Source organism: Tenrec ecaudatus, chromosome 14, assembly GCF_050624435.1.
Source record: "Tenrec ecaudatus isolate mTenEca1 chromosome 14, mTenEca1.hap1, whole genome shotgun sequence".
NCBI lineage: Eukaryota > Metazoa > Chordata > Mammalia > Afrosoricida > Tenrecidae > Tenrec > Tenrec ecaudatus.
The window spans coordinates 70,702,428-70,990,785 of NC_134543.1; the positions used below are offsets into that span (position 1 = coordinate 70,702,428).

Below are 288,358 nucleotides of genomic sequence, written 5' to 3' on the forward strand. Positions count from 1 at the left end.
ATGGCACATAACAAAATAGCACAGTTATTTCATGTCTGGATTAGAAGTTTTTGTACAATCTTTTTTTAATAGGCTGTTTCCAATAGAGTACCATATATGCTCAAGTATAAGCCAACTTAACATCAGCCGAGGCACCTAATTTTACCACAAAAACTGCATTAAAATGTGCAGAAAAACTCAGTTTATACATGTGTATAAGGTATTTTTCATTAAAATTGCTATAAAATTTTTGTCTAGCTTTATTAACATGTACCAGTGTTATATCTTACAAAATGTTTTATTAGAAGCCATCAATTCAACACTCAACTCACTACCACAAGATTCGATGCCAACCCACAGTGACCCTACAGGACAGAACTGCCTGTGAATTTCCCAGAACTCTTCATGGGAGTAGAAAGTTTCGTCTTTCAAGGAGCAGCTGATGATACAGAACTGGAATCTTGATGTAAGCAGCCCAGTGCGTAACCACACCACCACTAGGGCTCCATTAAAAGCCAAGTCCCTGTAAAAGAACCAATTAAATGGACTGCTGTTTGATTTATGAGGTGAATGAAGAGGGCAGAGTATCACAATCCAGAGTGATTAGGAGTTCTTCCAAGGCTTGAACAGAAATTAGGAAAAAGACTTAAAATAAGACAAACCACTTAATGCATTTATGGGAAATTTTATAGTTTGCATAAACAAAAGTATAAAACTTTAAGGCACTGTTAACTATAAACATTACAAATTTTACCACTGTTGGACAAGTAGAGAAATTAAAATTCCAGCAATATAAAACCATATGTCACCACAACCAGAAAATGTGTTTGGTAATCTTTAGATACTGTCTCTCAAGATTTAGACCATCACTATGTATGCATGCATTCACTTGAAATACTAGTAACAGTTTGGAAGGAAGAGGTCAGATGAGCACATTTTAAAGCTATTGTTAGGTACACTTATTTGTGATGACAATCAGATAATCTGTGTAGTATAAAACGTAATCATTTAAACACTGAATTCGTTTATATCCATGAATAAAGATGATAATGTCTATGAATCACCATTCCATGAATCTCATAATGTAGTTTACCCTTTCTAAAGTGTTTATAGCTGAAGAATTTATTAGTGTACTGTGCAAGATCACTGATAATCAATTTCCGTAATAGGCCTACTGTACCTGTTACAAGTTGTTGACACCATATTTAATAAGACTGAAAGCTTAATGCTATTTAGAAGTGTTTTAAGGTAGCCAATGATTTCTTAAAGCTGTTTTAATTTTTAAGTTTGTGAACAAGCATTTAAAAGGATTTCTAGAACATTCGTCCTTTGGTTATAAATTCACCGCATAGCTTTAGCATAAAGATTCTGAACATACATTTAGGAATATCTTAAAAATTAGTTTTGTATTACATACCCTTAATAAGGTTTGTATCCAATACAGTGGGTAGAGAACTAGCCAACCTGCTTCAAGTATAAACTATCCCTCCCTCACTATTCCTATTTCCATTGTTGTGCCATATTTTTAAAAAAGGTGAGCTCTGAGAGACTAAATCTTGAGTCACAAATGCTTTGAGATCGGATCATTATGTATGACCATTTGAATAAGATAACTTAATTCCATAAATAGCACTTTTAACATGTTAACTAAATAACTACTGAAAGTATAAGAAGCTTAAGTAACCACGACAAACAAAACCACCAGCCACTGCAGGCGAAAAAGACAAGGCTTTCGACTCCCTTAGGGATTTGCCCTTTCAGAAGCCCGCAGGGTCAGTTCTACCTGTCCATTTAGGGTTGCCACGTTGGAATCGAGATTGCAGTAAAAAAACTGGAAACCCATCTATATTCAGAGGTGTTCTAAACTTAAGTCCTTGGGTGGTTTACGTGTTTAGTATTTTCAGAGGCACAAGAAAAGCCTGGCAGACAATTTACATCCAAAGAAATCAGTCACTTTGGAGCACAGTCTATTTTGACATTCATGGGGTGCCAAGTGGTCTGGTAGTTATAAACCAGTTCAAATGTTCCATAAAATGAGGTTATTTTGAATGAAACAAAATTCAAAGTGCTTCCATCTTAATTCTTTTATTATACTCAGTGAGCCAGACTTAGTGCAAAATTAATAGCCATATATAAATGCAAGGCAATATGAGAAAATCTAGGGGGGAAATGATCCTCATTTTAATTGAGAACAGGAAAATCAACTCCAATAAGACTTAATCAGCAATTTACCCATTTTACAAACACAAACAAGTGACAAACTTAATTTTTTCAAAACTCTTCTTAAGAAGCAAGTAAGGCTCTAGAATGTCCTTAATTTTTAAAAACGTTTTGTTGTTAATTCACAATTTTAGCATAATGCATAGTACAAATACCCAAATTTCCAAAATGGCTTTTGACAGAGCCAAAGAATGGAGAAACATTTTCCTGTTATGGATAACTTAATAATTTAAATATAAATAAGTATATTAAGTCCCTCAGGATAGAGAATATGAGAGTTCATGGTATAAAAACCACCTCAAGATTTGAAGTTTGGTACTCATTTCTATGGTGGGACAGAGCCTGGAGTTTGGGTTTGCTTGCCCTCCAGAATGACTTCACAGTCCCCCTCCATTTCAAAATTGATGTTCACAAAGGAAGTGGAAACCACTGTTTCGGGTTGATCTGTCTGAACAACGGAATCAGCCTGCATCTTTTTCTGTTGTTCTTGAAACTGTCTTTCAGCTTCTTCAGACATCCTGTTTTCTTCTTCTTCCTCTTCCTCCTACCAAGGGGGAAACAACAAGAATTGTTGAAGGTTAAATATCCACAAGGGAGAGTACTTTTTCTACTGTCAGTCTCCCCTGCCGCCACCACCAACAACAACCGGATCAAAACACGAGTGTCCTGTCCAATTCAGCTTGGTCTCATTAAGACTTTCTTCCTTCACATAAGTATCATATAACATTTTAAAGAAGATAAAGCTTTTAAAATATATACGGTATTAGCACTGCTTATCTTAGGTAAGGCTTTGACAGGGACTATAGCTCTTTAGTTTTAAGTCTAATAAACTAAAAAAGCAGCTAATACATATATTACTTTAATTATAGGGTACATTTTCTGTCAACCTATGCAACTGAATAAGCTGGTTCATTTGCTAAAGGGGAAGTATGGATATTATTCCCATAAACAGTTAACAGATCCATACACTGAACTGCTGCCCTCAAGAATTTATAATTTAGTAGGGATGTCAATGTTTGAAAGGAGAATAGCATTACAGAGCTTTAGAAAGGGCAAATACATAATAGCTCTGAAAATATTGAATTCATGGGAGTTGAATGATTAGAACAGAGTGAGCAGCTTATCTAGGAAAATCAATCTTGTTTGAGATGATTTCAGGAGGTATTTCAGTCTAAATTAGGTAATCCCCACTAAACAAGACTAGTAGTAGCATTTATTCCTAAACATTTTAAAAATCACCTAACATAAAATCAGCTGACTTTTCCAAAGTCATCTCCAACTCCCATATTGTGTTCTATGCTCTCGTGAAAATAAGCTAATATTCGTACCATTTCCCTGAGCATATAATCTCTATGCCTCTACATTATAGCTTTAGCTCATTTGCTTGCCGAAGAATCACAACAGACACTAGTATTTATTGCCTGCTCAGAAATGCACACTAATGCTATTCTAGGCACTCATACTATGAGCTCCGTCTGTACAGCAGTCCTGAGCTATGGCCACTGCCAGTTTCCTTTTAAAGGAAGGCCATGGAAGCTTCGAGAGGTTAAGCATGCTGCCCAAGGGTTCCGGGTTAGGAAATGGCAGAGCCTGGATCAGGCCGTGCGCCCCTCAAGTACTACAGCTTTGTCATTCTTCAAGGTTAAATTTATTTCACTTCAACCTAAACCTATATATACAGGTAGAACTGTCCTCACCTCGGTGCCGTCACAACTGGCACAGACAGACTTCTACAACAGTCCTTAAGGTTTTTGTAAGCCAACTCCACTTTCTTCCTACACTTGGTCCACATATCCTAAATATGAGGGCCCCTCCCCCACCAAAAATGGGGATTTTTTCCCAAGCTATATATTTAAGTTTTGTTTTTTTTTACAAAACAACCTTATCACCTTCAAAGTACTCTCCATTATACTTAATACATTTGTCAAATTTATGATTCCATTCTTGGGAACATTGTTCAAACTCATCTGTTTGGATGGCTGACAGGACCTCCCTCATTTAATTTATTCACCTCTTTATACATCGTCAAATCACTGTCATTTCCCTCTTCATTGGCAGAAACAAAAAGGAGTCACAGGGAGCGAGGACTGGTGAATAAGATGTGTAGAGCAACAGAGGCACGCTGTTTTTTGCCCAAAACTGGCACACAGAGATGGCCATGTGAGCAGGTGCATTGTTGTGGTGGCAAAGCCAGTCCCCCATGTGCTACAAATCAGGCCCTTTTTGTCACACAGTTAATCTTTCAGAACCTCTAAATAGGAAGCTTGATTAATAGTCTGACCTGGTGGAACAAACTCTGCACTGTGAGTGGACATATTTGGCCATTCAAGAAGTTGACAGATATCCAGAACAAGGTTTGTCATCAATCAACATGACTCGTACAATTGGGTTTTTTCCCACAGTGTGGTCATCGGAAGCTGTGTTCAACATCACAACAGTGATTTTGTGGCAATTTTCCAGCACAGAAAACAAAATTTCACAGCCACACACTGTTCTCTTAAATCAGCCATCACCAAAAAAAAGTTCAAGAGAAACAGCTTTTACGAAAATATTCACTGTGACCAGAGAGAACTTTCCCAGGCAATGCCACTGGGTGAACTAACTCACAGAGAGTTGCTAGATCCTTGCCTTGCAAGAAAAATGTATGCTACTAAAACTCACAGCGGAGCTTTTCCCCATCTTTTTGGGGGAGATACCCCTTGTATAATGACTCTCTTGTTTTATCTTAAAAAATAGAATAATTTAAAAAGAGCTGTGTAAATACTGAACAAAACAGTGGATACTTACATAAGGCAAATAGCAAAATCACTGAAAAATAACTTTACCATTGATTGAGTCAATTCTGACTCATAGCGACCCCCTAGAACAAAGCATAACTACCACAGGGTTTCCAAGACTGCGAAACTTTACAGGAGTAGACAGTTTCACCTTTTCTCACATGGAATGGATCATGGTTTTGAACTGCTGACCTTCCAGTTAACAACAGCCCAACACCTAAACTGCTAGGTCATCTGGGCTCCTTGAAAAATAAGTTGCCAAATAAAGTTTGTGGCCCGGAAAAAATAAATAATTGCTTTAAAATATCAGGGCCTTCTTCCATTTTCCTAAGATTGTAAGTATTCAATAAATGCTTGATGAATTGGTAATTAAATTTTTAAAACATCGCATTAGTTGTTGTGTCAGTGCTGACTTAAAGTGGCTGTATGGACAGAGTAGAACTGCCCCTGTGGGTTTCTGATGCTGTGAATCTTTACAGGAGAAAGCCTCATTTTTCTCCCATGGCTCCAGCTAGCGGGTTAAAATTTCTGGCTTTGCAATGAGTTGCCCAAAGTGTAAACCACTATGCCGCCAGAATAATCCGATAGGCAGCAAAATCCTCTCCACTTTAGCATTTAGTAACGAGGGCAGCAAGAGAGCCTCAACTAAAACCACTTGCTCTGGACTGCTTTGGGCCAGCAGCAGACAGGAACCAAGTGTTCTTCCCCCTAATCCACAGTTGCAGGGAAGAGAACTAAATTTGAAGTGAGAAGATTTGATATTAAAACCAGTTCTACAAAAAAAAACAAAACAGTTCTTCCACTTCCTAGATTTGAAATTAGGCCAAGTTACTTAAGCTTCTCTGAACCTAGTATTTTCTTATATACAAATATCATTCTATTCTCTGAAAGATTATGAGGATAAACAATAAAATTTATGAGTACTTGAAAGTGCTTTGCCTGACATTTAGCCATAGGAGAGATTCTATAAATACATTGTTCACTACTTTTGAAGTTCTCAAACTGAACAGAAGAAAAAAATTCACTGTACCTGTAAAGATTAAAATCGGCACATCACATAGAATAAATAAGAACAAAAGTCACACAGTAAGTTAGAACCAAAACTAGTTGATGTTAAATAGAACTCTGCTCCAGGGGTCCAAAGCTAAGACCTCTCCAAAGCAGATCACCAGACTTCTGTCGACAGGAGTGCTGGGCCGTTTGCACTACTCGGGGCCTCCGAAGCAGAACATGGAAAAGTGTGGAGCATGAGGAAAGCAAGCAAGCAGGATAAGGGGCACTGGAAGGATAGGTGAGGCAAGGCTGTGTGTGTGGTGGTGGGGAGGATGGGGGTGGGTTCCAATGCTAAGTAGGGGTCAAGTTAACTTTACTGAGGCAACAAGTGAGCCAAGGTGTAAAGGTGAGGCATCAGCTATCTATGGACAAAGCTCCTGGAAAAATCCCACTATATTTTAATTCCATTTTCCACAAGCTTTTTTGAAGCTCCTTTTGTAAATAGGAAGGAAGTACGTTCCAGGAAGAGTTTAAGAAACAGCACATCACCTTGACCGGGCACCCCAGCGAGTGTGAGAGTCATAAGGCCCAGTTAGAGCGTAACATCCAGGGAAGCTGTGTGTGAAGAGGAGGAGTTGGGGAGTGAATGAAACTCCCTTGATTCTGACCTCAGAGACCCCAAATTAAGTGACATAAATACTGACTTTATGCTTGATACTTTGATATCAAAGTGATAATAACAATTTCTTATCCTGTTCTAATGAGTAACTTGTTTCTTCGTATCTTTTGCATTCTGTGTAACTAAACACATACTGTTTGCTAAATGCAAATAAATATACAGTGATAGTATAAAGTTAAGATTATTATAGTTGATTCATTTCCTAGGATAAAACCTACAAAGAATGTAAATTAAGAGCTGAAAATTTAGTATTAACCAGGCCGTTCACACCTCAAGGTATACGATATTGATACATCCACCGTAACATTTGTTCCATAATACCCCTCACTGAACTGATGGGATTCAAATCTGTAGGAAATTCCAAAACCTGCTCGCTAATCACTACACTAGCCACCTCACCTCCCTTTTCCTGGAAGTACTACGATCTGGTACGCGTGTTGAGCATAGAGTATGCACGTCATTAAGGGAAGTTTTATTTTTCCCCTTCTTCTCCTTTCTCTATTTTCCTTCAAGCCTCACCACCTAGGTTCCTCAAATTTTCTTGAAATCTAACTTAGTTCTGCACATAGGTCATAGAGAAACTGAGACATTTTTTAAAATATATGTTAATTCTGTGAGATGATCCACGACACCAGAATGAAATGCCTGGCAGAAGGGAGCTCCTTGGAGAAAAGTTATGTCCACTACACATCCCCTCAAGTCTCCGCAAACCAAACAATCAAGAACATGCAAAAAGGAGACACACCTCCTTCTTCATCCGGTAATACTCATCAATGGCATATTGGTATTTTGGGGTGCTGATCCCCAAAACAGATGCAATCTTCTCTCCAAGAAAGTCACACACTAAAGATACAAAAGTTAAAATACTTATTCAACTCCATAAACATTTCTTAAGCACTTTCTATTGTAAGACATTCTTGGAATACAAATTTCAGTTCCTGCTCTCAAGGAGATTATAAAAACCAAGCTCATTTTAACAGTTTTATTAGCACTTCATCTACATGTCATACAATTCAATAATTCAATCATATCAAGAAAAGTAGTACAGTTGTCACCATATTCAATTCTAGAACATTTTCTTCCTTGTAGTCACTGTTATTCATGTCATTTTCTTTTTCTAATGGTGGCAGAAATATACGAAACAGACCATTCTCCAGTTCCACAACGCCTAATTGTAAAATTCAATGTCATTAACTATACTGTTCGTGTTGGGCAGCCATCATCGATATCCTTTTCCAAATTATTCTACCACCATTGACATAAACTCAATGTCTCCTACATCTCATTTCCCTCTGTACATCTTCCTTGATTTCTGCAAGAAGCATTAGTGGCTCCCTCTGGAATCCCAATAGCACTTTGTGTTTGTTCTGCTTTTATAACACTTATTGCTGGGTTTTATAATGGGCAATTACATGTATCTTCCTTACTTTTAGCGGGACAGATAAGCAGAGAGCTAAAGAGAACAGCTTATACTGCAATATTCACTAAGTGACTACCATGTGCCAGGTACTGAAAGGTTAAACGGCTCAAACAGGTTAAGAAATTTGCCCAAGATGACAAACTGATTCAAATTCAAGTCTGAATTTAAAGCACATGCTTTTCCCATCACACCAAGCAGCCTAGCGTGGATTGGGTGCTCAACAAATGTTGAATGAGTTGCTATTCACAAAGCTATACTATAAAGCAGAAAGTGAGAAAAGCTATGGTGGAGTTAAAGTTGGGATTCTTTCTGTCAAATATGAATTAATCATATCTCAGACTAAGAAATAACATATACTACTATACAAATTAATTACAACTACAGGCCTGAGAACATATCGGTAGTGACCAAATGGCAAAAAGAGTTGCTAAAAGAAAGAACTTAAGAGCATGGAACTATATCTAATCGAATACAGCCATTTGTCAGTGAGTTAGCTGTTGTTTTATAACACAGCCTAGAGCTGAAGGTGTCTAAGGCACTCATTATACTAAGTCTCCCACTGCTAGCCAGCTGTGCAGGGTAGAGGCACTCAACTCTCTATTTCTCTTCATTTTGGAAACATCTCATTTGGCACCGCTCCTGTTCTGTGAGCATATACAGTAGTTGTACAATATTCAAACAGAAAACCAATACCTGAGAGGGTCGATGTGGCAGCCCGAAGCATGTAAAACCATAAGTAGGGACCCCAGGTAAGTTTTGTCTGCAACAAGAAGTCAGGTTAGCAACATTCATACCTAAATTCGTGCTTCAGACCAGCATAAAGCAGTCAAGATAATTTACATGAAATGGAAGTAGGCATGTAGAGTAGTATGTATTCTTTTTTATTGTTAATCATTTTATTGGGGGGCTCTTACAAATAAATCTAGTAACAATCCATCATTCAATTGTATTAAGCATATTTGTACATATGTTGCCATCAACATTTCCGGAACATTTCCTTTCTACTTGAGCCCTTGGTATCAGCTCTGCTTTTTTCCTCTCCTTCCCCCACCATCCCACCCTCGTGAATCCTTGATTAATTATATATTATTGTTGTTATTTCATGTCTTACACTGTCTTATATATTCTACAGGCAATATTATAGATTATAGATTACAACAAAAAATTAAACCTTTATAGACAGAATTATACAAACACATTGTGAAACCACTTTATGCCCAAGAAAAAAAACAAATAATAATGCAGGATGAGTATTCCTGGTTGGTAAGCCATCTTTTGGATAACCCAGCCTGCCTTGCTCCAGCCGTACTACCTCTGTTGCCTGCACTGTTCACAAATACCACGTCAGACAGGGCTGTGGTCCGCAGAAAGAGCCTTGAGAGGTCAGCTAGTCTAGAAAACGTATGCAATAGTGGGGACTTACAGTTCAGATAAAGCTAGCAGTGTAACAGAAGTCACAGCAAAATAAGGGGTAAAATAAGGGCTACATAAATGCAAGATGAGAGTTTATTTAAAGATTAAAAAGGGATTGGTCATGCAATCTAAAACAAACTTGGTATATATTTGGTAAAATGCAATCCATAGTTAACCGTGGCTCTTTAACCTCAGAGAGTACTTTCATGAACGTCACCAAATAAAGTGTATTTGCCTCTGTGGATGAAATCAGAACTAGAGCAAGCTTCACTGTATCAGTATTTTTCTATACAAAAAGAAAAAATAGTAATAGAAAGCATACAGCCGAATACATTAATAAAGTTTTTAATATTGGTTTCCCAAGAGAGGAAAAAAATGTAAATATACCCATACTCATTTTAGTAAAAGAGCAAACACAAGGATATTTGTCATATCTGGGTAGAAAGAATAAAACTGAGAGAAAGAAATAACATATAACCCTTTCTTGCTGTGAAAAGTATGCTAATTTCTGTGTAGTATAAAAAAGAAAAGATGTTACTTCCAGGACTATGGTGCATCTCAACCAAGCCAAGATAGTCTCAATTGCCTCATATGCATCCAAAACTGGACAATGAATAAGAAAACCGGAGAAGAACCCAAAAAATCAAAATCAAATTCACTGCCATCAAGTTGAGTCCAGTGCAGTGACCCTGCAGGGCAGGATAGAACTGCCTCTGAATTTCTGAGCCTTTTCGCTATCTGCAGCAGACGGTGGTCTCTTTCTCACAAGGAGCAGCTGGTGGCTGTAAACTACTGATCTGGTAGCTAGCAGCTCAGTGGGTCGCTCACTAGGCCACCAGGGCTCCTTGAAACAGAAAGGATGCTTCTGAATCACTGAGTTACCAAAGAATATTGGGTATGTCATAGACTTCTAGAAGAGTATCCTAATCTGCCTGGGAAGCAGCACAGCTAGAACGATCCTTAGAAAGGAGACAGTGAGACTTCTTCTCACCTCCTTTGGGCACATTATCCCTGGAGAAGGACACCACACTTGGTAAAGCAGAGGGTCAGCAACAAAGAGGAGGGCCTCTGTGTGACAGACTCACACAGTGGCTGCGACAAGCTCAAACACAGCCACAGCTGCGAATGGCGTCGGCAGGGCAGTATTTCATTCTATTGTACATAAGGTCTACTAGCCGGAGCCCAATCAATGGCATCTAACCACAAGATTCCCAAAAAGACCTAGATGGAAGGTAGACTCTTTATCTCCATTTACTCAAGAGCGATTGTCCAAGCAAACATAAATGCAACCAATAGAAGAAGGTGTGTTTCTGATCCCCTTGGTCACATCTGCTGTACTGCCAACAGCCAGAGCCGAAGCAGCCCCGTACATGGGTGGAAGGGTTATGTAAGAGACTATTTAAAATGCGCTGTCATTAGTGTTTGCTTTCTGGCTTACAGCTAATGAGACATTGTTGAAAGGATAGGAAATGATTATATTCTACACCCCACGATAAATGACATGGCCAAGAAACTACTTAGACAATGGCTCTGCTTTGGAGGAAGGCATCTATCTCTCAGTGGACCAATCCTCCAGGGGTTGTTTCAGGAGAGGGCACTGGCTCGTATCCAAGCTATGAGTAACAATGAAGACAGCGGCTCCCGCCTGGATAAATCCCGAAGGACGTCCAACACCACCCCACAGTTAGACAGAGCGGACGCCAATAGCCCTCCATCTGGAGGCGAACCTTAGTGAATCCTAAAGACAGTGATTCAAGTCTATGAGAGAGCCCTGCCACTCCTGCCAGCATCTCCGCTACCACCACACTCTGCTGGAACCGCCCAACTGGAACAAGATCTGGAATCTTCAAGAAGCGTCTAGTTCATGGTATTAAAACTTAAAATTTTCCACTCTTTTTTCCAAAAATTAAAATAAAAGCGCTTTCCTCGCTACTAAGATCTATCTTAGTATAGAATTTAGAAAACAGAGCAAAGTATAAAATTAAAATTAAATTGTCCACTTTTCATTATCCAGATACTGCTATTCACATTTTAGTGTATCGTTCAGTCTTTTTCTAAACATATCATTTGCACACCCCCCCACCAAAAAAAAACTATTGTTCTATTGGGATTTAAAGCACAGTTTCTTCTATAATACTTGAATTCCTAAAAGTGGAATTACTAGGCTGAAAGGACATAATCATTTGGAAAAGTCAGGCTTTTATTTCTATTTTTCCTAAAAGCAAAATAAATAAATAAAAGCCAAAAAAAAGAACCCACAAAACTATGACTTGACTATTTTACACAAGAAAGCAGCCCATTTATATGTGCATGACCAAATTACATATTGCAATACCACAGAACTTCAGAAAGTTCACAGGAAAATAAAATTGAAAGATAATGGAATTTTCCCACAAACTTTTTGAAGGTACCACATATGCCACTGATGAGAAAGCTTCAAAACGGTCATGAAAAATACCATTATCTTATCATTCATTTTTCCACCAACTTTGAAGTTCCCTCATACTTGAAGATGCTTAATTGGATCTGAATCAATGGTAAGGGAATTATAAAACATGTGTTCCTTTTTAAGACCTAACAAAGTCAAATCTAACAAGTGGATGATTCTAACTGTCAAAAGGTCTAGCTCTCCGCACCCTATTCTCCACCTATCGTCTGCCACAAGTGTTCTTCTCCACCTATCATCTGCCACAGTGTTCTTCTCCACCTATCGTCTGCCACAGTGTTCTTCCTAAACCTTTATTGGAATACCAGGTGTTTGGGTTTATTTTTGTTTTTTCATTGGAGCCTGTTTTTACAAATTTACAATTAAACTAAAGAACAGTATATTTTCAAAACTCATTTGTCCAATCCAGTTTTTGAAGAATTAGGAGCAAATTTCATAAATTATGATAGAAATTCTGCTCTTCACGTTAGGTGAGGCCAGAGCAGTGTTTGGGTACTAAGAATCACTCCAATGGACAAGTGTTAGCTATCAAAGTTTTGGCAGATGACACAGATGATGCATTCAAATTGGTGAATAAGAGGAGAGTTTAATAAAGGGGCTATTCATAAAGATGGACGCGGGAGGGGAGGAGATTTAGAAAGCCATCAAGGAACAATGTCCCAGGGCCAGGAACCCTAAAGGGAGCCACTACTTCTCCAAGACCAGGAGGGGCAAGAAGAGAGCCAAACAGGCTGCTTCACAGGAGGAGCTGCTGCCTGTAGTAGGAAGGCAATTAGCCTGGGCGGAAATTAAAACACAATATATTCGTAGTCCATTAACATTTAAAATTCCCTAAAAAAACTTAAGTAATTTAATGGTGAAAAACAGCTTGTCGGCCTATTTTATGATCTACATTATTTTAATTTATGATACTAAGCTGCAGCTTTTTAAAAAATGGTGACATCATTATATACATGCAATAAATTAACAAACCAAATAAAGTCAGTAAAAATGAAGGGAAAGAAATCATTCTCTCTTACCAAAAGGTTTAAGTAAGTGCTATTTAATCTCTGGCTGCAGGAGTCAACAAGGATCATTTTACTTGCTAATATAAATTCTTTACAAATTACAATGCGTTCTGGTGACATTTTTATTTAAAATTCAAGTAAAATAGCACTTTCCTCAGCTCCAGATTAGTTTTTAACATGTAGCAGAACCTGTTTTCTTTTTCTTTTTTTCAAGGGGTTAAGGCAGATATCCAGTTGTATTTTTCCCATATGGATAAGCATCTGTATCAGCCCCATTTATGGAATGGTTCCTCCTTTCTCTTTTTAAATTTTTATTTATGTTAGCATCTGTTTTCTTAAAAGTCACTGTACTTGCGAAGACATCACCACCAACAAAGACTAACTTTCAAACTTCAAAATGGATATTTAAACGTTTGCTCCATCATATATCTTAACTTCTTAAGCTCTAAAGTGATGTTGAATAGTAAGTACCCACAGGGAAAACTGAGTCTGTGTCACAGATTTTCAAAACCCAAAGAAACCTGAAGTATTCTTGAGCTCTTTCTAATTTACACTTTCTGCTGATTAATATAGCAGGCATGAATAAAGAACTTGTCACTTTCTAATGCTGATCAATATAGCAGGCATGAATAAAGAACTTGTCACTTTCTAATGAGTTTTCCACAGTGTCCTCTCATCTCAATGTCAAAACCAACTGTGAATGTAAACAGGAAAATGTTATTTCACTTTTGTGTATAATCATGGAACATGAGAGTTGTGTCTGCTCAAAACTCCTACTAAAACCATGCTTCTGACTTCCCAAACTAAAGGAAATACAGAAATCTTTCTTACCACCACAAGGGGTTAGGTTGGGCCCCCAAATTCCAGAAAATCCTTATGTGGACATAGCATATACAAGGTTATTTTAAGAGTGAATTTTTAGGGAAGTTTAAGGAAGCATCACTTATATGACTATGGCTTCACCATCATGTTCAATGTAAACAGGGAAACTTGGAGACAATGACATTTAAAAACACACACGTGCACAAAGTTATACAGACAAGAATGCCTTCAAAGAATTTTTTAAAATAATTTATTCCAACAATTCCTCTAGTGCATGAAGCATTTCTGTAACTACACATACGTTTGGGATTGCCTCCAGAGTCTATAATGCACAATCTTATAACTGTTTTCCATAGAAGAGAATCTGGATCTAATTTTTTTAAACAGAAAATCTATTTAAAGCTAAGTCTGATGAATAAAGTATAATATTATGGTTTTAAGTCAAACATTAATGAATGATTCTCTAACCTATTATTATGCTTTATTTTCTTCATTATACTTTTCACTACCTCATATGGTATATATTTGTTTATTGCAAATCTTCTCACTAGCAACAAATTCAAAAAACTAAGTTCACCGCCATCAAACCGATTCTGACTCTCAGTGACTATGTTTAAACAGAAGAAAAGCCTCATCTTTCTCCCACAGAGGAGCTGGTGAGTTCCAAATGCTGACAATGCAGGTAGTATGCTACTGCACCCCCAATGGCTCCCACTAGCAGACAAGAGCATAAATGGATTTGCAGTAACACGCGTGCCAAAAACAGTACCTGCGTGAAAGCCAATAAATACATGGTCAACAGACTCAACACGAGTAAACAGAAAGGCGAGACTCCTTTTAAAATAGTATATAAAGTCTTATAACTGTACAGTCATATCTTTTATAATTTAGAAATCCTCAAATTTAACTGGTGATGCATGCAATTTTAAAGAATGTAGATTCTTTCTAGTCAAAAGTTGGAACAAAATAAAAATAACTGACAACTTGTAAACTTAAGGTAGAAAATACAGCAGTAAGGTGTTTTAGTTCAATCTAACATTCACATGGTCTATTTAGTAATATTAATCTTATAGAAAATTATATAACCTTGAACAAAAAACCCTGACACTCAAAATAGTTTCAAACTAGTGAAATACTGGAAATACATCCATCCATATTATGTAAGTATACTATGTTCTACGAAAATCAGAAAATAAAATTTTATAATCAGAGCAGTATTTAAAAGTTAAAAGGATCCCGCCATTCAATAATTAGAGCAGAAACTAGTCAAAACAACCCTTTTGACAGAGGAAAATGGCAGCAGCAAACCTACCGGATCAACAGAAGGTAACACATCTTTTTTCTCAAGGCCATCAACTTCATCCTCATCTGTGCTGTACTCCTCCATCGTTTCACCACTAACGAAGTGGATGACTCTCCTCGGGGCTCTCTTCTTTTTCCCTATGACTCCAAGCTCTACATTTTCAAAGCCTCTCTCGTTGCTCACCTATGGCAAAAATTCAGAAAAAAGTATAAAACTGAGAGCTTCAAAGTACATCAATTTTCCTTCATATGGCAAAATTTTGTTTTAATTCTAGGGAATAGAGAATCATAAAGCAGTCCTTAAAGCTTTTTTAAAATAAATGAAACCCATACATTCAAAACTATGTATAGCACAGATGTAGCGTTCAAAGAATAATAAAGAAATCATCTGCATATTCATCACAAAGGTAAATAAATAAACTTACAACTTTTAAGGAAAATGCTAAGCAATTGAGCACGACACCGCAAGCCATAGCAAGTCCATAGCTCATAGTAGCAAATACATGAGGGAAATCGATCATTTTTAAAATGGCAATTATTTGCCATTTTATATGCCAAAGAAAAAACATAAACATATGTTTAAAATACATATAATCGTTTATGTGTATCAGGAAACCTGCATACATAAGCTTAACTACATTTAAGCAGTCCAAAGATACAGACAAGTTCTAAGGTCTTTACGGCGCCTTCTCAGACAAGCAGCCATCTAAGTGAGATGCCAACCAAGCCCACAGGGAAGAAGCACACCGACACCTGCGATCCAAGGAGTGCTAATGATATAATGCAAATCCAAAGGTAGAAATGGTACCAGAGCTTCAACTGTGAAATTCCGGTTTGCAAAAGGCTGTACAGGTAACAGTGGAAGCCCAGAATTTGCAGAATTTATACATGGAATAAGCCCTGTGATTTCCCTCTGACTACACTTGAGGAATGGGGATAACCTATCAGACAGAGTATTGTAAGGGTGATTATCATAGATAGATCTGACTCGAATGGTAAAACCTTGATATTTGATTTCAATATGGCTACACTTGATCTCGTTTGATATTTTCTGTGTGCCTGTTTCAAATCGGGGTATATTTATGCTGTATTTTATTATTATTGGTAGTGTTCTTGATTTTTGTGTTTGTCCAGATAGACTAGAGAAACAAATTCATAGACACTTATATGTGTAAGAGCTTTATATAAAAGTGCAATTGTATATTGAGAAAACATCCCAGCCCAGATCAAGTCCGTAAGTCTGATGTTAACCCGTATGTCCAACACCAGTCTAAAAATTCCTCTTCAGACTCATACAACACATGCAATGACACTGAATGCAAGATCACAGCCCAATGGGTGGAAAGTCTTGTGGATACAGCGGCAGTGGGAGCATTGCAGGACAGGCGTGGGTCTCCCTGTGACTTCCCTAGCTCTAGAGCTCTGGCTCCATGTGGCTTGTCAACAGGAATGTCTCACAGGGAGAGTGTGTTTCGCCTTCCGGAAGGCAGGAGTTTCCAGAATCCTCAGGAGAAGCTGTGCCCACACAGAGGTCTCATTGGCTACAACCTGATTGACAGGTTAGACTCCACTTCCCTCAAGTTGACAGATAATGTAACTGCCACAATTTTCTGTTATATATTTTCCTATGTTCTTCTATATATGAAACGCAGATTCCGTAAATCTATAGTGACAATAACTAAAGTAAGGATTCCTTGGTGTGTACGGCAAGGAATGAGGAAGATAATGGGGAACTGATAGTACAAGAAGGAAGAAAGTCTCTTAAAATGATTGTGGCAGTGACTGTACAACTGGATTATGCCCTAATAATGGTTTGACAAAAAAATTACTGGAAGCAGAAGTAAGGAAACATTAAAGGAATTGGGAATCCTGGGAACTTCACCATGCCAGTATAGTTTTTTTTTTTTACATTAACTGAAGGAAAATGTGTGTTCTTTAAAGACTTTTTAAAGTTTAGGAAACAAAAAGAAGCCAGGAGTCAAATCAGGACTGTGTGGTGGAAGTCTAATGACTTCTCATGGAAATGCCTCTTAAAACTGCCCTTGTTTGATGGAGGAATAAGATTATTGTCATGGTGAAGGCACTCTGTTGAAGTTTTCCCAGGCATTTTTCTGCTAACGCTTTTACTACTTTCTAGAAACACTCTAATAAGCAGTATTATTCTTCTTTGGCCTGCCAGAAAGTCAACAAGTAAAATGTCTTAAGAATCCCCCCCCCCCCCAAGTGTTACCATGATCTTTGCTCTTGATTGGTTTGCATGTGCTCTGCACCATTTCCACCTCTTGGTAATCATTGCTCGGATTATGCTTTGGTTCCAGGATCAACTGATAAAGCCATCTTTTTTTTTTGTTTTGTCTGGTTTTAGTTAAAAGATCTTTTTATTAGGGCCTTTTACAACTGGTTACTATTCATACATCAATTGTATCAGACATATTTGTACTTATATTGCCATTTTTCTTTTCTAGACCTTTACTTTCTATTGAGCCCTTGGAATCAATCATTTCATTTCTTCCCCTCTCCCCCTGCCCCTCGTGGCCCCTTGATCGATTGTAAATTGTTATTGTTTTCGTATCTCACACCAACCTGCTGTCTCCCTTCCCCTCTGGTTTCTGTTGCTCTTCCCCTGGAGGGAAGGGTGTGGTTATGTGCCTTTGAGATTGGTTCCCCCATCTTTCCCTCCTCTGTCCCATGCCCCCCCCCTTAGGTATCACTATTCCCATTCCTGTTTCTGGATTCTGTGTCATAAGCTTTATCTGTCTTATACTTACGTACATGTTCCGGTCCAGTCCAGAGTGGGAAGAAGCACTGGGGTCATGATAGTGGGGGATAAGGAGGCCTCGAGGAACTAGAGGTATATTGTGTGATCCATCAGTGCTCTACTGCACCTTGAATGACTCATCCCTTCCCTGCAACCCCTCTGTGGTGGGGATATTCCATTGTCTACACATGGGCTTTGGGTCTCTGCTTGATCCCCCCACGTTCTCAACATGTTGTTTGTTGAATTTTCTGATGCCGGTTACCCAGTTCCGATGATACCTCATGATCGCACCAGCTGGTGTGCTTCTTCCATGTGGGCTTGTTGCTTCACTGTTGATGGCCGCTTGTTTAACTTCAAGCCTTTAAGACCCCAGACACTATATATTTTAATAGCTGGGCACCACTTTCTTCACATTTACTTATGCACCCATTTTGTCTTCAGCGATTATGTGTTTGTGTAGGGGGGAACATAATAAAATGCTAGTTTGTTAGAACAAAATGTTCTTGTATGGTAGGAGGGTATGAGCTGGGGCCCAAGGTCCATCCACAGTCTTAGTGTATTGCCTTATAAATATATGTACACAGGTCGATACCTCTACTTTTGTGGATTAATGTATTTACGTAAGTACACATCTCTGTTAACACCTCTATCTAAAGTTTGCTTCCTAGAGCCTTCCTTTGTTTCCTTTTGCCTCCTCCTGCCTCACCACCATGTTCTCTATACCTGTGGGATCCTTGCCCTGTTTGGGTATCAAAGTTATACTGTCTTGATAGAATGAGTATGAGAGTTTGCCATCCTTTTCTATGTTCTGGAATAATATGTGGAGGATCAGTGTCTCTTCCCTGAATGCTTAGTAGAATTACCTATGAAGTCCTCTAGTCTGGGGCTTTTTGTTTGTTGGTAGCTTCTTGATAACCATATCTATTTCTTATTTTGCTACGGGTTTATTTAGATTCTTGACCTCTATCTAGGATGATCTAGACAGGAATTATTTTTCCAAGTATTTATTCATGTCTTCCAGGTTGTTAAATTCATTAGAATACAGCCTTTCATAGTACTTTGTGATTATCCTTTTAATCTCATTGGGGTCTGTTGTGACTTTCCCTGTTTCATCCCTCCTCATGGCTACTGATGTTTGCTCCTTCCTTTACCTGTTTAGATTCACCACCGGTCTATCAATTCTGTTGATCTTTCATAAAACCAGCTTTTTGCTGCATTAATCTTTTGCATCCTTCTTTTGTCTTCCCACTGGTTTAACTCTGCCCTGATTTTTATTGTTTCTTCTCTTTTGCTATTACAGGAGTTGCTCTTTTGACTCTGTTCTAATTGCTGGCGATTTTATAATAGCGTATGAGTCATAAGTCTGTTTTTTCATATATGCATTTATTGATATCAAGTTATGTCTGATAACTGCCTTTACAGTATCCCATAAGCTTTTATATGTTTTTATTCTCATTCTCATTAGTTTCTAGAAACTTCCTAACCTCCTCTCTAATCTGAGCCAGTACCCATTCATGTCACAAAAGATCATTATTCATCCTCGAATGGTTTGCCCTTGCTCCTCTGGTAGTCCTTCTATTAATCTCCAGCTTTACAAGGTGGTGATCCGAGAAAGAGGCTTGAGTAATCGCTATGTGTTTGAATTTACTCAGGCTCAACTTGTGTCTCCGCATGTGGTCTATTCTTGAAAATGAGCCATGTGGGCTTGTTGAAAAGAATGTAAGAATGTAAACTCCTTTGCGTTTGGATAGAAAGCTCTATAAATGTCTATCAAGTCCAGTTGCCTAATTGTATTGTTTAGCTCTATAGCCTCCTTGCTGAGCTTCTTTCCCAGTGATCTATCTTTCTCCGATAGCAGTGTATAAAAGTCACAGACTATGATTGTTTAATCTGTGATTTCTATTTTCATTTTTTGGATAGTTTGACAGATTTCACCAGTCCATTGTTAGGAGCGTATATATTTAATATGTTCATTTGTTCCTGGTTTACTGATCCCTTTAGCATTATATAATGCCCCTCCTTGTCTCTTTTATGGTTTGAACCTTCAGGTCCATTTTGTCGGAGATTAGGATTGCCACCCTACTTTTTTTAAGTTGCTATTTGATGGAATGCTTTCTGCCAGCTTTTTATTTTTAGTTTATTTTTCTCTGTGTGCTTAAGAATTCTCTTGCAGGAAACAGATTGGTGGGTTGTTTTCTGAGCCAGTCTTCTAGCCTTTTTATTTTAATATATGAATTGAGGCCATTGGATTTCAGAGTTATCACCACCATCTGTGGATTCATTACTGTCATCTCATGCCTTTTCTTTTGGTGTTTCCCTATCTCCCTTCATATCAGTGTGCTGTGTTTGTGAGGGGAGCTTCATTCTTGTCTTCTTTTCCCTCCGAAGCTCAATTGTCTGCACGTTGGCTTCTGGATGAAGTTGGGTTACACGGTGGTCTCCTGCTTGTGCTAGATGGATGTTGGTCCTCTGACCATAGAGTCGGCCAGCATCTTCCGCAGAGTTGGGTGTCTTACCGCATATTCTCTGAGTTTTTCATTGTCCTGGAAGACCCTTATATCCCCATATATCTTAATGGATAATTTGGCAGAGTAGAGGATTGTTGGGCAGGTGTTGTTTTGTTTAGTTTTTCATCTTTTAGAAGATGTTACTCCACTCTTTCCTCCTCTTCATGGCTGCTGCTGAAAGGTCTGAGCATATTCGTACCTGAGCACCCTTGTATGTGACGGTCTTCCTTTCTCTCGCTGCTCTTAAAATGTTCTTTTTCCTTGAAGTTGGATATTTTAACTATTATATGCCTTGGTGAGTCTTTCTTGGGGTTTAGTCTAATTGGTGTCCCCTCTACTTCCTGTATGAGTATCTGATTCTCATTCATTAAGGTGGGAAAGTTTGCTTCCAGAAATTCCCTCGCTATTTTCGCTGTTGACTTGTTTGTAGTGTCCTGCTCTGGTAGACCAATTATTCAAATATTTTTCGTGTTCATTACATCTGTCATTGATCTCAGGTTATCTTCTGCCTCTTTAATTATCTTATTTGACTGTCTCTCTCATTTGCTGAAGTTTTCCTTAGTGTCTTCAAGTTCGCTGAGAGTTCTCTGCCTCTTCTAGTCTAATAGTAAATTGCATGATCTTGTATGTAGCTTCTGTTACCTCATCCATTATCACAGTGGTTCTCAACCTTCCTAATGCCACAACCCTTTAATAGAGTTCCTCATGGAAGCACACGGCCTAAGCGAATACAAAGTGTTGAATGGACCAGGTAGCAGGCACCAAGGAACAAAAACAATCATTGTGTGATCACCTTCCTCACATAAACGCTGAAGACGAAGGTGTGCATAAGCATGTGTGGTGAAGAAGGCTGATGGTGCCCGGCTACTGAGAGATATAGCATCTGGGGGCTTAAAGGATTGAAAGCAAACAAACGGCCATCTAGCCCAGAAGCACCAGGTCTCAAACAACAAAGGCGGGGGGGGGGGGGGGGATCACCGTGAATGAGGGGTTGTGCGTGATGGGGACCCAATGCCCATCTGTAGACAGCTGGACATCCCTTGCAGAGGGGGGTAGTGGGGAGGAGATGAGTTATTCAGGGTTCAGTGTAGCAACAATGAAACTCAAAACCTTCCTCTAGTTCTTGAACACTTCCTCCCGTCCCAATTATCATGACCCCAATTCTACCTTGCGGACCTTGTTAGACCAGAGGATGCACAGTGATGCAGTAGGGATCTGGAAACACAGGGAATCTAGGACGGATGAATCCCTCAACACCAGCGGTTGGAGTGGCGACACTGGGAGGGAAGAGGGTGTAGAAAGGGAGAACCGATCTTGGAGATCTATGTGTAACCTCCTCTCTGGGGGATGGGCAATGGGGAGGTGGGTGAGGGGAGACGACGGGCAGTGTAAGATAAGATAAAATACTTATTTATAAACTATTAAGGGAGCAGGGGGAAGGGGGAGCAGGGACGGAGGGGGAGGGGAAAAAAAGGAAACCGAGTTGATTCCAGGAACTCAAGTGGAAGGTGAATTTTGAGAATGACAAGGGCAACAAATGTATAAGAGTGCTTTGCTAAATTGATGCATGTATAGATTGTGATAAGAGTTGTATGAGCCCCAATAAAAAGATTTATTTAAAAAAATAGAGTTCCTCATGTTGTGGTGACACTCCCAACCATAAAATTATTCTCGTTGTTACTGCATAACTCTAATTTTGCTAATTTTATGAATCGGGCAACCCTGTGAAAGGGTTGTTCGACCCCCAAAGGAGTCGCGTCCCACAGGTTGAGAACCGCTGCGTTAGCACCTGTATTTCCCTTTGGTGCATGGACTTCATACCCTCTATCATGGAGTTCAACCCCTCACACTCTGGACTTCGTCTCCTCCATCATTGTGTCCTTATTCTGTGTTGCTTTCCTCAACACCTGTATTACTCCAAGCAGCCTTCTGATGATTTATTTTTGTGGCGGATCACATCTCGTTCTTCTATGAGCGTCATTAACTCTGCTGTTGTGTTTTGTCTTTTTTTTGGCTGCAAGTGATATGGTTTACTGCTGCTTCCTTGACCCCTTTGTGGAGGTGGGCACCATGTTTCTGGGAGACCAGGGGGCACTGAGCTCTTCCTCTGTATTAATGATGAGTACCTTCTGGGGGGCAGCCTGTGGCCTACTATGGAGGTGGGTCAGACTGCCGTGTGGGCAGGGTGCCATGGCGATTCAGTGGCCAACAGTGGTGAGGGGTCTCAGTGACTGGAATGGGGCTGGAGCCTTTATGTATGCCCATGGGCTGCTTTGACCTGCACTGTCAGGCCACAATTTGCAGCTTTTTAATGTTAATTATTTTAATTTTTAAAAGTGTCTAATAGAAGACAAAGGTGAGGGAGGCCTCGCTGCCACAAGAAGGGGTGCTGATCGAGGGCAGAAACAACCCCACTGCCCTTGTGCCGGTGCCCGGGGATAGCCTCCACAGGGTGCAGGTGCCAGGCACTGGTGGGGGCAGCTGTTGCCCCTGTGGGTGGGGAGTGGGACAGGCTGCTGCTTCTTTGGGTAGCGTGAGTGGAGGAGTCCTGTGTGTGCAATGATAAGGCTGAGGGCCAATCGGAGGGCATTGGCCTTGTTAGGGTATGAGGTAGTGTGGTCTGCATGGGCTGGGGAGCCCCAGTACTCAGATCGCTTATGTCCTGGGCTCCGGCGCAGTATGCCCTTCCCCCTGCTCCCCATGGGTCTGGGACGCTATGGAAGTGCTGAACCAGCATGGACAGGACCAGCGCAGGATTGGGCTGCCACAGCAGCAGCAGGCAAGAGCTGGCAGAAGCATGTGAGCTGCCATGGAGGGGGCATGGGTGGAGGTGTTCCCCGCTCCCAGCCATTGATCACTCAACCAGCTACAAGTAGACTTCAGGTAAGTTTCTGGGGAGATTGGTGGCTGAGTGCTGCCAGAGAAGGGAGCAGCTCTCCTAGGGGAATGCTCTGAGGAGACAGCTGCTGTGTGTGGGTAGGGGTGGTGGGGGGAAGGGGAGAGTGGTCCTGGCACGGCTGTGTGAGTCTCTGCAACACATCCAAGCAGCTCCTGGCACAACGACCAGGCCTGGGGGTGGGGTGGGGTAACCAGTGTAGGTCAATTCCAGCAGCGGCAGTGATGGACAGCAGCAGTTTAGCTGGCCAAGCCAGTATGTCCCAGGGATAAGGTCTCAGATCTCCGAGGGCTCCAGCCCAGGGGCAGATGTGTGGGAGGGTTGCCTCGTGGGCAGGGTAGGCACTCTGGGTTGTCCTAAGGGTCCTCTCAACAGAATCCTCCCACTATTCCTCCTGGACACCAGACCCGCCTATGCCAAGGAGTTCTCAGTATGTGCTGCTTAACTGGGCGCCATTTGACTCCTCTGTCCTAAAGCCATGTTTCCTCTCCTATTACATTCTTACAAGAAATTCCTCAGGATCTTGATTCCATTTATTTAAAATTTCCATTGAAAGCTCTGTTCCTATTTGCAGTTGATCTGGGAGTAACAGTTTTGTCACTCATCCAGTGAAAAGTTTGTTCAACTTTAACTTTTCAGAGAAAACTGTGTAGGCTGAGCCAACTGAGATGCTTCTGATGTTAGCTAGCATTTCTACTATTAATTGTTGGTCCTCTTCATTTAAGACATAAACAAAATTAATTTTTTCCCTGAAAATTTTCGTTGATGTTCTGCTGCTGCAGGCTTCTTTGTCATCACAGATAGTCTTGTCTCCTTTTAAACAAGCTATCATTTGTACATTGCTGATTTCCCTGGGGCACTGTTCCCATAAACTCTTCAAAAACCATCAATGATTTCACCCTACTCCCACCCAAACTTGACCATAAATTTGATGCTTGTTCTTGCTTCAAATTTAACAAAATCCAGATGCCTTGACAAATTAATGTCTTATCTTCATTAATTCCTCAAACTAGATCTTGAACAGACATGTTACAAGTTAGTAAAGGTTTGTTTTGGTGCAAAAAATTTTTTTAATCCATCCATAGTGTTTTTACAACACATTTTTCATGAATGTTTTGAAGATGCCTCATACATATTTGTGTGTGCTGTACATATATATATATATGTTTATACATGAGCAAACAGAGGGGGAAAGCTATGAAAATTTAAGTCATAATTGAACACGTTGTGGAGACGAGTCACTGGACTTGGGGGCTTTCGGTAATTCTTTCAGGGGACAGCTACATCAACTGGAAAACATAATTCATAAAGACAATGTCATGGTCTCTAACCTTCTGTGATGTGCCATGACTAGGGTCTTAAAAACTAGAAAGTAGACACCTAAACTACTACTGTTGGTCTCTTCCTGTCCAGAGCAAAGGAGAGTGAAGAAAATCAAATGCCCATGGAAAAAATTATTCCACAGGACTAATGGACAGCATGAATCACAACCCCCACTACCTCCCTAAGACCAGAAGAACTAGATAGTGCCCAGCTACCACTACCAACAGAAGGTGCTGGGCAGAGCGGAAGAAAATGCTGAACAAAGTTCAAAATTGTTTATTTGGGTTTTTTTTTGTTTGTTTTTTGTTTTTTTAAACAAAGGCCAGACTCACTGGTCTGACAGAGATAGGTGGAATCCCTGAAACTGTACTTTGGACACGCTTCAAATCTAGGACTGAGCCACCCTGGGGATCACCTTGAAGACAAATGACAGGCCTATAAATTGAACAGTTCTCTGAATAACTAACTGCCCTAGGCTGAAAGGGCAGCAACTATACAAAAACAAAGCCCAAAAGGGACAAAAAGATGGATGAATGGAAACCAGGAACCGAGAGAAAAAGTGGGGGAGGGAATTTAAATTAACGCTACAAAGCAAAACATATAAAAATTGTTTCCAATTGAAAATTGATTTACTTGGTAAATTTGTACCCCCCCCCAAAAAAAAAGCATAATAGCAAACAGATATTGTTAACCCTTAATCCTAAAGATAGAGACTGGTAAGTGAAAATCTGTGCAAAGAACTTGTGCTGCCGTGTAATTATAACTTCCATTTGGGTGGGGGGAGGGGAGGGGAGGTTAGCAGCAAAGAGAGACATTGAAGAATAACACTGAAAAATAGTTTGGCACAAAATTTCTGACAATTATGAATAAAAGTTACTTTCCAAATTTTTGCAAAAATTCATGCTTACAAAAACATTCCACTATAAATTATATACATACCATTTTAACGTAAACTTCAAGTTTCTTAAAAGGTAGTTTCAACAACAGGAAACTCCACAATACAACATCAATTAACATTATGCTACATTTTATGTTTAACCAGACTGTGAATCTGCTTACTGTGTATATACTCATGTATAAGCTGAGATTTTCAGCATATTATGCAGTTTTTGTGGTAAAATTAGGTGCCTCAGCTGATATTTGAATCAGCTTATACTAAAGTATATATGCTATCTTGTTCCCAGGGCTTGTTTTAATACTAACTTTCCATCTATATAATCCTATAGCACAGGGTACTAACTGAAAAGTGAGCAATTCAAACTCTTCCAGCCACTCCATATGAGAAAGATGTGGCAGTCTGCTTCCACTAAGATTTACAGCACTGCAAACCCTCGGAGGCAGTCGTTCAACTCTGCACTACGTGGTCTATGAGGTCGCTATGAGCTGGAATCAACTAAACAGCAGTGAGGGCAGCACCTAGCATTTCTTCCTTGAAAATATACTGCACGTGGAATTGTTTATTCTATGTTGACTTCTCCCCACTAGGCTGTTAGCAACATAGTGTATGGCAGTTATAGTGTTTATCCTCGCTGATATATACTAGCCTAAAGTTCCTGGCAGGTAAGTGATAAATATAAAATTGAATGAATGGTAATGTAATTGTTAACTCCCTCAATACATGAGGCTGAAATTTTGATTAAAAGTCTAGTCTGAAAGTTACTATTTAGCATACCACAATAGGTACAAGATTACCTGGCCCAATTATAAACACAGACTCCCTTCTGTATATGGCGCTGGATTTTCTAACCTCTGATAATTATGTGAAGGACTACAGAACAGCATCCCTTGCTCTGTCCATATCTCCACCTCACTGCTTCTGTTCTGACTGTTGAATCTTAACCATGAATAATTGAGTCCCAGAGATTTTCTACTTCTGCAATGTGAATTCAAACTGCTTATATAGTATGAACTCATTTGTGCTTAACAAGAAAGAATAAATACTATATATGTTTTTTAAAAAATCCCTGAAAGAATACAGCAGAAACTTGACAAGTTCTTTTTGGAGGATAAGAAAGTGAAGAAAGGGCAGTAGGTGAAATTTCTGTGGATTTTTACATTCCATTCTACAGCTGTCAGTACTGCTTTAGTATTTTGGTTTTTACCAAGAATATGTAAACACGAGAATGCCACTTAACTGAAGTAAAGAGTCTCTCTTCAAATATTTATCTGGAAATCTGGATGGGCACGTTTATTTAGCTATTACAAAGATTCAGGGACTACATATCAATGGAAAACAATTCTAATAACAGAAGAATAAAATAAAATGGCTACATCAAGACTGCTGGAATCCTGTGCCCACCCTACCCCGTACCACAATCCAAAGTCACACTTCAGGTCTGGAAATGAATTTACCCACCAATGTTCCATTTTTCAAGCAAACAACAGACTGGTCTATAAGGGGAACAATAACATTAGTAAAATATGCACACCTTAGAATACAAGATATGCACACCTTAGAATACAGAGCCCATTTAAGGCCAAAAGGGCAGCATTTACCAAAGGACAGAAGTTTTTAAGGGTCAGGAGAGGAGGAGGAATGGAAACAAAAGAAAATGGAATCAGTAATGTTACATCTCAGGCACTGCAATCAAAGAGAGTAAACAAAATGCATATGAATTGTTAGATTGAAAACTGATCATATGCTCAGTAAACTTTCACTCAATTCACAAAAGAAAGTTTAAAAAATAATAGTAATCCCCTAAAAAAGTGGGGGCATCCCCAGCCTAAATCCTGAGGCCCTACAAGTGCTGGGGGAAATGCCTGACTACCACTTGTGGGTCTCCACGCTACTGCGGGAACATCCACTCAACCTCCAAGGCGATCTGTCTATGGTAATTCCCCTGCCAGCTACAGAGCTCTATACCAAGGAGGGTATACCCGCACGCCCTCCTCAACACTACAGCTCCAGAGAAAACCACCACAGGTCAGCCGAGGTGCTCCAAGAACTGTGAAGCCTACTTAGAAAGGCCAGGGAAGTGACGCCATTGTGGGCCCACAACAATCCGACCAGTGTCACATGACAGGAATATCCAACACACATTCCAAGTAACAAAATTCTGGTCGGCTAGGATAAGCATGAAACCACAGGAAGACAGCGATAGCCTGACACCTCAAAACAGCTACTGGCAGGTAGTTCATAGAAGTATTCATACAAATCCACCGAGAGAGAGCCCAGGGATCTTTGACTCAGGAAGATGGCTCCAGGATCCTCTAAAAGAACACGTAAACAGCAACAAGTTCTAACAGCTTCGAGGAAAAAGCAGGAAAAACAAAAACCAATGACAGAATAAGTCATGAACTCTAACAATGTGCATAGAAGAAGCAGATATTGACCTGCCACAAAAAGAAATTTTCAAAATGCTGCTTAAAGTCATAAAGGATATGAGGGAAGCAATTCAGAAAAAAGATGAAATTATAGAGGAGACAAAGGCAACACACCAAAGGTAAATACAAGAGTTAAGGGATGAAATAACAGAATCCAGTGACAAATTGACAGTCCTTGCGAATAGGCTTGAGGCAGAGAATCGAACCAGTGACCTAGAGGACAACTAAGCAGACCTCAGAAAACGGGAAAAACAGTCAAATAAGACAATCAAAGAAGCTGAAGAAAACTTGAGAGCCATGTCAGATGTTATGAAAAGAAACAATATTAGAATAATTGGACTGACTACCACAACAAGACACAACAAAGAAGTCAACAGCGAAAATATCAAGGGAATTCTTAGAGGTAAACTTCCCCAGCTTAATAAATGAAAATCAAGCAACCATAAAAGAGGCTGAAAGAACACCAGCCAGACTGAATCCCAAGAAGTCACCATGACACATAATTGTCAAACTATCCAACTACGAGGAGAGGAGAAGATCAAAAAAGCAGCTAGGGAAAAGCAAACAAACAGTATTTTCAGATCTATCAGCGGAAATGATTAAGAGGAAGGAATGGAGTAACATATTCCAAAAATTGGAGGAAAACAATGCAAACCCAAGAATACGTTACCCAGCCAAATTATTGATTAAGATAGATGGAGCTGTAAGAGTCTTCCCAGACAGGGAAAACCTCAAAGAAATACAAATAAATCCAGCCCTATAAAAGATCCTTGCCGATACAGTATGGGCAGAAGATCAACACTCACTGAGGGCAAATAAGAGATCATCACATAGAACAACTCCACCCATAGGGCAACAAAGAGGAAACAGCCCCCAGGATAGCATCAGCTCAATAGTAGAAAGAAGGCAAACATAAACCACTACTCAAAACAAGCAAATAAGACAGGTAGATAGAAAAATATTGATCAAAAGAAAAAAAAAAAGAGGACCTGATGCAAAGGGCTTAGGTGGAGAGCAAATGCTTTGAAAATTATTAGAGCAAAGAATGTATGGATGTGCTTTATACAATTGATGTATGTATATGTATGGATTGTGATGAGTTGTATGAGCCCCTAATAAAATGTAAAAAAAAGAAAAGAAAAATATCGATCACAAAAGGTACAATATGACATCACAGAGTGCACAGATAGATATAATAACACTGAATATCAATGGCCTGAACTCAGGCATTAAAAGGCAGAGGCTAACAGATTGGCTCAGGAAACATAACCCATTGATCTGCTGCCTCCAGGAGACTCATCTCAAGCTTACAGACAAAAACAGGTTGAGAATTAAAGGCTGGAGAAAAATATACCAAGCAAATGGTAATGAAATAAAAGCAGGGGCAGCGATCTTAATATCTGACCAAATTGACCTCAAGATACGGGCCATAACAAGAGACAAGGAGGGGTACTATATAATGCTCAAGGGAACAATAGACCAAAAACCAGTGAGCATAATAAACATACATGCACCTAATGAGAGACCTGCAAAAAACGTAACTCAAACACTCCAAAAAATGAAAAAAAGATGAAAAAAGAAATCACAGGCTCAACAATTATAGTTTGTGACTTTAATACACCACTCTCTGATAAAGACAGATTATTGGGAAAGAAACTCAACAAGGCTACAGCTCTAAATAGCACAATTGGACGATTTGAATTGATAGATATTTTCATAGCTTTCCATCCACATACAATAAATTCACATTCTTTTCAAGCCAATATGGCACATATTCAAAAATAGACCACATGATAGAACACAAGTCGAACTTGAGTAAATTCAAGCACATAGAGGTTATACAGACATCTCTCTCTGATCATTGTGCCCTAAGGCTGGAAATTAACAGAAGGACAGTGAAGAAAACAAGGGCAAACAATTGGAGGATGAACAATTTCCTATTGCAAAAGGAGTGGGTATTGACCCAGATGAGAGATGAAATCTGGAAGTTTCTAGAAACCAATGAGAATGGAAATACGACATACCAAAACCTGTGGGATACAGCAAAAACATTTATCAGAGGAGAGTTGATAGCAATAAACGCACACATTAGAAAAGAAGAGAGACTCGTGGATGACATGTTGACACAAAACTTATACCAATTAGAGCAGAGTCAACAGAATAAGCCTACTAATAGCAAGAAGATAGATATAATAAAAATCAGAGCCAAGATACAGGAGAGGGAAAACAAGAAAACTAAAATCAATGCCGTTAAAAGTTGGTTCTTTGAAGCATTAACAGAATTGATAGACCTCTGGCAAACCTAACCATAGAAAGGAAAGAACAAATGACATTTGCAAGGATGAGGGATGAAACAGGGGACATTACAATGGATCCTACTGAAATCAAAAGGATAATTACACAGTATTATGAAAGTCTATATTCTAAAGAATTCAGCAATTTGGAAGACATGGACAAATATTTGAAAACACAATCCCTCCCTAGACTATCCCAGATGGATGCCAACAATCTCAACAGACCCATAGCAAAGGAAGAAATACACAAGGTAATCAAGGGATTACTAACAAAAAATCCCCCAGGCTAGATGGCTTCACAGGAGAATTCTACCAAGCATTCAGGGAAGAACTGACACCAATCCTATACAAACTCATCCAGAACATAGAAAAAGACGGAAAACTCCCAAACTCTTTCTATGAAGCTAGTATAACTTTGATACCTAAAGTGGGCAAAGATGCCACAAGAATTGAGAACTATAGACCAATATCCCTAATGAACATCGATGCAAAAATCCTTAACAAAATATTGGCCAATAGAATACAAAAGCATATTAAAAAAATAATTCACCACGACCAAGTGGGATTCATACCAGGGATGCAGGGATGGTTCAACAAACGAAAGACCATCAGCATTATTCACCGCATTGGCAGGAAAAATGATAAGAACCACATGATAATATCAATAGACACAGAAAAAGCATTCGACAACATCCAACATGCATTCCTGTTCAAGACACTTAAGAAGATAGGAGTAGAAGGAAAATTCCTCAATATTATACAAGCCATATATGAAAAACCAACAGCTAATGTGGTAGTTAACGAAGAAAAGACGAAAACAATTCCACTGAAAAAGGGGAGCAGACAAGGATGCCCCTTGTCCCCACTCCTATTTAACATCATACTGGAGGTCCTAGCTAACATAAGACAAAGGAAAGATATTAAAGGTATTCAGCTGGGGAAGGAAAAGGCGAAATTATCATTATTCGCAGATGATATGATTCTATATATTAAAGATCCCTTAAACTCCACAAACAATAGAGGAATATGGCAGAGTGGCAGGATACAAAATCAACAGACAGAAGTCTATTGGACTGTTCTACACATCAGACAAGACCACAGAAGAGACGATTAAAAAGGTAGTACCCTTTACAATTCCCAAGCACAAACTGAAATAGCTAGGGATATACCTGACTAAAAAAAAATGAAAGATTTGTATGAGGAAAATTATAAAACACTACTCCAAGAAATCAAGAGTGACCTCAACAAATGGAAGAATATCCCATGCTCGTGGACTGGCAGACTGAAAATAGTAAAGATGTCACTTCTGCCCAAGGCACTACATAAGTTCAATGCTATCCGATACAAATACCACCATCCTTCTTCAAAGAATTGGAAAAACAGATTACCAACTTCATATGGAGAGGGAAGAAGCCCAGAATTAGCAGAGAACTCAAGAAGGACAAAGTGGGTGGGTTTGTTCTACCTGATTTTAGCACGTACTATACGGCCACAGTAGTCAAAACAGTGTGGTACTGGCATAATGACAGATATTCAGACCAATGGAAAAGAGCTGAAGACCCAGAAATAAAAACATCAGCATACAGGCAACTGCTCTTTGATAAGGGCCCAAAACATTAAATGGGAAGCAGATGCCATCTTCAATAAATGGTACTAGAAAAAATGGATATCTACCTGCAGAAAAATGAAAAAAGACCCTTACCTCACTCCATGCACAAGAATAAAGTCAAGGTGGATCCCAGACCTTGAGATAAAACCCCAAACAATTAGGGCCATCAGTGAGGGAATTGGGACAAACCTGAGAACCTTGGCACCGGGATTACATAGGCTACCAGAAATAGGGAAGGATACAAATACAGAGGAGTCCCAAATAGACAAGTGGGATAAACTGAAGATAGGACACCTGTGTACATTGAAAGAATTCACCAAGAGAGTAATAAGAGTGTCCACCGACTAGGAAAACATCTTTAGCAATGACACATCAGACAAAGGCTGTATTACTAAAATCTACAATACTTTGAAAGCTTTCAATAAGAGAAAAACTAATTGCCCACTGAGGAGGTGGGTAAAGGACCTGAACAGAAGTTTCACAGAGTCTGAAATCCAAATGTCCAATAAACATGTGAGAAAATGTTCCCAATCATTAGCCCTAAGAGAAATGCAAATCAAAACAACTATGAGATACCACCTACCACCCTCAAAGATAGCCCAATTCAAAAAACCAGAAAGCAACAAGTGTTGGAGGGTCAGTGGTGAGATAGGAACTCTCATCCACTGCTGGTGGACCTGTAGGTATGTACAGCCACTATGGAAATCAATTTGGCGATTTCTCAAACAGATGGAAATTGAGTTACCATACAACCCAGCAATCCCTCTACTGGGCAAGAAAGAAGAGGCAAGAAACAAACCATGGCCAGACATCTGTGCTCCAATGTTCTTTGTGGCACAGTTCACAATTGCAAGGAGTTGGAAACACCCAAATTTCCATCAACAGACGAATGGATTAAAACACTGTGGTACATACATACAATGGAGTACTATGCATCACTAAAAAACAGTAATGAACGTATGAAGCACATCAACGCATGGGAAGAACTGCAGGAAATTATGCTAAGTGAGGTGAGCCAAGCACAAAAGGACAAGTGTAACATTAGTCCGCTGAGATGTTTATATATATATAAAGCTACTGTATACAAACACTCCAGGGGAGAGGTCCAGGTAGTATGGCAGGGACCAGACAAAATCCAGGGGTACATATGGTAGCCAACTAAAATGGGGGTGGAGGGAGGAAAGGGGAAAGTGGGGGGAAGATGTGTGATGGAGGAATAGGGCACTGGCCCACCCAAGGAGAGGGTATTGTTTGTGTCTCCACAGGGAAAGAGGGACCAGATATAAAGCCAGTGCCAGACGACTGCAGTGTGCTGGCAAGGAGTGGGGGACCAGAGGAGGGGCCTGAAAGCTCGGCCCCCATACCAGCCACGTGGAAAACTGTCCCTCACCCCAGAAGAATTTACTTGAGAGGACAGCACTGAAGCTGCAGCTAGGGGAGAGAGGCATGTTCAATGAGAACAAATGGGAGCAAGGAAGGGGGAGGACGAGAGAGTGGAGCACAGCCTGGCCCATCAGGCCTGGAGGACAATATCCCCGCTCTGAACAGCCAATGGACAATATGGCTAATCCCACTACGAGACACACCGTCCCTTGATGGCCCAGGGCCCTAAGGGGGACAACACTGGAGATGCAGGGCCGGGACTGGCCTAGACTGAACCTGTGACACAGAGGCAAACCACTAAAAGCATGTGGCAGAGCAACTGTGGGAGCAGAGCAGGGAGCCCCCAAAGGAGTACAAAGGACAGACTCTGGGGACAGAGCATGGTACTCCATTGGACCTGACTGAAGGACACGCCAAGAGATCAAAAATCAGACCTTGATCTACTTACAGGTTTTTCTTTCTTTTTAAAATTTTTTCTTTTAATTAATTTATTCTTCTATGGGTAATTGGTTTCCCTTTTTATTGTCATAGCTATGTTCTCACTCATTGCCTATCTTACAATGACTTGATTTTTGATGCATATTATTGTCTCTACAGATCTATCTAGATAAGATAGACTGGATGAATAGTCTGGAGGAGAAACAACGGGGCCAATTGTTCCAGGGGGACACAGGAAAGGGGGAGGAGGGGACAAGGAGGTAGTGCTGACCAATCCAGGGACAGGGGAGCAATAAGTGATCCAAAATCAGTAGCAAGGAGGGTGTGAGTGGCCTGGTAGGGATTCAGCAAGGGCAAGGTAACCGAGAGAAATTACTGAAACCCAAATGAAGGCTGAGCATGATAGTGGGACAAGAGGAAAGTAAAAGGAAATAGAGGAAAGAACTAGGTGATAAAGGGTATTTATAGAGGTCCAAAGACTGGAATGTATACATGTAAATATATTTATATGAGTATAGGGAAACAGATCTATGTGCATATAGTTATAGGTTTAGTACTAAGGTAGCAGATGGACATTGGGTCTCCACTCAAGCACTTACTCAATGCAAGAACACTTTGTTCTATTAAATTGGCATTCCAGGATGCACACCTTCCCGACACAATTGCTGAAGAAAAAAGTGTGCATAATCAAATGTGGTGAAGAAAGCTGACAGTGCCCAGCTATCAAAAGATACAGCGTCTGGGGCGTTAAAGGCTTGAACAAGCAGCCATCTAGCTGAGAAGCATCAAAGCCCACATGGAAGAAGCACACCAGCTTGGCTGACCACAAGGTATAGAAGGGATCAGTTATCAGACATCAAAGAACCAAAAATCATATCAGTGGGTGCCCATCTTCCTGCTACAATCACTGAAGACAGACATGTGCATAAGCAAATGTGAAGAAAGCTAATGGTGCCTGGCTATCAAAAAATATAGCGTCTGGGGTCTTAAAGGCTTGAAGATAAACAAGCGGCCATCTAGCTCAGAAGCATCATAACTACATGGAAGAAGCAAACCAGCCTGTCCGACCACAAGGTGCAGAAGGGACCAGTTATCAGATAGCAAAGAACTAAAAATCATATCAGTGGGTGCCCACCTCCCTGATACGATCAATGAAGACAAACGTGTGCATAAGCAAATGTGGTTAAGAAAGCTGATGGTGCCCAGCTATCAAAAGATATAGCGTCTGTGGTCTTAAAGATTCGACGATAAACAAGAGGCCATCTAGCTCAGAAGCAACAAAGCCCACATGGAAGAAACACACCAGCCTGTGTGACCACGAGCTGTCGAAGGGATCATGTATCAAGCATCAAGGAACAAAAAATCATATCATTGAAAATGTGGGTAAGTGCAGAGTGGAGACTCAAAGCCCAATGGTAGCCAACCAGACACCCCTTATTGAAGGATTGTAGGGAGGAGATGAACTAGGCAGGGTGCAGGGTAGCAACAATGAAACATATAACTTTCCTCTAGTTCTTAAATACTTCCTACCCACCACTATCATGATCCCAATTCTACCTTGCAAATCTGGCTAAACCAGAGCATGTACATAGGCACAGATAGCAACTGGAAACACAGGGAACCCAGGACAGATGACTCCTTCAGAACCAGTGGTGAGAGTGGCAATGCCTGGAGGGTGGAAAGAATGTGGGGTAGAAAGGGGGAACTGATTACATGTGACCTCCTCCCTGGGGGAGGACAGCAGAGAAGAAGGCAGGGGGAGATGTCAGACAGTATAATAATATATGACAAAATAATAATAATTTATGAATGATGAAGGGTTCATGAGGTAGGGGGTAGTAGGGAGGGGGGAAATGAGCAGCAGATATTAAGGGCTCAAGTAGAAGTCAAATGTTTTGAGGATGATGGCAACAGATGTACATATGTTCTTGACACAATGGATGTATGTTTGGGTTGTGATAAGAATTGTACGAGCCCCCAATAAAATGATTAAAATAATAATAATAGTAGTAGTAGTAGTACTTGGAACATGGAATGTTCAAAGTATGCATCTGAAAAAATTGGAAGCTTTCAAAAAATAAAATGGAATGCTTGAAGATTGACATCCTCGGCATTAGTGGGCTGAATTGGACTGGTTTGGGCCACTTTGAATCACACAATCATGTTAAACTATGCCAGGAATGAAAATTTGATGAAGAAAAATGTCCAATTCATTACTAAAAAGGACATTTTATGATACCCTGACCTACAACACTGTCAGTAACACAGCAATATCTACAGAGCTATTGGGAGAATCATTGGTACTAGTATGTAAATTTATGCACCAGCCATTTTTGCCAAAGATGAAGAAACTGAAGATGTCTGCCAACTTCTGCAATCTGAAATTGTTCAAACAAACAATCAAGATGCATTGATAATTACAAGTGATTGGAATGTGCAAGTTGGAGACCAAAGATGAATTAGTACTTGGAAAATGTAGCCTTGGTGAGAGAACTCCTGAAATAGCATGATAGATTTTGCAAGACCAACGTTCTTGGAAGTACCTTTTACAACATAAACTATGACTTTACATGTGGACCTTGCCAGATGGAATATGCAATAATCAAATCAATTCTAGCAGAGCATAAACATCGTCTTTACACTTGGGGGCAGTAATGGACTGTATTATGTTCCCCCAGCAATGTGTGCTGCATTCCCTGGCTCTTACCTGTGGCTGTGACTCAGTTTGGAAATAGGGTTCCCTATTGTTAAAAAGGCCATACCAGTGTATCTGAACCTAATCACTTGTGTGTTGTCAAAAGACCAGAATGAACAGAGACCCACAAAAGGGAAAGACAGATGCCATGGGAGTATAATCTATAAGCCTGGGGTCCTCGGGGTCCTCATTGGGATACTGAGCCTCCAGAACTCTAGGGAAATAAACTTTGGTTCTTTAAAGTCATCTATTTGTGCTGTCACAGCACTAGATAACTAAGATAGGAATAACTGTTTTTCAGGGGAAATGTTTTAGTTACATTAGCAACACAGATAACTTAAGGCTTTTAAACTACCAAAATTGTATTACTCCTGAGCAGGTTTCAACTAAAGCACCATCTTCGTGAATTTCACTTGGCCAGAGAGGCTTAATTACTAATTAGACTACCAAATCCCAAACCAACAAACTCACTGCCTTCAAGCTGATGTGGTGAGCCTGAGTCTGTGAGATTCTGCGGCTGTAACTCTATGAGGCGGTAACTCTTCACAAGAGTATAAAGCAGCTTTTCTTCTGACATGGCAGCTGGTGGTTTTGAATTGCTGATCTTTCGAATCACAGCACCACACATAAGCACCAGGCATAACCACCACACCACCATGGCTCCTACAAATCCCAAACACAATAAAAACCTCTAAAACTGGGGGTGGGAACTCTTGTATTCTGCCAAGGACCATCTGGATATTTATTACATCAATTGAGGACTATCCTGATCAAACATTTCATTAATTCACCCCTAACGTGATGGCAGGAGGGATGTCTCTTCCTGTGATGTTAATTGGTATTGATGGATTTTTCTGAACAGAGGTGACCCACCCCTGCTTGAAGCTGATACACCTGAGACACTATCCAACACAGAAACTATTAGCCACAAGTGGCTATTGTACCACTGAAATGTGGCTTGTCCCAGCTGAAATGAGCTTTAACTGTAAAGCACACACTAGCTTTCTTAAGCATCTCATTAATAATTTTAGACCAATTACATGTGGAAATATTTCATATACTGAGTTAAATATATTAAAATTAGCTCTACTTCTTAAAACAACTTTTGAAATGTAGTTGTAACCTACTTACTGTAGTTAGCTGAACACTCTCTCACTGCAGTTAGCTTATATCTCCATATTTACCTGGCCCTCACCCTCAGTCTATTTAAAATTTTTATAACTTTCTGTATTGCTCACAGGCAAATATGTTGGATGTGGATGCCCAGGTAAGTCTGAGAACCCCTTATTTGCTTCACTTGATTGATAGTAGCTAAAAAACAAATTCCTGCTATTTGATTAGTCCAGAGATGTCCTAAGACTTGGAAAACTTTGTTTTGTCTGCTTGCTAATGGTCAACAATTTCATCCCGTGTTTATCCTCAGAGTTTATATAAAACATCTGAGAAAGTAGGTGGTTCCCCAGGGTGTGAACGGCATGCCCTCTCTATGTATTCTGATTTCAGGCAGGGCTCCATTATGACACCGTACCTTGCTGTCAGACTCCCCACTGGTGCCACCTTCTAATGAACTTTTTCTCTCAACGTGGAATTGGTGAATTTGGCTCTGCTACTCTAGGGCATGAACCCTATTGGGGGTAACAAATAGAAATGTTGCCTTATAGTCCTCTCGGGCAGCCCTAGCCTCGTTGGTGGAACAAGAGAATCTCCACCAACGCCTCAAAAGAGTGACTGAGGATGAAGTGAAATTAAAGCCCGTAAACAACTCGCGCGCAGGAGCTATTAGCTAAGCAAAGGGCAAGAAGCCAGGTCAGGTGTTTGCACGAGGAGAGCCGGAGAAGTGACTGACGCCGCGGTCACCTGGTTTCCAGCTACCTTCAGGGCAGCCTTTGAGGCTCGCGCCTCCCTCTTAGCGCTGGCCCACTCGACCTGGACATCAACCGACACCGGACCGCCGCACGGTCTGCAGCGCCGCCAGCGCGGCAGGACTCGCACGCCCTCCCGTTTCCCTCGGAGGAGGTGGGGACTCCGCGGGAAAGACCCTGGAAACGCACGGACAGCCGGCGGCCTGCTTCCCGGCAAGGCCTGTCCAGCACGGCGCGGGCTCGGCCGCCTCGCTCCGGCCCCAGGCTGAAGCCACCGCCTCCGTCGCCCGCCCCACCTACCTGCCGCGCGGGGTCCCGGAACGCCGCGGCTGCCAGAGCTCCGGAACAACTGTCGGCTTCTCCCGCTTCGACCCCGCTCCCGGGCTCCCGGTCCATCGTGGTGGCCGCCACAGGGCTGCTAGCGCTGGCGAGATAGAGCGTAATGGCCGATAAGCCTGCTTCCATCCTCCGCCTCCCGCCCAGGCTCTGGCGAGGCCCGCAGCCGGGAAGTGGCGCTCACCCGCAGCGCCGCCTCGCGCCGCGCCCCGCCGGGCCCAGGGGGTGGAGCCGCGAGGGCCGGAGGGCGGGGCCGACTGGTACTCGGTCCGCCCCGCTCTGCCGCATAGTCGCCGGTCCCGGACTTTACAACTGCGAGTTCCCGGGGTGGGGCGGGGCCAAGAGGCGGGGCGAGGGCGGGGCCTTCTTACCGTCTCTTCCGGCTTGGCCCACGTGACGAGCTGGTTGAACCACCACCTAGCCCCACCGTGACGTCATGCACCCAACCTGTACCTGGAGCCTACCATGGGGATTTCCAGGCAGGTACTTCCCACTTGTATTCTTGCAATGAACCTGGCAGCGCCTTCATTCCTACACTTGTAAAATAAGAATAGCGTCGTGCGCTTCACAGGCTTGAAATGTAGTTGCTGAAAATACATTGCAAAACGTGTGGCTAGTTCCTTACATGATTGTTATGACAGACCGGTCAAAATACCCTTGAAATAAGATCCCTAATACAAATTTTGAAATTTGTCAAAAATACTTAAGCAATATATATACATATATATATATATATATATATATATTCGTAAGCATACCCCTCCCCCTCCAACAAAACCCCATGGAGTTGATTTAGACCCAATGCTATACATTCCTTACAGAAGCAAACTTTCTCCAGCATTACTGCCTTGTTGGGTTTCCAAGGCTGAAAAGGTTTTTAAAGCTGTACATTCTTATGGCAGCTGACCGCCACATAATTCTCCAGCAGTGCAAATGATGGGTCTGAACCACACAACCTTGGGGTTAGCTACCCAGTGCTTTAATCAGTGTCCAACTGAGTTTGTTGAAACAAAAAAATCACTGCTATTTAGTCAATGACAAGTCATAGCGTTAGGACTTAGGTTTCCAAGATTGTCATTCTTTTATATATATTTATATAGTTTAGGCTAAATTAGCTTTTTATTATGATAAATATATTAACAGGAAACATTTCAATATTCATTTTTTAAATTGCCATTTTGACATTCTTCATGTGGCAAGACAAAATAGTGACCTGGATGAAACCTACTAGGGAAACAGTTCCTGGTGCTGTCACGGCCTATGATCCTTTTTAAAAAAATCATTTTATTAGGGGCTCATACACTTATCACAACCCATACATACATCCATGTGTCAAGCATAGTTGTAAATTTGTTGCCATCATCATTCTCAAAACATTTGCTTTCTACTTGAGCCCTTGGTATCAGCTCATTTTCCCCCTCCCCCCCTTCCTCCCTCACGAACTCTTGATAATTTATAATTATTTTGTCATGTCTTACACTGTCCAACATCTCCCTTCACCCACTTTTCTGTTCTCCATCCCCCAGGTTATATGTAGATCCTTGTGATCAATTCTGCCTTTTTATCCCACCGTTCCTCCACCCTCCCAGTATTGCCACTCTCACCACTGATCCTGGATTCCCTGTGTTTCCAGTTCCTGCCTGTACCAGTGTCCATCCTCTGGTCTAGCCAGATCTGTAAGGTAGAATTGGAATCATGATAGTGGGGAGGGGAAGTATTAAAGAACTAGAGGAAAGTTGTATGTTTCATCGTTGCTACACTGCAGCCTGACTGGCTGGTCTCCTCCCTGCGACCCTTCTGTAGGGGGATGTCCAGTTGCCAGATGGGCTTCGGGTTTCCCCTCCGCACTCCCCCTCATTCACAATATGATTTTTGTTTTTTGATGCCTGATACCTGGGCTTTGTTGCTTTCCAGCTAGATGGCCATTGTTTAACTTCAAACTGTTAAGACCCCAGATGCTATATCTTTTGATAGCCAAACACCATCAATTTTCTTCACATTTGCTTATGCACCCGCTTTGTCTTCAGCAATTTTTTCGATAGGTGAGCATCATGGAATGCCAGTTTAATAGAACAGTGTTCTTGCATTGAGGGAGTACTTGTGTGGAGTTCCAATGTCCATCTCCTACCTCAGTACTAAACCTATAAATATATACACATAGGTCTATTTCCCCATCATATATATATATTTACATGCCTGTATTTAGACTTCTATACATGTAGTTTGCCTCCTAGTTCTTTCCTATGTTTTTTTTACTTTCCTTTTGTACCACCATCATATTCAACTTTCATTTGGGTTTCAGTAATTCCGTTCTGTTACATTGATCAAGCTCTGCCAGGCCTCTTACACCCTCCTCACCACTGATTTTGGATCACTTGTTGTTCTCTTGTCCCAGTGTTTGTTAACACCACTTTCTTCTCCCTACCTCCTCCTCTCCCATATACACCCCTGCCCCGCAACCATAGGTCCATTGTTTTCTCCTCCAGATTGTTTATCCCATCTATCTTATCTAGATAGACCTGCAGAGATAATAATATGCACTAAAACAAGACAGAGCAAAACAAAGCAACAAAAGAAAACAAAATAACCTCATCTTTCTGCTGAGGAGTGGTGATTTTTAACTGCTGATGTCGTAGTTAGCAGCCTGACAGGTAATCACCAGGGCTCTCAGAAAAAGTTAAGCAACAGGACCATAAGAACAGAATAGTAGTAAACTTTTATTTTGACAAATTTGAGGAGCATATTATATATAATCTGGATTTTTTGGAAAAAAATCTCAGATTTCTCCTGGTTTTCCCAATGTCAAACAAAATAAAATGATTGTAATGATTAATGCAGGCTTTAACATCAATCTACCTGGATCATCTCCAAGTAGATGGTTTTTTAAATTTTATTAATTTTATTAGAGTGCTCTTATAAATCTTATAACAATCCATCATTCAATTGTATTAAGAACACTTGTACATATATTGCCATCATTTCCAAAATATTTTCTTTCTACTTGAGCCCTTGATATCAGCTTTTTCTCTCTCCTTCCCACCCTCGTGAATCCTTGATCAATTATATATTATTGTGAATTTGTCTTCCACTGTCCGTTGTCTTGCTTCGCCCACATTTTTTAACTTGTTCCCATGGGGTGTGGGTTATACATCCACCTTGTGATGGGTCACCCCTACCTACTCCCCCTACCCTCATATCAATACTCCCACTACCGCTCCTGAGGATTTTATCTGTCCTAAATTGCATGTTTAGAAAGCTCTAGTCTGTACCAATGTGTGTATTCCAGTTTAACCAGAATTGTAAGGTATAACTGGATCATGGCAAGTAGATGATTTTTTATGTGATACAATTTTAACATGAAAGTTTTCACCAATTTACAAGGCAAAAATAAAACAATTATTTTGACTGGGGGAAGATCATGTAAAATCATTTCAATTCAGAATGCTCTGCCATGTTATCTGACGTGGTACCAGCAATTAAACATTTCAACAGCATGAACCCTCTCTCCTGTGCATTGTAGCTTTACTACCTTCTCTACTTCCATAACAAAAATGCCACAAATGGATGCCTGTAAGAGACAGAACTTTACCATTACAATGAAGGCTTGTGAGATCCTGTCTGGATGGCTCTGGCTCACAGCAACCCTACGTATAAGAGAACAGCACACTGCTTGGTCCTGCACCACCCTCCCAATTGTTATGTGTGAGCCCCGTGTCAATCTATCTCCGTGAGTATTTTCTTCTTTTCTGTTGCCAATCTACTTTACCAAACATTTCCTTTTCCAAAGACTGCTCTCTCATGATAACACATCTGAAATACCTGATATAAAGTCTCTCCAACCTTGATTCTAAGGCACATTATAGCTGTAATTCTCCCAAATTACAGTCCATGGTACTTTCAATATGCTTACCAGCACGCGCATCGTAACGCAACTGCATGGGTTCTTCTTTGGACTTCCTTATTCAATGTCCCACTTTCACAAACATATGAGATGTTTGAAAAGACCCCAGTTTGGGTCCGTCACCTTAATCCTCAAACTGCTATCTTTGCTCTCAATAAAAAAGTGGGCTTTAAGACTGTATTCTTCTAGATATGACTGAACTATCTAACTGCATCGTGTATGAAGTACATGTCAAAACATTTTTTTTTCTATTTGAGCCCTCGGTATCATCTCCCTCCCTCCCCCAGTTGTGGATCATTTCAACTGAGTTTACTTGCTGGGCTTACTGGGATGCCTCTGTACACTTAATTCAGGGAGCTGGGTTTGCTGACTGTGGAGCTTGAGGAATGCCTTCGGAGTGATGGCTGGGAATTTGTGAGCTTTGGTGTATGGGTTCCCTGGAAAATAATATCATGCTTGGTAGAAAGGAAGCAAAAAAGATGAAAGCCCTCAAGATGGATTGACACAGTGGCTGCAATAGTGGGTGTGGGGGGAGGTCAGATGCTCACAGGCATCCTCCTTGGGGGCAGTTAGTCACCAGACTACAGGGTAGGCCTCAGCTCCCTGCTGCTGGGGACAATGAACTATTTCTCCCTGTGGCGTGCAAACAAGCTTTCACACCCTACCAATAATGGTCTCTATCAGTTGAGCCAGGGAACAGGCCAAACCAGCTCTGTGACATGTTAGGCTGCCATCCTGTATCTACGACCTGCCCATCTTGCCACATGTATATCCCCAATCCCTCCTCTTCCTGTTACATGGATACCCCTAGATCACCCCTTCCATTACTGTATTCCCAATAGCACAGCCCCTTCCTGTGACAGGGGTCCTCACCTGTAATTAGGGGGCTTGCATGTCCCCAGAGAATATAAAAGTCTTGGCCAGTATTAAAGACTCTCCCTCCACGCGGACCACCAAGCAGGGCTGAGGTGAGCATGCTACTATGAATTGTGTCTGATTCCATTTATTTCAATATTTCTCTTCTCTCATGCTCTCTATAACTTTACTATAATCTTATTATCGTTGTACAATTGCACCTACCGGACCTGTAATGATGTGGTAGGGGCTGGCTTCCCTGGACAAGTGAGCTCAACATAGAGCAATTGTCAGTTTGGCATAGAACCAGGCAGTTTTGTTCTGTTGTACATAGATAGGGTTGTCATCCATTGGAACTGACTTGACGGAACCTAACAGATTGAATTTTGTTCCACCCAAATGTTGTAATCCTAACCCCTTTATCTATGGTTTTTCATCTTCAAATGTGTCATCTTTAGCATTTTTGGTTAAGTACATTTGAGTAAGAGTCAAATTAACTAATCTTTCTTATGGACAGATGGTTATTATCCTAACACTGACAGCATTGTACTTCAGCATCTACTGCGAAATGTTCTTTTGAATAACCAACCCTCTTCAGCTTGCCATTCTCAGCAAAGTATACCCCATGGCCAACACTCAGTCCATTTGGACTCACATGATGCCTAGGATATGGATTTTTATGTATTCCATGTAATTTTTCACAACTTCCCATTTTCCTAGACTAATTCTGAAATGTCTTAATATCCTCTTTCTCATTTCTACTACCCATTGCAATGGCTATGCAGACGTCAAAGTCAAAATTCATGATTAAAGGGCTTATTTAGCAAAGTTAGTAAGTTGTAATGCCAGTTAGGAATGCTCAGGGTAGCTGTTTACCAAGACGTCAGTTTCAGGTCTGCTAAGAAATGCCCAAAGGCATTCAGCTCAAGCTCAATAGTCAGCAAACCCAGTGCCAAAAACACCCCACTCCAGTAACTAGAAAGCACTCAGCCAGAATGTACGATACTCAGCTCCAACTTCTGAGTCAGCAAGTCCAGTTCTGTGTTTATATATACTTGTTACATTAAAATATAAATCAGGAAAAATCCAATGTTGCTGGAATACAAATTATTAGACCTAGTTCGTTGTTATTGTTAGGTGCTGTTGAGTCAGTTCCGACCCATAGCAATCCTATACACAATGGAATGAAACACTGCCCAGTCCTGTACCATCCTTACAATTTTCCCATGATTCAGCCCATCATTGTAGCCTTGGGATAAATCCATCGACTTGGGGCCTTTCTCTTTTACACTGTCATACTACTTTCCCAAGCATGATGTCCTTCATTCTCTCCTGACATGTCCAAGTACGTAAGAGGAAGTCTACTCATTCTTGCCTCTGAGGAGCACTCTGGTCTTCCTTCTTCCAAGATAGAGCGCTTTGTCCTTTTAGTAGTCTATGGAGTTTTCTAGGTTCTTTTCCAGCACAATTCAAATGGATATGAGAAAATGGAAAATAGTGTGGCTTGGGTCAAGCACACTTTGGTCCTCAAAGTCACATTCTTGCTTTTTCAGTACTCTAAAGAGGTCTTGCGCAGATTTACCTAATGCAACACATCTGTTGATCTCTTGACTACTGCTTTCATGAACACTGATTGTGGATCCAAGAAAGACAAAATCCTTGACAACTTCAAACTTCTCTCCATTTATCCCGATGTACCTATTGGTCTAGTAGTGAGGATTTTGGTTTTCTTTACATTGAGTCCTAATCTATACTGAAGGCTACAATCCTTTATCAGCAAGTGATTCACGTCTTCCTCACTTTCAGCAAGCAAGGATGTGTCATCTGCATATTGCAGGTTAGCAAGCCTTCCTCCAATCCTAGACGCCACATTCTTCTTCATATGAGCTTGCATCTCTGATGATTTGCTCAGCGTACGTTAGTATGGTGAGAAGCTATAGCCCTAACACACACTTTTCTTGATTTTGAACCATTCAGTATTTCCTTGTTTTGTTCACAAAACTGCCTCAATCTATATACAAGTTCTTATAAACACAATGAAGTGTTCTGTAATTACCATATTTTGGAAGGTTATCTGTAGTTTATTATGGTCTACACAAATAGCTCAGCATAGCCAATAAAACAAAAGTAAACATCTTTCTGGTATTCTCTTTGAGCCATGATCCATCTGGCATCAACAATGGTATCTCTTGTTCCATGTCCTCTTTTCAACCTGCCTGAACCTCTGGCGGTTCCCTATCAATGTAATGCTACAAGTGTTGTTGAGTGACCTTCAGCAAAATTTTACTTGCAGATCTAGCTAGTAGTTAGGTATTAAAAAAAGTTATAAATTTTAACAGGAGTTTGAAATAAAACTTCCTTAAATTATTAAAGGTTTTTATTTTGGAGGGTAATACTTATGCTACTAAATATCAGCATCTGAATAAAACCTGAATATTGAAGGAGAGCTTTGTAGCTACAATCATGAAGTAATAAAACCAGGCTTTTAGAAAACATTTCCGATTCTCTTTTCAACGTAAGAGGAAAGAGAAATGGAACCTGAACTAGATACCTGTATATTTATTTTTTATCCTTGACTGGTTTTGCTTTTAAAAATATAATTTGCTTTAGAGAAAAATATTAAATACGAATGCCCAACCCACAGTTAATTATAGTCAAATATCTCATTTTTTACAACTTTTGATCAAATATTCCTTCTGATCAAAATGCAAAGAATTACTTTGAGGGCAGAAGTTAAAAAAATGCATATCCAGAAAATAAGGTATACATAAGTGGAATTACAAAATACTTTTGTAAGCAGTATTTTCACCATTACCAAATTTCTATACCTGGATCTCCAGAAGACAAGATGTGCCAATTTTGGGGGATATACAATGCTCTTAATTTAGCTGGTGAAAAAAATTTAGTGGGAAATAAAATCATTGCCCAAATAAAGAAAATCAGTTTTATTCTTAACTATTTTTAAAAGATACTTTGACTTATATAAGACCTTTATAAAACATTTGAATAATAGATTTACATAGTAACTCAGCAATTTCTTTTGCTTTCTCCCTCCTGCTACTATATAAATTCTTTGTTGAACTCATCCAGGTTCAAAATACAGTGCTATCTCTACTTTATGTGTTATCTTCACATCAGTAATGAGTAGGCAGAAGAGTTATTCTAGTATTTTAAATTAATGATTTAGTTAAAAACCATTTTTCTAAATGAACTGTGCAGTAATTCAAGATAACCAATAACCAGATCAATTTTTGTCTCATATTTTTAATACATAGTGACAACCTAATATTTGCAATTACTTTAACATTAGAAGATCTATACATGAGCAATTACCATCAAATTATACCAATTTCTTCAAGCATATTTTTGATATGTAGTAAGAAATAAAAAGAATTGGCTTTAAAAATGAAATATTGCCATTAAGGCTTCAAATATGTGAGGTAAAAAATGCAAGTTATATACAAAACATATATATTGTGAACTGTAACTAAATTGTTTCAATTTAAATTGCACAGCTAAAATGTTCAATGGCAAAGTTATCTCAATCATTTTAAGTTAAACAAAATTTCTAATAACCTCATGGTGAAGTTATTCTACCATATTTCTCTTTAAAGTTATATTTTCAGACAGTTTTAAACAGCATGTACCAGCTTTTCATTTGCCTTTTTGTGTGATACACTGATAATATAACATAAAGAACATTAACAACTTCTCAACTTATAGCCACATTGAAGTTTATTTTACAGCACTTTTATTGAGACATCATGTAACTACTGACTGTAACTGTTTAAAAATGTAATGCTTGGCCTTTGAGACAATTAAAAACCTTTTATGTACTAAAATTTCACATCATGATTTGTTGAACTCAAGTGTACAGTGTGGAAACTGACAAGAGGTCATGTAAAGCAGAAATATAGTGATTTCCCCAAACACCATACATCCCCTCCCTTTGAGCAGAGGGAGGAAAAGAGAGAGAGAAGAAAAGGGAGAAAAGACAAGAAAAAAGGCAAGAAAAATACTTGTTTTGTTTCCCCCAACACCATTTGCAAAAAAAGGGAAACTATTGAGGTCTCAGCAAATAATGTAATCGAGTCAGTTTATATTAAGGCATCTTCTTTACATATTATTGAATCCCATCATGCCTTTCATATTGCCAGCAGCACCTTGTTGAAATTGCCTCATCATTGACTGAAGTCCTGCCATGCCACCTACAATAAAAATAGAACATTATTAAGCAAAACTTGACATTTTTACCACTTTCTCTTTAAGTTTCTTAAAAAAAACCAACAACCATATATACTGGAGTATAAGCAAAGTTTTTCGGCACATTTTTAATGCAGTTTTGTGGTAAAATTAGGAGGTTTGGCTGATATTTGGGTCGGCTTATACTTGAGTATATATGGTACTTAGTTTTGATTATATTTATTTAGTCATCAGCTTTAAAGAATATACAAATTATAATTTTGTATTATCTAGATGATGCCAATTACTTCACTGACCACAATGATCAGGAGAATGGAAACTCCTGAGAGAAAAATGAACAACAAACTTATAAATAATTAGAAAGACAAAATTTACTGATCTGACAGAGGCTGTTAGGACCCTCAAAGACCAGGGCCCTAGCACCCTTCAAGCCTGGAAATAAAACCAATCACACAGTTCACCTTTCAGCCAAATAGGTCCGTGAGTGGAACAAAAACATTTGTGAAGAATATGTTCTTGAGGACAAGTAACCGTAACAAGCAAAAGGGCGGTCTTTGTCAAAAATGCAGTTCAGAAAGTGGGAAGGGGCAGGGAGGATGGGCGAATGGAAACATGGTACTCAGGGCATTGCTGCATTGATGGGATTTCAACTAGTGTCATGATACAGAATGTGTATAATCTGATGACTAGAAATCTAGCTTACTCTAAGTTTCATCCAAACCACAATAAAATATTAAATGAAATAAAACAGTATCATCTGTAAAAGAAAGGAAATTATACACTTTATGGAGTTATAAGGAGTAAATGAGATAATACTTGGAAAAAGATTAAAACAGTACCTGTCAAATAGTAGGGGGATCAATAAACTTTTAAAAAAAATGGGGGGGGGGATGTCCAAAGTCTTGCAATGCATAGTATAAAATTACATGAAAAGCTACCAATCAAATCCTAGTAGTACAGTTGGTTACATGTTGGGCTGATGACAAGGTTAGTTCAGATCTACCAGCTGCTCCAAGGGAGAAAGTTGGGGCTTTCTACTCTCGTAGTTATACTCTAAGAAACCCACAGGGACAGTTCTACCCTGTGCTAGAGTCACTGCGTTGCAAGTGACTTAATACTAATGCATCTTGAGTAAGTCTAACACTTATTAAGCATCTACTATAGTGCCCAGAAGACCTTATGCTTTGGGATGTGATCTGCAGGGTTAACAGTTTGAAACCACCAGCCAGAGAAAGATGGGGCTTTTTGCTTCTGCAAAATGTCTCGGAAACTCACATGGGCAGTTCCACCCTGTCCTAATAGGTCACTATGAGTTACCATCAACTCGGTGGCAGTGAGTTTGGTTTGTCCAGAACTGTACTTTTGGTGGTGTTGTGTGTCAATGAGTCAAGGGTGACTCACAACAACCCTGTAGAATATAAGTGCACGTATTTCCAAGACTGTATTCATTACAGATGCAGACTGCTGCATCTTTCTCCCATGTAGCGGCAGGTAGGGTTCAATCACTGACCTTCTACACTTAGTAGTATAGGAGTCTAGTGCTTAACCAATGTGACACCAGGGCACCTCAGAGCTGTTCTAAATGCTTTCATATAATTACCCACTGCTGTCAATTCTGACTAATAGCGACTCCAAAGACCAGTGTACAACTGCTCGACAGGGTTTGAGACAATACAGAGTTACAGAGCACACAGCATCCGCTTTCTCACTTGGAGTGGCTGGTGGGTTTGAACATCCAACCTGCAGTGGGCAGCCCAACATCTAACCCACAGTACCACTGGGGCTTCTTAGCTCATTTAACTGTCATAATTTCTTGATGAGACATTGTCATTTTACAGAAGGGAAAATGAGGGTCAAAAGTTTAAGGAATTTTTCAAAGATTAAATAAGAAAAATAGAGACGATTTAAAATCTTTATTCAATATAATTTGTGAAAGCAAGAATCTGTTTTGAAGCAGACACCTGTCAGAGAAGGAAAATGTATTTCCTACTAATGGAGAATAATAGGAAAGGGTAAAAGATAACACACTACAATAGTTTGCTTAAAAAAAAATCACACCTGATACCAGGGGCTTAAATGGAGAGCAAATGCTTTGAAAACGATGAGGGCAATGAATGTACAGAGGTGCTTTACACAATTGATGTATGTATGGATTGTGATAAGAGTTGTATGAGCCCCTAATAAAATACTTTAAAAATAGTTTTAAAAAAAATCACACAGTGGAAATATGACAACCATTCACCTTCAGATTCATATAGTCATTTCTCTTTAATACAGGGGTTCTTCACCTGTGGGTCGTGACCCCTTTGAGGGTTGAACGACCCTTTCACAGGGGTTGCCCAATTCCTAACAATATCAAAATTAGAGTTATGAAGTAGCAATGAAAATAATTTTATGGTTGGGGGTCACCACACATGAAGAATAGTCTTAAAGGGTTGCGGCATTAGGAAGGTTGAGAACCACTGCTTTATAACAGATTTTTAAAATATGAAAACAATTAACTCTGTTAATGAAATTTGGTCCTTAACAGTACATGAGCAGCTATAAACAACTCTGTATTTTTTACCCATATGATGAAGAACTCTTGGATCCATCATTTTGGCCATTTGTTGATTCAATTTTGCCATCTGAGACTGACTGACATTCTTAGACATGTCACCACCTGTAAAAGAAAAAAATATGGCTTGTACCACTATAAAATATACAACATATATACTTAAACAATATGGACATTATATGGGCTTTGAAAACCACTGTCCGTGCTATGCTGTGACGTGCATGTTATTTATATGGGTACTTTGTGAAAAATATAGTAATCATGTAGCAAACAAAGTTTGATGAACTGAGATACAGAGGAGAAAAAAATCACTGTAATAGCTATTTCTACTTTAACATATTCTTTTATCATTTGTGTATTGTGATTTTGAGAAAGAACAAGTAAAATTCTATTCTTAAACAATTAAGGAACATTAAAGGGACTTTCCTAAGTAGTAAGATATTTGTTAATATTATTTATATTTGTGAATTAGCTTCTATAGGCAAAACTATTTCCATTGGTTATTAATGTTACTATATAACAACAATTATTTAGTAGTAATATGGGGAATGCTAACCAAAGAGCTAAGTTTATGTTATAGACACAGGTCAATCAAATAAGAGATTGGATTGTTGATACATTTGCATGACAGAATAAAAGATAAAGAAGACTTCAGAGATTAAAAACACATCCAGAGAAAAAAATGCATCCTCATTTGTTAATGAGTTTCCACAGACTTAGGCCAAATTCCACAGTAAGCAGGGAAGCCAATCAAAGAAATGCAGTCAGGAGCTGAAAAGCTAAAAGCATCCTTCTGAGAGTATTTGTTTTCAAAAGGGACAAGAAGTAAGAAGTCACTGAAACATCAAGAAATAAGTAGACTCGGCTCAGCAAAATTATTGTTTTTGGAGGATTATTAACTTCTTAGGAGCAATTAATGAAAACAAAAATCAAAGCTGCCTTTAATCTCTGATCAAAACTGGCTAACCTGAAAAAATTATACCAATTACCAACTGTAAATTGTGAATGAATACAAGATGTTTTTACGTCAAACCATAAAAAACCTGTGAAAAATTCATGATTGCTAAACCAGTGGAAGATATGAATTTCCATGTTCATTGCTGACTTACTCAGTTTGTTTCGAGGACTTGATTACTAGGGTATTGTGACACGGGTGTTGGCTGTGCCTTTGCAGAGCATTCATATGTATGATTGGACTGAAGAAACTGCAGTAGGTTCTATCAACAGTCATTTGGGAAACATAAAGAAGGCTTCAAAGATTTCGTGAAAAAAATTCTACTGTCTTTGATTTCAATTTTTCCATAAACCTTCTTGAGTCCTCTCACATAGTAAACTGATATATTTACTAATTACTATTGGCAATAACATATACTGTTGGTAATTAGCGAATTTTAAAAGGGTCACAGATAAAAATGTGACTTAAAAAAATCTATAAGTACTCACTGCTTTTAGAAAAGTGTTATTTGTCATTCCTAACAGCCCAATCAACATTTTAAAGAATAATAAATTCATTTTGGTATTGATATTATGGAAAACCCAAAATACTGGGCTGGTGATTAACTCTTTGGAAACAAATTTATCATATTATCTCACATACAATTGATGTATGTATATGTATGGATTGTGATAAGAGTTGTATGAGCCCCTAATAAAATGTTAAAAAAAAAAAGAAATAGAAATCTGTATAAAATAGATGCATAGGAATGTAACTTACACCATCAACTTTAATAGCCCTAACATGAATCAGCCCAATAAATAGATTTTACATAACATTCAATTGAAATGCATTATGTTCAGGGCTTTAAAATTTTATTTTGATGAATAATTTGGCATTATGGAAAAATAATCATGAGGTATCATACAAACATAGTAGTTATTACACATGTACTTTTGCAAAAGAATCCCTGAGATGTTCTGAGGCGTAAAGGTAATTTTTAACAAATACATTCTTATATTCTATAAATATTCTAAATACATATTAAACATTTATTAAAATAAAATTAAGTTTCTTATATAAAACTTTTTTGTTTTTAGTATTAATGCATACCAAAAAGTCTGAACCAAAAAACAATTTAGAGATGACATTATAAATCCTGAGAGTGCTGAAATACGACATGAAATTCAGTGGTGAGTTTTCCTACACTGATAACAGCATTTCCACTTTTAAGTTTTAGTTTCTCCACTTCCCTCTTTCCTTTCAATCTGGTAACTAACAAGGAGTTCGTTATTTTTCTTACCTTTGAAAAGTCCTTTGATACCACCCATCTTTTTCACCATCTGTGCAAATTTAGTATATTGTGTTAAAAGTTCTTGGACATCTCTTGTTGACACACCTGATCCTCTTGCTACTCTTTGGATTCTTCCAGGCTGCTTACTAAAAACCTTAGCACCATCTGTACTGTCCAGTTCTGTAGGCAAGGGCCAATTATTTTTATTTACATAGAACACTTCAACAGTTATATACAAATAGGCAATCTGTAACATCACAGAGCTTAGGTGATAACATTTTTAAAGAGAGAACATGCACAAAATAAACAGTATCACCCATAATTCAAGTAAAATAAAACATTGGGAGCCTGTGAAAATCTAGTGCACCCTCTTTCAGATCTCATATCCAACCAGACACCGGAGGCACGACACATTTCAAAAGAGGACAAAAGTGTTTTCTTTAGTTCTACTCGAAGTAACTTTTAAATCATAAACCTGGGCTATATGAGTAAACAGTAGGGGGTAGATACAACCTAAAATGAATAGAAAACTGTTTCTGTAATTGAATAATTACTACAAAGTAATATTTCTTTCTGTAACATATAAGCTCATCGAAAAACGAAACCCACTGCCACTGAATTAACTCCAACTTAGCAATTCTCTAACCAAAACTGCTCCATAGGGTTTCCTAGGCTGTAAATTTTGATGGGAGCTGACAACCTCATATTTCTAGTAACATATAAAGCAAGTACTAATTTAGTATTTAGCAACCTTTAAAGTATAAACTTTTTTCTGGTTCTAATTGAATACCGTATCAAGAATGAGATGGACTATGGTAAATATTTCATTATATCTGTTTTGTCTTCCTACAATATCTCTCCCAGTAAGTAGTCATCTAACTTGGGTCTAACATACCTAGGAATTAGGACAAACTGCCTAACAAGGCATACTGCAGGTTGCAGATATGCAGATAACATAGCCTTACTTGCTAAAGGCGAGGAAAAATTGAAGCATTTGCTGATAAAAAAAATAGCAGTCTTTGGTATGGACTGAAACTAAGAACCTCATCTTGTTTGAATCCATGATCAATACACATGGAAAGGGCATTCAAGATATCAAACACATTAATATTAGGCAAATCTGCTGCATGAGACCTCTTTATAAAGTAAGGAAGAGTACAGATGTCACATTGCTGGCTAAGCTACATCTGATCCACCATGGTATTTTCAATAGCCTCATATGCATGTGAAAGCAGGACAGTGAATAAGGAAGACCAAGAACAAAGAAGTAATCTATTTGAATTACAGGATTGGCAAAGAATACTGAAATTACAGGGACTTCCAGAAGAACAAATCTGTCATGGAAGAAGTACAACTAGAATTCTCCTTAGAAAGAGGAGGGTTAACACGGTGTCTCCTGTACTTTGGACATGTTATCAGACCCAGGAAAAGGACCCCATGCTTGGTAAAATAGAAGGCATCGATACAGAAGAAGACCCTTAACCAGGTATATTGATACAGGGGCTCCAACCACGGGCTCCAACCTAACACTGATTCTAAGGATGGTGCAGGACTGGGCAGTGCTTCATTCTGTTGTACATTCCGTGTTTCCCCAAAAATGAAACACAGTCATATTTGTTTTCCCTCAAGGAGATACACTATGGCTTATTTTCGGCAGATGTCTTATTTTTATTAAGTATGGTACAACAATTTTTATTAAGTATGCTAACAAACATTTATTCACACACAGTTAAGTCATCTTCTTCTGGAACATCGACCCCAGTGCTGACTCAACCTGCAGCCACAGCTTTCATCCATCCCCGAGGACACACAATTCCTAAAGCAAAGTGTCCTGCTCCTCCTCACTTCATGGAGGAGACTGGCTTTCACTTTCTGTCTCCCTCGCTGCCCCAGCTTGCAGAACTCATAGAACCTGACAGGGGAGCCAACTTTGTGGATGGGGCTTCCCGCACCTCTCTGGTCCCCTCCGAGACAGCAGCTGTTAGGATGGGGCAGACGAGAAGGGCTGCCCGTCTCCGTGACCGCTCAGCGCCGGCACGCTGCAGAGCCACGCCTATCTCTGTCTTCTTTTCAGGGCTTATATTGTGCAAATGCTTAGAAATCCGCTATGGCTTATTTTACAGGTATCTTATTTTCGTGGAAACACGTTAGGTACGTTGCTATGAGTAGGAACTGACTTACCAGCATGCAACAACAATAATCTAACAATGTCATCCTGGCACAGTTATTTAAAACAAACAAAACCCCACTGCCACTGAGGCAATGTCACCTTATAGCGACCCTACAGGACAGGGTCAAACTACGCGTGTGAGTCTCCATGTCTGTAACTCTGTAATGGGAGTAGAAAGTCCCATCTCTGTCCAGAGGAGTGACTGGTGGTTTCTGACTGCGACCTTGCAGTTAGCAGTCCCACTCATAACCATTATGCCATCAGGCCTCCAAGGGACAAAGCTATAGATATGGGAAATTTTTGTAAATATTAAATCTAACTATGATTGCTGGGCATGTCTTCCTAGTCACATAGATATCTATCTCCTGGCCAGGAAAAAAGATTAGGCTTTCAAACATTTGAGCGTTATTGCATTTCCTGTGAATTTTCTCAAGGTGACAAATATCCAACTGTTTTTATTCCTCTTATAACATGGTTTACAACCTCTTATATTATCCTGATTTCCTAAGTTGATCATCTAATTTGCCTGTATCCTTCTAAACATATTGTGCAGAAGTTTGCTGAAATCCAGGTGAAGCTGGATTATGAAAGCAATGCAAAGAATATCTCATAAAAACTTAGTTTACACCTCTAAATACATTTCAAAACTGCATGCACTATAAAGTACATTATAAAATATTTAAGAAGCACCTATTTTTTCCAGGAGCTCAAATCGTGGAAAACAGATTAATGGCAGCACATTAGGGCAAGCAATATGCCAGCATTAGGGAAATGGTAAATGAAGACTTTAGGAAAGTAAATGAATCAGAAAAGGTGTTATAGGTTTCCTTTAGCTAAGTAGTCTTGAAGCATAAGTATAAATTAAGAGAAAGGCAAAAACAACGTTCCTGGAAGGGACACAGGGGTCTTAGACTAACTAAATTAATTGTGTGTGGAAGAAACATGCCCAGAGAGTCGAGAGAATTAAGAGACTGTAACAGTGCATAAGGATCAGATGACATTTCTTAATTTCATCATTTTATTGTTTTTATTACTATATTAGTTGTTAGTTTAGACTGAAAGTCTGGAATTCAATGTGAAGATAATAATGATTTGACCGCAGAGTGTTTACTCGTAGAAAGACACTTTGCTCGCAGTGAGGGTTGCAGCTTGAGAGAGAAGTGCTGAAGGAAAAAGGAAATGTTAGGAGGTTGCCGCAGTCACCCAGGGACACCTAGTGTACACGCTAACCGTGTACACTAGTACAGCATCAGCACACACAGAAAAGAGAACCGCTAAAGGCAGAAGTTCACAATTAGAACATATTCATGCTAAGATGTCCACATTCCATTAGAAATGATAAATTATTGATTCTAACAGACTGACAAAGGAAGTAATAATAACACTGTAATTCCTAGAACAACCAATAAACACCATTCATACAGAGTAAAAAGTCTGAAAAAGGTGATAAAGCTTTGTATCTGCTAGATAACATGAAAAAGAGTGTTAAAACTCTGGGAATAGAAGGGGCCATAGAACAGAAATGCTAATGGGCTAAGGGTCACGTAAATAAATGGATGTGCAGGAGTAGAATTACAAAGGTAAAAGCAGTATACTTCTGAGAAGACTGAAATCTTGAGGGTTTCATAGCAAAAAGGTTTGTCAACATTGCTTAAGTTAACCCACTCTTACACACATTTCTAGCGTACACATTAAGCTGTATGGAGGGTTACCATAAGTAAATTTAATAAACTATGCTTAACCCAGCATTCCCAAATTTTACTTTGCCCACCCCTTTTAAGTTAATTCTACCAACATCGTGGGGAACTAGTGCTCTTTCCACGGAACTCATCGTAAAAGCCCTGTGGGCAGACATTTCTCTCAACAATGAAGTCAAACCAATGAACGTAAGGGAAGGTTTTCAAGTTGCTACACGTATGCCTAATAATAACCTTGCAGCTCTCCCATCTTATTCACAAGGATATAATAAAACTCTCAACTTGCTGACACTTAGAACATCACTTTCCAAGTAGCACACCACCTTACCTTGGTCATTCATACTATCCATTATTGTCATTAATTTCTTTAGCCTTGCCATTGACTCCTGTTCATTTCCTTTGCTCATAAAATCTGTTCCAAAACCAGGGATCATCCCCTACAACACACACGTTTAAATATATTGTTAGGAATTTGAGGGAACAATAAACTTAGGAAGAAAGATTTTGTTTTACAATAACTAACCAGGATCTGACTGAAGGGGCCCATTTTCATGATGTTTTGAAATTGCTCATACATATCGCGTAATGTAAATTGGCCTGAAATACAAATGATACCAATATATGAATGTTTCAATGCAATCAGATGGATCTGTTTATTATGAGTTCATTCTGAAGCACATTTATAAAATATCCACTAAACAGCTACTCTATCACACACACACACACACACACGATCACAAAATGACTCTTATAAAGACTATACAGAAAAAGATCATAATCTAAAGAAGCTTACACTATCAGAGCAGACAGGCCTAAACAATTTTACAGAACTTCTTAAAACAAGGCAGACACACTTTACCAATTAGAATGACTAAAATTAAAAGGCTTGATAATACCAAAAATTAAAAGAGAATTTGGAGCAACGAGAACTCTCATATATTGCTGGCGAGAACATAAAACAGTAAAACATTAGAACATCATTTGGAGTTTCTGAACCAGTTTATATATCCATGAAAGACAAATGAACTGTGAATTACTCAGTAATAAAAAGTACAAAATACATATTTATACATTTAAATGGATGAAAATTAAAAAGAATAATATTAAGAATAATTAAGTACACAAAGGCTGAAAATAGATTAGTAGTTTTCAGAGGCTGAGGTCTGGAAGAAATGAGGAATTTTTGTTTGATGAGTACAGAATTTTTGGTTCAGGTGATGAAAATGAATTGGGGATAATTGATGATGACCGTTGTCCAACATTGTGTTGGGGGCACAGTGCTGAACAAAAGAAACCAGACGCCAAAACAAGAACTCACTGCAGCATTCTGCAACCAACACCCATAGAAGCCACAGTCAAGAAATCAAATGAAGCGGTGCATTAGGAAATTCTGCTGCGCAACACCTCTTTAAAGTCAAGTGTTAAACAAGTGGTCATCTAGCTCAGAAGCAACAAAGCCACCAACCTGTGTGATCACGAGGTGTCAAAGGGATCAGGCATCAAAGATCAAAAAATCTAATCATTGTCAATGGGGGTGGGGGTGCAGATTGAGGAGGACCCAAGACCCATTTGAAGGCAACTGGACAATCCCCTTACAGAAGGGTCACAGGGAGAAGACGAACCACTCAGGGTGCAGTATAGCAATGATGAAACAGACAACTTTCCTCTAGTTCCTAAGTGCTTCCTCCCCCACACTATCATGATCCCAATTCTACCTTACAGATCTGGCTAGACCAGAGGATGTACACTGGTACAGATATGAACTGGAAACAGGGAATCCAGGACAGATGATCCATCCCTTCAGGATCAGTGGTGTGAGTGGCGATACCAGGAGGGTAGAGGTAGGGTGGGGTGGAAAGGGGGAACCGATGACAAGGATCTACATATAACCTCCTCCCTGGGGGACAGACAACAGAACAGTGGGTAAAAGGAGACATCAGTGTAAGATATGACAAAATAATAATTTATAAATTATCAAGGGTTCATGAGGGAAGGGGCAGCGGGGAGTGAGGGGAGAAAATGAAGTTGTAGTCTGAGAGGGGTCAGGAGAAAACTTTTCAGAGTAAAAGAAATGTTCCATGTCTTTCTTTTTTTTCTTTCTTTTTGACCCCATCCCGAAATGATCCATTTCTTGATAGGATGTGGGTTTTTGCACACTGGACACACACACACAAAAAGATGAAATGATATATTTTAGGGATTGAACATTGTGTTGAATTCCTGGCCCCTTTACCAGTGTATATTATGATGTTAAGAAATAGGGGCTTTCCTTTTGCTATGTTAATGAGGCCATGACAGAATAGGGAAGGTTCTAAACTTAATTCTGAGTTAAAGACAATCAGAATAGACACAGAAACACAGAGAAGGATGACAGACACCACAGAACACCAAGGATTGTCAGGGACATCAGAAACTGAAAGGCTTACAGAAGAAATTCAGTGATTTGTCCATTTAGCCTCCAGAACTGAGAAAATGAATTTGTTCTTTAAAGCCACTAATTTGTGGTCTGTCTGTTACCTTAACACGAGGTAACTGATACAGAACCTTTAGAATCTGAGCATATCATTGTATGTAACTTAATTTCAACGTGGGTAAAAAAGCCTCAGAGAACAAGCCAAAAGAGTATTTTCTATTTATGAGTTTTTTAAAAAAGGAAGTTGATTTTAGGCACTCTGAATTTGAGGTGATAACGCAATTATTTTGAAAGAAATGTGCAGCAGGCAGTTAGAAACAGTGGGCAAGAGTCAAAGTCAAACACCTACTTGACTAGATACTCACAGTTAGAATTACGTAAGAAATCCCTGTTGCCGAAATCAAGTGAAGAATTCCAAAGAGTTAAAGGCAGCTAACATTGTCAAATACTGGAATCCTCCCCCCCCCCCCCCAAATGGGAAAGGTCACAGGGGTGGTGGATGCAGAGCCCACATTATTTAAGTGAGAGAGGGGGATGGGCATGGGGGGGCAGTGGCAGGTGGGGAAGAATCACCAACTATTTGACTGCCAGACACCGTGCTAGCTCCTGTGATTATGAAAGATGAAAAAACACAGCTGTGAAGCCCACCCTTACCCTCCATAAGGGCAGACAGACATCAAGTGAACGTGATAAGTTATATGACAATTATAGGGTGTGACGGAAATGTATAGCACAGGTTCTAACTTAAAGTAGGGATTAAGAAACGATCTCTGAATAAAGACTGTAAGGAGTGATATGAAGTTTAAGCAGGGGTGAGCCAGTTTGGCAGGATAGTAGGGTAGAGAAGGGAAAAAGAGAACACATGTCTAGCTGACACCAAAGGCCCCACCCTAAGAGAGAGCACTCTACATTTGAAAAATTGAAAAGTTCAGTTCAGTATGGCTGGGGTGCGAATGGTAAACAAAATACTCCCCCAACACACGCGTGCTCTCTCTCTCTCTCTCTCTCTCCGGAAAATGTTGAAAATGTGGGCTAGGTAGTGGAGCCATTTAGGAAAGTTCATTTTGGTTGCAGTATAAAATTAGGTCAAAGAAAGTTGGAAGATCTGTATAGACTTTTAATAAGTGATGTAGGCAAAAGATGGTTTGGGTTGTATGAACTCCTAGAGTTGCGGAAGAGAAGCTGAAGAAACAGGAATGTTGATATCTTATTGAGGAGGTAAAATCATTAAGACTTACTGACCAATGAAGTAGTAGACCGAATGAGGAAGAGCTGGTCAACGACAATACACAGATTGCTGACTCTGACAAAATGGGTAATGTTAATCTTCACTATCAGCAATAATGGAGTAAAAGGTTAGGATATATGATGATAAAGATGTTAAATTTGAGTTGTCTATAGACTATCCCAAGAATAAAACAAAAATGTTCCCAAACTCCAAAAAAACCAAGCTCACTGCCACTGAGTCAATGTCGACTCACAGTGGCCCTGTAGTACAGGGTACAACAGTCCCTGTGAGATTCAGAGGGTGTAACTGTTTATAAAAATAGAGAGCCCCGTCTTTCTACCTTGGAGTGGCTGGCAGATTCAAACTGTGGACCTTTCAGATCACAGCCCAACCACTAACTACTATGCCACTAGGGCTCCTCCAAAATCTTCCCAACTGGACCCATAAGCAACATCATGGGAAATGGAGAAAAAGTAGAAGTTGTCAACAATTTCCTTCTACTTATATCAATAATCAAAATCTTTGGAAACAGAAGGAAAGAAATCAAATGGAGAATCAATGCATTTGATTCTTGACATTGGCAAAGAATACTGAATATACTAGACTGCCAAAAGAACAAACAAATCCGTCTTCAAAGAACTGTAACCAGAATGTTCCTTACAAGTCTTCCTTGTAATAGTACGTCTGGTAGAGGCTCAGATCAGCAAAAATGAAGGAAATACTACAGGAGAAGGGTTGACAAAAGAGCCCCAACACTGAAATAAAAATTACCAATAATCACGATGATGGCACCAACCAGCAATGTTTCTTTCTATTACTCATACAGTCGCCATGAGTCACAGCAGATTTGACAGAACGAAGACAAGAATAATAGAGTAGCTAAGAAGAAAGGTCTTGTAAGCATCAAACATGAGACTGAAGCTCCAGAACAAGATGGCCTAGAAAGAATCATAAAAATACCACCATCAAAAAAAGAGAAAGACAGAGGTAAGGACACAGATTCCTGGTGAATGAGAGAAAGACCACCATCCAAGACAGAGGTAAGGACACAGATTCCTGGTGAATGAGAGAAAGACCACCATTTAAGACAGAGGTAAGGACACAGATTCCTGGTGAATGAGAGAAAGACCACCATCTAAGACAGAGGTAAGGACACAGATTCCTGGTGAATGAGAGAAAGACCACCATTTAAGACAGAGGTAAGGACACAGATTCCTGGTGAATGAGAGAAAGACCACCATTTAAGACAGAGGTAAGGACACAGATTCCTGGTGAATGAGACAGAGCAGAGGCAGAAGACTATGCTGTCATGGAAACTAAGGAAAAAGATAATTTTGAGTAGAATTGGAATGGTCAATAATAATATATACTAAATGTTTCTGATATGCTAGATAGTCTACATGCATCATTTAATTTAATCTTCACAACTCCAGTAGTAGTTAGTATCATCTACATTTTACAGATTAGGAAAATAACGAGTAACCTGAATTAAAAATAAATCAGAGATACAAATCCAGGTATGATGCATTTGAGAATGTGCAATTTTACAGTAATTTAATTCTGTAATTTCGTGATTGGTTTTCAATAGTTAAGAAGATGCATGTGCATATTTAATCTTACCCTTTTAAAGTGTCATTTTCATATCATATAAATTTATACATGAATAGATCAGGAGTGTATGTTTGAACTTAATTTTAACTTATTTTATTTCAAGAAACCCAGTGAAAACCTCAAGTTCAATTTGAAAGTAATTTGATACAAGATAAAAAAATTAAAATAACTCAAGCCTGTAATTATTTATATATGTGATTTAAAAGTATTCACACATAACTCATCTAAATTAATAAATATCATTCCAAACAACTAGTTTTCTCAGCATGAACTCAAGAAGAAACATATGAAATCAAACGCTTTCTTGCCATTCGTATACCATGTTTCAACTTCTCTATGAGGGCTTCATTGTCATCCAACTTCAACTCGTTGACTTTATCTATCAATCCTTCAATGTCACCCATACCTATGAAGTATAAAAAAGAGAAATGAGTACAATATTTAAAGATGCTCATACACCTAACAGCCCTGTGCTATGCAGTAGGCGGAGCAGGTATTCATGCATTATACGAAGGAGAAGACTGAAGCTAGAGAAGTGCTAATAGACAGGTGAGACAGCAAGGACTCCAGCTTAGAGCCTAACTCCAAATTCATGCTCTTTACACCACTTTGAGACATAACTCATGTTTATTGTTACCACCACAGTATGTTTTTTTATTGTGCTCTAAAACGTTTCTAAAGAACTTTCCATCTAGCATTCTCCTTTCAATACTCTGACCACAAGGCATAACCATGAACTAGAGGAAGAGTATGTGTTGGGCTGCTAACCTGAAGGCCAGCAATTCAAAATTCCCAGCTGCACTGCAGGAGAAAGAGGGGCTTTCTACTTCCATAAAGAGTTACAGTCATGGGGGAAAAATGAGGGGCTGATTCCAAGGGCTGAAGTAACAAATGTACAAATGTGCTTGATGCAATAGATGGATGGATGGATTTGGATAAGAGTTGTACGAGACACCAATAAAATGATTTTTTTAAAAAGTCACCTTTCAGACAAAAAAAATAAAAAGAGTTACAGTCTTAATGAGGAGCTGATACCAAGGGCTCAAATAGGAAGAAATTGTTTCAAAATGATGATGGCAGCGTATGTATACAAATGTGCTTGACACAAGGGATGGTTGTATGGAATGTTAGAAGAGCTTTAAGAGCCCCCAATAAAATGATTAAAAACAAAGAATGAGTCTTGAAAATCCAAAGGGGCAGTTTTATGCTGGTTACTCACTATGCGTCAGAATTGACTCGATGGCAGTGAGTGAGTGATATCTTACAGATGAAGAAAATAAGTCATACCAAAACCAAACCCACTGCTAACAAGTCAATTCTGACTCTTGGCAACCATATAGCACAGCATAGAAGCGCCTCAAGGCTGTGGTCTTTACAGAAGCGGACTGCCCCATCCTTTTCCCATGGAGGGGCTACTGGGTTCAGAGTATATCCTTTGTTTAGCAGTCAAGTGCTTTAAATAGTACATTAGCAGGGCTCCTCAGATAAGTCATAACAGCAAATTATTTTCCTAACTAGTTTGGGAGAAGACAAGAATAGAATCCTAATCTGTCATGAAGTCAATTCTATTTCTTGCAGATATTTGTGTCCCCATCATTGTACTTGCCAAGAAGTTTGCTGATAAAAGGCTGTGTTTTAAAAGGCTCAAAGTCATCTATATGCTCCCCTGTACCAATGAAAATAATTGGACTTTTCGTGGCAGCAACTCTGGAAAGAAAAAGAAGCAGAAAGTAATTTCAAAACAGAAAATTTCCAGTGGACTGTTAAAGCTAAAAATCAGACAAAAGTGAATAACTCAAGTTTCTTTTCATTGAATCAGAACATCCCCTAGAACCTCCAAAACGGTTTTTATTTCATAGGTCGTGTCGTATTATTGGAATGTGTTTCACACTACCAGTAAGAAAGCACACACAATATGTAACTCCAAGACAGAGGACAGCATCAACGGTACTTACGCACTGAGCGCACCACCACCTTTTGCATGGCCATCAAGCTTTGTCACTATTACTGAAGCTACATCTACTTTATCTTTAAAAGCTTTTGCCTGGGCTTCACAAGCCTGTCCAATGGAGGCATCCATCACATAAACAATATTGTCTGGTTGCTAGAAATTGAAATACAAAAAAGACACGTTTACTGATCTTAAAACAAAATTTACCATTAGAAGCTGCAAAACTATCTGTGCTAAAGTAATATTTATTCAATCAATATTTTTTGAGGGAATACTATGTATTAGTGTAGCATCTAGGTTTTGAGGACACAGAAGTAAGAAAGAAAATCCTTGTCCTCCATATTTTACATTCTAGTCACAGCAAATAAAAAATAGGCAAATAAACATTTCAGATGTACAATAATTCAAATGGAAGAGAGACGATCAGTTTTGAGGTGTAAGACATTTCTTTAGGTAGTCAGGGAAGACCTCTCTAGAAATAACATTTAAGCTGTGCCTGAGCAAAGAAGAAGCAGCTATGAAAAAATATGGCCCAGCAGAAAAAGAAACAGCAAAAGTGAATCAGAGAAAAATAAAAAGTAGAAGAGTATGCAGTGAAATGAGTAAAATAAGAGGTCAGGCTATTCTTTCTGTCAATGACATAACTAAAAAGAAACAATATTAACCAATAACCCCAAAATTGCAAAGATAAAACAACCTCTAGTAATGCATGTTTGCATTCGGGTGTATAAACAGATGTGAAAATTTCAACTCTAACAGAAGTAAAATATTATATACATATTCAGATCTCATCACACAGATACTTGGTTATCATATTGCCCATAAACTCAGTGTTCATAATTTAATTAATGAAAGTCTTATAATGACATTACATTAAAAACCACTTACTATAGCATTTGCAACTTGAAGCATTTCTTCAAACAAAGAGTCTTCTTGTTTATGGCGACCACTTGTATCAACAATAATAATTTCAAAATTTTCATTTTTGAATTTGTCCACTCCTTCAGAGGCAATGATAACAGGATCCATTTCTGTATAGCTATTTAACATAGATAATTCTATTAACTTGGAAACTTTTAGTCTACTCAATCTATTTTGAAAAAGCCAAATGATCACAATTTTAATTTAGAATCATCTAAAAACTAATAAACATAACCATGTAATTCTAGAGCACTGTGGGCTGGTACATAAGTATCCAATTACAAAACCCTTTAAGACTTTGCTGTTGCTTTCTAAATGAGCGGTTTCACTAAATTTTTTTCTCATCTCTTTAAGAAGTGAATTGCCATGACAGTGTCTTATCCCTGTTTTTCTGTTTAACATCCTTTTGTGAGCATTTTATAAAGCTGTAAATATCCTAGTAAAACAATTTTTCTACTTATAATTCCATCAAAGGGTTACGCTACCATTTACTAAATAACCTATTGTTAGATGTTTAAGGTTTGTTCTACTTTTTTTTTTTTATGGAACGCTTCACGAATTTGCGTGTCATCCTTGCGGAGGGGCCATGCTAATCTTCTCTGTATCGTTCCAATTTTTTTTTTTTTTTTAGTATATGTGCTGCCGAAGCGAGCACTTGCTCTACTTCTTGTTAAAAGTATAGTCACTACAAATACTACGTAGTTGCTGTATTTATTTCTAATGCTGTTATGACACATTCCTGCAAATTGTATTTATATCACATGGTGGTTAAAACTTCTGATTTAAGTGGAAAAGAGAAGCTCTTATACCAAGGGCTCAAGTAAAAAATGTTTTGGAAATGATGATGGCAACATATGTTCAAACATGCTTGATATAATATGGAATGTTATAAGAGCTGTATGAGATCCCCCCAAAATATTTAAAACAAACAAATAAACCCAAAAAACCCTTCTGGTTAAAAAATAATCATCCATCAAAGTTTAATGTTATCTCAATTTCATCAATCCTTTTAACTAGCAACAACTTTTTATACCCATCAGCATATGACGACATACTCCACACTCACTGCCACTTAGAGGATCGACTCATAGCGACCCTACAGGGCAGAGTAGAATTGCCCTCGTGGGTCCCTGAAACTAACTGAATGGGAGTAGAAAGTCTCCTCTTTCTCCCGCAGAGTGGCTTGTGTTTTGACCTGCAAACCAGGCAGTTAGCTGCCCCAAATGCAAGCCACTACGCCACCTGGACTCCCTATGAAAACACTTAACATGCCAAAACATGTTTCTTCCTCCCAAAATATTAATAACAGCAGAGTAACAAAAATCAGGTAGAAATATATGTAAGGTACATGTATGAAACATATGAAATTATTGTACTTAAGGACATAAAGTTTTTGAACAAAACTAAATGGAACTACATAAATACACCTTAAAACTATATAAAAATAGAACTATATAAATGGAATTTTCTAAATGGAACTATATAAAGCTATCAATTAACCTCAAATGAATTGGTTTAAATGTAATTCACATCAAAGTATTAGGGAAATTTTTCATTTTGAAACTTGATAAAGAATCTAAAATACATCGAGAAAAATAGACAGGTGAGAACTAAAAAATACTGAAAATAAGAAGATAGAAATTAGCACTCTTTGATATTTAACAAGATAATAAAGATGCCAGTTTTAAAATTTATAAATGTGCAAAAAATTCTAGTCAGAAACATTCGTAAGATTATATATATACGCAATTAAATACACTGATGCCATATAAAAAATTTAAGAAGTGTATTGTCCATTTTATAATTACTAATATCCAATTTTTAAAAATCAACCCCAAAGTAGTATATTTACATACAATAAAATACACCATTTTAAGTTGTTCACTTTGGTGAGTTTTGCTAATTAACACACCCCATAAAACCAGTGCCACAGGAACCAAGGTATAAAACACTAAGATCCCATTTTAATTTAAAACAATATCTTTGTACATATATAGCTATGTGACTATTCATTTGCATTAAGTATTGAAAAAAGTATAGATGAACCGACTCAAACCTGATAATTAGAATGTAAGACTATTGGTATTTTCATTTTTTCTTTAAAATGGTATTGATTTTTATATAGACAGGGCAGGTAACATAACCTACAAACTTGTATCTAGGATAAATTTAACGATGTCCACCTGTATTCTAGATTTGTAAATTTAACATTAGAGACACAGCTCAAATTCATTTCCATTCCATTTCCTTTCTCCATTCCAGTGGGAATCATCATTACTAATCCTTTACCCCACACAGATAGTATGCTTTAACATTTACATGGGGAGAGCAGAGATTATTCATAAATGGTACTGAGAACGCTGGCTAAAGATTAATACTCTGGCCAACATTTAAGTTATCATCATCTAAATGTAAAGTGATGATATCCTCCGGGGTTTTAAAGAGTAGTTCTTAAGCTCCAAGGTAGTTCCGGAGGAGACTAAACAGCTAACATACTTAGCTGGTCCCTGGAAAGCTGGAGGCTGCTGCCTTTAAAGAAAAGCCTGGTGATACACTACTGGAGAATCCGTTTTTGAAAACCAGCTGTACGCAGATACTTGTAAGCTCAACAGAAGTCAAAACCCCAGCGACCGGTTTTATTCTTTAAAAAATTTATAGCATTATTTTTTTATCTATATGCTAATGAGAACTTACTTTTGAATGAATAAACATGGCAATGTTTTAAATGATAAACCAGGAAACAATATGGAGCCTAGCAACCATTACCAACTGCTCCAAATCCCATTAGAAGGTCCCGGATGAAGTGAGAAGCAAATGTGAAACAAAATTAAAGATCAGAAAAACTACCAAGATCATTAGTCAGAGAGAAACTAGCAGATGTCCAGTTCCATTTTCCCAAGCCCTTAGTCACCCTTCACTTCTGAAACTGAACGCACCCCACTGGCTCAATTTTCAGCCAAACGACAGGGCTACAAGGGGAACAGTAACACTAGGGAAGTCCTTAGTCCTTAGGATCACAGTCAGTTGGGACAAAAGAGCATTGACCCAAGGACAAAGTTCAGAAGGGTGAGGGAAGGAGAAGGAAGAGAAACAAGAAAACATAAAGCAACGAAGTGGGAAAAGTGGTAATACTTTGTGGGGATTGCACGAAATGTGTCTAAGTTAATGAATGTAAACTGATTTTCTCAGGAAACCTTCACTCAATGCACAAAAGAAAGTTTAGAAAAAAAGAAAGAAAAAATATGGAATCCATCAGTATAAAAAGGGGGCTCAAAAAAGTTTCACGTAGCAATTCCATTAACTTATTCATTCCCTTTCTCCATGAGCTTTGTGAAGTTCTTTCATACTAAACCTATCAACAAACAGGAAAATATGGTCTAATTTTTGGAAGAAGAAAAAAAATTTGGACATTTACTTTGAAAGGGTCTAGATGTTGAATTTAGCAGATAAAAACATCAAAACTGCTAATAAAGTCTCTAAAATGTATTTAAAGGTTTTAATTATTAAAGGAAAATTGGTCTACTCAATGAAGAGGTAGAAAAAAATCAATAGAGAAATTATAACTATTAAGAAAAACTATTCCGGTGCTTAAAAGTATAATTATTAAAATGAAAAAAAAATTCACTAGTTCAGATTCAACAATAGTTGGAGGGAGAAAAATAAGTAACTTTAATATTATATCAATAGAAACCATCTCAACAGAACAAAACCAAACTCACTGCCATCGAGTCAATACTGACTCATAGCAATCCTACAGGGCAAAGAAGAGAACTGTAGCTCTTTATAGAGTAGAAAGAACAGCAAATTTAAATCAATAAAATTTACATGAACAAATAAAAGAAAGAACATAAAAGATGATGAGACTTCAGAGACTATGGGACAATATCAAGCAGTCCAACATATGCATAACTGATATCCCAAAGGGGTGAGAAAACAAGGTAGGAAATCTCTCCTTGGAGGGAGAGGAATGCTTCTTCAGAGGTCTTAAAAGGAATAAGAGGAGGAGGAGGAGATAGGAAAGCACGCTACACAGTTAGGTACACGCAAGTTACAGGTTAACAAAAATGGTCTGCTCAAAAGTGTCACGTTGTTGTAATAAAAGGTAATAACTTACTAATCAATCATACTCCCACCTTGTTCTAGAAAGGATTTAATCTTATGGGTGATACCACTCCCTGGGTGGCACTGGAATGATCCAGATGGAGGCTACAAAAGCAGATACCTACACCTGACACTGGATTATGGGCTATAGTATCAGTTTTCGATGGCCAAGGGAGTGCGGTTTTTTTTCTTCCTGAAACGGGGGCAGCAGGCCAACATTTGACCAGAGAGCATAAAACAAAAGTGAGACAAGATGAGGCACACGTATCAAAATGAAAATCAAGAACCTACCTTCCATAGAAGGGAATTCTGGCCTTGGTTGCATTTTGTTTTAATTGATCAAAAGCACCTAAGAGAGAAAAAGTTAATGAATTCTCATACTGGAAAATGAAAAATACAGTGAACAGTGTTCAAATTCCAAAGTATTATTACCTGCTCTGAATGTGTCTGCACATATCAAACAGGTCTTCCAACCTTTCCTTTGGTAATAATATGCTAACTGGGAAGATTAAAATATAATGATATCAACAAATATACATTGATACTTATAACATCCTGTTCACCCTTCTTATTCACTTATAGTGACAGTTCATATTTCTTCTGAAAATTAAAAAAATATTTTAATACAGTATATTTTCTGAAAAATTAAAATTCTATTTATACCATACCAGAATCATATAGTAACATTCAAAAATGTAAAATGAAAAGCAAATGACTAGAGTAAAAATTGTTCACTACTGTTAATATGATTAGGTACAAACAAAAAACCTCAACTCTTATGAAGTAAATCTGCCTTTTATTAGCTATAATATAATTGAGGTTTGTGGAAGAAAATAATATGTTAACAAAGTTGAGCCACTCAATTCTAGGGAAGAGATAGTATAGTTAATTATAAATAAGCATAAGGATATACAAAATGAAGATATGTATTATGCTAAGTGAGTCACCGGAAGACTTAAAAAGGGATTCTTCAGATATAGATGGTAAGATAAACATTTCACGTTCTCCAAAAATCAGTTACCTTCTTAAAGGTCCAAAAAGAGTCATTTTTGTAAATATAAGCAACAGTTATATATTGTACACTAGTCTATCATTCTTAAAACAACAGCAAAGAAATACTATGAAAATTTTCTCTTAGCATAGGAAAAGTTAGTACAAAATCCTTAAGGACACATGAATATACCATAACACAAAATTGTAAGGCAACAGTATTATAAAGTCTAGCTCAAACCTGAAACTTGATTCAGAGAAACGTATCATCCCCATGAGTTAGTTTATTTTCTTTTTGGGGGGAGGTGTGAGTGTGTGATCAAATGCGACTTACCTTTGAACATGTTGTTGTTTTACCACTCCCCTGCAACCCAACAAACATGATCACATTCTGCTTCCCTTTAGTGGGTGTCCAGGCTTTAACCCCAGGGTCTACAAGCTACATGCAAAAAATAAAATCAGGTGATCATAACCTCCATTAAGAAACTCTCCCTCTCTACGTTTTAAATCTTAAATAAGAATTTAAGGCCACTTTAATGTAAAAAGCTCCCAAAGTCCTATCATTTTAGTACAACTTTACTATTCCTTCTTATTCCCACAGTGAAATTTCAGAATTTGATAATATGTAGTGAAATTATAACCAAGTCTGCATTTCTGACCCAATTAATAGATAAGGAGACCTCAAAACCGTTTTAGAACAAGCTGGAGTGTGAAATAAAATGTGAAATAAAAGTTCAGTCAATGGAACAAACTATATCAGCAACACAAAAATATAATAAAAATGGATATGCAATACATATATGCAATTTAAATTTTCTAGTAACTCTAGTTTTAAAAGTAAAAACAGGTAAAACTAATACTGATAATATGTTTTCTTTAAACAAAAATACTCAAAATATTATCATTTGAACATGTTATCCATATAAAACTTACAGCTTTCTTTTTCTCATAGGAAGTGTTATATTCTCGTGTGTGTATGTCACACTTCAGAGTATCCAATTTGTACTACTCATATTTCAAATGCTCGTGTAACCAGTGGCTACTATATTAGACAGTGCTGATCAATGTTCAATTTCACAAATGTTTATGAGCAACATTACTAAGTTATAAGTGAAAGACTTTCCAGGCCAGCCAAATCTCCAAATGTTAATTCTCTAATGATCAAGTTCTAGTCTATAAGTTATTATTTAGAAGACTAGTGAACAAATAACCACTAATGTTTTGACAGTGGAAAATTAAGGTTCATATATGATAGTCCCAAATTAAAGAGCATAGTGCATTTTAAAGGTTTGTTTACAAAATTAACTCATTTGTGAGTCAATTGTTTGGAACTTGAAAGATGAATGTGCTTACAATAGTGAAGCCACAATAATAGTAAATGTCCTTAATCAGGGTTGGGAAACGAGATATAAAGTTTTACTGGAACACAGTCACATCCACTCATTTCCTGTTTCCACACTTAGCACAACAAAGCTGAATAGTTGCAGAGACCATCTAGCCCACAAAACCTAAAATTTTTACTACTTAGTCATTAAGAGTAAGTTTATGGAGCTACCCCAGATTATACCACAAAGGTGACATACTCCATATCATCAATGAACTTAGAGAAAACCCAGGTGGTTGATGAAACAAAACCGCATCTAAACCCTGTCTAGCTCATCAGGTGCTGCCGAGTTGGTTGCGACTCATAGTGACCTTGCATACAGCAATAAGAAAACTGTCCGGTCCCTGTGTCCCCCTCACAACTGCTGCAGTATTATGTCAATTCATCCCCTCGTGGGGCTCCTTCTTTTTTATTGACCCTCTACTTTACCAAGCAGGATTTCTTTCTCCAGGGATTGGTCCCTCCTGCTAGCATGTCCAAAGCATGAGTCTATGAGATGAAGTCTTGACATCTTCATGTCTGGGGAGCTGACTACACTTCCTCCTTTTCCAAGACATATTTGATCATTTCTGGCAGTCTATAGTCTACTTAATATTCTTCATCAACACATAATTCAAATGTATCCATTCTTCTTCAGTTTTCTTTATTGGTTGTCCAGCACATGAGGTGACTGGAAATGCCATAGTTTGGATTATGTACACTTACATCTTCAAAATTATATCTTTGCTTTTTAACATTTTCAAGAGATCTGTTGCAGTAATTTGTCCAGCCTTTCAGTCAGTTGCTGAATGTGTTAACCATTTACATTACCCAGGACTCTCACTGGGCAGTACCTGACATTCAAGAGAGGATGACCTCAAAGCGACCCAATAGGGCAGAGAACTGCCCCTGTTGGTTTCCAAGATGGTAACTCTTCACAAGAATAGCAAGTCCCATCTTTCTGTGGAGGGCCACAGTATGAAAGGTTTTAATTTTAATATACTATACTCAGTACGGGGGGGGGGAACTGAGTAATTTTTTCTCTTTTTTTAAAGGGGCAAGTAGGCCAAATAAATTTGGAAACTGCCTGAGTTGATGATGACTCATGTTGTTCGGTGCCACTGAGTCAGTTTCAGCTCACAGTGATCTATGCACAACTGTATAACAAACTGCCTGATCTTGTGCCGTCCTCACAATCGTCCCCACGTTTGAGCCTACTGTTGCAGCCACTGCAGTCTTTCTTTAGTCCAAGGACCCTCTACTTTATCAACTAGGATGGCCTTCTCTAGACACTGGTCCTTCCTGACAACATGTCCAACGCGCATGATAGGAAGTCTCACCACTCTACCTTCTAAGGGGCATTCTGGCCGTACACCTTCTAAATCAAATTTGTCCATTTTCCTGACTGTCAATGGTATATTTAATCATCTTCATCAACTTCATGATATATATTATGAATCAATTCTTCCTTGAGTTTCCTTATTTATTATATAGTTTTTGCATGCATATGAGGCAAATGAAAATACCATGGCTTGAGTCAGACACACTGTAATCTTCAAAAGGACAATTCTCCTTTTAACACATTCAAGAAGCTTTTTGCAGCATGTTTGCCACATGCGATTCCTTGTCGGATTTCCTGACGGCTCCTTTGATGATTTATGGTGACCCTCTATGACACTGTAGAACTGCCCCCAGAGGGTCTCCTAGACTGATCACCAAGTCTTTCCTCCTGTTGGGCCACTGGGTGGGTATGACTCACCAACTGTTAGGTAAGCACTGGATAATGGATTACACATTGAGCTGCTAACTGAAAGATTAGCAGTTTGAAATCACCATCTGCTCTGCAGAAGAAAGATGAGGTTTTCTACTCCTGTAAAGAGATACAGTCTGGGAAACTGGGGACCGTGGCAGTTTTACCCTGTTCTAATAGGGTCACTCTGAGTCAGAAGCAACTATCGAAGTGAAAGAATTAGAGAGTACTTAATATTTGCACCACCAACGTGCCTTAGTGGGACTGTTACAAGACTTGCAAATCTGTACTTAGAATTCTGCAGTCAGAAAATTCTATCACAAAATTAAATCACTTTAGAAAAGTTAACACTTCTTCATTTAATACTTCAATACATATGAATACTACATAAAAGCACATAATAGTATTCTGAAATAGTAATTTTTTTTAGCACTCAGCTCGTGATGAGCTTCCCACAGATGAGCTTCCCTCCGCCCTAGTAATTTTGTTTTTAGTGCTAGTGTTATTTCTACCCATTAAATCTATAGAAAATCACAGCACAAACATTACGTAATTTTACCTTTACAAGTTCTTTAAATACAGCATGCTGAATCATTTTTCTTTTGTTAAGACCAGATGCCATCTCTTCAAGATCAATAGCGGATCTTTATGATGGCACAGTTTGGAGAAGAAAAAAAGAAAATCATTTCAGACACTCTAAAAAATATACATTGCTACATCAAACAAAGTAAGAATAATAAATCACTCACATGACTAGCTTTTCAATTGACAAGTACATAACTGCTACAGATTCAAAAGTCTTTATCACAAAAGATTTTACAATGACAAAAGATGCAAAACTTCGGCTCATTTTTCAAGGCTTTTATTTTAAAGTCTAAGTGTTAATTTGTTCTCATCACTGGAAAGCACTAATTTGTTTTTCTGTATGTCTTTATAACTAACAGAAAATAAAACTATTTTCTTTAGTTCTAAATGCTAACTTATTACTCTTCCTACATTTGTTACCCAGTTTGACAATACAAAATGAAGGGATGGCCTATGTATGACAAGAGTTAAAATTCAAGCAGTTAAATGAAGTGCCAGTATGGCTCCCGAATAAATATAACTGAGGTCACACATTCTATTGCTTTTGAATACAGACAGAGAGATACACACTAAGATGAGAAGAAAAAAACGATTTTAAAAAATAAATCATTTATTAGGGGCTCTTCCAGATCTTATAACAATCCATACACCAACTGTATCAAACTCATTTGTATATATGTTGCCATCATCATTTTCAAAACATTTTCTTTCTTCTTTTTTGGGAGGGAATAGGGGGTATGTATGTATTTTTTTAAGTCATTTTATTGGGGGATCATTTTCTTTCTGTTTGAGCCCTTGGTATTAATTCCTCTTTTTTCCCTCCCTCCTCCACCCTAAATATTTTAACAATACAGGGGCCTGAAGTTTGAATGTTATCTGAAGGCTGAAGAGAATAACTCTACAAGGAATGTGAACTGATAAAAAGTTTTTATATTAAAATGGCATATAGTACATAATGAAATAAAGTAGCAGTTAATATGGAGGGAAGTACATCATTAAATGAGAGTCATATCTAATTTATGTTTTAAAACCATTATTTTGGCAACACACTATATACACAAGTGAGTTTTCTTCTATTCTAGCACAATACAGCAGGAACGGCTCCTGGCAGAAAACTTTATAGTCAGCACCTCACCTGCAAACTAAACTTAGTTTTGCCTGTTTTTTAACTTGATTAATTTCACTTACTTAACATTCTCTCTTAGTTGTTTAACCAGTTTAATATTAACATCTGCTTCTAATAATGCTGTACATACTTCTTTTAGCATAGCATTTAACACCTGTAAATAAATAAGCAAAAGTTAAAAATACTCAGTATTCATTTCAAATCACATAAAACAGCCATCATATACTATTATAACTTAATAAAGATCAAACAATATTGTTGAAAAATTTTAGTTAACTTTAGGGAAATATTAAATGTTTTGTTAAGTATCCAGTTATTTCAAGAAAATAAGACATCCTATTTAGCTTACACAAAATCAAGTATCAAATATAATAACATCATTCCTATGTTAAAATGATAACAATAATAAAGACAACTCCCAAACCAAATAGTTACTACACACTAAGTGTTGCCACTAAAGTTCTCCTGGCCGGTGAGCAGCTCCTGTTAGGGCATCATCACAGTAACTATCACCACATCTGCAATCTTAGCCTGGAGATTCACCGAATCCTAGCGAGCAGCCTCACCACTTCTATTAGTTCAGAGGAACAAAGTTGGAAGGAAACTATTCTTCACTAAGAGCGTACTATCGCTGTACATTTGTTAAGTTGCGAGGTACTAGATGAAAGGTCACACACCATAAAGGCTTCAAGAAGAGGAGGTTTTAGGCACCCATGGGAGCGGTCACACGTTACAGTGCAAGTTCCATAATGGAGGCTTTGGGTCTATTTTGTTCACTACAATATGCCCGTGCCAACGAAAACACCAACATACTTCTTAAAGGAAGTCTCTTCCTCCACTCTCTTCATATGTCCTATAAAGACTTGGCAGGTTTCCCAAGCCCTCAGCAACAGGATCTGATAAAAATGGAACTGATCTCTCATTAGAGGGATTGCTCCAGGTTAATTCCCTACTGGCACAATACTAAGAACAAACATGTTACCAATTCAGGCAGATGCTGTTATTTTTATGTCCCATCAAACATTTCTCCGAGCATTTCTTTTTGCATTTCCTATTTTACTACTATAACCAAAAGAACAAAATGGCTACACATGAAAATATTTTTAAAGAAATCTATTATTTTACTTATTTTGTATGCCAAAGACTAATCAATAGTTTAAGATTTTTAAATAATCAGGAGAAAAATTACTATTACCAGTTCTTCTAACAAATAAACATATGAAATTTACTTCCTGTAGAGGACATCCTGGATTGGGTGGATCGCTAAGGTTTCCAAATTATTTAGCGCCTTTGTTTTATTAAAGTGTTGATATAAAACTCTATAGTTGGATTTTAAAAATTATTCAAGCTAAAAAGTATTCATCTTCAGAGTTAGCAAATGGCTAAAGTGAGACACTAACCAAGGGTCTTTTAACACCAGTTTCAGTGTTGTTTTACATTAACACCACAAAATGTAAAATAAAGATAGAGCTATTCTGAGCTTTTAAAAATTAACACCCCTAGGGTTAGGGTTAGGGAAAAAAAAGAAAGAAAAAAAAATTAACACCCCATTAAGACATAACCTGTGCAGGATCATGGGAGAAGGAATTATCTTAAAGTAAAATCAGGAATGACCCAGCTTTCAGTATCTCCAAATCATTGAAAGAGGATTTTTGGAAAAACAACAAAAGAATCACTGAAATTTTTTTAAATGCTAGCCTTTTGTAAAAAGAATGTTAAGTAGGCAAGGAGAAGGGCTCAGATAACTAAGATGAAGGAAACAGGATTCTGAAGTTTTACGTCTGTGTCACAGGAGAGCAAACAGAAGTGTACGTCTAGAGCTAATCCATTTTTCAAAGGATAAAATGTATGCTCCTCTGACATGTTAGTTAAGAGTTTTCTTTTTGGAAGGGGAGGTAATTCTTGGCAGAAAGTTGAAGTTAATAGTAAGCTGCTTTATCAAAAGCAGCATCCTCTACTAGATCCAGTTTTAGGTTCTTATCTCTACGCATTTCTATGTATTTCACAATCAATATAAAAGTAGGGTTTACAGAAACTCCACCTTCTGTGAAGTTAGTTGGACCCACAACAACAGACACTTCCATACCTCCTCATTGATAATGGTGGCATTGCTCAATGAGCGCAAGGCTGATGTTATTTTTCTCCCAAGGTCTGCTAGTACCATCTTGAAGGCTTATTAAAACACGCTTACGAAGAAATCTAGGAAGAAAAAAAATTTTAATAAATGCACTTGAGAAAATCTATTTCGTTTCTCACAATTGAAAACTTCTAAAGAATATGCAAGTCCAAATCAAAGTTCTGCAGTGCTTGCTGTTATTAGGGGCCTTCTAGATTTCATCTCATAATGACCCTGTGTGACAGAATAGCCCTGTCCCACAGTTTTACAGGCTGTAATCTTGACAGGGGCAGACAGCCATGGGGTACTTTATTTGCTCTAGTGTTTATAGATACCTAATTCAAGCTTGTATATCCTGAACATGTAGCTTCAACAAACTGTACTCTTATATATATATAATTTGTGCCTTCTTTGCCAGCAGTGCTTATCCTGCCCATTCAAGGTATGTGTGCTTTGCTAAATTTTTTAAATTAATAAATAATTTTATTAGGGGCCCTTACAACTCTTATCACAATCCATACATCCATTGTATGTCAAGCACACTTATACATTTGTTGCCCTCATCATTCTTAAAACATTTGCTTTTTACTCCAGCCCTCATTTTTCCCACCCCTCCCTCCCCACTCCCTTCCCTCATAAACCCTTGATAATTTATAAATTATTATTTTGTCATATGTTACACTTTCCAATATCTCCCTTCACCCATTTTTCTGTTGTCTGCCCCCCAGGGAGGAGGACATATATAAATCCTTGTAATCGGTTCCCCCTTTCTACCCCACCTTCCCTCCATCCTCCTGGTATCACCACTCTCGCCACCAGTCCTGAAGGGATCATCTGTCCTGGATTCCCTGTGTTTCCAGTTCCTATCTGTACCGGTGTCCATCCTCTGGTCTAGCCAGAATTGTAAGGTAGAATTGGGATCATGAGAGTGGGGGGAGGAAGCATTTAACTAGAGGAAAGTTGTCTGTTTCATCGTTGCTACCCTGCACCATGACTGGCTCATCTCCCCGCAACCCTTCTGTAAAGGGATGTCCGGTTACCTACAGATGAACTTTGGGTCCCCGATCTGTAATCCCATCATTCGCAATATGATTTTTATGCTAAATTTTTTACAACACTTTTTTTTTAAATGGCAAAGCTGTGTTTATGAAAATGCCTCATTGGGCAAGGATATAGTTGGCAAACGAAAGTAAAACGTATGTATCATTTGTATAAGAGTACAGTAGTCAAAAAAAAAAAAAAAGAGTACAGTAGTCTTGTCCCAAAGATAAAACTGCCATTTAGTTATAATGCTTTATGTTTATATACCTAATAGGAATCTCCTATAATAAACGTTTCCAAATTTTTTGACCTACTGCCCCTTTTGCAGAAAAAAAAATTACCCAGTACTCCCTACAATTAAAGACTTTTGAATTATAGCTCATACTCCAGGATAAAGTGTAGGTATCTGCTTTTGCAGTCTTCCCTGGATCATTCCAGCCCCATTTTCCACCAGGGGGTGGCACTGTCCACTTTGGGAAACAATGTCCTATGTGAATCAGCCTGGGTGGCTAATGGATTACACACTGGGCTAATGCCAGGTTAGCAGTTCTAAGCCAACACCCACTCATCAGGAGAAAAATGAGGCTTTCTACTCCTGTAAAAACAATTGTAAGGATGGCAGGGGACCAGCAAGTGTTTTGTTCTGTTGTACATGGGGTTGCTATGAGTCAGAATTGACTCGGCATCTAACAACAGAATGAGAACAGTAACACTAGGGAAGTAAACCTTTAGGCCAAGCAATGACTTGAGGTTCAGAGGCAGCATTTCCTCAAAGACCAAATATTGATGAGGTAGGAAAGGAGGAGGAATGGAATCAGGGAGAAAGTAGGATTAAAGGACATACATCATGGGAATTACAATCAATAATAATAAACAAAATGTGCATGAATTATTGAGGGGAAAACTTTACACTCTTGGTAACCCACAGAAACAGTTCTACCCTGTCTTATAGGGTCGCTACAAGTCACAATGGATTCAATGGCAGTGTGTTTAGTTTCTTATATAAATCAGCAAACTTAATATGTTAAATAAATCTTTTAAGGAAATAATGGCATGACCTCCAATTAAAGCGGTTTCACTTTGACATAATTGTGAATATAAATAAATGGCTAATGTATAATGTTCATTTTTAAATTAAAAGGGAGAGAGAGAAATAATAGGAAAAGACAAAGGTAAACACTACCCAGTAACAGTCTCATTTTTCACAGCAAAAGACTGAAAAGTTTTTCTTGGTCCTATGCAAATTGAATCATAATTATATAGTACTATGCTAAGGGGCCTGCATCTATTACATTATCTTACTGTACTCTAACAACCAAAGAAAGATATATATAAAATTATTATTCCCATTTTACAGTTGTTCCTGACAGTCCAAATCTAAAACAAGAGAATCTCAAAAGTGACAGTCCAAATCTAAAACAAGAGAATCTCAAAAGTCCTTTCAGTTCTTAAATTCTATGGTTTTACAATCATATGTATATACTACATACAAATCAGAATGAAAGGGCTTAGGGTTTTAAGTGAGCAAATATAATTTGTAAACCCTACCCTCAACTATTTATCAACTACCATATTTCTTTTGCAAATAATATGCCCACTGCATGCAAAGGAAACTAATGTGCAGGGGGAGTTCATGGTTTCAAAAACAAAACACCCCAAACACCTAACCCACACATTATCTGTAAAAATATATAGTAATTAGTAAGACAAAGTGCACAAATAAACAGCAAAATTATAAGAAAGACAAAGTTTATAGTCAACTGCCACAAAGAAAAGCTCTGTTGGTGCCATGGTGACATACTCAGTTGCAAACTAAAAGGTTGGCATTTCAAATCCAAGGGCCACTTTGAGGGAGAAATATGAGGCAAGCTACTCCTATAAAGGTGTACAGTCTTGGAAACCCTCTGGGGTACTTATACTCTGACCTATAGGGTCGCTGTATGTTGGAATGGATTTGGCAGTAACAGGATTTTTATTTTGGTCAATGATTGTTTCTGTTTTGGAAAAAAAAGCAAAACATTTTAGGTTGAAGTAGACAGATTAGGTCTTACTAAACAGGATTAATATGAATTTGGTACTGAAAATGGGTGGGGTTTAAGTTTAAGTAGAGAAGTGAAAAGAAGGCTGTAAATGACATAATAGAGACATAGAAAATACTAGGATATACGTATGCTTTACAGAGTATTACAATTTATAGATTATTGAACATTATTGAGGGGATCTAACAAAAACATTCTGACCAGGATAGAGGGTGCAAACTCAAACCATACCAAATCCACTGTCTCTGAGCCAATTCCAACTCATAATGACCCTCATGGGGCAAAGTAGAATTGCTCCACAGGGTTTCTGAAGCTGTAAATCTTTACATGAAGCGCACTGCCACATCTCTGTCTGGAAGAGTGGTTGATGGGTTCAAACTGCTGACCTGTTCATTAGCAGTTCAATATCCAATTCACTGAGTCAACCGAGGCACGTAACAAGCATACAATTACAAGAAAATAAAGCTTATAAAGGGTTCTGAGACTCAGATTAAGGAATATCAACTGTGCAATATGAAGTATTAGCATATTAGTTGGTTGCTCAAACCAGTTGTTTCACTGGTCCTTCCAAACTGGTCTACTCTAATTTAGCCAACCAAGGTTATAGGATCTAGTCAAAGGAAACTAATGTGCAAGAGGACTTTATGGTTTCCAAAGGAAGAGGGAGAGGGACTGAAAGAAAACAGGACAGAACCAAGCACCAAGACAGCTGAATCAGGTGGAGAATGGAGAGGAGAGATGAATCAAAAGCAGCAGTAGAGGAAAATGCTGTCTAGTACTCACCACAAGCAGAGGTGCCCCTGGTTGCACTATAAATTAAATATTATACTTATACTCATAATTTTCTAAGACTTTAAAAAATTACTACCACAGTTGATGAAATTTTAAAACTGCTAATCAATCATAACATTTTTACAATTACATATCACTTAACCTGAAGTACTTCCTGTAAAATAATCAGGTCTTATGTCTTGTCCAATAGCCATAATACTAAATGATTACTGCCTAAGTAAGTATTTGTCAGGTAAGAAGTAAGTGGCAGATGTTGAATTCATCTTCTTCAGCTCTGTGTTACCAGGAATGATATAATTCTATTTATGACACCACAATGAACTTTCTTTTAAAGATCATGTCATTAACAGATCATCCTCCAGTTTAAAAAGCTATGCTAGATAGTTAGCTTTTAAATATAAATCTAACTTCTGATGTTGACTGGCTCTACTAAATTAAAAAGCAATAAACACTTAGGTGAAATTTTCCAAAATGCTTTCCTTTATGTAAGTACTTATTAGCAGCATATTTTAAAATATACATATTTTTTGCTTATTGTAAAAATATGCACTTTAGTAAATGAGTAACATAGTTTAGTAACATATTTTTTCAATATATCATTTCCTTGGCCATTTCCAAGGATGTTTCTAAAAAGTCTGTTGGTAGAATTCTGTTTAAAACTCTAACCCCCAATTGACACAGAGGTAAAATCCTCAGAGTAACTGCAAGACAGCCCCAGATGCAAGCCAAACATATACACTTGATCTTAATTCTATCGACCGCCAGTTGTACATTTCCACCTCAGGGCCTCGCACTAACTAGCATGTTCTGACACTGGCTGACAGCAGACCTTTCCCCTCATCTGTCCTGATCCTTGCCCAATGCCACTTTTTCTCAGAGAGACCGTCCCAATGACTTAAAATTGCAACCCCCGCCCCCTCACATGGCTTTCTTTTGTTTGTTTTACCTCATTATCAACTGAACTGAAAATTTATTTACATATAGTATTTGTGACATGTAAGTAAAATGTATGCTACATGAAGGCATGGATTTTGTCTCTTTTGCTCTCTTGTGAGCTTACTGTGAAGTTATTACAAATGAACTTTATGAATGAATGAAATGATATAGATAGGAGGCCATAAGGGAAAAACATGACTAGGAAAACCAAGTGTTAAAAGGCTTTAAAGATGTATTTTAGGGGTCTCCAAGACCCCTAAAATAAGACTATGTCAAATGAAGAGAAATCAGAGATCTGATACTACACAATCAATATTCACTTGCCATTACTTATTACAAAGAATTTCCCTATCAGGGAAATTAGTTACCATATATACTCATGTATAAGCTGAGTTTTTCAGCATAAAAAATGTACCGAAAAGCTGGGGAGCGCCGTTATCTTGCAATTATCCGCAGGTGATTGCCGTTTCTCCGCTGTTCATTCAAAGCCCCGCTGACACTGCAGGGCTTTGAATGTTTGTTTACTCACATCGAACCAATCAGAGCCGTCCTATGACGTGTATCTTTGAATAAGCCTTTTAAAGACCATGTGCGAAGGATGTGGCATAAATGGATGTCATCTGGTCAAGCCCGACTAACAAAAGGAGGATATCTCATGAAGCCTGACATAGAGTTAATAGCAAAGTGGGTTCGGGATGCATGGGAAGACATTCCAGAAGACATGGTGCGACGTGCCTTCCAGAAATGTAGTATTAGTAATGCTACGGATGGCAGTGAAGACTGCACTTTGTATGAAAATGACAGCAGTGATGGTGATGACGGCAATCTCAGTGAGGACAGCGTCTATGATGACCTCACACCAGCTGAAGCTCTGCATTGGGATACGGATGATGATGATGATGATGAGGGATCCAGTTTTTTTTTGTTTTTTTTTCTTTTGAGGAATCCAGTTTTGAAGGAGTTTAACTCTTTCCATTTTAGCTTGGTTGCTGATTGAGCTCAGGGAATAGTACTCTTAAGGTATCATTGTTGATGTTGATACCTTATTGCTTTTGTTGAACCTATTTTCCACTTACTGTGCTGGTTTACTGATGTTAAGTGACTTGTCCTTTTATTTGTTTTTTATTGAAAATAAATATTTAAATGCAGTCCCCACTGATGTCTCAATTTTTAGTAATTTTATTTTCATTTGTTTTGATTATTGAAACTCACCAATAGCTTCTGTATTTTCCACCCTAGGCTTATACTCGAGTCAATCAGTTTTTTCTGGTTTCCCAGGTAATAATTAGGTACCTCGGCTTATACTCCGGTCGGCTTATATTCGAGTATATACGGTAGTTAAAATATGTTAGTTTAAAACTAACTAAAATCCAAAACATACTTTTTATCCCAATACTCTAAAACATCCACTCACAGCAACCCCGCAGGGCACAGGACTGCCTGATAGGGTTTTCGGGGCTGTAATCTTTGCAGAAGCACATTGCCATATATCCTTCACCCACGGAGCCACCAGTGGATTTGAATTACTAACTTTTCAATTAGTAGCTGAGAGACCAAACCACTGTACCACCATGACTCTTAAAAAACAAACAGTGCTTGCTTCGGCGGCACATATACTAAAACTGGAACGACACAGAGAAGATTGGCATGTCCCCTGCGCAAGAATGACACACAAATTCATGAAGCGTTCCATATTTTTTTAAAAAAACAGTTAACCCTAATTTTTAAATTGGAATGAATAATTTACAATTCATGTACATTCCATCCAAAAATCTGGCCACTATAAAGATCTACTGAAATCCGTGTATGTAAAAATTTCAGGAAAGAGGAATCCCTAGTTAAATTTAACTGTTAGGAATGCAAAGAATTACTATTGAAATTTATTATATAGTTTACCCAGAGACCTACTGTCACTGACTTGATTCCAAAGCATAGCAACCCTTTAAGACAGGGTAGAACGGCCACACAGGGATTTCAAGGCTGTAAATCTTTACAGACACCAACTGCCTATCTTTCTCCTGCAGTCAGTGTGGAGAGTGGTTTGAATTACCAACCTTTCAGTTAGCAGCCAACTGCTTACCTACTATGCCAGCAGTACAGATTTTGTGCAGTTTAGTATTTATTATCTCATTCGACCCTCACAAAAACAAAATGATTTAGTCAGGTTAAGGAATGAAACAGTAGTTATTCCATACAAAACAGTAAATAGCTTCCAAGAGTCCCATACCACACCACACAGAGCCTTAAAGCCTAGCATATGAACGCTTTAGATAATAGCACTGAATACCGCCCCCTATCAGCAAATTCCAGAGACTAGCTTTTGGTTGAGCCTATGGACGATATCCTACGTGCAAGCAAAAGATGTGCATTCCTCCTCCTGGAAGTCACTGCAATGTCAGGAAAGAACTGCCAAGTGTCACTGCAAGTCGGGTGTACATGAACATATATTGACCCTAGACACGCTCCTTCTAACAGGATCTGAGTCGGAGGAGTTAAAGAAATTAGGTGATGCAAACAGCTCACAGTTTGAAATAGCCTAAGTAAGGCAAGCACAGGCTCAAAGTATCATACTTACCTGCTGCAGTGTGACGTACTGGAAAGAGCATGGGCTTTGGAGTCTGAGAGACTTGGATTCAAATCCCAGCTCTGTTACATACTGGCTGTGTTACTTTGAGTAAGTTACTTAATCTCTCTGAGCCTCACTTTCCTCACCTGCAAAATGGAGATAACACCATTATCAAGGTAATTACCCTGAAAGGCCTTTGTGAGGATAAAATGAGACAACATGTGTAAAACTTTCTTCAAGTGTCTACCTATTAAATTCCTCCTTTCTTGAATGATACTAAATGGCTCTCCCTATAACATTAGCTGGAAAATTATAGGCTAGCATTTTCTCACCAAACTTACTAAAGTACTTGTCTCTCCCATTACTCAGGAACCATCCCTGGAATCCTTATAATTAGCACCAATCACAAGAACCTAATTATTATACAACAGAAGTGGCAATGTATCATTCTCTACATAAGCAGTTATGAAACACTCTCACAAGAACCTTGCCAGATCTGAGTATATAAAGACTCTAATGATGAGAGATTTCAAATCCTATTACAACAAATCCTTGGTGAACGACAAACTTATTAGGCTCAACTACTAAATATATGTAATTTTAACGCATATCCTTAGAAAAATCACTTCTATTCTTTTCAATAAACTAGTTAATAGGCCACAATCTGTTATAATACTAAACATGAATCTTCAAAAAATCTGTACAACATATACATTCCTAAGATAAGGACCACAGGAAACGTATTTAATTACTATATTTGAATAACTTTATAATTTAATTATGACTTTTAAATTTAGGAATCTAAAGAATTCTCAATCTGCTTATTTTCTGAAGATGTGGCCAAAATAAAAGTCAAACATTACAAAAATACTTCAAATAGAAAATACAATTTTCCTAATCCTGTCCCCATGGGGCCCTAGCAAAATAGTGGTTAAGCGTTGCGCTGTGATCCATGTGGTCAGTAGTTCAAAACCACCAGCAGCTCCGGATGAGAAAGACTAGGCTTTCTACTCCCCTAAACAAGTTGGTCTCAGAACCTACAGGGAGTCACTATTAGTCAGCACTGACTCAAAAGCAGTGAGTTTAAACATGCCCCCAGGGAGCCCTGGTGGTGTGGTGGGCCAAACATTCATTGCGAACCATAGCTGGTGGTTCAAATCCATCAGCCACTCTTCAGCAGAAAAATGAGGCTGTCTACTCCCATAAATAATTTATAATCTAGGAAATCCAAAGATCTACTCTGTCCTATACAGAGTTGTTATGAATGAGAATCTACCAGATAGCAGTGAGTTTTGGGATTTAATCCTGTCCCCTTCTACCTTCTCCAATCTGAGGGGACTTCAGAGAGTTTGTAGGGAAAGGGGGAATTAAAAGATAATGGAATTTTTCACAAACTTTTTGACATTAGATTGACACAGTGGCTACAACAATGAACTCAAACATAATAACTGTGAGGACAGTATAAGGACTGGGCAGTGCTACATTCTGTTGTACATAGTATCATTAAGACTTGGTCTGGATTTTATGGGAACTAACAGCAATGTTTAGGGGGGTGGATGGGAATCAGAAATAAGAGATTTTTTGGGGGGGGAGGAAGGAATTCGCTAATGCTAAAAAATATATATGCTTTGATAAGGTAGATTATAAAAGTAATAATTATATAACCCATATTTTGTTAAACACATTCTAAAAATTATTTAAAATAATATTAGCCACCAGAGAAATGCAATTGAAAACCAAGTTAGCTACCACTTCACCCCCACGAGGATAGCTATAATGAAAAGAAAGATAATACTAAAAGTTTCTGAGGATGTGGAGAAATTAGAACCTTCAGAGATGGCTGGTAGGAAATGTAAAATGGGCAGTCATTTATTTAGTAAAGTTTGGCAGTTCTTCAAAATGTTAAACATAGGGTTATCATGTAACCCAACAAGTCCACTCCTTGGTATATATCCAAGAGATATGAAAACATGAGTCCCCACAAAAACTTTAACATAGATGCTCATAGCAGTATTACTCATAATAGCTAAAAAGTGAGAACAGTCTGCTTGAATGATAAATGGATAAGTAAAATGTGGTCTCTCCAGACACCAAAAGCAAACAAACCTCAATGCTACTGAGTTGGTTCTGACCCGTTAGGACCCAATAAGACAGGGCAGAATTGCCTCTTTAGAGTTTTTGAAGCTGTTAATCTTTATGGAATTAGAAAGCCTCATCTTTCTCCCACAGAATGGCTGGTTAGTTTGAACTGATGTTCCAGTTAGCAGCCCAAAGTACAACCCATCATATCACTATGGTTCTTATATCCACACAATGGGATATTATTTAACAACAGAAGGAAATGAGATACTGGCATGTTACTTGGTGGATACATCATGAAAACACTATACTAAATGGAAGAAGCTAGTCAGAAAGTCCTGTGCAATTCCATCTATTTATTCTAGAATTGATTAGAGTGACGGCTGCGTAACGCTGTGTATACACTAAAACCACGACTTGGAATGCTATTTGTTAAAAAACTAAGAATTCAGATGGAGTTGCCACTCATATTTAGTTGTTAATTCATTAAACACTGCTGTTCTAGGAATGGCCTCAGCATGAGAAAAGTTACAACTGCAAATCAATAAACTACATCACATGCAAGATAAGACTTCCTGACTAAGTTAAGACAAAGTATGCATCACACCACTGACTCTTCTCCCTTAATTTTGTATCAAAGTAAATTCCCCCTGGATTAAAATGATTATTTATTTTTAAAAGTCCTATTAAAAATAAAACAGTAACACTTCACAGTTGAATAGTAGAAAGATAAATTAAATATTCAATTAGCAGAAAATGGTAATAACTTAAGTTTGGGTATCATTTAAGACATTTTTGGGTTGTCAGATCAATAAGATGTTCCTTCAGGTGAATCTTACCAGGAGGAAAATTAAAACGAAATTAAACAAATGCCTTAGGAATACTTTGCTGTTGAAAAAAACAAACTTGGAGTGAAAAAAAAAAAGAGGAATGGGAGGTGTATGCTAAAATAATGGGTTATTTCCACTATGTTGATAATATCTATTTAAAAATTATATGCGCAATTCAGCTATTTCAGGGATTGTACACACCAGATTTTTTGAGTCCTGGTGGCACAGTGATTAAAGGTTTGGTTGCTACCTGAAAGGTCAGCAGTTCAAACCCAGCAACTGCTCCATGGGAGAAAGTTGTGGCAGCCCACTTCCCTAAGTTTTACAGCCTTGGAAATCATATGGAGCCGTTCTCGCTGTCCTCTACGGTTGCTATGAGTTGGAATGGACTCTATAGCAATGGGATTGGGGTGGAAAAAAAAACAAAACAGAACAAAACTCTGTCATCAATTCCATTCCCACTTAAAATCATGATCAGGAGAGCCAAAACAAGGCATCTAAAATTTGAAAAACTTCACTGCCTATTCTGCATGGTTAAGAATCACTGTATTAAATAATTCCGCAAGGAACTGCAAAAAATCCAAAAAGGCAGCTGCTCAAGAGTCAGTTTCAACTTATGGTGACTGATGTGTCTCAGAGTAGAACTGTACCCCACAGGATTTTCAATTGCTGATTTTTCTCTTCCAGATCTTTAATAAGGAGCCATGGAGGTACATCAGATACCGTAATCATTGGACTGTTAACTTCTGGTCAGTGGTTCAAATTCACTAGCTGCTCCTCAGAAGAAAGATGAGGCTATCTGCTCCTTCATAGTCTCAGAGACTGTGTACAGGGTCACTAGGAGTTGAAATTGACTGGATGGCAGCAGGCTTGCTTTAGATTTTCTGATCTGCCTCAGAGTGGACTTGAACAACCAACCAGTAGCATATAGTATTTTAACTATTTGCACCACAGACTCTGAAGGATAGAAGGACATTAAGAAGCTGTTGGATATTTTTAAAATATTTTGTGATACATTGTAGCAAGTACAGTGGAGGAAGGAAAGCTTATGAGAAAGAAGACTACATATACAAATGATACTCCAAGTCTAATTGAGAAAACAGGGTTTGAACTAGGGGAAAGAGCGGCAAATGGAGAGAAGGAAGTAGATATAGATCATATGGAAAAAAGGAAGAGGGTAGCTATAGCAAATTTGGTTTGGGACCTAATGATCTAGAGAAAACTGTAAAACCATGCGGCAGGGAACAGGTGCTGAAGAAAAAGAGCTGGAAATGGGTAGGCTATAAGGATGGTGCCATGGATATAAATGAGGCTGAAATGGTTGAGGGCCAACTGAAAAGACAGCATCTGTAATAAACACTAAGACCAAGTAAATAGACAAACACTAATTCCTGTCCTTTTCCTAAACACACACACACAAATTATCACTTTGAAATAAAAAATTATCAAACACGATAGCTCCAGAATCTCTAGGGAGATGGAATCGCTCACCAAAGTGAGCTTAGATAGATGTTTGGAAGGAGAGCTTGAAGATGCTATTGTATAGCATTTTCCATTAAGTCAGAAAATACTAACTGGCCCTTTCAGAAAAGAGGGAGGGAGCTGAGGAAATATTTCTCTTTGACACTATCACTGTTAGGGAAGGTATTAGAGGACCCCAGGTGGTGTAGTGGGTTAAGCATTGGGCTACTAACTTCGAGGTCAGCAGTTCAAAATCACTAGGGCTCCCAAGGAGAATGATTAGGTTTTCTGCTGCCATAAAAATTTAGAGCCTGGGAAATCCACAGAGGCAATTCCATCCTGTCCTACAGGGTCACTATGAATCCAAAAAGACTCCATGCCAGTGAACTTGGTGGTGGTTTTTTTTGGGAGGCAATGTACCAACCAATTTACCTAATCTGCTTTCATCCTCATAATAAAGTAGATGGAGAAACTGAGTCTAGATTGGAACAGCAACCTATTCAGAGTCACAAGTCTCCTCAGGAGGATACCAACTCTCATTTATGGCCCTACACACACACACACACACACACACACACACACACAGTGCTCTCTGTAGCTCTGTACACCTCATTAGTTTCTCATTATTCATACTGATATAATGGATATTTATGTTTCGCCCTGTCGCTACCGTTAGCTTTTCTCTCATGGTCTGGATCATTCGGGTCTGTATCCTTACAGTCAGCCAAGTGTTTATAACTACTGTCTTGTCGGATTAAGTATAGGCAAGAACGAGGTGAGAATTGCATCAAGAAAGACAAGAAGGCAGAGAGTTAGCAGATATGGTCAGTGGTGTGAAATGCTGCCGTGGAGTCATCAATATGATCCATCTTAAACCATTATTAGTACCGAACTTACTAATTAGTAAAACTGTTAGAAATAGTCCTTACTCACTTAGTGTACGCCAATTACATGCAAGACAATGTACTAAGCACTGTTACTGCAAAGGAAATACAACCTGTACACGTCGAAAGGTATTCGGGGGAGTGGCCTCATCTAACTGCTTAATCAGGAAAGCAAAACAAAAAGCCAGGCTTACTGTCACATCTTATTTGGTTCTAGTGTACCTAAAAGAGAACCTACCAGAGGCGCTGCGCACGCTTCAATAAAAGTTCTTACAAGAAACGCGAGACAGGGCCAGAGAACCTCCACCTCAGCGACGGCAGCCACTGGCCAGGGGCGCCGACTGTTTGGAGGTTCTCGCCCCCACTAGGCTGGCTTGGGGCTGTCCGCAGTTTGCCCAACCTGAGCCCCTCTGCGTCCAGGGGCGGGAAAATGCAAGTACTTACGCAAAGGGCACCGCGAACGCCGCGGCCCAAAGGGCCCGGGATTCCTTCGCGAGGCCCCACGCCGACCGAGGGACCCCAGGAAAGTCGAGGCGCAGACAGGCCGGCGCGACCCCGCAACTCGACTTCCCAAACTCTGTAAACCAAAGTGCCAAAGCCCAGCGCCACGACACCAACTCCCACCAGCTGGAAGCCCGACGACTGCCACCGAACCTTCCGCCCAATGAGGAAACGTCACCACTCGGTGTAGTCCAGCCTTTCGGGACGAGGGTTCACTTCCGCTTCCGGGGCACGCGGCGGCATTCTTTCTACTGGCAGGGCTCGTCGGCGCCGCCTGCGAAGCGCTCCTGGGCTTCGGCCTGCTTCGGGCCTTGCCGCTCAGGACGCTAAAAGCCAAGTTAGTGGCAAAGGGGAGGGTTGCCAAGGCCTCTCCGGTGAAACCACCCCAGGAAACAAAATGTGCCTCAATTGGGCTGAGTAGGACGCTGCGCGGAGGTGGGACGGAGGTTAGGCACGCCAGGAAGCACGGGAGGACTCCAGGAGGGGGCGGGGCCCTCGGGAGGCGTGACCCGAGCGTTCGTGTGGCCGTCGCCCCCCTGCGCGTGCGCAAAGCGGTCTCCTTCCACGCGACGCCGGTCTCCGACATGGATTTCCGTTCGGCTCGGCTGGCGGTGCTGCAGCTGCTGGGTGCCGTGGCGCCGCCCGCCCGCCCAGCGCTGCTCCAGTGGATGCGAACGACCCGTAAGCGACCCGAGCTAGAAGCGGGCGGGTGGGGCCGGCATCTTCTGTCGGCGCCGGCTGGGGACGTAGGTCAGATGGGGCCAAACGCCTGCTTTTGTGGGTCGCTAAGCTAGCCTCTGCTCCGCCATTGAATAGGTGGATCAGGGTTGGTCAGGGCACACTTTCTGCCCCTCTGGACCGTTTGCACTTAGGTGAATGCCTTGCTTTATGTTGTTTATGATTTCACTACCGGCTTTAGGCAAGTCTGAAGAGCGTCCTTGGGTTTCTAACTCCTTACCTAAATATAAGAGTATTTTTTTCTTGCCCATCATCACTCCTACAAACTTGGGAAGATCATTGAGAAAACACTTTCCAAGACACAGTTCATGCAGGCTGTAGAACTGGCGGCTTTCATTCTCCAGGTAAAATCACATAGAGTGTATTTTGTGGATTATAAACTGGGCCATCAGTGTCACAGCAGTTTTTTTCTTTTTAAAAAAATCATTTTAATGGGAGCTCTTACAACTCTTCCCAAAATCCATACATGCATCCATTGTCAGGTACATTTGTTGCCACCATTATTCTCAAAACATTTGCTTTTTGCTGAGCCCTTGGTATCAGCTCCTCATTTTTCCCCTCCCCACTCCCTCTTCCCTCATGAACCCTTGATAATGTAGAAATTACTATTTTGTCATGTCTCACACTGTCAGATGTCTCCCTTCTCCCATTTTCCTGTTGTCTGTACCCCAGGGAGGGGGTTATATGTAGATCCTTGTGATCAGTTACCTCTTTATGCCCCCACCTTCTCCTTAACCCTCCTGGTATCACTACTCTCATTATTGGTCCTGAGGGGTTTGGGTTATCTGTCCTGGCTTCCCTGTGTTTCCAGCTCTGATCTGTACCGGTGTACATGCTCTAGTCTAGCCGGATTTGTAAGGTAGCTGGCTGCTGGTTTGAACAGGAGCCTTGAAGACCCCAGACACTATTCCAATTGATAGTCAGGCACCATTTGCTTTCTTCAGCACACTTGGCTGTAGCACCTTTATCTTCAGTGATCTTCATGAAGATGATCATCAAGCTGGACCATGTTATAAGAATAACTGTAGAACTTTTTTAAAGGTATTAGAATCAGTCAGTAGTGTTAGGTATCATAACACTTTAGGAGACCATTCTAGCTTAGAGGTGCCAGGCTAAAATTAACTTGGACATATTTTATCCTGGAAAATATAGGAAGCTAGACACATATATGAGATTAATTCTGAAGAATAGACATTGAGTGTGACAAGTTTTGAGTTCTTTTGTTACGGACCATTGAGTTGGTTCCAGCCCTTAGTGACCCTGTCGGTGCCTAGTGGAATGAAACACTGCTCAGCCCTGCACCATCCTCAGTTACTGTTTGCTTGAGCCCACTGTTGCAGTTTGAGTTTTGTAGCATATTAAAACTAGAAAACATTGCTATAATGCTAGCAGGTAAAATCACTAACTTTATTTTTTAATTTCATCGTGAACTAAGTGGAGGTTTACAGAGCAGGTCATCAGTTTTGTGTTCAACCCATCAGACATCCTATTGTCTTGCTCTATTTCCATCTTCTGCCCCCTCCTTCCCCAATACATACACCCATCTGTTCCTTGTTGGATGTTGTTTGCCCCGTCACCCAAATTAAAAAATCTTCACTATTCAAAAAAAAAATGTTTTTATGTGAGAAGATAGTAGGACTATTAACGAAAACCAGAGGAACATTTTGGTTTATACTAATAGAGCCTGAACAAACCCATGAACATGTCAATGTAAGCTGTAAATTGTGTTGGTATAGCTTAAGCCTGTGGACCAGGAAACAAAATAACAAGGATGAACCAAGTCTGAGGGGAAGATAAGATAAACATAAACATCTCTTCCCCTACTCCACCCTCCACACACAAAGTAGATATAGTAATACCTGAGTTCATTGATTATGATTTATCTGTTTCCTGTATGTATGTTTATCTGTATGTATATATAGAGTGAGCTCGTGGTCTAGGTTTCAAAAGGTAGGAAAGTGACTGCAATCTATTGATGGGAGATGAGAGCCAGATCTCCAAAGGGAGGCCCCAGCGGGCATCTTAATTTGTTATAAGTAAGTTTAAGGACCCTGGTGACATTGGTTAAAGTACTCAACTGCTAACCAGAAGGTCGATTGTTTGAGCCCGCCACTTCTTGGGAGGAGACACACGTGGCAGTTGGTTCTGTAAAGTCTTGGAAACACTATGGGGCAGTTCTCTTACCTGTAGAGTCACTATGTGTTGGAATCAACTGGAAGGCAGTAGATAAAAGGAAATTAACAAAATCATGAACATGTGAATGCTTAAAGAATCTAACAGTAAGTGACTGGCAGTCGATAGAAGCTTCTTTGCATCTGTATTTTAAATGCAACTTTACTGAGCAGAATTACACATAGAGCTGAACCACAGCTCTGACAAGGCTGTTTATAGGTTCTTTGTAATTCCTACAAAGCTGAAAAGCAAAGTCTGGGTTCTGGCTCCATTCGTCAGGCAGCATACTTACTGCTCCAGTTCTGCACTGCATTCGCATTGAGGAGATATACATATAACCAGAAGTATACTGATCTTTACCATGGACTGCCAGGGGAACAAACGAATTAGTCTTAAAAGAAATAAAACCAAATTGCTCCTTAGAAGTGAGAATGTTGAGACTTTGCCTCATTTACTTTGGACACATCATTAGGAAGCCAAATTGCTAGGTGGTGGCATGATGGGTAATGTGACTGGTCAGTAAAAATGAGTGTAATCCTCAATGATGTAGCCACAACAGTGATGTCTAAGGTAATGAATTTGGCACAGGATTGGGCAACATTTTATGCTGTTTTACATAAGTTTGCTATGAATTGGCACCGACTTGCAGAAACTGTCTCTAGTAACTAAGTGGATTGACAAAACTTGTTCATGGGTCATATGAGTCAATATTATTAAGAGGCCACTTCTCCCAGTTTGCTCTATACTTTCAACACAATCCCAGTCAAATTCCCAATACTTTTTTTTAGAAACTTTCAAGCTGATTCTAAAATTCATATGAAAATTCAAAAGACCTAGAAGAAGCTATATATGGGGGTGGGGGTCGGGGTGGGAGAGATGAGTCGCAGGGTTCATGTGACCAGATTTCAAAAATTAAATCATGGTAATATGTGAAGATAGACAAGTGGGTCAGTGGAGCATAGGAATTCCCCCAAAAAATCAGCCTACATGCATATACATGGGTTCTTGACAAAGAAACAAAGACAATGCAGTATAAAGGTCATCCTTCTCAATAATTGGTACTGGAACAATTTGGCCAGAGAGAACAATACTTTTATTGTTGTTTTGTTTTTGCCTTGCGGGCCATCGAGGCCCGGTTGAGGACATCTGGGAGGTAAAAAGGACATTACACCACGGTGTCCTCAAAACTGGAGGCCGAGCCCCTTCACCCACTTCCTACCAGATTTCAGAGTCCCTGTGTAATCACAGCCTGTTCACGTATTGCTAGGGTGTTTGGTTGTATTTAGAGTAGAAGAGTGAGGAAAGTTGCATAATAAGTGATATGTGTGTGTTTTATCTCAGCGCTTAGCTGTGTCTTATGAATCACAAGAGATGAGGCTACAGGTAAGTGAAGACGAAAGCTGTGGAGTTAGACTATGTTAGCTGTGGAGATGATGGAACTCGGACAGGGCCTTTTGAAAGAAAACAAAGGTCATGCAGTTGAAAGGAATAAGAACAGGAGGGAATGTGGAAAATAGCTGAGGGCATTTATCTGATAGAGCAAAAACTTCTGTAAGGAGTAATGAGATTAGAAAATAGGATAGTTAAAGTCTGATATGAAAAGTCTTAAAAGTCGAGTGAGACTGGATTTGTTGAAAACTAAGGATGGGGAGTGATAATGAAAGTGAGGCTTAAGACTATTATTAAAATGTTATGTAAAGTATTTTATAATGGGGAGGAACTGCCATCAAAGAGCAAGTTAAAAGTTTGTAAGAGTCTAATCATGAAGCTATGACTGTGACTGATGTACATGAAGAGAAAGTGGGATTAAAAGAAGACGGGTGGGTTTAGTACCTGACTAGCTATAAAAAGTAGGGTTTGCTTCATACTCTACAAGTTTGGTGACCTTTCTTGTGTATTAAGTTTACTTTATAAAGAATTAATTTTGCCTGTTAAAAAAGTTCTTTTTCTCCTCCCTCTCCGCCTACATATGTAATTTGAGAAATACTACTTTCCTTAGGCAGCTGATTAGCACCTTTTCATCTTTTTTCCAAGCCACATGCAGTTAACACATTCTGAAATAGCTATTATACATGTCAAAAGCTGTTCAGCCTCACTAGTAATTAAAGAAATGCAAATTAAAACAAAGTTTCTATTGATAATATTCATTGCTGTAAAGATTTGATGAGATTTCTATTATAGTAAGTTGCTAACTACCTTTCAGGAAACAAATTCAACAATACGTAGCAAAAGTCTTTAAAATGTTTTAAGTGTAGTCACTTCTCAAAATGTGTACCAAGGAAATAATCAGAAATGCAAAGATATAATGTTTACCAAAATGCCTAACGAAAGGAATGAAGGGTAGGCTAAGGACTATACATATGATAGGATATTACATGGCTTTTTTTTTTCGTTGTTGATTTTATTATTATTTATAAGATCATTTTATTGGGGACTCTCACAGCTCTTATAACAATCCATACATTGTATCAAGTCGTATCAAGCATGTTTGTACATAGGTTGCCATCTTTATTTTCTAAACATTTACATTCTATTTGAGCCCTTGGTATCAGCTCCTCTTTTTACCCTTCCTCCCCTCCTCCCACCCCTGTTACCCCTTCATAAATTATAAATAGTTATTTACTTCATATCTTACACTGACCACTATCTCCCTTCCCCCACAGTTTCTTCCCTCCTCCTCTCCCCACCTTCCCCCTAGCTTCCTGGTATCGCCACTCCCATTTCTGTACCTGAGGAATTTAGCTGACCTGGATTCCTGTGTCCCGAACTCTTATCTATACCTGTTACATGGCTTTTAAAAGTAATTTTTCTAGAGTTTTAATTGCTTTAGAGTAAATTATTATAATGTTAAATGAATTCCATTGTTACCTTAATGTCATACCTTTCTGTTTTTACAGCCATTCTGAGAGCAAAAAAAGAGACCTGGTGTTGTGGTGGGTTTTATCTTAGGCTGTGAACTACAAGGTCAGCAGTTCAAACTCACCAGCTGCTCTGTGCAAGAGAAAGATATGAGGCTTTCTGTTTCCATCAAGATTTACAGCCTTGAAAACCCCAAGGGGCAGTTCTCTTCTGCCCTATAGCATCAATATGAGATTCAACAACAGAATTGATTCAGAGGCAGTGATTTAATTAGAGCAAAATAATCTTGCTTTTATTTATAGAAATTACTTGCCAACCACTACTGATAAAATTAATTTTAGCATTTTGAACTAACAACTTCCCTTCGAAGCCTGAAAGTGCTCATTAACAATTGTGAATCATGTATTTAGATAAGTCACTTGGAATAGAATAAAACATTCAGGAAAAACACGTAGATAAATTTCTAGTTTGTATCTTATTTAAATGATTAGGACATTTTTTATTTTGATTAATAGGATTTAAAAAATACATTTTGGAAACTTGAGTTCACGCATCCTCCAAATGTAATTAACATTTATTTATTTTGTATGCTTTAAAAAAATCATTTTATTAGGGGCTCATACAACTCTTACCACAATCCATACACACTTCAGTTGTATAAAGCACATTTCTACATTCATTGCCCTCATCATTCTCGAAACATTTGCTCTCCACTTAAGCCCCTGGTATCATCTCATTTTCCCCCTCCCCGCTGCCCCCTCCTCATGAACCCTTGATAATTCATAAAATCTTATTTTGTCAAATCTTACACTGTCTGATGTCTCCCTTCACCCACTTTTCTGTTGTCTGTCCCCCAGGGAGGAGGTGACATGTAGATCCTTATAATTGGTTCCCCCTCTCTACCCCGCCTTCCCAGTATCGCCACTCTCACTACTGGTCCTGAAGGGATCATCCGCCCTACATTCCCTGTGTTTCTAGTTCCTATCTGTACCAGTGTATATCCTCTGATCTAGCCATATTTGTAAGGTAGAATTGGGATCATGATAGTGGGGGGAAGGAAGCATTTAGGAATTAGAGGAAAGTTGTATGGTTCATCGTTGCTGCACTACACCCTGAGAGGCTTGTTTCCCCCCCATGACCCTTCCGTAAGGGGATGTCCAGTTGCCTACAGATGGGCTTTGGATCCTCACTTGGCACTCTCCCTCATTCACAATGATGTGATTTTTGTTATGATGCCTGATACCTGATCCCTTCAGCACCTCATGAGCACGCAGGCTGGTGTGCTTCTTCCATGTGGGTTTGTTTCTTCAGAGCTAGATGGCCACTTGTTTATCTTCAAGCCTTTAAGACCTCAGATGCTATATCTTTTGATAGCCGGTCACAATCAGCTTTCTTCACAACATTTACTTATGCAACCACTTTGTCTTCAGTGATTGTGTCCGGAAGGTGATCATAATGAAATGCCAGTTTAATAGAACAAAGTATTCTTGCATTGAGGGAGTACTTGAGTGGAGGCCCTTATTGGATGCTTTCTATGGCTTATTGTTCCACCATGTTAACTCATTTAATCCTCAGAACAATCCTTTGAGATGGATATTATTGTTCCTTTTTCATTGATGAGGCATCTGAGGCTTATAAAGTTAGGCAATATGCCTACCTAATATGTGGTGGGCCATTGGCCATTCTCTGTACTATTATTAGGAGTTCATTACAAAGATAGAATTCCAAAGGACAGGGGTAAGGACAGCTGAAGATGGTTTCAACCAAGAGCCAAAAACCTGAGCCCATTAAATAAGAGAAATGGTATTAGATGATTCCTTCTTAACCAGTCTAATGTAATGATTGATAGCATGGATTCTGGAGACAGAAATGGAGAAAACATGCTTTTTTAAAATCATTTTATTGGGGCTCATACAACTCTTATCACAATCTATACATACATCAATTGTATAAAGCACATCTGTACATTTGTTACCCTCATCATCCTCAAAGCATTTGCTCTCCACGTAAACCCCTGGAGTTAAGTAGCTCCTCATTTTTCCCCCTCCCTCCCCTCTGCCCCTTCCTCATGAACCCTTGATAATTTATGAAGTATTATTTTGTCATGTCTTACACTGGCCTACATCTCCCTTCATCCACTTTTCTGTTATCCATCCCTCAGAGAGGAGGTGACAAGTAGATCCTTGTAATCAGTTCCCCCTTTCCAACCCACCCTCCCGGTATTGGCACTCACTGCTGTTCCTGAAGGGATCATCCGTCCTGGATTCCCTGTGTTTCCAGTTCCTATCTGTACCAGTGTACATCCTCTGGTCTAGCCAGATTTGTAATGTAAATTGGGATCATGAGAGTGGGGGGTAGGGGGAGGAAGCATTTAAGAATTAGAGGAAAGTTGTATGTTTCATCATTGCTGCAGTACACCCTGAGTGGCTTGTTTCCTCCCCGTGACCCTTCCATAAGGGGATGTCCAGTTGCCTACAGATGGGCTTTGGATCCTCACTCTGCACTCTCCCTCATTCAAAATGGCATGATTTTTTGTTCTTTGATGCCTGATTCCTCGTCCCTTCAGCACCTTGTGATCACACAGGCTGGTGTGCTTCTTCCATGTCGGCTTTGTTGCTTCAGAGCTAGATGGCCACTTGTTTGTCTTCAAGCCTTTAAGACTCCAGACGCTATATCTTTACCTTCAAGCTTGCTTTGTCTTCAGCTTGTGTTGGGAAGGTGAGCATCATGGAATGCCAGTTTTATTTTATTTTTTTAGGGGAGAGCGCGAACGCCAGTTTAATAGCACAAAGTATTCTTGCATTCAGGAGTACTTGAGTGGAGGCCAATATCCATCTGCTACCTTAATACTAAACCTATAAATATATGCACATAAATCTATTTCCCCATCCTCATATATAAATATATTTACATATGTACATGTCTTTATTTAGACCTCTAAATGCCCTTTGTCTCCTAGTTCTTTCTTTTTACTTTCCTCTTGTCCCACTATCATGCTCAGCCTTCATTTGGGTTTCAGTAATTCCTCTTGGCTACATTACCCTTGATCACCCCTACCAGGCCTCCTACACCCTCATCACCACTGATTTGGATCACTTGTTGTTCCCTTGTCCCTGAGTTTGTTAACACCACTTCCTTTCCCTCTACCTCACCCTCTCGAATGTCCCCCCGAAACTGTTGGTCCTGTTTTCTCCAGATTGTTCATCCAACCCAACCTATTTTATTTAGACAGACCTGCGGAGATAATTACATGCACAAAAACAAGACAGCAAAACCAAGCAACAAAAGAAAACAGCAGCAACAAAAAGCCAATGACAAAAACAAACAAAAAAGAAAAGTTAGTAGTTAGTTCAAGGACTGTTTATTGGCTTTTAGGAGTGTTTTCTGGTTGAGTCTGATGGGTACCCAGGCCTGTCCCCAAAGTATTTTTGGTATTCCCTGGGGCCTTTGTTGCTCTTGTCCCCTAGCTGTTATGTTGTGCTTAGTGTTTTGCCTCAGTGTGGTGGGATCAGATCAGGCACAATTCCCACACTGTGTCTTCAGTGTTGTCTCTATAGGGCTATGGGTAAGTGAGGGATGTCGCCAGCCATACGGTCTCCTATGTGGATTGGCTGCTCTGAGCGGGAATGTCATTGTCAAGGATTGGTGGGCCAGGATGTGCTCCACTCTCTTACTCCCCCTTCATTTGCTCACGTGTGCTCTGATCAGACATGTCTCTCTCCCTGAGCTGCAGCTTCAGGGCTGGCCTCTGAAATAAATGCTTCTTGGGGGAGGGGCAGGTGTCCACATAGTTGGGATTGGGACCAGCCCCTCAGACCTCTCCACTGGTTCCCTACTCAAATGTCAGCTGGTTACATTCACATCTTGGAACACCAGGTTGAAACCTAGTCCCTGTTTCCCTGTGGAGATATAAACAATACCCTCCCCCATTGGGTGCGTTAGTACCCTGTTCCCCTGCTACCTTTTTTTTTTCTCCCCTCCTTTTTAGTTGGCTACCATATATCCCTGGATTTGGTCTTGCCCCTACCATACTATGTGGTCTTCACCCCAGGAATGTTTGTATACAGTAACTTTTTCCCTATGCCCCTTTTGCATTTTTTTAAGCTTACCTCAGTGGATTCATGTTGTACTTCTCCTTTTGTGCTTGGCTTCACTTAGCATGATTTCCTAAAGTTCTTCCCATGCAGCAATGTGCTTCATACATTCATCACTGCTTTTTAGCGATGTGTAGTACTCCATTGTATGTACTGCAGTTTTTTTAATTCACTCATCAGTTGATGGAAATTTGGGATGAGAATTCATATCTTACCTCTCCAATACTTGTTGCTTTCTGATATTTTGAATTGGGCTGTCTTTGAGCAATTCACTTATCCTCTGAAGACTAGGTTTCTCACCTATAAATCAAGGAATGTAATCTTTGACTTGTTTTCTATACATGAGTTTTTAATCGTTACATGACTTAATTTCTAAAGAAAACAAAAATTTAAGCCAAAAAAGAAAAGTTTCCAGAATGCCCGTTGTTATTTGTGACTTAAACTGAGCAATGTGAGCCAATGTGCAAGGTGGTGGTGTTGTTTTTCCCCCCCAAATCAATTATTTTGTACTTATGAAGGAGATCATGAGCTTACTTAGTAACAGTCAAAAATAAGGGTCCAAGTTTATGGAGAATAAGGGTCCACGTTTATGGAGATAAATGGTAGTCCCTATAAAATCTTTTTCTCCTAATACCACTTTAAAATAGTAAGAAAGACACAATTTCCTAGAACTCTTTTACCCTAGAAAGAATTGCATTTTAAAAGAGAAACAGGCACATACTCACCACCAGTTACGGCCTGCCCATAGCAGCCCTGTGTCTGCAACTTAGCATGCTCCTCACCTCTTTATTACCTCTCTCGCGTGTCATCAAGGCCTGCTGGGACAGCTGCAGTAGGTATCTAGCTGACGAGAGATTTTCTGTATAAGAGCATCGCCACAAAGCCATGGTAAACCTTCATACCCAGAGACAAACCCAAGGTGGTACTTGCTTTTGACATGGAGGACTTGGGAGATGAGCTGGGTGCTGCCGTTGCTGGCGTTCTAAAAAGTTCTCCTGTGATGGAGCTCACAGTGAAGAAACGAGACCATGTGGGACTGCTGATCATCAAGAAAAAAGGAAATAGCCAATTTTGATGCTGCAAACTAACCTGTCATAATATCACCTGGTTATTTAATTAGAATGAATACCACTTCTGTCTGATTCACAGCCCCTGGGTTCTAAATGTGGTACACACTGTAAACTACAGCTTTTACATTCACAGGCATATGCCGTACTTTTTGAAACATGGTGGTGCACATTTGTTTAATCAGAAAAGGAAAGAATAAATAAAAGGATAAGAAACACTCAATACGTTTGTTCCCTATACTACCATTTCATTAGTAGAATATTATGCTTCGAGATAAGTCATGTTCTATTAAAATTTTATGTGAGCTGCTTAGAAATAATACTTTTAAGGTCAATTTTTAAAAAACTAACTCAAAAGTTGAAGCAACAAAACAATGACCACCACTTTTACACCTTCATCAAGAGTCACTGACTGTCTTGTTGTACCTGTCCATTTGCACACTGTCCACACAGACTTCTCTATTGCTAGACCATTTCAAAATAGGTCATTTCTCTTTACCATGGAGCCCTACCAACTCAGAGCTACCCTGCTGGACCGCATAGAACCATTCCCCGTTTCCAGGACTGTAAATTCGTAAAAGTACACTAGAGATACGTTAAAAATTATGCTATTTTAATTATCATTTCATCAGCTGTTGTAAGGCAGCAGAAGAGCATGATTGTTGAGAAGCTTAATATTTCTCTTTGCCTCTGAGTCCATTCCAATTCCTGACAGCCTATAGGACAGTTAACTCCTTATGGTTTCCAAGACGGTATAAATCCTATAGAGAGTTGGCAACCTCATCTTTTTCCTGCAGAATGCCTGAGTTTCACACACACACCATCACCACCACCAACCCCCTAACCCCCGCCGCTTCCCTCCCCCCAAACTGGTGGTTAGACAGCCAATGCTAATCTCACAGTGCCCCCACGGCCCTTTAAACTTACTATATCACTGAGCTCCCTCACTACCATCAGACAGCAGCTGCTCTGTAGGGTTTCAGAGACTGAATCTTTGTGGGAGAAGGCAGCCTCATCTTTATCCCAAGGAGCAGCTGGTACACTTGAACTGCCAACTTTGCAACTAGTATCCCAGTGTTTAATCCACTATGCCAGAGGGTTCTTTAAAACCTACTCCACAGCAGGTGCCAAATGTTAGTGCTTGTTATTTTAAGTACTGGGCACGTTTTGTTGGAGTCAGAGACACTCGGATTAGAATTATTTTATTATTAAGCCTGTGTAATACCTTCAAAATGTCTAAGACTCGTATGCTCAGAGCAGGAGTATTTGATTCCTTCTAAGAGAGTTTACGTTTCTAAAAGCCAGTGGCAATACGACCTTTGAGTGATGCAGATGATTTGTGCTGGTCTCCTGGCCTAAAGGTTGGCAGTTTGAACCCTCCCATGGCAGCCAGTGATCTGCTTCCATGAAGACTGCAGACAAAAAGCGACTATGAAGCAGTTCTCCGCAACAACATGGAGTCGTCTTGGATGGGAGCCCATTTTCAGTAGCAAATTTGATTTTCTTGAGTACAAGTAAAGTGGTTGAAATGCAACATGTTTCAAAATGCCTTTGCTATTAACTGAAGGTTAAGATTTTAAAGCAATTTATAAAGGGGAGGGAACCCTCATTTTTAAATTTAAAATTTTAACCATCTCTATTTGTTTAAAAGGATTATTGTTATAAATTGGTATTATTTGGTGGAAAGTTATCGATTATAATCACTTAATCTAGATGTAAGTACAACCATAAAACCTACTTCTTTTCTCCACGCCCACAGGAGATTTTGATGAGTTCACTCAAGATAATAATGATTCTATGTTGAAAAGCATAGCAGAAGACCTTCGGAATTACTTACCTCCGGAAACGATGCTTTCTTCAGAGCATCTAGCCCTGCAAAAAGTAAATGCATTCATTTCTTCTAAATGCTACTTAAAGATTCTACTTAAATGAGAGGGATGGTTTGGCCATCACCAAGTGCCGTGGCTGTGATACGTGCTACGGAAGACACAGAAAATGTTTGAAGTGTGATCTCCTTGCCTTCTAGGAGTGTGTTCCAGTTGTACAGATCAAACTCATTGATAAAACAATTGCTAACAAAATATACAGCAGTTAAGAATAAATTCCTAAATTTAACAGATGGAGTTCAGAGGAGAAAGATAGCAAAGACAGTGGAAGTAATCAAGAGAAGTGTCAGGAGAGAGGTGGGTTTGAGCTAGACTTTGAGAAACCCTTAGTAGTAGTGAGGAGAACCACGTGAGTTCAGGCCAGATGCTACACTGAATGCAGTGTGGTGTCAGGGTTGTGGGGCGTCTTGATTGCAGGGCCTGTTGGGTTGTGGTGGAAAATAAGGTTGGTTTAATTATTTAGGATGTAGGTCATAGTTAAGTGAATCCGTTAAACCCAGGAAACCCAACAAAACCCAGAAGCTCTAGTGAGCAGGACAGGCATTAACAAAGTCTGAAAAGAAAGACTTCACTTTCATTCAAAAAGATGATTAGCCAGCCTAGCAAGAGAACATGTGTTTTCATTTATCAACTTTTTAACTTTGGCTTGTAGCCATAGGATGTATTTGAAAGAAAAGCAAGGTTTCTTGAATAGAAGTTTATGTTCACAGAAGAAAATTTTTCCTATAGGAAATATTTTTTTGTTTTTACTAGACCCTCTCAACAAAACATTTGTTTACTATTTCAGTTTTTGCCTCTCACCAGCACCCCTTTTTATATAGGAGGTCAGTTTTACCAAGTATATACCTTTTAGGAACTTTTGTTTTCTTTTACACCAGTAAACTTAGGTAGAAACGTGGGTAGAAGGTATTGACTGCAGTGGGCATGGAGGAACTTTTTGAGGTGATGAAAGTCTTTCAAAGCTGAGTGTGGTGCTGGCTGTGCAATCATTTAAATTGCATATGTGCACTTCAGTGTGTGAGTTTCATGAAATGCACAACATATCCCAGTCATTCGGTAAAAATCAATTATAAATAGGTTCTCAAGCCAAATTGCTTGACTCCTCTACTAACTGTCTGGGCAAGGGACTTCAATTCTCTACTTCTAGTACCTTGATTCCCAAAGAGGGCAATAATGGGAGCCAGCAGGCTCATCCCCTCCTGCAGTGTGGCTGATGGCTTTGAACAGCCGGCCATGCTGCTAGCAGCCCCACACTTAACCCACTTTGCCACCTGGCTTCCTAGTTGATAAAATTATTACATACGATTTAAGTAAGTTCGTACATAGATGTAAAGTTCTTATAAAAATGCCTGGCACATTTTAAATATTTTCTAAATGTTAGCTATTTTAGTGGTAGTGGTAGTCTGTCCTGAAAGGTATCAAAATCCGTTACAAGACAATAGGTTTGGTTCTATTATTAAGACAGCTGTTGCCACTACTGTGAGTACTATGATTTCATTCCCTGTCACTCCATCTAAAGTAAGAGAGGATGGCCAAGTTTAAGTTATAGACTAACTTTAATCTCACTCACTCTTTAAGCATGTTGATGATCATCCTTCTTACTTTCTCTGTTCATAAAATAATACCAGTAACTTGTCTTTCCTACCTTTCTCCTGGTTTATATGGACCCTTTTACACCACATATTGGTGACCTTTTATTTGAACCTGGTCTTAGATCCTTTTCCTCTTAGTATTTCTAAGATTTATCTGTTTCAACAGATTTTTTTAGGCACTGTGGAAGAACTGTTAAGGAAATGATTCTAGCTCTCAATGGCATTTACACATGACAGTTTTTACCCTATTTTATAATATCTGTCAACTCTGTGCAGGAGAAAGGTGAGGCTTACTGCTCCTGTAAAGATTTAGTCTCAGAAACCTACAGGAGCAGGTCTACTGAAGCCTCTAGTCAGAACTGCAGCGTATGTGTTGATTCCTTTGCTTGTTTGTTTTTTATTAAACTCTTAAGGCGCTCTGGTGGTATATTGGGTGTGTTGAGCCACAAGGTTGGCAGTTCAAACGCACCAGCCACTCCATTGAAGAACTATGAAATCTGCTTCTATAAAGATTTCATCCGGGCAGCCTTACGGAGCATTTCTGCTCTGCCCTCTAGGATAGCCGGGAGTTGGAATCGACTAATTTTTTGGCTGTTGTAAGAAACCCCTATGTTGACCCTCACCTCTTCATTCTTTTTGATCATATGTAATTTTAAAATACCTTAATATGAACGTGGTGAAAGGTAATTTGTCCTTTTTCTACAAAGCCTTTATTATTCCTACTCACCTCCATTTCTTTTCTCCTAAAAATAAAAGCTTTGCTTTCTTTAGTTTTCCATCTTAGTTCTGTTAATGCCTGAATCTTTTCACTCTACTTTCTCTCTTTAAACATTTCACTGCTTTTCCAATCCTGTAACTGCTTCAATTTAATTAGTCCTAACTTCTGCTTTGAAAGCTTTTTTTTTTAAACATTTTATTAGGGGCTCATACAACTCTTATCACAGTCCATACATATACATACATCAGTTGTATAAAGCACATCTGTATGGTCTTTGCCCTAATCATTTTTTTCTCCTCTTTTTTTACATTTTATTAGGGACTCATACAACTCTTATCACCATCCATACATATACATACATCAATTGCTCATACAAATCTTATCACAATCTATACATTTTATTAATTTTACTTAATGCTTCAAACATTTCACCAATTCTTTTTACTCCTTAACCCTCCAGCTTCTCAGGACCTTTCATCTAACATATATTAAGTGCCTCCTGTTTGCCAGGCACGCAAAGAAAAAAAAATCAAGACCCAACAGAAACGGGCTCTGCCGACCTCCTTGTCCTGGTTCTCTCCTGTTTTATTCCCTCTTATCAAGTGTGCTGTTCACCTCTTTGTTTCCTTCTGCTTTCGAATGGCCCATTCTTTGCTTATTCTTCTATTCCTTTATTCTTAGAGAGAGAGAGTGTGTGTGTGTGTGTGTGTGTGTGTGTGTGTGTGTGTGTGTGTGTGTGTGTGTGTGTGTGTGTGCGCACATACTTTCACAAATCCCCTCATGGCCCTTCACATTCCAACTCTTATGGGAGACATATGCTATGAATATTGTTTTCTAAAACAAATCATTTCTACTTCACTGTTGATCTGAAGGGGAAAAATCTTTCATGTGTTCTTTTCATCTATAAACGCCAGAGCATAGGGACTAAAACCTTTACAGTTTTAATATGCTTTCTATTTTATGAACACAACAAATCTTAGGGAAAACTCATTGGCATGATTCCAACTCTTAGTGACCCTTTAGGACAGGAGAATTGCCCCATATGTTCCTTAAGGCAGTATTCTTTATAGAATGCTTTCTTTCTCTCTCTTTATAGAATGCTTCCTTTGTCTTCCTTTCTCACTTGAAACAGCTGTAGGTTCCAGCCGCTGGCCTTTTGGCTGGCAAGCCTGTCTGCCACCAGTGCACCTTAAAACTCTTAGTGAACGTCCAGTCATTCAGAATGGATCCTCAAAAGAGGAAAATAATGAGAGATGTTTGGATGGTATTCATAGTAAGAGTGTGTAAGCACACATTATGATTTACTGTAATATGTAAAAGCAGGAAAGGTATTGATTGCAAACTGGTAGTTGTCCCACAGTCCTCTAACTACAGGGTCTGCTGTTTGAAACCAACAGCTACTCCTCACAAGAAAGAGCTTTCTACTCCTGGAAAGAGCTAAAGGCTAAGAAACACAGTACCAGTTTACCTGCCTGTCCTGTAGGGTTCTTATGAGTCAGAATTGAGTTGATGGTATTTTTCTTAACTCGTTTTTTTTTAAACGTTTTATTAGGGGCTCATACAACTCATCACAATCCATACATACAGAGTTGTTGGTATTAAATGTGAGTGATTTTTAAGATTAAGTTTTAATGGCATTTTCATTATTGAAAACTTTGCGTTCAGGACAAAGATTACTAAATGTTTTGATAGTTGGTCAGGCTTATATCCAATTATCAATTTCTCCTTTTGCTAGCTAGCATAATTTCTTCTCAGGACTTTCTCTGAGTATCCGTTTCTTGACTTTAAAATGTACTACATAGGCCTAGCTAAATAACAGATTGTCTTATAAAATAAAGACTATTACTACCAAGAGGACAGGGAAATCATATTACTAGCAATGAAACATCCGGCATGAAACTAATGAGAATGCTGGAACTCTGTTTAAAATGTAGCCAGTGTCATTACACAATTTATGTAGTAATTCGGAACTTAAGTTGCCATGTAAGCTTTCACCAGAAACACAATGAAATGTTATTTTAAAATGCTACATATTATTTAAAAATATGTGAACGCCAACACTCTCCTACCAGACTCTCCTCTACCTTCTCTGCTCACCCACTGGTCCTCGCCTACCATGGCCACCGTCCAGCAGTTCATGGGAAGATGGCGACTGGTCCACAGCAAAGGCTTTGATGAATAATGCATGGGAGAACTAGGAGTGGAAATGGCTCTTCCAGAAATGGGTGCAGTGGCCAAACCTGACTGCATCGTCAGTTGTGATGGCAAAGCCCTCACCGTGAAAACAGAGAGCACTTTGGAAACCACACAGTGTTCTTGTAACCTGGGAGAAAAGTTTGAAGAAACTACAGCTGACGGCAGAAAAACTCAGCCGGTCTGCAACTTCACAGGTGGTGCTTTGGTCCAACACCAGGATTGGGAAGGGCAGGAACGCACAATAACAAGAAAATTGGAAAATTAGTGGTAGAATGTGCTATGAACAAGGTCACCTATACTCAGACCTATGAAAAAGTAGATAAAAGATTCACTTGGATAAGAGTTAGCTGTGAGAATGAACAAGCTCAATGAGCAAGTCTCCGTACTGCTGTGTTGTTGTTCTATTTTATCACACACATTTTACATGCAACTATTTCAAAGTGTTGATTCGATTAGGATCATCCCTTAGATTAATAAATGAATGTGTTTGTGCTAAAAATGCAAGTGTATATTGAAGGAAGTTTCAAAAAGCTCATAGGAAGGTGGAATGGGAAGTGGAATTTTTCCACACACTCTCGGAACCCTCATCTATACTACTTAGGATGAATAAGGTGATTTATAACAGCTAAAGGGTACATAGTTTTTGAAGCTATATTTTGCATCATTACAGATCAAAAGAAAACTTCATAGTGTCTCAAAGCAAATGAAAGAAAAGCAGTTACTGACTTGAGTAAGCAGAATTTGCCTTTCTGGACTTTTGTTGCTCCCAGAATTTTAGCACATGAACCACTGATGTTTTCCCTTATTTAGCAATAAAAAGAGACGTCTTTGTACTTTGTTTCTTTTGATGTTTTTCTTCTTTCCACCAGATAAAGCAACAGCCAGAACCCACAGTTCACGTTGATGCATTCCTTTATGATGAAGACTTTATTGATTCATTATGTGAGGAAGGAAAAATGAGCAGAAACTACTGTATGATGTGTGGCTCACAGCAGACTGCACCTCTAGGTAGGCACTCAAGTATGCAAACATACCAAAAAGTGGAGTCTTCCTTACATGTTACAAATGTGCAAATTTGTGACCAAGTCATTCGATGTTTTTAAAAGCAGAGGTCCAGTGTACAGCATATTGTCATATATTATTCGGTACCATCTTGTTGGTTCTGATTGATAGCAGCCCCGTGGACAACAGAACAAAACACTGCCTGGTCTGTGCCGTCTTCACAATTTGACTTCTGTTTGAGCTCGTGGTTGTAGCCACTGTGTCAGTTCATCTTGTCAAAGGTCTTCCTTTTTTTGCTGCTCCTCCACTTTACCATGCATGCTGTCCTTCTCCAAGGACTGGTCTCTCCTGATAACACGTCCAAAGTCTCACCAGCCAGCTCATTAAGTAGCATTCAGACTGTACTTCTTCCCAGCCTGATTTATTTGTTATTTTGGCAGTCTATGGTACTTTCAAGCCATTGCCCAATATTGCTGTTACTGAAATTAAATGCAAATGCTATGTAGGGAAGCTAATGTCATAGAGGGTGAGTAAGTAGCACAGAGGCCACATCTGACCCCTTCTAGCTACACAAGGGAAAAGGAGAATCTTAACTCCTCACCAGCCCAGGGCCAATTCCACAAGCAGAGGTCAGGCACAAGCACTCCTCCACCTCCATATTTTTTTAACCCTATTCTGACACCATTCCCCCCCATGGCACTTACGTTTTCTGCTGGGTTTGATAAGCCATTGCAGTGGCCACTCAGAACTCAAAGATAACACTCACAATTATGGGAGTTTATTAGGGAAGTTAGCAGGTTACCACAAGCCAGGACCAGAAAGCATTAAGCATAGTGTTACTAGTTCATAGCAGTACCTCTCCCTCTCCCTCTCCTGTCTTCAGTCTCTAAGCCACGTGGTTCCTTAGACACTGGCTTTGTGAACCAGGATACTTGCCTGCTCCTCTGCCTCAGAGTCTTGGCGGTGCTTCCATGTTCTGTCTCAGAGTATTCTTGCCTGGGCCTTTTGTCTGAGTGTGGCATGGTCTCTGCTGCCTCCACTACTTCAGGCAGTGATTTTAAATGTGTTCTGCTGGTGACTCTTCTTTGATGGTCCTGGGAATTCTTTCTTCTGCTTTGGAGATACCTCATTCTTAAACCCACTGATCTCCTCTGTTAGTGTTTCACACATTCTGTTTGCATGGTCCAATCTAATAATTTGATGGCAGTTACAAAGACATGGGTAGAAGTAGTATTCAAAGTAATTTCACTTCACCACAGGGGGTGTCTGCTTTTCACATGCAGAAACTATTGTTCAGATGTGACTTTTCAGTCCAGAAACTTAACAGAGGCGCATGTACATAGGGGAACCGATGCATATTCTCTAAACTCAAACGATTGACATGTAAACCATAATGCAGATGTATTTATAATGTGAAATAGAACTGCAGGAAGTTCTATTCATTCTCCATATGAAACCATAGAAGTCAGAAGGTAATCAGATATTGTGGGTAAGCATGAACTCAGAGGACAGAGATAGATGATCTTGGGCATTTATCCAGGCCATGATTCAGCCAGTGAAGCATTCCTGGTTCATCAGAGACAGAGCTCAGTGCTCATGACAACGTTTCCCAAGTCTCTTCCCCTTTACCTGAAGCACCGATGTCTGAAACAGGAGACTAGAGTGAGTCCTTGCTGCTAATATAACTATTCAGTTACACATTCTGATCCAAACTAGATAGGCGTGTCTAGGACCAGGCTGTTTTGTTTGTCATACTATCCCTGCTTTCCTGCTCACTTCGTTACTACTTGCTCTGTCTACCCCTTCAGGTAAGTAATCTTGTCCTTACATTACTGACATTGACATGCTACCAAATCAGGGAACATGCTGCTAACAGTCTGTGAATTCATTGTGCCAGTGTTAGAATTTGAGATTAAACTTTCCTGATTTACTAGTTTTTATTTAAAGGTCATATAGTTTCTACTGAAAGTAGTTAAAGTTTACAACACAGAAAAGGACCCGGACAAGAATAACAAGGGAAAACTGAAGACTGGATTAACTATTAACACCCTATCAAACCGTTCATAACTTATAAAATGTCGCTGTGACAGGTAAAACTTGGAGGACTAAGATGTACCATGCCATAAAAATCTATCTGTCAATAGCAACGGGTTACCTGAACCAGTCCAGGTAACTAAAATGAATCTGAAAAGCTAAACCCGTGTGGGACTTCCCCAGGGTGACCAGGGCTTTATCTAGCAGCTTTCCTAACCATAAGACACGAATGGTGACTCTGGCCCAGGACAGAAGCAAAGCGCTTGTGTGGCCATGGGTAAGTGTGGATGAAGATCCTAGGGTAAAAAGGCTATGGTGAGCAAAGGCTGTCTCCCGAGAAAGAGGTACTTCTACGGCCTAGTCACACCCTTTATTCCCATCCAAGAGATCGGCCTCCCTATTTTCTTTGCTACAATCTATCAGTTAATGGCAATTTTTTTCTCTCCTTCCAGACCATTACACTATGTAAAATAATGTAGAAAGTTGAGTTACCTCCATATCAGGAAAACCAGGCTCAGGCTTTCCCATATATTTCATCACAAAATTTGGGGTGAGAAGATGGGCGTGAAGAGGCCGGAAGTAGCAACTAACTGAAAGGCAGTTGGCAATTTAGGAGGGTATCCTAATCTCCTTTCATACAACCCCTCTCCTGCACTGAATATGTCCAGGCTGGTCAGGGCTGCTACATCGTACAATCCCAGATATGGTCATTCATTTGATCATTTATAGTCTTTACAGCAATATTAATTCTGAGGCTGGCTCTGGAGGAAAGTGCAAAGGCCAGAGGTATGGCATTTAGGAATCCAACAAACACCACACCAAGAGAGAAAAGGGGGAAAACCTGAAAACGTCCCAAGCAGCAGAAGGAAGGAAAAGAGGGGCCTTCAGCCTCGGGGCAGACATCTGGGGAGCTGTTCCATAGAGGCTTCTTAAATATCAGTGACTATGACTTCATACGTGTTTTTCTCTAATACTGCCGAGTGGATAACTGAGAAATTGCCACATTATTTTTTCCCCTAAATAACTTATGGATGGCTGTCATTGATCAAGAAATAAAAATGTGAAATTTGCTTTATAAATATAGGTGAAAGAATTAGACACACAGAATGGAATTATTAATACCCAAACAAAAGTTGATGTTCACTATGTTCTAATCCTCCAGGATTTATTTCTCATTCCTTCTCCCTCGTGGAATTGAAGTTCATTTATCATCATGTCCTCCCTGATCTCTCGGGAAAGATCTTGGTTGATGTTGGCTCCAGGCTCGGCACAGTTCTTTACGGGGTAAAGTTCAGCTTGTGAACGTACTTGACATATGGAAAGTACTGCATTCTGCTAGCAACAGTTTCGCTGGCCACCATCCAAGGTGATAGATTGGTTTTATTTATTAGAGTCACAGGATAAGAAGGTTAAAATAGTTTAGCATAAACAGGCACTTTAGTCCTGTTTAATGGTGATAGGTGACTTTGGTCTTTCAAGAAGAAACTGACTAATTCCCGTTACCAGTTTCTATAGCTCAAGTAGAGAACTATCATGTGACTCTCTTAACATTGCTGTTTTGTCGGTCACTATTGCCCTCTGACCGCTTTTTTTGCTTGCGCTGTACAGTGTAGCTTATGCTGAGTGAGCTGTGGTAAGCGAAAGCGCCTGTAAACCTGCGAATGTGGTTGACCTAGGAAATAACTGTCACCATGAGGAAATCACCTAACACCTTGGGACCTTGAAGTTCCCTGACTGTGAATGAACACACTAAATGAGGTCCAAAGAGACATCTTGGAGCCTTGATGTAGTGGTTAAGCATTGGGCTGCGATCTGCATGGTTGACAGTTCAAAACCAGCAGCTCCTCAGGGGAAAGACTGGCCTTTCTACTGTCATAAACAGAATCTCCGAAACTCACCGGGATCACTGTGGGTCAGCAATGACTCGATGAAGGGACACATCTTGTTCCACTTTTTGAGCTCCAGTGTTTGAATATATATTTTTTCAAAACATTACCTCATTGTTTTAGAATCTTTAATTCAAATCATCAGTATTTCTTAGGTTCTTAAATGGTTTTTTCAAAGTTTAACTGCAGTTTCTGGTTGCCATTAGCAGACTTGTTAAAACATGTGGCCCACAGCAGTAGAGGCTCAAGCCAGAAGCAGGCACTGTGGGGTCCCAGCATCAGTGCCAGCTCTAGGCAGAAACAGTTAACCCTGTAAGGACAGATACATTGTTCCCTGTTAACGCGTGTATGCCACAGCTATAAACGATAGCCAAAGAAGAAAAAGTCTCATATGGTTTCTCAGGAGAATTGATGATCAATTAATATCTTTCTACCGCTTTTGTCTGTTTTCTGATTTTCATCAGAAATGAATCCCGCTGAAATAATTGTGGCTATGCAGGTATGATGGCAGCATTGATACATTGAATACATGACCATTTTCTACATCCTAGGTCACTGGTCAGTCCACAATAGAATTTTTTTTTTTTAGTTTATTTATTTATTTATTTTGACAGTTTATTGGGGCTGATACAATTCTTTTCACAGTTCATACATATACATACATCAATTGTATAAAGCACATCTGTACAGTCTTTGCCCTAATCATTTTTTTTCTCTTCTTTTACATTTTATTAGGGACTCATACAACTCTTACCACAATCCATACATATACATACATCAATTGTATAAAGCACATCCATACATTCCCTGCCCCAATCATTCTCAAGGCATTTGCTCTCCACTTAAGCTCCTTGCATCAGGTCCTCTTTTTTTTCCCCCCTCCCTCCCACAATAGAATTTTAATGCCTACAAATGCACTATGAAATATAGTCTAAAAGTCTACAAAAGATACAAATTTGGTTTTCACATAGGTGCACCTTGATCTAAAATTGTCAGGAAATCATTTGACCCTTTCCTTCCAAATTACTGTTATTTTAACCACAAATAGATACGTAACAATTGATGGCTGATTCTTGATAACCCTTATTAACTCATTAGCTGATTATTCCGGACCGATTTCAGGACACTGGGCTGACTTCCCTGACCAGCCCAGAGCACCCCTCAGGCCACCTTCTCCTATGTCCCACAGGGTAATTCCTTCCTTCTTTCTCCCTGAAGTAACTTACCAAGAAAGTTACCAAAAGAATCTATATGGGGAAAAAATTATGTCATCATTGTTTTCATTTCCAACTTGATTGAATGCATAGTTTTACCAGGGAAAGATGGAATCAATATTTTTAAATAAAACTACCTTTAAACAATGGAAATATATATATAGTAAGCTGTAATTACAGCCTTGATAACAAAATCTTTTAAGGTTTTGAATGTTTTATAAAAATTGCGGTTATTTAACTTACTTTATAGTTTTACATTTCTTTTTGATTTCAAATAGAAATAAACTCATAATCAAGAATTAATTCATTTGCATCTAAATGTATCCTTTTTATTTTAGGGTTATCTTTATAGTTCAGCATTGCAACTATATGGAGTAGAGATGAATGAAGACTTTTGCCAGTTGCAGGAAATGGTCATAAAAAAATATCAGTTCACTGATAGAATAAAGGTATACTTTTTAATATCTATTCTCTTGGAGCCAAAAACTCTGTTTTGACATACTCTCGGTTACTGTTATGAAGGAATAGGTATGTAGATTAAATATGAATAGATTATATGTTATATACTATTATAAAAATAATTCTCTTAAAACAGTTAAAATTGGTAATTCTAGTTATATCCTACACCCAATTTCATGTTCGTACGAAATGTATTTACTTAAACTTCATGTGCTGAAATTTTGAAAAGGATTTAGTAATGTTCACAGTGTTTGCATCCTAATTTCCTGAACCTTTGGGAGGACTAAATGGCACAGAGCAGTTGTTCATGGGAGACTGATGCCCGAGGTTAGGCTTCCACGGAGTTCTCTTTCCCTGTACTTCAGGATAGGGAGTAAGAAAGGACGTTATTTAAGCTAATGGTTTAATTCTTAATTGTTTCACTAATAATCCTCTCTCCTGGCAATCCAAAGAAAAGTATATTTTTTAAAGTGGTTTACACACACACATCTCTTCTCACATTCTTCACATTTTTGTGAACTAATACCTTCTTTTTTAAATCCCCTACTACCTCACTCATCCCTGGTGTTTATGTAGTTATCAGAATGCGAGGGGGTACCCACCCAAAACAGAAAAGACTCCACTGGGCAGAGCTTTCCTAGTACACATTTGCTCGCCAATTAGCTAGCTCGCTCTGAGTTAGTGCACCCAGTGGTATCACCTGGGAAGGGTCTATCCGGTCACAGTGAATTTATTAGTAAAACCAGTTTCCCTCGAACCTCATTTTATGTGATGGCTGACTTAATAGAACAGTGCGCAGGTGTGAAGTCTTGTTTCCTGCTCTGGAAAAATGCCGCAGGAAGTTTTCTGATGTTGAACACAGTTACGAGGACAGCGCTGTGGGAAAAACTCAAGTGTCCTTGGGGTTTTCTCGTTTCAAAAAAGGAGAAATGTGGATTGCTGACAGACCTCATTCTAGACATCTGTCAACTTCCCAAATGGATGAAAATATTGACAAAATTCATGCACTTGTACTCGAAAACTGAAGACAGGCCATTGAAGAGATGGGGAAGTTATCTGGACTGTCTTGGAACTCAGTTCAGGGAATTTTAATGGAAGATTTGGGAGTGAGACAGGTTGCTGTGAAATTAGTGCCTCGGGTCCTGGACCAGGAAAAGGCATCACTTGGAAACATGCTGTGATTTGAAAGAACAGCCTGGGCATGACCCAGACTTTTATCCAAGATCATTACTGATAATGAGACATGATGCTATTCTTACAACCCTGAAAGTAAACATTAATCAAGCCAGTGGGAGATGCCATCGTCACCTCGCCCTCAAAAAAGCTCGCCAGATGTAATCAAAGATCAAGAAGATGCTTATTTGTTTTCTTGATGTGAGGGGGATGATAGTCCATTTGCAGTTCATTCCACCAGGTCAGACTGTTAGTAAAGCTTTGTATTTAGAAGTTCTGAAAAGATTGTGTAACAGTGTGAGACAAAGAAGGCCTGATTTGTGGCAGATGGTGAGCTTTTAGGTATTGCCACCACGACAATGCACCTGCTCACACAGCCATCTCAGTGTACTAGTTTTTAGCCAAAAACAGCATATCTCTCTTGCCTCTCACACCGTACTTACCTGAAGTCCTTCTGTGCAAACTGCTTTTTGTTTCAGCGAATGTAGAGGGACATGAAAGGACAGAGATTGGACAACATAGAAAAGATGTAGGAAAAAATGAGGGAGGTGCTGTTAGCCATCCAAACAGATGAGTTTGAAAAATATTTCCAAGATGTTTACATTCTTACATATAGGAGGTGCCCATTAGCTGGTTACATTGATTTGGTTTCCTTATGACTTCTGTCTGCTCTGCCAGCATTCAAGAAGTTGCTCAGAGCCATTCCTTGTTTGCTGCCGTAATTCATTGACCTACCGGATTCTTAATCTGACCGATTCCTTTTCACACAGTCTGTGTGGTGTTGGGGAGAAAAGAGTGCCTGGAAATGGGGTGGAAAAGGAGAAACTCTTGAGAGCTAAGATGTATCAGTAGTATAATTTATGTATTGATTCCATATTTAAACTGGGTGCTTAGAAAGCTAATTAACTGATTTTTTTAGAACTTATAATGTTAAACTATTTTAGTATTTTAACTTAAAAGTAAAGAATAAAAGTATTAGACACCTCCCCAACAGTCTAAATATTATTATGTAATTAAGACAATTTGATTATTTAAAAGGAGGAACTATATGGTACATAGTAAATATTTTTCTCTTCTCACACTGAAAGTGTTTTATTTTACTCTTGTGTGAATGTTTTCTCATGTTATCTTGCCTATCCTCAGCACGACCTTGAATGTAACTTTTTGAGGTAAATTAAATGCGCTTTAATTGCTTTGGATGATTTTTTGTGTGTAGATAATACATTTGTATTTGTATTACATGTGAATTTTAAATGAAGAGTTGGACACTGCCAATTAACACATTAATACTTTATAATTTGCAAGTTATTTTTGCATAATTTTATGTGGTACCCTTTGCGTCTGATGCAGGTCAGATTAGATCCTGTTTCATTCATGAGGAAACTGAGGCTGAGATAGCAAATAATGACTGTCAAAATAGAGTGCAAAGACAAATTCCACCTAAAACAAATAAATAAATTTTCACAAGTTTCTGGAGTTTTTAAAAGATAGCAAGTATTTCCCATAGGCAGTAGTATTAAATATATTCTTCTTTTTTCCTTCTTAAGCACACTTGACCTCAACAGCCTCAGAAACCCTATAGATGTTCTGTGTGTTGAGGTATGCTATTAGTTAGAATTGATTCAGTGGCACTGGGTTTGGTTTTGGGTAACTTCTCATGTTGCCTCGTTGACATAAAAAAGCCAATGCACGTTTCTTACGTGATTGTATGATCTGACGCCCTTCTCTAGGTGCTTCATGCAGACATCTGTACCCAAGGTTCACTTCTGCAAAATGCTGATGTTATCATAATGAACAATGTCTTTGAATATTTCCTTAATGAGGCAGACCAGGCCAGGTATGTTATTTATTCAAACAAGAAACTTGTTGTTATTGTTATTATTAATATATATCCAGTACGGTGAAAAAAGATTGATATAGTAGAAATGGTTTTGCATTAAACTTCTTAAAACCCACCTAGGCTGTTAATTTGTAAGGAAATGTGTTATATAGTAAACAAATATATAAACAACACAAGTATAAAAACAAAATGCAACTTTGTAAAGTGTTACATCTAATCGGGGCAGAAATATAAAAGGATTTTGTGACTCAAGCATTTGCTTAGCAGTCAGGAATATATAAGATGCCACTTTCTAGGGACACTATACTTTGCTGTCTGTTTTCTTTTAGTAAAATAACGTCATGTTATCCTATCGCAGAATGTTAGGAGTAGCTATAAATAACTATAATTAACTATAAATGAATACTGGGGACCTCGATAGCAATGGCGGGTAATCATTGGTCTGCTAACCGGAGGGTCAGCAGTTCAAACCCACCAGTCACTCCATGGCAGACAGGTTCTGTCTGCTTCAGTAAAAATTCCAAAACACCCAGGTCCCCACTTAGGGTCACTACAAGTTGGAAACATACGATGGCAATGGGTTTTTGTTTTCTTTTTAAATACGTGACTATAATTCAAAAAAAAATAAATGAATATAATACAGGCATACGTATATTTTCTTGGGGAAAATGTATTAATTATTGAACTTTTTAAATGTTCTTGAGGTAGTGATAATAGGTTCCTGGAATCTGTCCTATGTTCCCAGTAGTGGAAAGACTGACAAAGCTGTGATCATTTTCTGACCCCCGTGCTCCACCAGCACCTATAAGTTCCTATACTTCCAAACCCTACAGTCTGTTCACATGCTGGTTTTCCAGCCACTTAGAATTTCCTACTTACCCCAGTGCCATGTGCCCGCTCCGCGTACTGGGAGGCCCTGCCCATATGTAGGAAAAAGGAAGACACTCATGTTTGGATCAGTGCACCAATAAAGCTTCCACTGCAGCAAAATAAAAATGCACACAATTCTCTGAATGGAATCCAGAATGCCTAAACCCTTTCATTTTGTGCTCACCGCCCCCTTCACCTCTCACAAAACACATCCTCCCATTCACTGCTGCTAGACAAACATGAAAACCAAAATTAAACATTGCCATTGAGTTGCTTCTGACTCATAGCAGCCCTACTGGACGTAGTAGAACTGCCCAGCTGAGTTTCTAGACTGTAACTCTTTACGAGAATAGAAAGCCCAGTCTTTCTCCGGAGGAGCTACTGTTAGGAGAATAGAAAGCCCTGTCTTTCTCCGGAGGAGCTACTGTTAGGAGAATAGAAAGCCCCGTCTTTCTCCGGAGGAGCTACTGTTAGGAGAATAGAAAGCCCTGTCTTTCTCCGGAGGAGCTACTGTTAGGAGAATAGAAAGCCCTGTCTTTCTCCGGAGGAGCTACTGTGGTTTGAAGGCAGCCCATTTCTTTAGCAGCCCAGTGTGTAACCACTATACCACCAGGACTCGGTCCCTCTGAAGTGAACAACTTAAGCAGTTTTAAAACAAAGGAGCTCAACAGGAAGCTAATTATATGTAAAGTCAAAGCTCAGTCTGGGAGGGGTTATAGGCTACTGACCAGCATCACAGCATGACCAAAGTTGTATTAATCATAGCGCCCTCTACGCATAATTTTCTGTGGACACGGTATGCTTAGCCTTTTTAGGTTAATGACAGGTAGGTAGCCAAACATTTACATAATTATCAGAGAACAAAACGTTGGTAGGTTTATTTTATATAAGAAGTTGAAACCTTAAACTTTTGAATGCCGAAGACTGATGAAATCTATCAGTGACCCTAATACTGAAAATACTGCATGCTTGAGTTGTTTTTGAAACTTACCTGGTACTCCAGTCACAGAATGTATGGTTCAGTTTTAGTGTATGTGCTGCCGAAGCAAGCACGAATATTTGGTTCACCGAGTACGTATCTGCCACATGTGTTAGGCATTTCTTCAAAATTAGTCCAGTGTGATGAATTCTAAATGTGGATCGGTTCTAGCTTTTCATGATTAATTTAGTGTTTTCATTATGAATGACGGTATACAGGAGCAATTTTTTAAGTCATAGTAAGGCATTAGAAGCCCTAGTGATTATATGTTGGGCTGCTAACTACAAAGTCAGCAGTTTGAAACCACTATCCAATCCTCAGAAGAAAGATGACTTTCTACTCCTGTTAACAGTTACAGTTTCAGAAACTCTGCCCTATCCCACAGGGTCGTCATGAGTCTGCATCGACTCAAGGCAGTGAGAGTTGAGTTGAGTAAGACATTCTGATAATTAGAAGCATTCTGATAAAACATCATTTGCCTATATTAATTTTATGTTGCACAAACAATAGATGGCATAACATTTAATCTCCAAAAATTTACAATCTAAATCAGAATTTCAGGGCAATCGAATGATACAGTTTGGGGAGTTAGCATCTAAAAGAAAGCCTCAATACATCTGCAGTAGCAGAAACTATTACTTAGAAAGACTCAGGTTTGGAATAAGTTGGACACCGTTCACCAGAAGCAGGAAGTGTGATATTGACAACCATACAGTATACTCAGAGTCTTTATGCTTATTAAATAAGCTTATAAATATATCATTTTTAGGAATCACAAAAATAACAAGTAGTTCTAACTCAAATAGTAACATTTATATTCAAACACTGACATGGTTTTAGATCTAGCATGAGAAAAGATCTCTGTCATTTTATGTAATAAACTACAGAATTTACTAAAGTTAATAGCTATTTCTATACCTAAAATAAGTGTACTACTACTTCTGCCCACTTACTCGCTAGGGATGTATATCCCTTCTTTGCTTGTCCATTGCTCCTTAATGATGGGGCATACAATCATGACTCTTGTATACTATAGAAATCCAGTTCCTATGTACCTTAAAGGTTAAACAATTAGCCATACAAACTACACCCGAAGACACACGTAGGCAGGCACCCAGTATTCCATCTTGTGTTGAAGCTGCTTATTCCACTAATCTTCTAAAGTGCCCTGTTATAGCCGAAGTCTTTCCATTGAGTATTACTGGCAGCTGAATAAGGCGTGACTCTACGCTCGATGTTATTTTTAAAGTTGTAACCTACCTAAGAGGAGCCCTGGTGGTGTAGTGGTTACAAGTTGGGCTGCTCACCGTGAGGTCAGCAGTTGGAAGCCACCAGCGCTCCATGGGAAAGGCAGGGCTGTCTACTCTCAGAAGGAGCTGCCGTCTAAGTAACTCACAGGGGCAGTTCGACCCTGCCCTGGAGTGGCACTTTTGAGTCAAAAAACCGACTCTAGCAGTGAGTTTGGCTTTCTGGAATGTGCATAAAACTACCGGCCATGAAGTTCAATCCAATTCATGTTCATCCCAGAGTAGAATGTGTTCTGTAGGGTTCCAGTGGCAGATTTTTCAGAAGTAGAAACAGTCTTTTCTTTTGAAGTGCCTTTGCATGAACGTGAGCCTTTAACCTTTGACTCTGTACATGAACTTTGTCCCATTCAGGCGCTCCTGGTTTGTGTTTTATCCCATTGTTGGTAGTCCTTGCTTGGTTTCAGGGTTCTGTAGTCTGTCTTTCTCCATGACTCTGGCCCACCTCCATCCCCTGTAGTCTCAGCGCTAGCTGTGCCTATTGAACCAGTTTTGATACAATTTATAAGGAATTTAAGGGTCTACACCTTATGAAAACAAGAGAACATTGTCCAGTGTAGGGCTGGAAGGTGAACCCCTCAGTGTGGGAGGCACAGAGCTGCGCCTCAAAATAAAGTCAACCTTGATGACACAGTGGAGGAAAGCCTTCATGATCCGAAGGAGAAGTGGGAGCTGCAGACGCCCACTCGTGATGGGAATGTGCCGTGTGTGAAGTATGGAGATTGGAAGTCATCAGAAATGAAATGAAACTCTTGTTGATCGTTATCCCAGTTGTTACTGAGCTGAAATGATCTGACATTGCCATTTATAATCCAACAAGCATATGGTCTCTGTGCCAAGAGTGAATACTGGGCGATCAATGGTCAGTTAATATCCATACAACTGGAATGAAGACCAGTTAGTACAACCTTTATTCAACTTTATGCACCAACCACAGACACCAAAGTTGAAAATTGTACAGTCTAAAACTTATCAAGCATGCATTCAAGATGCACTGTAAATTATTAATGATTGGAATGCAGACGTTGGAAACAAAGTTGTTTCAAGGTAGTGTCACTTAATTGTGCTCGTGTAGAATATGTACATGGATCAAAGGCAGCCATTCAAAGAAAGCAAAAGATACTGCGTGATTCATAATTAGAAAAGGTGTGTGGCAGGCTTGTGTCCTTTCCTCTTATATACCCAGTTTGTATGCTGAACCAATAATCTGAAAAACCAGCCCGTATACAAAGAACACAGCCTGTGTTCATTAACACCCTGTGGTATGCAGAGGACTCAATTTTCCTTGCCACAGTGAAGTCAATTTGAAACTCTTACTGATGAAGGTGAAAAACTATAGCATTCAGCATAAATTAAATCTAAACGTGAAGAAACAAAAATCTTGACAACTGGGTCATGTTACACAGATTAAAAAATAACTTTGTCAACAGTTTCATTCTACTTAACCAGTTAACATCCAAGGAAGCAGTAACAAGGGAATCAACATATTGCATCGGATAAATTTACCAAAAGCCTCTTTAAAGTTTTAAAAAGTAAAGATCTCATCTTCATGACTGAAGTGTATGTGACCTAAGCTATGGTCTTTTTAGTCATCTCACACACATGAAAAGGCTGAACAATGAAAAATGAAGACAGAAGAATTGATGTACTCCAGTTGTGGTGTTGGCAACTAATCCTCTTGTTGACTGTCAGGAGAACGAGCAAATCCATGGTAGAAGAAACACAACCAGAATGCTCCTGTAGTCACAATGACGGCAAGACTTCCCCTTGCTTAATGTGTACATGTCATCAGGAAAAAGCAATTGCTAGAAAAGGACATCATATTTAATGAAGAGAGAAACCCCCCAAATCAAGTGCTTTGCCATCAAGTTGATCCTCCCGCGAGTGCGAGACAGAGTAGAGCCGCCCTGCTGGGTTTTTCAGGTTGCAGAGCAGCGGGCGGGTTCCCACCACGTTAGCCGCTGTGCCAGAGCTGTGGGTCGGCAGGAAATTAGGGATGCTCAGTGTGGTGGATTGACATGGCCACAATATGCTCCAAACCGTGTCAAGCGGGTACTAGCATTGCGCTCTGCTGGACGAAAGATAGGTGTGAGCTGGCGCCGGCTTGGTGACAACTAAAGGCAGAGCTCTGACGCGGCTTTCTTTTGCATGTCAGCCCGAAGGGCTGATTTTTCACCTTAGCCACAGTTTGTTAATCTCTTCACTACTGTAACCACAGAATAGGGCCAATGTGCTTTCCTCAGGAACTAGAAAACTTAGCCATGTTCTAGAAGGTTGCTGCGGCCCTACTTCTGCTGGCAAACTTACCTATCTGCCTGTCTATGGTATTACCTCTGCTGCATTTTCTTGTACCATAACTCTTTTTCTGTGTTAAATCTTAGTTTCTAATAACTTAGCGATCTTTTATTGTGTTATAGAGCCTGGGAATATATCAACCATAACATAAGGAAACAAGGATCGTTATTAGTAACAGTACCAAGTCTTGAAGAGTCTCTCTCAGGTCTTCAGGTATGTAAGCCTTGTTTCCAGCATTTTAGTCACCAGAACTTTTCTGCTACTTTTTTCTGGTAGCTGTTAATATTTTACAAACAGCTCTCTAAAAGTAACTGATAGATGCTCGAGGCAATAGCAAGCAAGACCTTATGGCTTAAGTACTGACGTACACTGGTATCAACAAGTCAATAATTCCTACAGTGCTATCAAAGAACCCTGGTACCATACAGTTTGAGAATTTGCCAGCTAACTGAAAGATTGGCAGTTTGAAGCCACCAGGTAGCTCCCTAGGAAAAAGACCTATCTGCTCCTGTAACGGTTAAACACAGAGACTGAGAGAGAATCCTCAAACTCTTTGCTGTGGAGTTGACTGTGGCTGGTGATGACCTTGTGAGACACACTACCCTGGAGAGTTTTCAGGGCTTGAATCTATTCCAAGGCCAACTGCCATGGCCCGCAGAGGGGCTACTGGATTTGACCTGTAGACTTGTTTCCCATTGGAGCACTTAACCATCTGTGCCACTAAGGCACTTTCCTATAAAGATCACAGCCTGAAAGCCCTTATGGGACAATTCTAGAATGTCACTCAGGGTTGCTATGAATCAGAATTGATATGACAGCACACCTAACAGCAACCTAAGCTATGGTTTAGGTTCATAAAAGCTATTGAGTGTAAGCAGCTTGGAACACTCACAGCATAATCTTGTCTCTTAGTGCAAAAGAACAGTTGCTCCAGGCTTGTAGAATCAAGCATGTAGACTGAAGGTCTATCTGTTTAAATTCTAGGTCAGTTTGGAATCTTCTAGAGACCACTTATTTGTTCCCCAGGTTCTTCAAATAAAATAAAGCTTATATTTAACAATAAGATCAGCTTAATAACTTAACCCATATGAGAAGGTTAATTAGTCTTCATTAAGCTTTTTACTTTTTCCCTTAAGCTTTTTAAAATGACCTTTGAAAGGAGCCCTGGTGGAGCATGGTTAAGCACTCAGCTGCTAACTGGTGTGAACCTGACAAAGTTGTAGCCATCTGTTTCCAATAAGCTACAACCTTGACCATCACTAGGCAGTTCTGCTCTATCCCGTAGAGTAGCACTCTGAGTCAACGTGGAAGTTTTACATTTTTCAGAGAGCATCTTGCTGTTATTTTCTTTAGTGGTGCTCGCCCTGCATGTAAGCACTGCCAAATTTAAGTAGCCATTTTTTTCCTTGAGAAAGTTAACCATTCATCATCAATACGTTCTTACATTCTTTTTTTTATTCTCATACTTACAAGACTAATTCCAACTTGTTAAAAACAAAGGAAATAATGCAGAGATGCTTTTTAAAAGATTTTAATTTTCCCAGTTCCCCTGATCCCCACACTTCACTCCCGTTCAGTAAGATTGCTACAGGGAGCCCTGGGGACCAAGTGGGTTACATTTGAACTGCCACCTCAAGGTCTGCCCAAGAAAGATGAAGCTTTCTGCTCCGGCAAGGCTTTATTCCTTAGAAACCCAGAGCGAAGGGACAGCTTTACTCAGTCCTGTAGGCTCTCATTGACTCAACAGCAGTGAGAAGATTGCTGCCCTGTGAATGGTACGATCCTAGCATACTTTTTCCTACTCATGCACGCGGACCTTTTAAAGTACATTAACTCACCCACTACCATGAAGTCGATTCCAAGTCACACTGACCTGTCTAAGGTTTCCAAGACTATCCATTTATGGGAGCTGACAACCTCATCTTTCTCCCTTGGAACAGCTGTTGGCCTTGCAGTCAGGAACCTAGTTTCTTACCCACAGCAAAGCCATATGTCAATGCTGACTTATAGGGACCCCCTGTGGGTTTCCAGCCTACAACTGGTTAAGGGAGTAGAAAGCCTAGTCTTTCTCCCTCAGAGCTGCCCGTGTTTGCAAACTGCTGACCATGAGGATCGCAGCCCACATAACCACTGCACTAACCAGGGCAACTAGTTCACCTTTAGGGGCAAAAATAAAGGATCCAATTTGTGGAGTGATTTTCATACACATTTAAATAACTTGTTTCAGTGTCCATACATCTGTATAGATAATCTTTAGAAATTAATATGTATGAAAGTTCTCGCAAATAAACTCTCCAATAACCATCTTGTGTTCCCATTTAAAAGAATGCCTTTAAGCAGATATTTTCAGCGTTGGCTCCAGACTTTCTGCAATGTGAATCCTAAAGTTTTCCGAGTGACAGGAGGAGCCTGATGAGAGTTAGGGCGGGTCGGGTTGGCCCTCTTCAAGTGATCCTCGGCCCTCTCTTCTTGGTGTACGGAAACCGGTTTTTGTGCCTGTTCATTTTCTTTATTATCTTTATTGTTTAATGAGAACTATTACACTAAAAGCATTAAAAGAATTCATCTGCATTTTCCTTGATTCAAGTTTCAAAATCAAAAATAGATTACTAAACTTCAAACTTGCCATGTAGGACCTCAAGGTTCATGTGGCACCATGTAGAGTTTAGTTCTGCGCATTATAGTAAATATCTGCTGTGTTTACTTACTTGACTAGTGACGGTTCCTTGAAATTCCGGAGAAAACGACCACTCTGCAAGTTTAATGTTTGTTTATTATTTTTTAGACTAATATACAGTTATCAACTTGGATTGAAGAGGTACCTCTGAACTATGATGTATACCCAGAAAAGGATATGGACAGAGAAGCTCTTGAACAGATTCATTTATATAAGATTCTATAACACTAAAATATTTTTTGCCTTGATCTAATGTTTTATTAAACATAATATACAATAATGAAAAGTAAAATATTACCCAGAACCCTAATGTTTTTGTGTCTTTCTAGTCTTCTTATATATGCTTATATATCTATAAATAATGGTACAATTTTATTATACTTTTGTGATAACATAATTAAAATATTTATCTGAAAATATTTTTCTTGTTTTCATTTATTCTGTTAGTAAAAGATCTTTGTCTTTCTTTAAACACTATTTTTATAGGCCAAATTCAAACATAGCAAGAAAAAAAAGACAGAAATAACGCCTGTAGGTGGGATGGGATAGGTTACATTGTCCCTGATACACGGCTTTATCTGAAGAGGCAACAGGTGGACGAAACTAAAAATAATTATAGTGGCTGGGATCAAAACAAACCAAAACTAGAAAATAGCCTCTGAAATAGCGATTATGTCTAGGTGAAGCAATTGCTAGTGGTTTTGGGTTTTTTTCTGTGATGATTTAAATTTCTTTTGAATCAGGAAAAGCAAACTTTTAACGCAAAGGGACATCAATACTTGAACACTTAACTAGCTGTAGTCTTTTTGTATCTAGTTAATATTTTTACATTTGAAATTATAGAATTTTTTAAAATCTATTTCTTGAATCTAATGGTGGTTCTCAACCTGTGGGTTACGACCCCTTTGGGGGTTGAATGATCCTTTCACAGGGGTCCCCCGATTCATAACAGTAGCAAAATTACACTAATGAAGTAGTAACGAAAATAGTTTTATGGTTGGGGGTCATCACAACATGAGGAACTATATTGAAGGGTCACGGCATTAGGAAGGTTGAGAACCACTAATCTACTACACTTCATTATCAAATAACAAAAAAGAACTTTAGTGACAGTGTAACTTTTAAAGTTATTAGTCAATGACAGATGAATCACAATACCCAGTATTTTTGTATGTGGGCAATACATAATCGTGCTAACCCATTAAACATTCTTTTTTTTTTTCCATTAAACATTCTTAAACCAAATATTACTCAGTGCCATCAGTTGATTGCCACTCAGCAGAGTACAGAGTCAGAGTACAGCTAACTGCTCAATAGGCAACTCTTAGTAACTCAAAATAATGAAATCATTATCAACTACCTCCTTTCTAGTAGCAATTGACAGATGATTTCCAGGAGGCTGTGCAGATGATATTTTGGAAAAATATTTTTAGAAAAGGGAAAATAGAAAATTTAAATATTTCTAAATTACAATTAATATGGTTCTTTTTAGAATTAATATGGTTTTTATATAATTAAATATATTTGTTGGCTTATTGTTAAAACAGATTTAGGTACTTAAATTTCACATACAACAAACCATACTACCGGAAGAACAGATTGAACATACTACATAGAATAACCATCCATGGAGATAAATTACAAATAGCACACACTGACTGATTTTATACTGTGCCCATTCTGTTTTTTAATCATTTTTTAAAAATTTATTGGGGCTTCATACAACTCACCATCCATCCATCGTGTCGAGCACATTTGTACATTTGTTGCCATCATCATTCTCAAAACATTTTCTTTCTACTTGAGCCCTTGGTATCAGCTCTTCATTTTCCCCCTCCCTCCCCTCCACTCACTCCTGTCTCATAAATCCTTGATAATTTATAAATTATTTTTTCATGTCTTACACTGATGTCTCCCTTCACCCACTTTTCTGTTGTCCATTCCCCAGGGAGGGGGTTATTATTAGATTATTGTGGTCGGTTCCCTCTTTCTCCCCACCTTCCCTTTACCCTCCTGCCATCTCTACTCATTATTGGTCTTGAGTTTATCTTCAATTCCATGTGTTTCCAGCTCTAATCTGTACCAGTGTACATCCTCTGGTCTAGCCGGATTTGTAAGGTAGAATTGGGATCCTGATAGTGAGGGGGAGGAAGCATTAAAGAACTAGAGGAAAGTTGTATGTTTCATCATTGCTACACAGCACCTTGACTGGCTCATCTCCCTGCAGCCCTTCTGTAGGGAGATGTCCAGTTGCCTACAGATGGACTTTGGGTCCCCACTCTGCACTCACCCTTGTTCACAATGATAAGATTTTTTGTTCTTTGCTGCCTGATATCTGATCCCATCGACACCTTATGATCACACAGGCTGTGTCTATAAGGAAAGTCTATTTCCCAACTTGACTTCGAGTTGCTCCAGTGATTATATGACTGCCCCACAGAAACGGAAACCTAAATTTGTTTCTCTAATGCTGTTGAATGCCAACACCCATTCTAAAACGCCCTCATGAGAAAGGATACTCGAAGCACATAGGACCATGAGAGGATAAGTTAGAACAATTAATTCAGCTCTCATTAGTGGAACGCAATAAAGAGTACAAATGATAGAGGCTTCCATAGATGCGTGATTTGTATTCAAGCAACTAAATTGTACAATTACAGTAAATATCTGAATTATTAGCTCTTTTATTAAGATACATGATCATTTGACAAATCTGTTGCTTAGAGTTAAATTGACACCATAAATAATAAAGTTGCTTATTTGAACTTTAGAGGGAAGAGGATTGTAATTCCCACATCTTATACAAAAATAGAAAACATTTTCATTTCAAGCTCTCCCATTTTTAAGGCAAATGAAACTATCAATATAAATAAATACTCAAGGTTGTTTTTAATTGGCTTATTTTGATATATGACATTGAAAAGCTTCTGTTATCTTTTTGTGCGTGTGTGTGATCCCAGTGTTTTTTTTATAAAGGACAGAAGCCGTTTCAGGCATTACAGTAACTGAACACAGACACCCTCATGGCACTGCACACCCACCGTGCGGCCTGAGACCAGAGAGAGAGAGACAGCACGACCCCACCAAGATGAACCTCAGCCCGGCTGAGCCACATTCAATGGTACTGATTGACCCCACTGGCTGAAGCTTCTGTTATCTTTTACCCAATAAAGTATCTTCTTTTGAGTCAGGGAAAGCAAAACTTTTTTTTTTTTTAATGCACTGGGGAAAGGTGAAGATGGGGGAAAGAGGGGAGGAAGGTGGAACCAATGGACACAAAATCCCACCCACCCAGGGTTTAGCCAACAGAGACGTGGGTGAAGGGAGCCAGCAGTTAGTGTAAGAGATGAAGACAATAATTTATCAAGGAGTCACAAGGGTAAGGGGGAAAGGAGGGAGGGAAAAAAGAGCTGATACCATGGGCTCAAATAGTAAATGTTTAGAAAACGATGGCAACATAAGTACAAATATGCTTGATACAATTGATGTATGGAGTGTTGTAAGCGCCTCCAATAAAAATAAGAGAAAGGAAAATTCACTACTTGTATTTTTTAAAAAAAGAATTCAACAGTACTTCAAAACTTAAACACAACTAGTTATAGGCTTTTTGTATCTAATATTTCTAAAACCTTCAGCACATTTTAAAATTGTATTTCCTTTTGGAGAGTTACCTCTAAAAAGGAATGTAATATAATTTTCATTATTACCTACTTATAAAAAATAAAATTTTACCCAATAAAATAATGGGTAAAAGATAGGACAAAAAATCACTGGAGAGAAAATAAAATTTGTAGACCATAGTAGGTAAAGGCAATGACAGAAATATAGACAAATAAGATTTTTAAAGACATATAGGATCATCCTTAATAGTTGAACACAATATTTAAGTCCTTATTTCATTTTAAGATGTTTCCATTGTAAATATAGAAAGAAAAGTTTAAAAATCTATTTTGTTTCTTATTTTTTAAGTACCTTTAAAAATAAAGCTTAACCACAGTTTAGAACTACAGATTCTTTTGGAGATCTATGCCTTGAAAGATGTTTATCTAATACACTTTTCACAATCTAATTTTGAAAAAGAACTTTGAGTAGCAGTCTAACTTTTAAAAGGAAGCTATTGATCAATGACTGAACAAAATGCTAAAAAGTTTAGAACTCTGCCTTTACTACTTGTAAATATTTCCACTCTAAGCAATAACTGTCATATAAACATCCATATAACCTCTTGGCCAAGAGAGAGACCACCTACCAGTGGTACCTTTGTGGTTCACCTTTGACCCACTTTCCTAACTTTCTTTTCTATTTAAACTTTTCATTGTGATTTGGGTGAAGGTTTACGGAGCAGATCATCCATTTCCCATTCAGTAAACCATGTACATTTTGTTTCATCTCATTAATTGAAGTCCTCAAAACATAACATCTCTTGTTTTGGTTTCTTTTATCTCTCTTATCTCCCAGTATTTCCCATTTCCATTCTTCTTTTTTCCCAAACCCTCCTGAACCTAATCCTTGGGTGAATGTAGCTCTTGTCATCTCGGTGGCTGATGATTCTAAGACGTAGGTGTACCTCCCGTGTTATTCCCCTTAGAAACCTGCACCATGAGGTCTGCAGGACAGTGTTACTTTTAATGTGGCTCTTTTAGCTAAAAGGTCTAACTACCACCAGACTACTTTTTCCTACATGGGTCTAGTAAGAAGGTGGGGGAAGGAACTAATAAGATTGACCTGTGAGTAATCGTGAACAGGATTCCCTGGAGTACCATCCTGCTGTGTATAAAATGTGCCCTCTGATTAACAGGAGACTGGGTCTTATTACCAGCAAGAGATGTGTACGAGTGGAGCTCATCCTCTGGACTCAAAATTCCTGTGTGTGAACCACCTGGATCCAGGTCAGCAGCAGATCCAGGAGCCAGAGCATGGATCAGAGTGATGGACTTCCGCACCCCACAAAGCAAGTAAAATGGGGGCTGGCGTGTAGATTGGGGGAGCCTCTGGGCACATACTCGGGGAAATTGGGCTTGCTGACCCACAGAAGTAGAGCTGAGTGCCTTTGGCTGAGGCATACTGCAATACAGTGCCTCTGGGCATTTAATTCAGGAGATTAGGTTTGCTGATCCTGAGCATCTGAGCTTTATAGCAGAATGATATGCCCACTGGGCATTGTTAGCAGACTTAACAGAACTCTAACATATCCTGATAAACAACTCAACCCTGAGCATTTCTCACTGGTATTATAACTTGTAAATTTCCTTAATAAATCCTTTAATCATGAATTTTGTCTTTGATTTCTGTGTAGCCATTACAATGGATATTGGAACCTAGAGGTAAATTATAGAATATTAATTAAGCCAGGGTAGGGTTGAGTTCAGTTCCAAACCCGAAGTATGGCTAAGCAAGGTCTCATGGAAGCCCCACCAAACTCTATACACGCAGTCAGTGTGGTCTCTTTTTCATGTTTTTGAGTTTTGCTCACTGTTTTTCTCCCAACTACCCAAGACCTGCTACTATGCTCCTTTTCAAAGCATTTGATACTATCCGAGTATCATCTAGTTTCTCTTGTCTCAGGGTTGTGGAGTATTAGCCTAACTTTCTGGATCACTTGTGTTTCTTGGAAGTTTGGTTATGTGTATGTTTAAAATAGTATTGACATTTTTAAAGTATACAAATGAAATCATACTGTTCTTTTCTGCTTTTTATACTTGGCTGAGTTTTACATTATTTTTCTAAGATTTGTCTGTGTTGTAGTTTAGTTCTTTCATTTCCCCTAATTTATTGTATTACTTTGCACATCATTCTACTGCCAATGGGTAGATTATTTGAGTTACGGATAATCTTCTTATGCATAACTATTTTCCTAAGATATGTAATTAGGAGTTGTGAGTGAAATGCCTAGTGTGCTTGTATGTTTGAAATGTGACTACTAAACTTCTGGAGTGACCATGCCAACTTGGCCTACCATCAGCAGTGCGTGAGCATCCCCATTGCTCGACATCCTCTCTAGTGGCTGTCGTTGTCACACCGCTTAAATTCTGCCAGTGTGGAGTTAGAAACGTATTAGAGTGTGATACTGCCTCTTGTACTTTTACCTAGCATTTCCTTGATTACTAAATAAATTTAAACATTTCTTATGTTTATTGGAAATTTAAATTTAGGGGGGAAATGTAGGGAGCCCCGGTGGCATAGTAGTTATGCGTTGAACTGTGATCTGCAAGGTCACTGGTTCAAACCATGAGTTTCAGAAACCTACAGGGTCAGTTCTACCCTGTCTTATGGGTTGCTATGACTTGGAATCAACTGAATGGCAGTAAGTTGACTTTCTGGGTTTTGGCATTTGGGATTTTCTCTTTTGTGATCTGCTTGTTCAAATTGGTAGTGGTGGCTTATAGTTTTACTGAGTAATTAATGTCCGTCAAAAACTTTTAAATATTCAAAATCATTGATGCACTAATTATATTTTAGAATTCTAGTCTAAGGGAATAATTATAATATGAAAAAATATGCTCCAGAGATATTCATTAAAGACTATATTGAACAAACCATAAAACTCTTGAAAGAACCAAAATGTGCAGCAATAGAAAAATGCCTCCATAATCCTATTACATTCATCAGGTATATGTTATTGAGAAATTAAACTTAGCCAGTGACTGCATAATGACTTGATTTTATATTTCAAAGAATCACACAGAAATAATACACAGAATTGTATCCTATGATTGAAATGTTATTTTGCTTTGTTTTGCTTTAATTTTTAAAAGCCAAAGGTCTAGAGAAATTATTGGGAAAAAAACTCACTAAAACAATGACAGCAGTTCTTTTGGAGCTATGAGGGCTTTTCCCCCTTAAATACTTTCATAATAATACTATTTTTATAATTCAAGCAAAAACAAACTAAAAAAAAAACCACTCACTGCCAGCAAGTTGATTATAATTCTACTCCTTATGGGAGTAGAAAGCCTCATCTTTCACCTGAGGGGCAGCTGCTGGTTTCAAACTGCCGACCTTGAGGTTGAGCAGCCTGATGCGTAATCACTGTGGCACCAGGGCTCTTCTTTTTAATAGTGGAATAAGTATTACTGTATTAGATGTTTACATCCATCCAAATATAGACAGAATGAACTCATTTCAGCTGAGAGAAAGTAGTAATCTCAATGCCCACAGTAGGAAATAGTTGGTACAGTCACTACTTTTAAGATTATGCAGCCTTAAAAACGAAAGGACATAGAATTATCTAGTAACTTGAAAATGTTTCTTCATAAGCTATTTCCCAAAGTCACTCCAGCAACTTGTCCTTCTTTAGCAGAGTACACATATAAATGTTCTATAATGTTCTTGGCAGCAATTTTTGTAACAACATAATATTTATGTCTTTATAAAATGTATGCTGATCGATACAGAAGTAAGTTACATAAGCTGTTCTTGCTAGGGGCCATCAAGGTGTTAGGGCCCATCTAACACACTGATCCCAGACACAGCAGAACAAAACACTACCCGGGTCCCCACCACTCTCACAATTGCTATGTTTGAGCCCATTGTTGCAGCTTTGTGTCCATTCATCTCTTGAAGGGTCTTTTCACTGACCCTCCACTTTACCAAGCCTGGCATCTTTACCAGAAACTGGTCCCTCGAAGAGGGACCATCTCCAATATCCAGTTTGGAAACATTTCCAAACTGAGAGAGCAAGTCTTGCCATACTCCGTTGCAAGGAACAGGAAGTATTTCTTCTAAGAGCGATATTTGTTCTTCTGGTAGTCCATGGTACATTCAATATGCTTCATCACTACCATAATTCAAATGTATCATTTTTCGAGCCTTCCTTATTAGTTGTCCAGTTTTTGTGTGTCGATGAGATGACTGAAAATACCATGGTTGGGTAGGGTGCGCCTTAGTCCTCAAAGTGACATCTCTGACCTTGAACACTTTAAAGAGCTCTCTTTTTTTAATCATTTTATTGGGAGCTCGGACAACTCTTATCGCAAGCCATACATGTATCCATGTCGTCAAACTCATTTGTACATTCGTTGTCATCATCATTCTCAAAACCTTTTCTTTCTACTTGAGCCCTTGGTATCAGCTCCATATTATCTCCTCCCTCTCCCACTCTCCTTCCTCACAAACCCTTGATAATTTATAAATTATTATTTTTTCTTGTCTTACACTGTCTGATGTCTCCCTTCACCTACTTTTCTGTTGTCCATCCCCCAGGGAGAGGGTTATATGTAGATCATTGTGATCGGTTCCTCCTTTCTCTCCCAACCTTTCCCTTACCCTTCTGGTATCTCTACCCTCATTATTGGTCCTGAGGGGTTTATCTGTCCTCGATTCCCTGTGTTTCCAGCTCTTATCTGCACCTGTGTACATTCTCTGGTCTAGCCGGATTTGTAAGGTAGAATTGGGATCCTGATAGTGGGGTGGGGTGGGAGGAGCATTAAAGAACCAGAGGAAAGTTGTCTGTTTCATCGGTGCTATTCTACACCCTGACTGGCTCGTCCCTCCCTGCCACCCTTCTCTAGGGAGATGTCCAGTTGCCTACAGATGGACTTTGGGTCTCAACTCTGCACTCCTCCCCATTCACAATGATATGATTTTTTTGTTCTTTGATGCCTGATACCTGATCCCATCGATACCCTGTGATCACACAAGTGGTGTGCTTCTTCCATGTGGGCATTATTGCTTCTCAGCTAGATAGTTGTTTATCTTCAACTCTTTAAGATCCAGACACTATATCTTTTGATAGCTGGGTAACATCAGCTTTCTTCACCACATTTTCTTATGTACCCACTTTGTCTTCAGTGATCATGTCAGGAAGGTGAGCATCATGGAATGCTGGGTTAATAGAACAAAATGTTCTTGCATTGAGGGAGTACTTGAGTAGAGGCCCAATGTCCATCTGCTATCTTAATACTAAATATATATATATTTACATATGTACATGCCTGTATTTAGACCTCTATAAATGCCCTTTGCCTCCTAGTTCTTTCCTCTATTTCCTTTATCTTCCTCTTGTCCCACTATCATGTTCAGCATTCATTTGGGTTTCAGAAATTCCTCTCGGTTACATTGCCCTTGATCAAGCCCTACCAGGCCTCCTACACCCTCCTCACCATTGATTCCCTGTTGTTCCCTTCTCCCTGGGATTGTTAACACCCACTTCCTTTTCCCTGGCTCCCCCTCTCCCTTGTCTCCCACCCACCTACCCCCAGGGTCGTTGGTCCCACTGTTTTCTCCTCCAGATTGTTTATCCCACCTATCTTATCTAGATAGACATGCAATAATAATAATAATCACACACAAAACAAGACAGAGCAAAACAAAACAACAAAAGAAAACAAAATAACAACAACAACGAAAAAGGAAAAGCATATAAATAGTTCAAGGTCTGATTGTTGAGCTTTAGGAATGTTTTCTGGTCGAGTCTGATGCCATTCAGGGCTGGTGCCATGCCCTGGCCCCAAAGCCTATTCTTGGTATTTCCTGGGGACTTTGTTGCTCTGCACCCCTTGCTGTTCTGTTGCATGCCCTTATTGTTTTGCCTCTGTGTGGTGGAGTCAGATTGTGCACAATTCCTGCACTGTGTCTCCAGTGTTGTCCCCTGTAGTGCTATGGGTCAGTGAGGGACATCGTACCTGTGGTGGGGCTGGCCCTATGGTCCTCTCTGTGCATTGGCTGCTCTGAGCAGGAATATCATCCTCAGGGCTCGGTGAGCCAGGATGTGCTCCACTCTTTCTCTCTCCCCCTTCATTTGCTCCTGTGTGCCATAATTAGACATTTCTCTCTCCCTGAGCTGCAGCTTCAGTGCTGCCCTCTGAAGTGAATTCTTCTGCAATGAGAGGGCGGGCGCTGTTCATGTAGTTGGAATTGGACCCAGCCCCTAAAGTGGTCTTTTGTACCAGATTCTCCCAGTGCAATACATCATACTTTAAAAGAATGTCCCAAGCAGTTAACAGTTTCCTTTATAAGGAATGGATCTAGAAGTTGTAGTGAAGAGGGGAGAATTTTATATCCTTTTATATGTTTGAGGTTTTTATTTCGGGCAGGAGCCCTGGTGGTGGTGTAGAGTAAGCATTGAGCTGCTAACTGAAATATCAGCAGGTCAAACTCACCAGTAGCTCCTTGGAAGAAAGATGAGGTTATCTGTTCCTGTAAAGATTTAGAGCCTCAGTGTTGACCAACCCAAGGACAAGGGAACAATGAGTGGCTCAAAACCAGTGACAGGGAGGGGGTGGGAAGACTGGTAAGGAGTTATCAAGGCAATATAACTGAGCGGAATTACTGAAACCCAAATGAACGCTGAGCATGGTAGTGGGACAAGAGGAAAGCAAAAGGAAATATAGGAAAGAAGTAGGAGGTAAATGGCATACATAGAGGCCTTAATACAAGCATGTACATATGTAAATATATTTATGATTATGGGGGAAATAGATCTTTGTGCATATATTTATAGTTTTAATAGTAGGGTAGCAGGTGGACATTGGGCCTTCTCAAGGGCATTCCCTCAATACACGAGCATCTTGCTCAACTAAACAGTTATTCCATGATACCCACCTTCCTGACATGATCGCTGAAGACAAACGTGTGTATAAGCAAATGTGGTGAAGAAAGCTGGTGGAGCCAGGCTATCAAAAGATATAGCATCTGGGGTCTTAAAGGCTTGAAGGTAAACAAGTGGCCATCTAGCTCGAAGCACCAAAACCCACAGGGAAGAAGCACATCAGCCTGTGTGGTCACAAGGTGTTGAGGGGATCAGGTAGTAGACACCAAAGAACAAAAACCATCATTGTGTGCTCACCCATATAAACGCTGAAGACAAATGTGTGCATAAGTAAGTGTGGCGAAGAAGGCTGATGGTGCCCGGCTATGGAGAGATATAGCATCTGGGGTATTAAAGTCTTGAAAGTAAACAAGCATCCATCTAGCCCAGAAGCAAAAAAGCCCACATGGAAGAAGCACACGAGCATGTGTGATTACGAGGGGTTGAAGGGACCAGGTATCAAGCACCAAAGAACAAAAATCATATCATGAATGAAGGGGAGTGCCCATGATGGGCACGCAGTGCCTATCTATAGACAACTGGACATCCCTTGCAGAGGGGTAGTGGGGAGGAAGATGAGTTACTCAGGGTGCTGCAGTGTAGCATTGATGGAACACAATTTTCCTCTAGTTCTTAAACGCTTCCTCCACTCCCACTATCATGATCCCAATTCTACCTTACAAACCTGGTTATACTAGAGGATACACAGTAGTGTAGATAGGAACTGGAAACACAGGGAATCCAGGACAGATGAACCTCTCAGGACCAGTAGTGAGAGTGGTGATACCAGGAGGGAGGAGGGAGGGTGGGGTAGAAAGGGGGAACCGTTTATAAGGATCTACATATAACCTCCTCCCTGGGGGATGGACAACAGAAAAGTGGATGAAGGGAGATGTCAGACAGTGTATGAAATGACAAAATGATAATAATTTATAAATTATCAAGGGTTCATGAGGGAGTAGGGAGGGGGAGAAAAAAAGAAAAATGAGGAGTTGATTCCAGGAGCTCAAGCAGAAAGCGAGTGTTTTGAGAATGATGAGGGCAATTAATGTATAAGTGTGCTTTACAAAATTGACGTATGTATGGATTATGATAAGAGTTGTATGAGCCCCAATAAACTGATTTAAAAATATATTTAGAGCCTCAGAAGTGCTATCTAAGGTCACTATGAGTTTCAGCTGGCTGGCTGGCTGTGAGTACATTCATTTTCTTTTATGTTTGTTTTGTTTTTTAATAATAATTTTGTTTTTTAATAATAATGAGCTCATAGAACTCATCACAACCCAAGCACATCTGAACATGTGTTCTTATTGTCGTTTTCTTTCTTTCATCATTTTATTAGGGGCTTTATTTTATGTTTTATTTGGGGTATTTCCTGAAAACAGTTGGAGATCTAAAATGAATGTAAGTAAAAAGTTACATTGCAATGAATATTTTAAAAAGTAAAACACCTACCTTTAGAGTTGGCCATAGCCCATTATTATAACCAGTTAAATATTTAAATAATAGGTTTGAAGAATAGAACTACATCACTGATTGTAAACAGGTGGTCTACTGTTACAGGTTTATATGGAATATGAAAATCTTTATACACTTGAAAAATACTGTAAAATAACCTTTTTCTCAGAATACGTCTCTAAATTTTTTCAGCTAATGTTCCTTTAAGATTAGTAAACTTCATAGGGCTTCTCCAAGTTCTGTCCTTTCTATCCATCATTCAACCTCCAATCCCTCCTACTAAAGCAGATGCCCTTGAAATCCCAACAAGACTCGATTTTGAGCAGCCATACCTTGAACATTCCAAAATTCATGAAAAGACCATCATCAGTAGATATTATAAGATAGTTTGTATTGAAGGTGAATTCCATTTATCGCACTGTGTTGTTGTTAGGTTCCCTTGGGCCCATTGGTACCCCTAGTGACCCTGTGCCCAACAGAATGAAACACTGCATGGCCCTGCTCCATCCTTCACAATTGTTCCTCTTCCTGAGTTCATTGTGGCAGCCACTGTGTCAGTCCAGCTCCATGAGAGCCTTATACAGAGTCGGACAATTAAACATTGTCAGATACTGAAAGCCTAGCACTATTTGTAAACATGTATTCACCTCTCACTGGATATCCAGCATTCTGGCAGACTGGGGATACAAAGATGGGATGTCTGCTTTTCCCCAAGGGAATTGACAGGCCCAAAGTAGAGAAGACACATTTATGGAGTCAGAATACAGGGTAAGGAAAAGTATTCCTGATAGAACAGCATGTGCAGAGATATGGAAGATGGCGGGCTGTTTCAATATGATTAGAGTTAAGGAGTCCAATCAGAATCGCCTTGATGGCACTAGTTCGAGCTCAGCTAGGGCTCCTGGTGGTATCATGGTTAAGTGCTTGGCTGCTAACCATTAAAACCTACCAGTCCCTCCTGGGGAGAACAGGCTTGGTGGTAAAGGTCCTGAGTAAAGGGTCGGCCTGGGAAACCCTATGGCACACTTCTACCCTGACCAGTAGGGTTACTAAGAGGCAGAATGCGTTCAGGGGCACTCAGTAGCATTCAAGTAGAACTGCATTGCTGACGTCGATGGAGTCCAGGAGAGGAAGATGTGTCAAGCAAAGGGAATCATTTTATCCTGAGACTCAGGTGACCCATCTAAAGATTTTAAGCAATATGCCAATACGTGCAGAATAAATGTATAGAAGCACAGTTTCTATAAAATTATAGAAATATCATTCTGGAGACATTTTTTAGGGTTCATTAAAAGGGAAGACTAAAGGCAGAAGGATAAGTCACTGGTGATTGGGTCAACCCAGTACTAATGGACTAAATCAGTGACACAGCAAATGGTGGGAAAAGGGCAGCGGTATTTAAGAGTACTATACAACCTATGTGAACAGAGTTTTTAACATTACATTATTGGAGAGATGTGAGGAAATCAAGGAGACATTACAGTAAATGAATTAAGTCAAAAGATAATAGGAAATCTACTGAATGATCAACCATTCCAGACCCAAAGGGTAACATTTGCCCCAAAACAACGCAGGGGGCAGGACGAGCCAGGAAAGAAAGACAAATGGAAATGAGGAACAGGAGGAGGAAATGGAAAAAGAGCTGTTACCTTATGGAGATTGCTACCAGCATCAGGAAACAAAATGTCGATAGCTTGCTGAATGTAAAACTAATTTACTTTGTAAACTTCCACCCAAACCACATTTTAAGTGTTTCCAAAAAAAAGGAATCTTACACATACAGCATAAACAGAGTTAAATACTAAGTACATAACCCAAACACAAAAGAACACCAGGAGACAAACATTAAGAAAATAGCTTGAGCAAGAATCTGTCAAGAGTCTCACACACAAACACACACACACGCACGCATGCACGCACACACACACACACACACAGGATATTAACATTCCAAAAAATGGTGGGTCATAAAATAAGTTCTAATACCTTTTTTCAGGTCTACAAACAAATAACCAAAAAAGCATTTCAGAGTTTCACGGGGAGCTGTGAACAGAAAGGATCTCTACTGTTGGAAGGAACCATTTCCTGGACTCAAGATGGTTAAACAGGCCGAGACACAGACTGCTGCTCTCGTCCCCAGACTCGCCTAAATGTCTTAAGAAATTCAGCCCACGCTGGCCACAGTCTCTCCTCCTACAAAATCATAATTAGTGTTTGCTGAACATGCGTTTTATAGGAGCTTTTGTGCATTAGCTGAACGACAGATACAGATCTTATGAAAAAGAAAAGAGAACAAACTGGAATTGATAGTAGTCTTTCGCTAAAGAAATATCCTGGTCAAATCCACAGGGAGCATAACAACAATGGTGTCAAGGACCCGCATTTCCAAGATCATTCAAAGTCAAGTTACTCTATTCTACAGTGATGAACTTTGTTAGATTTTCTCGAACTTCTTAAATTGCCTCTCAAACCTCTATTTCCTTTGAGGGAGATGAGAAAGAGGAACATAACCATTGCGGAGTAAATGGAATATGGAATAATGAAAATGCAACTCTGTCAGTAGAAGGAAAAGTATTAAAAAAATCTAAAATAAAGCCAATGACAGAAAAAATTGAAGTTATGACATCAATTTTTAACAAGGTTTATAGTTACTTTAAATTTTAATCATATAATAATATATGATAACTTATGCATAATCTTTCTTAAATTATATGAATACTGGCAAATTTTTTTTAATCTGTCTACATTCACTTACAAGACTAGTTAGAACATCACCAGTAATTGAGCAGAAATCTTTAAAATGCTTTTTCTCCGACATCAGTTCTTTTTTTTTAAATCTTTTTATTGGGGCTCATAAGGCTCTTATCACAATCTGTACATACATCAATTGAGCAAAGCACCCTTATACATTCGTTGCACTCGTCACTCTCATAATTCACCTTCCACTTGGGTTCCTGGAATCAGCTCGGTTTCCCTTTTTTTTCCCCCATCCCCCTCCCTCCCCGATCCCACCCCTGGTCCCTTGATAGTTTATAAATAATTATTATATTTTATCTTACACTCCCCGGCGTCTCCCCTCATCCACCTTCCCATTGCCCATCTCCCAGAGAGGAGGTTACCTATAGATCTCCGAGATCGGTTCTCCCTTTCTACATGCCCTTCCCTCCTGGTGTCGCCACTCCCACCGCTGGTGTTGAGGGGTTCATCCGTCCTAGATTCCCTGTGTTTCCAGATCCCTACTGCACCGCTGTGCATCCTCTGGTATAACATCAGTTCTTAAAGCGGGCTTTTTTTTTTTTAACAATTTATTGGGGCTGATACAATTCTTTTCACAGTTCATACATATACATACATCAATTGTATAAAGCACATCTGTACAGTCTTTGCCCTAATCATTTTTTTCTCTTTTCTTCTTTTACATTTTATTAGGGACTCCAACAACTCTTACCACAATCCATACATATACATACATCAATTGTATAAAGCACATCCATACATTCCCTGCCCCAATCATTCTCAAGGTATTTGCTCTCCACTTAAGCCCCTTGCATCAGGTCCTCTTTTTTTTCCCCCCCTCCCTCCCCTTTCCCCCCTCCCTCATATGCCCTTGGTAATTTATACCTCGTTATTTTGTCATATCTTGCCCTATTCGGGGTCTCCCTTCCCCCCTTCTCTGCTGTCCCTTCTCCCAGGGAAGAGGTCACATGTGGCTCCTTGTAATCAGTTCCCCCTTTCCAACCCACTCACCCTCCACTCTCCCAGCATCGTCCCTCACGCCCTTGGTCCTGAAGGTATCATCCACCCTGGATTCCCTGTACCTCCAACCCTCATATGTACCAGTGTACAGCCTCTGTCCTATCCAGCCCTGCAAGGTAAAATTCGGATCATGGTAGTTGGGGGGAGGAAGCATCCAGGATCTGGGGGAAAGCTGTGTTCTTCATCGATACTACCTCACACCCTAATTAACCCATCTCCTCTCCTAAGCCCCTCTATGAGGGGGCTTTTTTTGTTTTTTAAAGCAGCTTCTGAAAAATGCTTCGAACCCAAACCCATGCCATCGAGCCTATCCTGTCTCAGAGCGACCATGGCGCACAGAGCACGAGGGTCTCACAGTGTGTCCTGGGCGGTCATTGCTATGGACACAGACCGCTACAGCTTTCTCCTGAGGAGCAGCCAGTGATTCAGACCACCAACCTCTCTGTCAGTAACCAGATACTTCACCAAGGGGCCACCAGGACTCCTGAAATCAAAGATGGACTTCCAGAGCGGAAAGGTATTAAGTATTTAAACCCCAAGCCCTCAAAGAAGATTTTCAGGGGAGTAAAAAAAAAAAAAAAGAAAAGAAATACAAAATCTATTGATACACATTTTGTACAAGATGCATTACCTTTTTATTCTGACAGCAACCAGTAAGCAAGAGTTTGCAACCCCATTTAATCAATTAGGAAACTGTTTTAGTGACGGAATGAAATTTTCTGAAAGATTAGTTGTTTTAGGTGAGAAGATCATTCTGATTTCTGCCACATTATTCTGGCTGGTAACCGAAATCATGCAACCAAAGTTTAATTCACAAATACTAGCTACATAAACCATCAAAATGTTGCAATGAGCACATAGTTTACACTAAAAAATATTTTTACAAGATGGAGTAATCTATAAGAGGTGGGTGGGGGAAACTCAAGCAAATAAACTGAGAAATGAGAAAACAGGCATGAAATTTTGCTAACATATAGGACTAGCTAATAATTAGACAACTTTGGCAAGACTTCAAAGACATAGAAAATGTAAGCAAAAATTCTTTTGACTACTTGTTACATGTGTATTTTACAACTTCAACTCCTGAGATCTTAGAACTAACAACATTTTGAAAACACCCTTCTCCAATGTGAGAAACTTGCTCAAAATGCGGGAGATATTGAGCCTATAACTTCATTTCCTGGTGCTAGTTGTCCCTCCAATGAAATAAAAAATAAGTCTTCTTTTCCATCACAAGTTGCAGAATGACAACGTAGAGAAGGCAACTCAGAAGAAATTATTTTTAAAAGAACTTTCAAAGTGAACTTAGAAATGTATTTCCCACACTGGGAGTTTTGTGGGTTTTGTTTGTAGCCTCAGCTGAGTTAGCTGAGATTTTCCAAAGCCAAAAGAAAAAAGAAATCACCTTTGGGTCAACAAAAGGCATAGGACATTTTAAAACACAAAGGGTTTTGTTTTTGTTTGTTTGGTTTTTATGAAATTAGGTACAAGTGGGAACGGGCTGTACTGCAGCCAGCTTTCAGTTGGCTTCTTGGACCCTGATCACCGGAGAAGTCTTTTATCAACAGACTTGTGAAATGGATGAAATGAGCCCCGTGGGTTACCTGGAATAAGAGCGAAGGCACAGCAGAAAATGTTTCTGTGTACGCGCCCCAGGAGGTGGGGGATGTGGTACCTCCTAAAAACAAAGCCGCTTTTGCACCTTTATTGAGGTTCAGTGGGATGGCTACCAGCAAGAAGGACATGGTTTCCTATGACCGCATAACATTTTTCTCCGAACGTTTTAGCCCTAATCATTTGAAAACATCGTGACTCCTAGCTTTGTGGTGTTGTTATTCAACGCTGTCGCGTCGGTTACGATCCAACGAAACACGGCCTGGTCCTGGCCCATCTTCACACTTCGTATGTTTGAGTTCATTGTTGCAACCACGGGCTCAACCCATCCCTAGAGGATCTTCCTCTTTTCACCAACCGTCTACTAATCCAGGGACTAATCTCTCCTGATAACATGTCCAAAGTCGTCCTCTCCTTCAAAGGCCGATTTGTTGATTCTCCTGGTAGTTCCAGTACTTTTAATAGTCTTCGCCAGCACCTTGCTTCAAATGCATTGATTCGTTTGCAATCTCCCTTATTCATCACCCCACCTTCACACGCATATGAAACGACAGAAAATACCATGGCCTGGGTCAGCGGCACCTTAGTCCCCCATGGCAGCCTTGTTCGTCAACACTTTAAAGAGTTCTTGGGTTGCAGATTGACCCAATGCAGTACGTACGAGTTATTAACTGCTGCTTCCATGAGCATTGAGCGTGGATCCAAACTAGGGGAACCCCTTCGGCAACTTTAATCTTTTCTCTGTTTATCGTGATGTTACCTATTGGTCCAATTGTGAGGATTTGGGTTTTCTTTATATTAAGCTATAATCTATACTGAAAACTGCAATCCTTGATCTTCAACAGTAAGTAACTCAAATCCTCCTCTTTCAGCAAGCAAGGTTGTGTCATCTGCATATTGAAGATTGTTGATAAACCTTCCTCCAAGCCTGATACCATATGCTTCATATAGTACAGCTTTTCAGAGTATTTGCTCAGTACAGAGAGTGCATAAGTCTGGTGAGAGGATACAATTCTGACATACCTTTCCTGATTTTAAACCAGGCAGTATTCCTTTGCTCCATGTATAGGCTCCACATGAGCCCATTCTTCTCAAGGCTATCTGTAGTCTGTTATGATCTACACAGTCAAGTGCCTTTACCTAGTCAGTGAAACACAAATAAATATATTTCTAGTATTCTTTAGTTTCTGCCAAGATCCATTTGACATCACCAATGATACCCCTTATTCCACATCCTCTTCTGAATCCAGCTTGAATTTCTGGGAGCACCTTGTCAATGTACTAGCTAAATCTGGGCAAAGGTGCTCTTAGTACAAATTATCAGGGCCTGTGGGTTTGAATATACCTCCTTTTAAATTAAGGCGCTCTGTTGCTTCAGTGCTTGGCTGCTAACTGGAAGGTCAGCGGTTTGACCCCATCAGCTCCTCTGTGGAAGAAAGCTTTGGGAGGCGGCTTGTACACAGATTTACATTCTTCTCTGTCCTGTAGTGTCACTATGCGTTTAAATCAACTCAATGTCAATGAATACCTGTATAAACAGCCACAATTTTGTATAAAGGAGCCTTGGTTGGGGGCTGGACTAAGCACAAGGTCGACAGGTTAAAACCCACCTTTCACTGTGAAGGAGAAAGGTAAGCCTACCTGCTCCCCCAAAACTTGACAATCTGAGAAGTCAGATATGGGGTTCCTATGAGTCAGAATCTACTCCAAGGGGGTGGGTTTGGGTTTTGTTTCAGTTTGTGTAAGCTTCAACTAGAGAACAATCCACTTTATGACTCTCACAAATAGTACATTTAAGAAATGATCCTTCAACTGGTGAGTATGTTTACAGGTGTTTCTCCACTTATTAGTCCTATGTGCTTATGAGTGGGTTTTTTAATCATTTTATTGGGGGCTCATACAACTCTTATCACAATCCATACATCCAACCATTGTGTCAAGCACATTTGTACATCTGTTGCCCTCATCATTCTCAAAACATTTGCTTTCGACTTGAGCCCTTGGGTATATGTCTGCTTTAACACTCTTTTATATGGATGATAAATTGCATAGAAAAAGTAGTCCTTAAAAAGTTAAACCCTGCAACATGATGGACCTTGAAAACATGCTGAATGAAATGAGCCAGTCACAAAGGGATAAATATTGCATGAGTCCACTTACATTTTCTATATAGGATAGGCAAGTACATAGTTCACAGAGTTGGAAATGACTGTGATGGTAGAGTTTTGCTTTGGATGAGAGGTGGGTGGGGGAGGAGATAAGGGAAACTCCTTGCTGGGGGAATGCAGAGCTATGGTTAAAGCTGATGAGAAAATTAGAAACCGATAGTGATAATCACTGACTAACATGAAAAGCATAACTAATGCGACTGGATTGTGCAAATTAAGAATGCTAAAAAAGGCAAGCTATATCAGACACACAATTAAAACAAGCATTTTGCCTTGTTCTAATACTTAAGACTTCTAATACACATTTGTAATAAAGTGGTAATATGCTCCTATTTCTCTTTCTACACATGTCCACTTTAGTTTATCAGGTTAAGCCACATACCTATAATATGTATATATTATGTAAGCACCATCTTAATTAATGGTTATGACATTTTTTAGTGACAGATTAAAGATCAAGACTATCCACTTAGTATTGTACACATCAAAACAGGAAAAGATTAGCCCTCGTCACACATGTACTTATACAAAACAAGGTGGCTCTGAGCAACCTGATCTTTCAGTGCTTAGGTATTTGATTAAAATGAAGTAATCAGTTAACCTCTGTGAAGAGAAAAGACACAGGGAAGAAAGCCGGAGACTCTACCTGTAGTAAGTCCTCTTGACACTGCATGGAAGGCATTTAGCCAAAGCCCCTGGAGATTAAGAGCTGCCCACAGCTCTCCTCCTCTGTGATCTACATTGTCTCTCTGGTGACAAGGGGTGACAGCACCTTAAGTGTGTCCTTCCCACTCAAACTCCAAATTGGCAGGGTAGAGTGGCTCGATCGCTGGGTCTCCTTCCTGGTGCAGATGCCAATGGAGAAAATCTGCAACTTTTCAACAAATGAAGCCTCCAAGGGACTCCTCTCACAGCTGGGCCCATCAGAACAGCAGATTATCATATGCTGCTGACAGGAGTCTCAAAAGTGTCAACAATGTCTACGCACCTCCGCTGCACAGTTCCAGTGCTGGCCATTTTAGATCATAATCTGGCACGATGACTTCTGTATGAGAGTCCACTGCCAGAACGAAGCCCAGACCCACTGCCACTGAACTAGTGGCGACTCACAGCAACCCTGTAGGACAGGGTAGAACTGCTCTCTGAGTTTCTGGGACTGAAACTCTTTACAGGAGGAGACAGCCCTGTCTTTCTCCCACAGTGGTTTTGAACTGCTGACTTGGTGGGTCACAGCATATGAGTATTCACTACACCACCAGGGCTCCTGGTTCACTTCAGTGTTGTTTATAACAATGAACAACTAGAAACCACTTAAACATTTAATTGCAGGGTATTGATTAAATACAATGCAGCCACACTGAGCTGCATTAACTTTCAAATATAGAAGGGTATTTCAAGATGTAAAAACATTGTTAGAATAAAATTTACTGTTTTATAAAATCGTGTGTACACATAGGTGGAGATACTAAAAGGGTACTTGCTAAAATGATTGTTGGTTCCAGAATAAAGGATCATTGTGAGGAACAAACTATCCTATAGAGATCCTTTTTTGCAAAGCTAAGGTTAATATTTTCTTAACTTTTAATTGTGATTTGTTTACAGAGCAAACTAGTTTTCCATTCAGCAATTCATATACATTTTGTTTTGTGACATCAATTGGAATTCTACAGCGTAACAGCGCTCTCTCCACTTCCTCTCTGTGTTTACCGTTTCTCTTCTACCCATGCTTAGCTTCTTTTTCTCTGGGCAAACTCTGCCCTTTGGCCTTCCTGCAGGTGTTTGTCCTGAGGAATGTCCTAGTGTTCCTCACCTGTGCTACTGTTCACCTTACAGGCCTGTAAATTGAGCCATGGGGCTAAGTTCAGTTTCAGGCCTGAAGGGTGATGAAGAATAGTTGCCTCAGGGGTTCCCTGGTCTTCGATGAATTTTGTTCCACATTTTCCCCCAACTTGTTCCAGGGCCTTGTAATGCGATCCCTTTTGGAGCAGTTGACAGTGGTAGCAGGATAGCATCTAGTTCTGATCTCAGGACGATAGAGGCAGGGCTCACTTGGTGCATTCGTCATTTGGTATCTGTTTTTTTTTCTCTTTGCTCTGCATGAGGAGAGACGAATGACTGCACTTAGCTGCTCACACGCTTTTAAGACAGCGGTTCTCAACCTGTGGATTGCAACCTCTTTGAGGGTCGAATGACTATCACAGGGGTCGTCTAAGACCATCGGAAAACACACAAATAGTTCACAATATATGATTATATATTGTTTTATGATGAATCACTCACTATGCTTTAATTATGTTTAATAGTGTTAAGTTTGTAACAATGAAAATACATCCTGCATATCAGAAATTTACATGATGATTCATAACCGTAGCAACATTACAGTGATGAAGTAGCAATGAAAATAATTCTATGGTTAGGGTCACCACAACACGAGGCACTGTAAGAAAGGGTCGTGGCGTCAGGAAGGTTGCGAAACACTGCTCTAAGACAGTGTCTTTGTGGACCCTGTTAGGCCAATGGATCTTGATGCCCTCAGGGACTGTGGCCTTTAGCCCCCAGGCCCATCACCTCACTCTCTCAAGGTATTTAGTATGACTAAGAAGTTTCCATAAATATGCCCCTGTATGCTGTACTATATTCATTACTACATTTGCATAAATCTACATGTAGCAATATCCTCCGCCATATGTGTAGTATCGTGTCCCTTCCCACTCCTGTTCAATTTGTGCCTACCAATATTCTACTGGCGGATTATTACTATTGCCGTCATTGTAGGGCGCGCATGGAGTCTGGTTGCCTGTAGCCTTTCTGCTTCTTCCCACGTCTTCCTTTGCCTTGCTCATTCTTGGCTCACCTTCCCTTTATTGTCCGTTGCCTTTCCCGTCACCCAGCCCAATGCCTGTCTGCTCTGTAGCTAGCAGACAGTTAGTGATTTACCCTCTGTTTCTCTCCCATCTCTAGTAACCTTCAAAAAGATTTCGGGTGCAAATTTTTTCTTGACTTTTTATAGCAGGGTCTCATACAATATCTGTCCTTTTGTGATTGGCTAATTTCACTCAGCAGAATGTCCTCCAAGTTCATCCATTACAAACTGCTTGTTATGAGATGTTTGGCAATTCAGAGTATCCTTTAATGTACATTCCTCCATTGCAGGGAGAGATCCTAATCTGTTTGGCTGGTCATCCACTGATGGGCACTGAGGGGTTGCCGTCTTTTTGCTATGGTGAACAATGCTGCTATGAAAGTGGGTGTGCCTATGGGTATATCAGATTATTTTCTTAAAGTTATATCAAGGGCGGATTTTTTTGTGTGGCATTTCCAGTTTTCCAAACTTTTTTAATTTCTAAAATTAAAGTTAGTATTCTTTTTGTCATCAAAGAAAAGAATACTCATTTTAAAAACATAAGTTCTATCACACTAAATTCCCACCCTTATCTCTTGGAATTACTCTCTCCTGCCACTATTTTCTATGAGACTGTTTATTGTTTTACTTCCGTTATATCTACTGTCAAGGTTGGATATTTCGTATAGATTGTATAGTCCTATGTAATAGGACTATGAGCTTCCGGGTAATCTTCATGTACATCTCTGTTCAGCAAATGCTTACTGATTTACATTTATCTACTAGTCTCTTCGACAGATTTTCTAGGTAAAGCTGTGGGCAATGAGGATTTTTGGACACATAAACTAATATTATACCAAATAGCAAAGCCATAGGAAAGTTTTTTGGCAAACCAACATGATGAAGAGGAAATGGTACAGCCCAGGACGAGGCAGGAAATGTTCCAGAAAGGAGTGGGCTATTGGAATGCCAACCAAACAAGGCAGTGGTGCTGCTGGTGCTGCCAGATTGTCCTGTCCTAGTTACCCAAGCCGAAGAACAAGCCAGAAAACACAGGGGCCTAAGAAGTCTTTCTTATTTCCTACTTTCCTTTTTTACTTTCTCTCTCTCTCGCTTGCTCACTCTCTTTTCTTTCCTCCCCTTTTTTCTCCCTTATTTTCCACTCATTTTTGGCATATTGACACTTTTTTCCCTTTCCCCCCTTAGCCCCCAAGTCTTGAGGTTTCAAGTACAAGAATAAGGATATGTTGCTTTCTGGAAGGACCCAGCTCCAGGTGTTCAAGATTAACATCATTATCATATGCACCTGAAGTATTGATGATGCTCAAGCATTAAAATGCCCCATCTGGCGAAGGGTTACTAAAAGGATAAGCTACACTGGCCGCTTAGGGGAGAACACGTGTCGTGAGAGATGCGTGTGCGCATGCTCGGAGCTGTGCTATGGTTTGCAGACCCAGCAGAGAGAATTGGGACACACCAACAGCAGCAGAGGCGGCTTCCTTCAGGAAGTGGGCAGGGACAGCTTCACGTGGGCAGTAGATGAGTAGTGGATGCCTGTCCGTTCTTCCAGAGAACGGAGTCCTGTGAATTGCATTTATTTTCCTAGCCTCTGCTGTTTTCCAGCAAGTCACGTGTTCTTCCGGCTTTTCTTTATGTAAAGCTGTTTAACAATGCTTCCCCTTCTTACAGGTGCTGCTCAAAATAGAGTCACACAATGCTGTCTTGGACGAGTTGATCTTGGATGCATGGGCACAAATCAGCATTCTCATAGACTGCCTCGGACCGGACAGGGAGTGAAATAGAGCAATGTGTTCCAGTTGCGTTGTTCTGTGTTACGACCAACAGGAAGTTTCAGAGCAAACCCCCACCTCTCAGGAAGCTTACGTCAAACTGAGTATTGACATCCTGTTTAATATTGTCTTAAGATTGTTTTGTTTCAATTCTAGATACTCGCTATTTGACTTAAAATGCTTGAGTATTCTGTACAGAAAGTATACTTCCTGTCATCTTCAAAAGATTACATATGAATTCTGAGTGACAGATGGAAATCTCCATGACTAAGAATGGTAAAAGTTATTATCATTATTATTTTAGTTTTAGTATTCGGTGCGTCTGTTCAACTCTGTCCTTATGGTCACAGTGAATCAGCATAGATTCGATGGCAGTGAGTGAGTGAAAGGATAGACATGTTGCAGTACTAATCCCTCTACCTGGAGTGCGACCATATTTGGAAATAGGATCTTCAATTTTTTAATTGACTATTGGGCTAAGATTTGCAGGGCAAATTGGCTTTCCACTCAACAATTCGTACACACTTATTTCCTATTATTGACAGCAACTCCCACAATGTAATATCACTTCTGCCACTTCCTCTGGTCTCCTGTTTTCACTCTTCCTACCTTTTCTCACCCATCTGAACTTTGGTTTTGGATCAATACGACCCTTTCATTCTCGAGTAACCGAGCATTCTGAGGAGAATGCACCTCCCTCGGGTAGCTGTCCCTTTTGTCGGCCTGTCTATTGTTTGTCTGAAGATTAATCCACAGAGGCGACTTGACTTCCGTTTCAAGTTTGAAAGGTGTAGAAAGAGTCTTGTTGAAGATGTGATCTGTCCACAGCTACATGAGGACAAACCTAACCCCCTTTGAGTAGCGACTTAGAAAAGCAGAGACCAAGCAGGGAAATGCATCATAGCGACGGTTGCCAGGAGCCCCAGAAACTGAGAGAAAAGCAGGGAGCAGCTCACTTTCCAGAGCACTCCGCAGGAACCAACATGGCTAATGCTCAGATTGGGACTTCCAGCCTCCAAAACTGTGAGATAACTGTCTTCTTTAACACTGTTTGCTTTGTGGTGGTTGGTTATGGCAGCCTACAATTTATAAAAAATGTTCCATTTATAGTCCAGAAGCAAATGAAGCAAAATGGTTCTTCGCCCAAAGGGCATAGGCTCAAGGAAAGTCCCACATTGGCCCAGATTGACACACTAATTCACTCTCACCCAGATTTGTGAGTACTTAGACTGAGCATCACAACTTTCACCATCATTTGTGGAGGAGGTGGAAAATTTCTAGAAATTTGTTATATATATTTTTCCTACTGTTGGTGTAACAAAGTATCCCAAAGTAGCTAACTTAGAAGAGAAATTTATTGTCTCACAGTTCTGGATTCTCAGGGTCCAAATGAAGGGTATTGACAAGGCCATCCTTTCAGTGAAGGCTCTCTTGTCTCCCCGAGATGCTAGGAGATGAGGCATTCCTTGGCTTACAGCTGCAGGATAACACGGCTGTCCACGGCAGTCTTCCCTCTGCCTCTCTGTGTCTGTTCTCCTCTTTAACAGAATATTAGTGAGAATGCATTAAGACGCACTCTACTCCAGCATGATCTCGGGTTAACATACTTGCAGATGTGCAGACAGAATGCTCCTGAGAAGCAAGGATGGTGAGGCTTTATCTCAGGTGGATTTGTTATCCCCGGAGAAGGATCTCATGCTAACTAAAGCAGAGGGTCAGCGGGGAAGAGGAAGACACTCAGATGGATTGTCAGTGGCTGCAACAATGAGCTCGACCATAGCAAAGAGATACCCAGGCACCATTTCATTCTGCTGTACATGAGTTCATTATGAGTCAGGCTGTACTCAACAGCACCTAAAAATAATAACACCGCAGTTGATAACATCTTCAAAGACAATTTCCAAACAACGTCACATTCACTGGGGTTAGTGCCTCACTAGATCTTTTACGGGTTAGGAGCACAGTTCACCTCCTAACAGGGAACATGTTACTCAATAGTAATTTTTATATTTAGAAATGACTACAGATTCATGCATCCTTCACTTAGCTTTGTCCAATGATAGCAGCTTACATAACTTTACTATAGGGTCAAAAGTAGGACATTGACATATATAATATTTACATGTACTGAAAAAGCACCAGAAAGAAAGTTCCCCTGAGTGGGCCTGCATAGTTCAAGTCCATAGTTCAAGTCCATAGTTCAAGTCCATAGTTCAAGTCCATGTTGTTCAAGGGGAAGGCTTGAACCCTCGTCCTCAAATGTTCACCTGTCACTGATAATTATAGCCATCACACTATCTTTTACCTGGCTATCAAAGATCATCAACTGTGTAGATTATACTTCTATTATACTTCCTTAGTGGTCCAAGGAAAAACTATTAACATGTAAAATAATGTTTTTTCACCTAGTAAAGTGAGAAATGGTGACTAAAAACCTATTCACTGTAGACTGCATTGGTTGGGCATATTTTACTTTACAGTATGTCTGTTGGAAATATTTAAACTCTATCCAAGATCTGTCATTTAGAACAAAGCATTTCTCATCTCTCTATACTCGCCTTCCAACTTATTTTTATACTTGTTAGAGGTCTCTTGGGAAAATATGCAATTAAATGGAAAACAATGATATTTACTGTGCCGTTATTTTACCAGCGATGGGGCAGCTCCCACCCCACTCTACTCACATGCTAACCTGCCCTTGGCAGTCACTGAGACACACCCCTTACCAGCAGTGTCTGAAAAGCTGCGCCTACCATGTAGCCCAGGCTGAGCCAAGAGAAGGTGCGGATGGGGCCATCTCCGTTGTGTTTCATCCTAGTAAGTCCCAGATGAGAGAGGGTAAGGAAGAAGGTAGGGGCCAAAGGGATGACAGGGATGGATACTCACAGGCTTTCAACAAAATGGAAAGTCCAAAACAACATGATTTTCCACAGGGAAAGGAAGTTCGGCAAGGAAAAAGTCTAGAATTGATTTCCAGAGGCCACTTGAGAACAGGTAGAAGGAAACAGACATCCTAACTGGTAAACCAGAAGGTGAGTGAAAAAGAGGAGCCTAGAGAGAGGCGATGGATTGACATCGTGGTTGCACATCGATCGATTAACAATTGTGAGGGTGTGCAGGAGCAGCCAGTGTTCCGGGTCGCTAGGCATCAGAACTGGCTCAGCGACATCGAAATAACAAAACAGGGAAACGACGTGGTCCCTTGCTGTCAGCCCGAGTTTACCAAAAACAGGTCAAGTCAGACTAACATGATTTCTTTCCTGCTAAGTTTGCTAGGTTGGTTGTTAAGGAGCAAGCGATATACAGAGTGTAAAACCCTGACCTCCTTCTAGATAAGATGACATCTGTGATCCAGAGCATATACACTTAGATCTTACTGGAATCACTACAGCTCAAGAGAGCAAACACATATTCCCTTGGACTGAGGCCTTTGGTTCCCCGTCAGTGCTCTGTCTTGGGCTCTGTGCGTAGGCCATGAAAGCCAAAATCAAGGCCATCAAGCTGGTTCTGACTCACAACCACCCTGCAGGACAGGGTAGACTGCTCCTTAAGTTTCCCCTGCTGTAAATCTTTTTTTTTTTTTAGTTCAAGGACTGTTTGTTGGCCTTTAGGAGTATTTTCCGGTCGAGTATAATGGAGCACTAAGCCCTGGCCCCAAAGTCTATTTTTGGTATTCCCTGGGGACTTTGTTGCTCTGTTCTGTTGCACGCCCTTAAGTGTTTTGCCTCAGTGTGGCAGGATCAGATCGGGAGGAATTCCCACATTGTGTCTCCAGTGTTGTCCCCTATAGGGCTATGTGTCAGTGAGGGATGTCGTGTCTCATAATGGTGCGGTCATGTGGTCTTCTCTGAATTGGCTGCTCTGAGTGGGAATCTCTTCATCAAGGGTTGGTGGGCCAAGCTGTGCTCCACACTCTCTTTCTCCCCCTTCATTTGCTCCCAGCTGCTCTGATCAGACATGTCCCTCCCGGAGCTGCAGATTCCCTGCTGTAAATCTTACGGGAACAGACAGCACCGTCTTTCTCCTAACCTGGTGGATTGGGACCACCCATCTTGAGCTCCACAGCCCACCATTTAAACCCACCGAGCCACCAGATCATTAATGATTATTCATTTGCATATTACACTAAAGAGTTAGTTGGTAAATATAATTGTCAAACCCAACCTTTCCATTAAAAATCAATTGTACCCCGACACAACAGCTGGAGCCAAAGTGGGTGAACAAGTAAATGTGGTGAAGAAAGCTGATGGTGCCCAGCTATCAAAAGAGATAGTGACTGGGGTCTTAAAGGCTTGAAGATAAACAAGCGGCCATCTAGCTCAGAAACAACAAAGCCCACATGGAAGAACACACCAGCCTGAGTGAGCGAGTGATCCCAAAGGGATCAGTTATCAGGCATCAAAGAACAAAAAATCATATCATTGACTGCACACCTCCATGATAGGATCACTGAAGACAAATGGGTGCATAAGCAAATGTGGTGAAGAAAGCTGATGGTGCCCGGCTATCAAAAGAGATAGTGTCTGGGGTCTTAAAGGCTTGAAGGTGAACAAGCGGCCATCTAGCTCAGAAGCAAATAAGCCCACATGGAAGAAGCACACCAGCCAGTGCGATCACGAGGTGCCCAAGGGACCAGGTATAAGGCATCATGCAAAAAAAAAAAGATTAAAAAAAAATCAATTGTACAAGTATAGTTCAGATAATTATGTCTTTCACAAGAGAGAGTTTTATTAGACTAGGACTTCATAGCTTAAAACTCAATGCTTAGAACTAAAGGAATCTTGGGCCTACCAGATTATTCAGTAAGGGGAAGATTATCCATTAAGCAAGGTAAGCACAGATTTGGGTGAAAACTATGCAAAATTGTTTTAGACAGATTCATTGGTAAGCACAGGTAAGTCTACCCACCATCCTTTTTCATTGAGTACTCTATTCCCGTCAAGGATTGTAAAGCTGAAAAGAGTCTTTGGTTCGATAACAAAGTGCTATGTGTTTGGGAGAGAGACATATGCCAACCATACCCAGAAGCAACACCTTTGATGTGGTAAAAATATTAAATTGTTCATTATAGATTGGTAAATAAGCACAAGTAAGCCCATGTGCACTTGTCTACTGTATAATCTCATACGGGTCCCACCTATGATCTTCTCTTGCTTGATTAGATCATGTTGTTGTTGGTAGGTGCCATCACGTCAGTTCCAACGCGCAGTGGCCCCGTGTACAACAGAATGAGACCCTGCCCCATCACAGCATACTATCTTCTTAAAGAGACGACAAACCAGATGTATTCGCAGGCGGCCAACCAGGGTAATAGGAATTTGGAACTAGGTCCATGAAACTGCTGAAGATATAGTTTGAAACAGAATCTAGCAGGTCTAACAAAAGGATCATATATTTCCAAACATTTAATGGAGGGTCGTGTGGAATATGTCAGGTTTTTGGCTTCAGAAAACAATGCCAAAATTATGTGTAGAAACTATAGAGTATATATAAACAAGTAGGTGTAGTGTAATGTAAGAACTTTCCAGTTATTAGGATTGAGAGCTGCTTTCGGAGGTGTAGTAGGCAGACTAATGGCCCCTCACAAAAATGACCATTCCGTGTTCCCTGGAGCCTGTAAATACGAAGCCAGGGACCTTTGTTTATGTGGTTAATTTAAGAATCTTAAAACAGAGAAGTTATTTAAACAAGCCCAATTTAATTATAAGGATCCTTAACAGATGGACGGACCCGAGAAACAGGAAAGTCAGAAGGAGATGGGCAACGGAAGCAGACAGCCAGTGTCAGAGAGGCACGGGAAGATGCTGCATTGCTGGATGGATGGGAAGAGCCACAAGCCTCACCACCACACGCATATTAGTAAGATTGGGTGACTTGCGTGGTAGAGTTGAGTTTTGGGTGAAGGATCGGGCTAGAATAATCTATAAAGTCTGTCCAACTTGGAGTGAATCCTCTGTTTCCAATTGTTAAGTATTCCCCGTAGAGGTCTGAAATACATCTCACAACTTCCACAAGAGCCTCTTCATGATGACACCCCGATTTAGATCTCCAGCCCTGGTTTCTCTTAAGTTCCAATCTCATATAACTAATACGTGCACAATTTCATTTGGAGACCCTGAAAAACCTTTCAATGCAATATGCTTGCGAGGAGAAAAGATGCGGGAATTGAGGGCGTAGAAGGCAGAGAAATAAGTGCCGTCTTTCCTTACAGGCGAAGAATTGTGCTGTGGTGAGATGGCGTTACTTCTCTGACTGCTGTCGCGACACTCTTTGTAGTAAGGGGCCTGCAAAGGGCTCAAACTCAGTCTGCGTTGGTCAGTTTTGCCATTTCCACTGGATAGAAGAGTGAGCCATCTCAGAAGCAAGGCCAGAAATCGCACGACCATTCAGAAAGAAGAATGTGTGTGAGACCCCCGCCTGAAGTGAGCGAGGGGGGCAGCAGCACGGAGCCGGGAGGGAGAGCAGAGGCTGAGCAGAGAGCAATGGCCAGCGCCGGCAGGCAGTCTGGCCCACGGGAGTAGAGGTGAGCTCTTTGGACAAGAGGCTAGCTTGCAGAGTGGGATGCCCTTTGGGCATTCCTCGTCACTAATGGAGTTTTGTAATACTTACGCAAGTAGCACAGAGGTCAAGGGACCAGGTGGAGGCGAGGCTGAGGACCAGAGAGACATGCCTGCTAGCAGAAGTGTGAAGGGGTATTGGGGGCAAAAGAACTGTATCTCTAACATTTGGTAACCTGTTAGCTTCTCTAATAAACCACATAATTGTAAGCATCATGTGTGAGCTCTGTGTGGCACGGCAATGAATGATCGAGCCCAGCAGGGAAGTCAAGTGTCATGGGAGGACTGGTTGGCACCAGAGTAGGGTAACGGAAGTTAGATGGTAGAAGCGTGCCTGACCTCTGCCCCATCCTTCAACACTTATTTCAGAAATAAGTGTGTAAAGTCATGAGAGGCCAGACATCCCATTTCTGCACCATGTCCTCACATGCCATGTTCTCCTTTCTAATTCAACAGATTCAAAATGGATTAAAATCTGCTGTGAAGAATTCTGATGGAAAAGTTCTAAGTGTCTCTTAATTTTAAAAGAGAGAAAGTTGAAGGTTTTCTCCTTATCTTGCACTTCCTTAAAATATTTTTAGATATGATGTTTTTAATAAGAAAAATTAGACTAAATAATATCTGAACTTGGTAGCATGTCTCCAACTAAAACTCCCAAGATTAATTTGGACCCAATGAAGTGATAACTGTGAGTTACAACTACAGGGAGCCGTGTGCCATAATGGTCCTGAGTAGAGTCTCTGTAATTCATTGTCCAACTTTCAGCTCATCTGTTTTCCTCTCATTTTCTTCATCTATAAGATGTAACTAAATAAATAACCTAATTTACAGAGTTGTTATAAGTGAGTTAATGAAGTTATAAATGAAGTAATATAAGCAAAGTACTTAGTGTTGTTGCTGCTGCTGTTGTTAAGTGTTGTTGAGTCCATTCTGACTCGCAGTGACCCAATGTACAACAGAACAAACACTTCCTGTTCCTGTAACATCCTCACAATTGTGATGTTTGAGCCCATTGCTGGAGCCAAGATCAAGTTGGACCCAATGAAGTGATAACTGTGAGTTAAAACTACAGGGAGCCGTATGGTTCTCAATATTCCTAATGCCGTGACCCCTTAAAATAGTTCCTCATATTGTGCTGACTCCTCAACCGTAAAATTACTTTCGTTGCTATTTCATAACTGCGATTTTGCTACTGTTATGAATAGGGTGGATGGTCGACCCCCAGAGGGACTGCGGCAACCCACAAGTTGAGAAGCGCTGCACTGGGTCAGTCCATTTCCTTGAGTGTGTTTCTCCTTCTCGCTGACTTTCTGCTTTACCACGCATGCTATCCTTTCCCAGGGATGGGTCTCACCTGATAACCTGTCCAAAGCGCGTGAGATGAAATTGCACCATCCGAGCTTCTAAGGAGCATTCCGACTATCCTTCTTTCGAGACAGATTTGCTTGCTCTTCGGTGGCCCGCGGTCCTTTCAGTCTCCTCCACCAGCACCATCATTCAAATGCATCCGTTCCTTTCAGGCTTCCTTACGCACTGCCCACCTTCCACATGCATAGGAGGCAGTCAGGAAATACCATGGCTTAGGCCAGATGCACCTTAATCTGTGAAGTGACAGTTTCCATGCCCATCCACTTCAAGAGGTAGCACATGATCACGAACCAATGGTACTGAAAGAAGTCCAAGCCGCATTGAAGGCAGTAGCAAAAACCCCAAGCTTCCAGGAACTTACAGACACCAACTAAATTTAAAATCGGAGAAGAATTTAGCTATGTAGATTTGGAGAATCGCCACCCTTAGGAATCTTCAAAAAGAATGTAAGTATGGCTTATGTAGTTTTGACTGGGATTTTAAGTCCTTCCCTTCTTTTTAATTCTCGAATAAATCACTATCACTAAGTTGATGACTTGTGATATCTATTCCATCTGTAAATATTAATTGAAGGAGCCTGAGCAGTGCTATCTTAAAAATTGTCCTCTAGCTGAAAATCAGGGTTGCGTAGGTAGCAAGGTATAAAATGCTCCCATTAGGTCAGAATGTTATGACCATGACTCTTAGGTCCTCACAAAAGGCTGGGTTGTAAAGTACGGCTCCACTGCATTCTCTGCTCGTGTCAGACCTGTCAGGTCTCATCTCCCTGGGAGGCTGCTGAGCAGAGCCTCTGAGGAGGAGCGGCTGGTCTGACACATCTCCCAGGGGCGTCCATCAGGATCCTCTGCTGGTGGCTAGGCCCTCACCTTCCCAAATACATTTTTTGTTTTACAGTGGAGGAGAGTCACTCAAAATGCTTTCTACGGATATCTTTTCCTGAAATTTCTGCAGTGATGTGAAGGTCTTGCAGACCCCTACCATCTGAGAGGAGTGGTCCATTAGCAAGGATGGCAGGGTGGCTCAGGTGTCTCCTAACCCAGAGAAGCATCCATCAGTGGAAGAGGGCAGGGAGTACAGCAAGGTCTCAGACCACAGAGGAGCTGTCGCCTCGGAGACCAGGCTGACCCAGACGTTACAGTGAGCACTGAGTTACTTGACATCTTAGGGCTACCATTGATCAGAAAACAGGGATTACCTGCTAAAAATCACCAGGAAATGCCTTTGTTCTCCAGACCACTGTAGGGGCCTTGTAGATGCTACCTGTAGCTATAAAAGTAAAATCCAGGATAGAAGGGTTGAAATGAGTCGCTAAAGTTATTTCTGAAACACAGCACTCATCTGAAGAACTGGCCCCATTTTCTTTTTAATTTTAAATTCTATCCTAAGCCCAGTTCTTTCAACAGGTCCCTGTGGTGGTTAAATTTTATGTCCACTTCTGCCTGGATGAAAGTGGAGGGGTAGAGTCCAACTTATCAATCAGGTCACAGGCTGATGATGCCTCCTTGGCTAAGAGAGCACTTGGAGCCTCTCTCTCTTGCCCTCACTTTCCTCCTTGCTTGGAGTCTATGTCCGCCTCCAGGGGTGGTCTCATATAGGCCACTGACCGGAGGACCTGTCCATGCTCTGCGATGCTCCCATTACCCTCCGGGCCTGCGATCTCCCTGCTCCCCGCTTCACCTTCTGTGACATCGACCTGCTGCTGTGGGAGCCTGAAGAGGGCTCTGGCCAGCATTGGACCCATGGACCTAAGTTGGACCGGACTAGGACATCATCTTGATATAAAGTTCTTTCTTATACATATGTGAATGACAGCGCTTTTGTTTCTCTAGACAACTCTGCCTAACACAGTCCATTCGACTTGGCATCAGCTTTGGAAGGAGACTTAATACCAAGCCATGATAAGCAGATGATATGACCGTGGCTGCTGGAGTGAAGAGGACTTGAAACCCTTACTGGTGAAGATCAACAACTGCAGCCTTCAGTGTGGATTGTTCCTCAATAAGAAAAAATAAATCTTACAAGTGGGCCAGTGAGACACATCGTAATAACTAGAGGAAAGATTGAAGTTGTTAACAATCTACTTTTCTTGGATCTACAACTAGTGCCCATGGAACAGGCAGCCAAGAAATCAAACAGTCAGCAGACAGACCTGGAACTATTCATAGGCTAATTTTTTGTCTGTTTACATAAGATAGGCAGGATAAAAAACTCCAAGGAGAAAACAACAGGATTAATGATTCCAGGGGAACAGAGGGAGAGGAGGAGGTGGGGGGGAAAGAGGGGACAGACAACAAATCCAGGAACAAGGGAACAACAAGAGATCTAAAACCTATGAAGGGGAGGGCATAGAATGCCTGGTGGGGTTCGATCAAATGCAATGTAGCCAAGAGGAAGTACAGAGAGCTGAATGAAGGTCAGACATGATAGTGGGACAGGAGGAAAGTAAAAGAAAATTAGGAGGCACAGGACATGCATAGAGAGGTATAGACATAGGCAGGTACATATGTAAATATATTAATATATAATGATAGAAATATAGGTCTTTGTACATATATTTATAGGTTAAGTATTAAGGTAGCAGACAGACATTGGGCTTCTACTCAAGTCCTCCCTCAGTGAAAGAACACTTTGTTCTAATAACCTGGAATTCTGTGATATTCACCTTTCCGACATGATCCCTGAAGACAAAATGGCTGCATAAGCAAATGCGGTAAAGAAAGCTGATGGTTCCCATCTACTAGAAGATGTAGCATCTGGAGTCTTAAAGACTTGAAGTTAAACAAACAGCCATCTAGCAGGAAAGCAACAAAGTCCACATAGAGGAAACACACCAACCTTTGTGATCACGAGGTGTTAATGGGATCAGGTACCCGGCATCAGAAAACCCAAAACAACCATTTCGATGTGAATGAGGGGGGTGTTAGAACGGAGACCCAAAGCCCATCTGTAGACAGTTAGCTATCCCCTCATAGAAGGGTCACAAGGAAGGGACGAGCCAGCCAGAGTGCAGTATGGCACCAACACACAGTATTTCTCTAGTCCTTTAATGCTTCCTCCCCTCCTCCCACCACTATCATGACCCCAGTTCTACAGTTCTATCTTACAAATCTGGCTAGACCCGAGCATGTACACTGGAACAGATAAGAGCTCTCACCACACATGGAATCCAGGACAGATGAACCCCTCAGGAGCAGTAATGAGAGTAGTGATCATGAGTGTAGGGGGAAGGCGAGGGGAGAAGGGGGAGAAAGGCAGAACTGATTGCAACGATAGATGTACACGCCGCCCACCCCCCACCCCCCCAGGGAGACAAACTACGGAAACGTGGGTGAAGGGTGACAGTGGATGGTGTAAAATATGAAAATAAAAATAATTTATAAATTATGTAGGGTTCGGGAGGGTGGGGGAGGGAGGGGATACTGAGGGCTCAATCCTTTCATGGAAGTGAGTATCAAAGAGAGCCAGGTTATCCAAACGAAGCGATCTTGTGTTGAGGGAGGACTTGAGCAGAGGCCCCAAGTCTATCTGCTATCTTAATGCTTAACATATATGTACATTGACCTCAAGCCCTTTCTTTATAAATTAATATATTTACATATATACATGCCTATAGCTATGCCTCTATAAACAGCTTTTGTCGCCTCCTCCTTTCCTCTATTTCTTTTCACCTTCTTCCTATCCCACTCTCATGCTCACTCTCTGTTTGGCTCTCAGTATGTCCTCCCCTATACATTGCTCCTGAGCAAGCCCCACCCAGCATTATGCACCCTCCTCGGATCTCTTGTTGTTCCCTTATCTCTGAGTTTGTTGGCTCCCCACTCCCCCGCCCTGCCCCCTCCTCTACTAGGCCCCCCAGACCACTGGTTTTCTCCTTGGAGTTGTTCATCCTGCCTATCTTATATAGATAGACACAGGGCCAAAGAAAAAGAAAAACAACAAAAAACAAAACATAATAGAGCAAGCAAACAAAACAGAACAAGAGAGAAAAACAAACAAAGCAGTAGATAATTCCAGGTCTGTCTGCTACCCTTATGTATGTTTTGCAATCAAGACTGATAAGATACCAAGCCCTGTACCCCAAAAAGTCTATTTTCAGGATTCCTTGGGGACTTGGTTACTTTGCTCCCTTTGCTGCCCAGCTGCATGCACTCCCTTCGTGTTTCACCCCACTGTGCATGGGGCAGACTGGGCACACTTTCCCCACAATGTCTCCAGTGCTGTCTCCTGTAGTACTAGTCACTGAGGGGACATCGTATCTCACGGGGGAGCCTGCCCTGTGGTCTCTATGCACTGGCTACTCTGAGAAGGGATGGCATCCCTGGGGTGTGGTGGCTATGATGAGGTTCATTCCTCTCTCTCTCCACCCCCTCCCCCTTTTAGTTTGCGCCCCTGGTCTGGACAGACCTGTCTCTCTTCCCAGGCTGTCTTTAGCGTCATCCTCTGTATGGCCTTCTTATGGGAAGGGGTCAGCATAGCTCGGCTGGGGCCCAGCCCCATTGTCCTCTCTGCTAGTTCTGCTCCATGCCAGTGTATTGCCCTCTGCGGTGGGGTCTGGTTCCCCTCTCCCTTTCCTGTGGAGACATAAACAATACTCTCCCCATGGGTGTCTTAGTGCCCCGTTCCCCAGCACCCTTGTTTTCTTTATTCTTTCTTCCCCCTCTCTTTCCACCTCCTTTTTAGTTGCCTGCCATTCGCATCCTGAGTTGGGTCAGATCCCAGCCAAAGTGCCTGGCCTGGACCCGGCATTTATGCTTTAGGAAGCTTATCCTCTATGCCCATTGTACTTTTTTGCGCTTACCTCAGTGGACTCATGTACTTGTCCCTTTGTGCTTGGCTAATTTTGCTTAGTATAATTTCCTCCAACTCTTCCCATGACACAATGTGCTTCATGTGTTTGCTGCTGCTTTTTAGGACTGCATAGTCCTCTATTTTGTGTATACATGAGTTTTTTAATCCATTCATCAGTTGATGGAAATTTAGATTGTTTCCAGGGCTTTGCCATTGTAAATTGCACCGCGATGAACATTGGAGGGCAGATGCCTGGTCTTGGTTTGTTTCTTACTTCTTCTGGGTATATGCCCAGTAGGGGCATTGCTGGATCATATGGTAGCTCGATTTCCATTTGTTTTAGATAGTGCCAGAATGATTTCCATAGTGGGTGCACATGTATACAACATAGGTATTTTATTGATTTCCCAGAAGCTGAATTTAAAAACACATCAGGCCTCTTTGCTTCCTTTCTTTAGTGTACTGTTGTTGTAGGTGGAGGTGGGAAAGAAATTCCCAGTGATTCTGCAAACAACGTCCTTCATCTTGCTACTGAACCACTAGACTCCTCCCCAGGGTCAGAAGGAGCCTGGGACCACATTGTTTATAAGTACCCTACCCTTTTCACCAGCAATGTGGTTAGCTCTAAGCACAAGGTCAGCAGCTCCATGAAGCTTTCTGCTCTCACAAAGATTTAGTCTTTGAATCATGTCCGCATTGATCCAACACCCTTGAAGTTTTAGAAGAGTCTTTTCACCCCTCTTATAGTAAACTCTAAATACTTTAAAGAATGAACAGACTAGATTATTCATTCTGATGACTATTATAGAATGTTGATCCCGAGGAAAAATTCTACCCAAACTATTATCGCTGAGCAAAAAGAGTTAAGTTTAGTAAGCACTCAATATTGACATTGTCCAGGATTTCATTTTACTTGGATCCCTAATCAATGCCCAGGAGCAGTCAAGCTATCCAATGATGTATTGCATTGAGCCAATCTACTGCAAACGAGCCAATGTAACATGTGTAGAAGCAAAGATGTCACTTGGAAGACGAAGGTGTGTCTGCCCCAGACCTTGGTATTTTCCACTGCTTTATATGCACGGCAAAGCTCAACAATGAATAAGGAAGACCAAAGGAAAATTGATGCATTTGAATTATGGTGTCGGTGAAGAATGTTGACTATAACAGAAAAATGACCAAGTCTTGGAAGATGAACATACAGCTCCTTAGAAGTGGGAATTATAGACTTTGGACAATTTACCAAATGGACCGGTTCTTCGAGGACATCCTGCTCGGTAAAAGAGAGGTTTAGTGAAAAAGAGCAAGATCCGCAGCGAGTTCCATTCACACCACGGCTGCCAACCATGGGCCAAGCACAGCAACGGTGGCGGGCACGCGGGTGGCTCTGCGCTGGGCAGTGTGTCCTGCTGTGTACACAGGCCGGATCTGAATCAGAACTGATGCAACAGCACCTAACTCAACCACAAGCACGAAATAAAGTGAGTAGGCATATATTAAAACTACGCCCCATCTATGATTAAATATATCATTGTTTTGAAGCAGTCATCTGTACACCGCAGCCTTTTTTTGCACACCGCAATTTTTCCTGTGTTGTATGTTCAATTTAAAAGTGTCCTAGGGGCCCAGTGGAGGAGGTGTTGGGCTGCTAATTGCAAGTCCGAATGTTCAAACACACCAGCCCGTCTCGGGGAGAAGGATGAAGCTGCCTGCTCCTTTAAAGAGTTACAGTTAAGAAACCCAAAGGAGGTGTTCCGCTCTGTCCTACAGGGTGGCTCTGAATCGGAGTAACCTAGTTGGCAGAATATTGGTTCAATTTACATATTAAAGAAAGTAAAGTTACTGAAACCTCTGTTAGCAAACAATAAACACACAAGAGAACATGTTTAGGAGAATCATACTAAGGAGTTTTTACCTGAAGTCTCAGGGCCTATGATGGTCAACTTGGTTAGGCTGTGGTTCTCAGTCATCTCCGTTGTCTTCCTTTGTGTGATCGGATGTAACAACTTATCTGTTGAGGGGGAAGTTTTCTTGGGAGTGTGGCTCACCGACAGTCTATAAAGAAAGGTTCTGGCAAGTCTCTCCACCCTGATTTCTGGTTCTTGGTATAAGTCTACAGAAGTTTCGGCCTGGACCCGACCAGAAGATTTTGGATTTGCCAACCCCATAAGCCAGCAGAGGTTTCTAACCTGCTGCCGCCCTACAGATTTTGAATTTGTCAGACTTTGCAAACATAGGGACAAGTAGAGGTCTTTGGCCTTTCACCTGAGCGCAGTTTGAGGGTGTGCCAGCCCCTGCAAAGACAGGAGTTGTGGCCTCACAATTGTATAAGTCATTTCCTGGAAGTCACTTTCTCTTTATGCATATGCACTTTCTTAGTTCTTATTTTTAACTTTTTTAATTTTAAGCTTAATTTATTCCTGAGCCATAAGCTTTGCTTCTTCACTTTCTTCTGGGAGATCTTTTTCTCCTGTGCAACCTCCTCGTCTGGTTTAGGAACGATGTGTTCCATTTCGGTCAGGATCATTTCAATGTGGCAGGGCAGCTCAGGGATGGACTGCTCCAACCATGAGCTCTGTAAGTCTAGTGACACATCTTGGGGGCTTTGTTCACCTGAATGTGCTCAGTAACCAGAGAGTCCATACCAAAACCCTCAGTTCAGCGTTACTTTCAGCATTTTTAAGGCCGTGAAGCAAAAACTCGGCACTCTCTTCGGGCCATCGACCCTGGGTCCAACCCCACTGCTTGGCCTGGGCACACCTACCAATGCCACCAGAAGCACACACTGCTTCTGCAAAGCGACGTCTTTCAAATATTCCGGATACGCACACCCTTGATGGCCGGGGCACTTTCAAGGGTGTCCTTAAGGTGGACCCGGAGACTCAACCCTCTAGATTTGCATGATTTTGTGGGGTTTTCTGAATTAAGTGAGTAGCAAACCATTTTGGCAGATCACCTCAGGCTGCTACAGGAAGTGACAGTATCCTTATAATGAATACACAAATACATGATCATGCTAGGAAATGCCAAGAGATAACTGAATTCTAAAACAACTCACCTATTAACAGATTTGATGACCTTGAGTAAGTTACTATTACTAATTTCACCACTGTTTTCCTCATGTACAAACTGGGGTTAACAACATTTTTCTAACCTAGCAAAGATGTAAAATTATATTCAATAAAATAGCAGATGCATGTTGGAAAGTATGGATGTCATGCTTATAATTGCTGCTGTTGTAAACTTTTTTTTTTTTTTAGGTACAGTGTACTTTATTGATGGTGCATAACAAGGTCGGGCTCTCTAAGCCCCTCCCCTTCCTTCAGGGGGTTCCGATGTTATATTCTCAGTATGTTAAGGGACTGAATTGGGGGCAAAGACTCCCCAGCAACTGAGAGCCTCTCTTCCTCTAGTGCTGTTGCTGGGGCTGGTGGTCCAGGGGTGCTCTTACTCCTTGGAGGCTATGTGGACCATGAGGTCCACCACCCTGTTGCTGTAGCCAAATTCATTGTCATACCAGGAAATGAGCTTGACAAAGTGGTCATTGAGGGCAATGCCAGCCCCAGCATCAAAGGTGGAAGAGTGGGTGTCACTGTTGAAGTCACAGGAGACCACCTGGTCCTCGGTGTAGCCCAGGATGCCCTTTAGGGGACCATCGGACGCCTGCTTCACCACCTTCTTGATGTCATCGTACTTGGCAGCTTTCTCCAGACGGCAGGTGAGATCCACGACGGACACATTGGGGGTGGGGACACGGAAGGCCATGCCAGTCAGTTTCCCATTCAGCTCCGGGATAACCTTGCCCACAGCCTTGGCAGCGCCAGTAGATGCAGGGATGATGTTCTGGGCAGCCCCACGGCCATCGCGCCAGAGTTTCCCAGAGGGGCCGTCCACGGTCTTTTGGGTGGCAGTGATGGCGTGGACTGTGGTCATGAGTCCTTCCACGATGCCAAAATTGTCATGGATGACCTTGGCCAGGGGGGCTAAGCAGTTGGTGGTGCAGGAGGCATTGCTGACAATCTTGAGGGAGTTGTCGTACTTCTCGTGGTTCACGCCCATCACAAACATGGGGGCATCGGCAGAAGGGGCAGAGATGATCACCCTCTTGGCACCGCCCTTCAGGTGAGCCCCGGCCTTCTCCATGGTGGTGAAGACACCGGTGGACTCCACGACATACTCGGCACCGGCCTCGCCCCACTTGATGTTGGCGGGATCTCGCTCCTGGAAGATGGAGATGGCCTTCCCATTGACAACAAGCTTCCCATTCTCAGCCTTGACGGTGCCCTTGAACTTGCCGTGGGTGGAATCATACTGGAACATGTAGACCATGTAGTTCAGATCAATGAAGGGGTCATTGATGGCAACAACGTCCACTTTGCCAGAATTGAAAGCAGCCCTGGTGACCAGGCGCCCAATGCGGCCGAATCCGTTCACTCCGACCTTCACCATCGTGTCTCGGGGATGCGGCTGGGACTGCACGGGAACGGGAGAGGCGGCTGTCTGTCGCACGAGGAGGAGCAGAGAGCCGCTGTTGTAAACTTTTAAAAGAAAACAAACTGCAAGCTTTCGGGATTCCAGTGATCATGATAAAAGCAACTGACTTGAATTAGTATTTCTTAAAGAAATTTGAAGCCCTTGTGTAAGAATTCTCTGAACTTCCTCAAATCCAGCAACCTCAATATATAGTTTTTTATTTCCCCATGTTGCAATGGAAGAAGTTAATCCCTTGCCTCCTACTTAATATAGCCATCAGTGTGGATTGCATCTCAGTACACACAGAGCTGCGATTCTCACAGGTGTACAGATAAAACAGCATCATGATAACAGGGCAGCTGTCGAAATCGCTGAGGAGTTCACTGCACTTGAATCAACAACCAACCTCAATGGAAGCAACTGTCAAGAAATTAAATGATGTCATGTATTGGGCAAATTGGCTGCAGACAAGAGGCAATGGTGACTCCATGGTGGAATTTTCACCTTCCATACAAAAGACCTGGGTTTGATATATATTTTTTTAATCAATGTGTTTCATGTGCATCAGCTACCCATCTAGGAAGAAGGCCTGGAAATCTAATTACAAAATTTTGATCTAGAATGAAACTAGCAAGAAAGGCCTGGTGAACTAGTTAGAAAAAAACATCCTGTGAAAACCCTATGAATCACAACTGTCTGCGCCATGAGGATAGGAGTCCAGGACAGTGTTTACTTGTATTGTGCATGGGGTCATCATGGGCTACATGCCATGTCTACATCAACTAGCAACAACAATGATTTTTCAAAGCCAAGATGTCACTTAGTCACATCTGACTAATGCATGTCTGACCCAAGTCATGGTCTTTTCAATTGCTTCATCTGTGCATGAAAGTTGAATCATGAAGAATTGATGTTTTTGAACTATAGTATTAGTAAAAAAAATTGCATTTGTACACAGTACCTGAGTTGTCCATCATTGTTTGCCATACTATGTTGCTGTGACCGTAGAAGCTATGAAACCAATAGTTCAGATGCCAACAAGGTCCCATATAATGGGCAGAGATTCCAGACTAAGACAGAAAGGAGGACCTGGTAATCTACTTCAGAAAAACAAACAAAAAGTGAGCAGCCCTTCTAAAGAGCAGTGGGACATTGTCTGATATAGTGCTGCAAGAGGAACCCCTAAGGTTGGACTTCGCTAAAAATATGACTGGGAAAGAGCTGCCTCCTCCACTACATTTGACCGTAGTGCTATCCTGGAGTGAAGACTTTAGGGCCTTCATCTGCTGCTGTGGGATGTCTCAAAATGAGAAGCAGCTGAAAGTATCCATTAGAAATTGGAATGTGGAAGGTTCAAATTATGAATCTAGGCTAACTGGAAGTTGTCAAAAGTCAAGTGGAACCCATGCAGATCAATATACTAGACATTTGTGAGTTGACATGGACTGGTTTTGGCAATTTTAAATCAGCCTGGTCTACTATGCTGACAGTGTGATCTTGAATCCCATCACATTCATTATAAAAGAATATTCCAATATCTTACATGAAGTACAAAGTAGTCAGTGATAGGATAACATCCATTTACCTACAAGGAAGACTATTATTTAGATTTACATATCAACCACTTATGCCCAAGATGAAAAAACTGAAATTTTTTTACCAACTTCTGCAATCTCCAATTGACCAAGCATGCAATTGAGATTGCCTTGACAATTGATAATTACTGGTGGCTGGAATGTGAAAGTTAGAAACCAAGAAGTATTGTAGCTGGAAAATAAGGCTTTAGAAATAGAAACCAGGTCAGAGGTCACATGATAGGATTTTGTAAGACCAACAACTTATTCATTGCAAATATCTTTTTTCAACAGCTGCACACTTGGACCTCACTGAATGGAACACACAGGAATTGAACACATCTGTATGAGTCAATGAAAAAACTCAATAATAGTGACCCCTAGCCCAGAGACCAACTGAGGAACAGACCACCAGTTATTCACATGGAAGCTCAAGTTGAAGCTGAAGAAAATTAAGACAAGTTCGGAAAGCCAAAGTATGACTGTGAATTGTGAATTTAGACGTCACTCAAAGAATAGATTTGATGTGTTCATCCAAGACCACTCAAGCTTTGGGATGAAACCAACGGCCTCACACGTGGAGAAAACGGAGGTCATTAAGATGGAGAAAAGAAAAAGCCCTAAATGAATGTCAGCAGAGTCTGAAATGTCAGCAGAGTCTGAAATGTCAGCAGAGTCTGAAATGTCAGCAGAGTCTGAAACTTGCTCCTGAGTACAGAGCCGCCAAACCGAATAAAATAATAAAAGAGCTGAAAAGAAAACTCCAATGGGCAGCTTGAAAAGGCCAAATAAAGTATTGTAATGAAATAGACAAAGAGCTGCGGTTAGAAAGCCAAAAGGAAAGAATAAGCTCAGCACTTCTCAAGCCGAAAGAACTGACGAAAATTGCAAGACTTCGTGTTGCAACATTGAAGGATTTTATGAGCAAGATATCGAATGCCCGTGAAGCATCAAAAGAAGATGAAAGAAAGACATAAAGTCACTCTGCCAAAAGAATTACTCAATCTTCAGCAGGCAGCATATAATCGAGAACTGGTGGTATTAAAGAAGTCTAAGTTACTCTGAAAATAGTGGCAAGAAAAAAGCCTCTAGGAATGGATGAAATACCAGTTGAAATGTTTCCACAAACCAATGCAGTTCCAGCAGCGCTTATTCGTCTACGTCAAGAAATTTAGAAGACAAGTACCTGGCCAAGTGGAACAAGGGATATCATTGCACATGTGAGCTGAATCTTGGAGCAAAGCAGGGAATACCAGAGAGATGTGTAGCTGTGTCTCGTTGACTGTACAAAGGCATTCGACTGTGTGGACTCTAATAACCAAACTGCGGATGGCCTTGAGAAGAACTGGAATTCCAGAACAGTTCACTGTGCTCATAAGGAACTTGTACCTGGATCAAGAGGGAAATGTGCAAACAGAGCAAGTGAATGCTGCATGGCTTAAAATCAGGACAGGTGTGCATCAGGCTTCTATCGTGTCACCACACTTGTTCAATCTGTACCCTGAGCAAATCATCAGAGAAGCTGGATTAAATGAAGAAGAATGTGGCGTCAGGATTGGAGGAAGGCTGATTAACAACCTGAGATATGCAGATGACACAGCCTTGCTTGCTGAAAGTGAGGAGGACTTGAAGCATTTGCTGAAGATTCCCAGAGTGTAGCTTTCAGGATGGATTAGGATTCAAAAGTAAAGAAGACCCAAATCCTCACAACTGGACCAATAAGTAACATCATGATAATTGGAGAAGAGGTTGAAGTTGCCAAGGATTTTGTCTTACTTGGATCCACAATCAGTCTTCGTGGAAGCAGCAGTCAAAAGATGAGTTGTGTTAGATAAATTTGCTGCACAAGACCAAGACTTTGTCTTACATACTTTGGGCATATTGTCAGGAGAGACCAATCCTTGGGGAAAGACATGGCTGGTAAAGTGGAGACACAGGAGCAAAGAGGAAGACCGTCAGTGAGATGGATGGACACAGTGGCAGCAACAATGGGCTCAGACAGAGGAACAATTCTGAGGATGGTGCAGGACCGTGCAGTGTTTCATTCTGTTGTGCATAGAGCCTCCATAGGTTGGAACCAACTCAATGGCATCTCACAACAACAAAACCCTGGCCAAAACGCCAGAAGATATCCAGATTTGTGCCCATTCAAAAGAAAGGTGATTCAACAGAATATGGAAGTGATCAAATAAGATCATTAATATCACCCACAAGTAAAACTCTGCTGAAGATCATTCAAAAAACAGTTGTAGCTGTACATTGACAGGGAACTGCCAGAAATTCAAGGTGAATTCTGAAAAGGATGTGAAATGAGAGATATCATTACTGTTTTCAGATGGATCTTGGATGAAAGCAGAGAATAAGTACTTAGACGATTTTACTTTTGTTTTATTGACAATACAAAGGCATCCAACTGCGTGGATCCTAACAAGTTACGGATGGCATCGTGAAGAATTCCAGAACACTTAATTATGCTCATGGTCATCCGTCTGTGTTCACTTGCTTGTGTATAGACCAAGGAGTCATTTTGAACAGAGCAAGGTTCAGTTTAAAATCAGGAAAGGCGTGTATACTCACAGAAAGACAAACCCCACCGCCATGCTGCTGCTTTCCACTTATAGCAACCCTATAGAACTGCCCCTTTTGGGTTTCCTAGGGTGGACATTTTCATGGGAGCTTCATCTTTCTCTCAGAGTTGCTGATGGATTTGAAGTGCTGACGTTGCATATAACCCACTACGCTGCCAGGATTCCTTGGTTGAGACACTGGTCAATAGAGGGGGTGAAATGAGGTATTAGGATTGATAGAGGCCTCATGAACAACTTGTGATATGCAGATAACACAAGGTTGCTTGCTGAAAGAGAAGACTTTAAGCCTGGCTGAAAAGCGAAGATCCTATAACCTTAGATTATCCTTCAACATGCAGGGGGTAAAGCAGCTGCAAAAGGCCTCTTTAAAGTCTCAGAGAAGCCGAGATGACACTCAGAGAATCACGTATGCAAACGCTGGACAATGAATAGGGGACACCAAAGAAGAATTGGTATCATTGAATTATGCTGTTGGCAAAGAATAGTGAATATACCATGAACGTCCAGAAATACCAACAAATCTGTCTTGGAAGAAGTACACTTTTGTCTAACGTACTTTGGACATGCTATCAGGAAGGACCAGTTCCAAGACCATCATGCTTAGTAACGTCCAATAAAAAGAGGAAAGCCCACAATGAGACGGATTGAAACAGTGGCTGCACCTATGGGCTCAAATATCATGAGTGTGAGAACAGCCCAGGACCTAGGCTGGGTGTCTTCTGTTGTACACAGGGTGGCTGCCAGGTGGGACCAACTCGAAGGTGCCCAACAGCAAAAACATCAAGGATCTGTTGCATGAATACACCATATAATGGCTATCTCACTTTGTTTATCCATTGCTCATCTGAGAGGTATTTCTATTGTTTTCACACTTTGGTTATTAATAATGCTCTATGAACATTCCTGTACAAGTTTCTGCATGAACAGGTGCTTTCATAGCTCTTAAGTCGTCACCAGGGAGGGGGGGAACTGCTGGGTCCTATAGTTATTGGTTAGACAGTTTGAGGCATTGCCCAACTATATTTCCAAAGCAGCTCCACCACTTCATATTCCTATTAGCAATGGAAAGGGATCCCATTTTCTTCACATCCTTGTCAATATTTGTCATGTGTGATTTCTTTGTTTTTCATTCTATGACTTTTGTTATCTTGTAACCTTCCTAGTGGCTATGTCATGGTATCTCATTATGGCTTTCATTGTACATTTCCCTAGAATTAATGATGTAGGCAGATAAGTCACAAAGTGCTGCTACAAAATTATAGAAGCCTTTATTACATAAGAATACCAAAATGTGAAGCTACTGTTTCTTACATATCCTCCATCTAGCTCTTATACTTCTGAAGGTGGTCTTGTCATCTCTCGAAGACTCTTCAGAAACTTTCTGTGCTCTTTGATTTATACTACATCAAAAGAAAGGTCTTGGCATCCTGAGGGACGCAAACTGTGCTTCTTTTCAATGGTCTTTTTAAGTTTGCGGAGCAAAAAGGAGTTTGGAGGTATAAAATCTGAGCTGGAGGTGGATGGGATAAGATTGCAAAAGGAAATTCTCATAAGAGTCCTTCTACCCTCTAAGAACGAGCAAGTTCATTGTTCTGATAGAAAAAAACTCCCCAGCATAACTTTCCTGACTTCTTTCTCACCGATGCAGTTGTACATTTTCTTAAAATTTATTCACGTTCAGGATTGGTCTGTGGTCCTGAGAAAGTGTATCAAGATTACCCCCTTTACAAACCTCAAAGGAAAACAAAACAGTCACTCTAACCTTCTAAGGCAGCGCTTCTCAACCTTCCTGGCGCCGCGACCCTTTCATACAGGTCCTCATGTTGTGGTGACCCCCAGCCATAATGATTTTCATTGCTACTTCATAACTGTAATTCTGCTACTGTTATGAATCATCATGTAAATACCTGATATACAGGATGTATTTTCAATGTTACAAATTAAACATCATTAAAGCATAGTGACTAATCACAAAACAGTATGTAGTTATATATTGTGAAATATTTATTTCTAATTCCAAATTAGTGAAATTTTGTCTTGAAGCATGGTGTAGCATGGGTAACAGTCTTCACGCCAGGTACTCGTATGTGGGCCGGTCTGCATGTGGGCGGACCCGCCTGGAGATGGTAGAGGAGCGGTGTCTCCGTTCCTAACACCTTCGGAAAGATGCATTTTCTGATGGTCTTAGGCAACCCCTGTGAAAGGGTGTTTTCACCTCAAAGGGGTCGCGACCCACAGGTTGAGAACCACTGTTAAGGTGACCTCTCTGCCTTGAATTTAACTGACCCAGCAGATTCCCTTGATTTGATTGGAACTCTTCCCCCCAGACACCCTACTAAGAGTAAGACAAATGTATTACTGAGAACTTGTCTGCAGCCACTCACTGACTGCAGTGATCGCTTACTCACTCATGCCACCAGGTCATTCCAACTCATAGCAACCCTCTGCAGGTCCCTAAGGCGGGGAGTGATTATGGGCGTAGAATGCCTGCTCTCTGGCCCGCGGCGCAGCTGGTTAACAGCCCAGCTCAGAACCCCTTCACCACGAGAACTTCTGCTGATTGCCCAGACATGTTTAAACACATTTTTGTTTGGGATAAGCCTGTGAATGTAGGTTTTGGAACAGTAACAATATTTTTTAATTGCCCTCATATCTTTGAGAAATGTCTATTTAAATTCCTTTTCCATTTTTAAAATAGGGTTACATGTCATTTTAGAATTAAATTATGAGAGATATTTATGTGTTTGGGTAGCGAACCCTCGTAAGGAGGTCTCGGCACTGTGAAATAAACATAGGCCTGTTGACTACAAGATCAGTGGTTCTAATCTCTCTGTGGGTTTAGGCTGTGAGAGAAAGATGAGACTTTAATATTGAGTCTCATTTTCACTCATTGCCTGGGGTAAATTAAATGGCCAGCCAGGTTTGTTGTCAGTATTTTAACCCATATATTGATAGATAAACCCAGATTCTGTCCCCCTAAAATCCATCATACAACCTATTACCCTGTCTTGAGAGTCCAGTCCAGTGCTGTATTTACTTTCTAATTACACTACATAGAAAACTGGGGCATTTGCCCTCTCAACTCTATAAAAAACAACTAGTACGAAACATAAATGAATGCCATCTGGGTGGCCGCTAATTTTTATAATGTCAATTTTTAAACAGAATTTTGTAAAAGATTAGCTTCAAAGGTGTATTACGCTTGATGTTTTCTATCAACCTAAATAAATTTAAATGATTATTAATAGTTACTATAAAAATTTTTCAGAATGTTTAAGAAGTAAGGGGGTCCCCTCACAGAGGGGTCACAGGGAACAGATGAGCCAGGGGTCACAGGGAACAGATGAGCCAGACAGGCTGCAGTATAGCACCAATGAAACACACAACTTTCCTCTAGTTCTTTTTTTTAAAACATTTTATTAGGGACTCATACAACTCTTATCACAATCCATACATACATCAATTGTGTAAAGCACATCTGCACATACTTTGCCCTAATCACTTTCAAAGCATTTGCTCTCCACTTAAGCCCTTTGGCTCAAGTCCTCTTTTTTCCCTCTCCCTCCCTGCTTCCCCCTCCCTCATGAGCCCTTGATAATTTATAAATTATTATTTTGTCATATCTTGCCCTGTCCAGTGTCTCCCTCCTCTAGTTCTTTGGTGCTTCCTTCCCCCCACTATCATGACCTCAATTCTACCTTATGAATCTGATTAGACCAGAGCATGCACACTGTTACAGATAAGAGCCTGCAACACAGGGAATCCAAGACAGATAACCCCTCAGGGCCAACAATGAGAGTAGAGGTACCAGGAGGATTAGGGGAGAGTAGGGGGAGAAAGGATCAATCTAGGACCTCATTCCAGGGGGATGAATAATGGAAAAGTGGATGAGGGACGACGGAGGATGATGTAAGATATGGAAATAATAATCTATAACTTATCAAGGGTTCATGAGGGAGGGTGGGGGGGAAGGGGATGTGACATCAGGGGCTCAAGTGGAAAGAGAATGCTTTGAAAATGATGATGGCGGCATATGTGCAAATGTGCTTGACACATGGGATGAATGTATGGATGGTGATAAGAGATGTAAGAGCCCCCAGTAAAAGTATTTTAAAAAACAAACCAAAGAAAAGAAACAATGGTGAGAAGCACAACAGCATTTCAAATTATGTATCTGCTTAGAAATTCACTTAGTTGAGGGTAGCTAAGACACTGCACCAAAAACATTTGTTAAGAAATTGAAAAGTCAAAAAAAGAAATCGTGAAGTCTAAAGCATTGCTGATACAAATTTCTATTTGTTATTAAAAAAGAAGAAGAAGCAAGGGGAAAAAACCAACAATGTTCAAATGGCTGTTAAGTTAAAAGTATCATTTTTGCTATGAAAGAGTTATTCAGAATGCTCACCTAAAAAATGCCTCAACTTTTTAAATAGAAGGAGCAGCCTTGAGTGGCATCTAGATTTCCAATGAAGAGTTATGATACCATCTGGATTCAGTGTCTTGGCCTGCTATTCGCCAAAGCATCTATCTAGCGCGTAGCCTGTGAAAGTTTGCTATTTTCTTGGTATACATTCTTATAGCGTTGTTGTCTTTAAAATCAGCTGGTCACTTCTATCTTGAAAGCATTTTTTATATTTTCTAATTAAAAATTAATATTTTCTTACAGATATTGTGCAGTAAAACTGAAGTAGGATGGGTGGTTTAGCAAATGCTTTAACAGCCGATAAAATTTCACATGTGTCAGATTAATATGCTGTACTGATACTAAATAGTTAAAATTATCTTTTAAAAATCTTCCTCCCCAAAAGAATTAGTCTCAGAAACTCTATACAATTGTTGTGAATTTGAATCAACTGGATACCATCGGTTTGGTGTTGGGTTTAGATCCTTATTAGATATATGATTTGCAAGCAAAAATATATATTTGATTTGCAAATATTTTCTTCCATTCAGTGGTTTGTTTTACTCTATTGATGGCGTCTTTTGACACCCACGTTGATGGATATGGATTTCCCTTTTCCTGGTTGGTTGTGCTTTAGGTGCCATATCTACGATCACAAAGATTAACATCTTTGTTTTCTACTAAAGTTTCATAAATTTAGCTCTGACATTTAGGTCTTTGGTCTATTTGGAGTACCTTTCTGTATAAGGTTTGAGGTAGGGGATGAATGTTTTCTGTTACACCCACACGATTGGTTGAGATTTTTCTTCCCCCACTGCATGCCCTGGGTGGGAGCCTTGTGAAAATCAATTGACCAGGGATGTGTGGATTTCATGGGTGTTTTCATGCTTACCTTACTTCACCTCTTAGAAAATCGGGGTTCTGTTGATCACTCTCGCTTTTTGAAATGCCTGGTTTCCTATCATTTTGCTTCGCGCTTCCCCACAGCACCGCCAAGGCTCGGTGGACAGTCCTTACTACTTCTGTACACAGTGGGGATTTCTTTAGGTTTGTTCGTCTGGCCTACATTAGTGAGTACCATGGGATGCTGAATTTGGACAACACTGAATAACCAAGAAATTTACTCTCAATGTGAGATTAGAGATATGTCCCCAACCAATGCACACTCTTACATGGATGAAATGTATCAGATGGAGTAGAAGTTATGAAAGTGAACATATTTGCCCTTAAAATTCCAAATTTCTACCATTGCTATGATGGATTTACATATTTTAAAGAATATTCTAAAGGTGTGGATAATGTTAACAATTTATCAGGGGCTTGAAAACAGTTTCCAAATATTGTTATTTTTTTTCCCAGCTTGAAAGTATTTCTTTTGGCTTAGAAGATGGGAGAACGGTAATAATAGAGTAGGTTTTTGTCTTTCTCATGTCCCCATCTACTGATAGTATACCATTTTCTTCTGGAAGAATTTCTTCCCATGAACTTGTAAAGAGACTGCAGTTAAAAAATAAAGAATGGGAATGTGATTTTTGTGGGGTGGGTGGGGCTGTGTTTTGGTATTCAGATGTGATTTTTTAGTCTTTGGATTTATAGTCACAGTGCCAAAGGCAGATTTGGCTCAATAAATATATTTACCAGCAAATGACCCATAACACAGTTTGTGATCTGCCTCGCACTCCTTTACCACCTCAGAAGAGTGGCAGGGAGAGAGGTTACTAAAGATGACTGTATAATGAATATTTACTCCATGCCAGGAGCCTTTCTGAGGTAGGCCCTATTATTAACTACATTTTCGGATCAGGAAATGGTCACAGAGACATTGAGTAACGTGCCCACATCGCTTTGCTGCTGCTATTAATTGCCAAAGGCAGGGTTCATACCCAAGCCTGCCTAACTGAAAGGCATATGCGTGCGTAACCGCATAAAGCCTCTCTTCCCCTTTGTACTTCTCGGCGACAGTGTGAGGTCAAGCTGGCCTTCCGTCATGTCGTCGGGGGTGGTTTCAAGATCAAGACAGGTTTAAAATGATGCTTGGTAGCCAATGACTCAGCACTCTTAGCTCATCTTTATGTATCGCGACTGTGTGTCCATGGTGGTGGTGGTTTTTCCAAAAGTTGCTTTTCTTCAGAGACGTATGGGAACCAAAAAGAAAAGAAAAGGGAGGGTGTTTTTTCTAGCCTTTCTGTTCTCTTAGGAGAGGTTCATGAATTCAGTCATACCCACAGGCTTATTTGAACACATGCTTTCTTGTCTATCTTTAGCATCCTGCGCCTATCTAAAACAGATAAATATGGACATGGACTCTGCCCTATTTCCAGAGTTGAATTACATACCTGATTTTAGCTCACTTATCAGGGATTGTGTATTAAAAATATCTAACAAAGAAGAATAAAATTTAATCTAAGATTTAAAAACAAACACAACTTTACTAGAAATTATAAAAGTGGCCTTAACCACTTCAGTGATGACTCAGCTACTATTAATGATCAACTTAAATAGAATGTTGAGATTATACTACTGTTTTCCTACAGGTTACTGGTTTTTAACTGCTAGGAGTAAAAAGCCAGTAAAATAAATAGAATACAGCCACAGCGATATGAAATCCAGCATATAACTTTTCAACAGCTGCCCAAAAAGGGTAGGTAAGTATTTCTGAACTGTTTAGAACTTTTGTTATCTGTAACTGCGTTTAGTATTTCAGATTTGACGACCTGATTTGAATACTGTGTGCTTTCAGCTGTAGAAGTGAAATATTCCAGATTATACATACACATTGTGACATGGTGAAGGTTTTCTCCATGAAACCTCTATTTCCTCTTCTGTGATAGCTTTCTGCATTTTCTAATATCCCAGCTACTAATGTCCTTCTACTGCTCCCTAACTGCCCATTGCTTGCCCCTCTGCTCCCTAACTGCCCACTGCTTGCCCCTGCTGACCCACTAGCCTGATGGCTATCCTCTTTCCCTCTACCCTGTGGTCACAGTGTTTTATTTCATACAAATCTTACACAGTTGACAGACAGCTGATCAACTAATTCAAGCTATTATGTTAACCACTGGGAAAGAAGATTGGGAGAGGTCTTTCTCTGTGACTTTCAAATCTCACATAGACAAGAGTTTAATTAGTTTATCTACAAGAGTGGTCCTGTTCCTAACCAAGCTGATATTATCTATGTGAGAAAATATATGAAACAAAATATTTATTAATGAGACTCATTTAAGAATTAATTATGTTTCCCACATGAAATTTTTTATATTTTACATCCAAAGTGGAAATGAAAATTGTTAGAGTAATTCCACAATCACAAACCAAACAACCTCTCTTATCTCAATTTATTGTTATTGAACATCCTGTACATATTTATGTATTACTCATTTATAAAACAGGAATACAGTATGGGAAAATTATATAGGAATGTTATGGAAATGAAAGATAATATATGTTACATTTAAATATAAACTAAACCATGATGATGATGTATAAAATCATAATCTTGTTTTTCTATAATATTACCATTTTTATTATACAGTATAAATATAGCAATATAAATATATTATTTAGGAAGGTATGAAATGTCAAATTCATAGAAACCTAAGATCAGCATGGGTAAAACTTTTTTTTAAATCATTTTATTGGGGGCTCGTACAACTCTTAACACCATCCATACATCCATCAAGTGTGTCAAGCACATTTGTACATATGTTGCCATCATCCTTCTCAAAACATTTGCTTTCTACTTGAGCCCTTGGTATCAGCTTCTCATTTTTCCCCTTCCTTCCCGCCCCTCCTCCCTAGGATGGATAAAACTTTTTGTTAAGTTTTAAATGCTCTGAATGTTTGTCATAAGATTTTGTCTGAAAGGTTTTCCTAGTTAGTAAGCCAGAAGAAAATGATCAAAGTTTTCCGACCTTCCATCAATGCTCATTATTGGCTCTAAATCAATTGATGAAATGATTGAAACTGTTAAACTGTGTATTCATATGTAATGTATAACCCCCAAACTGTGTAAGTTGCAGACCTCAGACCTCATAGATTCTATTAATAAATTATAGGACCTAATTTGGGTTTCTCCCTGAAACTTTAGTATTAGGATTAAATTTTTTAGAACTTTGAATTGTTTTTGGTAATTATGTTGAAAACCCCTGAATATATTTGCCATCATCTAGATTGCTTAACTTTTAATACTTTTACGAATAATTTGGATCACAGAATGTACATAAATAGTACACATCATTTTAGCAAATGTTATATTTGCTCATTTATTTTACAAACATTTTGTTTATATGAATGAGAAAATAACTTTCTGGCTAATAAGTAACATTACTTTTCAAGATACAAGCATTGGTCCTAGGAAAAAAATCAAAACGATTACCTGTATGATATAGTTACATGTCTTTTTACAAACTTTGACATTGCATTTTAGGATTGCCTTTTTAATGGTGTGTCCAGATTGTGGCTGCACTGTGATGATAATGCTTTCCTTACTTTGGAGTGCTTTCTGTGCCGGCATGGACAAAGCCTTCGTGCATATTGAATTTCACATGCCTGGCAAGCGCTTTATAGGTAATTCACTGCTGTATTCTACCCACTTGAGACATGAATCAGTTCCTAGTTATGCTCTCTTGCATATTTAGATAAAACATTTTAAGTAAAAATAATGATGTAGGTCCCAGAAAAATGCAAGAGTTAAACATCACCATGAAAACTTCTAAATTCAAAGAAGGTGGCTTCTTTAGACACAGGTAAAACTAGTTCAAGGTGATCTAGAATATTAGAGTTCTATTGATTCTTCAAAAATATCTTGGAGGTTCTTGTGGGTCAGATACTATGCTAGAGGTGATCATAAAGATAAGTAGCTATAGCACATGGGCATCTGTCCTGAAGGCGCTGGAGTGTCATCAGGGAACCATCCGAGAACCGCTTATTATAACACGTGGCATGAGTATTCTATTTGACCAGTGCTATAACAGAGGTGTTTACAAAGTGTGTGTTCTACAGATACAGGAAGGCACCACTTCTTAGAATAAGTAATAACATCACTCCCACACCGTATAAGTACTAGGGACCTAACAACGTACCAATTGCGAGGATGCAGCAGGACCAGGCAGAGTATTTCGTTCTGTTGTACATAGGGCGCTGTGAGTCAGAACCAATTTGACTCGATGGGACCTAACAACAATAAGAGTCCCCACAAAATCTCTGAAAAAGCTAGTTCTGTGACAAGCATCTAATGTAAACCTCCTGTTTTAAGGATACGTTTACTATGCCATTGAGAAAACTAAGCTCCCCAGAAGTTTAAATGATTCATGACAGAAACAACAACCTTCTGGCTTCTATTGGTGTCCTACCATTAACACTGGTTTATTTCAGCCTTGTTCATAATTCACAAAAGGAGAGGTTCTATTTCAAATCTCTATAAATTCACCCAATGGTAATGGAAATAATATACTCCAGATTTTTCGTAGCATGCATTCCCTCATTAAATAAGAGGCTACAATGGGTCAGGCTTTGTGTTAGTAGATAGGACGGCACAGTTCCGGCTCCCCCCTCCCCCAAGATCGTTGACATTTTCAACAAGCTAGTACAATGTGCCCTAGGATCTCAGTGAGGGAGGCAGAGCACACCAAAGAAAGAAGTGCTCAGTGTTACAAGTGTCCGGGGAATTGAGTCTAGGAAGTGCTTCCTAGAGACGATAAGAGTTCAGTATAATAAATATATGTTCTCAATCGGTGCTTGCACAACAATGTTTGGCCCATAAGATTTGTGCAAAATAGAATTTTTTCAGATAATAATTTTGATTCTGGTCGATTAAAGTTTCCTATAGCTTAAGTTGTTCTTGGATGCTGCTTGCTTTGGAAATGAGCAGCTCCACTTCTCTGTGTGCTTTGTTCTCTGAACGTTGAGAGCACTGCTAACAGGCTTTCGTTCTTGCACAGGCGGGTTGCAACAGCTTTGGAATGTTTTTGTAAAACTGAAAGGCAAACAAACACAAACGGCTACAGCGCAAAACTGGGTTTTCACCGAATCTGCTGCTTTGCTTCAAACTTTAAGCTGCACACAGTAATGCAAGAAACAGAGACTCTGCAAGCTGCAGAGAGAACTGTTGCGATTGCCTTTGGGCTTTCACAAATGAACCCACTTAGCACAGCCCCAAGTCCACGTGATATTGTGGCTCACCGACCTGTTGCCCCATTCTCATGAAGACAAAAAGACTGTTAGTCAAATCATAGGCTGTCCTTGAGGGTATGCATAGAAAGTTAGGTATTTATTCAGAGCCAGAGAAACCTTATTTGAGCATAAACATACCTTGCTACTTTATTCGAACGGAGAGAACATGCTTTTTGTAGGGAGGCTGACTTGCAGGAGCAGACGCTCCATAGACAGAAGTCCCAGCAGATCAAAGTGAGCAGAAGCCTCACGTGCTTCCGTTTGCCAAAGGACAGCATGTCAGGAGGTGTCCAGGGACCTACAAGAGCTTTGTGGGGAAAATAACTGAATAGGACTTTAATTTTGAGGGGGCTGAGCCTAAGATAATTTCTAGAGGAATTTTGGCACCCATTCTGTTATACTGGGCACCCAACCAACCGTTTTAAACAGGTAAAATCAAGTTAAAATGAGCAGCAAGTGCCTAAAAGAGATCCCTCAGGTGGCAGAGCTAAAACATGGCCAGATCCTTGGCGTTCATGAGCGTGAACAAAGGCACCAACTACTTTGATTTTGCTGTTGTGTAGAGCAATTCCTGTTACAAATAGGAATACTGCTTAAGGGGAACACTTCTTAACATGAAGTTCACTATCTGTGAAGGATAACAATTTTCTGATTAAAAACAAAGAATTGGTTCTCAAACTGATAGTGGTGATGATTGTACACCTCTTCTTGATTTGCTTGCACTACTGAATTGTGTGATAGGTGAATTGTTTGCCAATGAAACTGTAGAGGAAAAAAACCAAACAATTAGAAGGCCAAGAATATTGCTATGAATGCTGAAAGTTCTCTGACCTTTGCTAGCCAAGAGACTTAATGAGCAAATTAATTTGCTGGATAATACTTTTTCAAAAATCAGTGTTTTTCTTGTATTTTCTGTAAAAAAAATTTGCCAGGTGCATTAGTAGAAAGAGCGAATTGTAAAAGAGAAGTAGAGTGATGAGCAGTTGTGTTTGTGTTACTGTAAGCTGCAGTGTGGAGGGAGACAAACAGCCAAACTGAAGGGACTGCAATAGTGCTGCTCTGAAAACATTTGCCCTTGCATTTTGTAGTCTTCATATCTAACAATAAGGCCCAAGCCTAGTCTTCGTACATTGTAAACAACCCTTTTCCCTACACACACACCATAACATGTTTGTGACCTATTGTCTTTGGGTTACAGTAACAATCACTGAGTCGCACCACTTCCGTTTGCATTCTTACAATGAAAACAGTGTATGTCTATAACAACAAGAAACACAAAAAACAAACAGAAAAGTGCAAGTGAAGAAATAAGAATAAAAGCTACATTAAGCTGCTTAATCCAGAAATAACTATTGGCCAATGTTAAAATTTTGTCATATCTTTGAGATACATACCGTTTTTTGGTATGTTTTCTCATTTAAACTATAAAAAAATGTCTTTCTATGCAAATAAAATATTGTCTGCAACATAATTAAAAACATCATTTTGTTGGGGGCTCGTACAACTCTTATCACAATCCATACATCCATCCATTGTGTAAGAACATTTGTACATTTGTTGCCATAATCATTTTCAAAACATTTTCTTTCTACTTGAGCCCTTGGTATAAGCTATTTCCCCCCTTCCCCACCCTCCCTCCCTCATGAACCCTTGATAATTTATAATTTTTTTTCATGTCTCCCTTCACCCATTTTTCTGTTGTCTGTCCCCCTGGGAGGGGGTTATATGTCGATCATTGCAATAATTTCCCCCCCCCCACCTTCCCCTTACTTGGTATCGCTACTCTCATTATTGGTCCTGAGGGGTTTATCTGTCCTGGATTTCCTGTGTTTCCAGTTCTTATCTGTACCCATGTACATGCTTTGGTCTAGCTGGATTTTTAAGGTAAAATTGGGGTCATGATAAGGGACGAAAGGGGATGGAGGAAGCATTAAAAAACTAGAGGAAAGTTGTATGTTTCATCAGTGCTATACTGCACCCTGATTGGGTCATCTCTTCCTTGTGACCCTTCTGTAAGGAGATAGCCAATTGTCTACAGATAGGCTTTGGGTCCCCACTCCATGCTCCCCCTCATTTACATTGAAATGACTTTTTGTTCTGGGTCTTTGATGCCTGATACCTGATCCCATCAACACCTCATGATCACACAGACTGGTATGCATCTTCCATGTGGACTTCTCAGCTAGATGGCCGCTTGTTTAGCTTCAAGCCCAGATGCTGTCTCTTTTGATAGCTGGGCACCATCAGCTTTCTTCACCACATTTGCTTATGCACCATTTTGTCTTCAGTGATCCTGTCGGGAAGGTGAGCATCATGGAATGCCAGGTTATTAGAACTAAGTGTTCCGGCATGCAACACAATTTTGGATGATAGTCCAGTAATTAGTTATTTGGATATGTCATAATTCACTTAATCCCTTTTTTCTTTAAAAAAAAATCAATTTATTGGGGGCTCATACAATTCTTTTTTTTGAAAAGCAGCTTTTTATTTTTGTTCCTTATATGGATGAATATTAATTTGCTTTTTTTGACTATTTGTAAACCTTTCGTTGGGCACAGTATATATTATGTCATTATTGATAGTCAGAGCATCTGCCATTCAGTGCTTACTCTGTTATTTTGTCTTTTTTTTTAATTTTAACAATTTATTAGGGGCTCATACAATTCTTATCACAGTTCATACATATACATACATCAATTGTATAAAGCACATCTGTACAGTCTTTGCCCTAATCATTTTTTTCTCCTCTTTTCTTTTTTTACATTTTATTAGGGACTCATACAACTCTTATCACAATCCATACATATACATACATCAATTGTATAAATCACATCCATACATTTCCTGCCCTGGCTCATACAATTCTTATGACAATCCATCCATCCATCCATTGTGTCAAGCACATTTGTACATTTGTTGCCATCATCATTCTCAAAACATTTTCTTTCTACTTGAGCCTCCCTTTTTGTTCAACATTTGGGTCATTTTTTTTCCTTTGGGTTTCTCCCATCCTAATATAAATAGAACTTTAATAAACATCCATTTATCCAAATCTTTGCTCATCATGTGATTTTTTTGGGGGGGAGGAGAATAAAAGGTCAACAAAAATCATATTCTTGGAGTTTGACAAATCAAAAATGTGTATATCACTAATTTCTAATGAGAGAGTATTTTGCCTCATATGTTGGATCATTTTTATTTTTTTATTTGTAATGAGCTTCATGCCCTTTATCCATTTTTCTATTGCTGTTTGTAAGGTCTCTTAATAAATTAAGGTAATAGCTCCTTACATTTAATAATTATTAGAAATACTTTCACAAATTTTCTTTTTGCCTTTTAATTTTATCATGTTTTGTCATACACAACAATAGTTTTTAAAAAATCACAGTCTGACTCTTTTAAGCAGTAACAAGTACAGGGGTATGAGGCCAGAGTAAACCTGCCTATGATGCTTAAATGTATGTGTCATTTTGGCCCATGATTCTCAGTGACTTGGCAGTCGTGTAATGATATAGTCATCCTCCATCTTGTCATCTGATATGGTCACGCCCCATTTTCACATAATGCTGATTTTTACATAACAACTTGGTCATAGAACCCAACCAGGTTGATAAGTGAGGAACGGATATACGAATGTGCTTCCTTGTCCAATACTTCATCTGTTTTCACGACTTCATTTCTCCCCAGTGAATCAAAATGCTACCTCTATATTCTAAATCCTTATCTATACTATGGCTATTTCTATCCTGGGTTTTCTTGTTTCATTGGTTTGTATACTACATTTTTAAAGGAAAACAGTGTGTATCCTTGCCAGCTAAGACAACCTGAACCAATCAAAAGTATCTGTTCACTAATTCACTAAAAGGTCAAGTGAGGAGAAGAGTTGCCTGAGCAGGAAGTTCATCATGATTATGCTAATTGAGAACTCAAAGCTTATATTCTGTACGAGAAGGAACGTAAGTGTCTCACATGGTTGTTAAATCAAGTCCTGTTGTTTCTTCCACTGATGAGAAAAGAGCCTTCTGAGTTAAGTTCAATCAGAATCTGGCATTGTAGGGACACTACACATTGTTAGTCATTTTTGTTTGAAGCTTATTTGTTTGAAATAATTATATGCCCACAGAAAATATTTTTAAATGTGCAGAAAAGTGTCATGTACCCTTCACCCTTACCCATAAAGACAGCACCTTAGGTAAATATGTACAACACCAAAGGCCGGGCACTGACATTAGCATGATCCGTAGTTTATTCAGACTTTACTAGTTTTACATGGACTCATGTGTATGTGTAAAGTTCTATACACTATGTCACATGTATAGATTTGAGAGACTACCACCGTGGCCAGACACAGAAATATTAGACTCCATGCCCCTCGTTCTCATTCGAAACCACGACTCAGGAGTTGATTCCATCTTACGGCAACGCTAGAAAGACAGAGCAGAACTGGCTCTTTGGGTTTCCCAATCTGTAAATCTTGACAGGAATAGAACTCCTCTTCTTTTTCCCTCTGAGCTGGTAGAGTTGAACTGCTGCCCTTGTGGTTAGCAGCCTAAGACAGAACCCACTATGCCACCAGGGTTCCTTCCCAAATCACTAGCAGCCACTAATCTGTATAATGTTGCCCTTTGAAGAATAGTTTATAACTGGAAAAATTATATCATACAGTCTGTAATCTATTGTGATTGCTCTCCATGTGCTTGAGAACCGCGCACGTTTTTGAGTAGCTCACTCGTTTATTCTTTTTCCTCACTGAGTAGATTTGTGTGTATAGATACACTACGCTTGTTTAGCCACTTCTCTTGAAAGTCAAGAGGGCTGTTTCTAGGTTTGACCTACGAGGAACGGAGCCACTGTGACCAGCCTCCGTGCAACTTTCGGTACGAACCTGAGTTTTCATGTCTGTGGAACAAATGCACAGGTGTGTCATTGCTGCAGTGCATTCTTAGTTTCATAAGATGCTGCCTGATGGCTTTCCAGAGTGGCTGCGTCATTTTACATTCCCATCAGCAATGCCCGAATGATCCAGTCTCCACATTTCAGACCAGCATCTGGAATTTAAATTTTTATCCATTTGATAGGTGTGTGATGATCTCATTGCTTTTAAATTTGTGTTTCCCGAATGTTTAATGGTGTTGGCTATTTCCTATATGATCATTTGTTATCTGGATATCCTCTTCCGTGAAAGGTTACTTCACTTCTTGTCTGCAGTCCATTTTCTAATTGTTTTTCTGACTTTGAGTTCTTTAGATAGTCTAGATCCTGGTTCTTTGGCAGCAGACTGCAAAAGTTCCCTCTGGAGCTTGTCTTTCCATCCTCTCAGAAGGATCTTTTGCAGAACAAAATGTTTAATTTTGATGAAGTCCGATTAATTGATTTTTCCTTTGATGGATTACATTTTCTTTTTTTTAAATTATTTTTTTTTGATGGATTACATTTTCAGTGTCAAGTCTAAGAATTCTTTGCCCAGCTCTTTCATTCATTGTCATTGAGTTGGTTCCAACTCATGGCTACTCTATAGGGCGCACTAGAACTGGCCCTGTGGGTTTCCGAGGCTGTAAAACTATTACGGGAGTAGAAAGCTCCATCTTTCTCCTGCTACCTAACCCTAGGTCGCAAATATTTTCTGTTTCTTTTTAAACGTGTCATTTTTTGCTTTCAACATAAATCTTCCTGAATAAAATTCTGTAATCCAGTTTAAAAATAAAATTGTTTATTGGATGTGAGTCTTAGGTCGGGGTTTGTTTATTTATTTTTGCACACAGCTGTTGACTTGCTCCAAGCTTCCCTGGCGACATCGTGGTCACGCAGCAGTTTGGATCCCCACGGTCAGTAGTTTGAAATCCCCACTTCGCGTGAGAAAGACGGGGTTTTCTTGAGTTGCGGTAGAATTGCCGGGTGGGAAATTCAGAGAGGCAGTTCTTCCCTGAGCTGTCGGGTCAGTATGAGTCTGCACCAACTGGACTGCAGTGGGCGAGGAGCCCTGGGGGCCCAGTGGGATGGATGTTGGGCTGCTAACTGCCAGAGGAGCCGCAGGAAGAAAGAGGTGGGTGGAGGACCTAAGTGCTTTGGAGGTGTCTTGCTTTTGTCTTCCTGGTCGAGAGATAGTAAGTACTTCCTCCCACATCACACTGGCCAGGACTCAGTACATGATCTACTAGCTAACTACAAGAGAAGCTGAGAAATGTGATCCAGCTGTGTACTCAGGAGGAAAGTAAACAAAACAAACACAAATAGCGGTAGTCTTTGCCACAGGAAATATTGCATAATGTTAGCTGCCATGTCAGGGCCTAGAATGAGGAGTGGTGTTTGTGAAGCTCAGAGGCTTGAGATGGGAGTACGCATGACGCGGCTGCCGTCCTGTAAGTGCGGGGGTGGGGGTGGGGGTGGGGGGCTTCTAGAAATGCGTCCTGCAGAAAACATAGTAAAAGGCAAAAGTCTCAGTGGAGACTCTTAGAATGGGCATTTTCTTCCTTTGTATATTACAAACGGTTATTCCCAGTGTAGTAAAGTTAACCCATAAGAAAACATCTTTCTGAGCTTTGTTATGAGAAGTAACAGCTTTTTCAGTTGGATCTTAGTTTTCCATGCAGATCATTAGATTATCGACACATAATGGTAATTTCCTCTTATCATTTTTAATGTCTAAACCTCTTACATTAGAATAAATATGACTAATAGCATCAACAGTAGGGGCTTTTCCTTGTTAACCATTTGGATAGAAGGGAGACTTTATTTTTTTTAGAAAAACATTTTATTGTGAACTTGGTGAAGGTTTACAGGGCAAATCAGTTTTCCAGGCCACAATCCATGCATGTTTTGTTTCCTATCATTTATTACAATCTCCATAAAGTAACCTTGCTTGCTCCTCTCGCATCCTCCCGGGTTTCCTGTTTCCCTTACCCTTCTTTCCAGCAGACCCTGCTGAGCTTTGCTTTTGGGTGAGGTGAACATTGCCCTTTTAATCTCCAATCGTGGATTATTTTAATACCTCTCTCCTGTGGTTCCGTTTACAGACCTGCCTACTGTTTGACAAAAGATAGAGCCCTGGGTGTGAGTTAAATTCCAGACATGAACACTTGTCTTTTTATGATTCTGAGTTTTGTCCTACTCTATCGAGGACCTAGTAAATAGGATTCCTTTCAGTGGTGGGTAGTGGTAGCTGGGAACCATGTCATTCTCCTGGTCTCGGGATCATGGAGTCTGACGTTTGTCGGGTCCTCCAGTTGGCATCACCCGGAAAGCACTGAGTGAGTGTGAATGAGGAGTCCACTGGATTAACTGTTCCATGCGGCTCCAGTTTTGTTTGTTTGTTTTATTCTTCCTCCCACTGGGAAAGACTCACAAGTTTTCAAGACCCCAGGTACTCCTCATCAAAACAGAATGTGTTTGTAGACTTTGTTATGCCAATTGACTTCCCTCTCCCCCACTATGAGTGGGAAGAAAATGTGAAACAAAATAGAAAGTCAGACGAAGAAAAAAAGACCAGGCTTATGGGTCAGATAGAGACTGATGGAGGCCCAGAGGCTATGGCCCTGGTCACCCTTCAAGTATGGAAATGAACTCCTCCGTGGCTCAGTGCTGAGCCAAACAAGAGGCAGGTCCTAAAAGAGAAACAATAAAGTATGCGCACCTTTGAATACTCAGCCATTTGCGATTAAAAGGGCAGCATTTACCTGAGGACAAGTTCAGAGGGTTAGGAGAGAAGGAGGCATGGAAACAGGAAGCACAGAGAGGACCGCTGGCAGTGAGATCAAACAGTGTGTGCGGAGTGTTGAAAGTAAAACTGACGGTTTGCTCTGCAAACCTTAGCCCAATTCACAATGAAAAAGGTCTGTTGTTTTGTCAACTCGTGGAAAAATTCTATTACTGTTTAGTTCTCCACAAATTTTTGGAAGTCCCCTCGTGTGTATAGATTAGGGGGAGCAGTCCCACGGTCCCTCCCACACCTGCTAGCCTGTGTGTCTATCCAAGCATCTGCCTAGAGATCACCATTCTTGCAGGATTATGTATATAACTGTGTTTTCCCTAAAGGACAGGCAACTAAAGTTTTTTGTGATTTTTTTTTTGCAACTAAAGTTTTAATGTTAAGTTTGAAATTGGTTATTCATGCCTTATCATATTGTTATTTACACAGTGTTCTTGACTTTTTGTTTTGTTTTTACAAAACAAGACTGAGTATTGGATCTATCAGGGCTTTCTCTTTCTCACTCAAAGTGATCTTGAATTTTCACTTTTTTAGCAGATTAATATGATGAAATTTGTTAATTTCTTAAAGAAGACCCATCTGTCTGGTCTTAAAATTAGCCCTTTCTTGGTTAGGGTATGTTGATGATATTTAGGGTCTCTTGGTTTTCATCTATTTTTATTTGGCCTGTGTGTTTTTAATTTTTTTACATGTTCTATTGTTAGGTTTTTTTACTCAGGATTATGCTAACTTTGTAAAATGAATAATAAATCTCTTTATATTATCTTATCTTCTAAAATAGTTAGGTTATCATTTATTATAATGTATATACATTGAGATTTTGATCAAATTAATATATAAAACACTTATAGGCCTGGCTTATGTTTCCAAATATTCTAGATAAGGAAACTTTTTCCCCAAGTCTTTATATGCCCGGTGGAAAGTTGGATCTTAGTATTCCACCCCAAAGCTCCAATAATCTGGCATTTAGAGCCTTGGAAATTCTTTCATATTTTTAAGTTTCCCAGATATAATCACCCAGTGATTGACCCAACCTTCCCTCTTAGCCTCCATAGCAGCCCTGCCCTATAGCTTATGCGCAGAGCCAGTCAGGCTTATAGTCTGTCTTGCAAATGTTCTTTTGGGCAATTGGTCTTTCTGCTGTTACCAAAAGCCATGTTTTAAAAAAATGAAGTCCATTCTTTACTTAATGTGTCCTCTCACCTGATGCCTAGGAGGAAATGGAAGAGAAGACTCTGCATCTTAATCTATTGTCTCTGTTTTTGTATTTTTTTGACACAAGACTTACACAATAGACTTATATATATACATATATATATATAAATTTTTTGTAAATACATATTGGGAAAATAACATCTCTCCTGTATTTCCTGAGCTTAGACAAAAAATGTTTACTTGTGTTTCATCAAGTATGCCAAGGCATTCAACCATGTGGATCATAACAAAGTATGGATAACCTTGAGAAAAATGTGGACATTCCAGAACACGTCACTGTGTCCATGAGGAACTTGGACATGGATCAAGAGGCAGAATGAGGGAATGTTGCATGGTCTAAAATCAGGAAAGATGTGCGTTAGAGTTGTATCCTTTTGCCGTACTTGTTCAATCTGTATCCTAAGCAAATCATCAGAGAAGCTGGATTAAATAAAGAAGAACATGACATCAGGATAGGAGGAAGGCTTAACAATCTGAGATATGCAGATGATATAACCTTGTTTGCTGAGAGTGAGGAGGATTGAAGCCCTTGCTGATGAAGATCAGAGATTGCAGCCCTCAGTATAGAATACAACTCAATGTAAAGAAGACCAAAACCTTCAGAAGTGGACCAATAGGGAACATCATGATCAATAGAGTGAAGTCAAGGATTTTGTCTTGCTTAGATCTACCAGCAGTGCTCATGGAAGCAGCAGTCAAGAGATCATACTACCCAATGCATTGGGTCCATCTGCTGCATATGACCTCTTCCGAGTATTGAAAAGCAAGGATGTTGCCTTGAGAACTAATGTGTGTGTGACCCAAGCCATGGCATTTTCCATTGCCTCATACAAATGCGAACGTTGTACATTGAATAAGAAACATAGAAGAAAATTTGAGGCATTTGAATTATGGTATTGTCAGAAAATATTGTAAGTACCATGGGCCACCAGAAGAACAAACAAATCTGTCTTGAAAGAAGAACAGCCGGAATGCTCCTCAGAAGCTCGGATGGTGAGATTTCATCTCATGCACTGTGGACAGGTTATCAGGAGAGACCCATCTCTTGGAAAGGATATCATGTGTGTGGTAAAATAGAAACTCAGTGAAAAAGAGAAAGGCACTCAAGGAAATGGGTTGACACAGTGGCGCCAACAATGGGCTCAAACAGCAATTGTGAGGATGTTCCAGGAACAGGAAGTGTTTGTTCTGCTGCACTTAGGGTCACTGTGAGTCAGAAACAAGTCAATAGCACTTAACTATAGCAACAATACCAACATATTTGGATACAGCCTTCATAATAATGAAACTTGTGATAAAATTATAAAAGCTCAGGATTTGGAGTCAGGGAGAATGTAAGGATTAGGAGCTTTCCATATTATATTTTTTTCTTTCTAATCTGTTGTTTATTAAGAATTTGCTGTGTGACATCATCCACATGTTACTGTGAGGACTGAGGTGCCCCTGACCCAAGCCATGGTATTTTCCATTGCCTCATACGCATGTGACAGTTGGACATTGAATAAGGAAAACCAGAGAATTGATGCACTTGAATTGTGGTCCTGGAGAATATTGAAAGTAGCATGAACGGCTGAAAGGACAAACCCTCTGTCTTGGAAGAAGTATGAGAGTGCTCCTTAGAGTCAAGGAAGGTTTGGACATGCCAGGAGCCTAGTCCCTGGAGAAGAACGCCGCGAGGTTTGGTAAAGTTAGAGGCCACGACAAAGAGGAAGGCCCTCTATGAGATGGACTGACAGCGTCCGCAACAGTGGGCTCAGAAATAAGAACAAATGCGAGGAGGGAACTGGACCAGGCCGTGTTCTGCTCTGATGCTCATAGTCTCTATGGGTCAGAACCCGGGCACCTAACAACTGCAGTCCTTGAAAATGATTCTCATTGTCACACAAACAACATTTAGTCAGCCCAGCAGCAAGGTCAAAGAGCTTAGTACACAGTTTTAATGGCTGTGCGTTTCCTTCTTGTCACCCAACAAACTTACCCTTATGCTTCTTTCAACCACTTAATATCATTAAAAGTGTAATGATGTCGCTACAGAGATGACACAAATGGCCAGTAAACATATGAAAGGTGACTTACCTCGTTATGGCTGTAGCAGTTTTTATGTACACAATTAGTAATCAGGAAAGTGCAGGCGAAAACTCTGATGAGCTGTCACCACACACCCACCATGATGGTTCAGACGAGAGACCAGATGTCGGTGAGGGTGTACAGTTGTATATCCTGGAATTTGTGCAAAGACACTCCAAAAAGTTCACGCAGCAACCCCAGGGTCTTCCATTCGATTCCCCATGGCCTTTTGGAAACCACCCGTGTACTGCTGGCAGGAGTGCAAGTTTGTATGTACAAGTTCAAAGACAGCTTGGCTGAATCGATGAAAGCTAAACGTATGTGTATCTTATAATCCATCAATTTCACTTCTGTCATTATATATGGACATGTAGGCACATGTGTTCCATGAAGCGTTCAAGAATAGTTACTGGCCAAACCTGGAAAAAACCTGATGCCTAACAACAGACGAATGAATATGATGTATGCATAAAGCATAATATCAAGTTGTAATGAAAATGAAGGAACTCGAGCTATGTGCGCTAATATAGATAAACGTTAAACACTGATGTGTGGGCTATGTCCTCTTTCCAAGTTGGATGAGATGTAGTATACTGAACATAGTTTTCTCTTAACAATTTAGAAACATTATAACAAACATTATTATTAGTGCGTTGGACTACACTTGATATGTGGGACTTTTTGTCCTGACTTTAAATAACTCTAAGCCTATGTTTTTCAAATCTTTACATCTGCTTCTGAGTGCTGCATGATTCAGAAGCAGTCTGAGTCACCTTCTGAGTGGTAGAATTATGGGTGACTTTATACTAGTTTATAGTTATCGCTACCATCCAATGAAATATCTCAACAGTGAATATAAATATATTCCATTTTTTAAAGTTAGGCAGTTCTTAGAACCAAGAAAAGAAAGGAGTAGCAATTCTTCTAGATGATTATAATTTTAAAAAATAGTCAATTTTCTGGTTTATGCAACATCTCACTATATTGACAATATCTACAGGAAAAGGTCCTGTGCTTCTTAAAAATACCCTTATGGATTTGGAAATAGCATTCTTCTAAAAGCAGTCTAAGATGGTTTCTCAGCCATCAAGGGAGGCATGTCCAGGTGTAGTAGACAACATGGCTAAGTACTGCACACAGGAAAAGGAGACCTGCAAACCGTCATCAGAAGAGATGCCAGGTAGCCGAGGACTAGCTAGAATGTGTGCTATAGACTTTAGGGAGAGAGAAGATGGGTGGGAATACAGAGCAAGGGGAAGCGTTTTTCAAGATGAGACTTGCGCATGTTTAATGCAGTTAGATGGAACGAGTGGAGAAGGCAATAATTGAGTAAGCCAAGTTTTCGAGGAGACTTGGAGTGATAAAACCAAGAAGGTCGGTGGAAGGGTGAATCTTGGGAAGTCGTTCTGTGTGCTTGTGGGTTTGTGTGTAGGTGAGTGATGGGAGGAAGATGGAGTCGTCATATAATGAATATAAGCACCAAAGCACAGGGATCTTTTGTTTTGTTCCCAGGTGCATCTCCAGTCTCCAGGACAGAGCCAGCATGTAAAAAGCTGCTTGGCATTCAATTAACTTGAATTTAAATCCCAGCTCTTCCACTGACTTATTGTGGGACCTTGGACAATGTCTTTACCCTGCTGAGCCTCAGTTTTATTGTCTGTAAAATGAGAATAGTACCTACTTTATGACTATTAGATGGATTAATATAAATAAATGTTAGCACTATGTACTAACACTAATGCTTAGTACAAAGTATGTTACATTGTAAGAGAGCTGTGACTTTTAGCTATATAAGGAAGTAGAATAAAATGCTATTTTACACAATTTTAAAACTTGAGCCACTGCTTGAAATATTAATGAAATAATTTCTCCCTCCCCACAATCCCACCCCAAAACTTAATACAGTGGCAGCAAACTTATAGTACTTATTAATACAAGACATGAAAATGTATTTGTGGGTTTAAGAAAAGGTAATAGGGTCATGCTGGATAAATAAGAAACAAGTGATGCTTGAGGATAAACCCCTAAATATTTTAGATCAATGTGATGAAGAGTACTTAGTATCTCTTATAAAATGTATCTTGATATTACTGTCAGAAATGTTTGTAGAATGAACTTTAATCCTTATGTCTTATTCTTTTTTTAAGTACTCAAAATGATATCTTTGTTCTTTAAGAGTTTCAATAGCTCTTGTGCAGCCTATTTGCCCCATACAAATAGGGCTCTTACAGATCTTATAACAATCCTTAATTTAATTGTGTCAGGCACACCTGTGCATATGTTGTCATCATCATTGTGAATGTCTTATTCTTAATCTCGGTGCTTGGCAAAATGCTTTATACCAAGAAGTTGCTGTAAATGATTATTTAATTTGTATACTTGAACAATTGTAAATTTACTTGACTGTAAACCATATGTTTTAAAATATTTTCCTGCAGTTTTCTAGTTATGAGGCCTTTGATTCTTTGTTGTGAAAATTCATGTCTTGGGGAAATCTTAGGAAATAACTTTTATATCAAGCTGGTTGTAAAACTGAATTTGTTTTAAATATTTCATTTTCTAGGCCTTGATTAGATCCAAATATTTAGCATAACATTTTGGCATTCCCTCTAACTTAATAATTAGAAGACAGCTCTAGGGAAATGGAACTGAAAGGTAGCCATTTAGAAGAAGAGAAATCTAGACCCGTGTGGAGGACAGAGAAGGCACTGCCAACTTTCTTGCTAGAAAGTGCTAAATCATAAAGTAAACAGATTTTCTGAAGTAAGACTGATTACACCTAAATTCATAATGGAGAAAAAAACATCACAACTAATGTTCTCATGGTACCTTCTAACTTTGAAACCTAACTGCCCACTTAGGCCAACATTTACACTTCTTGCTATGGGGATTATTCAGGACTCTGCTTACAGCCTTGAATCAGTATAACAATATTGCTATCGTTAAAGGCATCAGAAAAATATGTCATATTTATAGTTTTAATGCCTTAGAAAGAGATAAAGGCAAAGTAGCATTATATTACTTATTGTTTCTCAGGAGTAAGCATCTAAATTGCACCACTAGTTCAGTCATAGCGGGAAATCACTTTATGATTGATTATTTCCATCAATAGAAATTTATATTTTGGAGACACTATCTCAAACAGATAGAACACACTAATATAAAAAATAGGTACAGAGAAACTTTATTTTATCAAGACTACATATAATTGTAGAGCTTATATTACTTAGTTACAAAAAATGGAGAACGAGGGAATTGAAATCCAGGGAATAAAGAGAATTTTTAAGGATGAAGGGAGCTTGAATATGTTAGTAGACTCAAAGAAAGGAGCAAGTGAACAGAGTAGGTACTCGAGAAGGAAGTCAGAAAGTTCAGAAATTTAAAGAAGCGGGATCAAGGGAACAGATACCACCTTGCAAAGCAAGGAGAAGAAGAAAAAAAAACAATAAGGAAAAAAGGAAAGGTGGGTGGAAATAAAGGAAACTTTGGGTTGAGAATAGAAGTGACATTGAATGGCCCAGGTTTTGTAAGGAAAGTAGAAGGCAAGTGGATAGTGGAGAGCAAAGTAAGGCTAAGGAAGGCAGAACAGGTTGGAGACTTGAGCGGACAGAAAATAAGGTTAGCAACTCTGCTGTGGGATGTTGAATACAAACATCCACACAAGGTGGTGGGGGAGTTCTTAGAAGATGCTGAGAGCATCACTGGAGGGTAGCATGTTTTTTATACCGTCTAGCAGTGATCCACCAGGAAAAGGAAACAAAGCCAAGCTGGGAGTCATCACAGCGAGGCAGCGAGGGATTCTGGAGTGCTCTCTTGGGCATTCTGTCTGGGAACTTGAATAGTGGGAAGAATATCAAGAGATTTATTCATTCAGCAAATAGCAAGTGCCTTCTGTGTATTCATCACCTTCAGTAGTTTTGTTACACATTTCTGAAACAATTTCCTGGAGGATAGCTTCGATCCTGGTTGTCTCCTTGACTTTTGAACCCATTCTTCCAACTGTTTTTAGGGCCTCTCCAGTTTGTGATGTTCCCAAACTCAACTAGAATGTTTCATCTTCCTCCCAGCTTTATTTCTACACCTGATCGCTCCATTTCTGTGTATGGAGCAACGACCTTTCTAGTTTTCTGGGCCTGAAACTTCTGAGTCCAGTCTAACTTTTCCTCTCCCAATGTTAGTATTTCCTCAAATCCTGGCACTTCCTCGGAAATACTTCTCCTGGGTTTCCTTCCTCCCATCATGAAGACATTACTTCAAGCCCTTGTCAAGAATTCAGGTCGGTTGTGGTTGCATTTCTCCTCTGCCTTCTCGACTTGTTTCCCCGACTCCTTTACCCGATCCAGTCAGTCCTACACACCACGCCCAGCTGAATGTTCATAAAGCATCGGCTTTACAACTCATTCTTCATCTTTAAAATCGTCAAGGATCTGTGGCTGGAGTCTCCATGGAAACAAGAAGACCCTAGAGGAAGGCGTTTTGGTACGGGTGAGGATTGTTAACCTAGTCAAGAGGTAATGTATATTTATGGAAGGCGTCCCTGCGGAGTAACAAGAGAACTAATGAGAGAATGCTGGGATACACTAGGGTTTGGGACTACCTTGTGAAGGCGGTGCCAAAAGATTCAGGACAGTTCAGAAGAGTAAGAGGAGATATCCAGGGGGAGGGTATCACAAGGCCAAAGAAGGGGCGAGGGCGGCACGGAGCACAGTGAGTGACGTGGACTCTTCCCTGGAGAAACAGCGAGTAGCTATGAAAACGAGGGTATCTGAATCCAGACCAGGTTCAGTGGAATGTAGGGAGCAAAAGGGATGCTTTGCATAAGAATCTACTGTGTTTAGGAGGGTTTACATTGGTAATACCATGATTTAATTACTGGATCAAACTGGCAAAAATTATATATATATATGGTCCAAAGGTGCATAAGTACCAGGAAAATTTAAAACATAGCAGTCTTCTAGTATAGATTATGAGTACCTACTGAGCCCCAGGCTTTGTGAGAAATCTATTTTAAAAATATTTTAAATTTGGTAATAATTAAAATGTCTGATAGGATTTATACATGTGTATTTTACCTTTACTACAAATGTATTAATGAATGTGGTAGAGCAGACGGGGGCAAAGGCATAAAAATGTCTTAACCTCAAGCAAACACCTGAAGGTAATGAGTCATAGGACCTCCTGACTCAGGACACTGACGTCAGTTGGCATAACGCAGTCCACAGAGACAATGTTCCATAACACAAGACTGGGGTCTGAAAAGCTCAGGAGCGAACTGTCGCTCTCTGTTCAGAGGAAGGAATATTGAAGAAAAATTGAATGCACATGGAAGCAATTAGTCCAATGAACTAACATTAGTTTCCACTCCCCTGAGACCAGAAGAACTAGACTAGTGACTCTCAGCCTGTGGGTCGCCCCTTTGGGGGTCCAACGACCCTTTCACAGGGAACGACAAAGTTCCCATGGTCTTAGGAACTGAGTCCCCGCTCCTCTATCCGTCTCCAAGGTGGGGTCTATCCACATGCAGATATGCCCACATACGAGTACCTGGCGTAAAGACTGTTACCCACGCTACACAATGCTTCAAGACAAAATGTCATTTATTTGGAATTAGAAATATTTCACAAGATATAATTACATATTGGTTTTGTGATGAATCACTATGCTTCAATTTTGTTCAGTTTGTAACAATGAAAATACATCCTGTATATCAGATATTTTGCATGACTATTCATAACAGTAGCAGAATTACAGTTATGAAGTAGCAATGAAAATAATTTTATGGTTGGGGGTCACCACCACATGAGGACCTGTATGAAAGGTCGGGGCATTAGGAAGGTTGAGAACCACTGAATTAGATGGGGCCCAGCTACTACTACCAACAGCTCTCTTGGGATCTTATTAAATAGTCCTGAATAGAGTAAGAGAAAAATGTTCTCAAGAAAAAAGATTATTAAGAAGACCAGACTTACTGGTCGGATGGAGTCTTGTGGAACTCCCCAAACTACGGTCCTTGGTCACACTCCAGATCTGGCATTGAACTTGTCCATGGCTCAGTTTGCAGCCAAACAACAGACAGCTCGAGTTTCAGCTGAACAGAGGGGAACAATACCCCTAGGGAGGCAGCACACGTTAGAATAATCAACCACTTGAGATCACAAAGGCAATATTTACCCAGGAGAAAGTTGGGAAGGGCTAGGAAAAGGTAGTAACAGAAATGGGAGCATCGGGCCAAAATGATATAGGTGATGTTGCTTTTTGGGGATTGCTACCAATGGCATGAAACCAAGTGTATAGAATTTGAACGGAAAACTGATCTGCTCTGTAAGCCTTCATCCAACTCACAACAAAAAGGAAAAAGGAAAAAAAATTGCATCTGATAGGTTATATCCTGAACACTAAAGAAAAAGTAAGAGACACAAAATATATACCAGTATTTTATACTCCCGTATTAAGAGACATTAGTCGGTGAAAGAGATAGCAAATATTAGTGCAACTTTTACGTTGTTTACTACAAATTAAAATAAAAGCTAAAAAATTGCTTCGGGAGTTGAAAAAATAGGGAAAAAGAACCTTGTAATTCACATTTTACAATCTTCTAATTGTTCATTAAGCTGTTTTTTTAAAACAGTGACAAATCTATTTGACTGAACATAGTATAACTTGTACAATAAATTAATACACAACTGTTAAATTAAGAAATCTAGAGTTATTTTTAATTAAAAATTATTAACGTATACCTTAGGTATTGTATATATGTCTATGTACTACCTTCTCACCTTATTTTTCTGAACTTTACTTCCGCTCCTCCCCCACTTCCTCATTCTTTCTGTGACTGCTACTATTTATGGACATTTAAATCTTATGCTACTCGTAGCAAATCCAAAAGAATTGAGTCTTGTGTTCAATTATATTTGTGGAATATCTTCCTAGAGATGGAATTTCTGGTTAGAGTTTGTGCATCTGTAATTTTGGATATATATTGCTAATTTGTCCTCTGGACAAGTTGTTGCTTGTCTTACCAACATAGTCTGATGACCTCTGCTAATCTGTAGGATGAAAAAATCAATGTAGGATCATCGCAATCCAGTTCTAATTTGCTTCTCTCTTCTTAGTGAAGTTGAGAATCTTTTCTCAAAGTTGTTTGGGCATATACTTCATAGAGCATGCAATTCAATAATTCATCACACCAAGAAGCGTTGTACAATCAACACAATTCACTTTAGAACATTGCGTTCATTCTTGTACCCTCATTATTAGCTCCCCATTTATGAGTTTCTGAGTCTATATCAATAACTTTACTGAAGATGTAATTAAAAGAAAAGGATAGAAACTGATTGTGGTAGCAATTGTACAATTCTGCTTGACTTATAGAATGATTATATATATATAATATTATTATGTATATAATAACTATATACATCATTTTTTTAAAGGAGACACAATACAAAAGCTTTCTGCCCAGTAACTAATAACGTTTCATTTCAATCTATAAAGATTTTGCCAATCAATTTTGCTACTAGTATTCAATTTGAGAAATATTGCATTTAGGTAACTGACAACTATATTTGTCAAATCTTAGTCTATGAGTACAATTGATAATAAACATTACTAAGGTTCTATATTATAGTAAGAGCCTGGACAGCATCGTGGGCTATATGTTAGTTAACCGTTCAAAATCACCGGCTTTCTACTGTGGTAAAGATATAATCACAGAAATCATGGGGGAGGTTGTATTCCGTCCTGCAGGCTTGCGGGAGTCTTTGAGTGAGTGAGTGAGTGAGTGAGTGAGTGAGTGAGTGAGTTGAGTGTGAGTTGAGTGGGTGAGAGTGAGTTCAGTGAGTGAGTGAGTGAGAGAGTGAGTATGAGTTGAGTGAGTGAGAGAATGAGTGAGTGTGAGTTGAGTGAGTGAGAGTGAGTGTGAGTGAGTGTGAGTTGAGTGAGTGTGAGTGAGAGAGTGAGTGAGAGAGTGAGTGAGTTGAGTGAGAGTGAGTGAGTGTGAGTTGAGTGAGTGTGAGTTGAGTGAGTGTGAGTGTGAGTGAGAGTGAGAGAGTGAGTGAGTGTGAGTGAGTGAGTGAGAGAGTGAGTGAGTCGTGCTCTGTTAAGCCTGGCATGCAAGAAGGTCCGTGGTGATGGGTAACCCCATCAGTCAGTTACCACACAGGTAACTGCAGTGGTGCCACTGCTCATGCCAACAGCAGGTGGGTCACAATACAACTGTGCTCCGTAGGCTTTTCAATGCCTGCTTTTTTTTTTTTTTTTGGCAAATAGATCACCAGGTCTTTGTTACAAGGCACTTTGGGGTAGACTAAAACCTCCAACCTTTCAGTTAGCAGTTGAGCATTGTACAACCCAGGGACTCCTAACCCAACCCACCCCACTGTCAAGTGAATTCCAACTCACAGAAACTCTATAGGTCAGGGTAGAACTGCTCCATAGGCCTTTTGGGGCTGTAAATGGTTGCAAGAGCATACAGCCTCATCTTTCTCCAGTGGATCGGCTAGTGGATTCGAACTACTGACCTTGTGTTTAGCAGCCTAATGTGTAGTCCATTATGCTACCTGGGTAGCTAGAGATTCCTATTATCACCCTAATTCCTAGTTGTTGTTTTTATTCATAAGGGGTTGAATAAAAAGATGCATTCTAAATTTGTCACATTACTACTTCGGTAAAAATAATTTAACGTTCTTTGAGTACAGTACTTCTCAGCTTTGGCAGTACCTTAGAAAATCTCCTGAGTAGATTTTAAAACTGAGGATGCCTAGAAGGCCCTATTCCATAGATTGTTTCCGTTGGTGTAGGATAGGGCCCAGAGATTACTACTTTTTTAAAGCCCTCAAGTGTTACACTGGGCAACCAGGATCTAGAAACACTACCTGAACAAGAGACCAATTGTTCCAAATATGGAGAAACACATGAATTATAAATGACAAGATATAGAAGTATTGTGTAGGTAGCAAAGGAATCTTGGTGGCACTGTGGGGAAAATGTTGGACTACTAACCACAAAGTGGACAGCTCTGGGGGGGGAAAAAAACGAGGCCTTCTGCTCCTATAATGGTTGATGCAGCCTCAGAAACCCGACATGGGACTCTAGCAACTGGAATGGACTCAGTGGCCTTGGGTTTTAGTCCTGGGGGTTGTAGGTAACATGCTTGGAATCAGACACTGGAAAAATGCACATCTAGATGAACTGAGACAAGCATCAGAAATATGTAAGGAAAGGAGCTACCAAGTTAAAGATTTTTCTTCAATAGAGTTCAGGGCACCTAGATGATAAGAACATTAATAGCATTCTTAAATAAGAGGTAAGATTCCCAACACGATCGCTGAAGACAAATGGGTGCATAAACAAATGTGGTGAAGAAAGCTGATGGTGCTCAGCTATTAAAAGATAAAGTGTCTGGGGTCTTAAAGGCTTGAAGATAAACAAGCTATCTAGCTGGGAAGCAACAAAGCCCACATGAAGAAGCACACTAGCTTGTGTGATCATGAGATGTAGACAGGATCAGGTATCAGGCATCAAAACAAACAATCATATCAATGAGAATGAGGGAGGGCAGAGTGGAGACCCCAAGCCCATCTGTAGACAATTGGACATCCCCTCACAGAAAGGTCACAAGGGATGAGCAGCCAGGATGCAGTATAGCACCAACAAAACACACATTCCTCCAGTTCTTTAATGCTTCTTCCCCATCACTATCATGACCCCAGTTCTACCTTACAAATATGGCTAGACCAGAGCATATACACAGATAAGAGCTCTGGACACACGGAATCAGGACAATAAACCCCTCAGGAACAATAATGGGAGTAGTGATATCATGAGGGTAGGGGGAAGATGGGGGGGGGAAGCGGAGAACTAATTGCAATGATAGACATATAACCCCTTTACCATCACCACCACCCAGGGTGACAAAAAAAAAACCCAAACAGAAACATGGTGAAGGGAGACAGTGGATGATGGTAAGATATGAAAATAATAATTTATACTTTATCATGGGTTCATGAAGGTGGAAGGGTGCGGGAGGGAGGGAAAAAAATGAGGAGCTGATTACCAAGAGCTCAAGTAGAAAGAAAATGTTTTGAAAATGATGATAGCAACAGATGTACAAATATGCTTGACACAATGGATGGATGGATTCTAAGAGCTGTAATAGCCCCCAATAAAATGACTAAAATAGAGGTAATAAATACATGTTATGAGTGTTAACTGAAGCATGAAGATAGGTAATAGGATTCATGTCCAATGTTTAATTAGACATTTAAGATTTTTATTACCCAATTCATTTGACTATCTACTGTTTCCCCTGAATAGTCCTAATATATTTATTATTTCTGATGATCAGTAATATAGCTTATTTATGTAAACATTTTAGTAAGAGTTTGGAATATTTTAGTTCACCTATAGATACACTGTGAATAGAGTATGCAAGGAAATTAGCCTTTTTTGAATCTAGGGAAAGATTGCTAAAAGAGCCTGGACAAGAACTCAATTGAGGCCTAAATTCCAATTCAGCTCAGTCCCTAAGGAGTATGTGAACTTCATAACTGATCCTGCAGTGTCCCACAGTGTCCTCGGTTACAACAGGAGAGAATTACAGAGCTTCTACAGGTTCCTTTCTGCCCTAAGTCCTATGCTCATCACCTCACCCAGGGAAAGCCTTTGTATTAACCAGTTCACAGGAAACAGGAAAGTTACCGTAGTCAAAGATTGTAAATTTATGTTTCAAAGTCTTATTTATAGAGATTTCTATGCAAATAATCTAATTACATTAAACTAAGCTCTGGTAGAATTAGATCAACATGTTTCCATAGAAATTATTAATAAGTTAGGTCAGCTTTTATTTATTTAAAATAATTTTATTGGGGTTTGTACAGCTGTTATCACAATCCATCATCCGTCCATTGTGTCAAGCACACGTGTCCATTTGTTGCCATCATCATTTCAGGTCAGCTTTTAGTAGTGCATGTATCTATATAACTGCTAGATTAGGTAAACTTCTAGTAGTGAATGTGTATAGAATAACTTTAAGTGTGATTAATGAGTGTGATCAATTTAATCTATTGTTAGAAGCATATCAAAGCTAAACTTTTTAACATAATTATAATTTCCTATCTTTCACTATTCTGAGTTACCGATGAACAACTACATATATTTAACGTTGCAAATCATGAAAAGAAACTATAAAATTTAGAGAACTGAGCTGTGAGAGTATTGAAATTTGAGTATAATAGTATTTTGGTGGTACTACACAGTTTTCAATAGAATACAATTTCCAATTTATATTAGTATAAGGACTAATCTTTAAATATTTGTATTTATTAATAAAATAAAACCAACATTGCTTTTGATAAAGATGTTTAACAAAATAATTTTCTCAAATGCTGATGTTTAATGAATAGAAGTACTTAGATGTCCAGGCTGAATTTCATGCCTTTAGCTTAAATTGAAATTTTGAGGGTGACCATTCAATTCAGATGGAAAATTATCCAATCCCATTGTCTCTTTTAAAAATATATGAGATTTTTAAAGTGCCAGTCGCATGTTACTTAATACATTGTCACTCAGTTTAAAACACCAAATCTTTGAAGGCATAGTCTTTTGAAGAGTTTCACCAAGCTATATGCATTTCCAAGTCCTGTAACTTCTATATTTGTACAAAAGGGTACATTAATACTGATTTTTAAAACAACCAGTGAATAATGTGCCTTTCACAAAATGTGTATTTTGCTGACCAATATAAAAGCATCCTGAAAGAAGTTTGCAAAATAGTAACTCTTGAGGTTTAGATATAGATTCCTGGCATTTCGGCCTCAATGTACACACACAAGCTTAAAGGCATAAAGATAGGCTCAATTTCTGTAGTGAATATATCACTTTTGATAATTAGAAGAAATTCATCTTTCAACTTCTTCAAACTTATTTGCAAGCATCAGGGTAGTAGCAAAAAAATAAAATGCGAACAGTCTGAATTTCTAGTTTCAAAAACCCTGATTCCAAAGTCACATGTCTAATGTGCATTAAAATTAGTTTCAAAGTGAAAAGTACTGACATGGGAAAGTACTTGTATGAGAAATTTCACGAGCAAATTCATAGTCTGTAAAATTCTGAGTACTTTACCAAAGAATATTGACCATTTGGTAAAATATTGTCAGTAGCATGTTAAATAATCACTTTTTCAAGACGTGCTTTTTAGTTTTAAGTATGCGAGAGTCCTTTAGACATGAGGATGTTTTCCACACATCTCTTTCCCTCTGCGATTTAAGTCTGAATTGCCCTCAGTATGAGAGAGAACTGCTATCAAGAAAGTCCTTTTCTTATTTCTCTTCCCATCCTGAAATACAAGCCACACGGTAGTTTGAATCCTTTTCCCGACGAGTCGGCCAGCGGTGGAGCCCGAGTGGAAGATGCAGGCTTCCTGGGTTAGCCGGGTGTTGCCGAAACCCCAGCGCCTTCCCTAGATCTTGGGGCGGCTCATCTCCAACATGGAGGATGCTTCGGAGCCTTCACCGGGGGTTGCTCCATTAATTAATAATGTAGCTCTCTCCCAGGCTCTCGGCCGTCTCTTCCTGTATCAGTGACAGGCTGTAAAAGTCATCGAGCAGCCAATAAAAAGGTAGAAGCGAGAAATGAAAAGCTCCTCCCAGCAGCTCTTCCTCCTTCGCAGCCGAAAGTAGATCAGAAACTTCCCAGGAGCTCCGAGAGGCGGTCGGGCGGCGGCGGGACGCGATCTCCCCACGCGGTGCCCGGCAGCGGGGGCGGCGGCGGCCAGGGGCGCCCCAGAGGCGACCCCCCGGGGGGACGGCGCTCCCCGAGCTGCCTCTGCGGGGCCCGAGCAGCTGTCGGCGGGCTCCAGGTGAGGGCTCCCCGCGGCCGCTCGGGGGCCGGGCGCCGCGGGCGGGGGAACAAAGCGCCGCGGGCCCGGGGAGCGCCCGCCGCGGGCGCCCACGCGGCCACGGGCCGGCCGGCCGGGCGCCGAGCACGTTGTGAGCCGGCGCTGGGGGAGGGGGCCGCGGGCGCTCCCGCACCGCCCGCCGCGGGGCGCCGGGCGCCTTTGTGAGCCGCGGCCGGCGGGCCGGCGGAGGAGGGCGCTCCCCGGGCCCGCGGCGCTCGCCCGAAGCGCGGCCAGCCCGGGCGGCGACGTCGGTCGGGTGGCAGCCGGGGCGCGTCCGTCGCACAAAAGGCAGCCGGCTCCCCGCCGCCGCCGCCGCCGCGCGCGCGCTCCCCACCTCACCGGCTCTCCTTTCTCCCCACTTGATAGGGGCGCGGGCCGACGCGGGCGGCCGAGGGTCCGGGCGAGCCCGCGGGCGGACGCGAGATGCCGCTGCTCCACCGAAAGCCGTTTGTCAGGCAGAAGCCGCCGCCGGACCTGCGGCCGGACGAGGAAGTTTTCTACTGTAAAGTCACCAACGAGATCTTCCGCCACTACGAGTAAGGGCCCGGCCGGGCGCGGGGAGGCGCGGGGTCCGGGGCGCCGCGCCCGCGTCCCCTCCGTGCCCCTCGCCGTGCCCAGCCAGCTCCCTTTTGTCTCTCCGCGGGCTCTCGCTCGCCGGGCGCCTGGCGGGGCGATTTGAAAAGTGACGGGTGGCCGCGGGCCCGCGTTTCCCGGGGGCGGAGCGGAGCCGGCGGGTGGGGGGCGCCCGGCTTGGCCCGCGGCGCGCGTGGGGGGGCGGCCGGGGTCCCGGGACGGCCGTGGGGAGCGCGCCGAGCCGCGGCTGCCGCCCGCCCGGCGGAAACCCCCCGCCGCCCCCCCTCCCGCCGCGGCCACACGCGCGCGCCGAGGCCAGTTCCGGGATCCCCGCCCGGCGGCCGAGGGCTTCCCCGCTCGGGCCCGCGGCGCTGGGCCGCCGTCCCCCGGCCCGCGGAGGGAATCCCTGACCCTGGGGGGCGGGGGGCGCCGGGAAACGGCCAGCTGGCCGTCGCCTCCTGGCTCGGGAGCGGGTGTGCGGCTGGCACTGCGCGGGGCGGGGCGGTGCGGGCGGAGCGCGGCTGGGACGGGGGGACGCCCAGGGCTGCCCCGGCGGGGCGCGGGTGGGGGTCCGGGACCCCGGAGGCCCGGCCTGGCGCTGCTAGGCCTCGGAGTGCGGCGCGAGCCTCGCGCACTGTCACCGCCTCCTCTCGGTGACTAACTCCGGGCCGCGGGGAACTCGGCGTCTCCGCCCCCGGGAGACGGAGCGAAGCAGCAGCGGGGGGCCGGGCGAGGAGGAGGGGGCACTGACGGGCCCCGGGCGCCCCTCGGCTTCCGCGCCTGGCAACCCCGAGAGTGGCCGTGGGAGTCGGGGGGAGGGGGTGAGGACAAGTTCAACTCCAGTCTCTGCCAGCCAGCTCCTTATCCTCCCCCACCCGCCCCACCCCCACCCCCGCGCCCGCGAGCCGCCTGACATGTGCCACTCGCTATTGTTTTGATAACCCGGAGCTGCTGCTTGCACAATTTCAACCCCTGTTTGTGGAAGCCTCTCGCTTGGTTTCTCCCAAGGGCGCCCCTTCCCCAGCGCAGTGCGTTTTTAGCGATCGAAAACAAGAGCTAAAAGTGAGCGCCTGAATTGATCAGTCATTGAAACAAGTCTGATTCCCCTCCTCCCTTAAAAAAAATTCTTTAAATAAATTCTAGTCTCTCCACTCAGAAGGAATCCATTTGTGGCTTAGAAACCTAGTGTTACAGGAGCCAAGTAAGTTGAATGTAGGAGGCGCCTTCTCTAAGTAGGGACTTGATGCTTCAGGGGAACTGCACCTGCCGGAGAAATGAGTAGTGCGGCTAGGAAAGTCGATTCCTTTGGCATTTAAGTAACCTTTTTATTTTTTTCTGTAGCTTTGCAGGAAAATGAGTTACAAATAAACTTGATACATCACATATTGTTCTAGGGAGTTTTTCAGCAGACTGTACTTTTAAAAAGGAGTGCACGTTACCCTCGGCTCCTGTACAGACTTGTTGTGGTAGTTACTCAAATAGATTTCACTCTTGTAACGCCTTAATTGAATTTGCATTGGGCAACTTGACACGAGTTGTGTCTTTTTTTCTTCTTTTTTAAAGTTCAACTTCTTGGTAAAGGTCTTCATGATCTAGTGCTGCTGTAGCAAGTATCACCGAAAGGTGACTAACATTTTCTCCTGGTGGCCTGCTGGCAGAGCACAAGGCTAACTAACGTCCCTTTGGGATCCGGGGCATGCCCTTGACTCTTCACTTCTGTTCCAGGTGATCTTCCTGTGGCTTGACAGCTCTTCCCCCATCTCTGCTTCTCTTCATCACTTATTTCATCTCGTTTGAGATCTCAAGAGATTTAATTTTTAAAGGCCCTACTGACACTACTCCTGCCTTATTAACATCACAGACAAATCATCCCCAAATGGGATAGAGGTTAGGATTGACGACACACATTTTTAGGAGACGTTCGGTCCTAACAGCAATAATCATGAATTAATTTTTTAATTGTATCTGAGCATGCCAACAAAATAGAAAACAAACTAAAAGTTGAAACTTTTCCCCTGTGATATAAGCAGTCTTCTCTTTTTAAGAAATCTCTGCCTCTGGAGAGGACTTTTGGGATTAAACTATGGGCTTCGTATCTGGAATGTTGAAGGGAAGGAGAGTTTGGGTAGTCCAAACCTGCCTGTCTCCCTGTACTAGTAAGGAAGTGTGTCCTTGGTAGTCTTAGCACATTTAAAAAACATTTTAAAGACTAAGTGTTGGTTTTATTTTTGGTGGGTTTTTTGTTTTGTTTTCTGTGTTGGATTGGTTGAGTTTTAGGGAATTACAAGTTGCTTTGGAGAGAGAATCGGGTTCGGAGCAAAGACCTTTAATCCATTAACTCTGTAAAAGCAATGCTACTGGTATTCAGAATTAGAAACTCCTTCATGGGGTAGGCTTTGGGCTGACAACCACAAGGTCAGCAGCTCAAACCCACCAGCAGCTGGTCATGAGAAAGGTGAGACTGTGCTCATAAAGCTTGACAGTCTAGGAAACCCTATAGGGTGTCTGAGGCCAGATCAACTCGATGACAGTGGGTTATGATGATCCCCTGGGAATCTGACAAATCTGAGGAACCCCGTTGTCATTCATTCCTTAAATTACCATTTGATTTATGTTCTGGAAGATTATTTTTTAATTTGATTATTTTATTATTTGAATGTCTTTAGAGAGACCACTGTGCTCGCCTGTTTGCTCAGGTTTTCAATTTCTTGAATATAAATCCATTTCAAATAATTTTTTACATCTCTTTATTCATCTTTCAACAAAATGTAAAGTAGCTTTTATTTCTTAAACTGTATGTCTGTTTAGTCGACGCTGCAAGTGAATTTTTAATGTTAAATGGTTTTGTCTCTACCTTACTTGAAATTATAGCTCACTTCCACCTTGTCTTTCTAAGCAGCAGTGGTTACTACATTTTCTTCAGAAGACCATAGATTCTCTGAGACAGGAACTATGACCAGAATGGGTCCTTGGTGATTAGACAGTATTAGTCCTGTATTTATCTATCTGTTTAGAACTACACGTGCTTAACTAATTGCTAACTCTTATTTGACCTGCTTTTATAAGTGGCCATTAAAAACAATGCATTTAATGCAAATGCATATGACAACGTGCCTAAGTTATTGTTAAGTAAATTAAAATTCATTCTATAATTTCAGTCACCTGATAATGATTTATTGGTTTTTAGTTATTTTGGGCTGTGGATTGTGAAAAAATTAAACAGATCAGAATATCAGAAATTCTAGATTTGTGAGAAAGGACCATGATTTATTGTATTATCTAGTGAGTTAATCTTCTAATTAAAGTGGCTAGTTTTTTGTTTGTTTGCTTTTTTTTGCTTTCTAAGCCATCTAGACCCTTGGAATTGGGATTTATTTCCCGTCTTTGAGTGCATACGACCTTTCATTCAAAATGTTGGAATCCTTTCCACAATTAGCAGTCCAGCCTGGCTTGTCAATGAAAGGAGGGAGTCTGAGGGACTTAGGGCAGCTCATTTTTGTTATTGTTCATTTTGCAAACAAACTAAGCTGTTGATGAGACTTTTATACATGGATTGTCCTGATAAGATTTTGGATGTTTACTAGTAATCTCTGTGTAGTTCATTGATTTTATCCATTAAAACAGTAAACCATCATCCTAACAATTTTATGGAAATACCTTGTTGCTTAACCTCCCCCAGGCCCTACCGCCCTCCCCACTATCTATAGTTCAAACCCTTACTTGAAGTTTCAGTTTAGCTTCCCTTTAAGAGCTGTCTAGACTAAATATCTTCAAATATTTAGGATAGTTTGCCTCCTTCTCCCTCTCCCAATTTTCCAATTCCAAACTCTCTTCCTTAAACAGTCTCAAGTCTTTCATCTGTTCATTAAAGAGTTTATATCTATAAAAATGGCTGGGCAGCAGCCTCTGACCTCAGCTAACCTCACAAGAGGGAGGATGATAATCGTTACAGGCTGATTGGAGGCAGACATAACCTCTTTTAACTTTCTACCAATTCTTAGCTCCCCACCCCACTTCTTCTCATGGCAGTTGGGCTGTGTTCTCTTAATTCCAGGTTCCTAAAGGTAACCCCTACTCTGGCAGCAAACTTCTTGCCCAAAGACACACACTCTCTCTCTCACTCTAGATTTGTGGTCGCCAGTGTCACTGCTCTGAGTCCTGGGTCTAGGAAGTTTCTAGAATGCTGGGTCCAAAGCGTGTTGTCAGTCCCTGTCTATTTTTCTTGATGGTAGTTAGGTGTCCCCCCTTAGTCTCTTGGATTGTCTATCCTTTAAGCTTAGCAGAGTGGCAGAATTGATTAATTCTTCATTAGAGTTCCATACATCTTATTTAAATGGTCCTATCCCCACAGGAGTTCCATATACCTTATTTGCATTATTAACATGCTATCCAAATACCCTTTGGGACAACAAGCATTTTTGCCTAGCCCTATCCGGTCATTTTGGTGGGAGTTTACAAAACCAAAAGAGCTGTATGGAAGCAATCTAATATACCCCAAAACCAAACCCACTGCTGACTAATGGCAGCCCTATCATTTTTGAGGTTATATATCTTTACAGGAGCAGGTAACCTCAACTTTCTCCAATGGAGCTGCTGGTGGGTTTGAAGTGCTAACCTTTTGGTTAGCAATCCGATGCATACCCTACAGGGCTGCCAGGGCTCAATTACAGCACAGTATGGTTAAATCATTTTGGCCTTTTGGTAGAATACACTTTTCATTTATCTTTTTGGAATTATGTTTGATTTCTGATTTATATTGTCACTTTATTCTCAATCGTATATTCTACTAGGGTTTTTAAAAAAATTTTTCCCAAATACCCACTAGTTAATCAGAGAGTTGGTTTATATCAGAGGTTCTCAGTAAAGCACTCTGCTTGCTAACTCAGAGGTAGTGTTCTCTTCAGAAGGAATGGTAAAGAGCAAGGGTTAGCAAACTCTTACTGCAAAGGGCCAGATAATAAACATTGGCCACTTTGCAGGCCTGAAAATGGGTAATATCTCTGTTACAGCTACCCAAGTGCAGCCATAGACAGACCCTAAATGAAAGGATGCTGTGCGGTGTTCCACTAGTACTGTTTACAAACCAGATGGAGGGCTGAATGAGACCTCCTGGAGCCAGTAGTATGCCCCCGTCTAAAGTACAGAATTCATGGGAAATAGGATGGTAGCTCTCAAAATACTTCGCTCATAATAGTAAAATGTGTTTTGTGCAGGTGTTACATTACAGTAATGTAATTCAGAATTTGAAGAGGTGCTGTAACATATCCTCTACAGTAATGTTAGCAAAAGAGGGGAGAATAATCATTAATCTACACTAACATGTGCGATGCATGATCAATGGTGAAATGAAGGTAGAATCCAGAAGATGGAAAAAGTGACAAAAGTAATGTTAAAATGGTGCAGTGTTGGCAGGGGATGAAGAACGGGAAGAAATAGCCCTGGGGCTTTTCCCTTGTTTTTAAGAACTTGCTTTAAAGCTGCTTCTATAATATGTCTGGTCTCTCTCCTGTTATCACCCCTCACTCCCGCAGCTCCCCCGCCCTCCCGCCCCCTCCCCTTGCCCCCTCCCCTGCCCCAGGGAAGATCTTTGTGTACTGGAAAGCTATAGTGTAGCAACTGCAGACTTTGCAGAGCAGATACAAACAGCCCATACACTTTGCAGGAGGAGGTACTAAAGCGGTTGTGTACACTAGTTAATGACTTTAAGGCTTGTTTAAATAACTTTATTGTGAATTGAGTGGGACTTCTCTACACCCCATCCCCCACACCCACACCCCCAACCTGGTAGTAAAACACTTGTGTCATTACATTCTTGGTATTTTATATGATGTTAATAGATCTGTACATTGTTTATTGCAACCCACCTTACACAGACTTGTCCCCCTGCCACGACACTTTGGATGGCCTACCAACAACGCCAGGTGTGCCGCCTCGCTCACCTGGCTAGAGCTGTACTGTCCAATACGGTAGTCACTAATAAGCTCTTGAAATGAAACTAAGATGCGTTGTAAATGTAAAATACACTAATAAGATTGCACGATTTTTTGTTGGCTATATATTGAATTTTTCCCCCTTAAATGTAAAAAAAACCAAAAAACAGAGCTGCCCCAGAAGGTTTCCATGGCTGATCATCTTAGTGGAAGCCAACCGCCACATCTTCTGCTGACTTTGGCTCACATTCGATTTCTGTTACCACTGGTTTGACCCTTTGCTGTCAAAGTGACCCTATAAGATGGAGCTGAATTGTTTCATGAGGTTCCCAAGGCTGTCTGTTCATCTTACAGAAACAGACAGCCACATCTTTCTCACTCGGAGCAGCTGGTGGTTTCAGATTGCGTTAACCACTGTACTCCCAAGGCTCCTAACTAGCACTAGTTTGGAGACAAGTTACCATGTAAGATATCTTGAATAGGCATAGTTAAAGCTCTTAAAAAAGTATACTTCGTATGCCTTATGTTATTGGGAAGCTGAGGCTGACACTTAAGTTTGTTTTGGGGGGTGGGGGAGTTTAAACACTTACACATTCTAAGTGGAGCTGTAGTTCTAGGCATTAAACTTAAGAACTCTTTCAGACTACATTGGTTCATTTATTTTGTATGATTAGTAGACCTACTGGGTTGTTTCTGTTGCCTCTCACTAATTATTTGTCTAACAGATTTCCTTTAAACCAAATTGCATTTACCTTTTTCTTCTGGCATTACTTTCTTCAATTTTACCTTTTTTTAAAATTGTACCTTTTTATAAGACCTAATGGTCTAGTATTTTCTTATATTTTATGACCACCTCTTTCCTTTCCCTCCTGTCTTATAAATCACTTTTCACTTTATATTTTGACATATATGTCCTCTATTAAGGAGTTCATATTTCAAAAGGATTCCTTTGTACTAAATTAGACTCATATAGCTTGATGTTCAAATGTTATCTCTAGGTCTCACATATGTTAAAGTGTTATTTCTCTTACTTTCACAGATTTTAGCTTGTTTTTGTTCATAGACACATATACACAGGAAACAATCATAATGGAATTGTCGCAAATGTTTGGAGATCATATATTACTGTAGGAATGACCTATGTAGCTACAATAATCAGGAAATAATAAGCAATTTTAACACTTTCAGTATCACTGGAGGATGTCAGGGAAACAAACCTAAGAGTAAAATGACTCAACTATATTGCTTACATATAATTTTAGAAAATTTAAATAGTACACAGAGACTTGAGGAGGAAGAAAACAATTTCCCCCATACCTTAATAGAGGCAACTTTTGCTAAAATTTTAAAAAAAATTATAAAAGAGTACATAAATACATGATCATTGTAAAAATGGAAGCATTGTCACAAACACTTAGAGTAAGAAAAATAAGCTTTCCTTTTTCCCCATGCTCCCATTCCCATCAGTTCTGTTCCAGTCCCTAGCAGTCCTCCTTCTGTCCCCGCAGGGACCTTCCTTACAGCGCGCATGGCAGTGGACTCGAGACGACGCTCTTCAGTCACTCAAGTCCTTTCTGCTCAGTGCGACTTAGAAGTCACACAAAGAAAACTTTCTTTGTAGAGGTCTTGAAATTCAACACAAATGAGATCATACTGTACATAATATCAGTACGTTTTCACTTTCTAAACACATAAGGGAAGAAAATAACAATTCAAATTTATGTGTTTATGATTGCCATATAATTTTCAAATTGTGGGTTATTTTCATCGAATTCACATAATTTTGTTAGCTTTCTTTTGTTGTTAGGATACTTAAGGTGTTTTTTCATTCTTTTACTATTACATTGAAACCTAAAATTTATTGGTAAGGGCTTAAAGTGACTTTTAGTATTTGATTCTGCTGAAAAACAAAAAGTTTACAAATTAAAAAGGAAAAGAAAAAGGTGTTATTTTCAGTTTGACTCATAATTCCCAAACTGCTGGACATTAAAGCCCAGTTTTTACTGTATCTGCCTTTAAATGTGTGATTTAAATTCCCCACCCCCACCCTGAGGTTTGTATAATGTGTACATTTACCAGTTATCAAATCCTATTAGAAGTAAAATTTGGTCCTGAAGGGACAGTCTTCTTGTTTGTTTTTAAAGTAAAGTTTGTGGATGCTAAGTGATGGGTTTTTGGTTTTGTTTGCTTCTCAACCAGTGACTTTTTTGAGCGAACCATTCTGTGCAACAGTCTCGTGTGGAGTTGTGCTGTGACGGGCAGGCCGGGACTGACCTATCAAGAAGCACTTGAGTCCGAAAAAAAAGCAAGACAGAATCTTCAGAGTTTTCCAGAACCACTAATTATTCCAGTTTTATACTTGACCAACCTCACCCACCGCTCACGCTTGCATGAACTCTGTGATGACATCTTTGCCTATGTGAAGGATCGCTATTTTGTGGAAGAAACTGTTGAAGTCATTAGGAACAATGGTGCAAGGTAACGTCGCTTTAATATTTCTCGGTGGAGTATGTATTCACAGTGTCAACATCCAGAATATACTAAACAGTGAATTGAAGACTACTTTTTGATGCCATCTTTTCACTTTCCTCCCACCATCCTCACCAGTATCCCTAGTGTTTAAAGTTTGCTGTATATCTTTCCAGCTCATTTTTGCATGTGCCACCAAAAGAGTCACATAGCCTCTCCTTTTAATGCAAAAATAAATGCATTCTATCCTGTACACTATTTTAAACTGAAAATATGGAGATCAATCCATTATATAAACTAGCCTCCTTTTTTACTTACTGTATCAGGGGCCTTCAGAAATTTGTGGGGCATTTTCTTTTAATTTTTTCCATGAAATTTGTGAGTTATAATTTCACAATACGGAAGTTCTGTGTTTAAGAGTGAAAAAGGTGAAGATTAAGAAATCTACTGTGTCCTCATTTTATTACATAGAACATGTAATATGCCTGCAGTTCTTGCTAATTTTTAGTAGCTCTCCACTAAGTTACCTTTCACCCAGGTCTTTAAGAATACAGTGGGTTTTTATTATAGAAGGATTTTTAATGATTCTTGGTGACACCGTGGTTAAAGCGCTTGGCTCAGAATAAAAGGTTGGTGTTTTGAACCCACAAGCTGCTCCACGGGACAAAGATGTGATCGTCGGCTTCAATGGAGATAGGACCTTGGAAACCCTTTTCTACTCTGCCCTTTGGGGTCAGCATGAATCAGAATTGACTTGACATCCATGGGTTTTTGGTTAATTCTATGACACTGAATTAAAAATTGCCAGTATTTGCCTGAAGTCTTAAAGCACTGATATTTATTGTAGTAAATTTAATTTTGCCTTACTGTCTTATTTTAGTTAATCATAATTCATGACTAGTGGTTGGGCTGCTAACCACCAGCTGCTTCCCGGGAGCAAGTCTAGGATTTCTACTTTATATATTTAAAGAGTTACCATTTTGGAAACCTACAAGGGGCAGTTCTACCCTTTCCTATAGGGTAGCTAGGAGTCAGAATGAGCTGGCTGGCAGTGAGCTTGCTCTTTTTGGAACCAGAATAATGCCTTAACAAATTCATACCCATTTTAGTTATTGTATGCTACTCTACAGGAATCTTAAAAGAAGCAGCAATGTTTACCATAAGATCTAATGTCATTTGGCTTTGGGCAAGTAATTTGTGAAGTCTAGGATTTTTTGTAAGTCTAAGGGTTTTTTAAAAGAGTTGCATGTTTTAGAACAATTAGAAAATGCTGATAAACAGAATAAGGAATTCACCAGTAATTCCACCCCTCTCTGCCATGCCACCCTCACCCCCTACCCCTTCCTCATTCCCAGTACCCTATTAAAGAAAAAGATCATACTATAAATGCAGTTTGGGAGTATGTTTAATGGTTTGATAATACGCTTAGAAAATAGGTTTTTGTTTGATCTGTATCACAAATAGAATAGGGTTGTCTTTGAGGACCATGCAATGTTTTTTTCTTTGTAGTTGTGTTTATTTGACTTATGCCAAAAATATTTTGTGATTTAGAAATCATTGTTACATAAGCTTTTAACACTGGAAACATTACTTCCACCCCGAAGTTTAGTACATCAGAGTCTTTTGCATAGGCTCTTTGGTTGCATTTTAAAAATTGACTTCAAGTTATAGTTAATAGAAATAGTAAACTGGACGTTGTAGAAATAGGAAATGGGGAGTAACAATTTCATCAGAATTCATTAGGAAACATATCTCTTCCTGTTTAACAAATTCTGAAATTATGAAGCAGAAGAAATTGGTGGGGTTCTTTTTCTTAAAAAAAAAAATTGAGGTTTTAATTTCTCAATATGTAGTCTCCACTCTTCAATTTACAATCATGCCTAAAGCTCCCCCTCCCATAAATACCATATTCTGGATGTGTTCTTTTTAATACAAGAGACCACTTAACATGGCTAAGCATGGAGTTGGGTCAGCCTGAAAAGTCCTGGTACGAACACAGAGCACAGATGCATGCTTGGCGGGTTTTGTGTGTGTGACTGTAAAAACTGAGGGTCGTCTCATGATTCACTCTACCCTTTATCGCCTCTGCTCCAATCACTGAGAGAGTATAGATAACATCGGACTGGATTTTTTCTGAGGGTCTGATAAGGAGACTTGTGGGGTTTGAGAGTGGAAAATGGAAACATAGCCCGGGTTAGTATTTGCTTTGCTATCATATCTTAAGGTTGACATCTGCCACCAAGTTATTTGTTTGTCTTGTAGCTATTTGCTCTGATGAATAGAGCATATTACATAATCATTTAAAACCAAAAACTAAGAGCAAAGAAATAGGAAGTCAATTGTGAACTAAAAAGTACAACAACATCAGGTGTAAAGAGAATTTGGCTAGAATTTAAGTAGAAAAGGGGACCGGAGGCCAGTGATAGTTCATGAAGTTTTTAACACAGCAGGAAAGAAATTTCTAGAAACACGTGAACCAGTGTGGAGGATGTTGCCAACAGGCTTTGGAGTAAGTTGGTAACAGTTTAGGTGGCGATAATTACACGGACTCAGAATCTTTGGGATGAGGAGCTATGGGTCATTGATGGGTTGGTGAATTAGTCAGAGAGCGAGTTGTGCAGGAGAAGCTATACCTGGAATGAAAAGACCTCAGGAAGCGATGTTGTCAGAGTAGTCGTTGTCCTCGTTGACCTCATCTCAGTCCCAGTTACTTCACATTGGTCTAATCTTACAAAATAAAGATTTTAGAATTATTTTTAACCTTATAAACTGGTGTCAATTTTGGCATCAACTATGGACCATTTAGAGCTCTTAATCATTAAACTGTTAAACTGGATCCGCGTGCGTCACCTATGTCACGTTAGTGAAATGCACTGAGCAATTTGGACTGATGAAGTAAAATGGAGGAAAATGAACATACCTGTGATAGAGAAAATAGGCATTGAGTGTATGTTAGAATTGGAAATTTTAAAAGAATTAAAATTTTATTTTTAGGCTCATTTTATATTGTTAGCCTATATGATATTGGTGAATCATAATTAATGTTAAGATGATAAAGGGAAATGCTAAATACTTTGAGAAGATAGGACGGACTTAAAAGATACACCCACCAAACCATATTCAGTGCTGTCTAGTCACTCCAGCTCGCAGTGACCCTCTCCACCCACCAGTGGTTCTCCACCTTCCTCGGGCTGCGACCCTTTAATAGAGTTCCTCAGGCTGTGGTGACCCCCAACCACAAAATTACTTCATAACTGTAATTTTGCTACTTTTATGAATCAGGCAGTCCCTGTGAAAGGGTCATCCACCCCCAAAGGGATTGTGACCCACGGGTTGAGAACTGCTGCTCTCCAGGGTTTCTAAGACTGAATCTTTACAGGAGTAGACAGCCTCGTCTTTCTTGCATGGAATGGCTGGTGAGTTTGAACCATTGACCTTGAGGTTAGCAGTCCTCTGCTTACCCCACAGCACCACAAGGAGGGTACCTTAAAAGATAGAAGTGAAGCGCAGACGCAGTGACTTTTATTTAAAGGTACTCATGCTTAGATGCCAATGACTAAATCCAGGTGGGATCGATCAAGAGGTTTGCAAGAGGATGAAAATATAGATGAACCACAAAGACTAAAGTAGGACACCTTATTTAGGATCAAAGATGGTGTGGAATTCTTAGAAACGTGTGTGTGTTTTCTATAAAAGTGGCTTTCATTGGTTAGCTTACCAGAACATGTAAGCAAATAATTTGTGTAATCTTTTGCTAAATGGTCTCTCCATACTCCCAGTACTTTCATAAACACAGTGCTATTTTTTTCAACAGTACCTTTAACCAAAATATGGGAGGAGGTCTATGTTTAACAAAAAAAACCTATGTAACATGCAAATCATTTATGCAAATGTGAACATACTACTGACCTTTTAAAGTCAAAATTCCTGTTTCCTAGACAGGAAAAATCCTAAAGAGCTTTCCAAAATTGTTTTCTGTAATTATACCTTGGTAACCTAGTGTTTTGATGATTTAAATTATTTGGGACAGCTATTCTTTCTATGGAATTGTGGTTAGGTTCAAGCAGGACTATACTCTCGAGTGGTGTCTTGTATTTGTTGTTTGTACCAGATTCTGAGGTTTACAGCCTGATTGGTTCATGGACTGTTACTTCAAGTTGAACAGTTAGAATTAAAAACCCTTATTTATTTACTTAATATAAATTAGGAGGCTATTGCTGGGATGCATCCTTTTTAATACCATCAGAATATATCTGGTGGTGTAATAGGTTACATATTAGGCTGCTAGCTGAAAGGTCAGCAGTTAAAAACTGCCACGCTGCTAGAGAAAGATGCAGCTTTCTAACCCAGTAAAGATTTGCAGTCTTAGAAACCCACAAGGGCAATTCTATTCTGCCCTGTGGGTTCCCTGTGAGTCAGGATCTACTTGATAAAATGAGTTTTGAGTGAGTCACAAAGATAAATGGAAATAAATTAATCTGTTTCTCTAAATAATATTCAATACAAAGAGCACACGGTAGTGTCCCCCTTATCCACTGGCTGTACAGTTCAAGATGTGCAGTGGATTCCTGAAATCAGCAGCTAGCCTTTTTTCTATACTATGTTTCTTTTTCCTATGTGAGGAGTACCCCCCAAAAAAAGAGAAAAAATGGGAAAAAGCTCCGCTAAACTGAGCTTTTGTAGTATGCATGTTTCCTGCTAGTAGGTGAGCATCAAGCATCTCACTCTGAGTTAGTACACCAGTGGCATTGCCTGGGAAGGTTCTTTCTGGTCACAGTGAATGTTTTCATAAAAGAAGCTTTGCTCGAACCTCGTTTTTCGATATGGCTGATTTTAAAAGAACAGTGTGTGAAACTTGTTTCCTGCTCAGGAAAAATGCTGCAGAAACTATTGTGATGTTGTACAAAGCTTATAAGGACATCACTATGGGAAAAATTCAAATGCATGAATGGTTTTCTTGTATCAAAAAATGTGAAATGTCTATTGACAAACATTGGCCTGGACATCTGTCAACTTCTTGAACAGACAAAAATGTCAACAAGATTTGTGCATTTGTGCTCAAAGACCGAGGACAGACCAATGAAGAGATGGGGAAGTTATCTAGGCTGCCTCAGATCTTGGTTCAGTGAATTTTAATGGAAGATTTGGAGATGAGAAGGGTTGCTGCAAACTTTGTGCCTCTAGTTCTGACTGACCAGGAAAAAGAGCATTGAGTGGAAACCACTGTGCTTTAAAAGAACAGCTCCAAAGTGACTCAGACTCTTTTCCCAAGGTCAGTACTGATGACAGACATGGTGCTATTCTTAGGACCCTGAAAGCAAACAGCAATCAAGCCAGTGGAAGACGCCATTGTCACCTCATCCCCAGAATGCCCATCAAGTGAAATCAAAGATCAAGATGATGCTCATTTGATGGGAGGGCAATAATATGTTAGGAGTTTGTCACCAGGTCAGACTGTTAATCAAGTTTTCTATTTAGAGGTTCTGAAAAGGTTGCGTCGCATTGTGCGACCCAAGCAGCCTGATGTGTGGCAGGCGGGACGGGTTTTGCTGCTTCGACAATGCACCTTCTCATGTAGCCGTCTCAGTGTGCCAGTCTGTCTCGTGCCCCACTTACTTTACTCACCTGATCTCGCTCTGTGCAACTTCTTGTTTTCACGAATGGCGGACATGAAAGAATAGCAATTTGAGGATGTAGAAGAGGTGAAGGAAAAACCAAGGGAGATGCTGTCAGTCATCCAAACAGATGAGCTTGAATCGCACATTTAACAAATGTATTCAGTGGAATGGAGAGTACTTTGAAGGTAAAAGGTTGTTTTGTAAAAAAATTTCAAGTACGTAGCTTTGACCAAAAAAAAAAAAAATCTGGGGTTTTTGTTGGGGGGGAGACACCCCTCATATAATCAGGCACAGTTTGAAATTACCAAAACTAGTAAGAAAGAAGAATAATTATAACTTCTGCAGTGAGTTATGAATGTGATCTGGAAATCTTCACTTAAAAGACGTACTTTTGGCTTTTCTTTGGCATATCTAAATTTTTAGCTTACCACTCTTGTGCTTAGAGGTCATTCAGTCAAATTAAGGTTACTCTAACACAAGCACGATGATCACACAACAGTTAATAACCGGGCTTTTACCAAAAGCCAAACCAAGTTCACTGCCATCGAGTTGATGCAGACTCCTGGAGTGACTCTTTGGAAGAGAGTCTGAGTTACCCCTTTGTGTTTCCAAGACTTGAACACTTCACAGGAGTAGAAAGCCTCATCTTTCTCCCTTGGAGCAGCAGGTGGTTTTGAAGTGCTGGCCTTGCGATTAGCAGCCCGATTTCATAACCGCTACGCCATCTATTGGGCTCCTCTACTGGGCAGTTAAGAGTAACGTCTATGCCTAGATATGGTTGCCTGAGAGCTGATGCATGCCCGGGGTGGGCAGAATGGGGCGACACAGATTTCATCCTACACTTCAGAATGATTAGCAAGCTAAAATTTGTGAATTGTTTATTTCTGAGATTTTAAAATTTATTATTTCCAGTTACCCTGGTTAATGACCAGTAACTGCAATTACAGAGAGCAAAACTGTGACTATGGGGGTAACTTTGATATTGGGCCACTATGAGTTGCAAGTGATTGGATGGCAGTTGATGTGTAAGTTACATTGTAAACTTTTCTGCATGGACTCAACTTGATGCTTCACACATTTACAGCTCAGTTTAGCCTGATCAAATAGGCTTATTCATTTTCTCAAATGTTCTACAGGCCTCCAGATTGCATTGATGATTAATGAGCATCTCGTGGGTAACAGTTTTGGGATGACACATGCTGACGTTGAGTTTGATTCATTTTCTATCATAGTTTCTTTATTGATTCTTTGCAAGGAGTCAACTGAGTCTCCACCAGGACTTACAGTCATTACTGTGAGAGACTTAGTTATAATAAGAAAGATGATAAAAATGATAAGTTGAGGTTCGCCTCTTTGCTAATATAAAAGGAAGCCAAATATTTGTTTGCATTGATATGTATGCCTTTGAACTGGTTAGCAGCAGTGTGGTGACATAAGAATGTGGTAGCCAGGAAATTCATAGTTCCTGGTGTTAGAATACCATAAACTCAGCTCACAAATGAGGGGCATCTATGAATAGCTGCTTCTGACCTGAAATCCCTGTTGGGAATAAAAGGGAAGTGCCTATCTTTGTGGTCAGTACACAGGATCAGGCCTGAGGAATTAGAAGTTCTACGTCTTTTTCTGCCTCGTGCACCATCTCTTCATGGGGCCAATAGAATATCATTGTAATGAAGAGTTTTCCTTGTCGAAACTCTAAATTATTCTGTGGACTAGATAAAACTATAATTTGGTTCCCAACTGCCTTAGAGGCCTGGAATAGTGTATATAAATAGAATTCATTTCACCTATGATTCAGAATTACTGTTTTTAGAATACAGTTGTCTTTCCTAGCAAATTCAGAGGCCACCCAAATATAAAAGTTAAAGAACCGAGGAGAAATTGCTGTTGGGTGCCATCGAGCCAGTGTGTACTCTTAGCAACTCTGTAACAGAAGGAAATCCTGCCAACCGGTGGAGCCCGCTGTTGCCGCCGCATGGTCAATCTGTCATGTCAAGGGCCTTGCTCTTTTTCATTGCCCCTCTACTTTATCAAGCATGATGTCTTTCTTCAGCTAAAGTAATTTTCATGAAAAGACAATGCTCATAGAAGTACAAAAGGGGTGGGGCGGCGGGGAGAATTCTTTAAAGATACATGCCCAGGGCATAAATCCGAGCAAGGACCTCACACCTTTTCTGTAAACCTCCACAGACTGCTAAAGGCTTTATGAAAAGGACACAGCTAGGCAACGCTTGTTGTCATCACGCAAAAGCACAACAGCTCACCGCCGTCGAGTCAGTTCCAACTCTCAGCAACCCTATAGGCCAGAGTAGAACTGCGCCGTGGGCTTCCGAGACATTGAGCTCCTTTTGGGGACAGAATGCCTGTTTTTCTCCCATGGAGTGCCTGGTCGTGAGCAGCCTAACCCTGCCCCACGACACCACCAGGGTTCCCTTGGTGCAAGGGCAGCCATAGACAACATGTAAATGTTGTCATTTCCAGTATATTCTTATTTATGGGAACTGACATTTTAATTTCATATTATTTTCCCTTGTCATGAAGTAGTTTTCACTCTCAACCATTTAAAAAAAATGTAAGCCATTCTTAGCTCATGAGCTTTGCAGAAAACTGGTGGGTTCCACTAGGACCATTGATGGTAGTTTGCGGACTCCTGCTATAGAAGGAAGGGCACTGCTTACAGAAGAGTCATAGTAGAAAGTTCCTGAGATCCTCTTTTTCCCTAGAACCTTAGGTGTACCTTTACCCGTGAGATGCAGAGATGACTTGGTGCATAGGAGCTAAACCCAGTCACTCCTGGGACTCGTCTTTCCTCATCTGTAAAACTGTGGCAATACTTACTCGTATGGTGGTTGCAATAGAGCATTGCTGGTTCATTGGTAGTCGTCTCACTGCCAGTGTGGGAGCCCCAGCTTCCCTTTCCGGCCCGTGCAAATCACGTACAGACGCTACCCCATCTAGAGGGGCATGAATGTTGCTCTGGTGCTGGATAGGTTTCAACAGCGCTTCTGTTCCAAGACAAAGAATTTGCTTCTGAACTGGTGAAAGTCCTGTAGATTACAACTGTCAAACCCACCACTGATTCATGTATGTATGTCTGTGGCACAAAACAGGCATTATACCAGGCATGGGGTCACCAGGAGTTAGGGACCAGCTTGACTGCCACTAGCAATTAACAATTGTAATTATATTAGCTAGCTTTTGCTGCATAATTAACTACCCCAACCTTTAGTGTCTTAATCAATAAACCTTATTCTCACGATTCTTTGCCTGGCTGGATTATGTAGGTTCTAGACTCTAAACTGGCCTTGTTCGCAGCCTGGGGCCTCAGACTGGCATGACTGGGATCCGCTTCCATGTGTCTTCATAGCCTCCAGGAAACTTGCCCAGACTTGCTCCTGGAGAGGGTGGAGAGGGTTCCTAGTAGCACTAGTAGACACATCCAGCATGTTCGGTAAGGTCGCAATGGCCAAAACGAGTCAAATGGGGAGATTTAGGGAGGTGCGATTCTTTGGGGACTCTCACTCACCAACCCCAAACCTGCTGCCAATTTGGACTCCAGAGACACACACACTCTCTCTCTTTATATATATATATATATATATATATATATATAAATCCATATATATATATATATACACACACACACACACATACACACACTCACACACACATATATAATAACAAGAGTAGAACTGCCCTTTTGCGTTTCTGACAATTTAAATTTTTATGTGAGCAGTCAGTCTCATCTTTCTCCATTGGAACCACTGGTTGCTTTGAACTGCTGGCTTTGAAATTAGCAGCTCTATGTGTCACCTAGGAGCCCAGCATAGTGAGCGGCACACCATGCTTGGTAATGTGAGACCATTTCCCTTACTTGTAAGGAACTTAAGTCTGACAGCTGTAAAACTCATTTTTTTTCCAGACAGCTCCCAGTTTTCTTACCCACTGCCCATGTGCCAATTTAAGGTGGTTTACATGTTGCTGTGATGCCAGAAGCTATGCCACCAGTGTTTCCAATACTCCTTTAAGAGTCACTCATGATTGACAGGTGTCAGTGGAGCTTCTAGACTAAGACGAGGACGCAGGTCTAGTGAGATTTAAGTTAGCCAATCCTATGGATAACAATAGAATGTTGTCTACACACACACACACACACACACACACACACACACACACACACACACACACACACACCACATCCCCCCCAAAGGAAAAAGCTGCAATATTTAAACAGGTTACTCTGTTTTATCAATTCTTTCTTTCTTTATTTATTTTAATTTATTTTATTTTTTTTTACATTTTATTAGGGGCTCATACAACACAATCCATACATATACATACATCAGTTGTATAAAGCACATCCGTACATTCTTTGCCCTAATCATTTTCTTTCTTTTTTTTTTTAACCAATTTATTGGGGCTCATACAATTCTTATCACAGTTCATACATATACATACATCAATTGTATAAAGCAAATCTGTACAGTCTTTGCCCTAATTATTTTTTCTCCTCTTTTCTTTTTTTACATTTTATTAGGGACTCATACAACTCTTACCACAATCCATACATATACATACATCAATTGTATAAAGCACATCCATACATTCCCTGCCCCAATCATTCTCAAGGCATTTGCTCTCCACTTAAGCCCCTTGCATCAGGTCCTCTTTTCAATTCTTTATTATTATAGTTAACAGATTGTGCTGTGTTTTACTTGGATGCCCTGAGCTGTTGAAGCTTTCTTTCTCAGCTACCTTGCTTGCAGATGAAAGGATGCTATCTAGTGGCAGTGAAAGGTGACTGCAACCTTGGACTAAAAATACACAGAAGTCCTCAATCCCAATGCTTCTACTTACTGCCTTCAAAGAAAAAAGTCATAATCTCATTTCCCCTCCTTGAAACTAGGCCAAAAGATGAAAACAAAATCAAATGCATAAATCTTCTATTTTCCCCACTTTTGGGGGGACTCCAAAGGGGGTAACTTGGCAGATTTTCTCTAGGGACACAGGTTAATCACAAGGGCTTATTATAAAGAAGTCTTAAGAAAACTGGAAACTGCATCAGTGAGATAAAGGCCAGGAAAGTTGTGCTGAGGTATTTCGTTTTTCCATCACAACACACTCACTCATTCTTTGAGGATAGCAAAGGCTGGCCTATAGGAACCGTGCTGGGAAACCAAACCCCGCTGACCACTAGCCCAGTGCTTCTCAACCTTCCTCACGCCGCGACCCTTTCATACAGTTTCTCATGTTGTGGTGACCCCCCCCCAACCATAACATTATTTTCGTTGCTACTTCATAGCTATAATTATGCTACTGTTGTGAATCATCCTGTAAATATCTGATATGCAGGATGTACATTGTTACAAATTGAACATAAAGTATAGTGATTAAACACAAAAACAATATGTAATTAGATATTGTGAACTATTTATTTCTAATTCCAAATAAATGAGATTCTTTCTTGAAGCATGGTGTAGCATGGGTAACAGTATTCATATGGGCGTATCCGCATGTGGGTGGACCCTCCTGGAGACGGATAGAGGAGTGGTGTCTCTTGAGACCATCGGAAATATGTGTTTACAGGGGTCCCCGTGATAGGGTCGTTCGACCCCCAAAGGGGTCACAGGTTGAGAACCACTGCTCTAGCCCTTGTCTTGCCCCTCAGACTTCTTTTTGTACCCCAAACTCAAAGAATATGTAAAAGGAACCCAATTTGAGGCCCTTGAAATGCACACAGAACTGCTGTTTGCTGTGGTGTGAATTGAAGAGCATACATTTTTTCAGGGCAGGGTAGAGAGATGGAAACACCCCCTTCAGGAGTCTTTAGACAGATGAGGGCTATATTGGGAAACAACAGCTTCACACTTTGATATTTATTTCATACAGGTTTCTGTAATTTTGTAGCAGTAACTTTTTAATTAATGTTGTCTTTGGTCTTCAAACTTTGGTCATACCTCCTCACAGGAAGGCATCATATTTTTTGTTGGTTTGTTATTTTCTGCAAGTGGTGCTGAGTGCTGTGGAATCGTGTCCTTCGATAGTTCTACCTAGCTGGAAATAACTATTTGAAAATGGCTGAGGCATAAGTGGGGTTCAATCTGTTACCTTATAACTGTAATTTTCTTACAATTTCTATTGATACTATATATTTGTTTTAATAATGGATTGGCTTTTATAGTAAAAGATCATTAGAGTTCTTGTGATACAAAGGTCAAATGCCAATCAGGTTAACTATTAAGATCTGGTATTCTGGTTCATAGTCTCAGTTTTTATGAAAAATGAGAAGTTATCAATAAAGCACCACTTTCCTGACCACCTTTTTTTCCATTGACAGACAATTCACAGTCTTTTTCTTAGAACTTGCAGGCTTGTGGTCTGGTTTTCTTCAGTTAAAATGAGATATATCATGTAACCCTTTAATCTGAAGTGGGTTTTTTTTTAAACTTCAAATTAATCAGATTCACCTGTGCCCTACCTTCAATGTTGAAACAATTATCCAAGTACAGCATTTTAAAATAAATGTTCTTGCACCTGCATTCAAAGAAATAAAAGGTTAATGAGGCTGCATAGGGAGGAGCAGGTGTTAAGGATGCCACAGATTCAGCATATTCCATTGTCAGGGACCTAGGGAGAGGGGCAGTCCTTTCTCTGAAGTAGGTCTCCCTAGACTTTTAGTAGTCTTTTCTTTGGCTGCTAACTAGTTGTTTTTTTTAACCCAAACGCCTGGTTTATTTATTTATTTTTAAATTGCCTTTATTTTGGTTCTGGCTGTGAAAGCTTCAGGGTGGTGTGCATTCCACGTACAGGACGCTTCCCCTGGCTAGCTCCCCGTCAGTCCGCAGACGTGACTGACTGCTGCTGTGCGCCAGGCAGTGCTTGCAGCTGTGCACACACCTGCTTTCACTGTGAAATGGGCTCCGGTCGCTGGTACCTTAGAGCCTCTTTGCTGCGTGGGCTTGCACCTCTAGGTGCTCTGGGCTCATTCAGAGTGGAAGAATAGGAAGCATGTGGGTTCAGCACGAAGCAGTTGAAGTTTAGGCTGTACGGTTGTTAGTTGTTGTGTGGTCCTTTATCCTCATTCTCATAAGTTATCTACTTATTTGCTGCATGAGCTTCTAGTAATAAGGAACGTCTTTTGGTCTCCCACCTTCCATTGTGCCCTCAAACATGACGGAGCATTTTTTGAAAGTTTCTGTACTAACAGTGCTGTGGAGGTGATTCTGACTCGTTGCCACCCTATAGGACAGAGTAGCGCTGTTCTCTAAGGCTTCTGAGACGTCTAAGTCTTAATGGGCGCACATGGTGTTATCACAGATCAGCGGTTCCAACCCACCATTCTTCAGGGGGAAGATGAGCCCTGCTGCTCCTGTAAGAAAACTGCAGTTTCGCAGCAAGCCCAGGCCCATGGGCGTCTCGACCCCATCTGATATGGTTGCTGTGATGGAGAGTACTGTTTGGCATGACTCTATGTACTATACCAGTTTTCTTCTCCCTTCTTCTGTTAGGGAACGTTTCTATTGGTTTTAAATAAATTGGCCCCTAAATTATTACAGCTCTGTGGGCCCTACGGTAGTTGTGAACCACTTCAGGCACCACACCAACCTTGCATGGGTCGGTGGCGAGGCTCTTTCCTTGGTTTCTCCTTTGTAAGCATACTCTGTGGGCAGGCACCAGGCTCTGCTAGTGAAGGCAGTCTCTGGCCCTGACTTCGAAAGTTCACTGGGAAATGTGTTTGCTTGCTTCCCAGGAGCCTGCGTAAAATTAGAAGCCTTGGAAGTGATGTCTAAACCTTGCAAAAATGGATCCATTTTATTTCTTTCGTATTTTTTTTCTTACTCAATTCATGCCACTAAATTAGCCTTTTAAAATCAATAATCTAATCACCTCTAACTTTTGATATGACTTCCTGTAGTTGTTCCTCTTTAGAAGCACTATTTATTTGTGCCAGCCAGAATGAAACTCTTTTTAAAAAATCATTTTACTGGATGCTCATACAACTCTTAGCACAATCCACACATACATCCATTGTGTCAAGCACATTTGTGCATATGTTGCCATCATTGTTTCTGGGAGGGGGTTATAGGTAGGTCATTGTGATCAGTTCCCCCTTTCTCCCCCTACCTTCCTCTTCCCCTCCTGGTATGGCTACTCTCAATATTGGTCCCGAGGAGTTTATCTGTCCTGTATTCCCTGTGTTTCCAGCTCTTATCTGTACCCATGTACATGCTCTGGTCTAGCCAGATATGTAAGGTAGAATTCGGGGCATGATAGTCAGGGGGAGGAAGCATTAAAGAACCAGAGGAAAGCTGTATGTTTCATTGGTGCTATACTGTACCCTGACTGGCCCGTCTTCTCCCCACGACCCTTCTGTAAGGGGATGGAGGTCCAATTGCTTACAGATTGGTTTTGGACCTGCAATTCTTTTGACTCCATTTCCATTTGCTATGAGTACAGACTTGGAAACTGAGCTTTCTCAAGCGTTACTGTTAGAGCAATCACCAGGAAAGTTTCCTTTCTCTGATGTAAGGGCAGATTGGAAAGGACCGAGGTGATCGAGTCTGTGTTACAAGTCTCAAGAGTGTGAGACTAAGTGAGGGAAAGGTCATGCTGAACTGCTTTGAAAGCTTGGGTTCATCCACCGCGTATGCATTTTGTTGGTTCTTAATCCCGGGGGGACTGTGGAACCAGTTTTTGTTATTAGCTGGAGAAACCCATGTCTTGGTTTCTAACGGCAGTATTAAAATCAGTTGCTGTTTAGCTGACCCAGTGTGCACCAGAGTCGAACTGTACCCAACGGGGTTTTCAACAGGCCACTAGGGGCCTTCTTAGGCATCTCTGGGTTGACGTGAACCTCCAACCTTTTGATTGCCAGCAAAGTAAGTTACCATTTGCAGCACCGAGGAGATTGCACTAGGTATAGAGGGATATTAAAGATGTTCTTTTTCTTAAAGAAGCTGTAAGTACATACTAGGATGTACATGAATGAAAACAATGCTGTGATATGACACTCCACCAGCACTAAATGTACTATTTATTTTTCTAGAATTTTATGATTCTGTTTATATAGGCTGAAAAGTGACTGATAATTGATTTTAAACAAGCCTAATAGTTTACTAGACTGGAAGGAAAGGCAAAATAAGCACACCTAGATGGCCAAGGCGTAGGTCCGTGTGAGGAGAGGCCCGGAGAACAGACTGCCTCCAGTGTCTCGGCCGTCTCCGCTCTCTTGTCTCTGTGGGCTGTGTCACCTCTCTCACTGCCCACCAGCCTCCTCCATGTGGCTACTGAAAGCACCAGCCTTCGTACAGCACCAGGCACCTTACAGATCTCTTAATTTGTACAGGGACTAATTTATTACTTATAGGTCAAAAACTTGAAAATCTTAAAGACATATGGATCCAAAAAGGTCAACTGCCTAATTTTGGCCAGGGTCTTAAAAGAACATGATAGGTCTTGGGGTAGTAATGTGGAAGAGTTGATCACTAGGGGCCTTCTTGAGGCTCTCTGGGAAGAATCTCTGAGGTATCTCCTGAGAAGAATGAGGTGCTAGGAAAAAGGACCTGGTGAATGGACAAGCAGTCATGTGGGTGTCCATGTTGATATCAAAACGTGTGAATATTGTGAGATAAGTGTTCTAAACCCCCCTCTCCCCCCTAAACCAACCTTGCTGATAAGTGGGTTCCAGCGACCCCATTAGGACAGAGTAGAACTGCCTCTTGGGGTTTCTAAGACTAAATCTTTAGGGACACAGACTGCCCCATTTTCTCCCATGAAACATTGGGTGGGTTCGAACCATCAATCTTTGCTTTAACAGTTGAATGCTTAACCACCATGCCACCAAGACTTCTACTAAATGAATGATACAGTGAGTAAATTACCTACATTTGAACCACCTTTTCTTACACAGTAGGAACTTAGCCCATTCATAGACATTACCAGTACATGCTTAGGATATTCTTAGTTAACAACATCTTTCTTTGGACTGCCTAAGAGTTGTTGAGGTGCTGTTGACTTACTCCCAGCAGTGCTTGGTTGCTTTCGGGTTTATCTCCTACTATGTGTTGAAATTGATGTGATGGCAGTGGATTTACTTCTCATTCACAGTTTTGTACCTTTGTTTTTAGCAGATTTAATCATACAGTTTAAAAGTACAATTTAAATGGCTTCTGGTATTGTAGTTTACAGCCATCACCACTGTGAAGTGTTTAACCAAAGAGCACATTCACATTAGCTATTGTCACTTCAGCTGCCATCTTCAAGTACGGGGTCTCCAGGACTTTCCTCACTTCAGAGCGTCTGCGTGGGTCCCTAGGGAAGGAAGAGCAAGAAGAGCTTATGCTGATATGTTTCTGGAGAACAGACATTAAATACAAAAATTTCCTAGATACTGAACTGTATGTCTCTTAGCAGAAGGAAGGAGACACAGGAATGAAATAATAATGGAAGAGGTAATAAGGTGGAAAAGAACTCTTCTGACAAATTAAAATGAGCAGTAATGAAATATTAGGGACTTTCAGTGTTGAGAAGGACACCAAGGAGCCCAAGTCAGGACCTTCTCTCTTATGTTCTAATACCAAAAGGCTGGCATTGGGCAGAAGAGAGGATGTTTCAGAAATCTGCTTAGGGAACCAGCAAAAATAATATCAAAACTAAAACAGTTGCCCAGTCATGAGGTTCTTGCCATGAGTTCATGATAAGTTCTTGGTTTCACAGCAGAAAGTAAAGAATTTGGGGAAAGAGGGAGGGTGGAGGATGCAGGTTGGCACTGTAGAAACACAAAGTTAAGGAATATTTTTCATTGTGGTCTCAAATTGATTGCAGCCCCCCCCCCAAAAAAAAAAATCCAGAGAGAAGGGAGCACAGAGGTAAGAGAAGGCAGCATAGTGGAGGTGAGTTAGTGACTGGAAAGCTTTCCAAAGATCGGAAATTAGAACAAAAGTTACAGTGAGCATAAGAAATATTACGATTAGGAGAATTTAAAATTAAAATTTCGGATGGCTTGAAAAGCTGTTTTGGTTAAATATGTATATTGAGCTATTGTTCCATTCTTTTATTTAGTCACTTTAGCCAAGAACCTAATTGCTAAGAATCTTGATAAGTGGACCTTTAGTTTTGTGTTATAAATTGTTTCTGGCCTCTGCTTACATTGGCCATTTCAGAATTTTTAAATTAAGTTTGTTGCATCAGCTGATCAAATACTCACGACATCGGGTCAATTGTGAATCATAGGGACCCTACAGGACCATGTTGAACTTCCCCTTTTGGGGTCTCCAAGACTTTACCTTTTACAGGATAAGGCAGCCTCATCTTTCTCCCCAATTGACCACAGTTTCAACAAAGTAAAATCGCTTTTCAGGTATTTGAAATAACTAGACTGACCGTAAAATTTAAAAATTATGCGCATCTTTAATTGTATCCCTTTATTTCAGATTACAGTGTAGAATCTTGGAAGTTCTCCCTCCATCACATCAAAATGGTTTTGCTAATGGGCATGTCAGCAGTGGAGATGGCGAAACTATCATCATCAGCGATAGTGATGATTCAGAAACTCACAGCAGTTCTTTTCAAAATGGGTGAGTGGTTTGTATTTATTTAAAGTTTTTTATCATTATTCCATTGAAATAATTTTTTTCTGTTACTGTCCTCTATTCCTGTCTAGGGATACCCTGATACACTGGCTCATCTAAATAATCTGGTTTAATGACAGATTGTAACTTTCAGAATTGAAACTATTTTAATTTGTTAACGAATTGACCAGTCAGCTGTTTAAGAGCAATTGAATCTAATGTTAATTCAGTTGTACTTAAACACTTTAGTTTACTTAGAAAAATTCTTTATTTCAATTATTATTGTTGATTCACTTTAGAAACTCTATAACTTCCTAAAATTCAATTATCTGACAACCTGAATCAACTGTACTATCAGACAGAACATTCATGTGCATGTGTGAGGGGGACTTAAAACAGTTTGTGGGAAAATTCCATTATGTTTTAATTCCATTTTTCCACAAACTCTTTGAAACTCCTGCATGGAGATTGGCACTGTCTATATGTAATTTAGAATCTCTGCTGAGCGAGCCCTCGGCTGATTCAAAGTCCTCGTGCATGTTTGCTCTCAGTTCCTTCTTCTGTGCTCCTGTTGCTCTCCCTGCAGCCTGTGGGGCAGCTCACTCTGTAACACGCTCTCTTCAGTCCACAGTGGGCCTGTCTTTCCGGTTTCAGAAACCTGAAATCTTCACGAGATGTCAAGTCATCGCTACCCTCACAGAGGGTACAAAGGGAATTACGCACTGTTGTTCTGTCGTGGGTCACTCGAGTCTGACGTACTGAGCAACCTCATTGGATGAAGTCAGCCGTCTCTGATGGTCTCCTACACCGTGCTCTTTACTACGGGCGGAGATGGCAAAGTCTTTTCTCTCTCTGACTCTGATGGGTTCAAACCACAGATGCTTTGATCAGCAGTGGAATACTTCACCTTGTGCCACGAGGGCTCCCGATCCCAGCCCACCCGCGCTCAATGCCGTTGAGAAAAAGCCGATTCATAGTGACCCTAGAGGACAGGATAGAGCTGCCTCGAGGGGTTTCCAAGATTGTAACTCTCTACTGCAGCAGAAAAACTCTTCTTTGCACCTGCAGAGTGGCTGGTGGTTGTTAGCAGCCCAATATGTAACCTTGTTATAGGTAGCATCTTGAAGATTTCCATTCGGGAGCCGTACTTGTGCTAATTTTAACAGGCTTATCACAAAGTGTAATTAGATTTGGGCATAAAAGTAACCAGTCATAATATGCCATACTTTTCTGGACTATAGTTACTTAGGTCCTTGAAGGGGTGTGGGGTGTGGGGGAGTGAGTAAGCTAGTAAGTTTATTCACAGATATTTTAAAACTGTTTATGAGCCTTCATTATGCATCTACATAAAGTGGCTAATTGTAGATTGCTTCTGCAGTATACTGAGTTCCCCAGGTACGCAGTCATCTTTGGACCCTTATTCTGTTGACTTATTCCCATTAATTCCTCACTTGAGTAGTGAGTTTACTTCTAGATTGGTCCCCTTTAAAAGAAAAAAATCTAGGTTTTTCTCGTATTTCAGTAGATGGGTTGGGGGAGAGGATGCAACTGTGTGAGGCCCTCACATCCATGTGGCAGCACTCGCACATGCCATGTATGTGTTTCTCAGCCCTTCTGAGGGGTATGACGGCCATATTTGCAGTGTCACTGAGGAGGAATGGCCTTAGAACGTTTGCCCTCATATGCTTTGCAAGTTAGACTATGGCAGCACATTTAGAATTGACTCAAGAGTTCAAAGTCACCCCCAGGAGTTTTTAAAATAAAACCGTTTGATGTGTTTGGAGGAACACATTGATAATCTTTTTAAAGCCAAATACATCACCAGCAAAAGTTGGAGGTTTTGGTTTGTCTTTTCCCCAGTATCCACCTTCCTGCCCCTCCAAGTTTCCTTTCCCAGTCCAGCCATTTCTCTGTGCACCCTGAGCGACGCCCATTGCCCTCTGAGCTGTCCAGCCACCCTCCCCCTCTCGTGAGTGCTCACTGGGCTGCCCCGAGACTCCTGTCTCACTGTTTGAGGTGTTTCCAATTTGATGCCCTAGACAGCTCTGAAAAGAGGGTAATGCTCAAGGTAGGTCATTTACTAGTGTTTGGTTTGCTAAACTATTGTTTCTTTTTTAAGATGACCTGGGATTCATTTTTGGTTACAGGTTTAAGGCTTATTTCAGGGCAATATTTCAGAGCCCCTTCTGTGGCTCCAGGACAGTTTCAGATTTTCTTCTGCATTTTCCACCCTTTGGATCAAGATGCTCTTCTAGAATCTTTGATCAAAATGTGAATGATGGTAGCAAGCCACCATTCAGTTCTTACCGTCTCATGGCAGAGGAATCGGTGTGTAGGAGTTTGTGGCTAGAAGCTACACCTTCCATTTCCTCCTCCTTCCTCTCGTCCTCGAGGTGCGTCTAGCCCAAGGCTGTGCGCTGGAGGGCTGTTTGCTAGTGTTTACGAGAGCAGCTCTCCACCCGAGGGCAAAACAGACTGGGATATATTGCCGTGAAACCTTGACCCTAAGCTTGCAAGCCAAGGATTCCATCTCGTGAGGTGTTTGGTTGTTATAAGGCTTTATTTTTCTATAATATTGCATTCACTCCACGTGTATTATTTACCAATCTGAACGTTGATGGTAAAATCTGATTAAGCTAAGCAGTAGCAATGTATTTACCTCTGGGTCAGCTTTTGTTGTTGGAATTTTGGAGAGTAGGGTTGGCATTCATATTGTAAACATGTTCTTGAACTAAGCTTTTGAAAGAAACGGTTCTTCCTTCTCCTCAGTCTGCTGTAAGTACACTTGGCAGTCTTGGACATTTTCATGCTCATTGACTCCTAGGAGCCTAACGTTCACAGAAACTGGGATACCTTTGCCAGCGTTGGGATATTCAGGCAGAGGTTATTGTGTCTCAGAGTCAGTTCCAATTCATAGTGACCATGTGTGAGTGAGTTGAACTGCCCCATAGAGTTTCCTCCACTGTTTAATCTTCTCCCCCCCCCCCCCTACTGTATAGTCTTTACGTGAAGAACTTTTTAGGTCTTTTCTCCCATAGAGCCCACTGATGGGTTTGAACTGGCAATCTTTCAATTAGCAGTTGAGCACTAAATTATACATCAACAGAGCCCCTTAGGCAGATATTAGTTAGATTAAGATACACTATAAAAATTATCTTTGCCTGAAAATAGTACACAAAGAAGAAGACATCTTCTTTTTGGGTGGTAATTTTCAGAACCATTAGGGAAGCTAATTACCTTGGGAACCTCTTGAGGAATAGGTGTCTAGTAAATATTATAGGCCCGGCCTTTCTGCTATGTAATATGATCTGGCTCTGATGTTAACTTGTTTGTTAGTAAGATTATAAAGTCTGAATAGTATTTTTACAGAAGTTGACCTAATTGTTTGACTAATTATAGTCCAAGTGTGCAAATTTAATGTGTGAGAAATAAGGATAGCATTTTAAACCTCCAGAAACCATCATCATGAATCACTATCTTTGTGGGCTTCAGCATTTATAGTATAGTTTTGTTTTATAATATTTATTGTACTTGTAAAAGTCTTTAAAAATTATTTTTGTCAAATTCTGTCCATAAGATAGAAACAAAAATAATTCCCATTATGATAAAATAAAAATAGAATTAAAGCTTAGACACATAAGTAGGCACATTGAAATATGTAAGTGAGGCAATAAATAATTTTTTATAAATAAAAGATTTGTTTGGAGTAATAGGACAACCTGACATAAACATTTTGAGTATAGGGTATTATTGTAACCAGGACTTTAGGTGGCATGGGGGTTATGAATTGGGCTGCTAACCTCAAGAACTGAAGTTCGAAAGCACTAGCCGCTCCTTGGGAAGAAAGATGGAGTTTTCTACTCCTTTAAAGAGTTACAGTCTTGGAAACTCACAAGGACAATTCTGCCCTGTCTCTAGAGTCACTATGAGTCAGCATTGACTCGATGGCAGTGAGTTTGTTTTGTTACTGTAGAACTAAAAACGGGTGTGTAGTTGACGAGAATAAAATCAAGCAAAAAGTCAGTCATTGTTGAGATTACTAGAATTCGTCTCAGCTGCTTAGGCCTAGTCTTTGGGGGAAACAAGAGGAAATAAATAAATTGGGGGTTCTTTTTAGTGTTACCTTTGAAGTTCTTATAATAAATCTATATTATATTAAACAGTTATGTTGAGCTCCCATGACTGTACATCTTTGGACAGAATCCAAGAAGTATTCCATATTGAATTTTGTATGTGGATTATATTAAATAAATATGTGAGTATGCGTGTATTGCCAATGAAAACAATATTTTAAATTCAATCTACATTATATTTGACTATATATATAATGGCAGTGATTAAATACTAAGCTGGTTCAGGAAGAATTAAGATAAAAACTATTAATCAAGCCTTTTAACCCATTTTTCTTGCCCCCTCCCCATTTTAAGAATTCATGTAATTGAAGTTCCCCAACAGTGTTGCTTCTTGAACATTTTCCCATTTGAATTATTCTCTAAAATGGTGCTTCTCAAAACTGCAGGTTATGACCTCAGTTTGCGGTTGTGAAATTAATAATGAACTTTAGTGTAAAATATTAGACTGCATACTATATAATAAATGTGAGTGTTTAAATACATCTCCTGGTTTATGTGGACAGTAGGTATCAATACAAGGATACTTGGCTACTACGTGGCCTTCCAGCTTGAAATTTAATGGTGTCACTCTACCTGTAAACATTTGTTGTATTTGTGTGACTATCTCATGTATGCCATTGGTGCTTCATTCTTTCACACTCTATACCTATGGCATTCGAGATGTAGTAGTAAATTCTCAATTCTGGTGCAGGGTGTCTGGGCTCAACTCCTAGCTAGTGTACCTTCAAGTGCAACCACCACTTACCTGCTAGTGGTAGTGTTAAGTTTGGGGGGTGGTTTTCCTCTTTTCTTTGCTTCCCTACGTAGGAAGAATTCACACAGCAGAAGTACGGTTACAAGTGAAAGTAAAGCTTTTGAGAGTTCGTGCTCACAGACAAAAAATGGTGGCTCCAGAAAGGGTGGAGGGCCACATAGGGAAACTCCTGGAGAGATTGGGAAAGGAGAGGTGGCAGGACCAAGGGCGGGAGAGCACGTGCTATCTTCACAAAGGGGGAGAGACCCGGCAGGGGGCAGACATGGAACCAAAGAGAGATTTGCGGCCTTTGATTTCATGGCTACTTTTCATATACCAAGAGTAACTCTTCAAAGTTCCTGCACTAACTTCTGGAGCTTCTTCCAAATATCTGATGTAACCGTGTGAGAAACTTTTAGTATGATCTGCCTTTCATGTGAGTGGTGTGTTTAATTAGGGCTTTTCTCAGTCAGTCTAAGAAGTGTACAGGACTTTCAGTAGGTTCCTGGTTGATGATTAATTTAGATTAATGGATGGATGGCCTTTTGCAGCCTTGGCTTTAGTCCAGCCTTGATGCACCTTACAGTGCTCGCATGCCCACCTTTCAGTGGACTCATTGTAAACCCAGGTCGGGGCCCGCCATTTCTCCTACTGGATATTTCTCATTCATCACAGGTAGGTCATCTGTCATAATTTGTCCTAGACTTGTCATTACATCCTTTCAGGCTAAGTCATAGGCCAAGGTGAGATGCTGAAAGACATCTCTGCATTGTTCTGGGTTAGCTGAGTAGCTGCCTAGGTTGCTTTTAATCTGCTTGAGGTCAGCTTGGGAGACAGGTTGATGAGTCACTCAGGAGCCAGGTTCCACAGCTGTCTCTATTGCAGGTAGAATTTCGGAGAGACCCTTTTCCTTTTCAGGTTTCTTTGCGGTTTGATTTTGTTTCTTTGGTTTGGCCTCTTGTGGATCCAGCTCGGGGTGGGGGTGGGGACAATGTAGTTGGACTAGGGGCCGAGGGACTCTTAGCTCCAGGAACTGGGCCCTTTATAGGGTTTATGGTAGGTTAGGAACAGAGTTTTTTACTGCCCCTCAAGAGGAGAAATGCCTTGACATCCAGGGCTTCAGCCACTTTCCTACCCTCTCTTAGAAAAGCTCTAGCTGTTAATGTGAGGAGGAAGAGGGTTCCCTGCTTTGTCCAGGATACCCATCACCTAGTTTACACTGGGGCCAGGCGATCTTGTAGAAGAACATTAGTCTTTGCGTTTTCAGTATCTGTGGGTCAAATCTAAACCAGTTAAACAGGATACAATGCAGAGATGTTCCCTGAGGAATGGACTCCTGGTTGCCTCTCTAAGAAACAGACAGCAAAAGGTTAGAAAGCCCAGTGTCCTAGGCCTTAACTGAGGTTCCTGTGCCTTGGAACTTGACTTGAGGGCCTGAGACAGACATATCTGCCTTTGGCAGTCAAGACTCAGCCTTAGGCCTTTGGCCAAGCCCCAGCTGTCTTCTAGAAAGCAAACCATGCAATGGGGGACCACCAGCTTAAGGGTGGCATCATACTAGTTTGTGTGGCATGGAGCAGTTGCCCTCTCAGAGTGCACAGGACCTGTCTTCTGGCTAAATCTGATTGTGGTATCCTATTGGGAAATTGGGGTCCTTGGCTATGTATTTGTTAACCCAATGAAATTGGAACCAAATATGTGAACAACCAGCGTATGAGGCAATGTACCATGTAGAGAGGAAGGAGATACAAGCAGTGCTTATGAAATCTCTTGAGGGGTCTTTGGAATGGCAGGGTCAGCCATTGTCCAATGACCTGACTTTTCCAAATGCTTTTTGGGCCTATGCTAGACCAAAGAAAAAACAAAAATATAAAAAACAAGACAGAAGCCCCCTTCCCCCAAGTCATTCTGTGAACTGGAGGTAGGATACCTGGAGGAACCGGATAACCAATCCATTTAGCAACCACCAACCCATGGATGAACCAGAGGGTGACTGCTCCTGGGAAAAGGGAGTCCGTTTTTGTAACATGACAGTAGAGGACCGTGTCCTTTACTTTCCTACAGAATTGTAGAAAAGCCAGAGGACTGGACAATCAACACGGGAGGAATGGGTAGACTGGCACAGAGAGGCGAATGGATTGTGATTAAGCGCCACAGGCCAGTAGCAGTTACGTACGTTGGAAAGATGGCAAGCAAGCTGGGGAGGTGAAATGTGCCAGAGAAGGGAAAGAAGGTGGAAGATGGACTGGGGAGCCGGAGGGAAGAGCCACAGTGGCTGCAGAGGCAACAGTCTTTACTGTATTATCTGGGACGTACTAGTGTCCGAACGATTTGCTGATTGACTGAATGAATGACAGAAATTAAAAATACATTCTCAGAGGGAAGAAAAGAAGTTGGTAATCCCACTCTCTGGTAAGCATTGGATTACTAACTGCAGGGCCGGTAGTTCAAACTCATCAACAGTTCTGCTCCAGAAAAGACAGTCTCCAAAATCCTGTATAGAGTCACTGCGAGATAGCATTGACTTGATGATCGTGGGTTAACAATTCTTAAACCAGAGTAAATGACATTGTTTCAACTTTACACAACAGTGAAGAAGAAAGTTTATCATAAAAACCAAGGGGTCTCTGTTATTCTACAGATTTATCTAACCTAACTGGCTACTACTATGTGCTTACTGCTTTCTCATTAATTCCCTTACTCAAGGAAAATTTATTCAATGAGGAAATTAAAACACCTGTAGTACAGTGTGTTCTTTTGACTCAGATATTGAGGGAATACTATGCTTATAATAAATTATAAGGCTCTAGCTAGGATAATAAGTGCCAGTGCAAGCCTATCACTACTTCTTAAGAAACTATGTTTCCATTTAGAAACTCATGTTTCCAATTAAATTATTAAAACCATCTATGTTCTCCTTTTTTTAGAAAGAAAAAAGATGCAATTGACCCTTTGTTGTTCAAGTACAAGGTGCAGCCCATTAAAAAAGAAGTGTATGAGTCTGCCGTTGTCAAAGCAACACAAATTAGGTAACATTCACTACCTTTTCTATCGTCCTTAAGGTAAAATAAGCTATTTCTGTTAAATTAAGGTCTTATATGAAGAATAAAAATATCTTAGGCAAAACATGAATAGTGTTGAAAGTGATTGCTTCCCTTTTTTTAAAAAAAGCTGTATCTTAGGTGCTCATAGACTGATGAATCTGTTAACCCTAAATAGTGTTCAACATGGGCAAACCTTAAGAATGATCCTATGTAAGGGTTTCTCCTGAGCTCGTAATGTTTCTGTGCTCAAGAAGGTTCACTGCTCCACAGTACTCATGTGCTGTCCAGCAGGATGACCAAGAAGCACTAACACTGTGGCTAGGGAGAATAAAGAAGGGTGTTTTGTATTTCATCCTATTTATTTAATTTTAAATTGCCACATGTGCTATTGATCAGAGGGAGAGTGTCTTTATCAATAGTCAACACATTTTCTTTTCCAAGTTACTGCATGATGCTGGAGCATAGCAGTATTCCAGCAAAGCTCTTACTGTCCGAAATTATATTCTAGGAAAATAATATGTATTTTTGGGAAGACCACTACTTTTAAAATGTTTGTATTGGGTATTCACTCACAGAATTTTTTACTTGAGTGTTTTGAATTAAGTTGAAGCATTTACTTTCTTTCTAGAATCTTTCCAGAAAGTGTTGTGTTGGTAGTGGTGGTGGTTGCTGGTTGGTTTTTGTTTTTTTAATGGAGGTGAAAGGAGAATATTAAATTATATGATTTTAGGGTGTAAATTTAAGTCTCTTATCTCACTAATATATTGGCAGCATATGAAATTTAAGCACAAAACGATCAAAATTTGGCATTGCCCATGTTTTTAAACTCTGCTTGTAATTTTCATTGGAATGTTAATTATGTGATAGGTCGTATCTGGTAGTCTACTGATTTTATTATTTGTTAATGGTGATATTTGAAGGCATGATCATCTAATTGTATAAAATTTGGTCTGCTTACTGTAATATATTTTCTTCTAGGTTTACTTATTTCTAAATGTCAGAACCTTAGCAACAAAATAGGTCATTTTTATACACATACCGTGTAAGGGACTTTTTGTTATAAATCCACTCACTTTGATTTTTATAATGCACTATTATTTCTATATAATTTTTTTGGTAAATTCTATACATAAATGTTATTAGAGTACTTAATTTTATTTCTTAGACTTGAAATTCAGGTTATGAAATTACAGAAAGTATGGAGTGTAGGTTGAATTCTTAAATACTAATACTTTCTTCTTCCTTTGCCCCTGTAGTCGGAGAAAACACATGTTTTCCCGTGATAAACTAAAGCTTTTCCTTAAGCAGCACTGTGAGCCACAAGATGGAGTCATTAAAATTAAGGTAACCAGAATGGTGAAACGCATTTGTTGAAAGAAGGAGGGAATAAAGGATTAATTTCAGTGTTCTAAAATTATAAAACTGCAGGAATAGTATTTCAGAGCCAATATTCAACCTTCTCATAGGTGAGAATAAGTGGAAATTTGGGGGAAGAAAAAGTACCGTAGAGGAGTAACTTTAGCTTTGTACTAGTGTTCTAAATAATAGTTTTAAAGAACAGTGTTAAAACCAGTCCTCTTAGCTAGACATGTCATAGACCAATACTAAATGTAACCAACAGAGGGAGAAAATCACGCTAAGAGACTTCTCATGTTACACATTAGATGTTTGGTGTGTGTGTGAGAGAGAGAGAAAGAGAGAGAGAGAGAATAAGGACCTTTGGAAATTAGTGTAGTAAAGTCTCTTTTTTTAAAATCGTTTTATTAGGGGCTCATACAACTCTTATCACAATCCATACATACATCAACTGTGTAAAGCACATTTGTACATTCATTGACCTCATCATTCTCAAAACATTTGCTCTCCACTTAAGCCCCTGGAATCAGGTCCTCATTTTTCCCCCTCCTTCCCCACTTCCCACTCCCTCATGAACCCTTGATAATTTATAAATTATTATTTTGTAACATCTTTCACTGTCCGTCGTCTCCCTTCACCCGATTTTCTGTTGTCCATCCCCCAGGGAGGAGGTCACATGTAGATCCTTGTAATCGGGTCTCCCTTTCCAACCCACTCTCCCTCCACCCTCCCAGTATCAGCACTCATACACCTGGTCCTGAAGGGCTCATCCACCCTGGATTCCCTGTGTTTCCAGTTCCTATCTGTACCAGTGTACATCCTCTGGTCTAGCCATATTTGTAAGGCAGAATTGGGATCATGATAGTGGGAGAGAAGGAAGCATTTAGGAACTAGAGGAAAGTTGTATGTTTCATCGTTGCTACATCACACCCGACTGACTGGCTCATCTCCTCCCCGAGACTCTTCTGTAAGGGGATGTCCAGCGGCCTACAAATGGGCTTTGGGTCTCTACTCTGCACTCCCCCCTACATTCACTATGATAGATTTTTTTGTTCTGATGATGCCTTATACCTGATCCCTTCAACACTTCGTGATCGTACAGGCTGATTTGCTTCTTTCATGTGGGCTTTGTTGCTTCTGAGCTAGATGGCCGCTTGTTTACCTTCTAGCCTTTAAGGACACCAGAAGCTATATCTTTTGATAGCCGGGCACCATCAGCTTTCTTCACCACATTTGCTTATTCACCCGCTTTGTCTTCAGTAGTTGTGTCTGGAACGTGAGCATCATAGAATGACAATTTAATAGAAAAAAGTATTCTTGCATTGAGAGAGTACTTGAGTGGAGGCCCAATATCCTTCTACTACCTTAATACTTAACCTATAAATATATGCACATAGATCTTATTTCCCCATCATATATAAGTATATTTGCATATGTCCATGCCTTTATTTAGACCTCTATAAATGCCCTTTGCCTCTTAGCTCTTTCCTCTATTTCCTTTGATAGTAAAGTCTCTCTTAACCTTTTTTAAGTATTTAAAAAAAGCCACTGAGTTGCTTCTGTTCATAGTGATTGGTAATTCTGTGCTCCTGGTGGTTTTGTGGGATTATAGATTATCATATTCATGGAATGTGTTTTAATATAAAGTATTAACAGCTTCTTGATTAATTATAATAGATTTACTATAAAGTTTTTTTATATTTTGTTAATAATTTAGCATTTTATGTCATTTTCTGTATATTTCTTGAAATGTGTGAATGAAGAAGAATGATAATCTTGGTCATTGAAAAAAATATCCACAGAATTGCTCATCAAAAACAAAAATTCAAGATTGGACTATAGATGAAAGATGTGAACAAGTTGTGGATACAAAATAAGTGGAAGAACTCTTGGGCTATCACTACAAACGAGGGAGGAAAAATCTTAATATTCAGTAGTTGGGAAATAGTTGGGGCAAATAGGAATATACTGGATTACTCCAGCAGACCTTTTAATGGTAAATATATTAATTATCTACATCGTCAATAGGATAAGTCAAAGCAAAACAAATATATTGACATGCATGTCATTTTTGAATAGTTCTGGATTCAAAAATGATAAACTCTCTTGAGATACTTTGTGGTGAAGTAATTGTTTGAATTGACACTTACTTTCTGGTAAGCTGATTACCGTAAATAGTTTTTTAAAAGTCTGAGTGAACCAACCAGATTTTGTCAGTATATAATAATACATACCATTCCAATGCTTTGAGCTGGTCTTTCATGATGTCATATGACTTGTTAGAGTGAATCTGTGTACTCATGTGTTGTTACTGTGCCCTGTCTTTTTTATGAAGGCCTCAACTCTTTCATCATATAAAATAGAAGAACAAGATTTTTCTTATTTCTTCCCTGATGATCCACCCACGTTTATCTTTAGTCCTACTAGCAGAAGAAGAGGCAGACCTCCCAAAAGAATATCTGTTAGTCAGGTAAGTAGGAAATAGATAAAAACTACATTTGGTTCTCAAATTGTATTCAAAATCAAGAGCAATATTTTCCTTTATTCCCATAGCTCATAGGAATCAACTTTCTTTTAAAAAACATGGGTGTACTCTGTAGATTAACTGCCTATCGGTGAGCCTTGTAGACGTTTCAGGTATGAATAAGACGTTAGCCTCTCCTGACATGGGTTTTATACCAAAGCAAAAACACAGACAAGTAAGCAATTGCTGACATGTATGGCACGATGGAATTTAGGGGCTGAATTATGAAAGAGCAATCAATTTTAACTAAGGGAGATTAGAGAGGGCTTTAAGAAAGCAATAATGCTTGAACTGGAGAAAATAGAAGATTTCTAGTGATGAGATAAAGAAACAGGAAAAGTATTAAGACAGAAGACAACATCACAAAGTTTGTAAGGAACTCATTTTTATGACCTCAGTGAGTAGTGTAGAATAAACCCAGACCTTTTGTTCTCATATCGGTTCCAAGTCACAGTGACCCTGTAAGTACATAAAAGGAGTGTCATGGGAAATGAGGCAGAGCATGCTGTAGTTCTTCTTGGGACCACCTTAATTTCTTTGTACAATAAAACAATACTAAAACAGCCTTCACATTGAAATGTGCTTTCCATAAACAAATGCAACATACTTAAAGCTATTTATCTCACATAGAAACTGAAAATAGACTTTAACCCCCAAATGGCGACCTTAATCCCAGCAAATGGCAAGGTACTGATTCAAAGTTCATATATAATGAATGAAGCCTTAGAATGCAAAATACATCTTCCCAAAAGAAAACTATGAAAAGAGGAGCTGATGTCAAGGGCTCAAGTAGAAAGAAAATGGTTTGAGAATGATGATGGCAACAAATGTACAATTGTGCTTGACACAATGGATATCTGTGTGGATTGTGGTAAGAGCCCCCAATAAAATGATTTTTTTAAATTAAAAAATAAACTATGAAAATGCAAGGGGAAGGAATGCTCGTATTAGAATAGAAGGACAATATAGATTAGGTGTTATCTGTTTTCTTCTCACTTCCCGATTTAACGTCTCCAAACCTTTAACAGAGGAGCCCTGGTGGTATAGTGCTTACAGGTCGGCTGCCAGCCAAAGAGTCAGCAGTTCAAAAGCACCAGTCACTCCACAGGAGAAAGTTGGGGCTTTCTACTCTCATAAAGAATTGCCCACTGGGGCCGTTCTACCATATCCTATAGGGTCTCTAGGAGTCAGAATTGACTCTCTGGCAATCAGGAGTCTCTCCCAGCCCCTACCCAGCCCTCCCTTATGTCACCCCCATTTCCCCAATTCAAGGAACAGAGACTGACAATTTCTGGAGTTCACCAAACCGATGTAACTAATATACAGTAAGCAAGTCTTTTAAAAATCTCTTTCAGGATCTTGTTCCTCTCTTTTTCCTGTTGCCTGTTGGTTACTCTTTGTTCAAGATTTTCTCAGGGGCACACTTAAAGGAATTTTCTATCCTAAATGAAGCTTGTTTCACTGTTACAAATAATTTTCAGTGTAATAAGTGGGTTTACTTTGTTTTGTATTTCTATTTTCTGCACCATGTGGTTAGTATAGTGCCTGGCCCATACTAGGTTTTCATATATTCAAATAAATTTATGTTTTATTACATTGAAAAGATAAACAGGTAATAATATCATAAGCAAGATGGAGACATTATTCTCATAAGATATAAAGTGAAAATAAATGTAAGCATTGTTTTATATTGGCCGCAAGAATGTGTCATGTCTTTCCTCTGCTTTTTTAGTGCTTTATTTACACTGTCTTGTTGGTAAGATAATTGGAAGATTTATTTTTCTTTCTGTAGCGCACATTTTTAAATCATGTGCTCTCCCTCATGGTGCCTACACACACACACACACACACACACACACACACACACACACACACACTTTTTCCCTCCCTGCCTTTCTGTCTTGTCTGTCAGTTGTTTGTCCTGGGAAGTTCTTGTACTAAAATTGGAGGCATATATATATTTTTTTTTACTAGACAAGACAGATTAGCAGTTTGTAGATGTTGTTCTACAACTTTAGCTTCTTGTTTTTCAGGAGGAGGTCATTGCTAACAAACCAGCTGTTACAGGATATAGGAGCAAAGCTAACAAAGAAAGAGACAAAATTCTAAAACAAGAAGAGATGAAATCATTGGGTAAGTCTCAACATACTCCAAATGTGGTTTAATTATAAGAAAGGACATTTATTGTTACTGGTGCAGGGTGGGGCATGTTTCTAAAATTAACTTTTCCTGGCTTATTGTTTTTATGTAGTTAGCCTTTTCGCCCTCAGATAACTCTTTTAAGATAAATGAGACCTGTTCATCTCTTAAAATGTTATTTCAAAGCATAGCATATCCCCACTAAATTGATATAATGCTAAAGTCAACACAAGTTGGTGTTTCCTAGGCTTGAAAACTATCAGAGGCCATCACTGTTTCCTAAATGTGAGTGAACTGATTGATCACTTGGAATATTTTAAAATGAAGATTCAAAATTAGTAGTTCTCAGAAGGTGGCAGCTCGCTGCCGGGCCCTGCTTTGATTGTAGGGCTCTCAGAGATTCCCAGTGCAACGCCCTACACCTAGTCAACTTGCCTTGTCTCAGCTGCTGGAACAAGGAAATTACAACCACTGTTAATCTGCCTCATTTAAAAATCAAAATATTTCAGATAGCTTTTTGGTTATATTAACAAAGCCAATTTGTTTGACCTCTACAGCTTCTGAAAAGGCGAAATTAAAAAGAGAAAAAGCAGATGCCCTGGAAGCAAAAAAGAAAGAAAAGGAAGATAAAGAGAAAAAGAGGGAAGAATTGAAAAAAATTGTTGAAGAAGAGAGATTAAAGAAGAAAGAAGAAAAAGAAAGACTTAAAATAGAAAGAGAAAAGGTACTCATTTGAATACGATAGCTTCTCATATTCAAGTTAAATTAAATTTCAACTGCCTTTCCTTTCATTCAAAGGTAGAGTTATGCTTAGAGCACTGATAAACAGCATTGGTTTCTCTTCTTGAAAAATGTAATGAATGGTGTAAGCTTCAAATGGATCTAAAGGGGGTACTTCCCCCCAAAAACGGAAAAATCCTCCACTGGGTGGATCTTAGTATGCGTTTTCCCCTTTAGGTGAGAAACTCCCTGTGAGTTGGTGCACCCAGTGGCATTGCCTGGGAAGGTTCTTTCTGGTCTCAGTAAATTTTCTTCTTAAAAGTAGTTTCGCACAAACCTTGTTTTTATGATGGCCAATTTAAGAGAACAGCATGCGGCTGTGAAGTTTTGTTTCTTGTGCTTGGGGGGTGGGGGGAAAGGGGAGAGAGATACTGCAGAAATTGTTGTGCTGTTGAACCCAGCTTATAAGGACAGCACTAGGGGAAAAACTCAAGTGGGCGAGTCTCTCATTTCAAAAAGGTGAAATGCTGATTGATGACAAACCTCGTTCTGGACCTCCGTCAGCTTCTGAATGGAGGAAAATGTCTATTCATAGTGCATTTGGAGTTTGTTCTACCAGGTCAGACTTATAATCAAGCTTTCTGTTGGGAGGTTCTGGAAAGATTGCATAACAATGTGTAACAAAAAGGCCTGCTATCTGGCAGATGGGGGACTGGTTTTATCACCACAACAATGCACCTGCTCATGCAGCCATCTCAGTGCAACCGTTTTTTTGGTAAAAAAAAACAAAACAACAAAACAAAACCCATCAAGCCTTTCTTTCCCCTTGCACCTTATTCGCCTAACCTCTGTCCTTGCAACTTCTTTTTGTTTCCTCAATTGAAGAGGGATGTGAAAGGACAGCAATTTGACAATGTAGGAGAGGTGAAGAAAAAAATGAGGGGAGGTGCTGTCAGCCATCCAAACAAATGAGTTTGGAAAATGTTTCCAAGAATGGAATCTCAGATTTGACAAACGTATCAAGTGTAATGAAGAGTACTTTGAAGGTGATGAGCTTGTTTTATAAAAAATAAAAAAAGATAAATAAATAAATACGATTTTAAAGAAAAAAAATTTAAATACATAACTTTTGGGGGAAATTCTGAGGTTTTTTTGGGTACCCCTCATATGCACCTTTATACCTCTTTTAAAATGCAATTCTGAAAATACAGAATTATTACTTAGACTTCCAAATTTAGACAGGGGTATGTGTAAAACTTTTAAGGATAAAATACGTGGTTAAAAAATTAGATTGTTTTGCAGAGGAACCCTGGTGTTGTACTGGTTATCAGTTGGCTGCGCAAGGTCAGCAGTTTGAAACCACCAGTCTACCCAGGAGAAAGATGAGGCTTTATTCCCATAAACAATTTACAGAGTCCTATAGGGTCGCTATGAGTTGGAATCAACTCAATGGCAGTGAGTTTGGTTTTCAGTTTTATAATAACTGGTGTTTCAGCAAATCTTGATTATCATCATTCCTTAAAGAATCCTACAGCTGGTTACTGTGCTTTCTCCAAAGCCCTTTTCCAGGTTTCTGTGCGTATTCACAGGTACTGGCAGAGCAAGGAGGACTGGAAACTATCACACTTATCTACTTCAGAAAATGTAGAGAGGCCTACCAAACAATCCTGTATTACTGTTTCACCCTCTGTACCCTCTGTGTGTCTCCAGGCTGTTACAAGTTCAAATGAGTTATGAAAAAGATAAATGTATTGGAAATATAAGGTGAAGATTTCACTTTAGGCAGTCTAATCATTTTTCCCCTTGTCAGTTCTAATTGATAGGAAGCAAAGAGAGGATTGCTATAGGCAGACATGAATTACATTTGACCCTGAACAACATTGAGGTTAAGAAAATTCTGTGGATGTATGGATTGTGATGAGTTGTACGAGCCCCCAATAAAATGATTTTTTTTAAAAAGAAAGAAAATCCATGTGTAACTTTTGACTTCCCAAAAACTATTTTGCAAAATAAACTATTTTGCAAAGCAGAATTGGGGCCTGTGGACTACCTGCAGGAATAGTTTCTCAAATTTCCTTTTCTTTTTTGGATGATGGTCCTTGTGCTGGATTTGTTTATCTTAAAGCGTCCTGAAACCGTAGCTGCGGAGCTCAGTCTACAGTCCATAGGAAGCAATTCAGCTCTTTCTTACAATGCTGTGCCTTTGCTTCTTGGGAAGCGCTTCCAGCATTGCCAGTGGCACAAGTATGGGTCCCCTGGTGTTATTCGGGCCTTACAGTATTCCTCTGAATATGAAAATACTTGACAACTGAAAGAGATCGCTTTTTACTCTAATAGTTACTAGAGAGACCAAACACTCGAGCAGAAGATGATTAACTTCATGACATTTAACAGAGAAAGTCCGCTTGTGAAGGAGACCGACACAATTCAAATCCCTGTGACTCAAGAGTCAACTGTAATGTTAGTGTATGTTCACTCAGGAACTCCTGTGTGCCAGGCATTTTCCTTCTTTGTAACCATTCTGTCAGATAGATATTGTTGTTATGATGAGTACATCTAACTCTCGCATGCATCAGGATCACCTCAAGGCTGACTAAAACACGCAGCGCTGAATCTGAGTCCCAGAGCTTTGGGATACTGATGCTGCTGGTTTGGAGACCACACGAGCAACCATGGATTTAGACCAGTGTTTCCCAAAGGGGACTACACTGCCCTGTGGGGGCAAGGCTGGGGCACTGGAACGTTCCTGGATTATGGCATATAGTCCAAAAGTTTTTAATTGCCAGGGGGGCACTGAGTAATTTTTATTTTCCTGAAATGGGGTCAGTAGGCCAAATCCGTTTGAGAACCTGTGATTTAGAATAACAGCCTCAAGAAAGCCAACAAGTAGACAAGTAAATGAAACTAATCTATCAATGAAGAAAGGAAATGAGATCATAAGAGTAAATAGCTCTGCCATTTACTGTGTGAAGAATTTCTTTAAAAGGTTTATAAGAGTTTTTATTAACCTGTCTTAGGAAAGAGAGAAGTTACGTGAAGAAAAGCGAAAATACATGGAACATTTAAAGCAGTGGAGTAAACCTAGAGAAGATATGGAGTGTGATGATCTTAAGGTACTAGCATGTTGTGTTTGTCGAGCTTTACTGATGAAACTTCCCTTCCCTTTTTCTTGAGACTTAACCGAGAGAAAACAAGCTGATTAAGTTAATATTCAATATTGGAATAACTGGTTTTGATAATGATTCTTATTCTGCAGCAAAGAGTGACCGTTTTGTGTGATTCTTGGTAATTCAGTAAGCACCCATGGATGTGCTATGTAAGGAGTCTGCCTTCCTCCACGTGTGACTAGCGTCCAAGTCAACCTCACCTATGTCCACGTGTAGAATCATTTTTAAAGCAGTGGTCGTGGGTCAGTTCTATTCTCAATCTAGAGATAATATTGGAACATTTAGCAAGCGAATGCTTTGACCTTAGAATATAGATGAAGAACTCCTAACTAGTAATGCAGTCTTAGACACACACCCTTCAGCCTACGGTTATACTTCACTTGTGACAGGGACAAGTCACCAGGGATGTAGTAAAGTTGGATAAAGCCAAGACATCTATAATTTATAAAGTTTGAAGGTAGTATTGATAAACATTTAGGATTAAGAATCACTAATAAAAAAAAAACAAGAACCACTAATCTACATGGAATAATCTTTATAATGTATTTTGTCTAACTTTCAAGATTTCTTTTACTTGATTTTGCAGGAACTTCCAGAACCAACTCCAGTGAAAACTAGACTACCGCCCGAAATCTTTGGTGATGCTCTTATGGTTTTGGAGTTCCTTCATGCATTTGGGGAACTTTTTGATCTTCAAGATGAGTTTCCTGAGGGAGTCACTCTAGGCAAGTGCTTCAGTTACTACTTATTGCTGTGTGGCTTAAAAGAGCTAAGTTACCTCAAGGTCCTGCAGGTAATAGCTTTCCAGTTCTTCTTTAGGGTCTCTGTGGGTTATCATTAAAAAAGTGGCTGGGACTGGAGCCAACTGATGGCTTGACCAGCAAGATGTTCAAGATGGGTTCTGATCATGCATGTCTGGTGCCTTGGTGCTCCCCTGTGTAACCAGCAGAAGAGCCTGCACTTCCTGTGTGAGAGCAGAGGGCTCCAAGAGCTCAAGCTGTCAGCCCTCTTGAAGAATGGCCTAGAAGGACCCAGTGCCATCTCAATTCCCCATTGGGCAGCACAGCTACAGGCCAGCCCAGATTCAAGGGGGTGAAAGAGTAGACCTCACTTCTTGAAAGAGAGGTGTCATGTGAGTGCAGAAAGATTAGAATTTATGCCAGTCGTATTTGGAGACAAATTATTCCTACCTTTTATTTGTAGATTAGTTTTGCCTGTGCACTTGCAGACTTGTACTTTGTATAAACATAATTTATAACAATTAAATTACTATGAGGAAGAATTTAGATCACATTTTAGATCTTTAGATGCCAAATAGCAAACTCCGTTTCTTAAGATCTGTGTACCCACTGCCATGAAGTCAATCTCTGCTCATGAAAGGTCTCTGAGATGCTCATGTCTACAGGAGCAGACAGCCTCATGTCACCATGGAGCTCCTGGTAGGGCTTCAACGACCAACCTTGCAGTTAGCAGCCCAGAGCCTAACCCGCAGTGCCACCAGGCCTCCCGTAAGACCTTGGTAGAGAGCCTCAAAAGACAGAATTAGCACATCACTCTTATGTTTATAAGAATGTATTCTTCAGAAAGCTTCAAATTCTCTCAGTTTCTCTTTGTGAGATAGGTACCTTAACAGAGGAAAGGGGTCTAAATAAACCGGGTTGAGGTAAGCTGAGGTAGACGCTTAGGTAGAATGAACCAGATGCAAACTTAAGGTTAGAACTTTAAGCTGGCGATTACCTCCTGTCGTACTATTTGTTCAATTGTAATGTCCCACGTAGCTCTCAGAAATAGAGTGACAGTGGTTTCTGAAATTTTTGCATTGCTAATCATGTTAGAATACAGTTTTAAATGTGCCCTACTTTAAATATTAACGTTAATCTTAGATGGGAAAAATTGGTCTACTAAGGCTATTTTGACTTTCTTGAATGTGATGATTTTGGCTTATGTTTTTATTTACTGTGATTATTACCAGTTGGTTTTTAACTTTTGTTCTACTTTCATTAAATGGACATTTAAAAAAAATACAGGGACTATTGATTAAATGTTTGTTAATCCAATGGAGTTGTTTTTATAGTATGTGAACAGAACTTTAAATTCATTTTAAACATTTTATTCACAGAAGTGTTAGAGGAAGCTCTTGTAGGAAATGACAGTGAAGGCCCACTATGTGAATTGCTTTTTTTCTTCCTGACTGCCATCTTCCAGGCGATAGCTGAAGAAGAAGAGGAAGTAGCCAAAGAGCAAATAACTGATGCTGACACCAAAGGTCAGAGTTCAAAGTGTTGTTGATTGTACTGAGAGTAGCTTTCTAGTTTTGAAGGGTATTTTTAAAATAGAGTTGTTCAGGTCTCATTTCTGAGTCACTTAGCAGCAGCGTGTTGTGAGTTGATTTTAAACCCTTGGTTTTTATGCAGCTTGTGTGATTGATGACCGACCTTAAGGATCTCACCCTGTCCCAGCCCTATCACCTAGGTGGCCTGCTGCCGCTCAGTTAAGTCAGTCAAACAGGACCGCGTGTGTGAGAATAGCAAAAAATCGAGTAGTAAACAAACACGAACAGCCATTTTACAAAAGCAAAGATAGATGGATAAATATATATTTATGAAATATGTAAAGATTCTCTGAGGAGACAGGTACCAGCATTAAAAATTAAATTTTTAAGTCAGTGTATAGCAACTATTCCTTCTCTTACTTATTAGGTTATATTAATAAAGAATAAAATTATTGACTCATTGATCAGGTTCTGTTTAACTCACAATTTTAGTAATGAATTTTGCCATTTTAGAAGTCTTGATTTTTAGAAAAGGTGAGAAATTGTGTTGGAAAATCAGCTAGTGTTGAGTTGATACCAAAGCTCAATAGAAAACAAATGTCTAGAAAATGATGATGGCAACATATGTACAAATATGCCTGATGCACTTGATGTATGGATTGCAATAAGAGTTGTAAGAGCCCCCAATAAAATGATCTTTTAATAAAAAAAAATCACCTCGTCTGGGGGGAGGATCTAAATGACTATTGGTTTTACTATTAAATTTTTGTCCATGCTTTGATCATATTTTTATATCTCTGCTCCTGTACAGAACTGTCTTCCATCACAGTCTGTATCTCTGAAGCCACATTTTTACATGGTTATTTCAGCCTTGGTAAGGGCCCAAGATGTTTTCCTTGCATCTAGCTTCATTTTTTTCCTCCCTTCTCTGCTACCAAAGAAAATTCCCACTATCTTCCTGTGAATAATTGAATTTTCATAAGCAAATCAGTACTCTTGTACTTATTTTTTAGCTGGTCATATCAATAAAGTTACTTCTAACAAAGGAGAACTAATACAGAGTGAGTTATCTTAGTTAGGACAACTAGTTTAGTGAGCTTATTTACTGAAAATTACAGAACTTGTGTGACACAACTTTCGGTTATTAAGTTGTCGAAGACACATGGCTTATGAGGGCTGAGATACAAACTCCAGGCAGTCTTGTCTAGAGTATCGTAATAACTATATGCTACATTGCCTCATAATATGGCAAAGAAATTCAGATTTTTATTATTTGTTGCCAAATCATTACCTATAAAATTAAGCTGTTCTGAAGGAGATCTGTTTTCTTTGGCCTTTGATCTCTGTTTTTATATCACATCTTAAAATTTTGCCCAGTAATCTTTAAATTTGTATGTACTGGTATAGTCCTCGTCTTTAGTCTCATCATAAGCTTAAACAGTTCTTCAGTTTATGAGAACAAGAGTGTCCTCCTGCATTGAGTAGTTTGGCACATTTTCTGGGATATCGTTGTTCAGTGTTGGAAGTGTGCCTAATTCTAGACTATGACGAAGACAAATGTAGTGACCTCCTGGATACAATTGGTCTGTGTACTCTTGTTGTGATGTACCCAAGTGACTCTGTATAAAGAGAGTCAAACATCTCACTTTTCATTTGGCAGGTAATAGAATAACAAATGGGCTTTGACAAGTCTGTGGAAACGTTCCGTCATCCTTTTGTTTTCTCCGCAAACACTTTGAAGCCCCTTGTATGTAACACAATTAAAAGTAAATTGTAATGTCATTGGTTGTTCACGTGTCCCAGGATATCTAACTTCCTCTGTGTAGTGTAGATTGAGTACGGTAATTACTGCAACGGAGTTCAGCAAGCACATTTTCACCGGTGGTGTTTAAGAGTGTTACGACTTTGAGAGTGCCTATCAATTTAATGTGGTGCTGTAGGAAACATGAAAATTCAAACTGATGTAGGTCTGATATTTCCCTGGTGGGATAGATTCCTGGTGAAAGTAACTTCAGCAAATACTCAAAGTCTAGTCAGATAACTTCTCCTTTTTTACCTCTTACCCTCCTGTGTTCCTTTTTGCTCTAAGTGTAAGTTTTTAAAGTGTCAGTGATTGTTAGTAGACATGTTCCCATAACTGCCTTCATCCCAAAAGAATAGTTTCGCTGTTCTCCAAGGGTTATTTTACCCGCCTGTGAACTTGTGGGGGAGGGAGTCATGTGGAGTACAAAGGTTCCGGAAGCTCCTACAGAAGCTCCAAGCCAGGGACCCTCCCACTTCCTTGGTGCCGTTGCAGGAGAGTCGGAAAGATGAAGCGCGATGCTCATCTCTGTTCCCCACTTTAAGGAGGAGGGTATTTTTTATGTCTTTTTTCTTGGGCTCCCAAGACCGATAGGACTTGAAGAGCTAGAGAACCGGTGGTCTGGATTAACGTCCTCCTCTAAGAAGAGTGACTTGTCTAAAGGCTTACATGGCTAGGTACTGGCATAGCTAAACCAGGAATGTGTCTTGCTTGATTTTTAGTCTAAAGTTTTCTGATGAACTGTGATTCAACAGGGGTTTTCCCCTATACGTTTTATGGCTAATATGTTTTTGTTCAACTTAAAATATTATAAACTCAAAACCAAACTCACTGCCATCGAATCGATTGCGACTCATAGTGATGCTGTGAGACAGGGTGGAAAGGCCCCTGTGAGTTTCCAAACTGTGACTGTGACTGGGGGAGTAGAAAGCCACACGCTCTCCCTCGGAGCAGCTGGTGGATTCAAACTGCTGACCTGTGTTTACAGCCCAGCGTGTAGTCCATTACACCACCAAGACTTGCAGGGCGTTTGTGCCACTGGATTTGCTCTTTGTAAGTTCAGTGTCTTCAAAGCGACCTCGATGTATTTGGAAAATACAGGGCATCCATCCATTGTGTTTTAGATTGAGGGTTTTCAAAGGGAAAGCAGGGAACTTTAGTGAAGGAAACGAGTCCGTGACGGTTATCGCTCTTTAGCCTTTCATTTGTGCTGATAATGTGATTATCTCAACTTGCACTTTGCTTGTTTCAGTCTTAACTGTTGGCAGATGACTGGATATTTTTAAATAGATCTTGGTGTTCAAAGTAGATTTTTCTAAGGTTATATTGTATGAAGGGGCATTTTTCATTTGTAAAGTTCTCTTTACTTTTATTTTGGAATGTGTTAAGTGCATCTTGTTGGTTAGCATGGAAATTGCCCTTTCTGTGTTAAGTAGGGGAGATGTTAGTGTGTAGTGCATGTTGTAGGTTATAGCTGTAGGTGGAGACTAGGCAGAATGTGAACAGTGTTGTTGTACTTAGTGTTTCTTTTGAGGTTCCTGAATGCTAAGCTGTTTGCTGTTTGTTTCATCATTTTAGAAGGGCATTATTCCCAAACACTGAAGCTTTGATTTACGCTAGAATAAAGTATTTATTTCCTTAAAGATTTAACCGAGGCTTTGGATGAAGACGCAGACCCCACACGATCTGCACTGTCTGCAGTTGCATCTCTGGCAGCTGCCTGGCCACAGTTGCACCAGGGTATGTGTGGGCTTTCTTTTTCTGCTCGGCCTTTTCTGTCTAATTTTATAAAGGTGCATTTTGCGTGGCTGAGTATTTACTGTCTATTCTGAGCTGCTGTCTCGTTTTTAATAACTAGGCTGCAGTTTGAAAAGCTTGGACCTTGACAGCTGCACTCTTTCGGAAATCCTGAGACTGCACATCTTAGCTTCAGGTGCTGATGTGACTGCAGCAAATGCAAAGTACAGGTATCAGAAGCGAGGAGGGTTTGACGCCACCGATGATGCCTGTATGGAGCTTCGCTTGAGCAATCCCGGCCTAGTGAAGAAGCTGTCAAGCACGTCCGTGTATGATCTGACACCAGGTAAACTGGGCAAGGTGGACTTTTTGCAGCACTTTCCTGCCCTGTGGCACCCAGAAAGCTAAGCAGCTGGCCATAAGGAATGTAAGTCAATTGCCCATTTTTTGACAGGGGAAAAAATGAAGATACTTCATGCTCTCTGTGGGAAGCTGCTTACTCTGGTTTCTACGAGGGATTTCATTGAGGATTATGTTGATGTATTACGACAAGCAAAACAGGAGTTTCGGGAGTTAAAGGCAGAACAACATCGAAAAGAGAGGGAAGAAGCCGCGGCCAGGTAAGAAATAATTAGTTGTGCTAATGAAACTGCTCATTGATTTACATCCAAAACCACATTGTGCTGTAGTGCGACATTGGCTTACACTGGAGTTTAATGGCTTTACTTAAACAAACAAACAGAAAACCCTCACCGCTACCGCGTCCAATTTGACTCTAGTGACCCGCAGCGGGTTTCTGGCTGTTTATGGGAGTAGAAAGCCCAGGCTGAATCCTGCAGAGCTGCTGGTGGTTTCTAATTGCTGACCTTGCGGATACCACTGTAGCCCAAGAACCGACTACAGTGATTGATGGATCCCCCCACCCCCACCCCCAAGGGGGATGAACAACAGAAAGGTGGGCAAAGGGAGACACTGGGTGTGAAAATAATAATAATCTTTAAAATATTTAAGATATGAAAATAATAGTAACCTAATTTATCAAGGGTCCATAAAAGTGGAAGGGTCAGGGAGGGTGGGGAGGGGGAAATGAACTAATATCAAGGGCTCAAGCAGAAAGAAAATGTTTTGAAAATGATGGCAACAACATATGTACAAACGTGTTGTATGGATTGTTTTAAGACCTGTAAAAGCCCCCAATAAAATGATTTATTAATTTAAAAAAAGAAAGGTGGAAACAAGAAAATGTGCTCCAAAGCCAGTCCTCACTTATGGACATGGTTAGGTTCCAATGACCAGATCACTGTGTGACCATGAGACCTCGCCTATAACGTGAATGTCCTGCCAGGCCTGGGCCCCTGCTAACATCACCTGCCACAGTTGTCTCCAGAGTGCTCAGCCCCCACTGCTGCCCTCAAGGGAGGACTGCCCAATCTTGTAGAGCCAGGATGCCCCAAGCCCTCCCTCCACCCCATCTCTAGGGTCCCTTCCTCTCCTGTTCTCACAATATTTTCAAATTGAATAGCCCTGGCTTATCCCTTCCATGACCCCAAAATGCCTATAATGGGTTTTGTCTGGCAGAGAACTCCCTGTGCATAGTGGGGAGGACCTAAGCACTGCAGGTGTGTGCAGACTGCCCAGCATGCACCCTACAAGAAGCAAGAGTTGTGAACATCCTCCAGGTCACGGCGGCCAGGCCTGCCTCTGCACTTGGCCTTATATTGTAGCTGCCATGGCCAGCTCATGTCTAGTCCTGTGGGCCTAGGCAACTTAGTGCCCTATTTCAGAGTTCCTTCTGACCACAGCCCAGCCTGTCCCTGATGCCCTTTGGGACTGGAAGCTAGGACCAGACTCCAGGGCTCCAATTCTTTTCCATCCTCAAGCCTGCTCTCAGAACACCAACTGCAGCTTGTCTGACCTCACCCCCTGTGAACATCCAGGACCCACCAGGCCGAGTCCTGTCCCTGCTGGCCCCACTGACTGTTGCAAATGCAAACGTCAGAATGAACTAGTGAGGAGTAGATATATATCTATGTAATGGAACATTAGCCATAAAAACAAATGAACCCATATATGCTGCAACATAGATTAATCTTAAAAACTATGCTGAGTGAAATAAGCAGCCTCAGAAAGACAAATACTATCTGAGGACATAACATTTCTAGAACAGACAAATGTACAGAGATCAAAGTTCACTAGAGGTTACCATGGAGGGGGAGATAGAGTGTCATTATTTTGGAACACCAAGCTTCTGTTAATTGTATTAGGAAAATGTGGAAATAGATGGTGGTAATATTTATACAATATGATGAATGTAATTAGTGTCATTGTCCATGTGGAAAATGTTGGAATGGTAAATATGTATGTACTTAACACAGTTTTTGAAAAGGGCAACCTGGAAGGGGGGAGAAATTGGTGCCAATATTACAGTTTTATAATGGTGTTTGGAGTGCTTCCCATACCTTCATGATAAAAAGTAAGATGCTCACATGCCTTTGCCTGAGGTCATGCAATGCTTTATTCTTGCAGAATTCGTAAAAGGAAGGAAGCAAAGCTTAAGGAGCAAGAGCTGAAAATGAGAGAGAAACTGGAAAAACTAAAGGAAGAGGAGCAAAGAAATTCGACTGTGGACGTGTCTGTCGGGTATGGTTTGAATTTCAGTGCGTCTCTGGGTTGATTTACTCATGTTAACGTACATTAAGAATAAAAATCAGGTACCTTAGCCACTCAACTACATATATTTCAGAAACTGGTTTTCTCTAAGAACGTAATTGTTAGTGAACCTGTCAGAGTTATACGATCAGTCTTCAAGTGTATGTGTGTTACGTTAAATAAGGTTTGGGTTTTGTTTGTTTGTTTGTTTGTTTTTAGGCTATTTTTAAGAAATCTAGAGCTCATTTTCCATTAGTATTAATGTTATGTTATTATTTCCAGCAATGTTCAAAACCATAGTTTCATGTTGCTAGTAGTGGGGATCCCACACCTTCACCAGCATCACAGGTGTAGTTGTCTCAGGTGCTGTTCTCTTGGGCCTTATTGAGGAAAAAGGGTGGCTTTAGAATTGTAGACAGAGAGCATAAAGACAAGAAGACAGCAACTTAAAGAATGTGCTAAGTGCCTCCGTGCTTTGCTACATTGTGAAGCATTTAGGATGAAGATGTTGACAGGAAACAAGTGGGCCTGTGTCAGGGTGCACAGGGCCAGTTGGCCCAGTGCAGTCCACAATGACGCTGTTCCACATTCAGCTTTGGTGAGTAGCACTGGGGTCTTATAAGGCTTGTGAGAAACCACCTAAGATGAAACTATTCATCTCTCCCCTTCTGGAGCAAAGAAGAGTAAAAGAAAATGAAAGACAACACAGGAACAGTTAGTCCAAAGTTCTAGTGGACCTCGTGACCCCAAGAGACCAGAGAGCTAGGTTCTGCCTGGCTCCCACTTGTAACCGCTCCGAAAAGAATCACATAAGAGGTCCTGCATAGGAGAGAAAAATGTGGGGGGAAACCCAAATCATTAAAAAAAAAAAAAAAAAAAAGACCAGGTTTACTTGTCTGATAGAGACTGGTAGAACCCTGGATACTATAACCCTTCGACACCCTTTGGCGGTGGAACTGAACTCAACCTTCCCTTCCCCCCCCCAAAAAAAAAAAAGACTCTCTCTCAGCCAAACAATAGAGAAACCTCTAAGATGAACAGTAGTACCAGGGAGGTGCACCTTTCGGAGATCCACAGAGCAGCATTTGCCCAGGGGAAAACCTTAGAAGACTAGTAGGCCTGGGGAGGGAAGAAGGCTGCAGAGAAACAGTGACTACGGGGAGGACGAGGGAAGAATGTTGTTACACTGTAGAGATGGCAGTCAGCGTCACAAAGCAAAAGGGGTGCGGACTGTTGAAAGGAAAACCAATTTGCTCTGAACACTTTCACCTAAATCACACGAAGTTAAAAAACAAAAGAAGTGGGAAGATCTTCCACATTTGAAGTAGAAACCCATCTTCAAATAAAAATAGTGCCCCTGGGTGACACAAATGGGTAAATACGCGACTATTAGCCAGAAGGGTGACAGCGTGAATGTACCCAGAGGTGCCTCTGGAAACGAGCCTCAGTCGTCAGTGACCACCTCATGTCTATGTTCAGCAGCCGTCGTTCCATAAAATTGTGTTTGGTAATTAAGAAAAATAAACAAATAATGGCACCTAAAGCCAACAACCAAAGGAGAAAAGATAACTGGATGCCATAAAAATTAAACATCTCTGTGTTTCAAAGGGCATTATCAAAAGAGAAAACAGACAAAATATTTGAAAATCATATCTGATAACCTAATATATAGAGTATACAAAGAAGTCTTACAACTCACGTGTAAAAGGACATATAGCTCAAAAATGGGAGAAGGATTTTATTAGACATTTAATAAACAAAACAAAACACTCCCAACCCTTAACCATACAGAGCAGAGGGAGAATGTTGCGGCTTGCTCCTACGGAGCAGCTACACTGGTGGGTTTTAAACACTGACCTTTCCCCTAGCTGCCAAGTGATGTAACCTCTGAACATCAAGACTCCTTTGACCAGAAGCACATGAAAATATGCCCAACTTCATTAGTCTTTAGAAAACTGCAAATACAAACCACAATGAGCTCTACCCCCGCACACCCACTAAGATGTCTGTAGTAACAAAGACAGTAGCACAACTGTTGGCAAGAATGTGGAAAAATTAGAAATCTCCTACGGTGCCCTTGAAAATGTGAACCAGTACAGCTGCTTTGGAAACATTTGGCAGTTCCTCAGAAACCGAAACTGCTGTACCATATGACCAGCCATTCCACATTCTCTCTCTCTCCAAGAGAAGCTAAAGCCATGGCAGCAGCATCCATAACATGGAAATGACCCAGATGTCCATCAGCAGATGCATGGATAAAGAAACTGTTATATCCAGCCAGTGGAACGACGCTCTGAGAGCCTCCTATAACATGGATGAGCCTTGGAAAGACAATGCTAAATAAAAGAAGCTGCATAATTCCTCTTCTATGAACTCCACAGGATTGGGAGAGAAGTCCACAGAAACAGAATGTAGTTTAATGGTGAAGCTCCAGAGAAGGATTGCTTATGGGGATGGGCTTCATTCTTTGTTAATGAAAAATTTTTAAAGCAGCGTTTTCTTACCCCTGAGATTATAAATTCGGTTTTCCTTAAATGTTCCTGATACTTCTCCTATGTAGTACTTAATACATGTTTCAATTTCATTATGATTTATGTAATTCTTCATATGTTTTCTCTGCAAGACCATAAACCCTGTGTTATCAGCTATTGTGGCCATATTATTTACTGCTTCCTAGCATCATGCCTGGTGTTTCATAATCAGGCATTGAATACTTGATGTTCAAATTATGTGTTTGTATTTGTTATGTATTAAGTATTTGTTAATGAATGTAATCTTCTTACCTTTAAGGGAAGAAGAAAAGGAAGATTTTGATACGAGCACTGAGAGCAAAGGAATGGAGCAAAAGGAACTAGATCAAGACACACTTACTGAAGATGAAGACGACCCAGGAGCACATAAAAGAGGCAGAAGGGGTAATTTTTAAATTTCTTAAAAGCACATATTTATTCCTTTTTAGTTGATAGGGAATTTTATTAGCTCTGCTATTTGATTTATGATTCCAGTGCAAGGTTTTTTTTAAGTTTTGTTGGCATATAAGTCACATACTGTACAATTTAGTAGTTCAGTCACATCAAGAAGAGTTGTACAATCATCATCACAAGCAATCTTACAATTTTTTTTGTTCTTGAACTCACTGTTACTAGCTCCCCGTTTCCCCCAGCCTCTCCTGCCACCCCCTCAAGGACCCATTCATACAGTTTCTGTCTATAGATTTACTGTTCTGCAGTTCGGTGATTTCTGTTTTAATGTCCAATTCAAATTACGATGGCTTATTAAAATGGAGCATTTTGGTATCAAGTGGTGTTAGGAAGTCTTATTTGTGTGTTCATGAGATCGTAATCGCGGGGAGTTCTGCTGCCTCAGAGGTTAGTGAACTATAGCCTGTGTTCATGAGTAATAGCCAGCTGTCTGAAATCTGGCTCACCACCTGTTTTTGTACACGATATAAACTAAAAAATGCTCTTCGTATTTTTAAGTGGTTGAGTGAAAAAAAAAATGTTCTCACACTTGAAAATCCTCTGGAATTCCACTCATTGTAAATAAAGGGAGCACAGTTATGCCTTCCAACTGCGGGGGCAGGGGTGTGGCGAGTCCACGTGCGCCACTCGGCCCGAACCAGCTGCTGCCGGCCCTTTCCGAAGCTTGCCGCAGGGGAGGGTCCGAATGGAACTTGTAAAACAACAGACTGTCACACTCCTACGTGCAGGTGACAGATCTGCGTGGACTTCATTTCTTCCTGTCTTGGGATGGTTTTGTACGTTATACTTTTCTAATAAACATTTAAAATACAGTACTGCTAATAACCTTCACTTGTAGGGAGAAGGGGACATAATGGATTTAAAGAATGTATCGGGCAAGGAGAGATCAACTGTGGAACGAGAGGGTCTCTTACCGCTGATGAGGAAGAAGCTTTGAGGCAGGAACACCAACGAAAAGAGAAAGAACTCTTTGAGAAAATTCAAAGTGCCATAGCCTGTACCAATATCTTTCCCTTGGGCCGTGACCGTATGTATAGGCGATATTGGATTTTCCCTTCTATTCCTGGATTGTTTATTGAAGAGGATTATTCTGGCCTCACGGAAGATATGCTTCTGCCTCGACCTTCATCATTTCAGAATAATGTACAGTCTCAAGAGCCTCAGGCATCCACTGAAACTGAAGCGTCTGAGCCCACCTCCAGCACTGACCTAGGTCCGTGCGACGAGTCGGGGCCCCTGCCAAAACCGGTGCGTAGGCCAAATCGATGGTGCTTTTACAGTACCTGTGAACAGCTGGACCAGCTCATCGAGGCCCTTAATTCGAGAGGACATAGAGAAAGTGCCTTAAAAGAAACTTTGTTGCAAGAGAAAAACAGAATCTGTGCACAGCTAGTTCATTTTTCTGAAGAGAAATTTCATTTTTCAGGTAAATTTCCACTGGAAATTGTTCTCTCTTTTTTCCTTTTCTTATTCTGTATAGTCTCTGGTCAGGAGTGGCACAAGTGATTAAGCTCTTGACTGCTCGCTAGAAGCTACTACTCAGAAGCAGAAGCCTAGCGGTCTGCTGCCCAAAGGGCCCCACCTCAAAGACCCTGTGGAGAGAAGATAGACTCTTCTTCACCTCCTGGTTCTTTGATTGGTAGACTCTGATAATCAATGAGGGGGTTCTCAGGAATGGTTGTGAGGGTCCAGGTGCCGGGGTCATGCAGAGACCACTGGTTTGAAAATGGGCTGCAAGGGCCGATCGGGTAGCAGCAGCTCCCGTTTGAGTACTGGCCCATTGGTAAGGATGCTGACGGCATTTAGAGGTACGTTTATATACTTCTAAATCAGATTCTCTAGAGAACTGCTTAAATTTAGGAGCTTGTCGTGATTTAGTTCTCCTCTGTAGATCATAGTTCTTGAATGTAATTTCTCATTTCCTAATCGCTATCTCTATTCTCGCCAACAACACCCCACCCAACCCAACCCACCTCACCCCCCACCTTCCTGGGCCCCTGCTTTTCTTTTTTTTTTTTCCTAGTTTTTTTCTACAACCCCTCGCCCCCACCCCTACCCCTGCTTTTCTTATATTTGAATGTTTTTATTTATAGCCATCATTTAAAAATGTTTAAAACTCGATATATCTGATTATAGAAAACTTTGATTGAGGCGGGAGCACTTGAGGATTTTAGAAAGTGCTTTTTGTATCCATTGTCTCAACATTATAGCAGTCATAGAGACTAATTATATTGTTTAATAAGAAAATCATAATAAAGTTTTTTTATTATTTCAGACAAGTTTCAAAATGATAGCAAACCCGTGTATAATCGGGGAAGATCTTCTAGTGCATGTGACCCTTCTCAGGTGTCTGCCGAAAGGCAGCTTGAATTGAGGCTTAGAGATTTCCTTTTGGACATTGAAGACAGAATCTACCAAGGAACATTAGGGGCAGTCAAGGTTTGTACCTCTTTGTTTACTTGGTCCAGGATTTTAGTTGTATTTGTTTATTGTATGATAAGACATGTACATCTTAAATAAGCATCAGGGATTGGTGTGTGTACTGAAAACTGCCCCTCGGCATCAGATGTTACAAGAGGGCAAACATCTTTTCAGATAAGCCGATCTGTAAGTGATTCCCGCTTCACCTGCGTGTCTGTGCCTGCCTTTGCCATCTCAGTGTTTGCAGATGCCAGAGAGCCAGTGTCAGAATTGTCTGTGACGATTCTTCATGCATTCTGAGTAAGGTTTCAGAGCCTTCATCTAGCAGTGATTTGAGTTCTATATTGGCCACTTAGTAACCTTATTTTTAGATTCTTTTTTGATTCTCAGTCTGCTCTAGACTACACATGAATTTTTCATAGTACATTGTACCTCATTCAACTTAGCAGCAACACGGGCCATTTTGGGGGGGTTAGTAAATGTGGCTTTCTTCACAGGTTGCAGATCGACATATCTGGAGATCGGCCCTAGAAAGCGGACGGTATGAGCTATTAAGTGAGGAAAACAAGGAAAACGGGATTATTAAGACTGTGCACGAAGATGTAGAAGAGATGGAAATTGATGAGCAAGCAAAGACCGTTGTAAAAGACAGGTACAGAAAGGGTTGTCTGCCCTGACCATGGCTGGCTTTTTTTCTGTCGTTGTCTTTTGCCACTTATTTTAAGTTTTTATAGAGTATAGTTTTTAATTAAAGCAAAGCATATTTCTTTATCCTCAAAATTTTTTTTTACACCTGTGATAAAGACCTCGGTATTTGTAAGCACTGTAAAAAGGGTGTGGGGGGCCGTGCCTGACCTCTGACTTTCCCAGGGAAGAGACTCAAACTCCACGTCAGCCCAAAGCTGCTTGCTGTGAGGCGAAGGTCAGGCATGCCTCCAGCCTTCTGTACCAGTTCTCCCACCAGCCAGCCATCCCATGGCACTCTGCTGTGCTGCCGGATTCAAAAGCAGTGTCATTGCAGGGGCCACACAGAGCTCATACACTGCTCACATTGAGGAAGTGTGTGAGGGAAGTTAACGAGTTACGCTGGACCTTGGCACGCTGCCTTTAAGTTCTGCTGCTGCTACCTCTGGTATCAGAGCTCTGTTTGCTGAATCAAGGCAGTTTCAAACATGGGGGTCTTGGGGCTTCAAAGGACTCACTTCTCTCTGGGTCTTCTTACTTCATAGCAGTGAGATTTCTCCCTCCCTACCTCCGAGATGGCTCCTTTTAGACTCAGCAGGATAGCAAACTTGACCAATCCCCAATTTTTCTTAATCATTTTATTGGGGTCTCATACAGCACTTATCATAATATACACACATACATTGTGTCAAGCACATTTGTCCATTCGTTGCCATCATCATTTTCAAAACAGTTTCTACTTGAACCCTTGGTGTCAGTTCCTCATCCCCCCCCCATGAACCCTTGATAACTTATAAATTGTTACTATTTTTTTTCATGTCTTACACTGACTAATGTCTCCCTTCATCCACTCCCCATTTTTTTACAATCATAATTAACCCTGTTAGCAATCACTCATAACTGAAGCTCTTTCCCAGGTCCATCGAGAAACAAAGGAATGCCCCAGTCTTCATGGTCTCACTTGGTGAGAGTTATAAAGCCTATGGCTAAAGGGGTAATATAAAGTCAGTCACCGCACCATACGCTGACTTTCTAAGCCTCAGGATCCTTTATTCTACTGTGTGGTAATGCAGCCCAAAACCCAACTCAATAGAATAATAATTTGTTAGGGTTTGTTGTTTGTTTGCTTTTTTAACTTGGTTTTTAAATTTTTTAAATTAATTTCAGAACAGTTTTATATATCCATTTTTCTTCTCAGTAGGAAAACTTACTGACATAATAGAATTTAAGTGAATGAGTTTGTACATTTTAATTTTTTTAATTATCTAATAGTTTTATTGGCATGTAATCGCATACAATTTCATAGTTGAGTCATGTTAAGAGTTGTGCAACCACTACAACAATTTCAGAGCATTTTCTTTTAAAAAAGAAAAACAATTTCCACATACCTTCAATTCAATAGTTCATTCATATCAAGAAGAGTTGTACAATCAATACCACAATCAATTTGGGTACATTTTTTTGTACTCGTTATTAGAATTTGCACTTTTAGATGATCGTTTTAGCTGGAGTCTAGAGATTTATTGCAGAAGTAGTCAATTTGGAAGCTAATGAACTAGGAGGGGTAGTCAAAGGGCCCTCCCCAGTAAAAGTGGAAGCAAGAGAAAATATAGCTAGCAGAGAGAGGCACTTCATTTAGACCCATCACAAGACCTCCCTCTTTAAACCCTTTCCCTCAAGTGTTGCCTCGTCTGCTTTCCTCCTCCATATATTTGCCCTCTGTCCTCCTGTGTGACTTTATTCACATTTCTTTTAGCTCTTAATTACCATATTTATCTTTTTTTCCTTATTAGCTTCTGAAAGCTCTTTAAGATTGAGGAAACTTTCTTATACAGACACGCTTGAATAAGTTGGCAGACATAAGTTTCACCTAACAATTAAATATCAGCAACTCTTTTTTGTTTTAATTACAGACTTCTGGGGATAAAAACAGAAACTCCAAGTACTGTGTCAACTAGTGCCAGCACACCCCAGTCGGTGAGCAGCGTGGTGCGTTTCCTGGCCACAGCACTCTTTCACATAGAGCAGGGCATTGAGAGGCGCTTTCTGAAAGCTCCGCTTGGTAAGTGTTCGTTAGTATTTCAAAATAGGACTGAAGCTTTACTGACGAGCGCAGAAAAACCCTTTGTCTTCCCGTGGGGCTTATGCAGACTAAGTTGAAATAACTTGAAGGTGTATTGTTTAAAAATGAGTTCTTGATATGATTTTTTTTAATTACACAAATACCATTTTAAAATTTTAGTCTAGCCTTTTTCTCTCAAAAAAATTTTAAAATCATTTTATTGGGGTTTTTTGTCCTTTAGTTATTTATTTAAGTGCAAACCATCCAGGAGGGAGTTTAGATCTTGTTGAAAGCAGCCACATCCATGGACTGCACATAGTCTTCAAAAGCAGTTATCTGTTCTTCCAGCGTATCTGTACCAACTTTGTCATCTTCAACTACACACTGTATTTGAAGTTTTTAATTCCATACCCCACCGGAACGAGCTTGGATGAACCCCAGCCCAAGCCGTCTGCTTGAATGCTTCTGACGCACTCTTCCAGTTTCGCCATATCGGTCTCATCGTCCCACGGTTTCACATCGAGTAAGATGGAGGACTTGGCAACAAGTGCAGGTTTCTCGGCTCTCTGTGACTCACACTGTGCAAGGCTTTCTTCTCTTAGCCTCTTTGCTTCTTCACTTTCCTCCTCCTCATCAGATCCAAAGAGATCGATGTCGTCGTCATCCTTACTGTCTGCAGCACCACTCCCGGTGGCGTCTTCCACATCAGTAGGGCCGCACTTGCCCACAGCTTTCTTGACTCCTGGCAAACTGGCCTTTTCCTTTTCGTACGCCTTGATATGATTATACCAACGTAAGGCATGATACAAGTCAGCGGGCGGCGGGCCGGAGATTGCTTCAAACACTGCCACATCTGCTTGCGATGGCACATACCCCTCGATGTAGCTCTTGTCGGCCAGGTAGTCATTGAGCACCTGAAGGCCGGCAGGGCTCTTCAAGTCTCCGAAACCCATGGCGCCGGCTGGACCAGGTGGGCGGCAGCGGAGGGAAAGGCAGAACGCGCTCTCATTTCTCCAAGTAAAATCTGGAGCTGTGAATTAAATAACAAATGATCCGCGGGTTTGGTATTTTTTTTGTGTGTTGTGTGCACGCCGCATATGGCAATAACTTATTAAAAGGCTCACTTCATATTAAATCTGTACTTAGGTTCCCGAAGACCAGGGAACCGCCACTAGAGGTGCCGGATATGACCGAACACTCCGATTTTTCTTATTGGGGATTCTTTTTTTTTTTTTTAACATTTTATTAGGGGCTCATACAACTCTTATCACAATCCACACATATACATACATCAATTGTATAAAGCACATCTGTACATTCTTTGCCCTAATCATTTTCTTTTTTTTCCTTACATTTTATTAGGGCCTCATACAACTCTTACCACAATCCATACATATACATACATCAATTGTATAAAGCACTTCCGTTAACCTATAAATATAGACACATAGATCTATTTCCCCATCCTCATATATATGTTTGCATGTACATGTCTTTGTATAGACCTCCATAAATGCCCCTTGACTCCCAGCTCCTTCCTCCATCTCCCTTGACTTTCCTCCTGCCCCAATATCATGCTGTGTCCCCACCTGGGCTACACCTATACCTCTTCTCTACGCAACCTTACCCTTGATCGTTCCCCACCAGGCCTGCCACTCCCCCCTCACTACCATTTTGGGTCCCATGTTGTTCCCTTGTCCCTGTGTTTGTTAACACCACTTCCTTACCCCCCCTACCCCCCCATCCCAAGTCCCCCCGGAACTGTCGGTCCCGTTGTTTTTCCTCCAGATAGTTCATCCAGCCTGTCCTATTCAGACAGACCTGTGGAGACATTAACATGCACGAAAACAAGACAGAGGAAAACAAAGCAACAGTATACAACCAGACAGCAAAACAAAAACAAACCACTGACAAAGAACAAAACACTTCATGAAAGAAAAGCTTGTATTTGAACTATCTGGAGGAAAAACAATGGGATCGACAGTTCCGGGGGGACTTGGGGGTAAGGGTGGGGGGGTAAGGAAGTGGTGTTAACAAACACAGGGACAAGGGAACAACATGGGACCCAAAATGGTAGAGAGGGGGGAGTGGCAGGTCTTATTGGGGGTTCTTACAGCTCTGATCACAATCCATACACACATCCATTGTGTCAAGCACATTTGTACATTCGTTGCCATCATTTTCAAACATTTTCTTTCCACTTGAACCCTTGGTGTCGGCTCCTCTTTTTTCCTTCCCTCTCCCACCCTGGTGACCCCTTAATAAATTATAAATTATTATTTTCATATCTTACACCATCTGCTGTCTCCCATAACGCATGTTTCTGTTGTTTGTTCCCTGGGGGTAGGGGGTAGGGCGGGTGTTATATGTTGTTCATTGTGATTGGTTTCCCCTTTCTCTCCCCACCTTCCCCTGCCCTCATGGTTTCACTACTCCCATTATTGTTCCTGAGGGGCTCATCTGTCCTGGGTTCCCTGTGTTTCCAGCTCTGATCTGTACCAGTGTGCATGCTCTGGTCTACCCGGATTTGTATGGTAGAGCTGAGGTCATAATAGAAAGCGTTAAAGAGCTAGAGGAATGTTGTGTTTTGTCAGTGAAGACAAACTTGGCTAACTCGTCCCTTCCTTGTGACCCTTCTGTGAGGGGATGTCCAGTTGTCTACAAATGGGCTTCGGGTCTCCTCCGACCCACCTCGTTCACACCGATATGATTATTTGTTTTTTGGTCTTCTGATGCCTGATACCTGATCCTATTGACACCTCATGATCGCACAGGCTGGTGTGTTTCTTCCATGTTGGCTTTGTTGCTTTCCTGCTACATGGCCACTCTCAAGCACTTTTTATGTTCAACCTCTTTCTAAACATTTTTTGTTTTGTTTTTAGCTGGATATGCCCATAGCTCATTCAATGAATGCTCACTGAGTATGCATTCAGTGATTCCTTGTGTTTTAAGAACAATTCCAATGTTTTAACATTTTTTTTAACAATTTATTGGGGCTGATACAATTCTTTTCACAGTTCATACATATACATACATCAATTGTATAAAGCACATCTGTACAGTCTTTGCCCTAATCATTTTTTTTCTCTTTTCTTCTTTTACATTTTATTAGGGACTCATACAACTCTTACCACAATCCATACATATACATACATCAATTGTATAAAGCACATCCATACATTCCCTGCCCCAATCATTCTCAAGGCATTTGCTCTCCACTTAAGCCCCTTGCATCAGGTCCTCTTTTTTTTCCCCCCTCCCTCCCCATTCCCCCCTCCCTCATATGCCCTTGGTAATTTATACATCGTTATTTTGTCATATCTTGCCCTATCCGGAGTCTCCCTTCCCCCCTTCTCTGCTGTCCCTCTCCCAGGGAAGAGGTCACATGTGGATCCTTATAATCAGTTCCCCCTTTCCAACCCACTCACCCTCCACTCTCCCAGCATCGTCCCTCACACCCTTGGTCCTGAAGGTATCATCCACCCTGGATTCCCTGTACCTCCAACCCTCATATGTACCAGTGTACAGCCTCTGTCCTATCCAGCCCTGCAAGGTAGAATTCGGATCATGGTAGTTGGGGGGAGGAAGCATCCAGGATCTGGGGGAAAGCTGTGTTCTTCATCGATACTACCTCACACCCTAATTAACCCATCTCCTCTCCTAAACCCCTCTATGAGGGGATCTCCATTGGCCGACACTTGGGCCTTGGGTCTCCACTCTGCACTTCCCCCTTCATTTGATATGATATATATATACATATATACACATACATATATACATATACATATATATACACATACATACACACACTTATATCTCTTTTTTTTTTTTTGCATGATGCCTTATACCTGGTCCCTTGGGCACCTCGTGATTGCACTGGCCGGTGTGCTTCTTCCATGTGGGCTTATTTGCTTCTGAGCTAGATGGCCGCTTGTTCACCTTCAAGCCTTTAAGACCCCAGACACTATCTCTTTTGATAGCCAGGCACCATCAGCTTTCTTCACCACATTTGCTTATGCACCCATTTGTCTTCAGCGATCCTATCATGGAGGTGTGCAGTCAATGATATGATTTTTTGTTCTTTGATGCCTGGTAACTGATCCCTTTGGGACCACTCGATCACACAGGCTGGTGTGTTCTTCCATGTGGACTTTGTTGCTTCTGAGCTAGATGGCCGCTTGTTTATCTTCAAGCCTTTAAGACCCCAGTCACTATCTCTTTTGATAGCCGGGCACCATCAGCTTTCTTCACCACATTTACTTGTTCACCCACTTTGGCTCCAGCCGTTGTGTCGGGAGAGTGAGCATCGTAGAGTTCCAATTTAATAAAAGAAGGTATTCATGCATTGAGGGAGTGTTTGAGTAGAGGCCCAAGGTCCTTCTGCCACCTTAATACTTGACCTATAAATATAGACACATAGATCTATTTCCCCATCCTCCTATATGTATTTGCATGTACATGTCTTTGTCTAGACCTCCATGAATGCCCTTTGACTCCTAGCTCTTTCCTCCATCTCCCTTGACTTTCCTCCTGCCCTACTACCATGCTTCATCGCCACCTGGGCTAGAGTATACCTCTTCTCTAAGCAACCTTACCCCTGATCATTTCCCACTAGGCCTGCCACTCCCCCTTCTCTACCATTTGGGGTCCCATGTTTTTCCCTTGTCCCTGGGTTTGTTAACACCACTTCCTTACCCCCCCTACCCCCCCACCCCAAGTCCCCCGGAACTGTCGGTCCCGTTGTTTTTCCTCCAGATAGTTCATCAAACCTGTCCTATTCAGACAGACCTGTGGAGTCACTAACATGCACGAAAACTAGACAGAGGAAAACAAAGCAACAGTATACAACCAGACAACAAAACAACAAAAACAAACCACTGACAAAGAACAGAACAAAACAGTTCACAAGAGAAAAGCTTGTAGTTAGTTCAGGGATCGTTTGCTGGCCCTTAGGAGCGTTTTCCAGTCCAGTCTGTTGGGGCACCACGCCCTGGCCCCAAAGTCCACTTTCAGCATTCCCTGGGGACCTTGCCACTCCATTCCCTTGCTGTTCCGCTGCACTCCCCCAGTGATTTGCCTCGGTGTGGTGGGATTCCTTGTGTTTAAGAACAATTCCAATGTTTTAACATTTTCTATCCCTTCTGTAAAACTTTACCTAAAAGAAAAGTTAACAAAACTGACTGGCCAAACTTTAAATAATAAAATAGTATGCATATTTCTCCTATTAGCTAAGAAGAGCTCTAAGAAGCAACGTCAATGCCCCAGTAGGAGTATAGTTTGATGACATGGATCGCTAATTGGAGCACTGTCTGAGGTTGTCACTCCCTGTGGTGTCCAGTTTGACCCACAGCCTTCTGCGTGCAGTCAGAAGTGTTTCCAAGGCCGTCACCTTTCAGAAGCAGGTCACTTACCCGCTGGTCAAAGGCACATCTGCTTGTCTTTCAGCTAGCATTTGACTGTTCCACTGTTTGGCTACCCAGAGACTCCAAGCGCTGTTTGTTTTTGTTACTGTGTGCTGTCGAGTTGATTCCAACTCAGAGAACTGTCCCCTAGGGTTTGAAATCCCGTGAGAGCAGACCCCTTGACCTTCCACTAAGCAGCCAAGCGCTCAGTCAGTAGTGCCACCTGTGAAAGGGGTGCCGATAGGGAAGGGCTGGAAATTCTAGTGTCTGGATAGTGGTAACCAGACATAACAATGTTTGAAACCATCTCCTGGGACTCGTTAGGAAAAGTTGAATTAACTGTGCTTCATTAAAGAGTTATGTGGTTAGTGCCTTGTTGAGTAAGAACATAGTTTTCATAAATTGATTATGCTCTTAAGAGCAATTTAGTAGTCTTATTAACATATTTGTAAATTGATACTTATATTTTAAAATGTGTGATCATTAGCAAGTTACTTACTGGTTTAAGCCTATTGTATTTTTATTGACAATTTCTACTATGAGCTTAATAACTCTTTTCGCATTGAAAAGTACCAATTGTGAGGGAGAACGTATATAATATCAAGCTCACAAAACTATTTTTAAAATTAGTATTTCCTATCTCATTCTTTTATTACCCCACCTTAAGCTTCTAAGTATCTTCTTTGTCCAAATCAAATTAAGTATACAAGGGTTCCCTCTGTATTATTTTTTATAATTGTTATATTAATCTACAGTTCTCATTTAAATTAAGGTTAAAAGCTTATTTTTAAATTATGCAGTTTTTTAAAATGTGAAATATTGTTTTTACTTATTAGCCCTAAGGTCCCAAGAGGGTAAAAGAAAACACAATTCCACTAGTTTTCCCAGTTCTAGAATTTCAGTCAAAGTTGTTTGTAAGGTCAAGAGAAAAAAATCAAATTGATTGTTTACTGCATATGTGTTTTGTTTCTGCCCTTTATTAAATATGTTTTTAAAGGGGAAAAAATAACACTGGTTGATGTTTTAGCTTGTGTCTACCTGGTTTTTGAAAACTGAGAGACACACTATTCTCTATGGTAGTTTGCATACAGCAATGTTAAACAAGATTCATTTCCCATTGAGTGATAGCAAAGAAACCACTTTAATTTGGGATTTCAACAAATAGTAGAATAAGAAAAGTTCACATGCCCTCAATTAAATTGGTAAACATTGGTTCTTTGTAATATGGCTTCCTGACTACCATTTTAAGAAGCTAATACAGCTGCAGTTTTTAAACCTTTGACCAGTTTGTTTTGAGTGGCTCAGCAAGAGATAGTGGTATCTCTGAAGTTTCCAGGTAGGCCAAGTCTTTGGAGTAAAGTAATCAAAAGTAACTTTGAGAGAGATGGGAAGGATCAACTTTTGTGAAGGTGAAATAGCTTACATTTCAAATAGCACATTAACTCTTGTGAGGTATTTTCCTGGCTTCAGAGATTATTTCAATTTCTGGAAGTATCAATAAAGAAATTCTCATTACTTTCCACTTTTCCTAGCATGTCCCTTTTTCAGTTATTCATCATTGATAAACTAGGTTGGTTGGTTGGTTGGTTTTTAATTTGAGGGAGATAATGTGCCTCAGTTGAGGTAAAATAGATGAGAATTCTTTGGGTTATCATTTGGTCATTTATAAAGACATGCTTATGGTTAGACCCTTAAGCTCAAACTAACTTTATCAATTTGAAATTAGGTAACAAAGAAATTAATAAAGATCAGAGGGGAGATAGAAAAAAAAAGGACAAGAAAAAGAGAGAGGAAGATCAATCTAGTATGAGAGATGGTAAAGTTTTAACTTTTTAAAGAAATTTCTTTTGTCTTTTTAAAGAATTAAGATTTTATATTCTGTATCTCTGAGTGCTGACTTGAATATATAGAGATTTTCGAGGCGAACCTTGGATTTGAACTTTGGAAGGGAATGGAGTTGAGGACAAGCTTACAAAACACTAGGAGCTTCCTAAAGTGTTCCTTTCGGCCTTTCACACCTCAGCGAATCAAATCGCCTGAAACCAGAGTGTAAAAAATTGATGACGCTAATGAAGATTGGTAGTCTTAGCTGTAAATAAAAAGAATGAACAGCTAACAAATGCTTTTACTTATTATCACCGATAAAATCTTTTTGTTGTTTTTATAGCCTAGGCAAACCTACAGGGCAGGGCTTTTCTATGCTTTGTGCCTTAGAGAAACCTTCCTGCTGTGACCACATGCTTTGCTGCATAGAGGCAATAAGCTTTAGGAAGTCTCCCAGTGTGGGCTGTAACTAGTCTCTCGAGGCACTTATCTCTGTCTCACAGATGAATGTGTGCTGAGAAATGTGTAAGAGAAAGAAGAGGTAAGGTTTAAGGTTAACATTTACCAAAAAGATACAGTCAGTTGTATGGATTGTTTTTATCCTTATTCAAATGCCATGTGAAAATGGATAAATATGGGCATCTGTTGTGGACTCTCTTAGGATTTTTCAATGTTACTGAGTTGGATCCAACTGATAGCAATTCCGTGTACAGCACAACAACACACTGCCCGGTGGGGAGCCGTCCTCGCTGCTGCTACATCTGCGCCCACTGTTGCGCCAGTCCATCCATCTCATCAGGTCCCCTTCCTCGTTTTCACTGGCTCAGGATGTCGTTTTCCAGGGACTGATTTCCTGATAGCATGTCCAAAGTGTTAGGTGAAGCCTCTGTCCCCCATTCTACAGAGCATTCTGACACTACCTTCTCTAAAATAAATTGGCTTGTTTCTATGGCAGTCTGTGGTATTTTCAGTATTTTTCACTAATGCTGCAATTAAGTGCATCAGTTTTTCTCTCCAAGTTTCACACAAAGAGGCAGCTTATTTGTTTAAAAAAAATACCCTGCCTTGGGTTGGACACATTTAGTCCTCAAAATGACATATTTGCTCTGTAACACTTTAAATAGGTCTTGTGTAGCAAATGTGCCTGATGCAGTGATGCAGTGAGTGTTGTACAGGATACAACCTGTTGCAAACCGTTCCTCGTTTTACACAGTTTATTTCTTCCTTGTTCTGTTCAAATGGCTGCTGCTTGGTCTGTGTCCAGGTTGCACATAATGACATGTTCTAGAATTCCCTTTCTTCTTAATGTGATCCAGAGTTTGTTGTGTTCCAGTTGTTAATGACACTGCTTTATGATTTCTGTGAGGTTGCTTTTCTTTGGAGTGGGTCCAGGAAGGCCCACTTCCAGTCGGTTGGCCAGGTAGCTGTCTCTTACATTTCTTGGTTTACCCAGGGAGTGCTTCCAGCCCTGCATCGGTTCATTGAAACAGTTCCATTAGTGGTCCGTCACTTCCTGGAGCCTTGTCGCTCACTGTTTTCACGCAGTTGGAACGTCTTCCTGTAGCACCATTGGCTTTGGATCATTTGACATCCTCTTGGACTGGTTGGACGTCAACCAGTTCTTCATCGTACAGTGCTGACTGTACTGCCCTCTTTCGATGCTTCCGGCATCACTCATTATTTTACTCATAGAATCCTTCAGTATTGCAACTTGAGACCTGCCTTATTTTTTTCTTCAGTTCCCGGGTACTTGCACATTTCGTTACAACATTTCATCTTGTGGGGCTACCCTTGGAGATTTTCTGTTGCGCTTGCCTTAGCTACTCTGCAGTTCAGAGCCAGTTTCTGAGTCTCCTCTTGATATTCACTTGAGTGTTCTCTCTTTCTTGAAGTGTAATGACCGTTTCCCTATCTGTGTTTGAGGCATGTTGATGCCATCACGGCTCCTCTGATCATTGGTGCATGAGGCATCGACTGTCTTGGCATGGTCTCTAGATTCAGGTGGGGTGTGCTACAGGTTATAGTTTGGCTGTTGTAGAGGTGTTGTAATTTTTCTTCAGCTCCAGCGTGAACTTGCATGTGAGTGACTGGTCTGTACAAAAATCCAGCCCAAGCCTTGTTTTGACTGAAGATGCGTCCTAGTGTATCGTCACCTTTTATACTGTTCAAAAAGGTATTCACAAAGAAGAAGTCATTGTCCTTTGATTGTCTCCAGCTTTGTTCCCATTACCAAGGCCCTATCTTTCTGTCACTAATCTTTGCTCTGTTTCCATCCAAGTTTCATATTCAAATCACAAGGAATTACCAGTGCATCTTTTGCAAAAATCATTTTATTGGTGGTCCATACAGCTCTTATAACATTCAATTGTATCGAGGATATTTGTGCATATGTTGCCATCAACATTTTCTAAATATTTACTTTCTATTTGAGCTCTTGGCATAAGATCCTCTTTTGTCCTTTCTCCCTGCCCTCCCACCTGTGATAAATTATAAAATTTTATTGTTTTCATATCTTACATCGACTGCTGTCTCCCTTCACCCACGTTTCTGTTGTTCATCATCTGGGTGCGGGGCGAGGGGTATGCCTCAATCATGTGATTGGTTCCCCCAGCAGTACATCTTGCTTGCATGTTTGATCAGCCTCAGGCTGAAGAAGTGGGTAGAATTCTTCCCTCATCACCAGTTTTAGTGGTTGGTGCTTACATTTGAGTAGTAGTATTGACTGGTCTTTCTTGTAGGCATATAGATAAATTATCCTATCACAAATAGCATTGGCTTGAAGACAGATTTTGAAATGTTCTTTCTGATTAATATGATGCCATCCCTACCTCTTAAATTTCCCGGCACAGTAAACCACTATCAGGTTCAAACTGGGCCAACACCAGTCCATTTCCGCTCACTAATGCCTAGGGTATGGATCTTCATGTGTGATGTCATTTCACTTTCTGGGGATTCCAGTTTTCCCAGATTCATATTTCGTGCACTCCATGTCCTGATTTTTAGTAGTGGTTGCAGCTGTTTCTTTTCATCCTGAGCCGTGCCCTGGCAACAAATGAAGGTCCCAAAAGCTTTACTCCATCCTCTTTAGGATTGGCTGTGCTTTGATGGAGGCATTTTCCCCAGTCACATGGTGAGTGCCTTCCACCCGGCCCTCAGTGTAAGTTCTCAGCACCTGGCTGACAGGAACATGGAGCACTCCCACAGCCTTCCAGTGTGGACCATTCAAATGCTTCCAGAGCTCATCATCCGCCCTTTCCTTCCAGGCCACATTGACCTTCGCACCCATATTTCTTGACATAACCAACAAGAAGACACTGTGGCTGGTCCAGAAAGATTCTTTTGTGACCTTTGAACTGTCAGTTCTTGTTGCTTCCTCCATTTGGCTATCCCACAACTTTTTATGAAGTTTTATATGGAATAATCTACAAAAGAGAAAAGAGCCCAGAAGAGGTGTGGGGGAGAAGGCGACCTTTCAGGAAGTGTAATGAGTTGTGTAATGTAAAGATAATTATCTGAATGTAAGCCCCATCTGATCCCTAGTAAAAAGGGATTAAAACTAAAGCTAAGTAGGCAGCACAAATTAAGAGGGTAGAAATATATCACATGCATCTCAGTGGGCTATATTCTCCAATGAAAAGTTAAAGCTTGTCACATGAGTTTAAATATAAAAGTCAGCAATATATTGTCCAGAAAAGTCTGACCTGTGAGTTAATAAACAAACAAACAAACAAAGCCCACTGCCAGTGCGTCAGTCCTGACTCCTGGAAACCTCGAGGACAGGGCAGAGCCAACCCTGTGCGTTTCTGAGACGGTCACTCTTCCCTCTTCTTTCTCCTGAGGACGTGGCTGGTGGTTTCGAACAGCTGACCTTGCGGTTAGCAGCTCACTATATACCACCAAGGCTTCTGTGCACCCTTTAAAAGCAGGATATAAAAAGAAAAAGTTGATTTTTTTTTTAATGAAAAAATAATGTCTGTTTCTCTTCAACTTTGTTGGCAGCCATTTTATTCATTTTCCAAATTCATTCTGGAAATACTTAGTAACTTCATATTCGGTGTCCTATTCTAATCACTGAGTTCTTCCCATGAACATGCCGGTTCTCACATGAGACATGTGAGTTTTGACCATTCATGTTCCTCAGAACTTGGATCTATGAAAATTTTTCCCGAAATTTCAAAAATTTGCCCTTGTTTTTGCCATTCACTCAGGATCATTTTGGTGGCCTGCTTTAATATTTTAGGCCGTGGTTTGTGGGGTTTTTTGGTTTCGTTTTTCTTTCTTTCAGGTTTTAAATATATCCAGGACCCTGCTTGTAGTTATAGACTTTTAAGGTAACCCCTTACCCTAATACCAAGGTGTAGAAGGGCAGTTTTCCTCACTGACCCCATCTCTTTGCCTGGTACCTATATCCACTCTGATAATCGAGGTGCCGTAGTCTTTTGGAATCCCACCACCTTGGACAGCCCTCACCTTGGATCTCTTGTCTTAGGGCTTTAAAGCATGGTGTGCATATCACCCTCTGGCTGCGTTATACATTTTTTAAAGGACAGTGGAATTGGCTTTTTCCATCTCTTCTATAAAGTGCTATGCATGGGGAACAATATTATGCAGTAATAAAGGTAACAAACATCTATAGGACATGTACTTTATCTCAACCATCAACGGTGGATAATTTCCACATAGTACTATTGAGGAACCTGCGGCACAGAAAACTGGTAATTTGCCCAGGCTCTCGTAGAGGAGCCAGTACCTACCTTAGGACAGATTGAATTCACAGACCATACACATTTTATTAAACATCATTCTTGTCCCTTCTGTAGGATATCATCCCACATAAGGTTTTATGAGAGTACTGGGACATCTAAGAGAAGGGGGAAACAAGAATTGATAGTTCAGATATCATAAAGAAAACTTCTGAGTAAGGCTTAGCATGTTCTTGATGGCTATGGTTGCATAGAATGGAAGAAGTTTTGTTTGAAAATAATAGAAAATATGGCATGATCGAATCAGACTATGTATGGAATCTTAAATACCTTGTAGAATTCTGACATGTTGTGGCTGGCATTTCAAATGTTTTAGAAAAACAAAATGATCCCTATTGTTGAAATTTAATAAAAGATAAAAATCCTCATACATATGTAAAATGATGGACTAGATTGATGACATGTGGTAAAGTGATTCAATAAATTTTTTAGCTCAGGAAATTAAAAACGTCAAAGTCCCTGTGGCCAATTCCGACTCGTGGTGACCCAGTAGGGCAGACTAGAACGGCCTCTGTGCTCCCACGGCTGCAAGTCATTACAGGGAAAGCCCGTCTTCAGCCCTTGGAGGGGCTGGTGATTTCCAACCACTCGCTTTGTGGTTAGCAGCCCAATTCCATGACACTCTTCTCCACGAGGGCTCCTGAAGACAGCTCAAACTGTCCCCATCGGGTCCCAAGGCTGTCAATCTTCACAGGATGCGAAACGTGGTCTTCCCCATGGCGGAGCTCCCATGGTACTCCCTATGCCAGCAGGCTGCTTAGCTCAGCAGGCAAGCAGTGGTAATGACAGGCTTCACATCTTCCCATGTAAACACTAGGACTGGAAATTCTTTGGGGGGGGGGTGGGATATAATATTTAGCCATCTCAATTTTAAAATATCTTTAGACCTACAAGATAATGGGTTGTTTTGGATGATGATCCTAATGATAGGTGCTCTCTAGTAAGCTCCTGACTCAGAGAGACCCTCTGGACAAGGGAATAAAACATTCCCTCCCCCCCCCCCCCCCGCCATCCTCCCAAGAGCTCTCGTGTTTAAGCCCATCCTTGCAGCCACTGTGGTGGTCCATCTTTGAGGGCCTTTCTCTCTTTCACTGCCTCTGCCCTTTATCAAGCAGGACATCCTCCAGAGACTGGACCCTCTTGGTCACATGCACAAAGAAGGCACATTCTGCCTGTGCTGCTCACAGTGCTGATGGCTTTTACACATGCCTGTAGTAACATGTTTATTGAGCTATAAGCTCATGTATCATGAAATTTATTCTTTCAAAATATGCAATTCAGTGTCTTTCCGTGCCTTTGCAGTCATGCAGTCACCGCCGCAGTTGGTGTCCTATCAGAGCATTTTCATAACCTCCCCCAAATAGCCTAGAAGGTTACTGCTATTAAGTTAGAGAACTCCATCTTGTCTGAAAATGAGGACGTAGCATTCTTGGTTCACATGAATAATGCTGACTTGTAACCACACTTGACCAGTTTTCTATATCAGATCAAGATTTCATGCAAAGACTAAATTCAGAACACATTGCCCAAGTTAATTTTCACTTTTAACTGTTGCAATCCCCACGCATTTGATTTATAGATTTAAGTAACTCCTTATGTCATAAACTAAATGTAGCTCAGCAAATACTTTGACGCGAAGTTATTTTCAGTATCAGCACAATCTTTTTAAGTATTAGAGAGACTGTTAAATTTTAACTGTTTAAACTACTAAGAAAACAGTGCCAAGAGGTATCTAGGGTTTTCCCCAAAACTAATCATTTTCTTTTTCATTTAAGATGCCAGTGACAGTGGACGTTCTTATAAAACAGTCCTGGACCGTTGGAGAGAGTCTCTCCTTTCTTCTGCTAGTCTCTCCCAAGTCTTTCTTCACCTTTCCACCTTGGATCGTAGTGTCCTGTGGTCTAAATCCATACTGAACGCTCGCTGCAAGATATGCCGGAAAAAGGGCGATGCAGAAAGCATGGTGCTTTGTGATGGCTGTGATCGGGGTCACCACACTTACTGCGTTCGACCTAAGCTCAAGGTGCTTTTTCTTCTAATGCTCAGATTAAAGTGGAGACATTGCCGTTCTAAGTGCTCGGTGATTAATGATGGCTTGTCATCTGACAGGCGGTCCCGGAAGGAGATTGGTTTTGTCCCGAATGCCGGCCAAAGCAGCGTTCTAGGCGACTCTCCTCTAGACAGAGACCATCCTTGGAAAGTGATGAAGAAATGGAAGACCATCTGGAAGATGAGGATGAAGGTGATGAGGATGATGACGAGAGTCAAAGTGAGGAAGAAGACTATGGGGAAGAAGATGAAGATGACTATCAAGAAGAGGAGGAAGTGAGGTAAGTCTGAATATGCAATAAAATTAGACACTAAATCTTAACTAGACAATCTCTTAGTACAAATGGGATGGTTAGAATCCATAATGAAATAGAATGTTGTCAAGGGGGTCTCATGCCTATGTGTAAGCTTAGCCGTGTAACAGAATCTAGTCTGAGTTTGTGTTTGGACAGAAATGCCAACTTAGACCAACAACAAAGCTTATTTGAGTCCTAAACAGCAAATATACAGTATAGAATATAGTCACAAGATAAAGACGAGCTCATCTCCGCCCCAGTGCCTCCTTTCCTTTATTAAAGAGGTGACGTTGGCCACTAGAGCGAGACCGTGCAGCAGAAGGCAGCACACTGTATGCTCACCCTCTACATCATCCTGAAACAACCTCCACACCACATAACCACGTCTTCGGCAACATAGCAAGTTAGGTTAACCAGGCCTTATGCGCATTTCTGCTGTGGCCACATTAGTCTCTCTCTCTCTTTGTGCCTTTATTTCAGTGATGAGACTTTTTCTTTTTAATCATTTTATTGGGGGCTCATACAACTCATCACAATCCATACACACATCCATTGTGTCAAGCACATTTGTGGCCATCATCATTCTCAAAACGTTTGCTTTCTACTTGAGCCCTTGGTATCAGCTCCTCATTTTTCCCCCTCCTTCCCTGCTCCCCCTCCCTCATGAACCCTTGATAATTTATAAATTATTATTATTTTGTCATGTCTTACACTGTCCGAGGTCTCCCATCACCCACTTTTCTGTTGTCCGACCCCCAGGGAGGAGGTTATATGTAGATCCTTGTAATCAGGTCCCCCTTTCTACCCATCCCTCCCTCCACCCTCCTGGTATCGCCACTCTCACCGCTGGTCCTGAAGGGATCATCTGTCCTGGATTCCCTGTTTCCAGTTACTATCTGTACCGGTGTATATCCTCTGATCTAGCCAGATTTGTAAGGTAGAATTGTGATCATGACTGAGGGAGAGGGGGGAAAGCATTTAGGAACTAGAGGAAAGTTTTAAGTTTCATCATTGCTACACTGCACCCTGACTGGTTCATCTCCTCTCCGCGACCCTTCTGTAAGGGGATGTCTAGTTATCCACAGATGGGTCTTGGGTCCCCATTCTGCTCTCCCCCTCATTCACAATGATTTGATTTTTTTTCTTCTTTGATGCCTGACAATTGGTCCCTTCGACACCTCGTGATCAATCACACACGCTGGTGTGCTTCTTCTACGTGGACTTTGTTGTTTCTGAGCTAGATGGCCGCTTGTTTACCTTCCAGCCTTTAAGACCCCAGATGCTATCTCTTGATAGCTGGGATCCATCAGCTTTCTTCACCACACTTGCTTATGCACCCAGTTTGTCTTCAGCGAGCATGTCAGGAAGATGAGCATCATGGAATGCCAATTTAATAAAACAAAGTGTTCTTGCATTGAGGGAGTACTTGAGTGGTAACCCAATGTCCATCTGCTGCCTGAATACTAAACCTAAAATATATGCACATAGATCTATTTCCCCATCCTCATATATAAATATATTTATATATGTACATGCCTTTATTTAGACCTCTTGGTTGCATTACCCTTGATGAAGCCCTACCAGGCCTCCTATACCCTCCTCACCACCGATTTTGGGTTACTTGTTGTTCCCTTGTCCCTGGGTTTGTTAACACCGCTTCCTTTTCCCGCACCTCCCCCTCTCCCATGTCCCCAGAACCATCGGTCTATTGTTTCCTCCTCCAGACTCTTCATCCAGCTGAGACTTTTTCATTTGTATCTACTCTTTTCTGACAGCAAACCTTCCCAAAGCCAATTACATGAGGACAGGTCACATTATATTCTTCATTCTTACCAACGCTTCCCTTTAAAAAATTTTTAAACATTTAACCCCATTCAGGTGAAACCAGGAAAGTGAATATCAAACAGGGGCATCTTAGAACAGTCAAGTACGACAGTTTGAAGAGAATGAAGAGTTTCCACCCAATATAATGCCAGCTGGCAATGGCTGTCTTCCCTGTAGCTGGTGAGGTCACTTTGGGGTTTTAGCATAAAGATAAAAACACATAGAGAACATTCTTGGCAATTTTCTAGGTAAACTAGAAGAATGTGCAGAGACAGATAAAAAGGAGGCTTACTGAAATTGTGTCATCCTTTTTGAAACCTAAAGGCCCTTGAGAGATTGAAGATAGATGTGTATTTTAAAGCAAGAGTCAGAGGTGACAAAGAGGCTCTTGGTTTGGGATTCGGAAACCATTGGTTCAAGACCTACTTCGGTGGCAACTGCTTGCCAAAACTGCTTTACCTCATTGTCAATGGTAGTAAAAGTGATCGACTTCTGCGATAGAAAGAGGCACGTTTTGGAAGCATTTGATGAGCAGGTCGCTGCCTTTTGTAGTTTTTCCTACGACTGGCTGTGTCCACCCGTCATTAGAGCTTTTCCAAAGGGTTTTATTATCGTTTATCATAATTTAATGCTTGGTTTTCATAAGTGTCCAGGAGTTGGCAAGAAAATGTTTACATTCTCTTTGTAATTAAAATAAATGTATAGAAGCATATTTATTTCCATTTCCATGAAAAATGATTGGCTCTCAGTGTAAATAATTGGATGCATATTTATTTACTTAGGTCTAAATAAAGTCTCGATCGCATAGAAAAGTAACTTTGTAGAACTCTGGATCTGTAGCAGAACGGAGGATAGAAATCATAATGTGTTCAGTATAGCTCTGTAAAATAATTATGTTTTCTAATATTTATAGCCCACCAAAACGAGGAAGACCACAAGTTAGACTGCCAATTAAAACAAGAGGGAGACTTAACTCTTCTTTCTCAAGCCGTGGGCAGCGGCATGATCCTGGGAGATACACGTCAAGGAGTCAGCAGAGTACACCCAAAACCATTGTTTCTCCTAGAAGAACCGGTAGAAGCTTACGAAAGATCAAATCTGCCCCCCCAACGGGAACTAAATCTTTAAGAATTGCCAGTCGTTCTACTCGCCAGAGTCATGGCTTGCTGCAAACAGATGTCTTTGTGGAACTACTTAGCCCTCGTAGAAAACGCCGAGGCAGGAAAAGTGCCAGTAATACACCTGAAAGTACTCCCAGTTTCCATAACTTCAGAGTCATTGCCACGAAGCCAAATGAACCAGCAAGATCTTTAAATAGAACTCCAAAACTTTCTCTCCAAGATAGTGAATCCAAGAGACGAGCAAGGAAAAGGCAATGTACAGGTACGAGGATGTCTAAGTTCAGTGATTGCTTCTTGCCCAGGAATAATTAATAATTTTTTAAAACGGAGACCCTTGGGATCCTTTAGTAAAGCCTGTCAGTAAGGTACACAGTTACGAGGGAAGCGTGTCCTATTCGCTGTCGCTCCTGTGTGGGGCCTTCATGGAAGGCAGGGATACCCAGGTCTGTCTCCCACACAGCCTCTGGGTAGGTTCGAACTGCTGACCTGTGGGTTCACAGCCGAGCGCCCAGTCGTTGCTCCACCCAGACTCCCTAATATTGATTGAAGGGGTGGCTATTTGGGTGGTAGAGGTAAGCTGTCGTATGAGCATTTCTACTTGTAGCGGGTTAATATCAGGAGAGTGTAAATGACATTCTGGTTTGGGTTGAGGCGGGTGGCCAGTTTTCAGCGCTCTCATTAGAACACATTGTCATTCTTTCAGTTTTCTTCCATCTTTGCTTCCCTCAAGATTTACATCTTCTTTCGTTGTCACTTAGTCACAGTGCATGACGTTATTTCCCAGGGTTCTCAGCGAACCCAATGAATTGTTTGTCTTTAGAGGCCAGGAAGAGGAAGTGTTATTTGTATGGGGTGATCTGGCTGGAGTCTCTGTGTGATTAGCAGAGTTCGCTGGTTCAAGTCCACCCAGAGACGACACCTCAGAAAGGGCCTGTTGCTCTGCTTCCTAAATGGAAGCCCCCGAGAGCCCCGTTCCACCGTGACACGCGTGGGCTCACCCTGAGTTGGGTATAAAGTATCTGTTTTCTGTTTGATTTGTATTTATATGCCCAATTCAGCTTGTGGTGATAAGATCCTTTGCTTTGTTTTTACGTAAACTCTTTTAATTATTGTCTCAGAATCATCTCCTATGATATTGAATCGAAGGAGTTCAGGTCGACAGGGAGGAGTTCATGAATTATCCGCTTTTGAACAGCTTGTTGTTGAATTGGTACGGCATGATGACAGCTGGCCTTTTTTGAAACTGGTTTCTAAAATTCAGGTAATAATATTAGACTTTATAAGGTACTTTTGTATGTAGGATCTGATTTTGCCCACACGGCAACTTTGAGGAAGCCAAAATAGCTTTTATCTACTGTCTTTTTATTCGCTGTTTTTCGGTTTGTTTGTTTGTTTGTTTGTTTTTTTAATCCACTTGAAAGATGGTTCCTGTATTTTAAAATATTAAAGTAGATAGCATAGTCATGTCCACAGTTTCTTCTAATCTTGTGATTAATTTTTATAAATGTATTCTGTGTAATGAATATGATAGAGTTAATTAAACTAAGTACCCAAAGTGATATTCATATTATGGAAAATAGTGGACCTCTAGAATCACCTGGAGGGCTTATTACACCACGCGTTGCCAGGCCCGTCTCCAGAGTGAGTGTCTCTTCTGTGAGGATACCAAACTACTTACCTTTCTGGAAAGTGCCCAGATGGTGCCCATGGCACTGGTGTGAAAAAAGGTAGTACTCTTAGATCAGTTCACTGTGGCCGCCTAACCTAGCTGAAGTTTGTGAAATCGTGCTGTGGGGATTTATACGTGTACGGCAGAAATAGAGCCTTGTGACGCGGTAGTAGAAATTATAGTAGTGTTACAGAAACGATTAATTGGAGCATTTGAGAGGAACGGAACAACAGGACTTGGAAAGTTTTGTTTTTGTGGAAGAACTATTTTCACTGCCCCTTTCCCACACATGGTGCCTTTTCCCAGAGTCCATGAGATGAAGTCTCGCCCTCTGAGGGGCATCCTTGCTTCCAAGGCCTGTAAATGGTAACACTCAGTCAAAGAACGACATTTGCCTAACAATAATGTCCAGAAGGCTTTATTTTCTGGACTTTTCTGGAAGGGGCAGGAGAGATGGGCACTTGGAAACAAAAACTAGGGTGTCAGTGGGAACAGTGCTGTTACAAACACCACAAAATGTCTATAGATTGTTCAACAGCAAACTAATTTGTTCTATAAGTGTTTTCCTAAGCCATAGTAAAATATTTTCTAAATTTCCCAGAGGCTGTATAAACCAAGATTGCTGCCCTGAGATACTCCTTACACTTTAAACCAAAAGCCAGCCCCTGGAAGTATTCTTAAAACCAATAATGTAGCTTCAGTAGCAAAGAGTGGCTGTCTTTCACATCATGTTCTTGTAAGAACTGGCCCTGTGCGATCAAGCTGGCAAGCGCAGCCAGAAAGCTGGGCTTGTTTATGTTTGTGGTGAAGAACAATGCAGGACAGGCGGGTGGGGATGGCTGCACAACATGAAGTGTCAGCAAGCCCCCCCTCTCCCCCCCAAAGATGCGTGTGGACACTGCTGAATCAGGGTGTTCTGCTGTGTGTGTTCTCAACAAAACAAAGTAAAGTAGGAATAAAACATAATTGAGAAATGATAAAATGTACTTCTTGTAAAATTTAAATTATACTCCAAGCATTCAGTATCTTAGTTCATGTTAACTCTTTTTTTTCTCTTGCTCACACTAAGGAATCACTTGTTAAGGTTGCTCTAAAATTATCTGTTGTTGTTGTCTTGATAAAGTAAAATACATTAGTCCATTTAAAATTTCCAAAAAGTAATATTTGAGTATTTATAAGTAAAGAGAAAGCAAATCACTGGATTGTTTCTTTTTTAAAAAATTTTTGTTTTCTTTTTATAATAGACTGCTCACATCTTTTTATTGTAGCAAATAGAGTTCTACAAAAATATGACCTAAATCCATTACATCACTCAATGGAATAATACTACTAATAAGTTAATATTGAGTTGTTTTTCAGGTGCAAAGACTTTATGTATTTGATCAGTATTTTCCTCTGATAAATTTGCTGCATAGAAAAAGATACATTTGAAATGTTTTACAGGTCCCAGACTACTATGACATTATCAAAAAGCCCATTGCCTTAAATATAATTCGTGAGAAAGTAAACAAATGTGAATATAAATTAGCATGTAAGTAATTTATGTTTTTTCTTTATTTTTGCTTAAGAGGGAGAGACTGTTTTGCCTTTGATTTGAAAGCTATGTATTAATATATCTATATAGATTATATCCAAGAATCCTTAACTTGCATGAATATCATATATACAGGTGAAAGATGGATGGGGATTAGATGAATTAAAAATGATTTATAGAATCTGATCTTAAATAAAGGAGCTTCTTTTGTATTGTAAATAAACAACATATTTTAATAAATGAATATTATAAATTAAGCATAATAGAAATGTGAATTATTCTAGGATTGAGTAGAAGGTTCTTAGAAGTTTAATCAAATCTTTTAAGGTGGGAGTTACATAATTTCTCTGATTGTTTTTTCTTGTTTCTTTTTAAAATTTTATTATTAATTAGGAGTTAATACATAAATCACATCAAGCAGAATTATACAATTGCTACCACAATTAGTTTCCAAACATTCTTTTTCTTCCTGGGCTTTTGGCTTCGTCTCCCAGTCACCACGGCACCCCTCCCACCTGCTAAAACCCTTATTCTATTTGTTGTCCTTGTTGGTTCTTCAATCCTGGGTTTCAAAAACGGAAACACAGAAAAACATTTAACACACCTTCATGAAAGTGACCTTCAGTGACATAACACCTCTGAGAATATACCATAATATGAACAAAAGAGGCCAAAAATACAGAAAATGTTGACCACCAGAGCAGGTCCAGCATGAATGAGGAGTGTGGGGATCAGCTGAAAGAGTGGTAACTGTTCGATCAGATCTTTGCCTTTGATGTTCTACACTCGCCTCTCCTAGGCACGCTGCTCATGGCCGCCTTGCCCCCCGTCCTTCTTGTTTCCGCTGTAGTTCCCCAGTTGGATCTTGACCTCCCACTGCCACCCGTAGCCTTCTGCAAATCTAAATGCTGTCTGTGTGCAGTAGAGCATATACAAGATTAAGTTTGAATTTAAGAACTTTTTTCATCATTTTAATGGTGCTCTAATACAACATTCTATTCATCAGTTTGTATCAAGCATAGTTGTACATACGTTGACATCATCATTTCCATGGCATTTTCTGCTTGAGCCCTTGGTATAAGCTCCCTTTTATCCCCCTCCTTCCCCCAGCCTCCCACCCTTGTGAATCCTTGATCAATCATATATTGTTATTATTTCTGATCTTACACTGTCATTTTAAGAAGTTTTAAGCCTCGATTCTGTTATCTTATTGAGACTTTCATTTCTAAAGATAAAAGTAAGCCTTTTTCATAATGAAGTTTCTGGGTACAATACAAATAAAAATTACAGTTTTTATTATCTGAAAATCTGTGCTTTCGTTCTAATCTCATTTTCTCCCCTTTCAGCTGAGTTTATTGATGACATCGAGTTAATGTTTTCGAACTGCTTTGAATACAACCCTCGTAACACAAGTGAAGCAAAAGCTGGAAGTAGGCTTCAGGCATTTTTTCATATTCAGGCTCAAAAGCTTGGACTCCATGTCACACCTGATAATGTGGACCAAGTTACCTCACCACCACCTGCAAAAAAGTCACGCATCTAATTTTATCCTTCTGAAGGTTATATTTGAAGAAAAACAAATTGTTCATGAAAGCGGAACATTAAATCATGCTCTGAAGCAGATATCTATATGAAGCAATAACAGCTGATTAACCACACAGAAGTGTGGTCTGCACTATATTCTCAATTTTAATGTTAAGCACTCAGGAGAATGTAGGAAGGATTTCCTTTGCTACAGTTTTGTTCGGTATCTAATAAGTTTGATAGATATATTGGATACAGTACTGGTTTACAGAGATTTTTGTACATTTTTTTAGATCATTCATGTGTCCAAATAGCTTGGAAAATATTTTTTCACCTATGATTTTATTTTGTCGTTGACACTTTTTGAAAGAAGTTGTGGTATTAAGATATATTTATCTACACAGATGAGTCTTCTGGTCTACCACAGTTTAGAAAAATGTGTATATGTCTAAGACTTGTTTAACAAGCACATTTTTGCAACACTACACATGAATGAATCTAATCGATATCCTTTAAGTGCTGTACCAGTATTGGCTGGAGGTAGTAAGTCTGAGTTTATTAACTAGATATTTATTTAGCATTCAGAGTAATTTGTTCATTTGTTTTATATTTATAAAATTTGTACCTGGAAAATGTTCTTTAATTTTTAAACATTTTATTGTTTTTGTTTATTTCTCTAACTTCCTAATGATCAATCAAAACAATGCCCTCCCTTTTCCCTAACAGTGCTTTCAGTTTCACAGGATTGTAATATAAGTTTCTATGTACGACTTTTTAAGTATACAAATAAAGTGATACTTTTTTTCAAAGTATTCTGAAATTCTGTCACTCTGATTTCCGTATGTGATGCACACAGGCCATAGAAATCAACATTTGAAAGAAAAATAAATCAACATTTGATCATACCAGAGTGCCTGTGACAGGGATTTCTTTCTTTATCTGCCCACACCCTTGAAGTACACGATCTCTCCATCAACAACAGTGCTGGTAGAAGAAAGGACTGGAGATCTATTTCCTAGACAGAAGACCTACCTGCAGGAGCCTCAGTGTTTTGGGGTTTTTTTTATGCCTGGTTGGTGGTGGGAGAGTGGGGGTGGGGATAGTTTGGCAAAAAAAGGAACATTTCCTCCGTTTTTGTTTTTTTTCCACCAAAAATACTAATCCTGGAGTATGCATTCTCATTTAGCGAGGGTACTTTATTTGGGAAGTTAAACTTCTTTAGTTTCACTTCTGCCTTATAAGAAAGTTTATGTTTCTCAACCTAACTTGTGAGCATCCTTAAATTGTTTGGAAGAATTTGTGGTATAAATAAACGGATAATTAGAACTACCCCATATTGTTCCAGACGTGTCCTACCCCACTCCTTACTCCTGAACT

At 40.2% G+C, this 288,358-nt stretch overlaps 4 protein-coding genes, 1 non-coding gene and 3 pseudogenes across 9 annotated transcripts; 4 read left to right on the forward strand and 4 right to left on the reverse strand.

The window, feature by feature from the left end:
* Nucleotides 1-246: 246 nt before the first annotated feature.
* On the reverse strand, nucleotides 247-89,796 carry LOC142426845 (signal recognition particle subunit SRP54). Of its 4 annotated transcripts, XM_075532399.1 has the most exons (18): nucleotides 89,322-89,796; nucleotides 83,633-83,769; nucleotides 76,220-76,332; nucleotides 74,196-74,287; nucleotides 72,982-73,066; nucleotides 69,644-69,748; nucleotides 68,752-68,818; nucleotides 68,611-68,668; nucleotides 64,186-64,336; nucleotides 63,302-63,450; nucleotides 62,953-63,053; nucleotides 61,666-61,752; nucleotides 56,618-56,691; nucleotides 56,423-56,531; nucleotides 52,237-52,407; nucleotides 50,009-50,104; nucleotides 7,394-7,491; nucleotides 273-2,743 (listed from the first exon to the last, which is right to left on the reverse strand). In XM_075532399.1, exons 3-18 carry the CDS (start codon nucleotides 76,295-76,297, stop codon nucleotides 2,525-2,527), a joined length of 1,740 nt encoding a protein of 579 aa, XP_075388514.1. In that variant the 5' UTR covers nucleotides 76,298-76,332; nucleotides 83,633-83,769; nucleotides 89,322-89,796; the 3' UTR covers nucleotides 273-2,524. The 4 variants fall into 4 exon arrangements, with proteins under 4 accessions (XP_075388513.1, XP_075388514.1, XP_075388511.1 ...); XM_075532396.1 differs by lacking the exons at nucleotides 273-2,743; nucleotides 7,394-7,491 and adding an exon at nucleotides 46,949-47,447 and having other exon boundaries at nucleotides 89,322-89,791; XM_075532397.1 differs by lacking the exons at nucleotides 273-2,743; nucleotides 7,394-7,491; nucleotides 83,633-83,769 and adding an exon at nucleotides 46,949-47,447 and having other exon boundaries at nucleotides 89,322-89,790.
* LOC142427018 (U6 spliceosomal RNA) lies at nucleotides 64,755-64,853 on the reverse strand (annotated as a pseudogene).
* Nucleotides 82,650-82,756, forward strand: LOC142427003 (U6 spliceosomal RNA). Its single transcript, XR_012779850.1, has one exon. It is a non-coding gene; the product is annotated as a U6 spliceosomal RNA (small nuclear RNA).
* LOC142426848 (uncharacterized) lies at nucleotides 89,610-124,824 on the forward strand. 2 transcript variants are annotated; one of them, XM_075532405.1, is made up of 9 exons: nucleotides 89,611-90,059; nucleotides 90,392-90,460; nucleotides 102,068-102,189; nucleotides 107,570-107,708; nucleotides 110,899-111,020; nucleotides 113,175-113,285; nucleotides 116,199-116,305; nucleotides 121,879-121,969; nucleotides 124,542-124,824. In XM_075532405.1, the coding sequence occupies exons 3-9, from the start codon at nucleotides 102,106-102,108 to the stop codon at nucleotides 124,656-124,658; spliced, it is 771 nt and encodes a 256-aa protein (XP_075388520.1). In that variant the 5' UTR covers nucleotides 89,611-90,059; nucleotides 90,392-90,460; nucleotides 102,068-102,105; the 3' UTR covers nucleotides 124,659-124,824. The 2 variants fall into 2 exon arrangements, with proteins under 2 accessions (XP_075388519.1, XP_075388520.1); XM_075532404.1 differs by lacking the exon at nucleotides 90,392-90,460 and having other exon boundaries at nucleotides 89,610-90,059.
* Nucleotides 102,208-107,563, forward strand: LOC142426849 (fatty acid-binding protein 5 pseudogene; annotated as a pseudogene).
* Nucleotides 124,825-164,546: 39,722 nt separating the features above from the next.
* Nucleotides 164,547-165,827, reverse strand: LOC142425816 (glyceraldehyde-3-phosphate dehydrogenase-like). Its single transcript, XM_075531217.1, has one exon. The coding sequence runs from the start codon at nucleotides 165,749-165,751 to the stop codon at nucleotides 164,750-164,752; it is 1,002 nt and encodes a 333-aa protein (XP_075387332.1). The 5' UTR covers nucleotides 165,752-165,827; the 3' UTR covers nucleotides 164,547-164,749.
* Nucleotides 165,828-204,162: 38,335 nt separating this feature from the next.
* BAZ1A (bromodomain adjacent to zinc finger domain 1A) lies at nucleotides 204,163-287,793 on the forward strand. The gene is made up of 27 exons (XM_075532047.1): nucleotides 204,163-204,353; nucleotides 204,759-204,928; nucleotides 213,095-213,373; nucleotides 230,415-230,558; nucleotides 238,346-238,447; nucleotides 239,719-239,806; nucleotides 242,154-242,288; nucleotides 244,376-244,475; nucleotides 245,039-245,205; nucleotides 248,219-248,314; nucleotides 248,955-249,093; nucleotides 250,488-250,634; nucleotides 254,086-254,181; nucleotides 254,300-254,524; nucleotides 254,633-254,798; nucleotides 256,705-256,818; nucleotides 259,618-259,742; nucleotides 260,647-261,234; nucleotides 262,084-262,247; nucleotides 262,727-262,881; nucleotides 264,827-264,975; nucleotides 278,740-278,987; nucleotides 279,074-279,294; nucleotides 282,047-282,516; nucleotides 283,373-283,515; nucleotides 285,367-285,454; nucleotides 286,804-287,793. The coding sequence occupies exons 2-27, from the start codon at nucleotides 204,816-204,818 to the stop codon at nucleotides 286,998-287,000; spliced, it is 4,659 nt and encodes a 1,552-aa protein (XP_075388162.1). The 5' UTR covers nucleotides 204,163-204,353; nucleotides 204,759-204,815; the 3' UTR covers nucleotides 287,001-287,793.
* LOC142425598 (elongation factor 1-beta pseudogene) lies at nucleotides 265,240-265,971 on the reverse strand (annotated as a pseudogene).
* Nucleotides 287,794-288,358: the final 565 nt, after the last annotated feature.

Coding starts and splice junctions, on each gene's coding strand:
- LOC142426845 (XM_075532399.1), bottom strand. CDS start 76,297: ATGGTACTAGCAGACCTTGGGAGAAAAATAACATCAGCCTTGCGCTCA. Junction 56,692..61,665: donor CATAGAGAAGTTGAAACATG/GTATACGAATGG, acceptor TTTGTATTTCAG/GCCAATTTACATTACGCGAT. Junction 7,492..50,008: donor AAGAGTTCTTCATCATATGG/GTAAAAAATACA, acceptor TTGTATCTTTAG/TGTGTGACTTTCTTGGAGAG.
- LOC142426848 (XM_075532404.1), top strand. CDS start 89,963: ATGGATTTCCGTTCGGCTCGGCTGGCGGTGCTGCAGCTGCTGGGTGCC. Junction 107,709..110,898: donor ACAGCAGACTGCACCTCTAG/GTAGGCACTCAA, acceptor CTAATCCTCCAG/GATTTATTTCTCATTCCTTC. Junction 113,286..116,198: donor AGTTCACTGATAGAATAAAG/GTATACTTTTTA, acceptor GCCCTTCTCTAG/GTGCTTCATGCAGACATCTG.
- LOC142425816 (XM_075531217.1), bottom strand. CDS start 165,751: ATGGTGAAGGTCGGAGTGAACGGATTCGGCCGCATTGGGCGCCTGGTC.
- BAZ1A (XM_075532047.1), top strand. CDS start 204,816: ATGCCGCTGCTCCACCGAAAGCCGTTTGTCAGGCAGAAGCCGCCGCCG. Junction 239,807..242,153: donor ATGGAGTCATTAAAATTAAG/GTAACCAGAATG, acceptor TTTTTTATGAAG/GCCTCAACTCTTTCATCATA. Junction 264,976..278,739: donor CTTTCTGAAAGCTCCGCTTG/GTAAGTGTTCGT, acceptor TTTTCATTTAAG/ATGCCAGTGACAGTGGACGT.